General features: G+C 39.4%; 1 protein-coding gene across 1 annotated transcript; it reads right to left on the bottom strand.

The window, feature by feature from the left end:
- Nucleotides 1-76343: 76343 nt before the first annotated feature.
- Nucleotides 76344-280773, bottom strand: LOC149140381 (uncharacterized). Its single transcript, XM_089446709.1, has 9 exons — nt 280501-280773; nt 200007-200124; nt 199822-199889; nt 146417-146476; nt 145940-146098; nt 145629-145775; nt 77077-77291; nt 76855-76963; nt 76344-76716 (listed from the first exon to the last, which is right to left on the bottom strand). The coding sequence occupies exons 1-9, from the start codon at nt 280603-280605 to the stop codon at nt 76621-76623; spliced, it is 1077 nt and encodes a 358-aa protein (XP_089302835.1). The 5' UTR covers nt 280606-280773; the 3' UTR covers nt 76344-76620.
- Between the last annotated feature and the right edge of the window lie 7585 nt (nt 280774-288358).

Here is a 288358-nt window from a genome sequence, read left to right as displayed (position 1 = left end):
CGAGTACAAGAAAGCTCTCTCTAATCTGATAGAGAAGGAGATGAACTTGGAGATTATTCTTGGAGACAATGCCACCTATCTCGTGAAGGGAGTAGGGAATATTACCCTTTAATTGAATCAGGGTAACACAATTCATTTACAAGAAGTTCTATATGTACCTGATCTCAAGAAAAACCTGGTGTCCATTTCGGCAATGGAAGACAAAGGATACAAGGTGGCATTCATCGATGGAAAGGTACGTGTTTGGAAAATGAATTTTAAAGATGCTTTTACTCTTGGGTTTCGGGTTGACACTTTGTATCAAGTTGGAGGAAGTCCATTGGGAGCCATGTCTTGCAACATATCTCTACAATCTGAACAAGGGCACCAGAGGTTTGCCCATCTTCATTATAAAGCTCTTCTCGATGTGAGACAGATGGTGAAAGGTATGCCCAAGTTCAAAGTAGAGCATGAAGGTATATGTCCGAGATGTGCCGAAGGAAAAATTACAAGGGGACCATTCCCCTCAAGTAATAGCAAGACCGACGATATATTGCAGTTGGTCCACTCCGACATATTTGGTATGATGCCTGCAAACTCTTTGGGAGGATACTTGTATTATCTCACTTTTACGGATGACTATTCTCGCAAGACTTGGATCTACTTCTTGAAAATGAAGGATGAAGTGTTCACCTGATTCCTTCACTTCAAAGCCATGATCGAAAACCAATCCGAGAAGAGAATCAAGATATTAAGGATTGATAATGGGACCGAGTATGAATCAAATGAATTCCATGACTATTGCAGAGAAGTTGGCATTAAGAGGGAGACCACAACACCATATACTCCTGAGCAGAATGGTGTGGTCGAAAGAAAGAATCATACTATTGTGGAAGATGTTCATTCCATGCTTCATGATCAAGGGATTCCAAAGTTTCTATGGGCCGAAGCTGCGAATACTGTCGTGTATGTTCAAAACCGATGCCCTCATCAAGCATTGGACTCCAAGAATCCCGAAGAAATGTTCACTGGTAAGAAACCCGATGTCTCTCATTTTAGAATTTTTGGAAGTCCCGTATATTTTCATGTGGCGAAAGAGAAAAGAAGCAAATTAGGTGCATCAGGGAAGAAGGGAATCTTCATGAGTTATAGTGAAAATTCTAAGGGCTATAGAATTTATGTGGCTAGTAAAATGGAAGTTGAAATAAGTCATGATGTCACCTTTGATGAAGATATGGCTCTCAGTAAGATCAAAAACCTTCCTATACCAAGGAAGGACAAAGAAGCTGACACAAGGAAATAGCGTGCAAAAGAGGATGAGACGATGCTGGATGCTAATGAACCTATGGATCTTATTGATCCTCCTCCCTAAGAGCCCTCCTCCTCCAAGAGGAAACCCTCATGGCTTAGGGAGACTCTCGAAGATGCCGAGAGATATTGCAATGAGGGGGACTTTTCGTGAGATAAAGCAACCGAATAGTTATCAAGGATACTTGACCACCATGAGCAGTATCATTCAAAATGAACCTTCATCATTTGAAGAAGCCATGAAGCAACAAGTTTGGAAGGATGCTATGAATGAAGAATAGAGTCTATTATGAAGAATGATGTCTGGGATGTGGTCCCTAGACGGTAGGACAAATCGGTTGTCACCTCTAAGTGGATCTACAAAATCAAGCATGGAGCCGATGGAAGTGCAAAAAAGTTCAAGGCTCGCTTTGTTGCCCGAGGCTTCTCTTAAAAGGAAGGTGTATATTATGATGAGATATTTGCACCTGTTTCCTGATACACCACCATCTGCTCGATCATATCCTTTGTTGCCTCACAAGGATGGAACCTACATTAGATGCATGTTAAGACCACTTTCTTGCATGGTTTGATCAAAGAGGAAGTCTATGTGGAACAACCCCGAGGGGTTTGAAGTTCATGAATAGGAATCTCATGTATGTAGGTTGAAGAAATCTCTCTATGGATTGAAGCAAGCACCTTGAAATTGGTATGAGAGGATTGATAGTTATCTCATGAAGCTAAGATTCACTAGGAGTGAAGCCGATCCGAACCTTTACTTTGAGGTTGAAGATGATAAACCTCTTATATTGGTACTTTATGTGGACGACCTCTTTCTGACAGGTGCAGACCCTCTCATTCACAAATGTAAGAGGGAGTTGGCTTATGAATTTGAGATGAAGGACCTAGGAGTGATGAACTGCTTCCTAGGGTTGGAGGTTTGGCAAAATCCAGGAGAAATTTTCCTATCTCAAGGAAAATATGTTGTGAAGATATTGTAAAGATTTGGGATGGTGGACTGCAAACCTATGACTACCCCAATGGAATTTAACTTCAAGAAGTTATGTGGTATTACTGCCAGACCTGTACTGGGAAATGCTTCTGAGTATCGTTAACTCATAGGAGCACTGATGTTCTTGGTGAACTCCCATATGTTTTGTAGTTAACAAGTTGAGCCAATATATGGTTGAGCCTCAACACACACATTGGATTGGTGCCAAGAATCTTCTGAGATATCTTCGAGGAACAATCACTCATGGACCGAGATACACTGTTGGAGATGTGAGGCTACATGGTTATTTTGATGTTGATTGGGTCGGCAGTGTGATGGATCGCAAGAGCACTTCTGGGTGCTATATCTCTTTGGGTTCTACTTCGATATCCTGGATGAGTAAGAAGAAGAAGTTGGTTGCTTTGAGCACCGCTGAGGCCGAATATATAGCTACGAGTATGGCTTCCTATGAAGTTGTTTGGTTGAGGAAGCTCTTTAGTGAGATATTTCGACATGTGTTGGATACCACCGTGATCCCCTGCGATAACCAGAGTGGATCTGATTATTAGAGAATCCCGTATTTCATGATTGCTCCAAACACATCAATATCATGTATCACTTTATTCGGGATATGGTACAATGAGGAGCAAGAAGGTTCCATCACATTGGGATTGATGAGAATGTCACTGACATTTTGACAAAGCCCCTGGGAAAGGTCAAATTCTTGACTTTCTGAGAATGACTAGGATTCGTGGAGAGACCCTCTTATGAGGGTCCTGTATGATATGGACATTTAGATCTGGGAGCTCTAGGGGGCTTGGGGTACTTCTTGGAGTGATGAGAAACCATAGGGTGAGTGATTCAACCTTCCCCTAGTGGTTTGTTGTGTACAAGGTGAGTGGTTCAACCTTCCCGTATGATACCCCGTGGTGACATGTAGGCAAGAAGAATGATTCATCCTTCTCCTGCTAAGACATCCTACCCAGGCAGTCTGGGACTCATGGGAAGTACCTCTCATCTAGCCAATAAGTAGGGAAATTAGGATAGGGACCATAGTACTACCGATGGATGCATTGTTTACTACTGTACTCCCTATGCTAGGATGATATTGATCTAGGATCAATTGGAACTGACTTCAGGTCAATAAGAGTGGCGTGACACACTCTCTTCATTGGAACTGACTTCGGGTCAGTAAGAGTGGTGTGAGACACTCTCTTTTATCTGGGATTGACTTCGGGTCAGTAGAGAATGGGATTATGGTTTGAGATTTGTCTCAAACAATGAGATACAACTCTAGGGATATACAGATTTAAATTCGGTAGGGAGTGCGGAAGATAAAAGAGTACATTTGGAGGTTGTTTCAGTTTGGGCTCCACTATGATTTTGTGGATAAGCACGAAGTGTAAATTTATTGCACTTAGTACTATCGAGGTAGAGTATATCATGGTCAATTTGGTGAGTTGTGAAGTAGTGTGGCTTCAAAAGTTACTCACATGACTTTTTGATCATGTGATAGAACCGACTATGATATATTGTGATAATCAACGCTGTGTGAAGTTTATAGATGGTCAAAGAGCATTGAGATCAAGTACCACTTCATCTAGGAATGGTGTAGAAGGGAGCAATGAAACTCCAGTACATCTCTACTGATGAACATATAGCTGATATTCTTACAAAGCCTCTATGCAGAGCGAAGTTTGTATACTTCAAGGACAAGTGAGAAGGAGTGTTGATGATATAACATAATCGAAAAAAATTCTCCATATGTCAACTATATTAACTATAATTAGGGAGAATGGTTTGATAGTTGACAATCATTCTTTCTATGTCAAATATGTTGACCAAAATTAGGAAGAATGGTCCTAGAGGCCCAAAATCACTAAATTGAGTGGGTGCCTCTCAGTATTAGGATCATTTAACATTAGGCCAAAAATTACTCAAATAAATCGTGGCCTTTGGATATTCACCACAAGTCAAAGATGTTGACCAGAATGATGGTGAACCAAGACTAGTGTGTATACCATGTGTCAGATACATTGGAATTATGATGACTAGTTGATGCTAAATGATATACCATGTGTTAGGAGTACCAACCATGATTATGGTGAGGATACACCATAGGTCATAGGTACCAACCAAAATTATGGAAACATGTTGGTGTTGTCGATTACCATGTGTCAAAGTTGTTGGCCGAAATTATGGTCAAGTATATGATGTTGTTGTTGCTAATGATGATTTGTTATAACCTTTTCTTTAGAGAATTTTTCCAACAAAAAGAACATCTAGCTAAATTTTTAAAATAATGAATCCATACAGGTGAGGATAGTTTTAGGTAGAGGAGGAATGACCTGTTGTAGAGTTTTAAGAACCCAACGTTTCGGACTACCAAGTGAGTCCATCATCAGGGGAGGATGCGTCAATAGATATTCTTAAGATCTTAATGATGTATCCAAGAGCTATAATTAGGGTATATATATAAGTTATTAAACAAAAGAAAAAAGAAAATAGGTCGGCTCTTATCTTTTTATTTATTAATTAATTAATTAATTAATTATTATTATTATTATTATTATTATTATTATTATTATTAATGAATTAATTATTATGTTTATTAATTCTATTTTAAATAATTGGTTCAATTGATTCATTAATTTGTTTAAATAATAAATTAATTTGTTTGATTAATCAAATTAATTAATTTAATTATGTATTCCTTATTAATATGTTTATTCATTTATTACATTATTAATTTATTAATTTGATTAATTAGTTCATTAATTAATAAGTTTACAGGGATAAATTAATTACTTATTTTTCTATTTCTTGAATTAATTATTAGGTTTAATAAATTTATGAAAAATTAATTGTTTTTTTTTTATTAATTACTATGTTTTACTAATTAACTAATCTTTGATAGTTAATTAAACGAATAGATTAGTTAACAAATTTATTATTTATTATTATTATTTTTTTAATAAGTTTATTAATTTAATTTAATGTACTTATTTCTTTGTTTAATTATTTATTTATTTGATTAATTTGTTTTATTTTCTTAATTAATTAATTAATTAATTAATTTTTATTTTTATTTTTTATATTTTATTTATTTATTTATTTATTTATTATTTTTTGGTTTTAGTGAGTTATTTATCTATAATTTCTAGAGTATTATTATTATTATTATTATTATTATTATTTTGAGGATTTGAGTAATTACACCTATATGCATTCTATTAGTTATTTTTTAATGATATCAAATGATTATATGTGAAGAAATCTATTACTAATTTATGTTTATGAATACGTTCCTAGGCTAAGAGGAAGTGTTGAATTTTGTAGCTATGGTCGGTCTTCATAATTTAATTATATCCCTTGAAATATATAATGAAAATGTAAGACACGTTCTTCATGTCATTTTTATTATCTATCCCTTGAAATAATTAATATAAGACTTGTTCTCATGTTGGTATCAAAAGAGAAAATTTCGAATTTTGAAATTTGAACTTTTTGCTCCAAACTTGTCAAGTTGACCTTAGTGAAGAGACACCCATTTGGACAAGTATAACACTATATATAGAGCTAAAAACCATTCGATTTCTCATAGAACAAGGCATATTATGGGCATCTAAGTGAAGAAGAAAAATGATGATGAAGGACAAGAAGGATGAATTTATCTCTAGCATTTTTCTATCTCTCTCTCTCCTTCGTAGCAATTTCTAAGCAGTAGGGCTAAAATTATGATTATAATACTCTGTGCAGTTGGGCCGAAATTATGGTTAGAATATTATGTGCAACAGGACCGAGTTTTTGGGTAGATTCTTAGAGGCCAAAATTCAACCTAGACTAATCAGAAAGGGTCGAGTTTATTGCATAGAAGATTAACTTGACAAGAGGGTTGTTTGAGAAGGTTTTAACATAGCTTTTTTAGTTGGTCTAACCATCATAGTTGACTAGTATAATTAGGTGTATCTCTTTTTGAATTGAATAATTTGTCTAAGGAAAAGGTTTCTAGGTTTAACCCCCAAATGAGTTTTCCTAGGGTAAATCTTTTGTTGTCTTTGTGCATTGTGATCTCTACTGTCCTTATCCATTTATTGTTGAATTTTTGAAGTGTAATTTCTTAATGATAAACTAGAAGTGCTAAAATAATATCTACATCAATAGAAGTAATTATTAATATTTCATAAATTAGTTCTTATATCTATTTCACTTGAAAAATCACCAAAGGGCACCCCCAAACAACATAATTGTACATTTTAGGCAACAATGGTATGTTCTATGCTTTAGAGCAACTTTACTTCAATTTCTTTATGATCCCAATATCAATTTCAGTTTAGCAATCACATAAACATGTAAGTAAAATGATGATAGAGCATAAACATAAACAGTAGAAGACAAGCCAAGACAAGAGGACACAAGATGTGGCACCAGCCAGGGACAAACCCCAATGTGGGGAAACCCTTGATCAAATCTTCTTTTAGTCTTCAATAGTTCAACAGAGAGAGATAGTACAATTTACAAATTCTGATAATTTATAACAACAACAAAAGAGCCCTAACTAGAAAAGTCAACGCTGGTCAATAGGGCAGATTTGACCCTCAAAGATTCGGTCAACTTCAGTCAACTTTGGCCTCCAAACAACAAGATGAAACAACCCTCAAAACAATCGAATTCTGCCCAGTCAAAGTCTAGTCAAATAGTCAACCTGTGGTTAGCCCTAACCACAGTCCATGTTGGTTAAACAATACAAATTGCCTTGATTTCTGTGCCCAGAAATTCGGCCCACCCAAATAGAATGTTCCTTAACAAAAACGCAGTCAAACAAGTCAATGTTGGCTGGTCAACACTGGTCAATGTCCAAAATAGAAATTTTTTTGCCCTTTCCTTCAAACGTTTGGAGAGAGAAGCTGCCTAGAAATTTGTACCTAATCAGATGAGGGGAGAGATATGTGTGAAGTTGAGTGATGTCCAAATGAGGATGATGCATCATGTATTTATAGGCAAGAATTGAGGATGAATAGACGTGACTCTTGGGCTTCTGAGCATACTTGAGTTTGTTGGCTGACCTTGACATTTTGTCCATAATATAAATAAATTCATATCTTCATTTGTACATGTTAGAATCAATTGATATTTAGATCAATCCTACACCTCTCGAAGAGAGGAATCTAAGAAAAATACCATCTATCATAAATAAGATGACCCATGTGGAGTTTAGCCCTAGTTGCAAATTTTAACAATAACAAAAGAAAAATCCAAGGCATAACACCCCAGGACAACCCATCAAAGCCTCAAGTAAGGAATAATAATGGGAAGAAAGAGAAAGACACAGTAAGGTGGTGTGAGTTCAACAAGATCCCCACTCATAACATAAATGAATCTCGCACAAAGTAGTCACTAGTGGCCAAGCTAAAAGCTTCAGAGTTAGATATAGGCTCTGACTTTAAAACAAAGCCCAACAAGGGGAAACAAATCATTGAGGCAGAACCTGGTGCTATTGGTGCCACCACCAGGGTCTAGAAAGGTGATGCCAAAGGTCTAGAGGAAGGTGAAAGTCTCTTCCACTCACAAATGTGGGTTAAGGATGCTCCACTACATTTCATTGTCGATATTGGGAGTCAAAAGAACTTCATATCAACAGAGGTCATTAAATAGTTGGGCCTACTGAAAACACCGCACCCGCAACCATACACCATTGGGTGGCTTCACTAAGGGCGAGATCTTCGCGTCGGTCAATAGTGTTGCTTGATCTACAACATCAAGCCTTTCAAGGATGAGGTATTGTATGATGTTGCTCCCCTTGAAGTTTGTGATGTTTTGTTAGGCCAACCATACTTGTGGAAGACTCATGTTGTGATTAGTACTTTTGGAAGAAAACTATATAGGATACCAGAGGCTGCCTCGCCTCTTGCCATTTCCTTGATCTCTGCTAAGAAATGATGTGAGATCATATCCCATAATGGGAAATTTGTTTTCCTCCTGATTCACTCTCAAAGTAAGGGGAATATCATGGCCACATCCATGGCCTCCAGAAAGGTCTCCTCTACATAGAAAAAGAAAGTGGATAAGACCATGGAAGAGTACATGGAAATATTCTGCTTGCCCTTGGGGGTACCTTTACACTGTCAGGTTAAGCACTTGATTGACTTGAACCCTGATGCACCTCTACCTAATGGGCCAATCTACTGTCACTGTCTTCTAAAAAACAAGGAAATTAAGTAATAGATACATGAGTTGCTACAAAAAGGGCACATCCAACCAATTTTCTCACCCTTTGGGAGCCCAATTGTACTTGTACAAAAGAAGGAATGAATATAGAGACTCTTCATTCATTAGCAGGCTCTGAAAAAAATCACAGTCAATAACATGTATTCGATTCCACAGATTGATGAACTTCTTCACCAGATCAAGGGGGATAAGAACTTCAAAAATATTGATTTGAAGTTTGGCTATGACCAAGTTCTAATATAACCCACGAATGTGTGGAAGACCGCATTCAAGTTTAGGGAGGGTCCTTTTGACTGGTTGGCCATGCACTTTAGTTTGATGAATGTCCCCACAACTTTCATGTGGCTAATGGATGACATCTTGTGACCTTTCACCAACTCATTCATGGTTGTATATATGGATGATATGATCATCTTCAACAAGAGTTGGACAAATCACTTGCAACATATTCGACATGTCATTGACACTCCACAACAATAATAGCCATGTGCTAAGCTAGGAAAATGCTCCTTTGACATGGATAAGGTACAATTTTGTTAGAAAAGCAAAAAAGAAGAAATATTTTCTTTCTATTGAAAATTAATATTGATATTCTTATGTTTCTTATGCTCCTCTTTTATCTTTAGTTCATCAAGCAATGACCAAAACAATAGCACAAAGATCACATACACCAGATGTAGGCAAACAACGAGAGGAAAACCCCTATCTAGGGGAAAACCCAGTCAAAAACTCTTCCTTAATAATTTCACGAGATGATCCAAGACTTCTTGACCTAGAAATAGATTTCCTCCACACTAAGTCAACCCTCTCCTTCTTCTTCAGATGATAAATTTCTAGCAACAACTTTGACCTAGATGAAGCAACAAAACTTTGACCCAATAGAACTTCGACTCAGTAGTATTCCAACAAAAATGTTCGACCTAGCAGCAACCCAACAAAATCTTCGACCTAGCAGTAGCCCAACAAAATCCTCTACCCAACAATATCTTCATCCTTCCAACACATATCACAGTAAATCCATACGAGTGAGAGAGACAAACTCAAAACTTCAATCTTCCTTCTTCCAAAAATTCTCCTCCTTCTTCTATAACTTTTCACTTTTTCTATTCTTCTTCTTGGATATCAAACTTGTGCATGTGAATCCTTCAAATGAATTGAACTACTCCAATATATAGTCTTCTGGTGAGGTTGAATTACCCTGTTTGAGGCCGACTTGATCTCCTTGAGGTTGACTTGGTGTGAAGGTGACAAATAACTTATTTGACTCAATAATAAATCTTTTTACATGATTCAAAAGCCCAAGAAGGGTCTCTTTAAATGGAAAATGACTAACGACTTAGTATAAACCCTAGAAGTCCTTAATGAGGACTTTGACCTAAAACACGATGACCAAAGCATGAAACCCATGCTTTAATAGGTCATATTAATAATAATAAAAAATTATTTTTCTTTCTTTTGATAAATACATCTCATTATGACACAAATATAATTTATGAAGACCAAACCTAGTCACATTCTTCAACACTCCCTCTTAACTAGGGAGGTATTCATACTTACATATGCAAGTACATGGAAGATATGAAAGAACATGAACCATGAAGAGTTTAGGAAATCACAGTGCCATAGACTAGATTCCTGACCAGGGAAATCTATCTGGGTGGGACTAAGATGGACTAAAGCTTTTAGCCTCTCTAGGTACTGTTATCCACCATCTTGTGGGTGATATCCCTGGAAAATTTCTTTTCTAGAAGAAGTTTCTTAGTCGGTAGCCAACAACCCCATGTAGCCACCAACTAGCTCATTGTGCCACTTCTTCGCCACCTGTGCCAGCCATGTGGTCCCTCACCCATCTTTCATGGTCATATTTTTGAAGGTGGGCCTCCCAAACTTGAAGGTATGTCTTGTCATTTGGTAACTGAGTATTGCAGTTTACTTATTATGGAAACTTTTGGCACGAATTAATGGGGGGATTTAGGGGAAAGAGTGCACTAGGTCTATGCTCTTGTCCCCTAAACATATTTTGGATAATAACCTTGGACCCTAGTCCCTTGGGATCTCTTTTACTGACCTTTGGGCTTTAGGGATGGTACTTCATGGGAAACCCCAACTTTGGTTGCATGGTCCTGCTTCCTCATCCACATATATCACTCCCCTTCCACTCATTATAACCCCATTCATCATTCCTCCCACTTGGGTACACATTCTTCCATTGGGTCCACATAGGGTTAGCCTTCTCCTTCCCCTTGCCCACATTTGGGTCGGGCCTGGAATGATGCCTCAAGGTTGATGCAGCTAAAAACAAAAGTAAAAGCATAATTGGCCACATTCAAGAAGAAAATGTACCACATAATGGAAAGGATGGCGAGGACAAACACATTTAGCACATGGGAAAAATACAATACATGAGCTCTACTCCATTATCATGGCCATCACCCTAGTTCCTATAGGCCCTAGATGAGCCTACTTATCATTCAGGAACCCATGATTATCCCAACCCCTAGTGGGAAACGAACCACCCTACCTTAAAGGGGGTATCTACTGCTATACCTTCCACATCATGCTCTTATCCCTTGAGCCCCGAGCAATTAATCAAAGAAAAATCATAAAAGGAAAAAGGAATATAAATAAGGGTGGAAAAATCAAGGTCGGGGCACCTCATGTACCGCAATTTCTCCCTCCTATACATTATATACCCAAGTGTGGGCTTCCCTTTTACTATCTACCTTTGTACCCAAACATGTGGCCCAGGGTTTCCCCTTTCACTCCCTACTCCATTCATCTCTTTATCACATGCCACCACCCTTTGAATGATGTACCTTGGACATACTATTCCCTTTAAAAGTAGAAACCACCTAGTAGGATACTTGGTTAACCCCATTTGGGAGCTAGGAGACATTAGCACATTCCAAAGCCCACTATGGAAGGGCATGCCATTATGAAGTGTCCACCTGTTTTCCATGGTTTGTAAGCTCCTTAACTCAATTTCCTTAAATGACTTGCTGTACTAGAAGGCTAGGGGACACATTGGATCTCATGCAGGATTGCATACAGTCTCCATTTTGGGTTTGGTCTCCCTATACAGGGTCCTAACCCTCCAAAGGGCTATATTGGAACATACAGGGTGTATGTTGAGAGCGATGGGCCTCCATAGCAGTAGAAAACACTCCATAGATCCCTAGAGATGTTCAAATATTGCTTGAAATTCAATGATTAGACAAGGAAGACGCACCTGACTCACCATGCCCAACCGACCCCATAGTTGTACCATGCACTTGGCGGATGACCCAAGACTTGTATGTTGATGTTGCATCACTTACACCATCATATGAGCCCTTACAATAGGTCTACAAGAATCTTCAACCTACTTGGAGACCCATGAGGTTACTTGTGTACCCTCACACCCATTGGGAGCACCATAGGTCTGTTATTTGGAGAACAAGGGGCCAACCCCTTGTCCACTACTTTTGGGAGTCCTATTCATCATTTTGGAACTTATGGAATTCATCAAGCTTCTTAGAAGGACCAACGACATGTATTATTGATCATTCAGCCTCTTGAGAGGCTTATTCTTTTGTTTATGAGCTAGTTTGGTGGGCTTGTCAACAAAAGTTAGTTGTTTTGCACATTATTTTATTTTAGGGGCTAATGTAGGCCCAAGTAGCTAAATAAAATTCATTAGAAGTGTGTATATAGAAGTGATGAGGATTAATTTAAGCATCATCACTTGGATTTAGAACTAGTATCTCTTTAAAGAATTTCACTATCATTCTTGGAGGATGATTTTTTGGAGCATGGAATGAATTTTGATGTTTGGATAATTTTCATATCTCTTGGAGCTTCTTGATGGAAAGTTTTTGGATGGTTGGATATATTCTTATACACGTAAGTACATTTTGATGCTATTATTTCTTTCTAATTTTGTCACATACATTGTTGTTGGGATTTTGCTATACTAGGGCTTATTTGCTGCATCTCTTATGCGAAGTTGTGGAAATTTTGTTTCTGGATAGTGAATGCTTCATGTATGGGCCATGTATAATGAATGAATGTTCGTAGGGATGTTTCATTACTGAAATTCATCTTGAAAATCCATTTATCTTGCAAAACTAAGTATAAAGTCTTTGAAGCTACTTTTGTTGTTGCCCTAGTGCCAAGCGAAGTTGTCTTTGAGGCCTCCTTGACCTAAAAAATTCAAAGGTTCATAGTCACAATTATACTTGACTCCAATATCCTCAAAGTATTAGGAACTAGTCCACCAAACGGTGATCACCTTAAACCTATTCTCCTTCTCCCCTTTCCTCGTCTCTAGGTCTAGTCCTCTAGGTCACCTAGGGCATCAATTATCTCATGATCGTCACCTAGGGCATCAATTATCTCATGATCTAGCCACCCAAATACTTTGATTTTTGCTCCACAACTACACTGGTGTGTCCTCAAGAATCCCTCCAAATTTCTTGAGATTAAGACATTTGGATCTTGATATATCACAAGACCTAGCTCGAATACCAATTCTTGCCCTTGGTTTCCCTTAGGCTAGAAACCTCATTGGGATCCATGCATTTCCTTTCATTGAAAATTCATTCCTTGACCCCTTTCCCCTCCCTAATTAGGTCAAGCATATCATTGGTTTCTAAATCCTATCCCTTGATCGAACCTCGAGCCCACTTGGTCCCATGTGATCCCATGCACTATCAAGATTAATTCTTCAAAGATCACCTGGAACCCAAGTTTCCACAAGAATTCTAGGGCTTAGGGATCTCCTTTATAAGACACATACTCAAAACCTAACCCTAGAAAATTTCCCCAAGCCCTTCCTAGACAACCTTCCATATTGTCTTCCAAGAGAACAAAGCCACATATTTGAGTCTCTATTGTGAATAGGCTTCCAAGATCACCCATCGCCCTATCATCGGTCCATCCATTTCGTGATCTTTACCATAACAGGTCTCGTCCAATTGGTGAAAGTCTGTACAGTGTAGGGAGCCTTAGCCAAGGTGATAGTGGGCTATCGCTCCATTGATTTCCTTAGCATAGTAGTAACCCTTCAAGGATCCCCTTTTAGGATCCCTACTAGTTTGAGCGGGAAAATTTTGGCATCATTATTGGGGACACGAAACGTGGGTTTTGTTCCTCACACGACATATTGACATAACATTATTAGCGACTCCATTGGAAGAATGAAGCCCTAGTTCTTCATTGAATTTTAAGGTCGATGCTTGTAGGGTGAAGCAAGAATTTTTCCATGCATCTTTAAATTCACCATGGCGACTCATACATATTTTTCATGTATATCTCAAATAGGTTGTCTTTATTTGATAAATTTCCCGCTTTGGACATTGCTAGCATCCCTGGGCACCCTAATCATGTCACGGGAAGGATGGTATGTGGTGTGCCCGTGTTTGATGGTGATCCACTCTCCTTAATTGACCACGTAGAAAAATTTAATGCACCTGCTTCAAGAGAGGAGGTTGTTCACCAAGATGTCCTTATGTTGTTGTTCATGGGATCTCTCAGTGGTCATAACTCATGGCTGCATGATCATGAACCTAAGAGCATCTCATCTATTGAGGAGTTCGTTGATGGATTTCTTAGACATTTTCAAGTATGCCCCACATTAAGTATCCCAGAGGAAGACTTCATTAAACATCATCAAGACATTGAGAATCTAAGTAATGGGCAAGAAAACGAGTCCTCCTTGGGTCTAGATGATGAAAAGGATGATTTTGAGAACACATGTGTTGGGAAGGATGAAATTGAGACTAACCTTACCTTTCTCGAGGATACTACTCCTGATGAATCTCCTTTTGAAACCTTGAGGAAGGTGATCAAATTTTCCCCTTAGAAGACGATATTGGAGATTACTTCCACATTGAAAAGGAGAAATAGGAAATTGTTGGTCCTTAATTTGGTTTTCCTCCCATTTACGACACTGACAAGGAGGATGAGGCTGAAATCATTCCTTGCTTTCTCAGGTATTATTTATGATGACATTTCCATTGATGCCCTTGGGAAGGAGAAATTTTATTTTCCCTTGCATAAGGAGGGGCAGTTGGAAGTGATCAATTTTCCTGTTAAGAAATGCCCAATCTATGATACTAAGGAAATCAATAATATTCCTCGTGATTCTATATTCAAATCACTAGATCCTTTAGATTATGATTTTGGGGAAGAGATAACCTATTGGATATAACACTCCACCCTCCCCTTTTCCTTCTTCTCTTGTTCATAATTTTGAAAGTGATTCCTGTGCTTGTTCTCATATGATCTCAAGTGACCTTGATATGTTTCCCCTTTTTGAGTATAGTGTCAAGGAAGAACCCCTTATTCAATATTCTTTATCTCCTTGGGCACCCCCTCAGGATCATGATCAATCTATAACATCCCCTTTCTAGTGTGACCATCATGGGAAACCTACTTGTGTTTATCCATCTCATTATAACACTTTAGAGGCTATACAACATGACATAAATGATAAGGACTATCATATGTCTGAGGTTTCCATCCATCAAAATTTTATGGGCCTAATCATTAACATCTCTATATTTTGGTTAGAAGAGAGGAACTTGTGGACTAGATTGCATCCTTTTCTTACCTCTTCTCACATGATCATCCATGTGTGGGAATTCTATTTTTCCTACCTCCCATCGACCTTATCATCTATATGATTCTGTCCACGTTCGCTTTGGAATTTTCTACATGAGTAATCATGTAGGCTGACATATTTATATTGATTTGATGATATGTTGGTTATACTGCCTTTATGATTACACTTAATATTGGTTTTGTACCATATGCATGTTAGGGTATGATGCATTGCATACTGATTTTCCCATTAGAACTAATGTCATATGACATTTCTCATGATAGATTAGTTGCATTTAAATTTAAAACTACATTTGAAAGTATATTTTTATGTGTCGATTTTATGGGTCTAATCCAAGCATGTGTGTGATCATGAGACGTCGCAAAAGCATGTTGCCCCATGTTTTTAATCTATGTGCAGGTAACATGTCTGTGGTGTTGTTGGGGCAATTATATGAATGATATATCACTACAATATTAAATTATCAACCAGGGATTCGTAATCAATAGAGATGATACACTATATGTGCCGATAACAGATAAGTTCCTATGTCTGATGAGTATAGCCTAAATAAGAAGTACTTCAAAACTAATACTTCACTCCACAAATTTTAATCTAACTTCATCACACAATTTTAAGATCAGAAACAAAAACTCATAGATAAAATTGTAACAAGACTATGAGCTAAATTTTCTTGCTCAGGTAACAAGTCTATCCATTTACAAGCTCATGAAACAAAAAGATGGATCTAAGTCTGTTTTCTTGTAGTAGCTGATCTCAATCACTACACTAGAATCAATTCATTGCATTCAAACATTAAACAAAGCAACCAGGACTAGTCCTGAAAGAAACTCTGCATTCTAGTACATGAAATGTATGACAAGAGTCTTCACTAACAACACATGTAGGTGAATGGTGAGATCTCTGATCTTAGCTTCCCTATTCTTCAAAATAGAAATCAACAATTAAATGTGCAACTTAAGAAATAAAGTTTGCATTCATAAAACTAATGAACTGTCACTCAGAAATTACTTACATGAAACAGGACTGAAATCACATCAAATACTTAACACTACATAAACAAAACTATATGCATAATAACTATAATAAGAACTTGCCTTGATGGCTTCGGTGGGCCCTTGCCAAGCTACCAAGGAAAGCTTGAAGAACTTACAGAACTAAGAAATTGATTTACACAAGGAACTTATCAATCGCTACTCATATCATTAATTCAAAGAGAAAGATTACAAAACTTAATGGTTCAATCACATCTTCAACATAACACTGCTAGAAATCTGGATACTTCTCTAACTCTCCAACTTTCTCTAACTCTCTCTCTCTCTCTCTGCCTATGTCCAACTATGTCTAACTAGATTTCATCTACAAGCCTTCTCTTATAGAGAAATGGCATTACATCAAGGCTTAATATAATAGTAACAAATCACCACACAATATTACAGTTTAGCTCATTTTACATATTCGGCTTCATCCTCGTGACACGCAGTGCATGAGGAGGAAGCATATATTGTTTTTTTGTAACAAGATGATGCCTTTGACCAACAATTTCCTCGGCCTCATTGAAGAAAGTTCGCTCAACCAACAAACCTGGAAAGTAGGGTCTGGTACCGAAATAATACAACCAATGTAGGTGGTATTGGAATAACACAGTCAATGCAGGTGGTACCAAATTAACACAATCAATACACTGGTACCAGATGAGTAGGAACATGGTCTAAACATCTATGTGAGCCAATCCAATTAATTAGAGAGTATAAAGAATCAATAATTCTATTTCTACTACAAGAAAACATAAAAATCATGCTTTGAAATATAAATTACCTCATAGATACATAAGGAGGCTAAAAGGTATATTCTGGAAGAAGATAGGCAAGTAGTACATAGGTTTGAGGTGAAATTGGTCAAAAAAATAGAGGATAATATAAGTTATTATAGGCATAAAAAAGGAGACCCAACATTCCCCCATGCTCAATTTGTTGCATGTCCTCATGTAAAAAGTGTTGAACCATTCCTTAAAATTTAAAAAATGGAGCCTTCTTGCCTGAATATCAGCTGCTTGGATCTAAGACCTTCACTCCTGAGGCCTCTTCTTTAAGTTCCCTTTTAATGACCCTAGTATAGTGTACGAGGTGAAGAACCTTCTTCAGCTTAGTGGAGGCCTCATCGTACTCCTCTTGCAACCTATGGTTGTTCTCTTTTAACTGCTCATTTTCTTTCTTGAGGTATTCATCCAACAACTTATATTCTTTCATCTCTTCCCTTAGTTTCTCATTTTTCTTCTGAAGTTTTTCAATTTTGATGATCATCTGTTGTCTAGTTAAAGAACTAGCAGGTCCAACTGTTTCCTTCTTGGCAAGTTTTCTCTTAGCTTCAACCTCTCTTCTCAATTCTTTCAAAGTCTCTGTAACTAATTCCTCAGTTTCATTAAGCGGTTCATCTTGTGCATGTTCCTTTTCAGATGAGGCAGAGACATCTATTGGATTTTCTGGAAGAGAAGGAGTATGAGTGGTCATTACCTGTTTTTCCATGCTCCTAGTAGTTCCATGTGGAGGTGATGACGACTGACCAGATTTTATTGCGAGAGTGAGGATGCTATCCTGAAACAAAATTCTCTTCTTCCCTTTTGTCTATGACATGGACTCTGTGACTTCTTCTTTCTTTCTTTGTTTCTCCTTGTTCCTCAGAAGTTTGTGCCCTACCACCTTTTTCACTGGTTCTAAGCTTCTTCATCGTTTTAACATTTAGTGCAGGAGTATCTTCCTGAGGTAACTCAACAACTACCTCTGAAGTAGTGTATGTGATATCTCCTTTATCAATGTCATCTGGCTTTTTCTTCTTCTTCTTCTCACTGGTTGAGATTTTACTTGGAGTGGGTGAATCGAGAGGGGGTCTCTTACCCTTTGATGGTTGCTTTACTATTGGTGCAGGAGTTTCCTCCTCTTCTACTGTTTTACCCTTGTCCGACTTATTAACGGACCTTGATGGAGTAGGGATATCAATGCCTTCTTTGGACTTTGACTTCCTCTATTTCTTCTTACTACTCTCCTGCCTGCTGTCTAGGTCCTTACTGCTATCCCTGGGCATGCTTTCCTCTATGTGCTTGGAACCTTCTCCTTGAGCAAAATGTTGTGAGAGGAATGTCTTCCAATTGCTACCTTGCTTCTTTATCTCATGAGTAACTAACAATTTTATCAACCCATGATGGTAGATGCTCGTTTCAAAATTTTTAGAGGCCGATTTAACTCCTCTTGCCATCTTGTTTAAACTCATCCAGAGGAAGTACATGAAATTTATCTGAGGTCCTCCTTCAAAATGTAACAAAAGCCTTAGGTGGTAAAGAAAGGTGACTGCATACCTACCTTCACAAGTCAAGAACCTTTGCAAGCTGTTGAGCATCAACCTATATTCCTCTTTGACCCAATTCCTAGGGATGCCTTTAGTCCAATCAGGGTTCAAGTGTTCAACGGTCAAGAAATTTTGACAAAGCTCCTTGTTAATGCTCACACCCTTGAAATATGTTTCCCCTGCATTCGATAATCTTGTGGCCTCTGCTATAGTAGCCTCTGCGATTTTGAATTGCAAACCTCCTAGTTTAACATTCTCAACATCATAATTTTGAGTGAAGGTGGGGGAAACACCATCATGGTACCCTTTTAACTTCTTAAGGAACAGGATCCAGCTGACTTGCTCAAACTTCTCCTTCCACAACCGATATTCCTTGGTTTCTCTATAAGACCGAAACTCTGGTTCATGCCTATCTACCCTCATGTCGGCTTTAAGAGTGGGTCTCAGACTCGAGAAGGGTTTAGTACGAGAGTTGACCGAGTACTCGAGATGATAACAGAGTACTAGAAGTGGTGACACAGGGTACTAGAAATGGTGTTAATGGGGTACCAGAAATGGTATTACAGAGTACCAGAAGTGATATTACGGAGTACTAGAAATGGTTGACAGAGTGCCATATGGGGCAATAACAGAGTACCAAAAATGGTTGATAGAGTGTCGAATGAATTAGTGGGGGCTTGTGAAATGAAGGCCAAATGATAAGAAAAAGAGAAATGATGCTCATCTGGATGGTGAAGCCATCTAGAGGAGCATTTATAATTCGAAAGGGAATGGAAACAGTAACATTGTTTCCATAATTACTAGGCGAGCTCATATGGGATGATGGCGATACGTTGTATGCAGAGCTGATTTAGAAATCATTCCCGTTGATGATATCACACTTCATGCAAATAAATGTTTAAACATGATGAATAGAATGTGGTCAAGTACAGTAGTACGAGACGGTCCATATCAATGTTCTGGTAATCATTCATCACCATCATTCAACTTTATGGTTATGAAATGGTGGTAACATCATTGTTTAAACAACCCACGAAGGCTCAATTTTAGAATTCATTTTCTCATATTATCATCCCATAATCATCCCATTTAATCATATTAAAAAGGAATTTTTCTTGGAACAACCGGGGAATGAAGGTAAGTACTTTAGGATTAAGATAGGGGCTTAACAAGTGATGGTAATAAAAGTCTTATGAGGATAGTTATATATTCATCACATGATTAATATGAACCTTAATAACATAAAATAAAATACTGATCTCATACCTCCATTACCAGATTACACGAAAATTTTCTTTAGTGACGGATGAACACAAAAGACTACTTTTCCAGTACTGGATGACATTTTAATAAGGTACCCAAATTTATAGTCTTCAAATTGAGATCCTGCAGGATTCCCCTTGTAGCTTAACATGTTTTGAAGGTCAAGCTGGAGTAGCTGATAGTGATTATTAATGCTGCATGTGAATTTATTTTGCTGTAAAATTACAAATAATACACTGGAAAAATGCATTTCATTATGACAAAAATATAATTTATGAAGACCGAACCTAGTTACATTCTTCAAAACTCCCTCTTAACTAGGGAGGTATTCATACTTACATATACAAGTCCATGGAAGATATCAAATCACATGAACCATGAAGAGTTTAGGCATTCATAGTGCCACAGACTAGATTCCTGACCAGTGCAATCTATCCGTGTGGGACTACGATGGACTAAAGCTTTCAACCTATCTAGGTATTGTTACTCACCATCTTGTGGGTGATATCCTTAAAAAATTTCTTTTCTAGAATATGGTCCTCAGCTGACAACCAAGAACCCCTTGCAACCACCAACAAGCTCGTTGTGCCACTTCTCCCCCACCTGAGCCAGCCATGTTGTCCCTCACCCATCTGTCATGGTCATATGTTTGAAGGTGGGCCTCCCAAACCTAAAGGTGTGTCTTGTAATTTGTTAATTGAGTACTGTAGTTTACTTATCATGGAAACTTTTGGGCATGGATTAATCGGGGGATTCAATGAAAAGAGTGGGCTAGGTATGTGCTCTTGTCCCCTAAACCTCTTTTCTATGTTAACCTTGGACCCTAGTCCCGTGGGATCTCTTTTAAGGACCTTTGGGCTTTAGGGATGGTACTTCATGGGAAACCATGACTTTGGTTGTGTGGTCCCACTCCTTAATCCACATATATCACTCCCATTTTGCTCATTATAACCCCATTCATCATTCCTCCCACCTGCGTCCACATTCCTCCACTGGGTCCACATATGGTTCGCCTTCCCCTTCCCTTGCCCAGACCTTGGGTCAGGCCTAGAACGATGCCCCGGAGGTTGATGCAGCTAAAAAGAAAAGTAAAAGCATAATTTTCCACATTCAAAAATAAAATGTACCACAAAATGCAAAATATGGCCAGGAAAAACACATTTAGCACGTGGGAAAAATCCAATACATAAGATCTACCTCATTATCATGGCCATCACCCTGGTTCTTAGAGGCCCTATATGAGCCTCCTTATCATTCAGGAACCCATGATTGTCCCAACCCATGGTGGGAAATGAACCACCCTACCTTAAAGGGGGTATCCACTGCTATACTTTACACATCATGCTCTTATCCCTTGAGCCCCGAGCAATTAATCAAAGGAAAATCATAAAATGAAAAAGGCATATAAAGAAGGGTGGAAAAATCAAGGTCGGGGCACCTCATGTACCACAATTTCTCCCTCCTATACATTATATACCCAAGTATAGGATTCCCTTTTACTAGCTACCTTTGCACCCTAGCATGTGGCCCAAGGCTTCCCCTTTTACTCCCTACTTAATTCATGTCTTTATCACATGCCACCACCCTTTGAATGATGTAACTTGGACATACTATCCCCTTTAAAAGTAGAAATCACCTAATAGGATACTTGGTTAACCCCATTTGGGAGCTAGGAGACATTAGCACATTCCAAAGCCCACTATGAAAGGGCATGCCATTATGAAGTGTCCACCTATTTTCCATAGTTTGTAAGTTATTTAACTCGATTTCCTTAATGACTTGTTGTACTAGAAGGCTAGGGGACACATTGGATCTTATGCAAGATTTTAGATGGTCTCCATTTTGGGTTTGGTCTCCCTATATGGGTTCCTAGCTCTATAGAAGGCTACATTGGAACATATAGGGTGTGTTTTGAGAGCCATGGACCTCCACAACAGTAGACACCACTCCATGGATTCCCAAATATGTTTAGATATTGCTCGAGATTCACCTATTGGAAGAGGAAGATGCAACTAGATCACCATGCCGAGTTGGTCCCACAATTGTACCATGCACTTGGAAGATGACCCAGGAATTTTATAATGATGTGGCATCACTTACACCATCATTTGAGCCCTTTCAGATGGTCTAGAAGCATCTTCAACCTACTTGGAGACCCATGAGGTTACTTGTGTGCCCTCACACCCATTGGGAGCACCACAAGTTTATTATTTGGAAAACAAGGGGCCAACCCCTTGTCCACTACTTTTGGGAGTCCTATTCATCATTATGGAATTTATGGACTTCATTAATTTTCTTAGAAGGAACAACAACACGTATTGTTGATCATTCGACCTCTTGAGAGGCTTATTCTTTTGTTCATGAGCTAGTTTGGTGGGCTTGTCACCAAAAGTTAGTTGTTTTTCACATTATTTTATTTTAGGGGCTAATGTAGGCCCAAGTAGCTAAATAAAACTCATTAGAAGTGTATAAATAGAACTGATTAGGTTTCATTTTAGGATCATCACTTGGATTTGGAACTAGTATTTCTTTAGATATTTTCACTATCCTTTGGACGAATTTTTGGAGCATGGAATGAATTTTGATGTTTGGATCATTTTCATATGTCTTGGAGCTTCTTTATGGAAAGTTTTTGGATGGTTGGATATATTCTTATACATGTAATTACATTTTAATACTATTCTTTCTTTCTAATTTTGTCACATACATTGTTGTTGGGATTTCGCTTTACTAGGGCTTATTTGTTGCATCTCCTATGCGAAGTTGTGGAAAATTTGTTTCTGGATAGTGAATTCTTCATGTATGGGCCATGTATAATGAATGAATGTTCCTAGGGATGTTTCATTATTGAAATTAATCTTGACAAGCCATTTATCTTACAAAATGAAGTATAAAGTCTTTGAAGCTACTTTTGATGTTGCACTAGTGCCAAGTGAGGTTGTCTTTGAGGCCTCCTTGACCTAGAAAATTCAAAGGTCAATAGTCATAATTATACTTAACTCCAATATCCTCAAAGGATTAGGCACTGGTACACCCAAAGGTGATCACCTTAAACCTATTCTCCTTCTCCCCTTTCCTCTTCTCTAGGTCTAGTCCTCTAGGTCACCTAGGGCATCTCATGATTTAACCATCCAAATAATTCAATTTTTGGTCCACACCTGCATTGGTCTGTCCTCAAGAATGCCTCCAAATTTCATCAGATTATGACAGTGGGATCGTGAGATATCACAATCCCTAGCTCGAAGACCAATTCTTGCCCTTGGTTTCTCTTAAGCTAGAAACCTCACTGATATCCTTGCAATTCCTTTCATTGAAAATTAATTCCTTTATCCCTTTCCCCTCCCTAATTAGTTCAATCATATCATTGGTTTCTAAATCCAATCCCCTTGACCGAACCTAAGGCCCAGTTGGTCCCATGTGGTCCCATGCACTATCAAGGTTAATTCTTCAAAGATCACCTGGAACCCAAGTTTCCACAAGGATTCTAGGGCTTAGGGATCTCCTTTATAAGACACATACTCAAAACGTAACCCTAGAAATTTTCCCTAAGCCCTTCCTAGAGAGCCTTCCATATTGTCTTCCAAGACAAGCAAGCCACATATTTGAGCCTCTCTTGTGAATAAGCTTCCAAGATCACCCATCACCCTATCATTGATCTATCCATTTCGTGATCCTCATCATAACGAGTCTCCTCCCATCGGTGAAAGTCTGTAAAGAGTAGGGAGCCTTAGCCGAGGTGACAGTTAGCTATCGCTTAATTGGTTCCCTTACCCGAGTAGTAACCCTTCTAGGATCCCCTTTTAGGACCCCTGCTAGTTTTAGCGGTAGCAAGTACCATTAGGCTTAGTTTCTAACCATCAACCCAGGGAACTAGGTGTGTAATGCAAGGTCAAAGCTTTATGACCAATACCACCCTCCCTAATACTTTGGGAACTAGACATCAACACATGTTTTGACCAGATGTCCTCCCAAGCATTTTATACACTCAATGCCTCAACACATCAAATCTCTTTAACCTCAAGCATTCTTTTCAAAAAATTCGAGAGATTTACTTGAATAGTCACAACCCCAATCAATAACACCTTTTTCAAATACTCATGAGTAAGCACAAACCTTCAGGGTTTTTAGACATCTTGATTCTACTTCACAATTTATCATAGTTGGACTTAGAGGCTTCCCAAACAGATCTTGATAGAAGATTCCTCAAACATATAACTTCCTTTCTTGCTTCACATGAAACAACCAAATCCTACTTTCCTTCTTTCAACAACACCTCAACATGCATTCTCTAATTTCTTCAAGGTATCCATCATGACTATAATATGCCCTCCCTCTCAATTAGGCATATATTCTTCTTCTTTTTTTATCTAGGATCCCTCTTATCTTAGGGATATCAACTTATTTCTATGACATTGGATAATATTTCATGACTTCCATCCTTCTTATCAGAGTCATCTTGATCATCATTCATATAACTTACTTTATCATGCTTATCAACCAAATCAACTTTTCTTACGAATATCTTCAACATCTTTAAGATTATGTACCTACACAACTTAGATAGAAAGTACAACCAAAAACATATATAGAAGCATGAACTTAAATATATCAGAATCATACAATAATGGAAGCATTAGACTTTAAACATCAAATACCTAAACTTAGTTAGGTTCACAAATAACAAGACACATACTTTTCAACTTCAACTTCTTGCTAGGTTTTTGTCATAAACCCTAGAATTCATCATCAAGATGTTGAACAACTCAATCAAGATAACAATCATCATTATACCTAGGGTCTCAATTATTTCTTCTAGAGATATGACATACTCTACTATAATATATTGCAAATAATAGGAGACATCAAACAAGTATAGTTCTACAATGCATCCAACAAATTTAGAATTCATATGTTAGACTTCTACTAGGATTGAATGCGCACTCTAGATTCCATACACGAGACACTAAGTCTTAGATGTCAACAAACAATCACAACACAATCTAAGGTTTCAAAAACATGACCAACTCCTTTTGTAAACCCCATATTTTATCATCACATTTGAAACAATATCACCACATCATATCCTAGAATATCAAACTTCTACTAGGGCTTAGTTACAAATCCTAGAACTTTATGAACATCAACAATTTTGGTTAGCACATATATCTAGGATTTCATAATCATGAGCACGCACATCACAACAATATCCATTAGATAAACCTAAGACACAAATATCAATACATTTAAAGTCAGACATATAATGGGCAAGGGTTTTGATCAGACATACAAACATACACCTAGGGTTTCATTCGTAGGAGATTACTCTCAATATATAAATGTTTTACTCATAAACCCTAATTTACCAAAACCTTAAGGTATAGGAACACATTACCATCCAACCCTAAAGGACTAGGGTTTCCATAATAATACTAAAAATTCAAATATTACAACACCATCAAAACCCCAAACATCAAAAGAATAATATTTTCTAGATTTCATCGGTAGCCCTAAGTAGACTAGGGTTTTCACATTAGCATTGACATACCCTTAGGTCAGGGTTTTATAGGGAACCTATTAGGGTTCCACAAACACAATTATTTTAATGAGGGAAGATTAAATCTTAATGATTAATCTCCCAAACAAGAATCTTTATGATTCAAAGGTCCTAGATATAAAACTTGTTAGTAATGTGAAGCAGATTTATTAGAATGAATGAATGTACCTTTGTCTTGAAGAGAACATAACTTAGGGTCTAAGACATACCTTTGATTTTCTTTCTAGACAAACCTTATAGGACATCATTTCCAATACTTTGTCTTGTGAGATTTTATCCATAGCCCTTGAGCATATCAACAAGCTTTTCCTAAACAATGAAAATATAAAAGAAATGTTATTAGCATCCAATGTACACATATCTAGATAAGAAAAGGAAAACCAAATATAAAATATATTACAAGGAGTAAGATACTTATCTTTGGGAAAATGGTGAGGGCTCCCTCCTAATTCAATCTCGAGAGATACCCATAACTTTAATAAAACAATTCAACAATGTTTTTCCAAAGCATGTCAAACCTATAAATACTAAAAATAAAAATACAAAACAGTTGAAAAACTTAGAGTAGGACTTAGTAGTATAAGTCCTTTATTTTGGATTCTTCGGTCTTATGCTTCTTTGGAGATCCTTCTTTGGCAATATTTTCTTGATCCCTATTTCTCTTTTTATTTCTCGGATTCTCAGGGAAATCACTTCTATAGTGACCCATCTTGTGACAATTGTAGCATTCGATCTTAGATAGGTCTATCTTCCTTCTAGGCCCTTTAGACTTCTTGAAGTTTCCTTTGTTGTTGTGATGAGTGGAATAGGCATTTGAAACTTTCTCCTCTTCATTCTCTTTGTTTCTTACTCGATAATTTCTAACTTCTTCTTGACTACATGCATTCTATAGTTGTTCGAATGTAGGAGTTTCCTTCCAACTGTTGAGACCTCATGAAAAGGCACTCCAAGATGTTGGTAATCCTATAAGTGTAGTGATTACAAGTTATTTTTCAATTAATATCTCATCGATAGCTTGGAGTTGATCTCGGATTCTAGCTATTCTCACAAAGAAGGATGTATAAATTTTGAATAATTTAACACATATTCAATGGAGATTATCCTGATCATGTACTATTGCGGAATACATACACAATACATAAGCTCCTCTACGTTGATCATCAATATAGTAGCATCAATAACAATAAAACATCAAGAGCATTCACACATTAACACAGTATGTAACCCGAAGAAAGCATCTCGCTAAAAACCCCAACTATCTGTATATTAAAGATTGAGACCATGTAACATTACAAAGTACAATTCTTATCACAAGAAATCCAATACCAGCTCCACCTGTTACACACAATACAGCTAAGATTTGATCTCCAAATCTATTCCACTGCTTGCCTGCCTCCACTGCTCAATACCTGCTCAAGAATGAATGAGAATGGTTTACCAAACTCGTATTTCACCTCCAAAGAATCACTCACACTGTGTTAGACGTGAGAAGAGGCTATAATACTGGGCAAATACATGAGCAAACTCATTGGCATACTCAATCCCTTGATTGTGCAAGATCTGATGCACAACTATAGTCACAACTGATAGCAATCTGATTCTCTAACACCTGTCCCTACTGAACTGAACATGCACTGACATGCAACTGAGTTAACTGATGTATTCTATAGTTGTATTATGAGTTAATAATTAGTTTAACAACTCATCATTAGTCTATTTGCAGTTAGAATAACTACAACTAGTTTAACCAAGTCAAACTGAACACAACTCCATCAACTCCACAATCAACTCCACCAAACTCAACTGATTGAGTTCTAACTGAAGTCATGCATGAAACAACTCAACTGACTCATAAGAAAAGTGTACTTCCTTCTGACAGCTGCATGGGCACATCTGTAGCTCAAACTGAAGTGCTCCAAGAGAATAAGATCAAGTTTATTATTATGAGACAATAATATTTGACTTTTCTATTTTGGACAGCCAATCTAAAAATAGACTTTAATCACTCCTGCTGTGATCACTCCTACTGTGGTCACTCCTGCTGTGATCACTCCTGCTGTGGTCACTCCTGCTGTGATCATCCCTGCTGTGATCACTCCTGTTGTGATCATCCCTGCTGGGATCCAAAAAAAAACTTGTGCCATAATTTGCCTGCGGACCCACTTAGTGAAGGTGACTATTTTCACTAAGCTCCATCATCTTGTTGCAATCTCAACACTCCCTCTCGACAAGATAAGGATTATCAGCAACCCCTATCCTGCCTCGGTGGTACTCGAATTTGCTCCTGGTGAGAGCCTTTGTCAGAATATCAGCATCCTGATCCTCCGTTGGAATGTATGAAAGCAACATGATCCTCTGCTGCACACAATCTCTGATATGATGGTACTTGATGTCCTTGCTGCCATATACTCGGCCTCTTGAGCTCCCTGACCAATCTGCATCCTCCTGTCTGTACCAAGATCCATATCCCGATGTGCCTCTCAAGTAGCGCAATACATGCTTGCCTGCCTTCCAAAAGAGCTTGGTAGGCTTAACCATAGCTTGTGAAAGATGGTTAACTGCATAGCATATATCGGGTCGTGTATTGACCAAATACATCAGCGACCCCACCAACTGTCGATAAACAGTGGCATCCACTTCTTCTCCCGAAGTGGCATCCTCCTTCCTCCAACCTCCAGGAAGAGGAGTATCAACAAGCTTGTAGCCATGCATGTTGAACTTCTCTAGTATCTCCCGAGCATACTTGCCCTGAGAAACAAACAATCCACCACTGCACTGCCATATTTCCAATCCTAGGAAATAGTGAAGGAGGCCCAAATCCTTCATCTCAAACTCTGTAGCAAGATCCTTCTTGCATGACAGCATCAACAGCTCATCGCCCGTTAGAATCAAATCATCAACATACAATGATAAGCAACTTACCCTCCACCACAATCTGGTATAGGTTAGGATCCGCTCTTGGAGAATCCAAGTCCTGTGAAATAGTTGTTTATCCATGTGTACCAAGCACGTGGTGCTTGCTTCAACCCATACAGTGCTCTCTTGAGCCTGCACACATGCGACTCGTTGTTGAAGACCTCAAAGCCTTCGGGTTGCTCAATGTACACCTCCTCCTCAATGACTCTGTTGAGGAACGCAATCTTCACATCCATCTGATGAATGTGTCATCCCATCTGCGCTGAGAGAGCAAGAATCGTCCGTATGGAAGAATACCTTGCGACATGTGCAAAGGTATCCTCATAATCAATCCCCTCTATATGTGAAAAGCCTCGGGCAACAAATCTTACCTTGTACTTCTCCACACTACCGTCAGCTGCCTGCTTAACTTTGTAGATCCATCTCGAACCCACCACTGATTTCCCTTCCAGTCTAGGAACAATCTCCCATGCACTGTTTCTGACAATAGAATCATACTCTTCCACCATGGCATCTACCCATGCGGGATCCTCCACAGCTTCCTTGAAAGAGGATGGCTCAGTCACAACACACTTGCTCATAAGAGCCATGTATCCAGTGTACCGATCAGGTGACTGTCTCTACCTGCATTGGGTTGTAGGTGGTCCTACAACTTTCTCTGCATCTTGAGCCAGTCGCTCAGCTTCTGTCAAGCGCTTTCGCCCTCTGATGGTTGGCGCTGCATGAGTGGTCTCTTCCACTCCATGAACCTCGTCCTGTGATTGATCCACATCCTGAAGCTCATCCTTAGGAACTAATAGCTCCTCATCTGCATGCAACTGTAGCTCCCTCTCAAGCGAACACTTCATGGCTTTCTCCTCCTGAAATTTTATATCCCATCGCATGACAGTTTTACCACTGTCTGGCAAATACACACGATAGTTGTGGGGCGTATCAGTGTACCCCACAAATATCCCAACCTCTGCGGTCGGCTCCAACTTTTTCCTGGCATCCTTCGTCACATGCATGTAAACGTTACCACCAAAAATCCTCAAATGAGAAAGATCAGGCTTCTTACCAGAATAAGCCTCCTTGGGTGTACTCATGCCAAGTATCTTATGAGGACAACGGTTCTACACATAAATTGTTGTATTGCATGCTTCCGCCCACAAGTGAAGGGGTAGGCCCTGATCATGCAACATTTCCCGTGCAGCACCCACAATCGTTCTGTTCTTCCGCTGAGCTACCTCGTTCTGCTGTGGGTTATGGGGAGCTATGAGCTCTCTTCGAATCCCTTCTGCCTTATAGAAATCCTTGAACTCGTCTGAGATGTATTCACCACCATTATCGCTCCTAAGAGCCTTCACCTTCTTCCCCGACTCCTTCTTGACCAGTGCTTTGAATTCACAGAACTTTGAATATGTCTCGCTCTTCTTCTGCATGAAGAAGATCCAGCACTTACGAGAGAAATCATCAACAAAAATCACATAATACTTGTGTTTTGCTGTCGAAGCAACTGAGAAAGATCCACACACGTTTGTGTGAATTCTCTCAAGGATCGTCGTGGCGCGACTATCCTTCTCGTGAAAGGTTGCTTTCACGAACTTCCCCAAAGTACACCCCTTGCACTGATTGACTGCGCAAGTGTGCCTTTAGGAAGCCCTGTAGTGATCTATTGCAGTATCTTCAAGGCTCCATGGTGAAGGTGACCCAATCTCTTATGTCACAACTCGCCATCATCCCGGCTCACCAATCCTTCTGCCTTGCCTGCCACTGCTGCGCATCCATCTACATGCAACTGATAAAGGTTCCTCACTCGAACCCCTATCTTCCGAGTCTCACCAGTTGTCTTGCTGTGCAGGAAAGCCTTTCCCTCACTAAAAACAACATCATACCCCTTGTCTTCTAACATCGCCACTGAGATAAGATTCTTCTTCAATCCTGGAACATGCATGATTTCTTTCAATACGAAGGGTTTACCAGACTCCCTCTCAAAGGAAATGGTACTGATACCAGTCGCACTGTATCTACCATCATCGCCCATCTCGATGTGCACTCCAAGATCTTTGTCCTCCAGATCAGAGAACAAATCTCTATCTCCCGTCATGTGAAAATACGCACCACTTTCCAAGAACCACACCGATCCCATCACACTTGAAACCGAGCATGCGATCAATGAAAAATCAAGCTCAAACTGTGAGGCTACAGCCTCTCCTGCTGAAGATCCAGCATCCTGCTTGTTCTTCTTCTTTTGCGGACAATTAGTGGCATAGTGTCTGTGCTGGTGACAGTGAAAACACTTCACCTTGGACATATCTTGCTTCTTGCCTTTCGCACTAGACTGAGAATCTTTCTTGTTCTTCCCCTTCTTTGCTTTGGCAGCCAAAGCACAACTCTCTTCATCAGCTCCCTTTGACGAAGATCCGTCCCTGGTACTCCGCCTGATCTCCTCCTGCACAAGATCTGACCATAGTCTTTCCCATCCTGGCAATTTCTCCCGACCATTGACAGAGTCCTGATAGGAATGCCAACTCTTCGGAAGACCAAGGAGAGCCAAGCTCACCAAGTCCTCATCATCGACAACAACCCCCACACTTCCCAACTCATCTCGACACTGAGTGAACTTCGTGAGATACTTGGGCATATTGTCACCCTTCTCGCATTTGATGTTTCTGAGTTTATCTTTGAGCGCCAGCTTCCTCTGATCGCTCTTGCTTTGGAATAATTTTGTTAATGATTTCCACATCAAATATGGAGTAGCCTTTCCATGGAGGCTGGACACAATGTGATCCTTCATGCCCTCCAACAGAATCCTTCGACATTTTGCGGTCTTCTTTTGCCAAACATCAGCTTGAGTAGCATCAGTAGGCTTTGGGAAATCCGTATCTATGAACTCCTTCATTCCGTTATCATCCAATATTGCCTCCATCCTATCCTTCCATGCAATATAGTTTGAGCTTCCCTCAAGAGCATACTCCAATCGCAATCTGTTGAAAGACATTGTTGCGTTGCCACCAAGAAAACACTCCTGCAAATTCGAATTCCACCAGCAACCAACTCAACCGCCTCAGATCTAAGATTCGTGAGAACACAATATTTCTCGTACAGAGATTGACTGTATGGGCAATCACTAGATATCTCACCTTCCAAAGGAAGGATGAATCCAGAGGCTACCTAGCCCGATTACAGACTCTGCCTGAAGAAATAGAATGTAAACACTTCCTGAATAGTAGATCTGATGATCAACAGCTCTGATACCATGTAGAACTTCTTCTACAAATCAGCTTGCTCCGATACCATGTAGAAATTTTGAATAATTTAACACATATTCAATGGAGATTATCTTGATCATGTACTATTGCGGAATACATGCATAATACATAAGCTCCTCTACATTGATCATCAATATAGCAGCATCAATAACAATAAAACATCAAGAGCATTCACACATTAACACAGTATGTAACCCGGGGAAAGCATCTCACTAAAAACCCCAACTATCTATATATTAATGATTGAGACCATGTAACATTACAAAGTACAATGCTTATCACAAGCAATCCAGTACCAGCTCCACCTGTTACACACAATACAGCTGAGATTTGATCTCCAAATCTATTCCACTGCTTGCCTGCCTCCACTGCTCAATACCTGCTCAAGAATGAATGAGAATGGTTTACCAAACTCGTATTTCACCTCCAAAGAATCACTCACACTGTGTTAGATGTGAGCAGAGGCTATAATACTGGGCAAATACATAAGAAAACTCATTGGCATACTCAATCCCTTGATTGTGCAAGATCTGATGCACAACTATAGTCACAACTGATAGCAATTTGATTCTCTAACACCTGTCCCTGCTGAATTGAACATGCACTGACATGCAACTGAGTTAACTGATGTATTCTATAGTTGTATTAAGAGTTAATAATTAGTTTAACAACTCATCATTAGTTTATTTGCAGTTAGACTAACTACAACTAGTTTAACCAAGTCAAACTGAACACAACTCCATCAACTCCACCAAACTCAATTGATTGAGTTCTAACTGAAGTCATGCATGCAACAACTCAACTGACTCATAAGAAAAGTGTACTTCCTTCTGACAGCTGCATGGGCCACATCTGTAGCTCAAACTGAAGTGTTCCAAGAGAATAAGATCAAGTTTATGGTCCAAATATTATTATGAGACAATAATATTTGACTTTTCTATTTTCGACAGCCAGTCTAAAAATAGACTTTGATCACTCCTGCTGTGATCACTCCTGCTGTGGTCACTCCTACTGTGATCACTCCTGTTGTGGTCACTCCTGCTGTGATCATCCCTGTTGTGGTCACTCCTGCTGTGATCATCCCTGCTAGGATCCAAAAATAGAACTTGCGCCATAATTTGCCTGCAGGCCCACTTAGTGAAGGCGACTCTTTTCACTAAGCTCCATCATCTTGTTGCAATCTCAACAAAGGATACCACATTGTCTTCCTTTTTCATCCTTATAGATCTCAATTCATTATTAAGACTTGCTATTTAACCACGATTCTTGATTGTGAATAATTTGGACAATGCCTCATACATCTCTTGAGCAGAATCTATGTTGGATATATATGGTATGAGGTTATTCTTTATTCCATCCACCATTAGTTTCATGGCCAATATTTTTGTTTCCCTAAACTTTTCGTTTTCCGCATCACTTGACTCATTAGTAGCCTTCTTTACTTTTCCTTTGACTAAATCCAATACTTTATTCTTCTCAGGTATGAGATATATCCTCTTCTTCCATGCCCTGTAGTTGGATGCTCCTTCTAATTTGTTTTCTCCCTTCATTGAGTTAGATATTTTCCTTGAATATGGTAGGCTTGAATTCTTATCTGATCCCATAGATGACCCTTATTCAAACTTCTTAAGAATTCCTTATTCTCCTCTTATTAGATATTCAAGCTGCCTTTTTCCTTCTTCTTATACCATTAGAAAATCAGAAAGGAAGAAATTTTTTCTTTATACTGATAATTACTTGTGATATTATTATGTTTTTTTATGTTCCTATTTTATATTTATTTCATCAAGAAATTACCAAAACAATAGCACAAAAATCACATACACTAGATGTAGGCAGAAAACTAGGGAAAAACCCCTATCTAGGGGAAAACCTAGTCAACAAATCTTCCTTAATAATTTCATGAGATGATCCAAGACTTCTTGACCTAGACACAGACTTCCTCCACACCAAGTCATCCCTTTCCTTCTTCTGCAGATAATAAATTTCCAACAACAACTTCGACCTAGATGCAACAACAGAATTCTGAACCAACAAAACTTTGACCCAACAGTAGCCTAGCAAAAATCTTCGACCTAGCAGTAGCCTAGAAAAATATTCAACCTAGCAGTAGCCTAGAAAAATCTTCGACCTAGCAGCAGCCTAGCAAAATCTCCAACCCAACAATATCTCCGTCCTTCTAGAAAATATCCTAGTAAACCCACACGAGTGAGAGAGAGACAAACTCAAAACTTTGATCTTCCTTCTTCCAACAATTCTCCTCCTCCTTATGCAACTTCACACTTTTTCTGCTCTTCTTCTTGGATATCAAACTTGTGTATGTGAATCCTTCAAATGAATCAAAATCCTATAATATATAGTCTTCTGGTGAGGTCAAATTATCCTGTTTGAGGCCAACTTGATCTCCTTGAGGCCGACTTGGGGTGGAGGTGACACATAACTTATTTGACTCAATAACAAATCTTTTTACATGATTCAAAAGCCCAAGAAGGGTCTCTTTAAATGGACAATGACTCTAATGACTCAGTATTTTTCCTAGAAGTCCTCAATGGGGACTTCGACCTAAAACATGATGACCCAAGCATCAAAAAATTCTTTAATAAGTCATATTAATATTAATAATAATTTCTTTTTCTTTCTTTTGATAAATACATTTCATTATGACACAAATATAATTTATGAAGACTAAACCTAGTTACATTCCTCAACAAATATCTGGGTTAAATTATTGATGAGAATGTGTGCATGTGGATCTAGCTAAGATCCAATTCATTTGGGATTGACCGAGCCTGGCGAATCTAACAAATCTTCACAAGTTCTTGGGCCTTGTTAAGTTTTATCAAATATTCGTTTTGGGGTTCCCTCATATCACTTGGCCCTTACGTCAAGTTATGAAGGGCAGAGAAAAAGTAAATTTTTTTGGTCCAAGTCACAACAAAAAACATTCATTTAACTAAAACACTACCCTTTCTTTGCACCATTCCTCAACCTGCTAGACATGCAAAAACCATTCAAGATTGAGATAGATGCTTTCGACTATGCTAGTCTAAAATCCTCACTCAACAAGGGCATATGGTGGCCTATCAAAGTGAGACACTCTCTGATACTAGTTGAAGATACTCCACCTATGATAAGGAAATGTATTCCATTGCGTAGGCCTGTCGACAATGGAAACATTATATTATGGGGAAGGAGACCATCATCCCCACGCATCAACAACATCTTCAATTTATGTAAACACGGGAAGTTATAGAATAATCACCATCATATATGGTCCACATATCTACAAAAATTCCATTTTAACATTAATACAAGAAGTGTAGCACCAATTAGGTCATAGACTACCTTATTCGACCCTTGATTGTGACACCAAACACAAATCTCAAGTCTTGTGGGCATGAGAACTCTGGATGGCCACAACTATAAGATAATAACTTAGTATTCACTACCACCTACAAGATGTTGATGACTGCCAAGTTAGTTCCAGACTTCCAACTTCAGGATGGACTATTGTGCTACCTAAGATACATTTGCATTCCTTCAAGTGAATGTGCCAAACTGATATGGGAGGCACATTACATTGGGGTTGCAGTGCACTTTGGTGTGGAGAAGATAGTGGCAGTAATGCAAAAGTATTTTTATTGGACAAAACTCTTACATGATGTTGGAAAGTATATAAGATCCTACATTTTTTGTGTCGTTGCCAAACCAACCATTAAGAAGAAAGGCCTGTACACCCCTCTTGCTAATCCTAACCAACCTTGGGAATCTATCTTGATGGACTACATGTCTGTCCTTCCTTCTACCAAGCATGGTAATAACTATGTATTTGTGGTCATTGATATTTTCTACAATGGCCATTCTGGCTACCTGCAAGAAGAATATCACAACAGAAGCTAACACAAAGCTCTTCCTACAAGTGTAGGTACATTTTGAGATCTATCAGTCCATCACATTAGATCGAGATAGCATGTTCCTAAGTGCATTATGGTCGAGCCTCTAGTCATTGTTGCACACTAAGCTCACAAAGTCAACAGACTTCCACCCCCAGACTAATGGCTACATATAGGTCATCAACATCATAATCGTGCACATTTTATGGATGTACACCCAAGCATCCACTAACATGGGATAAGAGTATCCCCTATGTTCAAAAAAGCTACAACAGACCTATCCATAGCTTGACTAGCCACAATCCCTTTCAAATGGTCTTGGAATTTCAACCATTGTGTCCCATTGATGTCGCACTGCAACTACATAGGAAGAATATGCACATATTCAATCTAAATCTAACAAAGCTACCAAATTTATTGAACAAATTTGGCACATATGCCAGCAGGTCCATGACATCTTACACAAAGCCAATGCTAAACACAAACAACATCATGATCAACACTAGGTTCCACACAAGTTTCATGTGGGAGATAAGGTTTGTTTACATTTACAGAAGGAATGCCTTAGAAGGGCCTATCAAAATATTCAATGTAGAAATTAATGTGTAGATTCAAAACTTCTCATGAAATTTACTAAATCACAAGACTTGAAGCTACTCTATTGATCTGTGGAATTTAATTTACCATATAAAACAAGAATCATAGAAATGCAAAAGGAAACATCACACATGAACATATATTTATCTAAGGAAAAGGAACTTCTCAAAACCCATTACTATCTGTATTGCATTAATCACAGAATAGAGAAGAAATACATGCTTGTTGAAGCCCGAGCATATCCTGAAAGTGTATAGTCTATCCCTCTGCACTGTTCCCTTAGGAAATTGGCCATATGTTTTGGGAATTTCACACCAAGGAATTGCACAATAGCCTTAGGTCAATCTATGATTGCATGCACCACTTGTACACATGGGAATATGCTACAAATGATAGTACACTGCCTTGGAATCTCCATCTCAAATGGGTAACTCAAATTCTCTGCATGTCAATTATTTTTCGCTGATTGATCAGTTAACTGGTTGATCAATGAATGTGGTTGAAGTTACACATCCACAACTTGACCTCCACTAGATTTTCTGACAGCTAGAACTAGTTAAACTGACAATAACTCAAATTAACTGAAATAGATTGCTACAAATTAGCAATCAATCATGTAGAATTGAAGTCAAGTGTCTCCAAATCAAATTTACTTAGTTAACTGAGTGAAAATATCCATGTCATCTGAGTTAACTACTGCCAAGTATTATGCTGAAATAGAAATTCAAATTTTAATCTAGTTTGACAAAGGCAAAGTCAAAACTAGATTTTCTTGCTGCATTTTCAACACTCCCTCTCAGCAAGAAAGGGATGATCATATACCCCAATCCTTCTTTTATGGAACTCAAATTTTCCTCTTGACATAGCCCTTTTCAAAATATCTGCATCTTGTTCCTTTGTTAGAATATACTACAACAACATAATCTACCCCTACACACAATCTCGTAGATAGTGATACTAAATGTCGATATGCTTGGATAGATCATGAAATAAAGGATTCTCAGAGAGTTTGATACAGTTGTTATTATCACAATAAGTTCCATCTTCTGACCAAATAACCCAAAAATAATCTTTCTCATCCATATATCCACACATGTTGCTTGACTTGCAGCCATGTACTCTGCTTCTGTTGAGTTGAGTGCCACAAATCTCTGCTTCCTGTTGTACCAAGAAACTGTTGCTGATCCAACATTGAAAATTCATCCTAAAGTGCTCTTCCTATCTGATGGACTCCCCACCCAATCTACATCTGTGAATCCTTGCAACTTCACTCCTTTCATCCATTTGTACCAAAGATCAAACTGAGTAGTGCTTATGAGGTATCTCAACACATGCTTTGTTGCCTTCCAATACAATTTGGTTGGCTTAACCATTGCTTGACTAATCTGGTTAACTGCATAACACATGTCTGGTCGCGTGTTCACCAAATACATAAGTGAATCCACAAGCTGCGTGTAAATGTAGCCTCCACTACTTCACCTGAAATCACATCCTCTTTCCTCTAGTTTCCTACTAGAGGAGTCTCCTTGGGTTTTCACCTATACATGTGGAACCTCTGAAGTATCTCATTGGCATACTTTCCCTAAGAGACAAACAATTCCCCATCTCCTTGCCATTCTCCCAATCCAAGGAATTAGTGCATGATGCCCTTGTACTTCATATCAAACTCTCTTGCAAGGTCCTCCTTGCAAGATATAATCAACTGCTCATCACTAGTAAGGATCAAGTCATCAACATATAAAAAATAATCAATAATTTACATTCTACCACAATGTGATAAAGGTTTGCATCTGCTTCACTTTTGGTGAAGCCCAAACCACTGAGATAGTTATCGATCCTAGTATACCAAGCACAAGGTGCTTTCTTGAGTCCATACAATGCTCGCTTGAGTATGCATACATGTGACTCTCTGTCAATGGAATCAAACCCATATGGATGCTCAATATACACCTTCTCCTCAATAAATCCATTGAGGAATGTTCTCTTCACATCCATCTGGTGGATCTTCCACCCTATCTGTTATCTGGAAAACTAGTGTCCATTCAGAGCTTCTAGTCCCACTAAGATGGGTAGCTATCTTAGAAACAAACAAACCAAAGTTACTTGTGTTTTCCTTTATGAGAGATAGATGAGAGAGAAGCAAAGAGTACCAACCTCAGTCTTTCGCTAGTCTCCTTGCCTGTTTCCTCTCTCCTTTAATAGAGCTTTCACCACTGCTTTCTCACTTGTCCCACTTCACAGAACACCTGTAAAGTCAAAGCAGCAAAATACCATCAAAGCATAGAGATCTATAACCATAAACAATATAGGATCATATGTATATTAACCATATCAATGCATATACAAATACAAGATTCAAAGATATAAAAACATATGGAGGAAAACTCAAATAACTTTATTGATAGAAGTAGTAGAAGAGAGGATTACAACCAAGCTGTCTAATCCAGCATCATCCTCCCAGCATGAAAGCCCTCTTCACCTCATACAAAGCAAGATCACCCAACAATACAATGTCTCAAAGAGAAACCAACAACACTTCCTTACAAAATACAAAATTCCAGCCTTTGGATCTCTAGGATGAGGGATCCATATATAGATGTTTGCAGGAGAGTGAGTCAGCTTCTGGGATTTTGATTAGTGTCATTTCACTGATAGTTCTTGGTTCCACTTGGAGATTTCATGATCTCTTACTCATCCCTGGGCGAATTCAGAGAGGCAAGTGTCATATGAGCAGTTTCTAGAAGATTCTTTAAGTTTCCACCTAGAAAACTTCCTTTTCCATTTGTCTACTCTCACTCATCATACCCTACAGAAGGGCTTTTCAGTATGCATCACAAACCCCGTGTCTAACAGGTGAGATGCATCGCACCCTCAGCATGGAGCAGACTGTATGGTCCAGTTTTGACCAGTTCTTAGCAGTTTTTTAGGGAGAACTTCTGGGAAATGATGTAATCAGCTGACCTTGTCCCTTTAGGGTATGAAACAAAACTTTTAGGGGTTTATAAGCCCTTGGTTCATGGACATATGCGATTGGGGTTGCAGTGCCCAAATATGTCTATAACACTATCTGCACTGATAGTGCTAGAATTGACCTGATGGATGAGTACTTTGCTACTAGAGCAAAGGTATCCTCATAGTCAATTCCCTCAACTTGAGAGAACCCCTTGGCCACAAATCAAGCCTTGTGTTTCTCTAGGCTATTGTCCACTTCATGCTTTACCTTGTAAACCCATCTCAAACCAACCACTGATTTGTCTACTGGTCTTGGGACCACTTCCCAAACACTGTTTCTGAAAATGTAATCATATTCCTCTACAATAACATCAACCCATACTAGTTTCTCTACATCTTCCTCAAATTAGGATGGCTCAATCACTACAGTCTCACTCATTAGAGACATGTAGCTAGTGTACCGATCCGCTGACCTCCTCTACCTACACTGTGATGTGGGTGCTCCCACATTCTCTCTCGCATCCTGCAATAATATTTAAACTTCCATGGTTCACTTCCTTACTTCTCTGGATGTCTCTACTTGAGTGGATGTCTCCACTCTTTGCTCCTCTACTTGTGGTCCACAACTTCCTGAGGTTTTTCCTTTGGAGCCAAATGATCTTGATCAGGCAACAACTAAAGCTCCCTATCAAGAGAACACCCCATTTCCTTCTCCTCATAAAATTTCACATCCCTTCTGACTACTGTCATCCTGAGAGGTGGAAAGTACACATGATAGTTTTGAGGTGTGTCTGTGTACCCCAAAAATATTACCAACTCTGCTATCGAATCTAGCTTTTTCCTTGCTTCCTTGGAAACATGATAGTAAACTGATGATCCAAAGATTCTAAAGTGTGATACATCTGGTTTCTTCCCTGAAAAAACTTCCTCTAGTGTACTCATGCCAAGAATCCTGTGAGGACTCCTATTCTTCAAATAGACCATTGTGTTGCATGCTTCAACCCACAAGTGTAGTGGTAGGCATTATTCATGCAACATCACCCTTGCTACTACCAAAATACTTCTGTTCTTCCTCTTAGCCACCCCATTATGTTGTGGGTTATGAGGTGTTGTCAACTCCTGTAAAATGGCTTCCTTTGCAAATAAATTTTTAAACTCATTCGACACATACTCACCTCCATTATCGCTCTTGACAGCCTTGAATTTCTTACCGGTTTCTTTCTCAACAAGTGCTTTGAATTCAACAAATTTGGATAAATGTCTAGTCTTTCTTTTGCATGAAGTAGAACCAACACTTTAATGAGAAATTGTCTACAAATATAACATAAAACCTATGCTTGGCAGTGGAGGTTGTTGAGAAAGGTCCACAAACATCAGCATGGATCCTTTTAAGGACTGCATGCACCTTTCTGTCCTGATCATTGAAGGTGGATTTTGTGTACTTCCCCAACGTACACCCTTTGCGTGTATCCTGCTTCTCTAGTTCTCCTTTGGGGAGGTCTGTAGAAATCTACTGCATGATCCTTCAAAGCGACATGATGCAAATGGCCAAGTCTCCTATGCCATAATTCATCGACATCTCGACTCTACACCTTCTCTGCTTTTTTGCTCAATTCTGCACAATATTCCACATCTAATTTGTAGAGGTTCTTCACTCAAACCCTGATTTGTTTCACTTGTCTTGTGGAAATGTGTCTCAGGAAAGCCTTCCATTTACTGAATATCACATCATAGCCACAGTCTTCCAACACATTTACAAAAAACTAGATTCTTCTTCAGACTCGGTACAAACATCACATCCTTGAGCCTAAGAGGGGAGCCAGACTCCCTCTAAAAAGTAATTGTACCAATACCAATCATGTTATACCTTCCATCATCTACCATATTGATGTGCATCTGGAGATCCTTCTCCTGAAATTCACTAAAAAAATTCTTTGTTCCTCGTCATGTGGAATGAGGCACCACTGTCAAGGCACCACACACTACCCATCACTGTGATTTCGATGCATGAAATGAGGGTAAAATAAATTTCAAAATGTAAAGCCAAATCTTTACCCACTGCTCCTCATGAGATCTTCTTGCTTGTCTTCTTGTGTGGACACTTCATTGCATAGTTCTTGAATTCATGACAGTGAAAGCACTTGATTTTGGATTGGGATTTTCCCCCCTTGATTCGAATATGATTTGGATTGGGATTTTTCCCCTTTCCTTTCTTTGCCTTTCCAGCCAAGGCACAGCTCTCCTCATCCTTGCCCTTGGATGAGGTCCCGTCTATGGTGTCCTGCCTTATTTCTTCACGCACTATATCAAACCGTAACTGCTCCCAGCTCGATAGTTCCTCACTGCCATTTATCGAATCTTGATAACTATGGCATCTCTTAGGAATGCCCAAAAGGGCTAGGGCTACCAAGTCTTCTTCAAGGACATTAATATCGACCCCGCCAAGTTCATCATGAGTGCTAGCTTCCCGTTGTCACTATTGTTCTCAAACAATTCGGTCAGTGCTTTCCACATCGCAAACGAAGTATCTTTTCCATGGAGATTCAAGACAATATGATCTTGAACTCCCTCCAATATGATTCTCCTCGCTTTAGCCACATCCTTCTTCCACTGAGCAAGATTATGGGCATCAGATGCTTGGGGTTTTGCTACATTTGTCTTGATGTATTATAGCAGCCCATTATCATCTAATACTTCCTCCATGCGATCCTTTCGTGCAACAGAGTTTGAGGTGCCTTCTAAGGAGTACTCGAGCCAGATTCCATTGAAATCCATCTTCTCAGCCCCGAAGAAAACCTGCAAAACTAATCTTAAAATTCAAATCTCCTATAATGATAACTTCAAAATCTCTTCTCTATAGTGATTCCAACTTTGATACCATGTAGAAATTAATGTGTAGATTGAAAACTACTCATGTAATTTACTAAATCACAAGACTTGAAGCTACTCTACTGTTGCACGAAATTTAATTTACCATCTAAAACAAGAAACATGGAAATGAAAAAGGAAACATCACACATGCAAAAAGATTTATCTACTAGAAAGAAATTTCTCAAAACCCCTTACTATATATATTACATTAATTAGAGAATACATAATAAATACAATGCTTACTCAAGCTTGAGCACACCTTGCAAGTGTATAGTCTATCCCTTTGCTTGACTGACTAAAATTGGCCCAACACTTATCCAATTTCAAGCCTTCCCAAGCTCCTATTTCCTTGCGTTGTTCCCTAGGGAAATTGCCCCTATTTTTTAGGAATTTCACACCAAGGACTTGCACAATAGCCTTATGTCAATATATCACTGCATGCATCACATGTACACATGGGAATATGCTACAACTTATAGTACATTGCCATGGAATCTCCATCTCAACTGGGTAACTCAAATTCTATGCATGCAACAATTATTTTGGGATGATTTATGAGTTAACTGGTTGATCGTTGCATGTGATTGAAGTTACACATCCACAACTTTACCTCCACTAGTTCTTCTGATAGTTAGAACTAGTTAAACAAACAATAATTCAAATTAACTGAAATAGATTACTACAATTATGTAGATTATCTTCCGGATCCATCACATTCAGTTTCCTTTTGATCGATGTTTCAAACCAGCAACGGTGGTTCATCTTCAGGATGTGAAAGAATTATAACTAAACTCAAGTGTCTCCAACTTGAATTTACTGAGTTAACTAAGTGACAAGAGCCAAGTCACCTCAGTTAACTACCTCCAAGTATTATGCTAAAATAGAAATTCGAACTTTAATCTAGTTTTACCATGGAAAAGTCAAAACCATATTTTCTTGCTATATTTTCAAAATTCAACCACTCTAATATGGACCTTACACCATAACCATGGTGGTCGGTGACAACACTTTTGTGTTAATTATCATCCCATTCCTTGGACCACACCTAGTGTTCAATGTCAACTGCCTTTGGCCATAATTTACACCATGGTTGGAACATCAAAAATTGCAAAGCATCTGACACCAGAAAAGCTCAACCCAAATTTCATTGAATATGACATAATTGATCATATCATGGACACATAAATTAATAACAATTGCCAACAGAGGATCCAACTATATTAGGTTGTCAAAGTAGGATGACGCCTGCACCAAGGCAAGTGGCTCACCAGGGAAGTTTCCCCATTTCATGGAGGCACTCAAAATCGAGACCATTTCTTCCTAAGGAGGGAGGATTGATCTAGGTGGATATTGGTATCCAACCACCTATTCACCTGGTTCACAACACAATTTTCATATTTTGGCAGTTTTCAGGTCCTGAACTTCCATAAGAATTTTGAGGCCATAAATGACATTTTCTAGGGAAATTGGTTGATGGAACTATGTTGGTAGTTGAAATTTTTTCTCCTCGGATAGAAATTTCTAATAGGATGTCGTGCACGTAAAATGGAGATCATATGCCAAATTTATGACCCCAAGAAGTTGACCTTACAACTTACCCCATCGGGGTCCACAAACCTTTGGTGCTTCATCTCCTATGTTGAAATTTCTAATTTTAACTCATTAGAAATTCTTCCTGTGCTATCTGATTTATTTCTTCCTACTTGTTCAATTACTTAACAAGTTATTTACCACACAAATACTAAAAATAGATATAAGCACAGTATCAATACATACATATAAGAAACTGAAAGTAAACAAGCACACAAGTGACACCGTTGTTTTCGATCTAATGTCCCCGAAAAAACCCAATGCGGGAAAACTAGTGCAGCTATTCATAGGGTTTTATTATTATGCAGTTTCAGAATACAACCTAGGTGCTAAAAATGGCTCACCCAATAGAGAATTCCCTCGACAGTAGTACCTCTTAGTTGGATACAAATATTCTGCCTAAATCACCAGATGAACAATCCCATAGCAACAATGTAGCTTATGTTGCTCTACGTCACTCTGATAAGGATTGCGTCACCCTATCCGGCTCTCCAACTCTTAGTGTGTCCCATGAAAAATCTCAAAACACTTCCTCTAGGCCCAGTGTCAGCCTCTTTGGCCTAGTGTTAGCGTATCTAGCATAGCGTCATCCTCTCTAGGCTCTGTGTTAGCCTCTGGAGCCTCTCTGTCTCACACGCTAGCCCTCACTGGCTCTGCGCAACTCCTGGCTACCTCTGTGTGGCCTCTAGATGGCTATGTGTCAACCTCTCCAGGCTTTTGCACTGATCCTCCTGGTACTAACTCTACCTCTTTGCTATGTATTCACTGCCCCTCAACTGCAACTCAGATCACTTCACTCAATTTCCTCAGCAAACCCTGCCCCAAAAAATCGAGTTCTTGATCTCTCTCGGTGTGTTCTCCAACTGACCCTCAATCCACCTCTTATAAATCTCTAATCAATGACTAAGATTAGATTTGGCTTGATCCATGATTTTTGGACCATTCTAACCCAGTTTTATATTAATTTACATTAATATTTTATTTTTCCTAATTTTAGACTTAGGAACTCCATTAAAAATATTAATTATTTTAATATCTCCTAAATTCATTAGATTTTGTCCAAACCATTGATGGGTCTTGGAGATCTCATGTGCTTTAGCCTCTCCACCAATTTTCATGGCTAGAGCACATCCAATGCCACCCCAAATCAACACCCCCTCTCAGTGAGGATTGTGCTCTAGTAATACTCCTCACTGAGTATCACCTTGATCATCCAGTATCGGTCCCTGTGCTGATGCTAGGCCTCCTTGCTCAACATCCTCTTCATTTTTTCATCTTATACTATTTCCCATGGCCCTGCCACTGCCACTACTGCATCTGTACGACAACTCCTCCTGCATCTGTGTTGCTACCCATGGCCCTGCCACTGTCACTACTACATCTACACTGCATCCCCTCCCATCATGATGCATCATGCTGCCCATAGCACTGCCACTGCTAACCGCTGCACTGCAACTTAGTTATGGAGAATTAAGTAATTGATCATCCCAACTTTGACATCTATGTCAGGCTAGAAACACTCCTGATGCTGAAGCTCCCTCTATTGCTGACAAGTGCTCCCTCTACTGACCTCTGCGCTACTACAATACTCTATGCATCTCACATTGTTTCCTCATGTTGTCTCATGACTCCTACATTGTAGCATCCTTTGTCGCTCCATCCACATCTGTCTCTACTGACATCTTGCCATCCTGTTACTCCTCTTCGGGGCTCTCGTAGCAAGGTATAATCCAAGAAGTTGGGTACCTCGAGGATCCTGCCCCTCATTGCCTATAGTCCGTCTAACTACAGCTCGATGTCTCCCCACTTCCTCTCAAGTGTCACATGAGCACTCATGGCACAATCGTCATCTGTCTCCACTTCTTTCTCCACCCTCGTCGGTGCTGCCATGGTCTCAAAAGCCTCTCCCTTACTCTTCTTCCTCGGATACTAGTTCGCATAGTGACCCAGTTCCCCATAGTGGAAGCACTTGACCTTGGAGAGGTCCTTCTTTTGTTTCTCTTGCTTTCGTGTAGATTCTAGGGCAGCATCCTCCTCTCCCTCTTTCTTGATTTTGACCCTCTTATCGCTACTCCCTGCCTTGGTTAGCCGTCTGATATCTTCGTGACAAAGAGCCGCCCAAAGTTCCTCCCAATATAGAAGGTTCGACTTGCCCAGTAAGATCTGGACAAATACCTCCCAGTCCTCTGAGACTGTGTTCAGTGCGGTCCTCACCAACATCTCCTCATTCGGTTTGGCCCCTATGGAAGTCAGCTAGTCCTAGGTCTCTATCAATCGCCCAAGGAAGATATCTATCTAATCACCCCTCTGCATCTAGTATGACCACAACTGATTTTCTAGAAGCATCTTCCTATGCATGAAAGTATGTTGATACAACTTCTTTAGGTCATCCCACATCTCATTTTCCTTATCCTTCTCGGCAATATGTGGTACCCCATGATCCTTGACCCCTTCAAGGATGATGCACTTAGCCCTGGCCATTGCCTCTTCGTACTTCTCATGTTCAACCAGGTCAATTGGGATCACTATCATTTTCAGGGAGAAGTGCTTAATGTGATATCTGTCTAGAATGGACAAGATCCTGGCCTTCCAGACTACGAAGTTGGAAGCTCCGTCCAGTCTATCCCAATCTCTCAGCCCATTCATTGCCATTTCACTGCTCCTCTTTCAGCTCTTTTGAGTCTCTCAAATTTTGTCTGGAAATTCTCGGTTTGAATCCTTTTGAGCCTCGATTTACCTTCTGGAAACCCCTCTGCCAATGTCGAGATGCCCCACTTCGATCGATTGTGCAACAACACCGTTGATTCGGATTTCTTGGCTAGAAATCCACAGCAACAACTCCCTCCTCCTTAGTATTGCCCTGTTAGGTATTGTTCTGACCACAATACCCCACTAGCTTCACTCTGCAACTCACCTAGAACCTCCTACGCCTCAGAAATTTGAATGTCTGAGCCTCTAGGCTATGCGTAATCCCAACACCAGAAAATATGCATCTCCTAGCCACGACGTCGATCCTTCCTGACTGAGAAAGATGATCGGTCATTGTGTAGGTCAGGTCTTCTCTTCTCGGCCTCAGTGCTGATCCTCCTCCTGGCTCGAGCTAATGACGCATGCTTTATGCATCACCCCTTCCTTGCTGCTTTCTGCTAGGAACAACTTATGTCACTTGGGACAGTTGTTTCTGCTACAACTTCTTCGCTCGACTGATGCCTTCAATTATCTTTTGATCTGCAACCACGCTCCGATACCATGTTGGAATTTCTAAGTTTAACCCATTAGAAATTCTTCCTGTGCTATTTGATTTATTTCTTCCTACTTTTTCAATTACTTAACAAGTTATTTTCCATGTAAATACTGAAAATAAATGCAAGCACAGTATCAACACATATAGATTAGCAAATGAAAGTAAAGTGGCACATAAGTGACACCATTGTTTTTGGACTAATGTCCCTGGAAAAACCTAATGCGAGAAAACCGGTGTAGCTATTCAGAGGGTTTTATTATTATGCAGTTTCAGAATACAGCTTGGGTGCTAGAAATGGCTCCCCCAACAAAAAATACCCTCGGTAGTAGTACCTCTTCGTCGGAGACAGATATTCCACCTAAATCACTGGATGAACGATCCCACAGCAACAATGCAACTTTTGCTGCTCTGCATCACCCTATCCGTCTCTCTAGCTCCTATTTTTTCCCATGAAAAATCTCCCAGCGCTGCCTCTAGGCCCTGCATCAGCCTCTATGGCCTAGCATCAACCTCTATGGGCTCTGCGTCAGCCTCTGGAGCCTCTACATCTCACACACTGGCCCTCACTGGCTCTGACCAGCTCCTGGCTATCTCTGTGTAGCCTTTGACTGTCTCTGCGTGGCCTCTAGCTGGCTTTGCGTCAACCTCTCCTGGATTCTGTGCTAATCCTTCCGGTACTAACTCTGCCTCTCTGCTATGTATTCACTGCTCCTCAGCTGCAACTTAAATCATTTCACTCAATTTCCTCAGCAAACCTTGCCCCAAAAAATTGAGTTCTTGATCTCTCTTGGTGTGTTCTCTAACTAAACCTCAAGCCTCCTCTTATACTTTTCTCGTTAGTCCATCAATGGTAGAGATTAAATCTCTAATCAATGGATAAGATTAGATTTGGCTTGATCCATGAATTTTGGACCATTCTAACCCCGTTTTATATTATTTCACATTAATATTTATTTTTTCCTAAGTTTAGACTTAGGAACTCCATTAAAAATATTAATTATTTTAATATCTCCCAAACTGGTTAGAATTCGCCCAAACCATTTCTAGGTCTTGGAGATCTCATGTGCTTTAGCATCTAGCAATTTTCGTGGCTAGAGCACATATGATGCCACCCCAAATCAACACTCCCTCTTAGTGAGGACTATGCTCTAGTAATACTCCTCACTAAGTATCACCTTCATCATCCAGCATCGGTCCCTATGCTGATGCTAGGCCTCCTAGCCCAACATCCTTTACATTGCTACATCCTGTATTGCTGCCCATGGCCCTGACACTACCACTGCTGCATCTGTACGACAACTCCTTATGCATCCGTGCTGCTACCCATGGCCCTGCCACTTCCACTGCTACATTTGCACTGCATCCACTCTCATCATGTTGTATTATGTTGCCCATAGCACTACCACTGCTAACCACTGCACTGCAACTCAATTACTGAGAAGTAAGTAACTGATCCTCCCAACTCTGACATCTCTTTCAGGATAGAAACACTCCCAATGCTAAAGCTCCTTCTACTAACCTCTGCGTCGCTGCAACAACTCTATGCATCTTGCACTGTTGCCTCATGTTGTCCCAGGACTCCTGCACTGTAGCATCCTTTGTCACTCCATCCACATCTGTCTCTACTGACATCTTCCATTCCTGTTACTCCTCTTCGGGGCTCCCTTAGCAAGGTATAATCTAAGAGGTTGGGTACCTCAAAGATCCTTCCCCTTATCGCCTGTAGTCCGTCTGACTACAACTCGATGTCTCCCCACTTCATCTCAATTGGCACATGAGCACTCATGGCACAGTTGTCATCTGTCTCCACTTCTTTCTCCACCCTTGCTAGCGCTGCCTTGTTCTCAGAAGCCTCTCCCTTGCTCTTCTTCCTTGGACACTAGTTTGCATAGTGACCCAGTTCCCCACAGTGGAAGAACAAAAGACACAAGATGTGGCGGCTAGCCAGGGACAAACCCCACAATGTGTGGGGAAACCCTTTGATCAAATCTTATTTTATCTTCAATAATTTAGCAGAGAGAAATAGTACAATAAATCTGCTTTATATTAGCAGTAGCAAACCCTAGATCAGCAGCATCAACATTAGCGGCTTCATCATCAAACTAGGGCAGACGATATCTCACAAACCGACCATCGGATCGGCCTGATTCCACCACCAAAAGTTGCGGCTTCCAGAGGAGGTTCAGATGAACCTACAACACAGTTTAGATGAGGAGATCTTCTAGTCCACATAGGTCAAACTTTGCTTCTGCAGTTGCAGCTTCAGTTTTGACAACTTCTGGCTTCAAACTAGGGTAGTCGATATCTTGCAAACCGTCCGTCAGATTGACTTGATTCCACCACCAAAAGTTGTGGCTTTCAGAGGAGGTTCAGATGAACCTATAGCGCAGTTCAGATGAGTAGATCTTCTAGTCCACATAGGTCAAACTTTACTTCTGCAGTTGCAGCTTTAGTTTCAGCAGCTTCCGGCTTCAAACATGTGAGGGAGAGACCCTTTTCTGTGCAGTAGAGAAGAGACTCTTTTCTACGCAGTAGAGAGAGAGAGAGATGTGATGAGATGAGTGAGTCCAAATGAGGAAAATTCCTCCTGTATTTATACACAACGTTGGTGTTTGAATAGATGCGAATGTTGGGCTTTTGAGCCTACATGAGTTGTAGGTCGGCTTGAGAATAATTCCATAATCAAAATAAATTCATATCTCCATGAATACTTATCGGTATCAGATGATCTTTATATCAATACTACACCTCTCGACAAGAGGAATCTAATAAAAATATTATCAGCCATGAATAAGATGACCTACATGAAGTTTTTCCCTAGTTGCCAATTTTAACAAATACTTGATGATGCTGAAGGACATGTTGCACCCCGAGGAACCTTCCGTCAAAGTAAGAAACCTAACAAGTATCAGGGATACCTGACCATCATGAGCACGATCATACAAAATGAGCCTTCATAATTCTCAGATGCCATCAAGCATCAAGTATGGAAGGATGCTATGACCAAAGAATATGAGTCTATTATGAAGAATGATGTCTGGGAAGTAGTTCCCAGACCCCAGGACAAGACAATTATTACTTCAAAATGGCTTTACAAGATAAAGCTACAGCAGATGGAAGTACAGAATAGCATAAGGCTCGTTTTGTTGCTCGGGGTTTCTCCTAGAAGGAAGGTATATATTATGATATGATATTTGCACCTGTTGCCAAATATACGACCATCCGCTTAATCATAGGCCTTGTGGCTTCACAAGGATGGAACCTACATCAGATGGATGTCAAGACCACGTTCTTGCATGGTTCAATCAAAGAAGAGGTCTATATGGAGCAACCCGAAGGATTTGAGATTTATGATTGAAAATCTCATGTATGCAGGTTGAAGAAGGCTCTCTATGGGCTGAAGCAAGCACCCCGAGCATGGTATGAGAGGATCGATAGCTACATGATGAAGTTGGGATTCACTAGGAGTGAAAGCCGATCCTAAACTTTACTTTAAGGTTGAAGATGACAAGCCTCTCATACTAGTGTTGTATGTGGATGACCTCTTTATAACAGGTGCATACCCTCTCATTCACAAATGTAAGAGGGAGTTGGCTTCTGAATTTGAAATGAATAACCAAGGACTTGAAGTGTGGCAGAAGCCAAGGGAAATTTTCCTATCTCAAGGAAAATATGTGGTGAAGATTCTGAAAATATTTGGTATGGTGGACTGCAAGCCTGTAACTACCGCGATGGAGCTTGACTTCAAGAAGTTAAGCGGTAGTGCTGCTGGACTTGTTTTACAAAATGCTACCGAGTATCGGCAACTCGTCGGAGCATTAATGTTCTTAGTGAACTCCTGTCCAGATATATGCTTCGCAGTCAATACGTTGAGTCAACATATGGTTGAACCCCACCACATACATTGGATTGGTGCCAAGAATCTGTTGAGATATCTTCATGGTACTGTCACTTATGGGTTAAGATACACTGCCAGAGATGTGAGACTATTTGGATACACAGATGTTGATTGGGTAGGCAATGTGGAGGACCATAAGAGCACTTCCGGGTGTTTTTTCTCTTTGGATTCTGCTTCGATATAATGGATGAGCAGGAAGCAAAAGTCAGTTGCCATAAGCATCGTTGAGACCAGATACATATCTACGAGTATGATCTCGTATGAAGCTGCCTGGTTGGGAAAGCTCTTCAATGAGTTGTTTGAACACATACCACTGTGATTCTCTGTAACAACCACAGGTAGGATTCGTTTATTGAGTTCGTCGATTTCTCCAGCAGATAGACATCACCTGGGATATGGTAAGTCGATGAGCAAGGAGGCTCCATCGCATTAAGATGATGTACAGGTCGATACACCTTGTCAAAGCCCCAAGGAAAGATCTAATCTGTGATTTTTCCAAACGACTTGGAGTCGTCAAGAAACCCGTGTACAAGGGTCCTGCATGTTGCATACATTGAGCTTTGGGAGCTCTGAGGGCTTGCGGTTCTTACTAGAGCAACATACGACCATAGGGTGACTCACCCTCCCCTGGTGGTGTGCAATGGAACAAGATGATTCGCTCTCTTGTGGGACAAGATGATTCGCTCTCTTGTGGAACAGGATGATTCGCTCTCTTGTGGGACAAGATGATTCGCTCTCTTGTGGAACAGGATGATTCACTCTCCTATGTAGCAGGATGATTAGTTCTCTTGTGAGGCTGGATTGATGTGTTCTCCATGGTGATTATAGCAGGATTCATGTGTTCTCCTATGAGGCCTGGATTGATGTGTTCTCCATGGCGATTATAGCAGGATTGATGTGTTCTCCTGTTAGGCCTTGATTGATGTGTTCTCCATGGCGATTGTAGCAGGATTGATGTGTTCTCTTGTGAGGCCTGGATTGATGTGTTCTCCATGGCGGCCTGGATTGATGTGTTCTCCATGGCGATTGTAGTAGGATTGATGTGTTCTCCTATGAGGATAGGATTGATTAGTTCTCCTGTCGAGGCATCCTACCCATGCAGTCCGGGACTCATGGGAAGCACCTCTCATCTGATCAATGAGCAGGGAAATGAAGTTAGGGACCATAGTAGTACCAATGGACGCATCGTTGTATCTACCGTACTCCCTACGCTAGGATGACCTCAATTGATCTGGGATCAATGATACTGGTCTAGGACCAGTGGTAGGAGTTGTACCATAATATGACGCTGACTTCGGGTCGATTGAGACTGGTTTGGGACCAGTGGTACATACTCTGAGATTGACTTCGTGTCAGTGCAGTACTGATCTAGGACCAATGAGAGGGGTACATCCTATGACACTGACTTCGGGTCGGTTGAGACTAGTCTGGGACTAGTGATACACTCTCTGAGACTGCGATACTAGTCTGGGACCAGTGGTAGGAGTGGTACTTACTATGACGCTGACTTCGGGTCGGTTGAGACTGGTCTGGGACCAGTGGTACGCACTCTCAGACTGACTTTGAGTTAGTGGAGGATGTTACTGGTCTGGGACCAGTGGTAGGAGTTGTACATACTATGACGCTGACTTCGGGTCGGTTGAGACTGGTCTGGGACCAGTGGTACATACTCTGAGACTTACTTTGAGTCAGTATGATACATCCTCGATCATTTCTTCTTCTTCATAATTCAAACAAAAGCAGAGCAGGATAATACAATGCAAGAGCAGAGCAGAACAATACAGATCAGTACAGGGCAGAACAAGAAAAATCAGAATAGGCAAAATAGAGCATAGCATGGCAAGGGTCAGGCTGTACAGGACAGTGCATTTGATGGATGAATAGTAACAACCGATAGACAGATTGGAGATGAAGTTCTCCCTAGTTGAGAGGGAGTGTTAAAATTGGAAACTAAGGCCAAACTTCATGTGGGCCATCTTATTCATGGCTGATAATATTTTTATTAGATTCCTCTTGTCAAGAGGTGTAGGATTGATATAAAGATCATCCGATTCCGATAAGTATTCATGGAGATATGAATTTATTTTGATTATGGAACTATTATCAAGCCGACCTACAACTCATGTAAGCTCAGAAGCCCAACAGTCGCATCTATTCAAACACCAACGTTGTGTATAAATACAAGAGGAATTTTCCTCATTTGGACTAACCCATCTCATCACATCTCTCTCTCTCTCTCTACTGTGCAGAAAAGAGTCTCTTCTCTAGTGCGCAGAAAAGGGTCTCTCCCTCACATATGTGAAGCCGGAAGCTGCTGAAACTGAAGCTGCAACTGCAGAAGTAAAGATTGACCTATGTGGACTAGAATATCTCCTCATCTGAACTATGTTGTAGGTTCATCTGAACCTCCTCTGAAAGCCGCAACTTTTGGTGGTAGAATCAAGTCAATCCGACAGACAGTTTGCAAGATATCGACTGCCCTAGTTTGAAGCCGGAAGCTGTCGAAACTAAAGCTACAACTATAGAAGTAAAGTTTGACCTAAATGGACTAGAAGATCTCCTCATATTAACTATGTTGTAGGTTCATTTGAACCTCCTCTGGAAGCCACAACTTTTGGTGGTGGAATCAAGCCGATCCGACGGTCGGTTTGTGAGATATCGTCTGCCCTAGTTTGATGATGAAGCCGCTAATGTTGATGTTGCTAATATAGGGTTTGCCACTGCTGATATGAATCAGATTTATTATACTATTTCTCTCTGCTGAATTATTGAAGATAAAAGAAGATTTGATCAAAGGGTTTCCCCACACATTGTGGGGTTTGTCCCTGGCTAGCCGCCACATCTTGTGTCTCTTGTCTTGGCTTGTTTTCTGTCGATCTTTTAATGTTCTATTTGCACTTTACTTTATGTACATGTGATTGCTAATTTGCGGAATATAATAAGAAAAAGAAGTAAATTGTTATAATCATAGAACATACCATAACTTAACACAAGGACTTTAATGCTTTGATTGAAAATCAAACAGGGAAGAAAATTAAAGTCTTCAGGGCCAACAACAGAGGAGAATACATTTCAAACGGGTACATTTATTTTTTCAAGAAGGAAGGTATCAAGAAGAAGACAATTGTTCCCTATAACCTCGAACAAAATGGAGTGGCTAAGAGAAACAATAGGTCTATTGTGGAAGCTTCCCAAGCCATGCTCCATGATCAAACACTGTCAAAGTTCCTTTGGGGTGAAGCAACGAATATTGTAGTATATGTTCAAAACAAGGTACCTCATCAAGCATTATACAACAAGACTCCTAAAGAAGTATTCACAGGTGTGAAGCCCAATGTTGGTCATCGCTAGACATTTGGATGTCCCGTATATTTCCATGTGCTGAAAGACAATAGAAACAAGTTGGAAGCCTCTCCAAGAAAATGTATGTTTGTTGGGTATTGTGAAGATTCTAAAGAATTTAGAATATATATTCCTCGTCAAAGGAAGGTTGAAATTAGCAAGGATGTAACATTTGATGAAGATGTTTCCCTTGGAATAGCAAGGGATCTTCCTCCACCTCCTCCTCGTGAAAGGAAGAACAATGATATGGATATTCTAGAAGGTCCTTCCAGGCCTGAATCTGAGAAAGATATTGTAGATGATCCCATGGAGCCTTTGGATCCTCCTCCATGTGATTGTTCAAAAATGTAACAAGGTCTGGCCTTCATAATGTCTCATGTAATCATGAATTTATGTATTTGATGTAAAGAGAAAAAAAAAAAATTATTGTTATTTTGTAGCATGGGTTTCATGCTTAAGGTTAATTTATTTATAGGCCAAGCACCCATTATGTGCTTCTAGGGCTTTGTCATAAATTCAAAGAGTCAAAAGAGTCATTGTAATATGTAAATACCCTATTGGGCATCGTGTATCAAGTCAAAAGTATTTAACTCAGTCAAAGTCATGTCTAAAAACCCTACAAAATCAAGTGAACCTACAAGTAGAGACAAGTTGGCCTTATAAGGGTTATTCGACCTCCAAGCGAAGCCTATATATAAGAGGTACTCAACCTCATTCAAAGACATATCCAAGAAGCTCATTGAAGAACAAGAAAGAGACCAAGAAAAATAGTAAAGAAGAGGAGAAGGAAGAGAAAGTTGCCCTTGATTTCTCAACATGGTATCAGAGCTAAGGTGACAAGAAGAAGAGGTTGTTGAGAAATCTGAAGGGAAATGATTAGAGTGATTTATCTTATTTGAAAACTTCTTGTGATGTCTTTTTACTTATTTTACTTATTAGCTTCACTTATTATTATTATGTTTGTGTATCATCAAACAACTACAGAAAACAAGAACAAGAACACATAATACAGGTTGCAAGCCAAGGCCAAAACCTCTCCAATTGAGAGGAAAACCCACAAGTCTCTTCTCTTCCTTATAGATTCTTCAATTGATGAATTCCAAAACCAATACCCTCCAAGACCAAGGCCAACCTTTCTGGATGATGTGATTTTCTTGTCCAAGTCAAACCCAGTCAAATCTCTTCCAATAACACAACTTTGACCCCCAACTGTAGAATTTCGTCCTCCATTGCAAACCTGAAATTTTCGACCCTCCTACAGTTGATGTTGCCACACGTGTGAGGTTCTTTTAGCCTCCCAAGACTTCCTTATCCCTTCACTTGGATTTATCTAATTTTTGGAGCTTGAGAATGGCTTCTTGTGACCTTCGCTTGACCTTCTTGCCTTCTTTTCTTCAAGATCAAACTTGTAGAGGAAAAACCCTAGATATGTTGCAGAAACCTTATCCTTCCTTTGCATGTGTGAGAGAGAATTAGCCCAAAACCAAGTCTTTTTTGTCGTCTTCCTTCTTCGTTGCCTTCTTCCTCTTCTTCCTTCACTTGAATGAGAGATAGATGAATGTGCTTCAAGGAGGTCGAGTTTCCTCCTTTATATAGGCTTCTCAAAGGTGGACATGGTTCCTCAAATTAGGCGGACTTGCCAGCTGCTAGCCTGACTTGATCTTGGAGGGTATTTTGACACTTTTAAGGACAAAAATATTTTTCTTTACAAGTTATAGTGTCACCAAATGGGTCTTCAACTTATGACAATGACTCTTTTGACTTATTGACTTAGGAAAAACCCTAGAAGCACTTAATGGGTGCTTGACCTATAAAATAAAAGACCTTGAGCATGAAACCCATGCTCCAATAATAATAATATTATTTTTCTTTCATTTTACAATTTCCAAGAATTAAAAGCACATTTCATATTTATGAAGACCAAACCTAGTTACACATTTTTCAACACTCCCTCTTAACTAGGGAGGTATTCATAAATGGTACAGGGACATTATTAATCTGAAGAGATCTCATAAGAAGAGTCAGATTGCTAACCCATATGTTTAGCATCATAACAGCTAACATTGTCATATAGCAAGGCCTTAACTAACAACTCTATCTCTCCACAAGATCAGAGCACAATGTTGGCAATACCAATGATTTATAGACACCATCATCATTGTCTCTCAAGGTACATACCCCACCCGGGTATTCACAGGGTATGACCTTCCTTGGACTATTCTTATCTTAAATAGCTAGTCCTCAGAGAATATCAGTCCATGACTACTCTTACCTTGGATACCCTACCTCATCCTCAAAAAGTATCGGATGCCAGATGCTTATCCAATCCTTCATTCTGTGTTCCCAAGTGAAGACAAGAATGATGTTCCTATCTCTCCCTCTCAACTCGGGAAGATACATCAACCAAACCAAGCTTGTTTCTCATATACACAAGCTTCTTATTAGGAAGAGATTTTGTTAATATGTCAACTACCTGCTCATCTATGGAGATATATTGTAACCGCAACACACCATATTGTACTAGCTTCTAAATGTAGTGATATTTGTTGTTGATATGCTTTTTCTTTCCACGAAACACTCGGGCTTTAGATAAACGAATACAACTAGTGTTATCACAATGTATCATTGTAGGGTCCATAGGTACTTCAAATATGTCTGATAACAACTTCGTCAACCATACCGTTTCTATGCTTACTTCATAGGCTGCAATATATTCTGCGTCAGCACTACTCAAAGCAATTGTATCTTGCTTTTTGCCCATCCATGAGATCATGGAGGATCCCAATCTGAAATACCCTCCTGTAGTGCTCCTTCCATCTTGCTCACTACCTCCCTTGTTAGAATCTTTATATCCAATCAAGTGGACATCATTCCTCCTATCGTATTTCAAGCAATAGTGGATGGTTCCTTGCATATATCTCAGAATATGTTTTGTTGTTATCCAATAATCATGCTTCAGCTCCATTTGGAATTGAATGAGAACATTTACTGCAAAGCATATGTTTGGTCGACTATTCACCAAGTACATCAGGGAGCCAATCAATTGTCTATAATTGGAAGGATCCATAGGGATTGATTCAAAACTCTTTAGTCTTTTCAAATTTTTGATCATTGGGGTTGTCATTGATTTGAAATCCATCATGTCATATTTATTCAACATCTTGATCACGTACTTTCCTTGACCTATATAGATCTCATCAAGTCCTTGCCAACCTTCTAATCCCAAATAGTAGTGCATCAACCCTAGATTATTCATGTCAAACTCTGCTGCTAGTTTCTTCTCACATTATTCAATTTGACCTTCCACACCTGTAAAGAGAAGTTCATCCACATATAGAAGAATGATTACCGACTCTCCCTTCACCACCTTAATATAATGGTTTAGATCAACATAACTCTTTGTGAAGCTTAATCTCTGAAGTTGTGCATCCATCCTAGCATACCATGCCCTTGGTGCTTGTTTGAGGCCATATAATGCCTTCTTCAATCTGTACACATATGCCTTTCTATATTTAACTCCAAATACCAAGGGTTGTTCTATATAAACTTCCTCATCAATTGTGCCATTCAGGGATGCAGTCTTGACATCCATTTGGTGGATGCTCCAATCCCATCGATGCTGCCAAAAAGACCAATGAATGCATAGTTGTATACCTTGTTGTTGAAGCAAATGTTTATTCATAGTCGATGCCTTCTTGTTGAAATAAGCCCCTAGAACAAATCTTGCTTTATATTTATCAATACTTCCATCTACTGCATGTTTGATCTTGTAGATCCATTTGGAAGTTATCATAGATTTGTCTTTAGGCCTAGGTACTATATCCCAAACTCCATTCTTCATTACATATTTATATTCTTCATTCATGGCATCCTTCCCTTCTTAATGATTGACAACTTATTTGAAAGTATATGACTCTGCTGCTATTAGTTTTGTTATGTAGGCTGCATAACCAGAGTATCGTTTGGGCTTCTTTCTCTCCATGAATGTGCCTTGAGATGCTCCATGACCTTCTGCATCAAGTAGTGTAGATTTCAACCAATTAGGTCTCTTTCTAGTTTTGGAGATAACCACAGATTGTATAAGTTCATTGGGACCTTCATCTTCATGATTTGATTCTTCTTCTTCCCTAATAACTTCTTCTTCAAATACTAGAAGTTCTTCATCATTAGAGTCCATAGGGAGATCCTTTGATTTCTCGAATTCAATACTTTCGTCAAATATAACATCTCAATTGACTTCTATTCGATGTCCTTCCTTTATGTAGATCCTATAGGCCTTAGAGGAGTTACTATAGCCAACAAATGTTCCCTTCATGCCTGATGGATCCAACTTATTTCTTTTATCCTTAGGTATATGAATATAGATAGGACAACCAAAAATTCGGAGATGATCTACAGTAGGTTTCTTCCCAGTGAATACTTCTTCAAGAGTTCTGTTATCTACTGATTTGTGGGGACTTCAATTTTGTATGTATACAATTGCCTTTTTAGCTTCACCCCACAAAAAAATTGTTAAGTCTTGATCATGTAACATTGCTTTTACACTTTCTTCAATGGATCAATTCTTTCATTCTGCAAGTCCATTTTGTTCGGGATTATATGGGACTATCAACACCCTCTTAATCCTAGACTCCTTACAAAAAGATATGATTTCTTTGGATGTATATTCTCCTCCATTATTGGATCTTAATATCTTGATTCTTCTTTCTGTAATGTTCTTTACTTCAGCTTTGAATTATTGAAATTTTGTAAATACTTCATCCTTGAATTTCATTAAGTAAATCCAAGTCTTCCTTGAATGATCATCTATAAATATGACAATATAGATCACCTCCAAGTGATTAAGGAGTCATAAGACCACAAACATCAGAATGAATAAGATCCAAGATTTCTTTTGACTGTAAAACACTGCTTCCAAATGGTCTCTTGGTGTTCTTACCCAATGCACATCCTTTGCATACTCCTTCGTGATCTTCTTTTAGTTTGGGGATTCCATCTACTATTGAACTTAGAGTTGGAAGGATTTTGAAATGGAGATGACCAAATATTCTATGCCAAAGCTCACATGGGTTGGCTTCAATGTGAACCAAGGCTTAAGCAAGAGGAGATATCAACATGCAAATTTTTCCTTCACGAATGCCAATCACTCTAGCATTTTTTATGCTTGAGATTTTACTCCATACTACAACTTTTCCATCAACGAAAGCCACTCTATCACCTTTATCTTCTAGACTTGAAATGGAGATTAAATTCTTATGCAACCCTGGAAGAAATAGGATGTTGTTGAGATGAATATTGCCTCCATTCTCCAGTTCTATCGAGGTTGATCCATTTCCTCTTACAGGGTAGCTTTTATTATCTCCAAGTTCTATGAAGTAAGAAGATATTCATTTTCATGGTGTATTTAGTTGCTTTTGATGACCAATCATGTGTCTTGATACATCACTATCGATCACCCAAATGTTCTCATCTTGAAATGTGCCAGTGAGTGCCAAAAAGGGTCCTTCATCCTTTGTCTTGGTCACTTCCTTCTTTGGAGTAAATAGAAGATTCCATGCTTCCTTAATACCTTTCTGAGATGGATTTCTACCTTTGAACACTTCTTGAGAAACTTCTTCAATGTATCAGAGATATTCATAATGCACTTAGCTACCTTAGCTCTGATACCATGTTGAGAAATCTAAAGGGCAATGATTAGAGTGATTTATCTTACTTTGATAATTGCTCGTGATTTCTCCTACTTAATTTTTACTTATCTTACTTAATAGTTTCAACTATTATTATTATGTTTGTGTATCATCAAACAACTACCAAAAACAAGAAAAACAAGAACACAAAATATAGGCTGCAAGCTAAGGCCAAAATGTCTCCAGTTGAGAGGAAAACCTGCAAGTCTCGTCTCTTCCTTACAAATTCTTCAATTAATGAATTCCAAGACCTTTAGACCAACATCAATACCCTCCAAAAACAAGTCCAACCTTTCCACATGACGTGCTTTTCTTGTCCAAGTCAAACCCAGTCAAATCTCTTCCAGTAGCACAACTTCAACCCCCAGTTGCAGAATTTCGGCCTCCACTACAAACCTGAAATTTTTGGCCCTCCTACAGTTGATGTTGCCACATGTGTGAGCCTCTTTCAGCCTCCCAGGACTTCCTTAGACCTTCGGTTGGATTTCTCTGACTTCTGGAGCTTGAGGATGGCTTCTTGTGACCTTTGCTTGACCGTATTTCCTTCTCTTCTTCAAGATCAAACTTGTAGAGGAAAAACCATAGATTTGCTGCAGAAACCCTAGACTTCCTCCACACGTGTGAGAGAGAATTAACCCAAAACCAAGTCTTCTTCATCCTCTTCCTTCTTTGCTACCTTCTTCCTCTTCTTCCTTCGCTTGAATGAGAGAGAGATGAATGTGCTCCAAGGAGGTCGAGTTTCCTCCTTTATATAGGCTTATCAAAGGTGGACGTGGCTCCTCAAATTAGGCGGACTTGTCAGCTGCCAGGACGACTTGATCTTGGAGGGTATTTTGACACTTTTAAGGACAAAAATAATTTTTTTTACAAGTTACAAGGTGCCCGAAGGTGTCTTCAACTTATGACAATGACTCTCTTAACTTCTTGACCTAGGATAAACCTTAAGAAGCACTTAATGGGTGCTTGACCTATAAAATAAAATACCTTGAGCATGAAACCCATGCTCCAAAAATAATAATAATAATTTTCTATCCTTTCACAATTTACAAGAATCAAAAGTACATTTCATATTTATGAAGACCAGACCTAGTTACACATTTTTCAATAGAGGCAACTTGAAGATCGTCCAATTAAAGAAGGATACATAAGGGCCAAGCACAAGGAGAGCATCAAGGAAATCAAATCATCAAGGAGATCTAAGAAGCATCAAAGAATAATATCATACACATCATTTTGAAGGAAGGAACTCTTGAAAGAAGAAAGAAGACCTCAAGGACCCCACCTCCACTCAAAAGACTCTACACACTTGAAGTATTCTTGGAAGCATTTTCATTCTATCCAAAGGAAGCAAGAAGAAGCATTCCATCATCATCAAAGGAATCAAAGTGATCTCCCTCACATTGAAGAAAGGATAACATCTCAAGCATCTTTGAAGAAAAGTAATCATCATTAAGGAAACATCTTCAATTGTCAACAAAAAGGATTAGTGGAAGTGAACATCATCAAGAAGGCATCTAGTTGAAGATATCATCATCAAAGGAGCATCTTCACTTAACAAGTAAATATTCTATATTTTATGTCTCAATCTACAATGACTTCTTTATGCAAGGAAAACAACAAACTTGTTAGGACATCAAATTACCTTGCATGGAAGAAGAGAATAGATTTGATCCTCATAGAAAACGAAGTTAGTGAATATGTTACGGGCTCAATCAGCAAACCTCCTCAAGAGAAATCTCAAGCACTATCAAAGTATATGAAAGGAGAAATTAAGAGGTTTATTGAGTAAATCAAGGATTCCCTCATTCCCTATGTAGCAAAGCTAAAGACATTGAAAGAGATCTATGAAAATTTGGTGGAATTGTTCTTTATAAGTGTTGTAGGAGAAATTATATCGTTAAGAACCAAACTATACAAGAGAAGGTATCAAAGGAAGAAGGGGTAGCCTCATACCTTACGAAGGTATCTCAAATAAGAGATCAACTACAATAGCTAGGAAAAGTGATGTTTGATCGAGAAATGGCCACCATTGTGCTCAATGTACTACCTGATGAATGGGGCAACTTTGTATCAAGCATTTATGGAAAGAAGAAAACTACCCCATTCAATGATCTATGGTCATTATGCAAAATTGAAGAAACTTGATTGAAGGAAAAGAACGAAGTTGGATCAAGTGAACAAAATCAAGCATATGCAGCTATGGCAAGGAAGAAGCGAAGTCTTGAAAAAGATTTCAAAATAAAATCGATATGTCTAAAATTCAATGTTATGAATGTAATGAATATGGGCATTTCAAAAGGAATTGTCCTAAACTCAAGAAGGAAAACAAAAAAATAAAGGAAAGAAATTAGGCCCATGTCACCAAAGAAATAGAAGAACCTGAAAGGAAAAGGTGAAAGACCTTTACTATGACTAAGATAACATCATATACTTAGTTCTTTTCAATTTACAGAAGATAGCAGTCATGATGAAAAGCATCACAAGTATGATAGGAAGCATAGATTGAGATGGCATCATAAGCAGTCATCATGATAAAATGAAGTAGCTTATGGCATCATCATTAGAAGCATAGAAGAATAAATGAAGTAGAAATGGTTGAAGCAAGTCATCGAGGAAAACTTTTGTCACGCCTCATCTTCATTAGAAGGAAACATTCGCAGAATAAGGATCATCAAGATCTTCCATAGAATCTTTGTTGTAAAGATTCACCTCTACTTAGAAGAAACAAGTACCACATAGGTGGTCTACATTCCACCTTGTATGGGATCCATAGTTTAGAAGGATGATGGTACAATGACAATATGTGCAGCTTGTCAAGTTGGTTGAAGTATTTTCATCTTCAAGAAAACGAAGTTGCTAAAGGAATTCTAGATGACCAAAAGAAGGAAGAGGTATGTATATATTTGGTAATAGATAGATAAAGTCATGTAATCACATAGTTGCAAATGAAATGGTTAGAATGTTTTATCTAATGAGCATGATGAAAGAAAAGGGAACTCTTCCTTATGAAAAGATACATGAAGACATGGATGCAATGTGTCTTGAACCCTTCTACATGATAGAATCTATATGAATATGATCTCATATATGATATGAGGTGGTGGAAAATGATGGTTCCTATGATGAAGGAACTATGTTTAGAAGATCCTAAGGAAGCAATATGTGAACAAAGGTGAAATAAAGAGTTCGTAAAAGATGCATCTATAGTCACGTAAGATAAAATAAGTGATCAACATCTGATAACAAAAAGGATTAGCTACGACATCTCCCTAAAGAAGGTATGAAGACCTTGATATGTGTGTTGGAGAAGGAGAACCTTGATAATGTAAGTCTTGTAGATGGATTCATACAATATGGGAAAAGGTGTTAATATTGCAAGAACCAGATGTCATGACAAAAGGCCATCATAAAGAGGTGATGTTGATTTGATGTTCATATTTTATTTTTGAAAGAAAGCATCTGGTTGGGTTGTAACAGGGCTACTGAAAAAGGGTTGTAGAAGTTCATCTACAACTAATATTGAATGGAAGATCCTGAAAGAAACTTGACTTGGAAAAGGTAGGAGAAAAAAGGATAGCCAGATGATGAAAAGAATGTCACTTTCCAATGAAGAGAAGGATGACATGACTATTGGTTCAAACACTATGTTTCATTGAAGGGAAGTGATGGAGAAGATGGTTGATTCCCTCTAAGGAAGTTATGAAAGATGATGGCTCCATGATGAAGTAGTTGAAGTTCATCCATGACACGATGATGTAGAAAGGAGGAGCTTTACAAGCAGTTGATAGTACCATGATCTCCACCAAATAGAATATAGTTGTTGTTGTAAACAAGTCCCTAGTTAAGGGAGAGCTTGGGCAAGTCCCTACGTAAGAGGGAGCTTGAATATATTTCTTTTATAGGAATGAGTAAATCCTTCTTAGTTGAGAGGGAGAGATAAACACATCATTCTTGTCTTCATGTCATGAAAAAAGAATGGAGGATTTGGTTAAGCATCTGAATTTGTTATGAAACTAGCTCAAGAAAAGATAGAAAAGATAGATCAACGCCTTATAATTCAGCCTCTTCGAGGGGGCAACCTCCTTTACATTACATAAATGAACAATTCTTTGATGATACAAATGACAAAACCTCCTTTCTATATATAGGAGTCTAAGGAGTCACAATATAATCCAGCCGACCTAACAATAATAATATAAAGCCACAAAAATAACAATAGAGGGATTCTATGGGGCACAGAAATAACAATATGGGGGTAATAGGGGCACAACAATATAAATAGGGGTTATAACTACAATAGTAATGGGGTAATCACTAGTATTATAGGGACCCAACATGCCCCTCTCCTTCAAAAAAGTGTTGTCCTCAACGCTTGAGCAGTTCTGGATACTTCTGCATAAAATTCTCATCCTCCCATGTGGAATCTTCAGCGGATAAGTTCTTCCACTTGATAAGATACTCTGAAATTGATCGATTTCGTAGCTGTCGAGTTCTTGTTTCTGTGATTGCTTCCGGTTCCAATATAATTTTTCCTTCCTCGTCAAGTTCTGGCAATATTGTTTGAATTGGGAGCTTGTCACCTATAACCTTCTTTAAACATGAAACATGGAAAACTGGGTGCAATCGAGAAGCTGCAGGAAACTCCAATTTGTATGCCATAGTACCAATCTTTTCCAACACCTTGTACGGACCATAATACTTTGGTGATAATTTATTATCCTTCTTAGCTTGCTTTAGGGACATTTGCTTATATGGTTGTAGCCGTAGGAATACCCAATCACCTACATCAAAACTTCTTTCACTGCGATGTTGATCTGCCTGTTGTTTCATTCTATTTTGTGCCAACACGAGGTTATCCTTTAAGAGTTGGAGGACTTGTTGTTGATGTTCGATGTGATGTTCCACTGCCTGAACCTTAGAATTTTCTCTTAAATATGATGTGATGGATGGTGGTTGATACCCATAAAGTGCCATAAATGGGGTCATTTTTGTTGTTGTATGGAAGGAAGTGTTATACCACCATTCAGCCAGAGGCAACCATTTGACCCATTGTGTCTGTTTATTAGATACAAAGCAACGAAGATATCCTTCCAAACATTTGTTTACTATCTCAGTTTGCCCATCAGATTGAGGATGATAAGATGAGCTATGAGCTAACTGAGTCCCAAGACAAGAAAATAATTCTGTCCAAAAATTTCCAGTGAAAATGGGATCTCTGTCACTTACAATAATCTTTGGGTTTCCATGTAGCTTTTGAACTGTTTCCATAAATGCAGTAGAAACTGTACTGGCTTTAAATGGATGTGATAATGCACAAAAGTGTGCATACTTGGTAAGTCTGTCAACTACCACCATGATGACACTCTTTCCCTCAAACTTGGGTAAACCTGTGATAAAATCCATTGAAACCTCCTCCCAATGTTGGCTTGGAATGGATAAAGGTTGTAATAGACCTGGTGTCTTAATTGTTTCAACTTTATTTTGCTGGCAAACCAAACATTCCGCCACAAACTTTTGAATATCTGATTTAAGGCCATCCCAAAAAAATTCCTTCTTAACCCTGTGGTAAGTTTTTAAAAATCCTGAGTGCCCTCCTAAGGGAGAAGTGTGCAATTCCATAAGAATCTTTTGTTTTAGCTGGGAATTCTTACAGAGGTATAAGCGATCTTTGTACCATAACGAATCATTTTGCCAGCTAAATGTATCAGAAGTACTGGAATCTTGTTGTAGCTTTTGAATAAGTGCCCACACTTCTTCGTCGTTCTTCCATTCCTCCCTTGCTTCGTTTATCCAATCTGGTTGGATAATAGAAATGGCACACAACAATGCTTCCACATCCTCATCCTTTCTTGAGAGTGCATCTGCCACCACATTTTGCTTCCCTTTTTTGTAGATGATTTCAAAGTCATAACCCAACATCTTTGTGACCCACTTTTGTTGCTCTTCAGAGGATAATCTTTGTTCTAAAAAGTATTTAAGGCTATCATGATCCGTTTTTACCTTGAAGTGTCTTCCCATTAGGTAGGGTCGCCATTTCTTAAGTGCATGGAGTATTGCCAACATTTCCTTCTCATAAATAGCTTTGCTTAAAAACTTTCCCTTGATTGGACGACTTTCAAAAGCAATGGGTCTTTCATCTTGCATTAGAACAGCACCAATTCCATTTCCTGAAGCATCACATTCCACAATAAAGGTTTTTGTGAAGTCCGGCGTAGCTAAGACCGGTGCTTGGCACATTGCCTCTTTAAGATTTTCAAAGGCCTTTGTTGCTTCCGAAGTCCATGAAAATGAATCTTTCTTCAATAATGTTGTTAGAGGTGCTGCTATTCTCCCATAATTCTTAACAAACTTGCGATAATACCCTGTCAACCCAAGAAATCCTCGCAGATGCTTTATGGATGTGGGGATTTTCCATTCCTTAATGGCTTTAATTTTGCTAGGGTCTACCTTAACTCCTTCATGAGATACAATATGACCCAAATATTCCACCTCCTGGACTCCAAAGAAACATTTGGATCTTTTTGCATATAATTGTTTCTCCTCCAATAGTTGTAACACCCTGTCAACATGTTCAACATGATCCTTCCAAGACTTGCTGTAGATTAGTATATCATCAAAAAATACTAACACAAATTTTCTAAGGAATGGTTTGAAAATTGAATTCATCAAACCTTGAAATGTTGAAGGTGCATTGGTAAGGCCAAAAGGCATGACCAAAAATTCATAATGACCCTCATGAGTTCTAAATGTCGTTTTCGGAATGTCTTCAATCTTCATTCTAATTTGATGATATCCCGAACGAAGATCCAACTTGGTGAAGTAAATTGATCCATGCAATTCATCCAGTAATTCATCAATAACAGGAATGGGGAACTTATCTTTAATAGTGAGCTTGTTGAGCTCCCTATAATCTGGACACATGCGCCATGATCCATCCTTCTTGTGCACCAATACTACTGGAGCTAAGAAAGAACTTTGACTCGGTTGAATTATACCAGCCTCTAGCATTTCTGCAACCATACGTTCAATTTCACTTTTTTGGACATATGGATATCTGTACGGCCTGATGTTTGGAGGAACACTTCCTGGAATCAGATGAATAGCATGATCATGATCACGCATAGGTGGGAGACCTTTGGGAGTCTCAAATACCTTGGAATGATTGTCCAGGACTTTTTGGAGATCTGGAGAAATAGATGATTCCAATGTGGAAACATCTAGCGAACATAATTGTGCAATTACACCTCTTTGCTCCTTTTTTAGAAGCTTTGTCATGCCATTAGAGCTGATTATCTTTCCTGGTTTCCCTGCAATACCCCTTAATTCAACTTCCTTTCCTTCCACAGAAAATTTCATGAAAAGTTCTTGAAAATTAAAAGCTATTGTACCCAAGGATTGTAGCCATTGGACTCCTAGTACAACATCAGCACCTCCCATTGGAATGGAAAGCATTGGGCTAGTCAATACATATTCTCCCATGGATAGCTTGATATTATGGCACTTTCCAGAACAATTTATTGTTCCTCCATTTGCAATCATCACTTGACACTCTGGTGTTGGATATAGGAAGCAATTCAATTCTTTTGCTACCCTACAATGAATAAAATTGTGGGTGCTTCCTGAATCAATCAACACTATTACCTTTTTCTTCTTGATTTGTCCTTCTATCTTGATGGTTTGAGGAGTGGTAATTCCCGCCAATGCATTACAAGATATGGTCGGATTTATTTGTTCTTCATCTAGGCTTTGTTCCTGGAATATATCCTCTTCTTTTGACCTTTCTTGCTCCTTTTCTTCTTCCTCTTCACAATCTATGTAGAATAATTTCTTCTCAGCACACTTATGACCTTTTGTGTATTTGCTATCACAATTGTAACAAAGCCCTTTTGCTCTTTTTTCTTCCAATTTTTGTGGTGTCAACCTTGTAGGTTGTGGAAGACTATGGGCAACAACACTTCCGTCTTTATAGTTGTGAATGGTATGCTTCCTACTTGCCATAATTTTGCTTTCCATTTTTCTTGCTAACCTGAATGCCTTCTCTAATGAATCAGGTTCCCAAAGGCGCACATCATGTTGGATATTATCCTTTAAAGACCCTATGAACACATCAATCCTATGTTCCTCTGGAATATCTTTTACCCTTATGTTCAATTTTTGGAACTCCTCAATGTGCTCCATTATTGAACCCTTTTGTTTGAGACTTATCAATTGGCTAAAAAAAGTGTTGCTTTTTGTATCCTCATAATGTGCTATCAATTCTTCCGTAAAAATTGCCCAAGTGATAAATTGTTTACGAGAACAAAGCCATTGATACCATACAAACTGATTTGGTTCCAAATATAAGGTTGCCATACGTACCTTTTGTGTGTTTTGCACATTATTGAGATCGAAGAATTGCTCCATCTGTAATATCCATGTGGCGGGATCCTTGCCATCAAACTTCCTCATATCGATTTTTGGAACATGGTGAGTCTTCGATCCAACATTAGAGTCTATGGAGTCATGATTAACATTTCTTTTGTTCTCATCATGAGTTTCCTTTACTACCTTTTCACCATTAGTGACCCTTTCTTGTAGCAACATCTTCAATTCTTCCATGTCTGTCTTCAAATCTATCTTCAAATTTTCCATCGAATCCTCCATCTTAGCTTCCATGCCCTTTATCTTAGATTCCACGCCATTTACCTTAGCTTCTGTTAGCTTTTGTGAGCGTGACATTTGTTGCACTTGTTCTTGTAATTTTGATATATCATGTAGCATTTCTTCCTCTTCTTCATGAGTCATGCTAGAGCTTTCAGGTTCCTTACTAGGTGTTTGCATTTTCTTTCCTCGGGGCATCAGTTACCGATAATAATTCTTTACTATGCCCTTTGAATTCCGTTAAACCAAGCTTACACAAAAATTAAAAAAAAAAACTACACACCTTTTTTCACTTTATAGAAGCCTGAAATTGAATCTGATGTATCTCTGTAATTTCGGATCATCCAATTCTGAAATTGCTACCTGTAGTAGCCTTCTGCGTCCTCTTTCCAATGCCACAAGTCTGAGCCAAATTGGATTCTCCAAGGAAGAGTTATGTGAAATCTCCCACAGTGACTTGCTTTTAGACTGGTTCAGTAGAGCGAACTTGTACGACGTGCCACGAGTCCCTGTTTCAACCTTTGAATCTGAAACACACATACAAGAAACTACAGTCCGTCCTCTTTCTGTACCTTCTTACGAAATTTCAATCCGATCCCCAGAAAGAAAGTTATGACAATTTTCCCCAGGTCACCTGTTTTGAATGTAATTCAGGAGTCTGCAAAAAGACCAACTTCCTCAGATCATATCTCCGCAAATATCGCGCGAAACGCTCTGAAATTCGGACCCAAGGTTCACCGCGATTTCTTCTCAAATGGGTTTTTTTTGCGACTTCTGAAACGTCACAGAAAAAAGTTATAGCGAAAATGCCACGATGACCTGTTTGGAGCAGCGAAACCCTAGAATCCAAAGCTCTGATACCAAATGTTATGAAACCAGCTCAAGAAAAGATAGAAAAGATAGATCAACGCCTTATAATTCAGCCTCTTCGAGGGGGCAACCTCCTTTACATTACATAAATGAACAATTCTTTGATGATACAAATGACAAAACCTCCTTTCTATTTATAGGAGTCTAAGGAGTCACAATATAATCCAGCCGACCTAACAATAATAATATAAAGCCACAAAAATAACAATAGAGGGATTCTATGGGGCACAGAAATAACAATATGGGGGTAATAGGGGCACAACAATATAAATAGGGGGTATAACTACAATAGTAATGGGGTAATCACTAGTATTATAGGGACCCAACAGAATTCCAATACTCTTTGAGGATGAGGTAGGGCATCTAATAGGCAAGAGTAGTTGAAGAAGGAATTCCATGAGGATGTGTAAATCCAAGATGGAAATGGTCCTAGAAGGACATACCTTGTGAACATCTAGATGGGGTATGTTCCTTGAGACAATGACGAAGGTGTTTATAAATCATGTCTCCCCAACATTGTGCTCTAATCTTGTGGAGAGATAGACTTGTTAGTCAAGGCCTTGCTATATGACAATGTTGGTTGATGTGATGTGATGCATTGATAAGCGCTGAGAAGATAGCTTATGAGATGGCTTACCAATCTGACTCTTCTTATGAGAATTCTTCAGTATGAAAATGTCCAAGTACCTTGTATGTATTATGAATACCTCCCTTGTTAAGAGGGAGTGTTGAAAAATGTAACTAGGTTCAATCTTCATAATGTCTCATGTAATCATGAATTTATGTATTTGATCTAAAGAGAAAAAAAAATTGTTATTTTATAGCATGGGTTCCATGCTCAAGGTTAATTTATTTATAGGTCAAGCACCCATTGTGTGCTTCCAGGGCTTTGTCATAAACCCAAAGAGTCAAGAGAGTCATTGTAATATGTAAAGACCCTATTGGGCATCATTTATCAAGTCAAAAGTATTTAATTGAGTCAAAGTCATCTCTAAGGGCCCTCCAAGATCAATTCGACCTACAAGCAAAGACAAGTCGGCCCTATAAGGGATATTTGACCTCCAAGGGAAGCCTATATATAAGAGATACTCGACCTCATTTTAAGACGCATCCAAGAAGCTCGTTGAAGAACAGGAAAGAGACCAAGAAGAAGAGAAGATAAGACCAAAGTTTTAGAGGACTGTTTTGGGCTATTCCTACCACACATGCGAAGATAATTAGGGCATCTTCTATTTGCAACTAGACCGAATTGCAGTCACATCAAGGAGTCAAATTAAGTGTCAACGACATTAGTTTGCAAGCCCAATTACCAAGGGAATAGGATCAAGCCAAGCAAAGAAGAAAAGGATCATAATTCTACCCTAAACCACTCACATGTATGAAATTGCAGAGAGAATAGGCAAGTTGAAAAGTGCAGACTTGAAGCAGTGGCTGAAAATCTAAAGTGAGGCTGCAAAATCTGAAGTATTGAAGTTGTTCAACTAGTGTTGACTTTGTGGAAAAGAAGTTCATCAAAGGAGAGGTTGACTTGGTCTTGGACAGGTCTTGGTCTTGGGTCTTATGTCTTGAAATTCGTCATTTAAAGATTCTATAAGAAGAGAAGAATTCTTGTGGGTTTTCCTCTCAAGAGGAAAGGTTTTGGCCCTAACTAGCAATGTACATTTGGTGTCCCCTTGTCTCATCCATCTTCATAGTTTGGTAGTTGTTTGATGATAAGAATACACTAATAATCAAGTGAAAGAATAAGCTAATTACAATTACATCAAGTTAAGTAAAAGAGTATCACAAGCAGTTATCAAAGTAAGAGAAATCACCCTAATCTAGTTGCCCTTGATTTCTCAACAGTGATCCCTCTGCCAAGAAGAGACCACTTTGGCTCAAGAACACATTACAAGATGCCAAGTGACATGTTTTTGCTCGTGAAACCTTCAGGGAAAGTAAGAAGTTGTGCAAATATCAGGGATATCTTGTAGCGATGTGTAATATGATTCAAGTTGAGCCTCACACCTTTGAAGAAGTCGTGAAAGAACAAGTTTGAAAGGATGTTATGGTCGAAGAATATTAATCAATTATGAAGAACAATGTATGGGATGTCATGTCGAGACTGAAGGGGAAGTCAGTGGTAACTTCAAAATAGCTATTCAAGATCAAGCATGGAGCTTATGGAAGCATCAAGAAATATAAGGCAAAATTTGTGGCAAGAGGATTCTCTCGGAAAGAGGGAGAAGATTATAACGATATATTTGCTCCAGTGGCCCAATACACCACCATTCATTCGAAATTTGCCCTTGCTGCAAGTCAAGGATGGTCCCTTCATCAGATGGACATGAAGACAACATTTCTCTATAGCATATTGTAAGAAGAAGTGTAAGTTGAGCAACGACAAGGATTTGAAGTGGAGGGTCGAAAGATACATGTTTGCAGGCTAAAGGCATTATATGACTTGAAACAAACCCTTAAAGCATGGTACACTCGAATAGATAGTTACATGGTGAAGCTTGGATTCACAAGAAGAAACATCGATCCCAACCTCTACTTTAGGATGGTCCAAGGTATGCCATTGATTTTAGTTTTATATGTTGATGATCTATTTTTGATAGGTATTGAGCCCCTAATGATCGAGTGTAAAATGGAGCTAGCCTCTGAATTCAAGATGAAGGACCTTGGACTCATGCACTAGTTCCTAGGCCATGAGGTGTGGCAAAGAACCAGTGTGATTTTCCTTTCGCAAGGAAAGTATGTCGTGAAGTTGTTGGAAAGATTTGGAATGACAGAATGTAAATCTCTAGCCACATCGATGGAAATGAATTTCAAGAAGCTATGTGGAGAAGTTGTCAGACCTGATTTAGCGAATCCATTTGAGTATAGATAGTTGATTGGGGCTCCAATGTTATTAGTAAACACCCATCTAGACAGGTTTTGCAATAAACACTTTGAGTCAATTGATGACCGAGCCTCTCTATGCACATTGGGTTGCTACCAAACACATTTTGAGATACTTGCATGGAACAATTACCCTTGGTCTGAGATATTCTGTCGGAGATGTTCAACTTCATGGATATACCAATGCAAAGTAAGCAGGAAACATTGTTGACAAGAAAAGCACTTCAGGATGTTTTAGGCTTCAATCCGCCATGATATCCTAGATGAGTAGGAAACAAAAGTTTGTAGCTTTGAGTACTGTCGACATTGAGTATATTGCTGCTAGCATGGCTAACTGCAAAGCAGTTTGGTTGAGGAAGCTCTTTGGAGAGTTGTTTGAACAGGTTCTGCACACTACAGTGATATATTGCAACAACAAAAGTGGGATCCGAATGGCAAAGAATCTCGTAGTTCATGACAAGTCCAAGCACATAGAGAACAAATATCATTATGTTCAAGACATGGTGCAGAGAGGAGCCATTAGACTCCCTCACATATCAACAGATGAGCAGATATTCTCACCGAGACTTTGCTTGAAGGTAAGTTCTTGGTCTTCAGAGAGTAACTTGGATTGATGGATGTGACCCCTCCTGATAAGGGGTTTCATTGATCGAGAACACTGAGCATAGCTCTCACCCCTTGGTTGAGCTCCCAAGGTGGGAATGAAGTGTTGAGGGCTCCTGGGGTTGAGGGATCTCTGGACAATAAGAGTGTGTGATCCATACTCTTGCAGTAGGTTGGGTATCTCCCCTATTGTCACCCACAAGGTGTGTGTGACCCTTGTCTGTTTTGACAAGTCGAGTATCTCCTCCTATCTTGGTCTAGCAAAGTATACCCTAGTTGGCATCATACCCACAAGCATGGCTTGTTGGGATTGTCCCTCCCCATTTGGCCAACGGGTTGAGGCTTGGGCATGTGTGATCCTTACCTTTGGTAAGTCCGGTATCTGACCCAAGCTCGGATTATGATGCAGGTGTTCTACCACATGACTCTTGAGGGTCATTGTTGGGAAGATTGGTAGGCAATAGGATGGATGTGATCTTTACCTATTAAATAGCAAGTGGTATCTTTCCCATTGATAGCATAATGGGATGGTTGTAATCCTTGCTCGGTAAGTTGTATCTTGCCTATTGCTCGGGATAGAGGGTGGTCGTTGAAGCTCCCCTATGGTTCTTCTTCTTTAGATTTGAGAATGTTTCAACAAATAGAGTTGAGCAGAGATGGGACATGCTTTGATGACAAGATATTTACGATGATCACATGATGCAATTGGAATTTCTCCCTAGCTAAGAGAGTGTTAATTTGGCAGCTCAATGACAAATTCCAATCGTTGGACTAGATTCTTCTTTCCAAGAGGACGAATTTTGACCTTTGAAGCACTTGATTCGAATATGGGAAAGTGTATTTTTGAAGTGAAGCCCACAATATGACATTTGATTAGGTCAGCGTAGAGGACAAATTGTCCCTCCTCCAATGCCTATAAATACAAGTGACCTCCACCTCATTTGGACACACATCAACTCACATCTTCTTATCTCCTCTCCTCATTGGTTCGTAAAAATTGCAGGGTCTCTTCACACAGGTGGACTAGAAAGAAGGATGAAATTAGAAGTGGACAAAATCTAAAGCAAAATACAACTTTGACAATGTTTGACTATTGGCTCAAATTTTGAAGTTTGGTTGGTTGTATTGTTGGGTAAGTCAAATTTTGACTTTGGTTCTTATTTTTGGAATCAAGCTCATTGCAATCTTTGTTGAACTTTTGAAGACAACCTAATAGAAGAAGAATTTCAAAGGGTTTTCCCCTCGTCTTTGACCAAATCAGTGTCTCTTGTTGATGTTGTCGATTGGCTCCTATTGTCATTGCATTTATTGTTCTATCGTCATTTATTGTTGATTATTGAAAGAATTAATTATTGTTGAAAAAATTGCTTATTGAAGAAGTTAATTGGGCTAAAAGTAACTGACATAGCATAGAATAGTGCAAAATTAACTGTTGGTGGTGGATCCGAAGGCATTGGAGGAGGTAGCAGTTGCAGGGAAAAGAGAGGTAGAGGAGGAGGAGGAGGAGCAAGAACAGGAAGCAGAGCAAGAGCATGAGAGGGTGGCACCATCTAGCATGGGCAACCACAGAGGAGGAGGAGCAGGAGCAGGAGCAGGAATAGGAAGCAGAACAAGAGCATGAGAGGGTGGCACCATCTAGCATGGGCAACAACAGAGGATAGGGGAAACCTCTTATTTTTGCTTCTAGAGGATGACATAGTCTATTTCTAGCTGGCCTTCTTCCTCTAAAGGAAAAGCCATTCCCTATTCCTATAAAAGGGGTAGAGGAACTCAATGATTGTTTAGTTTATGACATGTAGATTACTCATGATTATGATATACATTTATTATATTATTTGTTGATATTTTGACTCTTGCCACTGAGTCAGGACTCCAAATTCGGGACTTGATTCGCTGTTGATATGTGATGTCGCACTAGACTTATGAGGATGTTATACATCTTATATATTAGCTTTCTTTTCATATTTATGTGGCAATGCATTTATTTGATGGTGTGGGTACTTTAGATAGTAAATAAAATAAAAAATGAATATTTTTGTTTTCAGACCCTTGCCGATTTATTCCTGAGTTCGACTTTTTCCACATTGTTCAGCACCCACATTTGGATCAATTTTAGTTCACATAATTCATAGTTTCATTAATAATCATTCTCTAGTTCTCTCACCCTTCTTTCTCAATTTCTCTGTCTGCTCTCTGGTCTCTCCTGGTTGTTCTCACACGGTTCTACTCCATTCTGCTCTTCCACACGCGTGCTGCCCCAGCATGAGAGTTTCATCTCCCCTTCGAGATGTGAGGTCAACAGAAGCCTTCAGAACGGTACATATCCCATGCTTTGGGGCAGTTAGTACCCTCTCCTCCATTCTCTTATAACTGCCGGTAGTTTGGGTAGTTCAGCAGCCACATCAGGGGTCTGGTCGATTTAATTCAGGTAGATAGGAAACTTCCCATCCCCATTGCAGCTTTCCCTTCAGTCAAGTTTCCCTCCTAGGAATTGGGATCTGTGTTGGCTTCCCTCTACTTAGTTTCAGCAATATATATTAAATAAAAGAATATTTACATCAAATAGAGTCTAGCACAATATCCATGCTGGCCATCCAGCATTATCAGTGTTAATTTTAATTTACAATATCATGGGAATAAAAAGATGTATTGCACCAAGATAGATTTGATCCCTTAATTACCATATTGAAGATAGAAATTCTTCCCATGAATAAAAAAATCAAGGGCACATCCTGCATCTAAGTTTCAAATGGCTACCACCTTAGTGAGCAGAGTATAACCAGAGAAGATATTGCTGAGTATTATGGAAGTCTTTGGAACATGCAGGGGTACTCAAGTAACAAAGAAATAGCAACATTGATTCTTTACTGAGAAATCTCCCACTTAAGGAGCAAGCAAACCTCTGGCTAAATAGCATTCTCAAAACCCTTTACAAGTTAAAAGATTGATACAGGCATAAAACATACGCTGTCTGACAAAAATTTAGTACTAGCTGGTGTACCAGTAGATTTTTACCAGTTAGTCTCCGACAATGCAATCCCTGTATTGAAGGAAATGATAAGAGACACCCAAGATGAGAAGAGTGCACCCAGGCATTAACACTATTTTTCTGGCTTTAGTTCCGAAAAGAAAAGACATCTGTAGATGTACGTATCTTTGCAACGGTTCGGCTTATTAAGGTTTCCAGTAACCATTGCTTGGAAGTATCTCAGTGACTTTGAAATATTCCTATTTTAACAAGTAAAAAATATTTACCGTGCCTACCCCATCACAAATACATCCTGAAGCAAGTCACAAAAATAACTCAATAGCAATAAAGTAAAATCTTAAAATATATCATTGATCACTAAGAACTTCAATTATTTCCATCAACAGTTACCCCATTGCTAGTCGCGTGCTTACTATATTGGACATAATTTAGAAATTGAAAAATTCCTCGTGTTGTTGTGTCTCGTGATCCTCATTGCCATGGCTATGCAGAATCAAGAAGAGCTGTTTTGAGGAATAGCCATTTTGTAACAATTATCTGATCTGTGAGAAAACTACTTGTAAACAACTTAATCCAAATAGGTATCCTACTTTGTTCCATACACACCGGCTTTGTCATGTTGAATGGGCCTGCTGTTGTTTGTATACAAGATTACATTTGTTTGATTATTAATAAAAGTAAAATGGTCCTGCTATCTGTTCCACCTTCGGAAAATGTGTCAGTGACATTTTTACTAAATTATAAATACTCTCCCTGGTGAAGACTATAGGTAGATGATTAAGACTACAGGTATTGTAACTAGTAAATTTCCACACATCTAATCAACATTACTCTTAAGAGGACTAAAACTTGAGATTGCGGAGTCTTCATTATACTGATAAATTGCAAGTTTAAAATTATATTCTGAATTGCATGGCTTAAATCAATGTACATGAAAACAGAGGTTAAAATGTGATAAGATCAGACATATCCTGACAAAAATAATTCTATTTTCAGCTAGCTTTAGCAATTCACTGTTGCAGTGTTTATGGTAATTGACTTGCAAATTTGTAAGCAAAGGCATACAAGGTTACTGAACATGTCATCTTTGCCAGTCCAATTTGAGGAAGGACCCTCTTGTGAAGACAAGACATGTGACCTGACAGCTTATTCTGTCAACTTCTCAGTCTGTTTTGACATGCTCTTTACAGTCCCAGCTAGAAAGTTCCCTAATAGTCGTTGATCAAAAATCATGTTTGGCACCTGAAAGGATATGCATTTGCAATTAAATGATTCGATGTTAGCAATGTAGAAACATTTACAGCTATTATAATATGACTACCTAGTGCCAAAGAAACAAATAAGAACACAAAATACACCTAAAATAGTTGACAATTTTACCTTGTCCCCAAAAAACATTTTTGTATTATTCGCAATAGCCTCAATAAACCTGAGTTCCAAATATTCTGGAGTAAGTTTTAGTCTGTTTGCTTCAGCTTCCTTCATGACCCTGAAAGAAATGCCATCCCAAGGCTTAAATCTATGCCCCACATAATAGTAATCTCAACATATGGAAACAATGTAAGCTGCTTAGCAACAGAAGCTATAGCTCAAGTGACGTACTTGTAGAAGTAAGAATCTGCAAGACTTCTTTCACGCGCCAAATACATTTCATTCTCTATTTCTTGTTGCATTTTTATGCTCTCTTTTTCTGTCAACTTTTGTGCCATGACAATTCTGCTGACTTGTGCATCTTTCTCAGCTTCTGTAACAGCCATTTTCTTTTGTGTTTCAACCTCCTTTTCTAGCACCTTCTGCTTCTCAATTGCTATCAAAACCTTTAATGATGATACATAGTTACTATTAAGAATTGATCAAAAATAATCCTCATTAAAACTATTGAAAAATATGTATATTCAGATTAGATAGTTTCACATACAAGTAAAACACACGAGAACCAGACAAGAAGGGAAGCAACCTCTTTTCAAAGTTCCATCATACCTGTCAAAGGTTACTCATCATCCATTAGAGCAATTAAATTTGTTTGCAGATAGGTTGTTATCTCTGACCTGAACATACTGACATTAAGAGTCATTTAGATTATAAATCATCCACTGGTGTAATTAAATTTGTTTGCAGATAAACTGCTATCTCTGAGCTGAACCACTGGCATTAAGACCTGTTGGCCACTCTGTTTCAACGGCCCCATAGCAGTACACCATTTCTTTTTCGCAAAAGGGATCTATCGTGATCGAGTGTTCGCACCTTTCAGATTTCATCATCAGTCAACTGTTTTGTAAAGATGTCAACCCATTCTGCATATGTATAATGTAAATAATCTTAGTATGACCATGTCCGTATGTAACAGCCTAGGTAAACCTATTGTTTTGGTGACGATTTCCATTCTAAGAGTTTTTTTGTCTCACTGATTCATCTGTGTCTTTAGACACGAATGGTCGGTAGAGATTTTCCCTCCACCCTTACCCCAGAGCTAGGGTGGATTTTGTCATCAAGATCTTATGCGAGTCTTAGTGTTTTAGATCGAGTCTTTGTAAAAGTGACTTTGGAATAATTTTAACTAATTGGCTAAATTATTTTATTACAAGTCACTTGGTCTACTAGATTATATTTTTTGTGTTGCAGAAATGGGTAAATGTTGAGGGTCTATAACGAATGGGTTTTCCCCCTTCATGTATTAAAATGTAAAATCTTCATGTAAAAAATATTTAGTGCATGGTCCCTCATAATTAGACACCATGGCTAAATATTAGAGGGTTGGAAAAATTATTAATCCCCTCATAAGTCAATTAATTAAATTTTCTGGCAAAATTAAATTAAAATCCTAAGCCAAAAATTTAATTAATTTTGTGTCCTAGGTAAAATTAAATTCTCCAAAGGTAAAATTCGTGGGTTTTAAATAAATTATTTTTTGGAGGTCCCCGGCCAAGGGAATATTGAAAATTTCAAGAGATTTTGGACCCTTGGGCCTTGGTAGTTAAATCAAAGTCAATTTTTTTGGGAAATTAACTCAAAATAATTATTTTTGAGTTAGTTAAAAAGGAATTAAATGAAAAATTCGAAATTCCTCAAAAAATAAAATAATTTCGACGAAGGAGATAAAAAAAATAATTAGATCTTTTTCAATGGTCAAGATTACTTTGACCAAAATCAAGCGAACTAGCTGTTGGAGAATTTATCTATAAATTAGAGGTCGGTGTTAGTTTATAACTTTATTCTATCCGATCTTTGAATCGTGTACTAAGTTCTTGAAGCTCTCTTGTAATATTTCTGGAATATAATGCAAAAGTCTTTGGGGTTTCGATTGATGGTGGTGTTCCTCTTCTCGATTTTATGGTAATATTGTTTTAAATTTTTCTGCTGAATATTATTTGAAAATTTTCAATCAATAGCTCTCGTGGAATGATCTGTGCATAGGTATCTTGTTCAATTTATTGGATCTATGGTAACAAATTTAATTTGATTGAATGAGCAAGTATCTCTAGTTCTTGAAAATTATAGTTATTGTATTTCTCTACTTGATCTGACGGTTGGATCTAGTGTTTGCAGAAGATCATTCAAATTTTAATTGAGCGTTCGGGGATAGTCCTCGGTTGGACCTGCTGACTCTCAAAGCATAATTTCTGAAAATCCTACTTGATCAAAGCCACGGGATTTATCTAACGATCTATTTTTCTATTGGGTGTTTATGGGCTAGTATCTCATTGAAAATTTTAAATATATTTTATAACTTGTGCAAAATTGATAGATCTAGCTAGGAAGAGCCTTAGATCTACAAAACTATAACTCATTTGTATAGATCTGAAATTATCTTGTATAGATCTGAGATTTTTTTTTTAATTTGGGTCTTGGGGTTTTATTTATTTTTTGTATATATCGGCATCTAGGTATTTTTGTTTTCCATTTTGCAGGTACGGATATGAAGGAAAAATTTAATTTGGAGCCAAATCTAGACCCTTGAGGGCAAAATCTAGCCTCAACAAAAATTGGCAAGGAAGATTATTCAGATAAATTTTCTTCAAGGGTTTCAAATTTCGAATTTTCGGGATCGCCATCAAAATTTCGTGGAAGATAAATCATCAAAAACAAACAAAAAAATTGGTCACAAGGGCCAACGTTGGTCTTAAAATTGGCAAATACGGCCAAATTCCACTTTGGTCTGCTCCTTTGAGGAAGATTATTGTGGCATTAAATTCCTCTTTTCCAGAGGTCCAAAATCGACCTTAAGATCACCAAATTTGGATAAGGAAAAATATTTGTTTACTTAAAAGAAATTCTACAAGTTATGACCTTATTAAGGTGGGAAAAATGAAAATTTGAAATTCAAATTTGCCTCCAAAATGTTAAGGTCTGCTTCCCCTCCATAAGGACAAATTGTTATATATATATAAGTGTCCTCCATTCTCATTAGACACATCAACTTGCCCAAAACATGTGTCTGAGGCATTCGAGGTCTTGAAGGAGGTTGAAGGTCTGTTTAGTTGTAGGTTCTCTTCTGTCACAGGGTCAAGAGTCTCATGAGATGCAACCACAGCACAGAAAGGACATGAGAATGATAGCGAAGGAATATTTAAGGTTTGTTTATGGCAGTGTTGCGGGGGAGCGCCCCCCCCCCCCCCCCCTTCGAACCCGCTCCCGAAGCGCGCTCCCGGCGGGAGCGGCTCGGGAGCGCGCTCCCAAAATCGCTCCCTGACGGGAGCGATTTTCAGGAGCGCGCTCCCGTAAAAAAATTTACGCTCCCTGGTCTATTAGGGAGCAACTCAGGGAGCGATCGCTCTCGCGCTCCCAGAGCGTTTTTTAATGCCCGGGAGCGATCGGGGAGCAATCGCTCCCTGATCGCTTCCGGGCATTAAAAAACACTCCGGGAGCAAATCGGGCCGGGCCGGGAGCGATTCGGCGGAAAAAAGATCCGCCGGACCCGAAAAAATTAAAAATTTTAGAAAAAAAAATTTGTTTTATAAGGCCAATGGGCCAAAAAAACATTCATTATCACTTCATTGAGCAAGTTTGGAGCTGGAGCAAGAGCATTGGAGCGAAGAGCAAGTGCCAAGGAGCGAGGAGCAACTGCCAAGGAGCGAGGAGCAAGCCTGCAGAGGTAAGTAACTTAGTAATCTAGTTAGTTTAGCTGGTTAGGTAGTTAATTTAGTTGATTTAATTTAGTTGTTTGAGTTTAACTTTTTAAAAATCATGTATTTAAATTAAATTAATAAATTAAATGAATTAATCCCAATAAATTAAATTAATTTGCAGATTCAAGACTCAAAACCCTACAAACATCAAACACCATGGACCTGGGGATATTTATTGGCATTTTCCTCTTCCTAGTCCCTTTTATGGTTATTATGGTGGTGGAGAGTAGGAAACGGAGGGGGCCTCAAACTGAAGAGGTGGATGAAGAAGCCGGAGGAAGTCAAATGGGTGAAAACCCCAGTGAGGAGGAGGTGGAGGAGGGTGAACATGACCCTCAAAAAACTAAACAAGACCAAACTCCATTGTGGAAATATGTTCACAGGGCTGAAACAGGGAGAGGGGGTGGAACTACTAAATTTCATTGCCCCCATTGCAACACTGATTACACAGGTTCATACACCCGTGCTAGAAGACACCTCTGCGGGAAAAGGCCATGGGATGGAGAGAAACAAATAGGAATCAAAACTTGTGCAGCGGTGTCAACAGCAGATAGAGCCAAATACATAAAGGAAGAGGAGGACGCCCAATACAGAACAAAAAGATCAAGGGGTTTCTTTGAACCAAGCTCACAATCACAAAGAACTCCTTCAGCATCCTCCCAAGGCAGTGGATATGGACATGGAGGCACAGGGTCATCATCTTTAAGGCGTAGAACCATATCAGATTTCCTTGATGAGGGGTGTAGGAATGATGTGGATTCAAAAGTTTACAGGTTCCTCTATGCATGTGGGATACCATTCAATGTTCTACGCTCACCTTATTGGCACGAAATGGTTTCTGCCATAAGTGATGCCCCTAAAGGATACAAGAGCCCTGGGTATGACAAGGCAAGAATTGTTGGCCTTGATCATGAAAAAGCAAAAATATCACATTCTTTGAATAAAATGACAAGTTCTTGGACTGACAATGGGGTGTCCATTGTATCTGATGGATGGACAAATGTAAAAGGCAAGCCATTGATAAGTGTTCTTGATGTGTCTGTTAGTGGTCCCATCTTTCTAGCTGCACATGATTACTCAGACAAGTTCAAGACCGCTATCAACATTGCAGAAGCATTACTTGAAACAATTGAGCGTATTGGCCCATACAATGTCATCCAAGTCATCACTGATAATGCTCCTAATTGTAAGGCAGCGGGAGCAATTATTGAGGATAAATACCCGAACATATTTTGGTCTGAATGTTTGGTTCACACATTGAACCTTCTGTTGCATGATATTGTCAAAAACAAAAATGAACAATACCAATGGATTGGTGATTTGTACAAGAAAGGAAAACAAATGATAAAATTTATTACAAATCATAGCAATACCCATGGCCTTTTCCGCAGTCACTCGAGATTGGAGTTGCTGAAGATTGCGAGGACTAGATTTGGTAGCTATTACCTCACCTTCAGGCGCCTTTTGAAGGTAAGAGAGGCATTAGCTAGCATGGTATCAAGTCCACATTGGCAGGTGTTAAAGGGAAGGGCTACAAATGTAGCTGACATGGCAGGTTTTGAAACGGTGGAGGAGGCCGCTCTTGATGGGCAGTTTTGGACAACTGTGAGGCAGGTATTGGATTTCACCAAGCCAATTTATCACATGATTCGGTTTGCAGATACAGACAAACCAGTGATTGGCGAGGTGTATGAGCAAATGGATACCATGTTGGGGGAAATAAAAGACATTGTTCATAATAAAGATCCCAACTTGTACAAACTGATTCATGATTGTGTGTGTGAACGGTGGAATAGGCTTAACCTTCCACTACATTGCTTGGCGTATATCCTTACACCAAAATACTACTCTACATCTTGGTTGGGCCAACCTGCAGCAGGGGGTGGGGTTAGGACTAAACCCCATTTAGATCAAGAGGTAACTAAAGGATATTTGGAAGCATTAGAAAAGTTGGTGCCTGACAGGGAGGAATGTGCAGCTGTGCGCCTTGAAATAGGCAGATACTTCAGTGGCACTGGTTTGTATGGTAACTTCCATGCAATGGACGACAAAGATAAATTTGATTCTCTCACATGGTGGGAAACATATGGCGGCCACGGACTTTTGCCAAAATTGGCAAAAAAAGTTCTTTCACAGGTTGTAAATTCTTCTTCTGCAGAGAGGTGTTGGAGCACCTACAGTTATATACATAATGTGAAAAGAAACAGACTCAACGAAAACCGAGCAGAAAGCTTGGTTTATGTGCACTACAACTTGAGGTTGTTGAGCCATTACTGTGATCGGGCTAATGAAGATCCCACATATAAAATTTGGGACAATCACCCTGAGGACGACAATTTGGAGGATGGCATTGTACATATTGAAGAACTAGAAGAGGAGCTTGTAAGGGATGAAAATGAAGCAGCTGCAGCAGCCATGCCACCTCCACCTCCACCATCCAGTAGCAGTGCTCGAGGCCCGAGTCTTGTTCCATTGTTGTCGCCACCTCCATCGACACCCTCGCGTGGAGGTTCTAGTTCTGGTCGTCGGTCTGTGCAGGAGACTCCTAGAAGACCACCACGACCTGCATATACTCCTGGAGACTCTCGTGGCAAGGGCCACTTGTAGATTTACAGTTTACTTGTCTTTTTTAGTTTCTATTAGACTTTAGTTTTCATAACTGTTGAGTTTTGAGTCCTTGACTCTTGACTCTTGACTCTTTCATATCATTATGATATTTTTTGTAAACATTATATCACTGTGACAATGAAAATTTGAAGTTTGAAGTTGGGCCTTGGCAATTATAACTCATTGGTAATGATTGTGAATTATGAATATGATGCTTTGTGAAAGACTAAAGTTGTTTCATTTCATCTCATTATTCATGTTTCATTTTATAAATTTTAAACATTTCATATCATGTTAACAGTTAGAAGTTAGGACTTACAAATATCTTCGATATTACTTCTTGTAATGGTTAAACTTGGCTTACAAGTACAACTTTGGTGATCAATGATGATAAATGTTATTGAATTTTCAATTCTGAAAGCTTGAAGTTGAAACTTTAATATTGAATTTGATGAATCATGATTTATAAGACTCAATATGTTGCAGTTGTAATATGTATTTTACTAACTTGTGGACATGGTTGATGACGATTATAATTTCTAGATGATTGATGTGATATGGTTCAATGATCAATTTATGTTTTTTATGTCTATTTCATCATTCTACATGTTTTTGTTGACATATATGTATCAAAAATTAAAAAATATAAAAAATATATATATTTTTAAAAAATCGCTCCCGGATTCGATCCCAAACCGGGAGCTTCTGAAAATGGTCGCTCCCGCTCCCGTTTTCGCTCCTGCTCCCCGTTCTCGCTCCCGCTCCCAAGTAACATTGGTTTATGGGTTTTGGTTTGTCCAATATTCAGCAAAGGCAATATGAGGCCTAGCCAATCAGATTGAAGATCTATTGGAGTAGTATTCTTCCTTTTTGATAAACCGCAAGTATTGAGGAAATTGCAGATGCATTACAAGTCTATTATGGGACGTCAGTTCTATCCTTCATAAACATCAAGCTACAGGAAGTGAGGATTGGAAACATGGAGAATGAGGCTAGCCGTTATATTGTTGGAGGAAATTGAATGAACAGAAGTGAGCTATAATCAAACCCTAACCAAGTTTCAGATCTGCCTCCATCGCATCATCACATTAACTAGGTATGTCTACCAAGTATAGTACTTACTGTTTTGGGCCGCTCTATCCAGCCATAATTGAGCTCCTTTTGAAGACGTCCTTGCAACCGCTTTGTCTTCTGTTGATCTCTGATTAAGGCAAGATTTGACTGCTAAGGTAGAAAGGAAGATTTGCGTGGTTTGCTTCATGGTCATTAATTGTACTTTCTCTCTCTCTCTCTCTGTTGAACAATTGAAGATAATAATAAGAAGATTGGATCAAGGGTTTTCCCCATCTAGGGGTTTTTCCCTGGCTTGAGCCAATCTCGGTGTTCTCTTGTCTTGGCTTGTCTTTTGTATATGTTATTTATGTTCTTTCTTCAATTATTGAGATAATAGTTTATGTGAAATGGAATTAATCTTGGGCTCTTATGAATTATGGAAGTAATTGTCCTATGCAAAGAACATCTTAACCAAAATTTAACATGGCATTGGAGCTAGGAGGAGTCAAGCCCAAGCAAGAGTTAGTTTGGTAAGTCATACAATTTCAGATGACAAAATCCCTGAAGCTCGTATAGTACTGTTCTAAGGCAATACGTTTAGGAACTTTGATTGGCTCTCAGCTTTAACCGACTCTGTCTCATGCACACTACTCTGGTTTTGATAGACAGCAAGCAAGACACTTGATCTTAAGTTTTCTTGCAAGATACTCTTGGTGAAAAGGATGCCTCGAGTTTAAAAGGAAATGTTGACTCCTTGTATACAATCTTGTTCGAGGAGAAGGAGATGGAACGTATGTGCTAGGCACACAAGATGGGGTTAAACACTTAGTTGATAACAAGAGTCCTAAAATCTCCAAAGCTCCTAGGAATCACCTAAAATGGCAAATGCATCTACTTCTGAAGATTCCCCTAGAAGTGACAGTTTTACGTAGGATGGAAATGTTACAAAACTCGCTCTATAGCATCTTCGCTCAATTAACACAGAGTCTATGATTGCATGATAGTAACTCAGGATCTTCTTTTCGATGGCTCTTTCACATTATATGATCTCTCTGATAAAGGTATTCTCTCTCGCATGTCTGAAGCATTACAACTCGCATATGACTTGCACTCTCGCTTCAAGTTTCTTGCATTATGATTTTGTTCTCAGGGACCACTGTAATTGTATACTTGAATATGAATGCTATGGCATACGATCTCGCTTTGTATAACCTCAGTGTAATGGTTGCAATACCATATGTTTCACTGTAATGGCATATGGTTTCGACCTCTGTGATCTCGCATTTTCTCACTTGATCAGGGTCTTCATTATGATCTCGCATATATCGAATATGGCATCATCCGCTCATGATATCTCTGTGTTATGTACATCATGCTCTGAGAATAGTATCTCTACTCCTCAACATCATTTCATCCTCACTACAAGGCTATGTATCTCTGCAATACATATATGATGGTCTCGTAATATAACATCGTTCTGAAATAATATAGCATTCAAATCTCTCGAGGTATGATCTGCAGCAACCTATGGTATGAAATTCGATTGCCAGTTCCTTATGTCAAATTTGGATACCTTTTGAAGGCTTGTATTAAAGAATCACATTTATTTAGATCCGTTCTCTGGAGAATCTCTGTCTCCTTGGTTATATGACAGATTGCGTCATCACTTGGGTTTATTCTGGCTCACACAGTGAACAGTATCCTGCTTACTCTTAGTATTGATTATATCCAATATAATGTGGCATATTCTCTCCATTTGTCTAGTATTCTATCCTCTGGTGTCATCACTACCCATTGAGAATGGATAGTAACATGAGAACATGATCTCTGCTCTAAATATTGATAACAGTATTTATGAAAATGATCTCGTTTGCACTGATAATTGTTTGTGTCGGGGATAATGCCTTCATCACAGACTATGATACATTCAATGGAAGAAATAACCCTAAGGGTTTTGTTAATGATGCTGTGACCTCTACTTCTTCATGACAGTAACAACTCTGACAGTGCTCCTGTGACAGGATTGACAGCATGACAAGGTGACAACATGAGATGTCATGGTAACAATGTGAAATTATATTTCTTTCTGCAGGACAAATTGTATTACATCCCAGTTGTGATCTCAGTTGAAAATACATCAAGAAAATCTCCAGCTTGTCATCTCAAGTACCTAAGGAGTCTTCTTTTGAAGAACAAGAACTTGGCATCCCATTACGGTCCTGTGACCATGAAGTATACAAGTGAATGTAAGACTTCCCGTCATCAATGAGGATGTGCACCTCACTCAGCCTCTGATAGACCCTCAACATCTATTAGGTGTATCAATATCCGAATCTCTGGAGGTATACAAAGAATATTGTTCAAGCCTTCTTTCACAGGCTTCACCAAGGAAAGGAGATGGCTGCAGTAATCTTGTCCTTTCTCTATGATGTGATTGAACCTGAACAGTAATTAATGACAGTCCTCTATGTGTCAGCTCCTCTTCATGCAGAATTGGTTGAATGAATTAATATTTCTTCTTGCTCATTGACTATTTCAAGAAGGTTGTCCGTGTAACAATGACTAATAACCAGATGCAGATGACTCATTGGGAAAGGTCTCCTTTCAAATGTTCAGAGGGAGCTATGATTCAGAGGGAGTTGACTTTTGAAGTCAAGAAAGACTTAACTTTAATTCCCTACACTTAAAAGTTGTTGATCTGCATTCATATATCTTGTGGATCTTTGTTTATGTCCGAGGATAGAGTGTAGATACTGTTTATGTTACTAACAGATGTTTGTACAAAAATATTGCAAGTGTCTATGACAGTGACCAAAGATGTGAGAGAGTTCGAAAATTCTGTGCACGTCTGAAGCAATAGCTAGACTGCTTACATTGCTAAGAACATTAGTTCTGCAGTCATTTCTAGATGACACTTTCTGAGCCTACATTAGTAGGATCTATTCTTCACCAATGATGAAGCTATCAATATTGATTGGATTCCTGAAGTGGCTAAAAGTTTGACATTGCTTAAGCCTTCTTGACAGAATATAGTTTGACAATCGCTTGCTGAAAGGTATGACAATATGCTAGGGTATGATCCACAGAGTTTAAATTACACATTATCATTGAGTGTGATTGATAATAAACTGAGGTGTCAGAGAGTGACAGATGAGTTACTGATTACAGCGAGACTGAAGTCTGTGGCCCTTGGAACTCCATTCAGACTGAATGAGTAAAGCAGCCAGCATGGCCATTTAAGTAAACTTCGTTGTTGTATATTACAAAGTAGGATCCAGAAAATCCTGAACTTTTCTTATACCACTTTATATGGTATCATGGCATGTTTTATCTACAAAGAGGATGGATTTTATGTTGAACAGGCTGCCAGATGGTTACTATGCACTTTCGAAAGACAAAGCTTAGGCTTATGATTTCCTTGAGTAAGAGGGAGTAAGTTCAGTTAAATATTATCTTCATCAGGATATGCAAGAAGCAGAAAGATTGCTAAAGTATTGACCTCTGTTATAATCAATATGTTTGTTGTATATACTACTGAATGGAGCAATGAGGGTCTTTTGATCTAGTCTTGAAGCAATAGCTAGACTGCTTACATTGCTAAGAACATTAGTTCTGCAGTCATTTCTAGATGACACTTTCTGAGCCTACATCAGTAGGATCTATTCTTCACCAATGATGAAGCTATCAATATTGATTGGATTCCTGAAGTGGCTAAAAGTTTGACATTGCTTAAGCCTTCTTGACAGAATATAGTTTGACAATCGCTTGCTGAAAGGTATGACAATATGCTAGGGTATGATCCACAGAGTTTAAATTACACATTATCATTGAGTGTGATTGATGATAAACTGAGGCGTCAGAGAGTGACAGATGAGTTACTGATTACAGCGAGACTGGAGTCTGTGGCCCTTGGAACTCCATTCAGACTGAATGAGTAAAGCAGCCAGCATGGCCATTTAAGTAAACTTCGTTGTTGTATATTACAAAGTAGGATCCAGAAAATCCTGAACTTTTCTTATACCACTTTATATGGTATCATGGCATGTTTTATCTACAAAGAGGATGGATTTTATGTTGAACAGGCTGCCAGATGGTTACTATGCACTTTCGAAAGACAAAGCTTAGGCTTATGATTTCCTTGAGTAAGAGGGAGTAAGTTCAGTTAAATATTATCTTCATCAGGATATGCAAGAAGCAGAAAGATTGCTAAAGTATTGACCTCTGTTATAATCAATATGTTTGTTGTATATACTACTGAATGGAGCAATGAGGGTCTTTTGATCTCGTCTTGATTTTCAAAATACAACTTGGTACTATTCCCTACATGTAGGGATCTTTGGTTAAGATTGAATATTGAGCTCTGAGAGCTCCTGGGGGCTTGGGGTACTTATTGAGCCATGAGCGACCATAGGGTGAGTGGTTCACCTTCTCCTATTGGTGTGCTGTGTACAGGGTGAGTGGTTCACCTTCCCATGTGATACCCCTTGGTGGTTGACATGTGTGTAGGGTGAGTGGTTCACCTTCCCCTACTGTTAATGACATATGCATAGGATGAGTGGTTCACGTTCTCCTATGGCATATGAGCAGGAAGAGTGGTTCACCTTCTCCCGCTGATACCCCAGTGAGAGATGCATATAGGCATCTGTTGACATGTCAGTGGGACGTGGTTCATCCTTTCCCCACATTTAGGATGCTCATTCCCTACGATTGATGGTTGACATGTCGGTGGGATGTGGTTCATCCTTTCCCCACGATTGATTGTTGTGACTTGTGATTGTAGGATGTGGTTTGTCCTTTCCTTACGTGTGATTGTGATGTGTGATTGTAGGATGTGGTTCGTCATTTCCGTACGTGTGATTGTGACTTGTGATTGTAGGATGTGGTTCACCCTTTCCCCACATGTGATTGTGATGTGTGATTGTAGGATGTGGTTCGTCCTTTCCCCACGTGTGATTGTGATGTGTGATTGTAGGATGTGGTTTGTCCTTTCCCCACGTGTGATTGTGATGTGTGATTGTAGGATGTGGTTTGTCCTTTCCCTATGTATGGTTGTGAACAGGATCTGATACATTCTTTCCCTACTATTGTTTCAGTATCATCCTACCCATGTAGTCTAGGACACATGGGAAATACCTCTCATCTGGCCAATGAGTTGGGAAAAGTGGTTAGGGACCATAGCACTACCGATGGATGCATCAGGTACTACCGTACTCCCTATAACTAGGATGCTTGGTGTTCTTCAACTTGATCTGGGATCAACTCTGATTGAGGTTTTACCTCTAGACTGACTTTTGTCAATGGAGAGTGGTAAGGTCTTGTGACTCACTCTCGATCAATTATTCTTCATTATTAATTCAATGTTCAGTAGAGCAGAGTAGAACCAAGATACAAAGATGGTTAATGATGGCATGATGATCAATGACAGTGATTGATGGTTTGACAGGTGGAATTCTCCCTAGTTGAGAGAGAGATTTAAAATTGGCAACTAGGGCCAGATTCCACTTTGGTCTGCTCCTTTGAGGAAGATTATTGTGGCATTGAATTCCTATTTTCGAGAGGTCGAAAATCGACCTTAAGATCACCAAATTTGGATAAGGAAAAATAATTATTTACTTAAAATAAATTCTACAAGTTATGACCTTATTAAGGTGGGAAAAATGAAAATTTGAAATTCAAATTTGCCTCCAAAATGTTAAGGTCGGCTTCACCTCCGTAAGGACATATTGTTATATATATAAGTGTCCTACATTCTCATTAGACACATCAACTTGCCCAAAACATGTGTCTAAGCCAGCCGAGGACTTGAAGTAGGTTGAAGGTCTGTTTAGTTGTGGGTTCTCTTCTGGCACAGGATCGAGAGTCTCATGAGAGGCAGATGCAGCACAGGGAGGACATGAACATGATAGAGAAGGAATATTTAAGGTCAGTTTATGGGTTTTGGTTGGTCCAATATTCAGCAAAGGCAAGCTGAGGCCTAGCCGATCAGATTGGAGATCTATTGGAGTAGTATTCTTCCTTTTTTATAAACCGCAAGTATTGAGTAAATTGCAGATGCACTACAAGTCTATTCTGGGACATCAGTTCTATCTTTCATAAACATCAAGCTACATGCAGTGAGGGTTGGAAACATGGAGAATGAGGCTAGTCGCTATATTGTTGAAGGAAATTGAATGAACAGAAGTGAGCTATAATCGAGCCCTAACCAGGTTCCAGATCTACCTCCATCTCATCATCACATTAACCAGGTTTGTCTACCAAGTATAGAACTGTTTTGGGCCGCTCTATCCAGCCAGAATAGAGCTCTTTTTGAAGACGTCCTTGCAGCCGCTTTGTCTTCTGTTGATCTCTGATTAAGGCAAGATTTGACTGCTAAGGTAGAAAGGAAGATTTGCGTGGGCTTCTTCTTGGTCATTAATTGTACTTTCTCTCTCTCTTTCTCTGCTGAACATTTGAAGATAATAATAAGAAGATTGGATCAAGGGTTTTTCCCTGGCTTAAACCAATCTCGGTGTTCTCTTGTCTTGGCTTGTCTTTTGTATATGTTATTTATGTTCTTTCTTCAATTACTGAGATAATAGTTTATGTGAAATGGAATTAATCTTGGGCTCTTATGAATTATTGAAGTAATTGTCCTATGCAAAGAACATCTTAACCAAAATTTAACAGTTGGCCTCGCGGCAACTCCTTCCCTTGCTGCATTTTTCTTCCTCGGCTGCCCAGCAGGGCCTGCGGCTTCTTACCATGCCTCCGCTGCCTATTTCCTTCACTCCTTATCTCCCTCCTCAGGCTCCCTTTCGGCTACCATACTTCCGCTGCCCCTGCTATAATCCTCTCTCTTTCGCTTTATCCTAACGCAGCTCCTACACTAACCTATCCTCCTCCTCAGCTCCTTTTTCCTCCCCCACGCACAACCTCTGCCAGTCCTCACTCTCTCGACCTCTCCTCTCTTCCCTTATGCTGCCTATCTCCCTCTCCTTCCTCACCCTTCACTTGCTGCCCTTTCCCTGCTGTTTATTTCCCTCAAACCTTGGCTGCCAGCTCATATTTTCTAGCCCTTATCCCATCCTAAAAACCTCCCCTAGCCTGCTACCCTTACCTCTTGCTTTTGCTGCCTTTTTTCCATTTTTCAAACCCTCCTTTACAGCAATAATCCAAGGGTAATAGCAGCCCTTAATTGGGGTCTTTTGTGGCAGTGACATCAAGAAGACGAAGGGGTATTACAGCAGTTAGAATAAGACTTTTGTGAGAGGTTTTCAGTCACATTATTTGGCATCATTTTACACAGTGACAGCAAGAGGATCCAAGGGCATCACAACAGTTCAAAAGAGACATATTTTCAGAGGTATTACAACAATCAAACAAGGATCCATTTGTCACTGTTATGACAAATTTCTGAAAGTGAATTTTCTGAGTTTGAAGGGTTTCTGAGCGTTTAAATCCAAGGGTGAGTTCAGCATTGGTCTTCAAGGCATTAAGCCTTCCAGGTTCTATTTCTAAACTCATTTATCTCTCTAAACTCCAAACAGTAAACACACTAATAATTATAAATCTGGAAATTACTGAATACATTTTTGAATTAATCCTAATTGTCTAGGCATTTAATCTATGATATATTGAAATAATTTTCTGAAGTTGAATGTGCTGGACATATATCCAATTCACTGATTAATCACTGCTTTTTCAAAGGAATTTTCTGAAGTTAAAGAGGGCTGATCTAAATTTGAAATCACTGATATAACTGAAGATTAATATTCAAAAATTTATTTGTTCTGCTCTTTCATAAGAACGTTGATCTGAAAATTATATTTGGGCAATTGGTTGTGTGTCTCACAATTTTCCTCTAAAAATTAATTGTCTAATTGTCATTAAATTGTCGATAGGCTTGTGATCTAGCTTACTACTGGGCATTATATTGTGATGTTTCAAGTTTAATGTTCCAAGCGCATTTACTGTGATATTTTTGTTTAGCTGAATGTTTTAAGAAGTTTATCTTTCAGTCATTGTTTTGTGAAGCGAATATTTATTTCGGCAAATTGAGGCTTTGGCAAATAACTCAAAAATAAATCGTGATATAAGCACTTTCAATCCTTGATCTAGCTTCATCCCGCTCCATCTTCTAATCATCTTGTGCATTTGCCTATCTTGCATAATTAAAATTTACTTCCGAACATAAGCTTGGTCAATAGAAAGATAGATACCCATCCATCTTTGCTTGAGAAGCATGGTTTTAATATTACTTAAAACAGTGACCTTGCAGTCATCAAATCCACAGCTCTTTGCAGCGCCAGAGACATGTTAGATTTTTAGGAGAGGTATCGTTAATCACAGCTTAGTGTGCTTCACCTTATCTTCTCTCTGCCACTTACTACAAAATCAGGCTCAATATAGAAAGGATCGAAGGGTTAAAACTTAGATGGACATTTAACTAAAATTAACCAAGATTCTTGCATCTCACATTAGTTTTAGGATCTGCATTTTATATAAGATAGTTATTCATCCAAGCAACAGTGGCTCATCAATTACTTGGTCCTAAATTGACTAGCAAGATAGTTGACTTCATAAGGCACAGGTATCAATCGTCTAAATCTAATTGAATCCTATAAGTCTTTCTAAATCTAAAACAAGTACTTGGTTGCTTAACTGTGTCTCCCGAACTAGTTGGTTCCCAACTAGTTCTCCTTCATTCCATTTCCGTAGGGTCTACCCCCCTTAGTCTGCTATTGGGAAACAACTGAAACAGAGAGATTGGGGATCAGGGTGACAGCGCTCGATCTGAGTTGTTGTCGTGGTGCCTAGACATTTTGTGCAACAACAAGACCCATTTTACAAAATGATTAAGAGCCTATTCATGTCTGAGGATCTCACTTGAGTGATTAAGATTCTACAAACAAGAAGCATAAAATTCCATCAGGAATTTTCCCAATTGGAGGAAAAAAGAAAATTATCTTTGAGATGTTAACCAACCATCTTTATCAGAGCCTAATGTCAAACCACTCTCCATGGAAGGCATTGAAACTGCACAGCCACTGAGGGTCAAATCTATCTAAAACAGTGTTATCAAAGCCAGCTAGTCCGACCAATTTTCGGGTCAAAGCAGTCCAGTTCAAGATTTGAAACCGGAAATGGCTGGTTCGGTATCGAATTGGCCTTTTTTCACTGAATTGGTCAATTTTGTACCAATCGGCCAACTCCATACAATTTGACCAAAGATGTTCCAAACGCAATTTTAAAAAAATAAAATTAAAATAAAAAAAAAAAAAAAAAAAAATTGAGTGGGGCGGCCTAATATTCAAACCTATGACCCTAGTATTGCTATGCAATTCATGGGAATGTTAAATTCATAAAGTAAGTCATCTTTTTACTTAAATTTTTACTATTACCATGAAATGACTCAAGATGTTTGAGAATGGTTCTGATCTCATTGGATTTCTTATGGAGAAAGTAGAATTTTAGATCTCGCTAAAAATCCAGCAAACTTAATAGTTTTTCAGGGTTTCACGATTGGGGGCATTGCAACGTTTCCATTTGATTTTGTCATGTACGAAGATATGGAACTAGTATTTAATCAAGAGCACCAAGCCCTCTATGTACCTTGATGTTAGTGGCATTGGTTGTTGAACTCCTCTATCATGACCCTACCAAAAATGTACCCATCATTCAAACAAAATCTTGACTTGACATGCTACATTTTTCCATCTTATTTTAATGCTTAGAGGGTGATATTGATGACGGAAATCCCAATATAGGCAATGATTTTTATGATAGGTAGGTATTTGTTGTAGCATGATTTTTTTTGGATGCTAGAGGCCATTTAGAGCCTGTTTTTTGACGTATTTTTGGTTCAAAGATGGATTGCACTTGATGCTACTTTGGTTATATGCACCCTAACATGCTCTATAAATGAGAATGTTTGCTTGTGTGTACATAAATGGTTTGGATTCATATGGGTGCACATCAATATATATGTTTTTCTTTAAAATTTGAATATTTTATATGTTTTTGGTCAACTAGATTTTTTACCAGTTCCCAGTTCAGAGGGTTTTATGATTCAATCATTGGTTCGGTTCCAATAACATTGATCTGAAACCAGCAGTTGAATATATTCACAGTTCCGTAGCATCCCTGTAATGTTTTTCATGGGAATCTATCCATGGAGACCACATGATTGTTGATTTTTTCTACAAGATGAACAATAGAAACCAAATTTTCTGATCTGATAATTACTATATGATGATCTTTAATATTTTATTTCTATGCCACTAATATCATTGAGCAATTATACATAGAAAACCTCAATAGTAATGCAGCGAAAATAGTAAGATCATAAAGAGACAACCATGCACAATAGAGACAACAAATTTACCTTGGGAAACCCAAACTTGGGAGAAAACCCAACTTTTTCTTCTAGGAGAAATTATTCTTTAGCGAGGTCTACAATTCAAACTTGTCTAGAAATTTGTACCAAAATCCAAGTCCAAAAACCAATCAAACCTGGTCAAAATTCCTACTAGTCAACCTTGGTCAACTATGTCAAAAATGTGGCCCTTGCAGCCACATGGCCCTCTAACTTGGCCTTCTTCATTCTCAGCTCCTTGTTGCTCTCTTCCACATGAAAAAATAGTCCTTGCTCTTCATTTGGTTGTCCAAGAGGCCTCAGAAAAATAAGGAAGAAGCTTACTTGGTGTAAAAGGAGATTTCACATCATTAATATATAGTAGTTGAATGGGGCAAAATCCTCCAAGGGACACATCCCTTCATGGCTAGGGTGACTTGTCTTCCTGGGCAACTTGGTGCCCCAAAAAATAAAAAATGTTAATTTTAATTTTTTACAACTCTCCTAAGCCAACTTAGGAGACCTCTTGGCATGCAATGATACCTCCTGATGCTACACAAAAATCAATTCTCCCTCTTAGCAAGGGAGGTATTACCCTTGGTTGCAACAGATTTCCCCTTAGCTAAAATTTCTCCTCTATAGAAAAAATTTCAAGAGCTTGCCATGTTGATGCATGTCTATAGAAAAATCCATCTTGTAGTGGGCAATGTGAGTATTCAGGGCCTTTTACCTTTGGCCAAAGTCCTTTATGGTTCCTTAAATAAATGTATCAATCTCCTCTGGCCAAAGTCTTTTATGATCCAACTAAGTCCTTCTAGCTTCTCAAGAGAGAATCTACCCATGGATCATTCCCCCTCAGCCAAAGTCCTTTATGGTTTTTTAGGTGAATTACATCTATCTCCTCTAGTCAAAGTCCTTTATGACCTAGCCAAGTCCTTTTGGCTTCTCAGGAGAAGATCTATCCAATCTTGTAATTGCTTTGGGCCATTCACCTCTAGTCAAGGTCCTTTATGACCTAGCCAAGTTCTTTTGGCTTCTCGGGAGAAGATCTATCCAATCCTGTAATTGCTCTAGGCCATTCACCTATAGTCAAAGTCCTTTATGACCTAGCTAAGTCCTTTTGGCTTCTCAGGAGAAGATCCATCCAATCTTGTAATTGCTCTGGGCCATTCACCTCTAGTTAAAGTCCTTTATGACCTAGCCAAGTCCTTTTGGCTTCTCAGGAGAAGATCTATCCAATCCTGTAATTGCTCTGGGCCATTCACCTCTAGTCAAAGTCCTTTATGACCTAGTTAAGTCCTTTTGGTTTCTTAGGTGAATGTATCCATCTCCCATGGTCAAAGTCCTTTATGGCTTCCGGAGATGGTCTGTCCTAATCCTGCAAAGACATCAACCCTCCCTCGCAACAAGGGAGACATTTTGCATCACACCAAACTTGTCTCTGAAGTATACAAACTTCACTCTAGACAAAGACAGTGAGAATGTCTGCTATCTGCTCGAATGAAATGTCATGACCAAGGAGTCCTGCAAGAAGCTTCTAAAGTCACACTGCTTCATGACTTGCGACACAGGCAGCGATATGCTCTAATCTTGTTGTCCTAAGTGTGACAAAATTTTACTTCCTACTAAACCAAGATATAATAGCTAATCCCAAGCTGAAGCAACACCCTGACGTACTCTTTCTATCCTCTGCACTACCACACAATTTGAATCTACATATCTTGCAGCCTCACTTCACCACCTAAGACATATCACAAACCATATCTATTGTGCAACACAAGTACCTCAACCATGCTTTGCTGCAACCCAATGTATCTACCTCAACTCGACCATGCACTGGATTAGGGTGTTCACAGCAAAGCAAATATCAGGCCCAAAGTTAACTAGGTTCATCAAGGATCCAATTAACTGCATGTACATCATGAGATCCACCAAATCTGAATCTCGAATCCCAAGAAATAGTGTATCTAGCCAAAATCCTTCATTTCAATCTCTGATGCCAACTCCCTCTGACACAGAATTAGTTCTTCCTGTGGTAGTCTTGGCTTCTCCCTCTACCACAAAAGAAAATCCTCCTGCCACACCTACTCCCTCTGTGACGTAAGCAAGTCCTTCTGCCATTGCTACTACCTCTATCACATAAGCAAGTCTTTATATTGTTGTTGCTCCCTCTGTCATGTAAGAAAGTCCTTCAGCTATTTGACATGGTCTCCTCAAAGAAGGCATACTGCTCCTAGATACCTTCTGTCAATTAAGCATCTTGACAATCTCAACCCATGACATCCTCTAGGAAGGCTTCTCCTTTGCCTGATGATCTGCTACCTTGGAACTGGAAGCTCTTCTTGTCATCTGGCATGATCCTAGATGTCCTAATAATTTGTACAATTTCATCCTTTCAAGCACCAATCACTCTACTAAGTTTGTGCTTGAGCCCTTAGGTCATACAAAAAATTGATCCTCTAGTGACTAGAGCAAAACTATCCTTATAGTCCATTCCCTCTTACTGGGAGAACCCTCTTGTCACAAGCCTTGCTTTGTTCTTGATGTTGCCATCTGTTGCCAAAATCATGCCATCGTAGCCTTCATGATGTACCTGCAAGCCTCATTCAGGAGGTCATGGAAGAAGCAATCATAACCAAGAAAAAATTTAAAGACAAGAGGCGGACCAAGGAATAATCATAATAATAATAATCCACATTCTTGATTAAGAAGGAAACTGCTAAGGGTTGTAGGGAATTGTCAACTCCCTCTTGATCCTTGCCTCGTAGAAATCAATGAAGTCCATTTGCAATCTCATCAAGCTTGGATCATTTTGCCTTCTTTTGAGGTTGATGCTCATCTTCGTCCTCAACATCAACTACTATTGCATGCTACTTTCTTTCTTGCGTGCTCTATAAGGGCTAGGCTTTCTTCATTCTATAGATTAAGCTTAGCAAGTCATTCATCGAGCTATCTAACCATACAAAGGCTCAATACCAAGCTAGCATCAACACCAAGTTTACCCTTGGATCTCTCACTTGCATTCCACATGCTATCAAGGAGATAAACCAAGTATGCATCACACAAACTCCACTTGCATCCAACACTCCAAGTCTTGCTCTAGGGTTTCATCCCACAAACCCTAAGATATATATTATTATAATGACTCCAAGATGAATACATTAATAGAGACTCAACTCCCTATCTCGACTGGTGTCGATCTTCCAAGCGCTTCTTTATCTTTAAGCACATCAACTTTCATTTCCAAGTTTTAAAGATCGTCAATTTAGATTTGTAGAAAGGGATCCACTGGCTATTACAAGACTTGATGGTCTAAGAACATTCCAATCCAAGCCATTTTGAGCAAGAATTGTTTTCAAGGCCTTGTTGTTTATTGTCATATCCTTGCCCTACTGTCCAAACTCCAACCCTTGGCCACTACACAGACCTTTGTCTAGCTCTTTATCTTCCTTGGGCCCTACCTTACAATCCCACGACCCTCGTCTTCTAGGTTTTATAAACCTCAGATAGTTATTTTAGGCCTCTTCCAGCCTCGGGTGTCCTACAAAAGACTTTTACTCAACCTTTCTTCTCCTGCTGCCCTCTATTGTAGCCTTTGACCTACCTTTCTGCCACAATTCAACCCACAACTAGGGCTAGGACCCACCCTCCACACCTGTGGTCACTTCTATCCTTAGTCAACTTGCTACTTCAAGGAGTTATGAGCCCCTCGACCTTCCTCCCAACCCTTCGTTCCGCACCTAACAACTTCGAGCCGCCTGAGGCCCTAACCATCCAGCTTGCGGTCTAGCACCTACGACTAAGACTACCTTCTAAATTTTTGCAGCTAGCGCCTAGAGCTAAGACTACCTTCTAAATTTCCGTGGCTAGCCCTAGACTGGTTGCGACCCTTACCAATAGACCTTCTTTGACCTGTCATAAAGCCTTGTCCACCTCAGTATCCCCTTTTTCTCCTAACCAAACCTTCTCATAGACCGACATCACTAGAACAGATGTCATGCACAAAATTTCTACTTTGTCTTCTCTAGGATAGCTAACTTGGCCTATTAGAACAAGAAAGACACTTGCTCATCCTTCTTCTCTAGACTGTCTTTAATGACCATTTTTTAACAAGCTCTGATACCACGTTGGTTTTTTCTACAAGATGAACAACAAAACCAAATTTTTTTATCTGATAATTACTACCTAATGATCTTTAACAATTTATCTTTATGCCACTAATATCATTGAGCAATTATACACAAAAATCTCAACAGTAATGCAATAAAAATAGTAAGATCATAAAGGGACAACCATGCACAATAGAGACAACAAATTTACCCTAGAAAACTCAAACTTGGGAGAAAACCCAACAACTTTTCTTCTAGGAGAAATTATTCTTCAGCAAGGTTTACAATTCATTGTCTAGAAATATGTGCCAAAATCCAAGTCAAATACTAGACAAACTTGGTCAAAATTCATACTAGTCAACCCTGTTCAACTCTGTCACATATGTCGCGATGTGGCCCCTGCAACCCCACGCCTTACGGCCTGTGGCCCTCTAACTCAACCTTCTTCATGCTCAACGTTGCTCTCTTCCACATGAAAAAATAGTCATTGCTCTTCATTCAGTTGTCCAAGAGGCCTCAAAAAAATGAGGAAGAAGCTTACTTGCTTCGGGTAAAATGAGATGTCACATCATCAATATATAGTAATCGAATAGGGCAAAATCCCCCAAGGGACATGCAACTTTATGGCTGGGCCAACTTGTCTTCTTGGGCCAACTTGGTGCCAAAAAAAATAAAAAATAATTTTAAATTTTTATAATTCTCCTAGTCCGACTCAGGAGACCTTTTCGTATGCATGAATACCTCCCGATGCTACACAAAAATCAACAATGATGGCACCCTAGCTACACTTAGGACCCTAGAGGAGGATTTGAGGTGGATTTGTGGACAATCCCTCAAATTTTGGATCATCCAAGCACCTTCACATATTTGGAAAACTCAACACACCTTGGCATGGTGAATTGGGCATGACGTCAACATGTAGAGAAGCTACGACTCACATGTGTGGGCAATTATGGTCAATTTTGTCATTAGCTAGTGGGTTGGCTTGTAACCCGAGTTCATTTCAGTTCAAACTTGTTATTAGTTGCTTCATTAGGCTAAAATACTTGAGGTAGACCTCGTATTAGTGGAGACCACCTTCATTTCATTTTCATCATCACTTGTGGATCAATTCGACGCTCTTAGAGATTTCGACCTAGCTGAAATTTGTCTTGTATATTGCAGAGATGTGATCTAATGTGGAGATTTTGTTTATGGAGCTATTCTCTTGTCTTGGAGATGTCATTTTGGAGCAATAAAGGATTGATTCGTGCATCTATCTTGTAATTGTTCTTTGTATTGAAATCTATTTTATGGCTATTGCATGGAATGGATATTGTCAAGGCTTTCTATGTGCTAGTTATTATTGAACTTTTTTCTATGGAATCTTAGCAATGGTATTGTATGCGTTACCCATTGTAGAATTTGTGTGACAATCCCATGAGTGATTCTTCATGATAAGCTCTCCTCATTGACTTTGCTCCCTCATAAAATGATAGTTAGGTTTTGAAGTCAACGTTTCTTATTCCCTTACTCCTTGCTAGGGTTTACTCTTTTCTCCTAAGTAGACCTCCCTAAGACTCCATCACCCAAGGTCAAGGCACTAGCCTTATTCACATTGTTGATTATACCAAAAATTATCTCAAACTCACAATTTCTAACCTAATAATGATTTTTGTTCTCTTAAGGAAAGCCACTAGGCTAGGGTTAGGGTTTTCAACTAGGGTCGATTGTGTTGCCTTGTGGAGGGATTCAAGTTTCAACATTTGGTTGTGAGGTCATTGCCTCAAAATCAAACTCTTATTGTGGTTAACTTCTCCATTTAGGGCTAACGTCCTTGCCTAGGTAATTTTTGTTCTAGCTAAACCCTAGTCGTGCCCTAGGGTTCAACTTGGGGCTTGTTGTACCACAAATTGATCATACTTATCTATTTCAAGCCTTTTGCTTGGCCTTGTGATCCTATGTAAGCTTGTTGACCATGCTTACTCTGGAACCCTAGGTCACTTCGTGCCCTATTTAGGCATTTTGGAGGGAACGCATTGCCTTGTTTGTGCTTGTTGAGCCTTGTTCTTAAGTAGAGTATCTCTCCTAAGGCTATTCCTTGTCACCTTTAACCCTTGGACTTAATATATCCTATAGGTGACCTAACATAGGGAGGCTCCCTTGTGGTGCAAATCCACTAAATAGCAGGAGGTAGTGGTTGTGGTGACAGTGGGCCGCACCTCATAGTGTTGTCACTTGGTTTAGCTTTTATCTTGTGAGCTCCCCTTATAAGGCCTACTGGATTTTGAGGCAACAACTCCATACCATGTCAAGTGTCTAGATACCCCAAACAGAGGAGCACTCCACTAAAGTGATAAGTAAATTATTATCAAGTAACCATAACATGCTCAAAATAGCAAAAGCATCCAAGGTGTCCTCTCTTAGACGCCAACTAATCCATAGGAATATGTGCCAAAGGAAAATATAGTTGTCATAGTCATCTTATTGTATCAAGGATACCTCAAAACAAGAGCTAGGATGTAGATCCATATGACAAAAACTCTAAATCATCAACTAACACATATACAAAGGTGGGAACTCTTGTAATGTGTGCAAAAGGGTGTCACTTATGCAATCAAGAGCTCAAGAGGGGCGTGACATAGTACCATGTACAAGAAAGGTGCTAAAACTACTAAATGAAATGCCATTTATCAAATCTATCATACAAGGAGCTGATCCCAAATATACTAGCAATAACAAGAAATAAGAGTTCATAAAAGATCCTGAAATTTTTAATATGGCAAATGACAAACTTTCAGCAATTCATGCAAAATGGAAGAAAATGGCATTAACCTTGCACCATTCAAGCAAGTATCACTTCATCAATCCAAAGAAAAGCCTCTCCATACAAAACATATCCTCCCCAAACAGTTCTACTTAGCCACCGTGTCCAAGAGAAAGAAGAGAAACTAGTGCGCACTCTTTGCAATAGAGAGAAATATGTGTGTGTGACAATGATTCAACTAATTCAACTTCCCTCTACTTATATGAGGGTAACCAAGTCAAAATAGTCCTAATTTACAAGTAAAAGCCCTAAAAATTAACTTTAAGCATTCAACAAGCCTAACAGGTCACAAGCTAACCTAGAGATAGTTTTACATAATGACAAAACATAACAAAATGCTCTCTTTTCTCCACATTTGTGGGAAAAGTAGCTCTCCAACATGACATCATCCTCATAAAGTGAGCATCTCCATCAAGCAAAGTGGTAAAAAGGGTCCAAGAGTCTTCCTCACTCCAAGACATCTAATCAAAGTGAATGGATGTATCTCCAAGCCACAACTCCTCATCCAAGATGTCATTCTCAAGGAGTCATGGGTCATCATCCTAGGGTTTTTGTGCGTAAAGTGACAACCCAATGCATGATGTCATCATCAAAAGGTGTGCTAACCCTCCCAAAGTGTCTCAAGTGAATTCCGTCCTCATCTGGGCTCTGGAACAAGGCACCACCCATCAAGAAGGTACAAGTCCAGCCTAGGGGTTTCATGGGTTCCTGTGAGCACATCATCAATCTTGATCATACATCCATGTGGAGGGTACCCAACGGCCAGGGCTCATCTCTAGAGGGACAACATTACCACTGCAAGGTCACAAGTGCTCTTATGTTGGGCTAGACATCCTCTTCAGTGTGTTGCACAAGGGTCAAGCCATCGCTCAAGGGATATCCAAAGCATCTAAGATAAACCACCCAAAACATACCCTCAAGATCAAGTGAGATCAACATCATTATGTAAAGAAACCATAAAAGCATCATAGTTAGGCCATATTTAATGCAAGAGGCACAAAAATACTTCACACAAGCCTTGCCTTCAAATGTCTTTCTAGCTGATGATTTGTAAACAAGTTACCACACTTATGTTTGCGATGAGAATCCAATTAACACTATTAAGTGCTTCTAGCGCCAAGCGGAAGGGCAGTTCCTAGGGAGGCACATCAATCCATACATACATGTGATAATGACGGTCATGGAATGGGTAAGGCTTCAAGGAAAATGCCATAGTCATGGTATCGACCGAATGGGGTCTAACATCTTGAGTGTAATGATCTGAAGAGAGAGCAATAACGAAGACCTAAGTTACACCTTTCCTCGACCTATTTTTACCACCCCTCTAGTGTGTCTTCAATGATTTTCCTATTCTTTCTTGCATAGCTTGGGCAATGAGCTTGCTTAATGCTTTCCAATGGCCCTTATAGATGTAGTAGTTTATTGCTCATTAGGGTTGGGACATTTATAAGTTCTTTTTATTTAGATGGAGCATGAAATGCTAGGAACTGGGTCATGGCTAATGAGGGAGGTAGAGCTTAGGCTAGGCTTGCTTCCATGCACTTTGATCTTGTCCCAGCCATCTTTTGCATTTTACATTTTATATCAATTATGGCTACATATGCTTTTATATTTCTTTCAATTGCATCAAACTCTTAAGGACAAGAGGCTTCAAGCCCTTGCTCAAAGATGAGCATAAGTGTTAAGTTTTAGGGCTAGATTTTTCTCTGTTGTAGATAATTGCATTGTCAAACTTTTTCATCATTTACATGTTACATTAACCCCATCATTATAATATCATTAGCAATTATGTAAAGAGAACAATAACATCAATAATGCAGCAAAACAATAAAGGAACATCAGAAGAAAAGCATGCAAAATAGAGACACTCGGATTTAGGTTAGACACTAGGGCAAAACCCCATAAGGGGGAAAACCCAACCAGATTTTTCTTCTATTAGATATTGATCAATTGTTCAGCTGAGATACAAAGTAAATCCATAATGAGATACATCAATCATATAAGGCCTCCTAGGGCATGTTACCCAGGACCAGTGGGTGACCCCTATAGGAGAAATTTTCTCCTAGATTTGTCTTCAGTCGATAGCTAGCAACCCCTTGCAGCCCCCAAATAGCTCTATGTGCCACTATTCTTTGCCACCTAAGCCAGCTATTGTGTGCCCTCGCCCATCTGTTATGATCGTATGTTTGAAGGTGGGCCTTCCAACCTCGAAGGTATGACTTTCCATTATGTAATTGGGTGTTTATTCTTGCTTTCCTTGGATTAGTGGGGGGATTCGGAAAAAAGAATGGGCTTGGACTATACTCTTATTCCCTTGCCTCAACTTGGGGGTTAATCTTGTATCCTAGTCTCATGGGATCTCCTCTACTGGCTACTAGCTTCAGGAGTGGCACTACAAGGGAAACCCTGATTTTGGTTGTGTGGTCCCTCTCCCGACACCATATATCTCACTCCCCTTCGCTCATTACAAGCCCTTTTCACATTTTCCTCATCTGGGTCCACATTTGTCCATTCGGTCCACAAGGTGTTAGCCTCCCCTTCCCCTTATCCATACTTTGGGTCGGGCCTAGAATGATGCCCGAAAAGTTGATACAGCTAAAAAGAAAGTTAAAAAGCACACTTTGGCCAGATACAATAAGAAATGTACCACAAAATGCAAAGGGTCAGGCCTGGAATGATGCCCCGAAAGTTGATGCAGCTAAAAAGAACGTTAAAAATCACACTTTGGCCACTTACAATAGGAAATGTACCACAAAATGCAAAAGATGGTTGGGACATTAAAATTTAGCATGTGGGAAAAAGCCAAACATGAGCTCTACCCCTATCATTATGGCCATCACCTTGGTTCCTAGGGCCCCTATGAGTGCCCAATGCATCATCTAGGAACCCATGATTGTCCCAACCCCTAATGGGCTATGAACTGCCCAACCTTAAGTGGGTAATCACTGCTACATCATACACATCATGTTCTCATCCCCTGGAGCCTCGAGCAGTAAAGAAAGAAAAATCAATAAAAGGCAAAAGGCATATGAAGAAGAGTGGAAAAACAAAGGTCGGGGTAACTCATGTACCACGATTGCTCCCTCCTACATCCATACACCCAATGTGTGGGATTCCTTTATCATAGCTACCCGTGTACCATGGCATATGGCTTAGAGCCTTCCCACTTGCCCCCCACTATGTTCCATCGATATTTCACAACACACCTACCATTTGATGGATGTACCATGGACCTGTCACTCCCTTAGAGGTTGAAACCACCTAATAGGGTCCTTTATTAACCTCTCTTGTCGAGCAAGGTAACATCTGTACATTCTAAAGCCCATTTGGAAGGGCATGCCACTATGAAGTGTCCACTTTTGCCCCTGATTAGCAAGCTTATTTACTCAATTGCACTAATGGATTGTTGTACTAGAAGGTGAGGAGATGCATTGGATCTTATACAAGATTGCAGGTGGGTCTCCATCTTGGACTTGGTCTCCCTATACGGGATCCAAGCCCTCCAGAGGGTCATAATGGCACTTATAGGGTGAGCGTTGAGAGCCATGGACCTCCACCACAACAAGCATTGATTGCCATATCATGGGCTTCTTCAGCACCATGCATTGCTTGTTCATGCCCCATCCATATAGAGATGATCATGCACTTGGACCACATTGCCCAGCCTGCCACACATTTGCACCCAACACTTGGTAGCTAATCCAAGGCCTAGATGAGGTTTTGTCTCATCCAAAGAGACACGAGAGGGCATGTATCATCTTCTAGCCCTCATTGATGGAGCATCGACTTGTTATTGAGCCACTGGAGACCCATGAGACCATTGAATGTGCCCCACAGCCACTTGGGAAAACCACTGATGTTTTGCTTGGAAATCAAGGTGCCCACCCCTTGATCATCATTTACGGAGCCCTCCTCTTCATCATGGCGCTTAGAGGACTCATTTTGGCCTTCCAACAGCCCTTCCTACTCTATTATGCACTATTTCAGCCCTCTTGGGATGGCCTATCATTCACTTTAGTAGTTATTTGGTGGGTTTGTCACCAATAGGGATGTTATTTGCACATTAAAATATTATTAGGGGCTTAATTAGGCCAAATTAGACAAATTTGAACTTGAGGAGCCTCATATAAATAGAAGAGGCCTCATTTGTATTGGACATCATCACTTGGATTTCGATCTCTCTTGTGAAAAGAATTCGGACCTGCAATTGTTGGATGAAATTGGATGTTTGGATGCATTTTGATGTATGGAAAATTTCACTATCTTGTCTTGGAGCTTCTCTTTGCAATGTTGATGGATGGATATACTCCCATTGTCTTGTAAGTTCCTTTTGATGCTATATTTTACAATGTTACATGTCTAATGTATGGAATATTATGTCATGGTTTTGAACATACCCTAAATTAACACGAATTTATGAGAACACTGGGATTATTGAATGCAATGTTGCGAACATCGGCATCGAGATAAAATTGGCAAGGGTCCGAAAAACCAAAACATTGGTAAAATTAGGAAAAAATATGTGTAAAAATCAGCAAACGTCGGCAAAACCAAGGTAACATCAAAATATCGGTGAAAAGTGGAAAAGATCGGCTAGGCCAAAATCGTGATTTCAAGATAAAATTGGGATGTTATCGAGATGTTCGCAACACTGATTGAATGTATTGTATGCATTACTCATAGACAATGGTGGACGAATGTTCCTAAAGGCTTGTTTTGCATATTGCAACCTTGAAACTCCATCAATCTTTGTCAAAAAAGTATAAATATCTATTGTAGCTGTGTAGTTGCCTCCTTTAGGGCTAGCGAAGCTACATAGGTCTCCTTGATAGAGCGAAATTCTTGAATCAAAGTAATTCTTGACTCCATTTCTCCCAATTGATAGGCACTAGGTCTAGGATCCTTGGTGATCATATCCTCATCGAAAAATCATTTTTCCTCACCTTATCTCTCCTCCTATTTCTTTGTCCCTTCAAGGATAGGTAGCCCCTTTAGGGCTTGGTACAAATTTCTTTGGCATGAGCTCTTGCAAAACCAATTGGACGAGCTTTTGCACTAGTGTTTCCTCTAGCTCTCCTCCAAATTTGAGGCAATTCTCACGGTTGAATCTCAAGATAATTGATGCCCTAGCCATCGTACCAAGTGGGAACCCTTGTAGCTACTTTGACTTGGGGATTTCTTTGAAGGTTTGTAATCTAGTAGCAAATAATTCAAAACCTTTTTTCTTGATTATATTGACCTTGAATGAACTCGTATCCTGTCACATCTCTCTCTCGCAAGGGGTTTTCGTGGAAAGCCATTCTAGCTCCTCCCAAAGCTCACACCTCAATTAAGCCTTTCCATTGAATGAGCCATCCTTGCCTCACTTCAAGCCCTAGCATAGACACATTAATCAAAGGTGAGGATTACTAGGACTCCTCCCATCAGTGAAAATACAAGAAGAGAAGGGGAAATAGGCTGTGGTGACTATGGGCCTGTCCCAAATTGTTGTTGTGCCCTCTAGCTTTAGCCTACTAAACTAGGCCTAGTACTTTGTGCAGCAACAAAGCCAATCCAAGTCAGTCACAACTTCTTTTGTGGACCAAACAATCTGACTTCTAATAATCAAACGAGTCCAAGAGATACTGCCATATCACTGTCATTTGTCTCTGTCAAGTATAAGATCACTGTATGCATCAAAGACATGAGCGCACTACCAAGTACATCATGGTCATAGACAGATTTCCATATTGTCATATATACTATCCCAACTGACATAGAGGCACTATCACATACTGCCATAAACAAGGGTATACATCAGAGTCATTGTCATCACAGTCACCAAGGTCACTGTTATACATTACTCATCATGACACTGCCATAAAGTTACAACCATATCCTTGGTCACTGTCATCAAGTTCACTTCCATTACTTTACTGTTGTATAGCTTAGTATCATATTGAATCTGTCACCAGTATCTGTTGGACACAGATTGTCATTGATGTCAATATGGCAATATTCAAGGAGCAGATAGAGACGAGAGGAGCACACAGAGTCGAAGAAGAGGAGCACACAGAGCCATCGCGAGGAAATAAGATGGAGAAACGAGGGCTGTCGGATTGCGATCGTGCAGATCCGACGGCCATCGGGCAGCAGCAGAAACGGGTGGTCGAGAGTCGTTAGATCTCCACATGGAAAATCCAACAGCTATCACGCAGGAAAGTGGCATGGAGGTTAATGCGCGGGAGACGTACAAACAGGCGGTAAGCGGGATTATCGCACCGCCTATCGGAGATGGGCGGTATCCGTATATGGCCGCGCGATCCAGTGAAACGGCGACACGTGGCCGGTGCGATGGGCGCGAAACCGCTTTCCCCGCGGGTTATCGCGGGCGCGGCTTGAGGGATGAGGGCTAGCGAACGCCGTCGGATGATATGGTGGACGCGATCGGATGGCGAGATCTAATCATGCACATTTATCAACTGACGTGACACGTGAGGGCCCCGGCGGGTAATATGATTTGGCAAAAGCACACGGTTATATGTGTTAACACCTTAGCGCCTAGGGCTAAACGAAAAAAGATTTATGTGGGTTTTTGGAATAAAACAGAAATGGCAGGGCAAAAGGGAAATTAAAGTTTATCAAGGATTTAGAGGAAAATAGAAGTAGCGAGAGGTTAAGAGTGTAAAGAAACCGAAGGAGAGGAAGGTGAAAAGACTGTTGCACGCTACTTTCTCGGCACAAACCAACCATCAGTCCTGAATTTGACCATTAAGCACTGAAGTTGTAGCAGAGCTAACAGTCACAGCGATCAAGGAGGGAAGCTGAAAGATCAAGCGAGTCAGAGGAAATGAAAGTGACTGAGGAGGAAGCCTAAGAGACGGTGTAAGCGGAAACGAATGGACAAAGGCATGGGAATGTATAAAACAGTAGAAACAGAGAATTGTTGGTGTTGTTATGGTGGTGAAGAACCTGAGGGTGTAATAGTAGAAGCAGCAAAAGCAAAAGAGGCAAAAAAAGCAACGGAGGCTGTAGAGGCAGCAGAAGCAGCAGAGGCAAGAAAGCAGGAGTGAGACAACCTCAGCTGAATAGAGTGCAGCAGCATACCTGTTTATACCAAGGTTGGGTTGGAGCCCAAGAGGTTGGAGCCTCAGAACTGAACAGGACTGAAGTCATTGGGGTAGGTGCTCCTAAGTGTAGAACCACTGCAAAACAGAGTTGGTGCTTTGGAGGTTGGAGCCTCACTGAAGTCCAAGTTGGAGCTTGGCAACTATTCACAATCAGATTTATACTTATATTGTATTTATTTCTTTGCACTGTCTTGAGTTTTAATAAAAGCATTAAATTCAGTTGTTGATTTCTGTGTTCTGTGTATACATATACATATCTATATAGGTTGTTGGCAATCACTAGAACAATTAAAAAAATAAAAAAATAAAATAAATAGTAAGAAATATTGATTCACCCCCCCCTCTCAGTGTTTCCAACAATTGGTATCAGAGCAGGCTTCTTCATACTAGCCTAACAGCTTAAAGGACCCGCAGCCATGATGAGAAACCACGAAGCATCAGGAAGACCTCCTTTGTCCGATGGCACTAACTTTGATTTCTGGAAGAAAAGAATGACTTACTACTTAATGTCCCTTGGACCTGAAGTCTGGCATTTTGTTCAAAATGAATACAAAACTACTTCCACTCTTCCAACAGACCAAGACGAGAGGAAAGCCTACATCGCAAATGCAAAGGCCATGAACTCCATCACTAGTGGAATCACTGATTCCGAGTTTACAAAAATCATGCACTGTACCTCGGCCAAAGAAATGTGGGAGAAGCTAGTTGGCTTGTACGATGGAGACTCAAAAGTCAAAAAGGCAAAGCTTCAAACTCACAGAAGACAATTTGAAAGTTTGAGGATAGAAGATGAAGAAGATATTGCAGCATACCTCCACCGAGTAGCTGAAGTGATTAAATTCCCTGAAAGGATTGGACGAAAAAGTTGAAGAAAGTACCATTGTTCAAAAGGTATTAAGGTCTCTTCCAGACAGGTTTGACTCCAAAATAAGCGCTATAGAAGAAGCAAAGGATCTAGATACCGTCAAAATGGATGAACTCCATGGAATTCTCACTGCCTATGAAATGAGGAAAGGTGGCCCAAGCTCCAAAGATGTAGCATTCAAGGCCTCAAGGTCAAAGAAGGGGAAAGAAAGGAATGACTGTAGTGATGAGTCAGATGTGGAATCCGAATTGGCTCAATTTGTACGAAAGCTGAAGAAAGGATCTAAGCTTAAAGGCAAGTATCCTCTTATCTGTTTTAAATGTGATAAAATAGGTCATTATGCAACAAAATGTCCTCATAAACATGACAGTGATGATGAAGGAAATTCTAAAAGAATGGCACATAAAAAGAAAGGGTTCAATAAGAAAAACTTCTTCTCCAAGCAAGATGAGTCTGATGAGGATGAGTTTATGGTCATCAAAAGGAAATCAGATGAGGAAAGCGATCATGATGAAAGCCAAGAAGCATTATTCATGGCACTCGCAGATGATGATGACTCAGGGTTGGAAGGAAATGTAGATGAACTGTTAATAAGTGCCATTGAAGAAAATGAGAAACTACGGAACAAAATCATTTCTCTCAAAGTGGAAAATGAGGAAATAAGAAGGAGAGAAGATCTCTTGGAAGCAAAGCTTAAAGAAAAGGAAGAGACTTGTGAAGAACGCGAGACCGAAATAGTGTCTCTGAGAAAGGAGTTGGAGCAAATTAAAAAGGGTTGTAAAAGCTCTCAAATACTTGAGACTATTCTGAAAATCAAAAACCTCAACATGACAAGTCTGGAGTAGTTTTCAAAGGAGAATCCTCAAGCACTAAGAATAATGCGAAAAGCTATGCCGATGCACTTTCCTGCAATCCAAAAGATGAAAAGTGCACCCCAGATCCCAAGAATGAAGAGAGAATTACTCCAAAGAAGAATGTAGAGTCGAATCATGGACACTACAGCAAATACAAACCTGTACTCCACCAAGGGCCCATCTCAAATTGTTAAGTTATGGTATGTTCTATGCTTATAACAGTTTACTTCTTTTTCTTATTATATTCCACTGATTAGCAATCACATGTACATAAAGTAAAGTGCAGATAGAACATTAAACGATCGACAGAAAACAAGCCAAGACAAGAGACACAAGATGTGGCGGCTAGCCAGGGACAAACCCCACAATGTGTGGGGAACCCCTTTGATCAAATCTTCTTTTATCTTCAATAATTCAGCAGAGAGAAATAGTACAATAAATCTGATTCATATCAGCAGTAGCAAACCCTAGATCAGCAGCATCAACATTAGCAGCTTCATTATCAAACTAGGTCAGACCATATCTCACAAACCGACAGTCGGATTGACTTCATTCCACCACCAAAAGTTTCGGCTTCCAGAGGAGGTTCAGATGAACCTACAGCGCAGTTCAGATGAGGAGATCTTCTAGGCCACGCAAGTCAATCTTTACTTCTACAGTTGCAGCTTCAAATTCAACAGCTTCCGGCTTCACATGTGTGAGAGAGAGAGACCCATTTCAGCGCAGTAGAGAAGAGACTCATATCTGTGCAGTAGAGAGAGAGATGTGATGAGATGAGTGAGTCCAAATGAGGAAAAGTCCTCTTATATTTATACACAACGTGTAGGTTTTAACCCTGTACAGAAATTACCTACATACGAATTCTTAAACAAAGAAAATAAACAATGCGAGAGCATAACCCATAAAACACATATGCACAGAGATTTTTCCCTGGATCCCAAAACCGGGACTACCAGCTTGATTTTTCATTATGTTCCTTTCAATGTTACAATACATATTTATACATGCCGAAGCATCCAATACCATGGACCGAAAAACCATCGCGTCCAATACCATGGACCGAAAACCATCGCGTCCAAAAAACATGTGCGAAAATCATGCACAAAACCATAGGTGGGTACGCCCAACCTAACATATGGTCCAAAACCAAAATTTTCCGGGGCAACGAGTGGGGTTACGGGTGCCCTTCAAACCCCCTATTAACTACGTGGAAAGAATATAATACAACGTTGGTGGGTGAATGGATGCGACTGTTGGGCTTCTGAGCCTACATGAGTTGTAGGTCGGCTTGATAATAATTCCATAATCAAAATAAATTCATATCTCCATGAATACTTATCGGAATTGGATGATCTTTATATCAATCCTACACCTCTCGACGAGAGGAATCTAATAAAAATATTATTAGCCATGAATAAGATGACCCACATGAAGTTTTGCCCTGGTTGCCAATTTTAACACAAATCCAAAGAACGAGGGAGGAGTAATTCCCAGGAAGGAAATCGACTCAAACTGTGGTTGCTTCAACAAGTACAAAACCATCTTTCTTGGACACTGCTTTCACTGTAAAAACTTCGGTCATCAAGCCAGACATTGTATAGCTCGTAGAAGTGACAAGACAAAGCTAAAGGATAGAATAATCAACTCATATGCCCCCAAAAGGCAGGGACAAATCAAAACCTTTAATTCATTTGATCCCTTGACCAAATTTGATCTGATTTGCTCTTTCTGCTACAATAATGGACACTATGAAGAACACTGCCCACTCAAAGGAAGAAAGACGAGTAGCAAGAACTCCAGTATGGACAAATGCGGCCTAGCTCTATATGCTCAAAATAATGGAAACCAGTGGTTTATAGATAGTGGGTGCTCCAGACACATGACAGGAGACAGAAGGAAGTTTGTCTCACTGAGCAAAAAGGAAGGGAATGTGTCCTTTAGAAGCGGATCTGGCAGAATTGCAGCAAAAGGAATAGTTACTCTGATCAATGGAAAAGGAAAAGCTCAAGATGCTCTGCTGGTTGATGGACTCAAACACAACCTCTTGAGTGTCAGCCAAATCTGTGATCAAGGACATAAGGTTGTTTTCAGCACCAAAGACTGTGAAATAAGGAACTCTGCCTCAGGGAAACTTGTGGCAAAAGGGGTGAAGACACCAGACAACATTTACATTCTAAACAAGATTCAAGAAAATAAATGCTACCTGAGTCAGACAGATGAGAGTTGGCTGTGGCACAAGCGACTTGGACATACAAGCCTGCTTACGCATCCTTTGAGTTTCAGATCTCAGAGCGGGCTTTGACCATGTCTCTCGAGTAAGATCAGTACATATGGCGTAAGACGATTTCACATATCGAGGTCGGTATGGGATCGGGTGTGTTTCCCGTCTGACAATGATGCCCTGTACGAGACATCCCAAGGCTGTTCAAACCAAATTAAGCAATATGTGGTCTATGTCAACATGGAAAGCAGACCAGAATCAGCCACAAGACAAAGGAACACTCTACATCGAAGCCCTTAGAGATCATCCATGCTGATGTATGTGGACCAACTAAAAATCAAGCACTCCAAGGAGAAAGGTACTTTGTGTTATTTGTTGATGATTATACTAGAATGATGTGGATATATTTCATAAAGTATAAATCTGAAACTTTTGAGTGTTTCAAGAATCTAAAAGCCCTTGTAGAAAATGAAAAAGATTCAAAAATTAAGTGCCTCAGAACAGACAAAGGAGGAGAATCCACATCAAACGAGTTTAGTGAGTTCTGTAATATTCATGGAATTAAAAGGGAATTCTCGGCTGCCGGAACACCTCAGCAAAATGGGGTAGTTGAAAGAAGAAACCGAACAATCCAAGAAATGGCAAGAACTATGCTATTAGCAGCAGACTCACAGCCTAGATTCTGGAGAGAAGCAATAGGGGCAGCTGTCTACACACTGAATCGAACTCAATTAAGACCAAATTGTGATAAAACTCCTTATGAGCTATGGAAAGGAAGACCTGCTTCGGTGAAGTACTTCAAGATCTTTGGAAGCAAGTGCTTCATAAAAATAAATGATGGTTCACCAGGAAAGTTTGATTCTCGGGTTGATGAAGGGATATTTCTTAGATACTCTACACGGAGCAAGCTTACAAGTGCTACAATTATCGACTGAAGAAAATAGTGGAAAGCATTGATGTAAAGGTTGATGAAGATCTTCCAGTAAAGGAAATTGAAGAACATGAAGATGACTCTCTCATTGAAGAAGAAGAACCTAAAGAAGAAGAAAAAGATGAGGAAGAAGAGGAAGAAGAGGAAAGAGAACCACCTAATACCCCTTCTAAGACGAAGTATGTCCAAAGACACCATTCAGAAGAGCAGATCATTGGCGATAAAGATGAAGGTGTGCAGACCCGAAGAAGGATAACAATTACACCCAAGAGAAAAGTCCTTGCCCTCCTATCTATGATAGAACCAGAAACATTTACAGAAGCAAGTAAGGATCCTCATTGGGTAAAAGCCATGGAAGAAGAAATGACCCAAACTGAGAAGAACAAGACATGGGAGCTGGTACCTCGTCCAAAGGACAAAAACATAATAGGAACCAAATGGGTGTTCAAAAATAAAATGAATGAGGAAGGACAGGTTATCAGAAACAAGGCAAGACTTGTCTGCAAAGGCTATTCACAAATTGAAGGAATTGGCTTTGAAGAGACATTTGCACCAGTGGCCCGTATGGAAGCTATGAGGATGTTCTTGGCATTTGCTTGCTCAAAAGGATTCAAAATCTATCAAATGGATGTGAAATCAACATTTCTAAATGGGGAACTCAAGGAGGAAGTCTACATGGAGCAACCAGAAGGTTTTGATCTAAAAGCAGGAAAGGACTTAGTTTATAAGTTGAAAAAGGCTTTATATGGGTTGAAACAAGCTCCTAGAGCTTGGTATGCAAGACTGGATCACTATTTACAACAACAAGGCTTCAAAAAGGGAGTGGCTGGAAGCAATCTATACATAAAGACAGATCAAGGTAAGTTACTAGTTGCTCTTGTTTATGTCGATGATCTGATTTTTGCTAGTAATAATGATGAAATGAGCCATGAATTTTCTCAAAACATGTCAAAAGAGTTTGAGATGTCAATGATAGGAGAGCTGTCCCACTTCCTTGGACTTCAAATATCTCAAACTAGAGCAAGATTGTGTATATCTCAAACCAAATATCTAAAAGACATGCTCAAAAAATATGGAATGGAGGATTGTGCACCCATGAGCACACCTATGACCACAAACTGCAAACTGAGCAAAGATGATGACTCCCCTCTAGTAGATGCAACTCATTACAGGTCAATGATTGGAGCCCTTCTATACTTAACAGCTACACGACCAGACATAATGCAAGCAGTAGGAATGGTGGGAAGATTTCAATCTGCTCCAAAACAATCCCATTTATTAGTTGTAAAAAGAATTCTCAGATATCTGAAGGGAACTTCTGATTTCAGTCTTTGGTACCCAAAGGACTCAACGCTGACTATAACTGCATACACTGATGCTGATTGGGTTGGAAGTATAGATGATCAGAAAAGCACTAGTGGAAATGCATTCTTCCTAGAAGACTGTTTGGTATCCTGGCTCAGCGAAAAACAGTGATCCATATCATTATCCACAGCCGAAGCTGAGTATATTGCTGCAGCAGACTGTTGTTCTCAGATACTATGGATGAAGGAAGCTCTAAAAGATCTCGACATATGTACAGATCAACCAATTTTCGTCTATTGTGACAACACAAGTGCTATCAGTCTCAGCAAAAATCCTGTGATGCACTCAAGAACCAAACACATACCAATCAAGTATCATTTCCTCCGTGAACAAGTAGCTGAACAAAACATCGTCCTAGAATATATCAGTACTAAGGAGCAGATAGCTGATATTTTCACAAAACCTCTTCCTCGAGAAGCATTCGAACATCTGCGTCAAAAGATGGGGGTTATTTCTTTATCATCACTCAATTTCATTCATAAAGATGTAGCAAGACAGGGGGAGCAGTTTGACAGGGGGAGTCAATATGCATCCCTTTGCCATTGATGTCAAAGGGGGAGAAAGCAGAAGAATATTGCCATCAATAACAAAGGGGGAGATTGTTGGACACAGATTGTCATTGATGTCAATATGGCAATATTCGAGGAGCAGATAGAGACAAGAGGAGCAGACAGAGCCGAAGAAGAGGAGCACACAAAGCCATCGAGAGGAAATAAGATGGAGAAACGAGGGTCGGCGGTAATATGATTTGGCAAAAGCGCATGGTTATATGTGTTAACACCTTAGCACCTAGGGATAAACGAAAAAGCATTTACGTAGGTTTTTGGAATAAAACAGAAACGGCGGGGCAAAAGGGAAATTAAGGTTTATCAAGGATTTAGAGGAAAATAGAAGCAACGAGATGTTAAGAGAGTGTAAAGAAACAGAAGGACAGGAAGGTGAAAAGACTGTTGCGTGCTTCTTTCTCGGCACAAACCAACCATCAATGCTAAATTTTACCATTAAGCATTGAAGTTGTAGCAGAGCTAACAGTCACAGCGATCAAGGAGGGAAGCTGAAAGATCAAGCGAGTCAGAGGAAACGACAGCGACTGAGGAGGAAGCCTAAGAGACAGTGTAAGTGGAAACGAATGGACAAAGGCATGGGAATGTATAAAACAGTAGAAACAAAGAATTGTTGGTGTTGTTATGGTGGTGAAGAACCCAAGGGTGAGATAGTAGAAGCAGCAGAGGCAAAAGAGGCAAAAAAAGCAGCGGAGGCTGTAGAGGCAGCACAGGCAGGAGAGCAGGAGTGAGACAACCTCAGCTGAATAGAGTGCAGCAGCATACCTGTTTATACCAAGGTTGGGTTGGAGCCCAAGAGGTTGGAGCCTCAGAACTGAACAGGACTGAAGTCATTGGGAAGGTGCTCCTAAGTGCAGAACCACTGCAAAACAGAGTTGGTGCTCTGGAGGTTGGAGCTTCACTGAAGTCCAAGTTGGAACTTGGCAACTATTCACAATCAGATTTATACTTATATTGTATTTATTTCTTTGCACTGTCTTGAGTTTTAATAAAAGCATTAAATTCCGCTGTTGATTTCCGTGTTTTGTGTATACATATACATATCTATATAGGTTGTTGGCAATCACTAGAACAATTAAAAATAAAAAATAAAAAATAGTAAGAAATACTAATTCACCCCCCCCTCAGTGTTTCCAACAGTATCACTGTCATCAAAGATCAATGTTATACCAACACAGTGGTTTCAACTCAAAATACCGCTAAAGATTCCTCCCTTGGTTGCTCCAAAACCCAAGTCAAAACCACTTGCTTTCTAAAACTTTACAAGAATGAATAATACTACAAAATTTCTTGTCTTCGAAAATAATTCACACTCCTCTACCCCTGACATGATGGCAACATTTTAATATATAAAACTTTCAAGCAATGCAGCCCCAAGGTTAAGCTCATGGGAGTTGCGGGCCCATTCCACGTATGGAATTGTGTATCAAGCCTAACATATGACACGACCCACACAAACTAGGGCACAATGGTCTATGGGTTAATTTGTTGTAACAATGTGTCCCAAAATCAAAACCAATTTATAATACGCCCCAATCAATCATGTTGATATCACTCAAAAGCTTTTCTTAGTTGGGACAGAAAACTCCTAAGGTAACCTTTTCAAACCAAGCTTGTAGATTGAAGGCTAGCCCCTTCAATCTAGAGAGGGCTCTCTCTGACAACCTAATCACTAGGCTTAACAACAGGTTGTGTCTTTAAACAATGGCTAGATCTTCAGTAGGGTTGTGCTAGATATAGGTTTTGGTTGGGATGGAGCAATTAATCCATTGGGAAATGGGGTCAACAAATAAGGTTTTAGGTGCAATTACCAAGACATTGATTGTATGAATCAAGATGGAAAGAGGTAGGGTCGATGACACACTGTAGACCTATCAAACATCATTTGAATGGTAGTAGAATAAAGAGATAACAATCCACTCTAGCAGGCAATGAAACATGAATCATGTAAGCTTTAGAAGAAACAGTGCAGATATTTAAACCATGTGAACCAGAGCATTAAAATAATGAATTCCGTCACATAATCTACATCAGAAGACAAAACATAAATTCACATCACATAGAAAGGAAAATTGTCACTGAAGAGAACACAATGAGTACAGCGTCACAACAATCTCTATATCATTGATCATAGTATTCTAGTCATTTTGGCACTTGTAAAAAATTAAGTAATTTGATAAACACATAGCAAAAAGACCTCTTTGTTTCATAATCCAACCTTTGGTCCTCCTTTTACATTTAATTTACAGAAACACTACATAGGTTTCAGATCCATGATCTGCGGAAAGTATTAATTACAATAATCATCAAGATCCAAAAGAAATGGATCTGAAAACCTCTTTACCCATGTTTACTTTGTTGTTTGAAATAATCAAGGACGAGATAATATCTGATCCCCAAATCGAATTGATGAGGTGGCCTTCAATTGTTGACTTCGCATTTTTATAGGAAATTGAATTTTGAAAAATTTGAAAAATAGGCCTCAAATATCCATTTGAATCTCTTAAAACATGATAGTTGTTAGAAAACTGAGAGACGTTTTTGTAAATGAGTATGTTAACAATGTACAAATATCATGAGACACAAGTCTTTCATCATCAATCACATTAGGCCACCTAGGGCCAATCATACTAGATCATCATAGGATAGCAACAGACATACCTCTCAAGGAGGTATTCACAAGCCCTCCTATCCTTGTCATAAGAATCATTGTTAACATTGTCATAAGCATCACAATCATATACACTGTCACATATGTCATAGAGGCACTATTATAGCTTTCTTAGAGGCACTGTCACAACAATCATAGAGGCACTGTCACACATCATTGTCATACGTGCCAATAGCACTGCCCATACATCTCTATCATCATAGTCATATGTGCAAATATCACAACTCAAACAGCATTGTCATATGTGCAAATATTACTGTCATGCATCTCTGTCCAAACATCACAGCCACTAGTACTAAAGATTTTCCAAACATCATCATCATACATTACAAGAATATTTGTCATACTTCATTGTCCTTCATCACATGAATCACAACCATACAAGAACAAATACCTCTGCCATTCATGAATGTCAAATGCACAAGTCTTTAGGACACAATATACTACTCACATAACTATAACAAGTAAGCCCTAGTTTACAGTGTTAGGGCACACCAAACAAACTCATAAAAGGCCTTCAAATTCACAATACATACCCCATCACTTATCTTGAAAAGACAACAACCATTGATTTAGGGTGAGATCATTTGCCTCAATACCTAGCCCTGTGCATGCTTCAAGTCCGAGATTTTCGACCCCTGGTTAAGGCTTACTGTGACACCTACATCAGCCATAGATTAGGGCTCTTTCTCCCTCAAAACACTACGGTCTCCTTGGAGAAGAACTCGGCTCAACTCCAGCTACTTATTAGGCCTAACGACCCTCCCAAAAACAAAGAATATTGTTGCTCCATAGTTAGTGTTTCCAGAGTTGCATGAAACACAGAAATGACCTTTCAAATAGACTTGAAATACCCTCAATGGATCCTAAGGAGGCTTGGCTGTTGCAGCGTATTATTTATGCCGTTCAGTGCTTCTTATTGTACTTAATTAGGGCTTGATCCCATTCACACAAATTTGAAGTAGAACGGGTCCAAAACAGAGATTAGAGGTAGCTCGCATATGCATAAATACGCTGCATGGATGACAAATAGTAGGTTATAGAAGATAGGTGAAATAAACTGCAAGACATAGGTGAAATAGATCGTAGAAGATAGCCACACAAGGTCCAAAATGGATTCAGCATAGCCTTCTGATCAAAAGTCTTCAAATACAGGTGAAAGTGGAATCATGTTGAAGTGCTCGACTATACGAAGCCAACGGTGCAAACAGTGTGTAAATCCTAGTTCGGATGAAGAAATTAGAGCCAATTAAATATTAGGTCAAAAATTCAATGCCTACATCAGCAGGACATGTGGCAACCCAAGAAAGAGTCACAAGTTCTTGATGGTGTAAGTGCAAAAGATGATGTGGCAGTGTGTGATTGGTTCATATCACAGGCGATGGGATCAACGAACAAGGGCGGAGATAGTTCGATCAAAGGAGATCGACGCATATCATGTTGAAACATGCAAGCAGGTTATCGTGGAAAACAGATGCAATGAGATTATGCAAAAAATGTTAAACTCCTTTGAGTTCCGAAAGAGAAGCAGTAAGTGGTTTATCGCGTGCCTTCAAGGCAGTAAATGGTTTTCCAAAAATCTGCACGATTCCACTCAACAGTCTTCACGTAGCATCCTGAAACCGCTTTCTCACGTGCCTTCGAAGAATTAACAGACATGCCAGTTGGACCGCGAGATCGCGCGACAGCCGTCGGATCCCTTAAGACAAATCAATGATGCAGATTGTCTGGAGTAATTGATGAGCAGGACGTGATAGCCATTAGATTGTTTGTTCTTGAGATCAGCGCCGAGAAAAGGCCGGACGGTCGGGGTCCACCCCGCGCCCGCTGGTCCTTTGGTTTATAGTCTATTTCTATTATAAACGTATTATTCTGCGTTTATTGCAGTTTGTAACTGTACATGGTATATAAATACCATAACACAGAAAAGTTGACAAGAGTGTGTTGTGAACCGTTCCAGGGGGTCTAGAGGTCAGAGTGACCAAGTACGGTCGAGTGTATACTCGTTTCGACTCGAAGATTCGAGCTAAACACAACGGTGAGATCCATTTTCATGGTTGAGACTCTGTTTTTGAGCTCACACCTGTAACAACTATTTGAAGACATAATAAAGAGGTCAGCACTGGAAGCTAAAGGACCAAGAGACGTAGCCAGGAAGTCTGGTGAACTCCTTTATCAATTTTGGTTGTGTTGATGTGTTTGATTGTGTTTTATAATTGTTTAAGTGTTTATGTTATTTGCAATCTTATCGATCCATTGCACTAAGTAACATAGGCAGCTTCACATATAGTCTGTAATAGCTTTTTTTTCAATATCGAATCAAGTGATATCAGAGCTTAAGGTTTTTTTAAGGTTTGACAAGTTTGTGTGGAGATTTGAATGCTTACTAGGTTAAGGCTCGGACGAGGTGAAGGTGAACTTGTTGAGGCGAATCCAGAGATTGGAAGGGTCTTTTCACGAAGAAGGATGGCAGATGAAACTCCACTTGGGTCAGAATCCCAATTCTTGGATAGTTTCATGACGATACGTGCCATGGTGGAAGAGATGTATAATGAGTTTAAAAAGGGTAAAGGTGAAGGTACTTCATCACCTAAACCAAACAAAGGAACAGAGGAACCTTTTCTTTTTGCCCCTCCAGATAAAGAGGATAAAGAAGATAAAGGAAAAGGAGGAATGCTTCCTCCACCATCTCCTCCATCATCACCATCATCGTCATCATCATCGTCTTCTTCTCATAAAACTAGTTCTTCTAAGAAGAAGAAAAAGAAAGCCTCTTTGATCAAATTAGATGTAAAATTTGATTTGCCAATTTATGATGGAGAACTTAATGCTGAAAAGCTTGATAATTGGATAAGGCAAATTGATGTATATTGCAGGGTGCAGAAAGTTGATTCAGAAAGGAAGAAGATCCAACTAGCTAGCCTTCGACTTGGAGGAACCGCACTTGTATGGTGGGAAGGCAAGACACAAGAAGATCTCCAAAAGCATGGTAAAATCATTTCAACTTGGAATGAATTTGTTTTTGCCATTAAAAAGCAATTTTATCCTTTGGCTTATATGCAGCAAGCAATGATGAGTTGGCAAACACTACGTCAATTGAAGGGTCAAAGTGTTCAGAGTTATACTCAGGAATTTCGTAAGAGAGCTTTAACATTAGGCATATCATTGGACTCACCAGATACATTGTTAAAATATATCGGTGGTCTTCATAGTTATTTGAAGCATAATATACTTATGTTTAATCCCACTAACTTAGATGATGTATCAGTTCAAGCAACTCATCTAGAGGCTAGAGGTAAAAATGTAACCCCAGATGTTGGGAAATCATCCAAATCTATTGAGAACAAGAATAAAGGCAAGAAGAAACTGAAATGGAAGGAGAGGAAAACAAACACGGTGAAGAAGGATAAACCTTCATGCACTCATTGTAAGAAGGAAGGACACGATGAGGCACACTGCTGGTCTTTGCATCCAGAATTGAAGCCTAAGAAGTTCGGGAGTAAAGAGCGAAAGAATGTTGCTGCTATTCAAAAGGACTTGGGATCAGACTCAGGTGACGAAACAATGGTTACAGCTACAGGTATAAAAGGTAAAGATTCTGAAGCATCTACAAGTAATTCTTCGCATTCTGTTGATAATGAAAGTTATGAGAGGAAAAGAAATGAGCTATTTCATATTAGAGTCATTTCCAAGCACACTAAAATTGATACTTTATTTGATAGTGGGTCACAAGTTAATTTGATTTCTAAAACAATTGTAAAGAAGTTGGGTCTAAAAACAAAACCTCATAAAAAGCCACACCCATTAGGTTGGGTGTGTGATAAAACAAAGCTACAAGTTACGAAACAATGTAAACTTCGTTTTGCTATTGGGTCAATATTTGTAGATGAGGTTGAGTTAGACATAGCCCCATTGGACATATGTGGAATTGTATTAGGAAGTCCATACTAAGTATCAACTCACTAAGGATGGAATTGAATATATTGTAAGGGCTCATAAACTCAAAGATAACTTCGCTCTCATAAATTTAGGACAGATGAAAAGAATTGCAAATTCAAGTAAGGAATTTTTACTAATGATTGTAAAAGCAAAGGATCTTGATAAATCCCATGCATTCCAAGGTTGTAATCCTAAACAGAAAGCAGATCTAGTTAAAGTTGTTTCCGATTATGATATTCTATTTCAAGAGCCTAAAGGGCTTCCACCCAAGCGAGAGATAGCACATGAAATTTATTTGCAGCAAGATGCTCCACTACCTAACATTGGAATGTACAGGTTATCAACTCTAGAGAATGCAGAGATAAAGAAGCAGGTACATGAGTTGCTCGATAAAGGGTTTATTAGACCAAGCACATCACCGTGCGGGTCACCTATTGTGTTGGTGCGAAAGAAAGACGGTGAGACTGTGCATTGATTTTAGAGCACTAAATAAAATCACAATAAAGAATCGTTATCCTCTTCCTCGTATTGATGATTTATTAGATCAGTTAAAAGATGCAGTTTACTTCTCTAAATTTGACTTGCGAAGTGGCTACCATCAGATCAGAGTTGCAGAACAGGATGCATGGAAAATTGCTTTCAAGACGAAGCAAGGACTTTATGAATGGCTGGTTATGTCTTTTGGCTTAAATAACACTCCTGCTACGTTTATGTGAGTCATGAATGATGTATTTAGACCATTTATTGATGATTTTGTAATAGTCTATTTAGATGATATTCTTGTTTTAGTAGGACATGGGATGAACATGTAAAGCATCTAAAGTAGATTTTAGATGTTTTAAAAGAGAAAATCTCTATGTGAAACTGTCAAAATATGAATTTGGCAGAACATCTTTGAATTATTTGGGTTATATTGTAGGGGGAGGTGAATTGAAGATAGATCCCTCTAAGGTCGAAGTCATTGTAAACTGGCCAAAACCCAATATTGCTACAGAAGTTAAAAGTTTCTTAGAGGCAGCGCAATATTGGAGAAAGTTTATTGCTAACTTTTCTTTGATTGCAGCTCCTTTACATGCTTTGACAAGTGTGAAACAGGTGTTTTAGTGGGGAGGCAAACAGCAGAAAGCCTTCAACACATTGAAAGAAAGGATCAGTACAGTGCCAGTACTAGCACTACCAGATCTTCAACATCCATTTGAGATCGAGATAGATGCAAGTGAATATGCCATGGGGGCAGTGTTGATGCAGCACAAAAAGCCTATATGCTTTCATTCTGAGACATTTACATCAGCAGTAGTTAACTATCCTACATATGATAAAGAATTGTATGCATTAGTTCAGTGTTAAAAAGTGGAAAAATTACATAATGGGTAAAGAAACAATCATACACATAGATCATCAACCACTTCAATATTTACACTCACAAACTAAATTGCAACAATCAAGACATTACAGGTGGATGGGTTTTCTACAGCAATTTCATCTTGTTATCAGATATAAGAAGGGCATACATAATAAGGTTGCAGACATGTTATCAAGACCAATTATAAATGCATCCACAATACTTAAGCATAATTCAGTAATTCATGAAAGTTACATTGAAAAATATGCTCAAGATACAGATTTTAAGGATGTATATGCAACTTTAAGTCATGGCAAGCAGGTAGAAGAATTGGATTATTATATAAAGGACAAACTCTTATATCATTTGGGAAAGTTATGCATTCCACAAACTGAAAAAGTTAACATAATTTGAGAAACACATACTTCTCTCATTTCAGGTCATAATTCGAGAAGCACATACGAATGAATGAGACAATTTCTAGATATATCAAAGGATGTACTATGTGTGCTACAAGCAAGCCAAGTAATAGAAAATTAGGCTTGTATACTCCACTTCCAATTCCTTCTTGTCCTTGGGAGAGTGTTTCCATGGATTTTGTTGGGGGATTGCCAAAGTCTAGAAAGGGTCATGATTATTTGTATGTAGTTATGAATAGGTTCAGTAAAATGTGCATTTTGGTACCATGTAATAAACAGGTCACAGCTGAACAAACTACAAAGTTGTTCTTTCAAAATGTATGGGTTCATTTTGGGTTACCCACTCCTATTGTATCTGATCGAGATTCTCAATTTTTTGGGAAACTTTGGTCAAGTATATGGCAGTTAATGCACACAAGGTTAAAGAAGAACATGGCATTTCATCCACAAACAGATGGTCAAACAGAAGTGGTCAACAAGACAATGATACAGTTGCTTCGAGAATATTGCAGAAAGCATCCCAAACTTTGAGATGAGCATTTGTGTTATGTGCAGCATGCTTACAACCATGCAAAACATTCTTCTACTCAGAGATCTCCTTTTGAGACTAGTTTTGGTTTCATACCAAAGCCTCCCTTGGATTTTGTCTTTGGTAAAGACATAGCAATTGATGGACACAGTGATGTGGGCAAAGCAACCAAGTTCATTGAACAAATCCAAGAAATTCACCAGGCAGTACAAGAACAGCTAGAAAGAAGCCAAGCAAAGTATAAGGTGCAACATGACAAGCATCGAGTTGAGCATAGCTTTCAATTTGGTGATCAAATCTGGTTGTACATTAGCAAAGAAAGACTGCAAGGGGAAGGTAAAAAGTTGAAACCAATTAGATATGGTCCTTTCAAAATACTTGATAAAATTGGTGAAAATGCTTTCCGCCTAGATCTACCAGCTTATATGCAAATCTATTCAGTCGTAAATGTTGAAAACTTGAGGTTGTATGAACCTTCATTGATTGAAGATCCTGAAGAGCAAGGTCAGCTACCTTCCATTGAGGATCTGTTGCCCGAGTATCTCAATGAGTTACAAGAGGACACAGTTCTTGACAGGAGGATAAGAACTTTGCAACGGGGGAATGTTGAGTATCTTCGAGTTGGAATCAAAGGTACAAATCCAAGTAAAGCACGATGGATAGAGATTGGAAAAGTGAAGGAACTTTATCCTCACTTACTCGATAGCTAAAACCAACTTTTGGTGGACCAAAAGCTTCCAGTGGGGAGGAGTGATCCAAAATGGATTCAGCATAGCCTCCAGATCAAAAGTCTTCAAATATAGGTGAAAGTGGAATCATGTTGAAGTGCTCGTTAATACGAAGCCAACGGTGCAAACAGTGTGTAAATCTGAGTTCGGATGAAGAAATTAGAGCCAATTAAAGATTAGGTCAAAAAGTCAATGCCTACGTCAGCAGGACATGTGGCAACTCGGGAAAGAGTCACAAGTTCTTGATGATGTCAACGCAGAAGATGATGTGGCAGTTTGTGATTGGTTCATACCACAGGCGATGGGATCAACGAACAAGGGCGAAGATCATTCGATCAAAGGAGATCGACGCATATCGCATTGAAACATGCAAGCAGGTTATCCTAGAAAACGGACGCGATGAGATTATGCAAAAGAAGTTAAACTCCTTTGAGTTCCGACAGAGAAGCAGTAAGTGGTTTATCGCGTGCCTTCAAGGCAAGAAATGGTTTTCCAAAAATCTGCGCGATTCCACTCAGCGGTCGACACATAGCATCCTGAAACCGCTTTCTCGCATGCCTTCGAAGAATTAGCAGACATGCTAGTTGGAGCATGAGATCACGCAACAGTGGTCAGATCCCTCAAGACAGATCAACAGTGCAGATTGTCTGGAGTAGTTGATGAGTGGGACGCGATAGCCGTCAGATTGTTTGTTCTCGAGATCAGCACTGGGAAAAGGCCGGACAATCGGGGTCCACCCCGCACCCGCTGGTCCTTTGGTTTATAGTCTATTTCTATTATAAACGTATTATTCCGTGTTTATTGCAGTTTGTAACTGTACGTGGTATATAAATACCATAACACAGAAAAGTTGACAGGAGGAGTGTGTTGTGAACCGTTCTAGGGGATCTGGAGGTCAAAGTGACCAAGTACAGTCGAGTGTATACTCATTTCGACTCGAAGATTCGAGCTGAACACAGTGGTGAGATCCATTTTCATGGTTGAGACTTTATTTTTGAGCTCACACCTGTAACAACTATTTGAAGACATAGTAAAGAGGTCAGCATTGGAAGCTAAAAGACCAGGAGACATAGCCAGGAAGTCTGGTGAACTCCTTTATCAATTTTGATTGTGTTGATGTGTTTGATTGTGTTTTATAATTGTTTAAGTGTTTATGTTAGTTGCAACCTTATCGATCCATTGCACTAAGTAACATAGGCAGCTTCACATATAGTCTATAGTACCTTTTTCTTCAATATCGGATCAAGGCCATAGAAATGCCTCAATTATGCTACAGATAGATGCCATAGAGAAGTCCAAAAAATGAATGTGGAAAGGACGAGGATAAGCACCAATTTGTAGTTGTTTCTTCACATGAAAGGACATGCCCTTTGGGGCAAGCCAACTTGAAACATTATGACATCGACTTTTAACTTCAAAGAGAAAAACACAAATTCAAATTTGCTAACAATAATATTTAAATATATTTTCCTTAATGATTGCTTGCCCAAATTTGTGCCACATTAAATCATAAAAAGAGGAGTGCCAAACACATTAATAATAATATCTTCCTTTAACCGATTTGAAATTCTCCCTTAGGGCAAGATGAGTTTCTTTTGGGGTAGTTGGGTTTCTCATGGGAAATTCATCCCATCGCTGCCCCAAATTTCAACACTCCCTATCAGCTAGGGAGGAATTTTTGTCTGCACCATAAGTCTCATCTTGGATGTACATGTCTCAATATAAGAGAAGCTCATCTCAATTCGTCTCATCTAAACAATGATGTCTCGATCTAAAGAAGAAAAATCATCATAAGGGAGGTCAATTTACCACTAAGGTAAAGATCCTCCAAACCCTATATCTAATGACAATAGGGGAGATCAATTTACCACTCCTTGGTAAAGATCCTCCAGACCCTATATCCAATGACAATAGGGGAGATCAATTTACCACTCCTTGGTAAAGATCCTCCATACCCTATGTCATATCCAACATGATACTCAGTGATCAAGTGGTTGAACACCATGCATCTCGAACTTAGGGAGATCATTTTACCAAATGCGTCCACCATAGGTAAAGATCCTCCATACGTAAGTCTCCTCACTCATTGGCCAAATAAGTGGCAATCTCAACAAGCCTGACTTGTGGGTAGAACGCATGTTGGGGTATACTCAGTCAAGTCCCGGACTTGACAGTAGGGAGAGATACACACTTACACAAGTGGTAAGGATCAGACACATCCCTACATCGACAATAGTGGAGATACACACTTACCGTTCCTAGTAAGGATTTGACACATCCTATTGTCCATGGCTCACAAGGATCACCCTCATCCCTAGGAGCTTCTAGAGCTCAATGTTCGTGATCAGCCAAGATCCCTTTCCGGAAGGGATACTTTCTCCACAACTCTATGCTGCTCTTTGAAGACCAAGAACTTCCCTTTTGGCAAAGGCTTGGTGATAATGTCAACAACCAACCCATCTGTTGAAGCCTCACTACTTCGATTCCACAACAAATCACAATCAAAGCCTCACTGCTCCCTCTGAGTTGGAGCCTCATTGCTCCCTTTGTGTTTGAGCCTCAATGCTCCATTAAAAGCCACACTGCTCGCAATATGATTAGCCATTGTTGGATTGAGTGCAATGGAAGTTTACTACCTACTCATCCAGGAAATCAAAGCAAGACCCATACTAAAGCAACACCTCAATGTGTTCTTCCTTATCACAACACTCTTGGTTTACTTGGCATCGGCACATCCCTTTAATCACAACGTAGTCTCAATCCATGATTGAGAGTATCATGTATGTATCTCAATACTAGCTTTGCAGCATCCTGATGTACATGTCCACGCTCAATCAGGCTCAAGGTACACACTGCAAAGGAAAGATCCATCTAGCTGCCTGCTCATCATGGGGATCCATCAAATTTGAATCTAAAGAGGAGTCTCTCAACTGCTTCAATATAATCCATCATGCCAAGTTTCTGACAGCATGCTTCCCTTGACAAGGAAGACCTCATCATCTCTCTAATATACTTTTGATCCCAAGAAGTGGATCACCTAGGGTTGGGATGATCTAATCCTGTCAGAAAAATAATTTATTAGCATATAAAACCAAATATCAAAGACATACCTTCAACTTTGAAGAGAGGTTGGTTTCTGCATCAGATGTCCATCAATCCAAGTATACCAAGCCTTGAGGACTTGCTTCAATCCGCAATCATGAGTCTCCTACTCATGCACCTCAAAGCCCTGAGGTAGCCCCAGGTATGATTCTTCCTTAAGTACATCATGGAGGAAGACAACTTCACATAAATTTAATAACAAGTGCTAGAATCTCATCACAGACCTTTCCTCGGAGAGCATATTCGTGGAAGGATCTGACACTACAACATCTTTGTCATCCAAAATGGTCCTTGTATGAAGGGCATATTGCTCCCAGCATCTCAACTCAATGTTGCATTTAATTTGACAAACTATTCCCTCTGAATATGAAGCCTCTTCAATCATAGACATCAACCCAGGAGACAAGGATCCTTCCTTCAAGGTCACCACTCTAATCATGGGATGGCTCTACATCCTCCCCAATCTCGATATTGACGACTAGGTCCTTACACCCATCTGATGTGCCTGTTGACCTCAGAACAAAAGCAAGAGCAATAATAGCAAAGTAAATGAACATAATGAAAGTGTACCTAATGATGAGGCAGGATTGTCTTTCTTCTTTAGATATGAGAGTGGTTCCTTCATTCTCTTGCACCATCTCCCTCTTGGAGCTAACTCTTCCTGCATTACTCCTCATCTTGATGGCACTCAAGATGGATCTACTTTCCTTGATCACATTCTCATTCAAGAAATCAAGGAAAGAAGCATTTGGTTAGCCAATTACTCATGCAGGAAGAATGAACAAAACAATAAGAACAATGTCACAAAGAAATAACATAAGTCTTGAAAGTACTTATCTTTAATGAGGATAGCAAGAAGCTATTAGCTCCCTCTTGATCCTACCTCCTTCTTAGCCATGAGGCACCACTGTCCATCAAACATATGTCGATGTTATCTGCAAAAGAAGAAATGCTACTAGTTGTATCCTTAATCTCCTAGATTGGCAGCCAAGCCCAATTATCAGTGTTCAAGAAGACCATTGGATTTCCATCACATCATCTCCTATAGGGAGATAGGCCCTTCTAGGGTTACTTTGAATAGCTCACAGATCATATCATATCTTGAAAATTCTGAATCAAACTAGGGTTCCAATGCTATAGAACCCAGGCCCAAGGCTACTCTTGGAGTTTCTCCCAAAACCAAATCTTTATTTGTAAGAACAAAGGCTCCCTAGGGTTTCCTTCAAAACCTAGCATTATTTTAAGTCTCCAACATCTTCATCCCTTTCATTCTGCCTGATCAAGAAGTCCATCATAGGTGTCTACATGGGGGTGATCTCAATGACTTTCTTCAACCTAGCTCTAATCCCATGTTAATTTTTAGGTCTAGATTGTTTTCTACTATAAATAATTGCATTTTTTAAGTTTTTTGACAATTTACACATTACATTCACCCCATAACATCATATCATCATTAGCAATTATGTAGAGAGAACAATAACATCAACAATGCAACAAAAAAGGAAGGAACAATAGAAGAAAAGCATACACAATACTGACACCAAAATTTAGGTCAAATACCAAGGTAAAACCCCATAAGGGGGAAAACCCAACAAATTCATCTTCTTAGATATTTGTCAAATGTACAGCTGAGATACAATGTACAAATATCATGAGACATAAGTCTTTCATTATCAATCACATTAGGCCACCTAGGGCCAATCATACTAGATCCTCATAAGATAGCAGCAAACATACCTCTGAAGGAGGTATTCACAAGCCCTCCTATCCTTGTGATAAGAATTACTGTCAGCACTATCATAGAGGCACCGTCACAAATCATTGTCATGGAGGCATTGTTACACATCACTGTCACAAATCATTATCATAGAGGCCATGTTACACATCATTGTTATAGAGGCACTGTGACACATCATTGTCATAGAGGCGTTGTCACACATCATTGTCATAGAGCTGTTGTCACACATCCCTGACATATGTGCCAATAGCACTACCCAAACATCTTTGTCATCATAGTCATATGTGCAAATAGCACAACTCGACATCATTGTCATATGTGCAAATACTATTGTCATGCATCTTCGTCCAAAACATCACAGTCACTAGTACTGAGGATTTTCCAAACATCATGGTCATCCATTACAAGAATCTTTGTCATACTTCACTGTCCTTCATCATAAAAATCACAGCGATACAAGAACAAATACCTCTGCCTTATATCAAAAGCATAAGTACCTTTGCCATTCATGATTGTCAAAAGCACAAGTCTTTAGGACACAATATACTACTCACATAACTATAACAAGCCAGTCCTAGTTCATAGTGTTAGGGCACACCAAACAGCCTCATAAAAGGCCTTCAAATTCATAGTACATAGCAGACCCCATCACCTATCTTGAAAGGACAACATACCTTTAATTTAGGGTGAGATCATTTGCCTCAATACCTAGTCCTGTGTTTGCTTCAAGTTTGAGATTTTCGGCCCCTGGTTAGGGCTTATTGTGACACCTAAGTCAACCCTAGATTAGGGCTCTTTCTCTCTCAAAACACTATGCTCTCCTGGAGAAGAACTAGACTTAGCTCCAGCTACTTATTAGGCCTAACGACCCTCCCAAAAACAGAGACTATTATTGTTCCAATGTTACGGTTTCATAAGTTGCATGAAACATAGAAACAACCTCTCAAACAGACCTGAAATACCCTCATTGGATCCTAAGGAGGCTCAACTCCTTCGCAAGAAATTATTTATGCCTTTTAGCCCTTCTTTCTGTACTTAATTAGGGTTTGATCCCATTCACACAAATTTGAAGTAGAACGACTCCAAAACAGAGATTATAGGCAACTCACATACATAGAAATAGGTCGCATGGATGACAAATAGTAGGCCACACAAATTAGGGTAAATAGGCCGCAGAAGATAGGTAAAATAGACCACAGAATATAGGTAAAATAGACTGCAGAAGATAGTCACATAAGGCCACAGAGATGCCATAGAGAAGTCCAAAAAATGAATTTCGAATGGAGGAGGATAAGCACCAATGTATAATTGTTTCTTCACATGAAGGGACATGCCCTTTGAGGCAAGCCGACTTGAAACATTTGTAGGGAAAACACAAATTCAAATTTGCTAATAATAATTTCTTTTATATTTTCCTTAATGATTGTTTGCCCAAATTTGTGCCACATTAAATAATAAAAAGAGGAGTGCCATACACATTAATAATAATATCTTCCTTTAACCAATTTGAAATTCTTCCTTAGGGCAAGATGGGCTTCTTTTGGGGTAGTAGGGTTTCTCATGGGAAATTCATCCCATAGTTGCCCCAAATTTCAACATATATGTGGCCCATAGGTCACAGAGTCAAACCCCATTGGTTCCACCGAAACCTAAAAAGGAATTTTGTTTATTTTTGACCCAATGATTAGCGATCACCCATTGAACTTTCTTGGCTTTTTAGAGGTTTCCATGTGGCAACCTCTTATTGGCCCAGGTCAATAGTGCAACATAACCTGCTAGCACAATGCCATGCAACCTTCTAGTTGCCAATTGCCACATGCCCGCTTGCCACATGTCATCTAACATGACGCCACATCATCACTTGCCATGTCAGCCTCATCCCACGTGTCCACTGCTCAGCGTGCCACCTCATTGTACGGTCTGCCATGTGTTACCCTTTGACTACTCAACTTGTCGGTCGTACTACCATGTCAACATGCCACGTGGCACCTCGTGGTTGTTGAGAATTCAATAGGGCAATGTATATGTTAATTCTCTTAACTTGATAACTGTTTGTGTTACCTTTTTGCTTATTAGCTTTGATCTTTATGATTCCAATGTGCAATACATCAAACAACTACCAAAACAATAAGAACAGTGACACAGTATATACGTTGCAAGCCAGGGCCAAAACCCCTCCTCTTGAGGGGAAAACCCGAAAATCTCTTCTTATCTCTCAGATTTTTCAATTGACTAATACCATGACCTAGACTCAGACAAATATCCTCCAAGATCAAGTCTTCCTCGGCCTCTAGCTGCAATATCTTCGACTTCCCAGTAAATCTGAAATTCCACTGCCCAGCAACTACTGCTTCTTCTCTATGAGACTTTGATCTCCCTCTAACTATGCTTCCCTTGACTTCGCTTGCCTTTATTCGAGTCCTAGGGCTAGTAGGAAACCCTAAGGGACCTTCGCTTGCCTTCTTGCTTCCAAAATCGAACCTTAGACTTCCTAGTGTAGAAACCCTAACTTCGTACTTCCAGAAGAATCTATTACTCAAACTTTGCACTGCCTCAGAAGATTCTGCTGCCCATATTTCGTACTACCCCAGAAGATTCTGCCTCCCAAAAGACATTGTTGCCCATATTTTGTACTACCCAGATTTCGTACTGTCCCAGAAGATTCTACTGCCCAGAATTTGTATGAGAGATGAGTGAAAATGAATGATCCAAATGGAAGACGAGTTCTTATATATAGGCTTCCTTCAAGGGTGGATGTGGCTCTTCACGTAGGTCAACTTGATCTTGGAGGTATTTTTTACATTTTCAAGACAAAATAAATTTTCTTTTACAATTTACAATGTGCCCATAGGGTCTTTCATATATGACAATGACTCTTATACCTAGGACAAACCCTAGAAGCACTCAATGGGTGCTTGACCTATAAAATAAATTCCTTGGGCAAGAAACCCAAGCTCAATAATAATAATAATAATTTCTTTTTCATTTTATATATACAAGAGTACATTTCATAATTATGAAGACCGAACCTAGTTACACATTCTTCAACAGTGGTGCTGCCACACGCCAGCCCTTGTCCAACATTTTATTGTTTCACGAAAACTTCAAAATGCGATAACTTTTGCATACAAAGTCCATCTTCACCCATTCAAGTTCCGCTAGAAAGGTCTCGTCGAGCTCTTTGACATGGCATTGCTTTCATCAGGTTTTGAGCACTTTGAATTTTGAGGCATTTTTGGATGATTAAATCCCCCTGCATCATTCCTCCCCACTGAGAGGCTTTTGGACCTCCAAAAGGTTTTTACTCAAACACCAAGTGAGGGTACTACCTCCCACTTGCCCAATATTTGTCTAACCTGTTATGTGCACCTAGCTCAACACAATAAATTGTCTAACAATTATGATAACTGGAACCATATTTTTAATCATTCCCATTTTCCCACATCCATCTACATTCATTACTCCAACCACTATCTATGCACAACACATTAGCTGCGATAATAAATACAAAAATGTTAATGAAAATGAGTTGACAACATTTTGTATCCTCTTAACTGGTTCACACAACAAATTCTCATGTTGCAGTGTCGATGTTTGCGGAAACACATTATAGTTAAATGCAACTATTTCATTCCCATGCCTCAAATCTCATGTTGTATCTACCTTTGTAGACATGAGCAAAAAAGTTTTGCTCACATTCACTTTCATGTGATGAGCTCAGATAATGTACTCAATTTCGTCCTTGAAAAGGTGTTACTTGTTTTCCTTTCTGAAGAATATAGCCTTCCTATCAAATAAGGGCTTCCAAGAACAATTCCACAAATATCCAATAGAACCAGATCTAGTTCAACCTCATCAACAAATTTGGATGTGATAGCAAACCTACATTTTTCAGTTACTTGTAGCTTAGCATTGTTACATACCCATTCAAGAGGATAAGGTTTAGGATGCAATGTTGTTTCCAATTTTAGCTTCTTTACAACTACTTTGGATATCAGATTGGCTTGAGAACAAGTATCAAACAAGTTATCAACTTTTGTATGTTTGGTTACAATCCTTATATGGAAAAGTTCATTTCTCCTTCTTTCAGAGTTAGGAAGCAAAATAGAAGAACTAGGACCATCATGAGAAGATGAACCTTTCAAGCCCATAGCCATGATTTATGTCTCATAACAGGAGTTTGACCCCATATCTTGTTGGACTATCACAATTGCCTTCTACTTGCCCTCTAATCTCGGAACCACTTGGGCCTCAGCCTTAGATGCAGTGTCCAACAATGATCATCATCATGCCCCTCCTTTTTACAATGGGAACAAGAAAGTTTTTCATCTCCCCTTTTCATAGAAGTTGTCCTCTTTGGTTTCTCCTTTCCTTCTCCTTTTGACTTCTTTCCACTGAACAACTTCCACAAAGACCCCACCCCCTTGTGTTTACCTGCCTTAATGTAGGTCGCTTGCACACATACCTCATCCAGGTTAGATGACTTTAACAAAAAATATAGTTCTACAAATATAACCATGCAAACTACCAATGTATTTAAGTACAGTCTCTTGGGTATATAGTGAAATGTTTAATACCAAGGCCATTTTCCTAAACTCCTCAGTGAAATTTCGTTGGCCTTTACGCTATCGTAGAGTTTGACATTCTATAATTTTTATGTGCTAAAGGATAAAATTGCTTTTTCAATGTTGAGGTGAATTCATACCATGAAGAAAGAGTCTTACCTTTCCAAAGCCTAGTACCTGTTACCACAAAATCTAGCAGGCCCTAGAGAGAGGAAATTTATAGGACAAAAAGCCAGACTAAGTGATAATAATGGGAGAATGGCCCATTGTCGCCACAGCCAAGGACCCCTGCTCTTATAGACTTTCACTAATGGGAGGAGTCTTGGTAAGATAATGATCACCTTTAAAAAATGTTCTAAGGTTAAAGGTTCAAGGTGATGAAGCTAGAGCTCATTCAAAAGAGAGGCTCAATAAAGGTACAAGGCTTCAAAGAAGCAAATTGATCTCGAAGGAAAGCCCTAGAAAAGAAGGCACAAGACCTAGGGTTTTGAGGTTTTTCGATGGTAATAAGTATTTACAAGGTCAATGCTTGAGAGAAAAGGCTTCTTATGATTTACTTCAACAAGTCCTAAGCTAATACAACCTTCAAGGAAGTCCTCAAGTTGAGGGAGAAGAACATAGGGTTCCCCTCTTGGAACACACCTAGGGCAAGAGATTTTACAGATGAAGCTTGAGTGGATGCCCACCAAATTTGGAGCATCGGTAGCCTAGACCCTAAGCTTGATGTTTAGGCTCTTGAATTCCTGAAAAATCTTCTCCCTAAAATTTCGCTACAAACCCTAGATTTTCACCCTAGGCTTAAAAGGACTAAATTTTAAGAGGAAAAATTATGGATGAAAAGTAGAGATGACTACCAAGGACTTGGATTAGTGCCTTGTCCTTTGGGCATATGGAGTCTTAGGATGTTTAAGATGAGCTAAATCGTCTCTAAGGAGGCTTAAAAGTGATGCCGAAGGCACCACATTTAAGCATTTACCTACTTCAAAGATAATGGAATTTCATGGAGAGTTCAAGAATTTCCTCCATTAGGAACATTCATTATGTGCCATACATTGAATAACATATGCAATGCTCACCTAGAAGGCCTTCCAGAATTAATTTTCAATAATTAGGGCACAATTAGCACACTCTAGAAGCAGCAATTCAATGCATTAGACAAATTCAAGAGAAAAAATCCATCAACATTAAGCACTTACAAGATGACATGCAATATATCCATCCAAGATCCAAGAAATAGCTCGAAAGAAGAAATGTGAATTAGCTCCAAATGTCAAAATCCATTCTAAAAGATTCTCCAATAGCCAAAGAAACAAGTGAGTTCTTTACAAGAGAAAGAATCCAAATGTGATGATGATCAATACAAATGAAGTTATGTTCTATAAAAATGTGTCCTACTAGGTTGAATTATGCCTACTAGCCCCTTAACATTATAAAAATGGGCAAGATACATCCCTTGATCACAAGTTGACCAAGTAGCTTTACAAAATATGAATTAACCATCCAATTGCAAACCGAAATGATGACATCATGTTGAGGTAGGTCCGTTGGAAGGCCACATTGAGTCCTCTTTGTGCCACAATGTGTGAGAGGGCTCCATAAATCTCGAACTAGGGGATGACCCCTAACTCTCCATGCAAATCATCATGTAGGCACCAATTCTGTGTTTAGGGCAAAAGAGTTGGTCTCGTGGATCTCTGGGTGATGTAATAGCCTTTAATGCTCCAATACTAAGGGCTCTGACGATGGTGCTTGCCCTCCCATGTCCCAACAGGTGAGACAAACCTCCTTTGGGCCTCGGATCAGCTACCACACCATGTGGTAAATGCTAAGTCGATTGGGGTACATCGGGCCAAGTGCATCATCTCGTGAATAATGTGGGGCATAAAGAGTAGATTGTTGAGGGTGTTGAAGGTACCCATGGCGTGAAATGATGCTTTGTACATGATGGGAGTTCCATGGCTCTGAAATCTTCACTTAAGGGTGTCAATATGATCTTATGGTGGACTTGGGCCCCAATTAAGTTTCCGAGCCCATGATGAAACCACTTGTGAATTACATAAAATGTCCAATGTTGCATCCTTACCATCAGGTACAGTAATTCATTAGTGCATGTAAGTGAACCAAGCTTGTTTATCAATGGCCATATTAAGACTTCATATGGGGTTTCCCTTCAAATTTTAGGGCTTTTATCTCAAAGCAGTGTTACCTCCTTAGGTAGGTGTGGTTGATAAACGACCCTATTAGATGTTCCTAGCCCCTAAGGAGAAAGACAGGTCCCTGGTAGATCCTTCTATTGATAGGTGTCATGTGAATGATGATGAATGGATACGGACAAGGGGATTTCAAGGCCAATTACCACGGAGTCAAGGGTGGCAATGATGAGGGATGTCCAAATATTGGGTGTATAGATGTAGGAAGGAGAAATCGTGGATACATGAGTTACCCTGGCCTTTGTCTTTCCACCCTTCTTTATTTGCCTTTTGCCTTTTCTTGATTTTTCTTTGTATTGTTGCTCGGGGTTCCTGGAAATGAAAGCATGTTGTGTATGATTTAAACAGTTATTATCCCCTTAATGATTGGGGCAGTTCATCGCCCACGAAGGATTGGGACGTGCATGAGTTCCTTAATGATGTGGGGGCAGTCATGGGCCTTAGGAAATAGGGTGATGGCCATAATGATAAGAGGTAAAGCTCATGTTTGGATTTTTCCCATGTGTTATATTAAATGTCCCAGCCATCTTTTGCATTTTATAATATTCTTTTTCTTTGTTTCTTGCTTGTGGCCATGATATGCTTTTAAATTTCTTTTAGTTGCATCAACCTCTGGGGCAACATTTCCAAGCTCGACCCAAATATGTGGACAAGAGAGGGGGGTTTGCCAGTGCCTTCTGGACCCAGATAAGGAAAATGATGAAATAGGGCTTGTTATGTCCGAAGGGGAGTGAAAAATGTGGAATAGGAAAAGGGGACCATGCTACCAAAACTGGGGTTTCCCAAGTAGTACCCTTCCTAGAACCATAGGCCAATAGGGGAGATCCCACGAGGCTATGATCAATGATTAACACCCCGTTTAAGGTGAGGGGGAAAAAACAATGGGAGGAGGCCCAGTATAGGGAGAATCACTAGGAAGGATAGATCTATGAATGGATAGAGAGTGATTCCTAAGGCCTATTCACAAGAGAGGCTCAATTAGATAGCTTCTTTGCTTCAAAAGCAAGGTGATGGGCTCTCTAAGAAGGGCTAAGAGGATTCTTAAGCCTAGTTTTGGAGGATATGCCTTAAAAAGGGGCTCCCTAGACCAAAGGATCCTTATGGAGAATTGGCCTTTATGTGATGTTCGTGAAATCAGAGTTTTAAAGTTGAGGGACCACACACAACCAAGTGGACCCAAAATTAGGTCAAGGGTATGGAGTTGATCAACCAAGGAGGGGCTTGACCTAATTAGCTAAGAGAAGAGGATCAAAGGACAAATTTTCTTTTGAGGATTGAATACAATGATCCAAATGAGGACACTAGCTGAGGGGAACCTAGAGCAAGAAATAGTCTCTGAGCTATGGCTTGCTATATCTCGGGATCCCATTGTCGGAATCGCTTCAAATTTGGAGGGCCTCTAGAGATAACCCCAACGCAGTAGTGGACCAAAAATTGAGGTGTTTAGATGGCTACAATAAATTTCGTTGGATGCCCTAGGTGACCTATTAGGGCTAGGCCTAGAAAGTGAAGAAGGCGAGAAAGATATTCTTTTAAGTGACCACCAGGGGTTGGATCAGTGCCTTGCCTTTGGGAGAGATGGAGTCAAGGTGAATTTGTGATTTGGAGAGACTATGCCCAATCAAGGAGACCTTTAGGCAACTTTGCATGGCAATTAGGGCATGAGAGTAGCTACACAACGACTTTATACTTCAATGTGCAATGTTTTATGACTTATCAAGGTATATTTAACAAAAATAACCTTTAGGAACATTCACCCATTCATACATGACACGTGCAATGATGCAATGCTTGAAAAGATCAAAATTTCCACAATTTCGCATAGAATAGCAGTAAATTTCAGACCTAGATAGCGAAAATCCCAGCAACAGTCATGTGATATGATAAATATAAGAGTAGACATGAAAAAGAGATCACTTACATGTACAAATAGTATATCCAATCATCAAATCATGACATGACATGAATGAAGCTCCAAGATCAAGAGAATAGCATACAAACATCAAAATTCATCCATGAAACCAAACTCGTCCTCCAAAAGGAAATGCAAAATTCTCCAAGTAGCTACTAAACCCAAATCCAAGTGATGATGAGAGAAATGAATCACCTCTCATCTATTTATACCATCTCTAATAAGTCTGATTTGCCTAATTGGCCTAATTAAGCCGAAATAATAAAATAATGTGCAATACTAACATCCCTTGGTGACAAGCTGTTAATTTTAGATAACATTGGCATGTTCTATGGTTAGAGCAATTTTACTTCAATTTCTTTATTAGCCCAATATCAATATCCAGTTTAGCAATCACATCATCATAATAGTAAAATGCAGATAAAACATAAATAGTAGAAGACAAGCCAAGACAAGAGGACACAAGATATGGCACCAGCCAGGGACAAACCTCAATGTGGGGAAACCCTTGATCAATTCTTCTTATAATTCTTCAAAAGTTCAGCACAGAGAGAGAGTACAATATACAATATTCACTTGCCCAATCACAGTGAAATTTGATCAGTCAAACAACAGAAATAAAAAGCTCTAACCAGAAAGTCAACGTTGGTCAACAGGGCAAAGTTTGACCTCCAAAACAGCTCGGTCAAACTCAGTCAAATCAGCCTCCAACAGCCAGTCAAATCAGCCCAAAAAAATCTGAAAAGTCAAGTCAAATCTGGTCAAAAAAAGTCAACAGAGTAGCAAGCCCTTCCACAGTCAATGTTGGTCAAACATTGGTCAAACAACCTCGGTTTTTGTGCCCAAAACTGCGGCCTACCCATACAGAGATACCCCACAAAAAACCACAGTCAAAACTGGTCAACGCTGGTCAAAACAACCTTCTGCAATTTTTGGTCAACTCTAGTCAATGCAGGGACAGAAAAAGTACAATCCTTTCTTCGCACGTGTGGAGAGAGAGAAGCCTCAGAAATCCGTACCCAATCAAGGAGAGAGAGATGTGTGAGTGAGTGAAGTGCCAAAACGAGGAGGAGGCCTCTTGAATTTATATGCAACATAGAGGTGCAAATTAAATGACTAGTCGACCTTAACAATTTGTCTATAATCAAAATAAATTCATAATTCCATATGTACATGTCAGAGTGGGATGATCTTTAGATCAATCCTACACCTCCCGAAGAGAGAAATCCAATAAAGATATCAACTACCTCATATGAGCTGTCCAAAGTGAAATTTGGCCCTAGTTGCCAAATTTAACACTCCCTCTCAACTAGGGAGAACTTCACCTACCAAACTGTCTGACAATCTGTACCATCCCTGTCTCTGCTCTGCTCTGTTGAACTGTCTCCGAGTAGAGAGGTACTACTGCCAAGATTTTTCTCTGTTGAGTGAGCCGGATTTGGCACCCAGATTGTATTATGAAACTGCTTAATAAATCAAACCCTCAGATCGTTGCACCAGTTTTCCCGCATTGGGTTTTTTCGGGGACATTAGTCCAAAAACAACGGTGTCACTTGTGTGCTTGTTTCTATTTCCTTCAGTTGATGATCTGTAATGTGTTTAACATGCATTTGTATTTATTTCCAATATTTACATAGTAAATAACTTGTTAATTAACAGAACAAGTAGGTAGGAATAAATCAGTAAAGTGCATGAAGGGTTTCTAACGTGTCAGACTTAGAAATTCCAACATGGTATCAGAGTGTGGTTGCAGATCACAGGAGAACTGAGGACATCAGTCGAACAGAGCAGCAGCAGCAGAAAATAGTTGTCCCGAGTGACAAAAGTTGTTCCTAGCAGAGTAGCAGCAAGGAAGGGGTGATGCAATGCCTGCGTCATCAAGATTGAGCCAGGAAGAGGCAGCGCAGAGGCTGAGGGAGGCAAAGGCAAGCTCATGCAAAGCCACGCAGAGGCCAGGAGGGCTGACGCAGTTGGCTGAGGAGGCTAATTTTCCGGTGTCGAGATTGCGCAGAGCCTAGGAGCTCTAACCTTTTGTTCGCTGGGGTTTAGAAGGCTGTGGGTAAGTTGCAAAGTGGAGTTGGTGGGGTATTGTAGTCAGAACAGTACCTAACAGGGAAAGACCAAGGTAGAGGGAGTTGTTGCCGAGGTGGATTTCTAGCCAAGGAATCCAGATCAGTGTTGCAGTTGCACAGACAATTGGAGAGGGGCATCTCGACATTGGCAGAAGGGTTTCCTGGAGGAAAATCAAGACTCAGAGGAGTCATACCAAGAACTTCCAGGAGGGAAGTAGAGGAGTAGCGAAATGGCACTACACGGAGTAAGAGACCAAGACAGACTGGACGGAGCCTCAAACTTCATAGTCTGGAAGGCCAGAATCTTATCCGTACTAGACAGGAATCGTGTCAAGCACTTCGCCTTGAGGACAATAGCTATCCCAGTTGACCCGGCTGATAACGACAGGTACGAGGATGCAATGGCGAGGGCTAAGAGTATCATCCTTGACAGGGTCAAGGATCATATAGTACCACATATTGCTGAGAAGAACACGGCACAGGAGATGTGGGAGGCCCTGACCAAGTTGTATCAGCATACTTTCGTGCAGAGGAAGATGCTACTAGAAAATCAGCTGCGATCATACCAGATGAAGAAGGGAGAACAGATCGACCCATTCCTCGGTCGATTGAAGGAGATCCGGGATCAACTGACTTCCATAGGGGCAACGTCGGATCCAAAATTGATGGTGAGAACAGCCCTAAACGCAGTCTCAGAACACTGGGAGGTATTTGTCTAGAGCATACTGGGCAAGGCGACCCTTGCAGATTGGGAGGAAATGTGGGTTGCTCTTCACCAAGAAGAGATCAAAAGGCTAAGCAAGGCAGGAAGCAACGACAAGGGGATTAGAATCAAGGAGGAGGAGGAAGATGTTGCCCTAGCATCTGAGGGAAAGCAGGAGAAACGGAAGAAGAAGGACCTCTCCAAGGTCAAATGCTTCCACTGGGGAGCTGGGTCATTATGCGACCGAGTGTCCAAGGAAAAAGAGCAAGGGAGAGGCCTCCGAGACCAAGGTTGCGCCAGCAAGGGCAGAGAAAGACGTGGAGACAGACGATGGCTGTGCCATGAGTGCACACGCACCACTTGAGCAAAAGTGGGGAGACATCGAGTTGTAGCCAGGCGGACTACAGGCGATGAGGGGCAGGATCCTCGAGGTACCCAATCTCTTGGATTAGACCTTGCTACTGGAGCCCTGAAGAGGAGTAGCAATACTGGCGATGTCAGTAGAGACGGAAGTGGATGGAGCGAGAGCTACAGTGCAAGATTCCCAGGACAGCACGAGGCTACCAGGATACAACAGTGCGAGAGGCACGGGAGTGTTGCACCAATGCAAGATGGCACAGAAAGGTGTGCAACGGTGCGAGATGCATGGAGTTGTTGCAGCAGAGCAGAGGTCAGAGAGGGAGCACTTGTCAGTGACAACGGGAGCTTCAGCATTAGGAGTGTTTCTAGCCTGACAGAGATGTCAAAGTTGGGAGATCAGTTACTTACTTCTCAGTAGCTGAGTTACAGTGCAGCAGTTAGCGATGGTAGTGCTATGGGCAGCATGATGAGAGGGGTTGCAGTGCAGATGCAGCAGTGGCAATGGCAGGGCCATGGGCAGCAGCACGAATGTAGAGGGAGTTGTAGTACGGATGCAGCGGTGGAAGTGGCAGGGCCATGGGTAGCAGTACAGGATGCAGCAGTGCAGAGGATGTTGGGCAACAGGCCTAACATTAGCACAGGGATCGATGCCGAATGATCAGAGTGATTCTCAATGAGGAGTATCCGTAGAGCACAGTCCTCGCTAAGAGGAAGTGTTGATTTAGGGTAGCATCGGATATGCTCTAGCCACAAAAATTGGTGGAGAGGCTAAGTAAGGCACATGAGATCTCCAATACCTAGAAAGGGTTTCAGCAGATTCTAAACAGTTTGGAAGATATTAAAATTATTAATATTTTTTATGGAGTCCCTAAGTCTAAACTTAGGGAAAATAAAATATTAATGTGAATTAATATAAAACTGTGTTAGAATGTTCCAAAAGTCTAAGCTTAGCCGTTGATTAGAGACTTAATCTCGATCGTTGATTTGTCAACAAGAAAAGTATAAGAGGGGGCTTGAGGGTCACTTGGAGAACACACCAAGAGATCTAGATATCGACTTTCTGGGGCTGGGTTTGCTAAGAAAATTGAGAGAGTGATCAAATTTGTAGCTGAGGGGCAGTGAATACAGAAGCAGAGACGCAGAGATAGCACTGGAGGATCAGTGCAGTAGCCTGAGAGAGGGACGCAGAAGCAGCCTAGGGTTCACACATAGCCAGCCAGGGCTCACGCAGAGCCAGCCAGCTCACGCATAGCCAGCTAGGAGCTGTGCAGTGCCTCAAAGGGCCAGCGTGGGTGACGCAGAGGGCCAGAGGGCTGACGCAGTGCCTCCACAGGCTAACACAGACCAAGCCGGAGTGACGTTGGACTAACATTGGGCCAGAGAGAGGCTGACGCAGTCCCTAGAGGCTGTCGCTAGGGTTTCGTGGAGTAGATTGGAGTTGTGGAGTTGTCGGAGTGTTTATCCAAGGTTTCAGCCGAAATATCTGCTTTTGAGTAGAGAGGTACTACTGCCGAGATTTTTCTCTGTTGGGTGAGCCGGATTTGGCACCCAGATTGTATTCTGAAACTGCTTAATAAATCAAACCCTCAAATAGCCGCACCAGTTTTCCTACATTGGGTTTTTCCGGGGACAGTAGTCCAAAAACAACGATGTCACTTGTGTGCTTGTTTCTATTTCCTTCAGTTGATGATCTGTAATGTGTTGAGCATGCATTTGTATTTATTTCCAGTATTTACATGTTAAATAATTTGTTAATTAACAAAGCAAGTAGGTAGGAATAAATCAGTAAAGTGCATGAAGGGTTTCTAATGTGTCAGACTTAGAAATTCCAACAGGTGTTCACATCCTGAGTGTATGAATGTAAAGGAGGATGTAATCGCAGAGGTGTGGGTTACCCTGCTTGGCCTGCTTTTCCACCCGTCCTGTGTGCCTTTTACTTCTTCTTGATAATGCTTTGTATTACCGCATATAGCTCAAGGGTTAGAGCTTGCTCTTTACGATGTAGTATTTCATCACCCCTTAAGATGAGTCAATTCATCATTCATCAAGGTTGGGACATGCAAAGGTTTCTTTTGATGTGAAGGAGCATCATGTGCTTAGGAACCAGGTGATGGCTAATGAGGAGGGTAGAGCTCATGCTAGGCTTTTGTCCACACACTAACTTATGTCCCTAGCAATCTTTTGCATTTTGATTTTGTTCTTTTTGTTTTATTGTGGCCATGATATGCTTTTTTATTCTTTTAATTGCATCAACCTCCAGGGCAATAGTTGTTCAACCCTACTCGAGGAGTATGGACATGTGGGTGTCAAATCCCAAAGAACCAATGACAAGTTAGGCCTGGAGAATGGAGGTGAGATATGGGGCTTGTAATGTGTGATGGGATGTGTCAAATATGTTGTAGGGGATAATGAACACTATCTCAATCCAGGTTTCTCAAGTAGTGCCCCTCCTCTAACCCTAGGGCCTCAAGGGAGGTCCCATTAGACTAGAGCTAAGAATTAACCCCCTAGTAAGGTTAGAGAACAGATCTACAGTCAAGATCGGTCAATTGTCCAGGTCACCCCTTTATCCATACCAAATGCCCAAAACAAACAAGTAGAAGCACCAGATTGCAATATGATCAAAGTACCTTTTGAATAGCAGCCCATCTTCATCCAAGTGGTGATGTCATATGGGAAGGGGCACATGGCTGACACAAATGGCAGAGGTACAGGGCATATCATCGTCAAATAGAGGCTGTCAGGGGCTGCTGGCTGGTTGGCTGCCCAGCTGGCTGTCAAATGCAGTAGAAAAATTATCTCTTATGGGGTTACCCATTTTGGTTGGTAACAATGTGTACAAGTGTTAAGCAAGAATGAAATCACATTTCCTGACAACATGAAATCCGAAAATGCTCCCCTAAGGACAAACCAAATGCTAAAACATCGTAGTCAGAGAGCTAAACAAACATATAAAATTTTGAATTTATAAGTAGCACTTCGGAGATAAGCCAAGTAGACACGCAAGGAAGAATCAAGATATTGGAAAAGGAAATACTGCCAAGTTTCCACTGAGTACCACAAAGTTAGCATGGGTGATAGCCAGATCACCATTGAGGATGGTTTATCACAAAGTCACTACCGAACATGTCAATCACCAGAAACCAGTGAACTGCTAATAGACTACAATTAATTGATAGCAATTGATAGTTAAGAATTTTTGTAATAGTTATGTATAAAGTCACGCTGATAGCTAGGGAGCCATTGCCTTTTTTAAGTATAATGATGCAAACAGAAGACATTCTGGGGGGTTGATTTGCTGTCTAATAAGAACGCAGAAGCTTCATCGAGGCAGTTCTTGGACAAGCCATCAGCTGCCACTGGAACTCTTCCCATCAGTTATTAAAAAAACACTACTTCCTATTCTATTATTTGTTCCTTATATTTTTTCTTTATGCTGTGTTTCTTGTACTTATCTACGAAGAGGGGTCATTGCAAAAATTTCTATGCTACACTATCAGGATCAACAAATCCTATAGATATGATATTAAAACACAGCTGAATCCCAATGTTCCTCTGCCTTAGAGACCAAGCAATCATGTCTCCATAATACATCCTGATCTAGGCCCTCTAGGTGACTGCAAGGAGCAACTGATGTGCAATGCTATGATCCACTATGTGTTGGCCAGTTACTACTTCGTGTGTTTACATGTTTTCGTTCATCTGGCCTGCTTGGCCCAAACATTCTTGTTGCCATTACCATTATGGAAAGCCTAAGGACCCATCTTATCACAAACATGTCTTATGCCCAAATTGAACAAATCCATTTCTAGACCTTCAGACAACTATTACTTTGATTGGTGGATTCATTGTCGCATATAGAAAATGAAAACCGTACAAGTTAAAAGTTCAACAATTTCTCTAATGCATTTGAAATGGATACCTTAGTGCGCTCTTCCTCCATTCGTTCATAATTTCGAGCAATGGTTGCTGGAATTGTGGGTTTCGTTACCCTTACACCAATAATCTCAATGCCAGGAGCATAACGTGTACAATCAGCCTGAATTGCTTCCTTCATTTGCTCATCAATCTGCAGACACTTGAGGATGATTAAACAAACCCAGTTCCTTGCCTTGCTTTCTAGATGAATAAATCTCATAACTTTGCTGTAGTCAAAATTTCAAATCATACAAACAATAAATGCATCTAAGTGGTCTCCATGGATGAGGCCGTATATCTCCAGTTAGAACTTGCCTGATCAAACATGTCGGTGTACACTTCCTGTAAAGTGTGTGAACTGCAAAATTGATTGATTTCATGATGAATTTTGTCATATATCCAAGTCTTGTCATAGGTCACACCATAATTCAGCAATGTGTCATAGACATATTCTTTACGAAGACGGTTGACTACCTGTATAATGTTCAATCCAAAACTTAAAAGTCAAAGAATATGTCTGTAAAGGGAGTAAAGCCTTCAAGCTACACAACGCTTAGAATGGAGAAAATTATCAAGACTGCACTTGGTACTTATTGGGGACAATGCACACTGTTTCTAGCATGCTTGGAATGTAACTCACTACTTGCTGTGTATCCAGCACAGACTGCTTAATTTTCTCAATTTGAAAATCCATCTTATTATGCCGCAATATTATTAGTAGAAACAATCTTAGGTACAAAACGAAGGATGCAACCAGTATGCTATAATTAAATTTGAAAAAAATCTACGCACCTCAATCTTATCAAAGAAAATCATTACTCCCCCCTTGGTACCACATGGTATGTCTCTGACCTGTCCAACAAAACAATAAAGAAGTATGATGATGCTCTTAAGGAATTAATATCGAATGAATCTCAAATTACAATTTCAAATTGTGATACCCAGAAATTATTTTGGCTACAAGCGAAGTCTCGGACATGTTCTGGATTGAAAGTTTGATTACTATTAACCCAAGTACTTAGATATTACATACACCATTTAAATTTTCAATTTATCAATTAAAGACATCTCGATTCTCAACCAATCTATGATGACTACCTTATGAGAGATATGAGAAAGACGCATTAGAATGCCTGAGAGTTTCCTGGCTTTCAAATAGACAAGCTTGATGACTGAAGTACTGGTGGTCCCTGCTAATGGTTTCCACAATTAACAGCATAACCGCGATAACAACATTCAAAGTACATCCCTACCTGGTTTGAATTTGAGAAAATTAATAACAGTTTCTAGCAGGAGCATCAGAAAGGAAGTTACAGCTATATCCTTCGAAATTTCAATTACCAAGAAAAAAAAGACACAACCCAGCCCAATCTTACAGGTCATAGTCAATTAAAAAAGATCAATCCAACCAGATATCCAAACCAGTTCATAACAATCAATGAGGCCACTGAGGTCATCAACCGTATCACAGATCCTGATACTGCTAAATTGGTTGAGATTTGTCTTACCTCTACTTTCTTCAGCTTTGAAGGGGAATTCTATGAACAACGGGTGGTGTTGCCATGGGCTCGCCCCTTTCCCCTGTTGTAGCTAATCTGTTCATGGAGGACTTTGAATCCAAAGCTTTGTCCTCAGCTCAATACAAACCAAAGCTTTGGAAGAGATTTGTGGATGACACCTGCGTCATCTGGCCTCATGGTCAGGATAAGTTGGATCTCTTTCTCCATCATCTTAATAATCAGTCTAGCTCCATAAAGTTTACTATGGAATGTGAAATCAATGGGAGCCTTCCTTTTCTTGACGTCCTTATTTCAAAGAAGGACGATGGATCATTCTCACACTAGGTCTTTCGGAAGAAAACTCACATGAAGTAGTATCTTCACGCTAAGTCCCATCATTTCCCTGCTCAAAAGTTGGGTGTTCTCAACACTTTAGCCACTCATGCGTTTAGAGTTTCTGATGAAAGTCATCTTGAAGATGAGAAAACCCATCTCCTCAAGGTTTTCAAAAATAATGGTTATAATAAGCTCCAATGTCTTAGGGCTTTCCTTAAGGCTGGCAAGGGTTCCAAGATTAAAAAAGAACCCAATGATCGGTTTTATAGGGTACACCTTCCTTTTATACAAGGGACCACTGACAAGATTGCAAGGATCCTAAGAAAGCACAAGGTTCCCTCAACCTTTAGGCCCCTTAACACTATTCAAAGTTCCCTAAGATCTGTAAAAGACCCAGTGGACCCTAAGAATATGAAAGGTGTTTATGTAATCCCTTGTTCATGTGGAACACCCTATGTTGGTGACACTAAATAAATCAGAGGATTCAAGAACATGCAGCAGACATCAAACATGGGAGGACCCGCTCCTCAACATTAACAGAACATGCGAAAAAGACAAAACACCACATTTGCATTGAAGACGCCCAAGTCATTGCTAAGATAGATCATTTCCATCACCGTAAGTTTAGGGAAGCTATAGAGATTGAAAGGAGACCAAGCAATCTGAATAGAGACAATGGCTAGAAAATTAGCAGTTGTTGGATCCCTGCCATTTCTTCAGTTTACATATATATATATATATATATATATATATACGCATAATTTCCTAATTTTGATTATTTATTTGTATTTTTATCTTCTTTTTTGTAAGCTTGGTAGATCCTTCTTTTTCATTAATAATAAGCAAATTGATACCACATAAAACAGGTTAGGTGGCCTCAACTTGCCCAGCAGGAAACCAAGTTTGTTGGCCACCTAACTGCATGATAAGCCATCCAATAGCAAAAAATTCTAAGTCTTTCTACCCAAGCTATATAAGTTTGATTCTCATGTCCACACCCATACTCTAGTTTCCTATATTCATATATAACTGCATATTGAAAATTAAAATCTATCCGCATAAGTACTGAACAAAACTAATAGGAACCAACATTCTAATCTTCCTGCTCAGCAGAGGCAGAATCAACTAGAGCCAGATCTTTGACATTAGAGCCTAGCAGCTCTGTCTGTGAGAGCAGACAGGGAAGGTGTCTCTCAATGCGGCCAAGGCATCCTTCTTGTTTCTACATTTGGAATTGCAACTTCTGAAAATCCTGTTTGTAGTTTGGAAAATCCTGGACCATTGTCGCCATGCTCACCGAAATCTGCTCCATGGCCTTGCCCAGGAGACTTTTCATTAGCCAATACAGGTAAAGGGTTTGCTTAAACTAAGTCACTCGCCTGCGGGTATGTCCTGGGTCCGGCACGAGGATTCTCCAATCTTCCATTTCTATCTTAGTCATGCTCGCCTAGCGGTTGAGGTCAGCCTCCCATTCTTCTATCAATCTCCTAATGTCCTCGTTGGTCCCCTCCCGATAAGTTGTTCCCGCTTCATTGATGAGGGTCTCGACAGGGTTTCTGTCGCGTTTTCCTCTCAAGGAGCTGGGCTCATTTCCCTGCTCAGGCCCCTGTGACCTCTTACCTCAGCCCTTGGTCTTTGCAGTGTGAGCCATAGCTATTGATTTTTGGTAGCATCGGATGTGCTCTAGCCTTGAAATTTGGAGGAAAGGCTAAGGCACATGAAATCTCCAAGACCCAAAAATTGTTTTGAGAAATTCCATCCGGATGAGGAGTTATTAAAATAATTAATATTTTTAATGGGTTCCTAAGTCTAAACCTAGGAAAATAAAAATATTAATGGGTATTAATAAAGATAAGGATGAGAAGCTTCTAAGAGACGAGGATCAAGTCTGTTTTAATCTTAACCATTGATTAGGGACTTAATCTTGGTCGTTGATTCATCAACAGGAAGAGTATAAAAGAAGACTTGAGGGTCATTTGGAAATGCACCAATAGATACTCAGTATCCCAAGGAAAATCAATTCTCAGAGAGGAGGAGATCGATTTCAGAGGGAGAGTAGCAGGGTGGAGGAAGAAGGGGGATTAACAACAGTCAGGGAGCTCAGAAGAGGTGATGTAGGGACTTTGAGAGACAGCGCAGAGGGAGATGCAAATCAGAGAGACCCAGGGATAACGCAAAGAGGGACCAGAGTTGCGCAGAGCCACGCAGAATGATGTAGGGCTGACGCAGTAGAAAAAGGAAGCTTTCCAAGGTGTCAAAAAGTCTCAGGTGTTTTCTCCCAGTGTCTATGTAAATCTTTCTATAAAAGCGATTGTTGCTGAAGATTAATAAAACCCTCCTCTATTGCACCGGTTTTCTCGCATTGGGGTTTACAGGGACAATTGTCCAAAAATTATTGTGTCGATGTGATTGATTCTTGTGCATATATTTGTTTATGTATAATGATGTGATATCTGCAGTAGAATTTATTTTAATATTTACAGAAGGGATTTCATAAATAACTTATTGGGAATAATAAGTAGGTGAAATATATCAGTTGCTGCAGTAACAGAATTTCTGTTTAGAAATTTTCACATGGTATCAAAGTAAAGATTCGGCGATAGGACGGGAAAATCAATTATGGGTCAAGAGCATGGTGTAGAGGCATCCACTCAAGGAGACTCATGCAGATTTTCAGAAGAATGCACAACAGACAGAAATTACGACTATTCTATGTTGGCTTCCAGATTGGAAGAAGAAGTTGCTTGTGTAGCAAGCTCTGCCTCCTCAAAAGTTTGGTATATAGATAGTGGAACTTCCTGGCATATGACAGGAATCCGAGAATGTTTTTCAGATTATTAGGAAGAAAGAATGAAATTTCAGATCACCATGGGGAATAAAGCAAAGTGTACTCCAATAGGGAAAGGTACTATAGTTTTTCAAACAGAAACAAGAGAACGGTTTCGAGCTACCAATGTGTTGCATGTGCCAGGACTGGGGATGAACTTACTTTCCGTATCTCAACTTCAAAGCAAAGGCTATGACGTTTTCTTCATCAAGGAGAAAGTATATGTCAAACACCCGAGTTGGACAAAGAAGGCCAAATCGGAATCAGAAGTAACAGGTTGTACAGGTTGCAACTAGAATCACCAATGGCACTGATAGGCAGTAATGGAGACAAGGATTTGAATGAACTATGACACAGAAGGATGGGACATTTGCACCATGGGGCTCTGAGAATTCTCATAAAAACTGTAACAGGAATTCCAGATCTTAGTACTAAACGAGATGATGTATGCAGAGGGTATGCTTTGGGCAAGTATGCCAAAGCAACGTTTCCAAGAAGTAACAATAGGGCCAAGAGTGTGTTAGGATTGATACACTCGGACATCTGCGGATCGATGTCCACAAAAGCTCTTAGTGTTGTCGAATACTTCGTCACCTTCATCGATGATCATTTCAGGAATACTTGGATCTACTTTCAGAAAACCAAAGATGAGGTTTTCGGTCGATTCAAAGAGTTCAAGGCTCTAGTGGAGAATCTGACAGGAAAGAAGATAAAAGTGTTGCACTCAGACAATGGTGGAGAGTATGTTGACAAGGACTTCACCGATTTTTGCGCTAGGGAGGGCATCAGAAGGGAGTGGACAACTCCCTACAATCCGGAGCAAAATGGAGTATCAGAAAGGAAGAACAGGACTATTGTGGAAGCAGCTAGGGAAATGATGTATGATCAGGATATGCCAAAATTCCTGTGAGCAGAAGCATGTAGCATGACAGTCTATGTCCAAAATAGAACTCCTCATAGGGCATTGGGCAAGATTACTCCAGAGAAGGTCTTCACCGGGAAGACACCTAAAGTTAGTCACTTCAGAATATTTGGGAGTTTAGCATATTGTCGTATACCCGAAGAGAAGAGGAAGAAGTTACATCAAACTACAGAGAAAGGATATATTGTGGGATATAGTGAGAATGCTAAGGCATACAAAGTCTATGTTGTCTTATTTCATGTTTGCACTTAGGAGATGTGGGTTCAGAGGTCCCACATGAATTTTGGGATTGAGTTGAGGCCCAAACATTAGGAATGAAGGGAAATATTGCAGCTCTAGTGGAGTGTGGGGGCCACCCCATGGAGAATTACAGCCCACGTATGGAAGACGCTCTCATTGGAGTGAAGTTGGTGGGGAAAGTCGAGTTGGACCCACATGGGCATCTTGGAGGCTCTTTGATAAATAGAGCAAAAGACACTGATTTTGGTCATTCATTCATCTATTCAAAAATTGTGTCTTTGACATAGCACGCTTGAGTTGAAGCCAAGTCTGCAGTGTTGTTTAACACACGGGTGTCTCCAAGCGGAGATCTCAACCCTTGCTTTGGTGGACTTCAAGTGCCAGCCCAAGGAGGGAGTCCTACCTATACCAATTCATACTAGCAACAAGTAGTGCGAGTTTGTGGAGAGGATTGACAGCAACAGTACAGGGACTGCACCATTCTTGGAGGCACGCTTGGAGGTTAAGTGAAGGGAGTTAGGGGCTGAAACTTGAGGCGGAGTCCAGGGTAGTGTGGTGGAGGTTTTTCCAACATTTTGGTGAAGCATTAAATGCAGCATTTGCTACAGGTTACATCTTCTACTTGTGGAGGAGAGCCAAGAATTTGGAGGTCAATTTTGGAGCGTCAAAACTAGGAAAAAGCCTTTCTGGATTTATTGAGGAGAGGCCAAGATTAATTTGGCAGAATTTTCTGGGCAGATTTTAGGGGTCAGACAGGGATCCCAACTCAGCCAACAGCTAGACGAGCTAGGGGAAAATTGGGCCGAAGTTCCAAGGTCAACATTTGGCCAATTCCTTCATGGGTTTTTGTGGGTTATTGGTGGAGAGCCCGGGGCTAATTTCCCGGAATTTTTGAGCATCCGAGGAGGCCGTAGCAGCGGTTCTTTGCAGCTATCGACATATTTTCTGGGTAGTTTCAGCGCAGAGTCAAGAGAGAGCAGCAGCAGATTTGAGAAGGATTTCTTATTGTTCATTTGGGCTTAGCTAGCTTGCCTTGAGCAAGCCCAGGTGCACTCTTTCCAGCATTGTACCCTCGTATTTATTAATAAAATGGCTCAGATCAACGCAGTTCATGGAGATTTTTGGTTGTTAAATGTGCTGTAAATTTTTGTATGTGTTTCTGCTACGTTTGCTTTGTTTAACGTTGTATATTTCCATTAGGAATATTATGGAAAAACATTTCCATAAAGAGCATGACCACATTCTTAAATAGGAGGTCCTCCCCCTCCAAACTAATAGCCAAAACTAACCCCATGTGGAATTGGAACACTCAAACATACTATCATTAGTTTTAGATATTGTTTGTTCCATTAGAAATTCTAAAATCACGCATGTTGATGATATTGATCACCCACTATGAAACCTTTTGCAGAGGTTGTCGTACTCTTGAGTTTTGCTTAACCTTGTTCTTTCCTAATAGAGTCAATTGGAGCTGTTGAGTGTTAAGGATCCATGTCAATAGCCTGAGAAACCATAGGAGTGCTAAGTAGAGGCGGTGAACATGATCATAGAATTCAACATTGAAAACTAAATGTGATCCAAGGTAAGGTAGGTTGTCGGGAACAAGGGCATTGTCACATGCCACTCTGATGATGGTGCCTGGACCCTGCCAAAGGGACTCGAGCTTCGGTTGAGAATACTTAAAGTTGTATTTTCTATAAATGGAGCCAAACCTGTTCTGGAACTTAAAATTGACACAGGACATGACTCGTGTTGCTGCATACACTTTCATTGTTATCAGGTGAGGATGTCTTTGACCTGGTTGTCGGTTTGCTGGATCTATTGAATGAATTGTTCCAGTAAATGTGGATAAGCAAAGAAGCTCCAGATCATACTGATTTCCCCGATGCTACACCCCATACAACCATGTGCGTCCTCAAGTTGGACAGTCATTCATAATGTAAGCGAAGGAATAGTTGCGGGAGCCACTATTGATGCAAGATAAATAAAAGGAGGTGGCAAATGAACCCTTAGTGGGATTTTTCTATGTCCAGCAACATGTTCACAATGATGTTCCAATTTTGCATGAGATTAAGGTGATTACTTATTTTGCATTTGTTTTAAATTTTACTCAAAGTCCTCCTTTTACTGAGCTAGCCCTTCAAAAATCTAAAGATTCTGCCCAACTTCCAAAGAATTATGATTAGGTTATAGATTGTTTTCTGTAATCCATCAGCCCCAATTTACTGGTTATCTGCAGATATTTGTATTTGTATTTTAGGTTATCAATTATCATACTGTACATTAGACATATTATCATGAGCAATGCATTAAAATAATAAATCTGGTTGATTTTGTCTACGGGATTAAAATAATGATTTTATCAGTTATATGCAATATGTATAAACACCACAGTTACTGAAAGTAAACAAAATAGAGGGTACCAAATATGCAGGATTTATTTCCTTACTAATTTTTTTTAAACAGAACATGGAACCTTGTTTATGACATTAAGATGATTGAGAGAATTTCGATTCAAAACAAGGAAAACTAGAAGGGAATTGGAGAATCATGAACAACACAGGAGTTCAACACAGTACCCAAAGAATTTTACAACACAGATTATATGAATGACCAAAACCCAATGAAGCAGAACACATGCACAAATCCCTTATCGAGGCAGCATTAGCTGCAATTATGCATGTGTTTGTCAAACCGGCTACAAAAGCTCCAAATGTATAGGACACACAGCATCTAAGACAGATAGGTTACTCTAACCATACACATCAAGGTAAGCGTTGGGTATACCATGGCATAAAATAAGGCTATGCCAGTAAAACCCCACAAATAGACATATGCTTTGATCCAAACACTATTCACCAAAACAAAAGTTGAGATGGCAATTATTTCATACATGTAAGAGGAGACCATTACTTAAGGCATATGAGATAGTCGCATGGGAATGAGGGACTGAAACAATTTACATGATATGCCAAAAAAGTATTATTGAATCACTAATGACATAAAAATGAGAACGGGGTAATTAAAGAGAAGGTTTATGATTCTAGTGGACCATTCTTTAGATGGCACAAATACCAGCAATTCCGCTGTCCATTGCACATACCAGCACCCAGCAAACAAGTTGTGCTACCTCAGGGGGATGGATACAGCAATCCATGGTTGCTTATGGCCTATATGCCTTATGTAAAGTCTCAACACAATCCCAGCAACAGCATATGCTTGTGGTGAACAATGAATGGTAGTGGAAAACCCTTCTACAAGATAAATGGGCAGCGTATAGTCCTGGGAAAGAATCTTAGGGACTACCATTGCTGTGTATGCGTTAACAATCACTGAATTGACTAGCAAAATTAGAAAGTCAGTTAAAACGATATAACAGTCAATCAATGACAACACAACAAAGCAGTTGGGGTTCACTACTTTGTGAAGCAAAGGGCATGTATAAATCACAACTACTCATGGCAAAGAAGACCAGCTTACTGTAGTTGCATTTGCAGAAAGATGGAGAGGCAGGTCCAATCAAACCAAATTCAGTTTATCAAATGGGCAATAGAGAAATAGTGGACCTGTTCAACTTCCAAAACAAGAGACTAACTAAAGCAGTCAATATCAAAGCATTCAAGTGCTTCTATTGAAGTAGTCCTGGCCATATACCTTGTGCTTGCAGGAAAAGTCAGCATAATAAGAGAAAAGGACAACATAGAGGTAATTAAGCAGAAGACGATTGTGCAGTGCTAATTAAAATTGGGTTTTCAGATTGAATCTGTCACAAGACAAGTCTCAATGACACGGGAAACATGATCTCCATCCAATCACAAGCGGGCCATTGTCAATGAGACTTAATCTACTATGGATTAACACGGTATATTTGAAGTTTAAGGATAGCCTTAACCCTGTGCTTAGCCAAGCAAATAATTGATTGGTACTCAAAGGTACATCACAGTTATGCCAGATGATTTCATCCCCTTTTGTTTTAAATATCTTGTAGTGTTTTATTTCCATAAACTCAGGTTGGCTCTTTCTAACACTATTCCAATGCCTTGTGTGCCATGAATGATCCAGTGTGTATATCAGGGTTTGAACTTAGGTCATCACTCGTTGACACCCCACCTTAAACACTAGATCACAGCCTGGCAGGTAAAAGCATATCATTCATTCATTGGAACCAAGATCAACAATCAAATTTATTAACAAGAATGCCAGACTAGTTTGTGCATCATAAATATAATTGTTATGTTGCCATATTAAATAACTTACAGCAATATCAATGCAATCCGACAAGAAAACTTCTCCAATATTGGTTGGTAGGCAATAGTTGTACAAAATATGCATCCCAGATTGTAAGAATGAAAATCAATTGGAATGGATTGCTACAACAATCTCAACCATAAATACCTACCTAACTCTTTTTGGAACCAGCCAATATGGCTGAAGCATCATTGCGTCAAGTAAAGGTACACCAGAATCAGACAGTTTCACGTCCTGATAATGCTACATAATTTATACTGGGTCAGAAAGGTGTAGAAACATTCCATACTAATGATGGCCTAGAGATAACAATACAAAGAAAAGACGACTTTCTTCCTTTTAGTCTCTTCCACAAATATGTGATTAGAGCAGACCTGATATTAAACAATTATAACATGTGGTGCCCCTTTGCATCTTCGTTGAAAGAATATATTGTTTAATTTATTTTTATACTTTTCATGAACAGCCCTCATATTAGAAGCTCTTCCAGTCTTATCTAATATCGAAAGAAAGAGTGAAACAATTTGTCAGTGGAAAAAATTGCAAGAGCTGCAAAAACAAATCTGAGTATATTCCATCCAGGGGTAGCATCTAGGTTGGTTGTTCTACTACTACAGGTATGAAACATCATGAATCCTCAAGGACAAGTTGCTGTCATGCTAGAAATGATTTCTTGTTATGGCTGCCATGCCCATTCATGTTTTGGAGATCCGTAAAGCTAATGGAGTTTCCTTGTACTCCCAAACTGTATAAAAGATGAATAATTTTCATATAGCACAAAAGGCTGGGGATGAGTCCTTTCCCAATCATGTTCTTCATAGAAAATTATTTTTGGTCATGAAACTTTAACACTTATAGGGAAATTCCCCTTACTAATCCACCATACCAATTGGAATTTGATATGGTACCTTATTTAGAAAAGTTGTGAGGATTATTTTCATTTAAGCACTTCCAAGAGGCACCTTCTTCACGAGGCAGAAAGTCAAGATGCAGCTTGTTCAAAAGGTGCAGAGAACCGATAAGCACCTTCATTACAGGGCAGAGCGCCTAAAATACTTCAGTCTCCTTAATTGGAAAACATGGTGGATATTATTATGACTTGGTGACTATAAGGGATTTCCATGACCAAAAGAATAGAATAAATCCATGTATTTGTATGTGAGGCTAAGGAGCTCCTAGCGGGATAGACAACTTGACAGAAAAGGTGAAGTGAAGACCTGCAGAACATGTGTTAGGAGGATATGAAAACTCGTGACCTTATCTCCCATTTATGAGTTTTGAGTGTCTCTTAGGGATCTTATCGAACGAGGTTCTATTGCTGTATTGCTATGTACCTTTTCAGAAAAAGTAATAGACTAAAAGAGCTTTTATAAAAAGAATTCAAACAGGGTCAGTATCATTTTCTCCATATTCCCTCTAGTGGCAGGGCCATGAGATTTTTGTCTTGGCCTATATAGCACATGCTTTTTGTAAGGTGTATAAAGCATGATGACTTGATGTTATCCTCAAGCTCCTCTGGTTTATCTGGTTTATCTCAAACAATCCATCCAGTGTTCCAACTTTAATGATAGCAATATAAAATAAGGGTTATGCTTATGGAGGACTTGAACAAAAAACTTACGACTAGCATTCCTCTGTCCGGCATCAGTTATGCAACATAGGTGAAAGGTACCACTGTTGAAAACAGGCCAAACAGAGTCTGTTTTCAACAAAACTTGAAACATGACTTCTTGATGGAGGTTACCTCATCATTGAGTTTTCAATCTGGCAATCCAGATATATTAAGGGCATCATTTAATGCCTGGAAAATGGGTGTCATGTTAGACATCATCGTATGGAACTCACCACCATACTACTGCAATTTCGCTATGTTTCCTAAAGCCTCTTCTTGATTGAAAGGCACTAAAAACATACTAAGTTGCTTTTAGTATGCTCTCTTGCAAGGTTCCACACCTCAGCAAGCAATTAATATGCTCTTTTCCCAAACAAACTAGCTAAAAACAATGCCTCCTAGGGCTTTCCCCCTCATAACATATCAACACTGTTGTCAAGCTATTACAGTTTCACACATCATTTTTCTGTTAAAATAGGCAACTATGGTCAAATTCCACTTTGAACAGCTCATTTGATGGAGATGATGATTGCATTAAATTCCTCTTTTCGAGAGGACCAAAATCGACCTAAAGATCATCTAATTTGGACAATGGAAAGTGTATTTTTGAATTATGAGCCCACATGTGCATATTTGATAAGGTCGGCCCTAAGGAAAAGTTGTCACCCTTGGAAGGCTATAAACACAAGTGACCTCTACCTCATTTGGACATCATCATGAGACATTCTTCTATTCTCTTTCTTGGTTTTGGCTCACACAAGTCTGAGGCACGTCTGCAGAGGAATGGGTTCGCTCGAAGATGAAATTGTAGGGTCCGAAGCTCGCATCTTTGTTTTAGGGTTTTGGGCATCAGTCGCGGGCACGAGAGAGGAAGAACTCGACCACAGTCGCTCGCTAACCAGCTCATCCATGCGACCAAAGCATCTCAGTCGCACGCACAACTCGTCCTCCATGTGACTGGAATCTAGGGTTTCAGAATCATAGTGGCAGGCTCTCCAAAGGTTGAATTCGACCACAGTGGCTGGCTTATAGGCTCAAGGGAGTGACTAGACCTTTCTAGTTGCATGCATGAATCCTCCGTGCGACTGATACCTAAATGTTGGTTTTTCAGTTGTCTGAAGTTTTTGCTCATTGACATCAGGGTTCGACAGCTAACCGCAGATAGTGATAGTTCATTACAGCTTCTGAATAAGGGTTTTTGAGTATAAGCATTGATGGATTCATTTTTTGGATATTGTTTAGTTTATTGTTGTTGGATAGGTTTATAGTTGAAGATATGGATTATTGTACTCTCATTTACTAAATCATTCAATGACGATCTAATAAGAAGAATTTGAAAGGGTTTTCCCCATAGTGGGTTTTGCCCCAGTCTCCGACCAATCCTGGTGTCTCGATGTGTGAATGTTTTTCTTCTATTGTTCGTTTATGTTTCGCTACATTGATAATGATGATATTGTGGTTGATGAGGATGAACCAAATTAGACAGTTCGAAACATCGACCAAATTTCAAAGTTGCATATGTTGTTGAATAATGTAAATCTGAATAATGTTATGATGCTATGGGGTGAATTTAATGTGTTAATAAAGAAATGCAATTATCAAAGCAAAGAACAATATAGACCTAAGAAAAATTAACATGGTATCAGCGTTGAGCTAAAGAAAAGTCATGGAGATCACCCCTATGATGACACCATTGATAGAAACAAGAGAGCATGGATGAGACCTAAAAGAATTCTAGGGTTTACCGTTTGAAGGAAACCCTAAGCAATTTGTGTATTAGGGTTTGATGGATATTATCAGGTTAGGGTTTGAAAGAAACCCTGATTTATGGCAAAGATGTGAGATACGAAATCTGGAAACCCTAGCATGGTCAATGTAAAGATGCTCAAGCACTTATGACAGATTTGATGAAGCCCTAGATGGGATAGGCCTGGTTGCTAATGAAGTTGGTAAATATATTGAAGGCAACAATGATACATGGTCAATGGACAGTCATGGCTCTTGAAGGTTGGTTCAAGAGGTAGACGATCACCTCTCATTGAAGATAAGTACTTTCCAATTTATGATGCTCCTTTATGTCTTTACTTTTGTTTAGACTTATGGATCTCATTATTGTTTTGATCATTACTTATACTTCCTGCATGTACATTTGAGTATTTGGATGCTTCTAACCTCTTGATGAGTTGTGATAAGTGGATCTTTCTTGAGGATCATGACTAGTGCATGAAGAGAAGAAAAGGTAAAGAGGCACCTGATGAAAAGGTGACGAAGTGCTACAAGCTGCTTATGCAAAATAAGAAGGTGCATAGGTGTTTGAATACTACAAGGTATGCATGGTATATTGTTTCAATATTATGTTTCAGCTGCAATATTGATGGCAAGGTAAGCCCTAAGGTTTGATGAAAATGCCCCCTTTACAAATGGCTCATGAAAGTAATTTTGATTCATGGTACTTATGATGAGATGGTGCACTTGGTGTTGGACAAGTATCTTGCATTCTAGATTTTTGATATATTGGTATACTTGATATTTGGCACACATCTCTCATTACAGACATGATGGATTTCATATAGAAGGCTAGTTCATTGATTCTTATATAAGGTAACTTGATTTGATTATTAATGAGTGTGATGATGATAGAAGTGTAACAATGAGATTGATATTCATGATCTTCTTGTTGACCTTGGTTAAGTTTTAATGAGCTTAGTAATTATGGCATATGGTGAAATTGAATGCCCTGACTTGATGGATTGAGTTATGTAATGTTGTGATCATGATTCTTGAAGTATGCTCCTATTAGCTTGATGAAAGATTGATGTAATGATGTAATGATAAAGTAGTTGATGCTAACATATGACCATGATAAATATGTGATATAGTCTGACTTTATGATCTAACACAGATGTTGATGCATGACAGTATTATAAACAGGTTGATGACTTGAATGAAGATGACTGAAGTGGCTTCCCATTCAGAGGGAGAATCTCTCCATAAGATCCCTACTCCTATTATCATTTGCATTATATGTATAGAAGATTCTTTACTATTGAAATATGATTTATGGGCATGAATAGACAAATATTTGATATTGTTGGTCTACAGCAAAATTCTGATCTGAGAAGAGAGAGTTTTCCCTTACTCTAAGCCTCAGTCACACGAAAGCAAGTTCAAGTGTGCGACAGTAGCCTCCCAACCGCACATAGGAAGGCCTATGGGTGTGATTATGCCTGCAGGTCACAAAAGTGAAGATTTGTGCATAAAATCAAAAGTTCACCCGAAGGATGTCAATCCTACAGACATGGAGCAGACAACAAGTTCTGAGTAGGGAAGTTTGAATTACCATAATGTGAATATGTTGACTAACCTTGTGTTTACAGGTGACCAAGATATGCATATCAATATGTCATTATGATTTAACCATTTAGGCTTGTGTATGACAGTATTTGATAACAGTTACAAGGGTTTGACTAGATTTGGCTGATTGATATAGATAAGTAGTGTTTGGAGTTTTGACATGATGCTTGATAATGATTTAGAACTTTGGCTTGATGATTGAGATATTTTTTGGGCTATAGATCTCACTCTAATAGCATACTTGGGATTTGACCTGATGACTAATGATTTGATTTGACAACTAATAATTTGCCTTAATAACAATGCATAGTGACTTTCAGTGACTTATATTGGTATTTTGTGTTGACATCATTGGCTTTGGCACAATGGTTGAAGTATTGACAATTATGGAACCTGCATGACTTATTCTTGGTGTATGTATTTGCATCTAGTGACTTATATTATGATCATGAGGACAACTTGATGAAATTTGGATTGATATTGCTCGGAAGATGACAACTTGTTGGCATGATAAAGTCATCATTTGATATCTAGATGTGAGCTTTATCGGTCACTTGGTCCAAAGAATTTGTTACAGTGATATTGATGATTTTGATATTAGTTCTGATTTGGCATCTAAACTTTGATAAGCTGAATTAATTGATTTGATTGCACAATATTGACTTATGTAAAGCTGAGCATATTGGTTTAGTAAAGTGTTATGTTTGCAGAAAGCATTGTATGAAGCCAGCTCCCCAAGTCGGTTATGTCCTCATTGACAGTTACCTGGTGAAGCGAAGAAGATGCGTTGATCCAAACCTCTACTTCAGAAGGGGTCCAAAGTATGTCTTTGATTTTGGTTTTTATATATATACTGATGATCTAATCTTGACAGGTAATAAGCCTTTGATGATCAAAGTAAGAGGGAGATGGCCTCTAAAGTGCGAAATGAAGAATCATGGCACAATGTATCTCGTCCTGAAGTTTGGAAAAGAAAATCTGCATTGCAAAGCTATTAAAGAGTTTTTGGAAATGGAAATGCAAATCCTCGGACACTTTGATTGAATTTCAAGAATTTGTGAAGAGATATTGTTGAACCTGACATGGCAACTGGCAATTGATTGAAGCATTGATATTCCAACACCCGTATATATATATATATATATATATATATATATATATATATTGTGCATAACCTGAGTGAATTCATGATTGAGCCGCTTCATACACATTGAGTTGTCGCCAAGCACCCTTCGAGATATTTGCATGGGATGATCTATCTTTGACATTCTTCCTATGATATGTGACTACATGGATGTACTGATGATGTTTGGATCATTATTAACGAGCACATTTGGGTGTTGCCTTAGTATGAGATCTGCCATGATGTTTTGAATGAGAAGTTTGTAGCTTTAAGCACGACCAAGGTTGAGTATGATGGTTGCTAGCATGACTAGCTATGAGGTAGGATGAAGAAGCTTTTTGGAGAGATGTTTGAGCAAGTTCTAGATATGACATGGATACATTATGATGACAAAGAGTGGGAACCGATTGGCAGAGAATCTTGTATATAGCTGGGAATGAGATACCTTCATTGAGATAGTGTTATTATACAAAACAATCTTAGGCTTGTAGTTGACACCTCCTCGAGAGGGAGGATGACTATGGTATCCTTTTTGTGGTATGTATATTTTGTTCTAATATGATATTTTATTCAGTGTTGCGAAAATCACGATAATATCGAAAAATCGCGATTTTTTGAGTTTGGCAATATTATCGCCCGATTTTTATGCTAAATTTTTTTTCACAAAAAATAGCGAAAAATCGCGATAACTTGAAAAAAACGTGATTTTTTCGTAGAAATTGCGATTTTTTGGGAAAAAAATAAAAGTAAAAATAAAATAAAATAAATATATATATATATATATATATTCTCCGATTTTTTGATGAGGAGGAGGTGACACAACCTACCCAGGCTACCCCTGTCACCAGTAGAGGACGTGGTCTAACTCCTGTAGCTCCTAGTTCTTCAACGTCTAGAGCATAGCAAATTCCACTGCCAACTCCACCGGCATCTACATCTAGAGGGGCTGAGGAAATCAGTAGTATTAGACTTTAGTTATTTGGTTCATTTCATTGTATATGACATTATGACTCATGATATGAGATACATTATTATATTTTTTTGTTGATATTTTGAGGCTGAGTTGGGACTCAGGAGTCAGGACTTCCTATTTAGGACATGATTCACTGTTATGTGTGATGTAGCACTAGAAATGATATTACACATCTTATATATTAGTTCTTTTATCATATTTATATGTCAATGTATTTACTTTATGTTGCAGATGCTTTAGATATTAAAAAAAATGAATATTTTTGTATGTTCCGATTTTTCCTGATTTTTACCGATTTTTTCCAATTTTTACGATTTTTTCCCCTCGTCGATAATATCCCGATAACGATTACTACAACATTGATTTTATTTGATGTCTTGTATGAGCAGGAGACAGCTGCTATTGAGACATGATGAATACCAGATATGAGCATGATGATATATTGTTGATCTATAGAGAACATCATTGATCAAAGACACTGAGTTAGCTCTTCCCCCCCTGTTTGAGCTCCTAGGGTGTGGAATTGAGATAGAGGACTCCTGGGGTTGAGGGATCCCTGGACAATAGGGTATCACCCCTATCTGTTACCCATAGGGTTGGAGATGTTGCTCCCCTATCTTGGTCTTTGTAGAGTATACCCTAGTTAGCATCATACTCACAAGTCGGGCTTGTTGGAATTGTGCCTCCTCGTCTGGCCAACGGGTTGAGAAGGCTTGGGGGCATATGATCCTTAACTTTTGGTAAGTCAAGTATCTCACCCAAGCTGAGATGATGATGCAGGAGTTCTACCACATGACTCTTGACGATCATTGTTGGGAAGATCAGTAGGCAATAGGATGGGTTGAGATGTGCTCCCCTATATCACCTATTGCTCGATATGGAGTCGTAGATGTTTAGCTCCCCCATGAGATTCTGAGTTGAGATGTGCTCTCTAATGTGGTTCCAGGTTGAGAGGTGCTCCCTGATGATATGCTCCCTACTGATGTTTCCCGGGTGGTAGCATTGGCCTCCCCGTTGGCCGAGATTCTGGTTGGTAGCAGTGGTTTCCCGATGAATAGAGGGTGGTAGCTTAGGCTCCCCTCCGATGTCAAATTCTTCTTCTTTTATATTCGCAAATGTTCAACATATGAGCAAGGACAATCAAGAGATAAGTAGGAATAAGCAAGAGATGAATCGAGTTGAACAGTGACGATATTGGTTATGATATGATGACATGTTGATCGATGGTCAAATATTGACAAGTGGAATTCTCCCTAGTTGAGAGGGAGTGTTAAAATAGGCAACTATGGTCAAATTCTACTTTGGACAGCTCATTTGATAGAGATGATGATTGCATTAAATTCCTCTTTTCGAGAGGACCAAAATCGACCTAAAGATCATCTAATTTGGACAAGGGAAAGTGTATTTTTGAATTATGAGCCCACATGTGCATATTTGATCAGGTCGGCCCTAAAGCAAAGTGGACACCCTTGGAAGGCTATAAATATAAGTGACCTCTACCTCATTTGGACATCATCATGAGACATTCTTTTATTCTCTTTCTTGGTTTTGGCTCGCACAAGTCTGAGGCATGTCCACGAAGGAATGGATTTGCTCGAAGATGAAATTGTAGGGGACAAAGCTCGCATCTTTGTTTTAGGGTTTCGGGCCTCAGTCATAGGCACGACACAAGAAGAACTCGACCACAGTCGCTCACTACCTGGCCCATCCGTGTGACTAAAGAATCTCAGTGGCAAGCACAACTCGTCCTCCATTCGATTGGCATCTAAGGTTTCAAAATCACAGTCACAGGCTCTCCAAGCGTTGAATTTGACCATTGTTGATGGCTTACAGGCTCAAGGGAGTGACTGGACCCCTCCTCCATGCGATCAGGACCTAAATGTTGGTTTTTCAATTGTCTAAGTTTTCGCTTGTTGACCACAGGGTTCGACACTTGACCGGAGACAGTGACAGTTCATTACAGCCTTCTGAATCAAGGTTTTTGAGTATAAGCATTGATGGGTTCATTTTATGGATATTGTTTAGTTAATTATTTTTGGATAGGTTAATGGTTGAAGATATGGATTATTGTACTTTCATTTACTGAATCATTCAATGACTATCTAATATTAAGAAGAAATTGAAAGGGTTTTCACCATAGTGGGTTTTGCCCTGGTCTCTGACCAATCCTAGTGTCTCTATGTGTGAATGCTTTTCTTCTACTGTTCTTTTATTTTTTGATGCATTGATGATGATGATATTGTTCTTTCTACATAGTTGCATATGTTGTTGAATGATGTAATCTGAATAATGTTATGATGTTATGGAGTGAATTTAATGTGTTAATGAATAAATGCAATTATCAAAGCAAAGAACAATATAGCCCTAAGAAAAATTAATATTTTCACTCCGAGTCACAGTTTTGGAACCTGGGCTCTGATACCACTTGTAACAACGCCCCTTGTCTACCCAGACGAGGTTACTAGGTTACCTGACTGTTGAGTATGATTACAAGAATAGGGTAGTTGTATCCTTTTTTCTTTTTGCTTTCCATGTTAGAAGATTAAGTATAGTTACAACCCTCCCCTTAACTCGGTACCAACTTCTCTATTCAATTTTAGTTTCACTATCCTTAATGACAGTGTCAGTGGGGGTATTAGAAGAAACAAGGACTAGTGATAATAGTTTCTTAGTCCTTAAAGAAGTATAGAAGTAGTACTAATAGTAGGACTTATGTACGGAACCACAAGGGATAGATTTATGATAAGCCACCGATAGGGAGATACCATATTGCCCCCTATACAGGAATATAAGCTTATGGCTAATGACAGCGCCCTAAGCTTCAGCATCACTCATGGCTACAAAATCCATAAGAAGTCTTGTTAATCTTGTAACTCTAGTAATTAGTTACAGCCAATAAGATACCTCAAAGTGGGCATTGATGATTGGACTAAGGTTCATAATTTCCCTCCCAACCATTGGAAGGTTGCCACCCCTATCTGATGAAACATGTCCCAATGTTCGAACAAGGGATTCTACAAGTCTGACCCTCCTCCACCATGCATGTAGGTGCTTATGGATAGGCTGGTACAGGCCCAGTTTTTAAAACCGCTCACAAAAACCGGTTACCGGTCCAACCGGCCGGTTAGCTGGCCTGCCGGTCGGAACCGGCCTAAAAACCCGGTTAACCCTGCCTTGTGACCGAAATTTAGCCCTAACCGGTCAAAACCGGCCGGTTTAGGACGGAACCGGCCGGTTTGTAGCAAACCGGCCGGTTCCGTCCTAAACCGGCCGGTTTATGGCAAGCCCACCGTAACTTATGAAAAAGCGCAGGCAATTTGTGGTTTATGGGTTTTGGGGGGGAGGGAAAAGTATTTTCCCTCCAAAAAGGCCCTCTCCAAGCTATAAGAGACCCCTCTCACTCTCATTTGTCTCACACAACTGATTTGGAGTGTTTGTGAGTGTTTGTGAGTTTGTTTGTGAGCTTGGAGAGTGTGGAGTTTATGCTGAAGTAGTCATCTTGGAGTTGGAGTTGGAGCTATTTTGGAGAAAGTGTGTAGCTGTCAGTGGAGTTGCCATCTTCAAGAGGAGGCTAAGGGAGCTACTTTGCATTTCCAGGTAAGGATTTGCGCTTGATAATTCCTCATTTGAGTCTGCTGTCCATGAATTTTTTTTTTGTGTTATAAACTTCTCACTTCTATGATCTACCATCCAGGGAGTCATCATGCCTCCAAAAGCCGAAGATACTGCATGGGCTCATTGTGATATGATTGATGGCAAAATGATCTGCAAATATTGCCAAAAATCCATTCAAGGAGGGGGTATTAACAGGTTCAAGCAACACTTGGCTGGGATAGGAGGCCATGTAAAGCCATGTCGAGCACCAAATGAAATAATAGGGCATATTAGGGCAGAATACCTTCAGAAGTTTGAGACTCAAGTCACTGAACCAATAGAGAAGTTTGTGGCTACACAGTTTGGGAGTCGAGACTCAACCAACTGAGTTTGATCATGATGACTGAGACTCATGAGAAGTTTCAACTTCAAGTGATAATGTTGATCACTATTATAGTATTACTATTATCATATATGTAGAGTCTAGACTGAAGTCTTGTAGTAGGCCACTGGCCCCATAGTTTGTAGGCTTTATTTTTGCACTCTAGTGGCCATTTAGAGCCTCATTGCTTATGCATTTTGTCAATGATATGTATTGCACTGGGTGCCATTTTGATATATTCACCTTTAAGGCTTTACATGGTATATCAATGAGCAATCTTTGCATATTTTGTCTCTATTGGCTTGGAATCATGGTTTTAAATCTTAAAAATAGTTTTTTTCATTAAAAAATAATTATTTAATGTATTTTTCTAAAACCGGTTCGTTTAGACCAAACCAGTCCCGGTTAGACCGATTCCGGTCAGTAAACCAGTTCATTAGGTGGACCGGTCCGGTCACCGGTTCCGGTTTTAAAAACATTGGGTACAGGTATTCCAGAATTTCTTCCCCACCCTATGAAAATTTCATCTATTGCAACAATTGGGAATTATTCTCCTAACTGTAAATTTAATTATGTAGTTTATTTGCTACGTCAAACAACGAATACATCACTATTGCATATTTTCACCATAAAAACATTGCGGAAAATAAAAATGTTGGAAACTGAGAGATTTTAGCGCACACAAAAAAATTAACATAGTTATTTTTGGACAATTGTCCCCGGAAAAATCGAATGTGGGAAAACCGGTACAACAGATGAGGAATTTATTATTATTCTTCAGCGGAAAATATGAGTATAATAATTTGGATGCCAAACTGGCAATCCAATCTGGGAGAATCACTGGCAAAATTATTGTGAGGATTTTTCCTCACCCACAACTGATTTCATCCTCCAAAACTGGCACCACAGCGATACGTCCTTTTCTTTTGTGTTAGCCTTTGCGCAGTGCTTACGCAAGCCTTGTTGTTACTACCTTTGGAAACTTCTGAAATCTATAAATCTGCTTCTCTCTGGCTCTGGAACTGATTCACTGGTCCTCCTGATCAAAATCCCAATCAGTAGTTAATGAATCAACTGCTCCCCCAGCTAGATCAAATTGTTCTCCTGTTGTTTCCTACGCAGTCGCTCTGGGCAAACTCGTGCTCCCTCAATCTGACTCTTTGGCACTAGAAACCTCCACCGGAATATTGCCTCACTCCTCTCCCACCTACTACTTGATCTCTGGCTCGAATTCTCCTGCTGAATCACTCTGCTACTGGAAAATCGATCTACCTAGATCATTGAGTGTCTGCTCTGGTGTATCTTCTCCAAGTGCTCATCGACTTCCTCTTATAATCCAATGTTGGAGCACCAACGACCAAGATTAAAACTTAATCAATCGCTAGGATCATCTTGGAGTCAATCCGTTTGAGTTTCTGGATGATTCTCACCTTATCTCAATTAATACTAATTAATTAACCATATTCTTTAGGTTTAGACTTAGGAAATACTTTGAAAAACGGTTAATAATCTAATTGAGACACTTCTAGGTGGAATTTCCAAGAACGGTTCATGTGTTTTGGGGAACTAATGTATTCTAGCCTCTCCACCAAATTTTGTGGCTAGAACACAATTGATGCTACAAAAACTAACACTCCCTCTTAGCAAGGAATGTGTTCTAGTGTTGCACACCCTGTCACAACACCTTGTTTCTATATCACCATCTGTCACACTGCTGATATATGGTTGTTGCGTCCCACCAAGTACTACGCAACTCTGATGTTGCATTAGTACTGCAACTCCTTCTCATCTGTTGTTGTTGCAACTGCAACAACTGCAACTAAGAAGCATCCAAAATAATTTTTCCCTGCTACTGAAATGGGTTCCCCACCATACCCATTTGTTCTCTAAAATAGATGAACATAGCTCTCCCTAGAACTTTTGTGAGTATATATGCAACCTGCTCTTTTGTGGGAACATATTGTAGCTGGATAGCACCACGTTGTACACAATCTCTGATGAAATGACATCGAATATCTATATGTTTCTACCTATCATGAAACACTGGATTCTCAGAGAGCTTGATGCAACTCTGATTATCACAGTAGACACTGGTCACCTCCATCCTTTGCCTGAACAAGCTTACTAGCAGCTTCTGAAGCCATATGGCTTTGCACATAGTTGTGCTTGCTTCCATGTACTTTGCTTCTGCAAAGCTCAGTGCTACTGACTTTTGCTTCCTACTGCACCATGAAACCATCCCTGATCCAACACTGAAGCAGTACCCGAAGGTGCTTTTCTTGTCTACTGAGCTACCTACCCAATCTGCATCTGTGAACCCACATAGTCTAACATCATCCCCTCGAGTATATCTCAACCCATACTCGATTGTACCACACACACACCTCAAAATATGCCTCGTTGTTGCCCAATGCACCCTCTTCGACTCTACCATAAACTAATATAAGGTATTGACTACGAAGCAAATATCTGGCCTAGTGTTGACCAGATATATGAGAGGTCCAATAAGTTGTCTATACAAGGTGGGGTCAACATCCTTGTCATCTTATGCATCTATATTCTTTCAGTTGGTGATCATGGGCATAGACATGGGTCTACAGTCCTACATTTTGAACCTCTTCAAAATATTTGTAGCGTATCTTCCCTGCCCAAGGAAGATCTCCCCATCCTTCTGTCACACTTCCAATCCTAGGAAATAGTGCATCAACCCCTAAGCCTTCATATCAAACTCTGTTGGTAGGTACCTCTTGCAGTCCTCTATGAGCCTTGATGATCCTGTCAAGAAGAAATCATCCACATACAATACTAGGATGAGTGGCTCACCCTCTACCATCAAGTAGTAAAGGTTGGGATCCGCATCACTCTTGACGAATCCCATCTGTTGCAAGTAGCTGTCAATCCGACTATACCATGCCCTGGGAGCTTGCTTGAGTCTGTATAAAGATTTCTTCAATCTACACACATCAGTGCACCACTCATGATTCTCGAAGCCCTCTGGTTGTTCTATGTACACCTCTTCCTCTATCACCCCGTTCAAGAATGTTGTCTTGACGTCCATTTGGTGAAGCTGCCATCCCCTCTACGCTACTAGGGATATAACTAACCAAATAGAAATGTATCTGGCAACTGGGGCAAAGGTCTCCTCATAATCTATCCCTTCTTTCAATGCATACCCCTTTGCCACGAACCTAGCCTTGTACTTTTCCATATTGCCATCTACAGTATACTTGATCTTGTAGATCCATCTAGAACCTACAACTAACCTATCTTCAGGCCTTGGCACCACTTCCCAAACATCATTCGTCATGATAGAGCTATACTCTTCTACCATGGCATCTATCCACACCTAATGTTGTGCGGGCTTTTGAAAGTTGGAAGGTTTTGCAACCTAAGCCACCAATGCTTGGTACCTGTTAGGTTGTCTACATTGTCTCTTGTTCACCCTAAGAGTTCCAATAAACTACTCTGCATCTTTCAATGTCTAACAAACCTCTCTATTGGCATGGCCACTAGTGGTGGGAGGTTCAACCAGCTCCTCCTCATCCTACCTCTGTTGCTCTGTCTATTGCGAATTCCTAGGATCTCCTGCACCTCAGGAAATACTGGTACTAGTCACTGTACTCGATCCTTGTGACTGTCCTACTATTGGTCCCATTGGTTGCCCCTGCTGCTGGACCAAAGGAGCTTTTGTTGAATGATTATGATCACCTACAGGCATCTCACGAGATCTCCTGAAAGCTCGGTCCTCCATGAACTTTACGTCTCATCTCACCACAATCTTCCCACTGCTAGGAATGCATATCTTGTATGTCTTTGAAGTTTCGCTATACCAAACGAGAAACCCCTTCTCTGCAGTCTGATCCAATTTGGTACGCTTCTCATCTGGCATGTGGCAATAAGCAACGCTGCCAAAGATCCTGAAGTGACTAACTTTTGGCTTCTTCCCTGTGAAGACCCCTTCTGGTGTTTTCTTCCCCAATGCTCTATGAGGAGTCATGTTCTGAATATACATTGTCGTGTTACATGCCTCTACCCATAAAAACCTAGGCAAATACTGGTCATACAACATAGCTTTTGCAGTCCCTATTATGGTTTTGTTTTTCCGCTTTGCTACCGCATTCCGTTGTGGATTATATGGAGTTGTCCATTCTCTTCTTATGCCTTCCTTTGCACAAAAATCTATGAAGTCTTTATCAATATATTCTCCACCATTATCTAAGCGAAGAACCTTTATCTTCTTCCCTGTCGCATTCTCCACGAGAACCTTAAACTCTCTGAAACGATCGAAGACCTCATCTTTGGTCTTCAAGAAGTAGATCCAGCTTTTCCTGGAAGAGTCATCAATAAAGGTGACGAAGTATTTGGCACCACTGAGAGCTCTAGTGGACATCGGTCCACAAATATCTAAATGTATAAGTCCTAACACGCCATCTGCTTTGTTGTCACTTCTTGGGAATGTTGCCTTAGCATACTTCCCAAGTACACATCCTCTACACACATCATCGTGTTTTGTGCCAAGTTCTGGAACCCCTATTACTGTTTCCCTGAGCATCTTGAGTGCTCCATGGTGTAAATGTCCCATTCTTTTATGTCATAAATCATTCAGTTCCTTCCCGTTGCTATTGTTACTGCCTATTAGTGCCATTGGAGAGTCGAGCTACAACCTGTACAATCTGTTGCTTCGAACTCCAATCTGTCTTACCTTCTTCCAACTCGAGTGTTTGACAAACACTTTCTTCCCTACAAAGTGGATATCATATCCCTTATCCTGTAACTGGGATATTGAAATCAAGTTCATACCCAATCCTAGCACATGCAATACATCTGTAGCGTTGGTGCTTGCTCCTAACTCCCTCTGAAAATCGATGGTACCTCTCCCTATTGGAGTACACTTTGTTCTATTTCCCATCATAATCTGGAAGTCCATTTGCTCCTCCTTGTAGCTAGAGAAATATTCTCTAACCCCTATCATATGAGCTGATGCTCCACTGTCTATATACCAGACACCCTGTGAAGTTGATCCTGACAAGCAAGCAAATTCGTCCTCCAACCTAGAAGACAAATTTGAAGCCTCCTGAATGTCAATTATGTCCATGGTCATACTGAAGAATTTACAATGTGTTATTCCTCTTTCCACCCGACGTTGATTCTACAACTCCAAACTGTTGCAAAACCCCCTGCGTCCAACCAAAAATCTGCTCAGCGAAAATCTGAGTTGTTGTTGCTCCCTTTGACTGTTGGAATCATTATCCTGGGAAAATCAAATTTTTCTGCTAATCGTGCACTGAAAAATCAAACTCCTGACCCATCAATTCGAACTGCCCGTTATGGGTTTTATGCAGATTCTTTGGGAATTTCGATCTGCTGCTCCCTCTGAACAGCGAAATTCCTTTCTCATCTTTTGAGCTTCTCCACTGATCAATTAAGCTCTGAAACCATGTGAAAATTTCATCTATTGCAGTAACTAGAAATTATTCTCCTAACTGTATATTTTATTATGCAATTTATATGCTACAACAAACAATGAAGAAATCACTATTGCAATTTTCACCATAAAAATACTGCGGAAAATAAAAATGCTAGAAACTAATAAATTCTAACACAAAAAAAATTAACACTTATTTTTGGACAATTGTCCTCGGAAAAACCCAATGTGGGAAAACCAGGGAAGCATATGAGGATTTTATTATTATTCTTCAGCAGCAAACCTGAGTACCATAATTTGGAAGCCAAACTAGCAATCCAATATGGGAGAATCACTGGAAAAATTATTGTGAGGATTTTTGCTCACCCCGCAATTGATTTCAACTTCAAAAATTGGCCCCACAGTAATACGTCCTTTCTTCTGCGTCAGCCTCTACGCAGTGCTTGCACAGGCCTTGTTGTTACTGCCTCCGGAAACTTTTGAAATCTATAACTATGCTTCTCTTTGGCTCTGGAACTGATTCACTAGTCCTCCTAATCAAAATCCTGATCACCAGCTACTGAATCAACTGCTCCCCCAACTAGATCGAATTGTTCTCCTATCACTGCCTACGCAGTCCCTCTGGGCAAACTTACACTCCCTCAATCTGACTCTTCCAACACTGGAAACCTCCACTAGAATACTACCTCACTCCTCTCCCACCTAGTACTCGATCTTTGGCTCAAATTCTCCTGCTGAATCATTCTGCTACTGGAAAATCGATCTACCTAAATAGCTAAGTGTCTGCTCTGGTGTGTCTTCTCCAAGAGTTCATCGACTTCCTCTTATAATCCAATGTTGAAGCACCAACAGCCAAGATTAAAACTTAATCCATGGCTAGGATCATCTTGGAGTCGATCTGTGTGAGTTTCTAGATGATTTTCACCTTATCTCAATTAATATTGATTAATTAACCATATTCCCTAAGTTTAGATTTAGGAAATATTTAAAAAAACGGCTAATAATCTAATTGAGACACTTCTAGGTGGAATTTCTAGAAACGATTTATGGGTTTTGGAGAACTCATGTATTCTAGCCTCTCCACCAAATTTCATGGCTAGAACACATTCGATGCTACAAAAACTAATACACCCCTCAACCCATGAGGGACTCCAAAGATGAAAATCCCCATCGTTGCTTAATTCGGGGAATCCAAGGATTTGCCTCCACCCTAAAATTGTTCAGCAGCTCCACCCAATGCTAGGAATCCAGAGCATGCTAGCTTTGAGCACTCAGTGAGAAGCCTAACCTTGGGTATCCAAAGGCCTCCATCCTCCTACCAAGTCGTGTACCACTCAATCAATAATTACGTCATCAAAATTAAGGATCTCATGACTACAGGGGAGTGGTATGAGGCATAAAGGGCCTCCCAGGTGTTAAGGACTTTCCCAAATAATATGGAGCAAAGAGGACTAATTGAAGCAACTACCAGCCCCACATTCTTTGAGACGATAATATATTTGACATGGAATTATTTTAGTTAGTAAATTGTGAGGATTATTGTCATTTATGTGCTTCTAAGAAGCACCTCCTTCATTTATAACATTTGTAAAATTCAGATGGGCAATGGGACATAGTTTATGCTTCTCCTCCCAACCATTTGGCAGGGTACTATTGTAGTTGTCATCCCTAGCTCAATAAAACTGCCACAACGACCAAACATTCAAGGATTCCAGAGGTCTAATCCAATCTCCACCCTTCCAACAAAACATTGTTCAGGTACAGGGACTCCAAAGATCTAATCTGACCTCTACCCTTCTAGCATAACAGTGTTCAAGTATAGGGCCTCCAGAGATCTAATTTGATCTCCACCATTCTGGCATAACAACGTTCAAGTACAGGGATTCCAGAAATATAATTTGATCTCCACCCATCTGGCATAACAATGTTCAAGTACAGGGACTCCGGAGATCTAATCTGATCTCCACCCTTCTAGCATAACAGCGTTCAAGTATAGGGATTCCAGAGATCTAATTTGATCTCCACCGTTCTGGCATAACAACGTTCAAGTACAGGGATTCCAGAAATATAATTTGATCTCCACCCATCTGGCATAACAATGTTCAAGTACAGGGACTCCAGAGATCTAATCTGATCTCCACCCTTCTGGCACAACAATGTTCATGTACAGGGACTCCAGAGACCTAATTCGATCTCTACCCTTCTGGCACAACAATGTTCAAGTGCAGGGATTCCATAGATCTAATCCGATCTCCACCCATCTGGCATAACAGTGCTCAAGTACAGGGACTCTAAAGTTCTAATCCGATCTCCACCCTTTTGGCACAATAATGTTCAAGTTTAGGTACTCCAAAGATCTAAACTAATCTCCACCCTTATGGCATAAGAACGTTCAAGTACAGGGTTTCCAGAGATCTAATTCGATCTCCACCCATCTGGCATAACAGTGTTCAAGTACAGGGTCTCCAGAGATCTAATCCGATCTCCACCCTTCTAGCACAACAGTGTTCAAGTGCAGAGATTCTAGAGATCTAATCTGATCTTCATCCATTTGGCACAATAGTGTTCAAGTCTAGGAACTCCAGAGATCTAATCCGATCTCCACCCTCCGGCTACAACAGTGTTCAAGTACAAAGACTCCAGAGATCTAATCTGATCTCCACTCTTTTGGCATAATAGTGTTCAAATACAAGTACTCCAGAGATCTAATCTGATCTCCACCCTTTTGGCATAACATTGTTTAGATACAGAGACTCTAGAGAGCTAATTCGATCTCCACCCTTCTAGCATGACAGTGTTCAAGTTTGTAAGAAGTTTCTAAGTTTTCAAATGAGTTTCAGTGTCACATTACTTCATAATAGTTTATATGTTCTCTATAGTAGGTGCATTTTATAAGTTTGTGCTATGGATACTACTTTTAATGCTTCCACATACAACAACAATCTCCAAAATCATTTATAACTTTAATAACAAACTTTAGAGTTCCAATGCAGCTAATATTACATAATGGCACCTACATGATAGGCAGTTCTTATTCAAAAACGTGGATAAACAGTGAATGTGTTAGGAGGATAAAACCTGGTGTTGAAGACAGTCAATAATAATAGGTGCATGTACCAAAAATATTGAAATATCATTCCATTAGAATAGCACTCCAGCACATGTTATGATGTACGTTGCCGAGAAAAATGTATACAGACTCACACTTGATGATAGCCCTCATAGCTCCACACAGAACTAGACTCTGAAGTAGCACGCGGTCCAGGATGAATCTACAGCAGAGGTAAGTACACACCAGTGGCCCTTGAGATACCATGCTAACCCACTGTTGTATGTTGCCTATTACTCACCAAATGAAGCTAAAGTCAACACACAGTCTCAATTATACTTACCCAGTTAACACGCAGTCTCAATTATACTTGCCCAGTCAACCCACCAACACGGTTTCCCTTGCTAAATGATCCACCCAACAGTCAACAAGGGAAGATAGGAACACGTTTTGTGCAATGGTGTCTTCTTCCTTCAACAAAAATGCGTCCAGCAAGAGAGATAAAGGCCAGTGGCCCCAACCAGCAATAAGATATGGCTCTTACAGTCCAAACCGATCCCCCAAATACAATATTCATGTAGTTTGCTACAGATGCATAGCTCCTCATGAGAATAATAGAAATCGTGCCCTCACTAAGCCATGAAGCTCGTCCCTTTAGCCAGTTGATTTCAGCTGCGTTGGGAGTAGGGAACTTGCCCTCATGAGCTACCAAATCAACCCATGCTTATGACAACAAATAGCTCCTTCTTTATTGACTGATTCAACCTCTTCTCTCACAGAGATTTGGGCTTCAGATCTACCTTAGGTATTTAGCCCTCTGTGGAGACGGACTTCGCACAAACCCTAGTTTCCCTCTCCATTTTTCATCTATGTTGTCTTTCTTTTCCCCCTTGGCTGCTATATGGCCCCCATTCCCAAGGCCTATTCTCTGCTGGACATGGTATGCCCCCAAAAGAACATGTGCCAGAATTTCCGCAACATCCACGTGCTCTCCATTCTCGAATCTCCCTTGGATGAAGGTTTGTGCCTCCTCCCTAAGACAACCGCCTGGTCTCAATGTAATGCTTGAGTGGTTAGGAGATGTCCACAAGAGTTTATGCCTTGCTAGTTTTAAAAGGTGGATCTATATCTAGGGTTATACCAATAGGCCTAGATTAATTAATCTTTAGAAATATAATAAATGCGTCATAATAACTAAATAGGGTTTACAAAGCTATTATACATAACTTTATATATTTATATTATTCCCAAATAACAATTACCCATTTTAAATCATGTTTACATACACATATAGTATCTTCAATGTGTATAAACAGGCAACTAAGCATTGTATCTACCTACTTTGCAAGATGACAGGGGTCATTATACAATCCAAGTTGCTATTTGAAGACCAAGAACTTCCTTTTCAGTAAACCCTTGGTGAGTATATTAGCTATCTGCTCATAAGTCAAAATATGATGGAGCCTCACTACTCCTTTCTGCACCATGTCTCGTATATAATGATACATGATCTCAATATGCTTGGACTTATCAGGAACTACGGGATTCTCTACCAATCGGATCCTACTCTTGTTGTCACAGTATATCACGATAATATCAAGGACTTGCTCAAACAGCGCTCCAAAGAGCTTTCTCAGCCAAACTGCCTCGCAGCTAGCCATGCTAGCAATAATGTACTATGCCTTGATCGTGCTTAAAGCTACAGACTTTTGTTTCTTGCTCATCCAAGATATCATGTCGAAACCCAAACTAAAGCAGCACATTGATGTGCTTTTCCTGTCAATTACATTTCTAGCCCAGTCAGCATCAGTGTAACCATGAAGTCGTACATCTCCAGTAGTATATCTCAGACCAAGGTTAATTGTCCCATGCAAATATCTCAATAGTTGTTTAGCAGCAACTCTATGTGCATGAAGGGGCTCAGTCACAAATTGACTCAAAGTGTTCACTACAAAACATATATTCAGACAGGTGTTCACAAGGAACATCGATACCCCAATCAACTGACAGTACTCGGAAGGATTTACCAAATCAAGTCCAGCAGCATCTCCGCATAGTTTCTAGAAGTTCAACTCCATCAGTGTGGCTAGGGACTTGCATTCAGTGATTTTGAATCTTTCCAATAGTTTCCCAACATAGGAAAATCTCTTCGGGTCTCTGCCAAACCTATAATCCCAAGAAGTAATGCGTCATACCAAGATCCTTCATTTCGAATTTGAGAGGCTAACTCCCTCTTACACTCAAGCATCAAGGGTTCATTACCAGTCAAGAATAGATCATCAACATATAAAACCAAAATCAAAGGCATACCTTGGACCACTTTGAAGTAGAGGTTCGGATCGACACTGCTTCTCGTGAATCCAAGCTTCACCAGGTAACTGTCAATACGGGCATACCAAGCTCTGGGAGCTTGCTTCAAACCATATAATGCTTTCTTCAACCTGCAAACGTGAGTCTTCCTGTCCTTCACTTCAAAACCCTGGGCTTGCTCAACATATACTTCTTCCTGTAGTATGCCATGAAGAAATGTCATCTTTACGTCCATCTGGTGAAGAGTCCATCCTTGACTAGCAGCAAGGGCAACAATCGATCTAATAGTAGTGTAGTAGGCAACGGAAGCAAATATATCGTCATAGTCTTCTCCCTCTTTCCGGGAGATACCTCAGGCCACAAACCTTGCTTTGTACTTCTCAATGCTTCCATCAGCTCCATGCTTGATTTTGTATAGCCATTTTGAAGTTATGATGTACTTTTCCTTAGGTCTCAGCACAACATCCCATACATCATTCTTCATATTTGATTCCAATTCTTCGGCCATGGCATCCTTCCAAACCTATTCTTTTGTTGCTTCTTCAAAAGTAGAAGGTTCAACCTATATGATGGAGCTCATTGCTACAACGTATCCCTGGTATAAGCATGACTTCTTGCTTTCTCTAAAGGACCTTTTGGCAAGAATATGTTTCTCAACATCCTGTAATGTATCACGAAGCCATAATGGTCTTTTCCTGGCAAGAAGATCACCTAGAGGAGGATCAAAGGGGTCCATAGGCTCTCCATGGGATCATTATCAACTCCTTTCTCTGGCTCGGGCATAGAGGCACCTTCTCGTAGGTCCATATCATCATCTTTCTCTCAATAGGAGGAGGCGGAGGAAGATCCCTTACTTTTCCATGGGCAACATCTTCATCAACAGTTACATCCCTGCTAAACTCGATCTTCCTTTGGCCAGAAATATATATTCTAAATTCTTTAGAGTTTTCACAATATCCAACAAATGTACCTTTATTTCTGATGGCTTCCAGCTTGTTCCTCTTGTCCTTCCGTACATGGAAATATATGAGGCACCAAATATCCCGAGATGTCAAATGTTGGGCTTCAAACCTCTGAATACTTCTTTAGGAGTCTTGTTATCCAAAGCTTGATGAGGAACCCTGTTTTGTACATAAACCGTTGTATTTGTAGCTTCTCCCCAGAGGAACTTTGGCAACTTTTAATCATGTAGGTATAGCTCAGGCAGCTTCCACGATGGACCTGTTCTTTCTTTCAGCCACCCCATTCGGTTTGGTATTCTAAGGTACAATAGTTTCCTTCTTGATTTCAGCCTGCTTGCAAAAGTCAAAGAACTCACTTGATGTATCCTCTCCAGCATTGTCAGACCTGAAGACCTTGATTTTCTTCCCTGTTTGATTCTATATCAAAGCCATGAAGTCCTTGAACATATCGAAAGCCTCGTCCTTATGCTTCAGGTAGTATATCCATGTTTTCCTAGAAAAATCATCAATGAAGATTATGTAGTAGAGATGTCCACCAATAGAGTGCATAGGCATGGGTCCGCATAGGTTAGAATGAATAAGTTGAAGAATATCATCGGCCTTGTTCTTGCTAGAGGGGAATGGTCCCCTTAACTTCTTACCATTGGCACACCTCAGACATACTTGATCATGATTGGCTTGTACATCAGGCATCCCAAAGACCATCTTCTTCAATTTCAATAGGGCTTCATAATGTAGATGTGCCAACCTTCAGTGCCATAACTCACTTTGATGATTAGTTTCGTGGACCATTGCTAGCAGAGGTCTTCCATTGACTCTATAGAATCCTTCAACTCTAGAACCTAAGGTAAAAGCATCCCTCAAGTGGGATTGTATAGGTCGTGTGCAAACATTTCCTTCGATAAAAGCTACTCTCATACGCTTGTCTTCCAAGGCAGCTATGGATACCAAGTTCTTCTTTAATCCCAGAACATACATAACATCATGAAGAAGAACGGATTCACCGAAGTCTAAGTGAGATTTGATGGAACCAAAACCCTTCACAAGATGAGTAGTATTATCCCTACAAATAATCTTCAAACTTGTCTCCCTCTCAAACAGTTTTGACAAGACTTCCTTATACCTAGATAAATGTCTAGAAGCCCCACTATTTACCAACCATCATACGAATCTGGAGGAGAATAACTAGAAAGAGCAGAAATAAGAATATATTCAGATTGACTAGCCACTGCATTATTTTCATACCTGGAGTTCCTTGACCTCTTTTGAGGACGATGCCTTTTTCTTGATCATTTGGAGTATCGCTTCTTCTATCATCCCTTCTTCTTTGATCATTGAACTTCTTGTTGTTGAAGCCCCGATTGTTGTTTTAATTGGATCTTGAATTATTTCTCTTTTTTGGGCATTCTCAAGCATAATGGCCATGCTTGTGGCAGTTAAAGCATTCAATTCTACTTCCTCTTCTCTTGGAGTCCTTTGATTCAAGGGGAGGCCTTCTTGAACCAGATGGTCTTCCTCTTCCTTTCCTCTTCTTGTCTTGAGCAACAAATGCGGAGGGCTCTCCTTCTTCATGCTTTTGAATTCTTCCTCTAGCAATCATCCTAGCCTCTTCTTGAGTGCATTTACCAACAAGCTCATCAAATGTTGGAAGAACATTATTGTTGCTTAGAGTAGTAATGAAGGTTTCCCAAATAGGAGGAAGACCTTGAAGAGTCACCACCACCAGTTCTTTGTCAAATATTTGTTCACCAACAAATTGTAATTGATCCCTTAGGCGGGATACTCTCATGATATAGGATTGAATGGGTTCCCCCTTGTTCATCTTCATCTCTTTGAATTGATTTTTCAAAGAGAGTATGTGATTCAAGTTGTTGACTTCATACATCACAACTAGCTTGTCTTAAATATCTATAGACTTCTTCAAACTACGAACATAAACAAGCAAATGGTCTTGCAAACCATCAACTACAATTTTCTTAGCTTTGAGGTCAACCTTCTTGTACCTGGATTTGATAGCAGTAGAAGCATTCACCGGAGGCTTAGATACCTTTCCTTGTACATATTCCAAAACATCATTGTCATCAAATATCACTTCCAACCTGATCGTCCAAGCAACAAATTTAGATGAGTCACCTAGGTTCACATTATCCATGAAGTAAGAGGTAGACAGCTTGACCAAATTAAATAGTTTCCTTCAGCGTCTTTCAAGAATGATTTCTCTTGTCTCGTCTCTTTGGGCTTGACTTCATGTTGGCTCTAATAACATGTTAATTTTCCAATGTTCTATGTCGTTACAATTATGTTAGCCCAATTCTTAACTTCAATTAGCAATCTTTCAAAGCAATTTAATTTTCCAATAATCAATAGCAATTGTAGAGAGAACAGTAAATGCAATGTACAAAGGGAGAGAATCAAGAACAATAACAAGAGACACCAAAATTGGTCAAAGACCAAGGAAAAACCCCACAAGGGGGAAAACCCTTTCAAATTCATCTTCTTATTATATTGTCATAAAATGTTTAGCAAAGAGAGTATAATGTTCCAATTCACCAATCAAGATTTAAAGTCAATCCCAACCAAAAAATATCCAAGGGATGAGCCTCAAAGTCAAATCTGGTCAAAGATTCCAATCTGTAAAAGTCAACAAATGCAGAGAAAAGCAACTTCGCAAATCGCAAAAAGACAACTTTCAGTAGCTGCAAAATTATGACTTTTGGTAGCTCGCAAATCACAGACTTTCTATAGTTCAAAAATTGCAGAAAGACAACTTTCGATAGCTGCAAAATCATGACTTTTGGTAGCTCGCAGATTTCAGACTTTCTGTAGCTCAGCCCTACAATTTTAGAAGTGTACGAACCAATGAATGAATTTCCAGGCCAATTGAACTTTTGTGCACATGTGGGTTTCACATTAAAAATAATATTTTTCCTTGACCAAATTAAATTCTTCCAAAGGTTTGTAGGGGTCTTTCTTGATGAGAAAGGTTATCCAAAGGAGGGAATTTGTCCCTAAGTTGTCTCTTTGACCCTGTAATAAAGAGATCATCCACATATAGCACAAGAATAAGACGATCTCTATGGCACCTCAAAGGAACACGTTTGGAAAGATGTTATGGCTGAAGAATATGAATCAATTATGAAGAATGACGTATGGGATGTTGTTCCGAGACTGAAGGGGAAATCTATGGTGACTTCAAAGTGGCTATTCAAGATCAAGCATGGATTTGATGGTAGCATTGAGAAATACAAGGAAAGGTTCGTGACTCAAGGATTCTCCCAGAAAGAGGGAGAAGATTATGATGATATATTTGCCCCTGGGACTTGATATACAACCATTCGTTTGATAGTTGCTTTTGCCGCAAGTCAAGGATGGACCCTTCATCAGATGGACATGAAGACTGCATTCCTCCATGGCATGTTACAAGAAGAAGTGTATATTGAGTAGCCACAAGGATTTGAAGTAGAGGATCGAAAGACACATGTTTGCAGGTTGAAGAAGGCATTGTATGGTTTGAAGCAAGCCCCCAAAGCATGATACACTGATAGACAGTTATTTGGTGAAGTTGGGATTCACAAGAAGCAAAATCAATCCTAACCTCTACTTCAAGCTAGTCCAAGGTATGCTGTTGATTTTGGTTTTATATGTTGACGATCTATTCTTAACAAGTAATGAGCCCCTGATGATCGAGTGTAAGAGAGAGCTAGCCTCTGAATTCGAGATGAAGGACCTTGGACTCATGCATTACTTTCTAGGCCTTGAGGTGTGGCAAAAGGCCCAGCAAGATTTTCCTTTCACAAGGAAAATATGTTGTGAAGCTGTTGGGGAGATTTGGAATGACAAAATGCAAGTCCCTACCCACACCAATGGAATAGAACTTCAAGAAGTTATGTGGAGACGCTGCAGGACCCAATTTGGCGAATCCATCAGACTATAGCCAGTTGATTGGGCTCTGATGTTCCTAGTGAACACTCGTCTGGACCAAGGTTACTTGGGAGCAAGAGCGAAAGCGAGCGAGAACCGGGAGCAACATTTTCAAAAGCTCTCAGTTCGGGAGCAAATTTTTATATAATATATATTTTGATGCATGTATGTCAACAAAAGCATGTAGAATGATGAATTAGATATAAAAAGCAGAAAAAAACATAGATTGAACCATATAACATCAATCATCCAGAAGTTATAATCTTCATCAACCACGTCCACAAGTTAGTAACATACAACATATCGAGTGTCATGATTAATCAATCTTGAAGTTTCAAGCCTTCAAAATTCAATACATAACATTTATCATCATTGATCACCAAAATTTTATAAAAATTCTAACATGAAATGAAATGAAACAACTTTCAACTTTCACGAACCATCATATCATAATTCATTACCAGTGAGTTATAATTGCCAACTTCAAACTTCAAACTTAAATTGTCATATATTGTTTACAAAAAATATCATAATAAATATGAAAGAATCAACAGTTATAAAAACTACTAGAAACTAGAAAAGACAAATAAATCTATTATCTATTGCTAATGCTTGGGCCTCTTGCCACCACGAGAAATGTCTAATTTTTTAGCCTTGTTGGAAAATAAGGATCTTTGTCATTAATATCACCCTCTGAGCATTAAAATCCAGAGGTATCTTTGTCATTACCTCTGGATCTGTATAAGGATCTTGTCATTAATATCACCCTCTAAGCATTAACATAAGATAGAGAAAACATAGCATGTCAAGTCAAGATTCTTTTTGAGTGATGGGTACATTTTTAGTAGGGTCATGATAGAGGAGTTCGACAACCAATGTCACTAACGTCAAAATGCATAATGGGATTGGTGCTCTTGATTAAATACAAGTTCCATACCCTAATACATGACAAGATCCAATGGAAACATTGCAATCCCCCCAATTTGAAATCCTGAAAAACTGATAAGTCTGTTGGATTTTGTATGAGATCTAAAATTCTACTTTCTCCATATGATATCCAATGAGGTCAGAACCACTCTGAAACATCCTGAGTCATTTCCTGGTAATGTTAAAAATTTAAGTAAAAGGATGAAAATGAAATTAAGGAGAATTTAGGAATTTAACATTACCATGAATCGCATATCAATACTAGGGCCATAGGCTTGATCATTAGGCTGCCCCACTCAAAAATTATTGTTTCTTTGAAAAAAAATTGCATTTAGAATGCTTTTGCAAAAAAGGCTAGGGAGTGAAAATTTCGCTCCCTTCGCTCCTTGTGGGAGCAATTTCAGGAGCGGGAGCGCACTTCAGGAGTGGGTTCAGGGGAGGGAGTCACTCTCCCGCAACCACCAATGCAATGCAGTGAATACATTGAGTCAATTCATGACCGAGCCTCTCCATGCAAATTGGATCGCTGCCAAACACATTTTGAGGTATTTGCATGGGACAATCACACTTGGTCTGAGATATTCTGTCGAAGATGTTCGACTTCATGGATACACTAATGTTCACCAGGCAATAAATGTTGTTGACAGGAAAAGTATGTTTAAATGTTGTTTTAGCCTTCGATCTGCCAAGATATCTTGGATGAGTAGGAAGCAGAGGCTTGTAGCATTGAGTACTGCCGAGGCAGACTATATTGCCGCTAGCATGGCTAGTTGCGAAGCAGTTTGGTTAAGGAAGTTGTTTGGAGAGTTATTTCAGCAAGTATTAGACACTACAGTCATATATTGCAACAACAAGAGTGGGATCCGTCTAGCAAAGAATCCAATATTTCATGACAAGTCCAAGCACATAGAGATCTGATATCACTTCATTCGAGACATGGTGCACAGAGAAGCCTTCAAACTCCATCACATATCGACATATGAGCAGATTGCAGATATTCACACCAAGGCTTTGTCGAAAGGGAAGTTCTTGGTCTTTAGAGAGAAGCTTGGACTAATGGATGTGACCCCTCCTTATAAGGGGCATCGTTGATTGAGGACACTGAGCCAGCTCTCCCCCCCTTTTTGAGCTCCCAGGGTGAGGAATTGAGATGGAGGGCTCCTGCGGTTGAGGGATCTTTGGACAATAGGGTATCCTACCTATCTATTATCCATAGGGTTGGAGATGTTGCTCCCCTATCTTGGTCTTTGCAGAGTATACCATAGTTGGCTCATACCCACAAGTCAGGCTTCTTGGGATTGTCCCCCCCCGCCAAATGGGTTGAGGAGGCTTGAGGCATGTGATCCTTACCTTTTGGTAAGTCAGGTATCTAGCCTAAGCTCAGATTATGATGCAGGTGTTCTACCACATGACTCTTGAGGGTCATTGTTGGGAAGATCGATAGGCAATAGGATGGGTTGAGATGTGCTCCCCTATATCACCTATTGCTCAATATGGGCATGGAGATATTTAGCTCCCCCATGAGATTTCGGGTTGATATGTACTCCCCCATGTGGTTTTGGATTGAGATATCCTCTCTGATGATGTAGAGAGTGGTAGCTTTAGCTCCCCACTGATTGTTCTTCTTTAGATTCAAGAATGTTTCAGCAGATAGAGTTGAGCAGAGATGGGACATGATATGATGACAGGATAACATGTTGATTGATGGTCAGCTATTGACAAATGGAATTCTCCTTAGTTGAGAGGGAGTGTTAAATTATGCAACTAAGGTCAAATTCCACTTTGGACAACTCATTTGATTGAGATGGTGATATCATTGAATTCCTCTTTTCGAGAGGACCAAAATTGACCTAAAGATTATCAAATTTGGACAAGGGAAAGTGTACTTATGAAGAAAAACACACATATGCACATTTGGACAAAGCAGCCCTAATGGTAAATTGGTCACCATTGGAAGCCTATATTTGCAAGTGACCTCAAGCTCATTTGGACATCGCCGAGCATCTTCTTCTTCTCTTCTTCATTGATTGGTTCGCACAGATCACAGGCAGGTTCGACAAAAGAAGTTCGCAAAAGTCCGAAATTACAAGGTCTGAAGCTCACATCTGTTTTTAGGGTTTTGGGTTACAATCATTGGCTCGTCACAGGACAAATTCGACCACGGTTGATGGCTTTTAGGCTCATGGGAGTGACTAGAAGCCTTCAATCACTCCCACAACTCCTCCTCCATGCAACCGGGAAGTTTGACTGAAATTTGACCATTGACTGAAGTTGACCGCAAACAAGAAAAGTTCTTTGATATATTATGATGCTAGAAACATACTTCTAAATATTATTGGGTTATTTTGCTGGATAATATTGTATTGGGCTCATTGTTCATCTGTTGATAATTTTATGACAAACTAATAGAAGAAGAAATTGAAAGGGCTTTCCTTGGTCTTTGACCAAACCTGGTGTCTCTTTTAGATGTGTTGATTGTCTCCTTTGTCATTGCATTTATTGTTCTATCTTCAATTATTGTTGATAATTTGAAAGACTAATTGTTATTGGAAAGATTGTTAATTGAAGTATTGAATTGAGCTAAAGTAATTGATGCAGCATAGAACAATTTGAAAATTTAACACGATCATGTATTCATGCCATGTTTCGATCCTACAATTACCCAATACTTTGATCCTGTAGATGATTTGAATCATCCTAACTTCATTGTTTGTGTTATATATCCTAACTTCATTGTTTGTGTTATATATCCAAACTTCTTTCTCACGTCACAGTTGGGTCGAGTTCACATGGGTATTTATAGTTGTTTCTGACTATAAATGAGGTCGACATGAATAATTAGGAGCCAACTTATAGAAGATGAGGTTAGGACCAACTTAAGGTCGACTTGATGGATGAAGAGTTTGACATGACAAAATAAGTTTCTTTCTTTGACACCATGAACCCAAGAAGGGTTTCTTACATAATAAATTTGACTTTGACTTGAACAAAAATCCTAGAGCACTCAATGGGTGCTTTGACCTATTGACCATTGACCCAAGCATGAAACCCATGCTTTAATAAGTCAATAAAAATTTCCTTTTATAAATAATTTTTCTTTTCTTTCTTTTGATAGATACATGACTCAAATTCAATTATGAAGACCGACACTAGTTACATTCTTCAACACTCCCTCTTAACTAGGGAGGTATTCATAATTACATACACATAGAGGTACATGGAAGATCTCAAAATGATATGAACTACAAAGAGTTCTAACACTTGCAGTGCCACAGATTAGATACCTAACCAACGTACTCTAATCGGGTGGGACTAAGGTGGACTCAAGCTTTAGCCACTCTAGGTACCATCAGGCTTTTAAGCTCTACTAGGGTGTGTATCCAAGGTCGAAGCTCCATGACCAACGCCACCGTCCCTAGTTCGGGATCTAGACATCAACACATAGGTCAGTCAAATGTCCTCCCAAGCATCTTACCATAAGATACTTCATCTCTCCTAATCAACTAAATCAAATATATCCATCAATGCAAGCATGCTTCAAACATTCAACGTTTTATGGAGAGATCCTACACAATCACAACCCTAATCAGTAATAAACCTTTAAAGACATATTCAAGTAAACACAAATCTTTAGGGTCCTCAATCATTCAGATGTTTCTTATATCATCATCAAGTTATCCAAATACATCTTGTTGGAAGCTTTCTTCTTTCACTTCTTCAATAGCACCAAATACAGCTTCAGTACTTCTCAGGGCTTTTGTTTACAACTTCATGAATCACAAACATTCATTTGTGGCACTTTCATTCATTTGGTTTCATTCTTACTTCAAAGTATTCACTGTCATAATATGCCCTCCCTCTCAACTAGGGAGATATACCCTTTCTTCTATCCAAGCTCCCTCTCAACTTAGGGAAATCAACAACTTCATAATATCGGAGAAACTTCATTCTTTCAATGATTTATTTCTTTCTTATGGCATCAAGGTCATCTTGATTATCATTCTTATAGCTTCCTTCATCATGCTTACAAATATTATCAAGTAATCTTTATTTAAAAACATCTTCAACATCTTGAAGATTATGTACCTGCAAAACTTTAATGGCAAGTACAACAAATATATGAAAACATGAAGTTAACTATGTCATTACAATGGAAACATCAACTCATTCATGCTTTTAGACATCAAATACCTAAACCTAGTTAGGTTCATAATCAACAAGGGTCATATCTTTTATATTCTAGACTTCAACTTCTTGCTAGGGTTTTGTCATAAACCCTAGACTCCATCTTCGAGACACAAAGCCTTAGATATCAATAATTCAATCAAATAACAATCCTACTATACATCTAAGGTTTCAACAATATGCTTTTACATGTCAGACTTCTACTAGGGTTTGTTGCAAACCCTAGATTTTATCATCAAAGCTAAATCATATTGAAAACAATATCATCATATCCTAGAATATCAATTTCTACTAGGGTTTTGTTACAAACCCTAGATTTTACAAACTATGAGCATCAACAATTAAGTTAGCATACTTGCATATACATATCTAGGATGCATTTCATATCGATATCTACTAGGTAAACCCAAGACAAACATTAATACATCAAAGTTAGATATACAACAATTTTATTCAAACTAGGGTTTCAATCATACGGACAAATATACACCTAGGGTTTTCATTCCTAGGATCTTACTATAAAGGTTTTGTTCACGAACCCTAAATCACCAAATCCTAAAAATCTAGGGTTTTTATCATAGCATTTTCAAAACCCTAAACTTCAAAAGAATAGGATTTCTAGACTTTATCAACAACCCCTAAGTAGATTAGGGTTTCATTAATCAACATTGACATACCCTTAGCAATAAGAGGCTAGGGTTTTACAATGAACCCTAAGGGTTAGGATTTCACAAGAATGATCAAATGACATAATAACAAGGGTAGATTTAATTATTATTATTATTATATTATCCAATTTTAAGGGCACGACCAAGCCAGACACAAAATTGGTGTATGAGACCCCCTTGTTTGAGGGACAAGGTACCCACATCCGCACAATGTTTGACTGCTAAGTCTACAAAGGCATACATACTCTACCCCCCTCTGGTTTTGACCCTGTGACCTCTTAGGAGGAAACACATGCTCTTAACCATTAGGCCCACTCAAGCTTATTAATTACCCTAAGAAGAATCTTAATGGTTCAAAAACCTAGACATCAGAAGAGTTAGTGATATAGAGTAGATTCCAACAATAACTGTACCCTTTTTATATAAGGAAGACATATGATTTTGAACATACCTTGAGTTGATTCTTTAACAAACCTTGCAGAGTTTATTGAAGGACTCCCTCTATAACAAAGCTTCTTAGTTTCCTTTTGTGAGTAGATGGAGGCTTCTTCTTGAAGAACTCCTTTATAAGATCAAATTTTTATATGTACCTGCAACATTAGTTTGACAAGTACTACCAAAATATAAAAGTACAAGAGTGGCATGATAATTGTTAGTTTTTGTAGCATTGGAGGTGTTCTAGTCTCGAAATTTTGTGCAGGGGCTAAAATACATGAGCTCTCCATTTCTGGAAATTCCACCTAAAAGTGTCTCAATTAGATTATTAGCCTATATTTTAATTATTTCCTAAGTCTAAACTTAGAAAAAGGGGTTAATTAATCATAATTAATTAAGATAAAGTGTGAACCATCTAGAAACTCACACGGATCGACTCCGATATGATCTTAGTCCTTGATTAAGTTTTAATCTTGGTCGTTGGTACTCCAACGGAGGATTATAAGAAGAAGTCGATGGGTAGATGGAGAATACACTTGTGAGAACCAAGATAGCTTGGAGGGAGCCTTCAACTATGTCATCTTGAAGGCTAAGATGCCCTTCCTCCTAGATGAATATAGCCTAAAAGCATATGTGGACAATGTTGTTGCAATACCCCAGGATGCGGAACAGCTAAAGGAGTATAGAAAATAAATGGCGAAGACGAAGTAGATGATCTTGGATGGAGTTTGAGATCATATAGTTTCACATGTAGCTAGTAAAGGTATTGCCCATGAAATGTGGGATGCTCTCTCCACGCTATATCAGAGTTCTTCCAAGCAGCAGAAGATGTTTCTCCAGGAGAAGCTGAGAAGCATAAGGATGCAAAAGGGCGAGAGCATAGATGGCTTCCTCACTAGGATTCAAGAGGTTCGTGATCAGCTAGCAGTCGTTAGGGAGGCGCCCCAAACTACAAATCTTGTATGACTGGCACTAAACAGTGTCTCGGAAGATTGGTAGGTGTTTGTCCAAATTATCTTGGGCAAAGACACATTGCCAAGATGGGACAGAATGTGGGCCGATCTACAACAGGAGGAGTTGAGGCATGCTCTATTGAAGAGTACCATCAGTGGAAGCAGCAGCAAGGGTGTGAAGAGTGAGAAGGAAGAGGAGAATGTGGCCCTAGCATCCAAGGGTCCCAGTCAGGGGCAAGGGAAAAGAAGAAGAAGAAGGACTTGTCAAAGGTCAAGTGCTTCAGATGTGGTGAGTTTCGCCACTACAACACGCAGTGTCTTCTCAGGAAGAAGGACAAGCAGGAGAAGCAAGACCAGGCAACAATGTCTACTAAAATAGACAAGTTGTCCTCCAGACTGGAGGAAGAGTTTGCCATGTTTGCCACCTTACCTCAAGGAGAGAGGTAGGGCAATCTAGAGCTATAGTCCCAGAGGTGCAGACTTGGGCATGTTGAGAAATTAAGGGCAATACAATTAATCTATTTCCCTTTACTTTTTATAACTGCTTGAGAAATTATTTTTCTTCAGATTTGATTGATATTATTATTACCATGAACGTTACCATCAACCGGCTATAAAAACAAGAAAATCAACCATGCACAAGTACACAAGATATTGGCACCATGCCAAGGAAAAAACCTCTCCAAAACTTGAGATGAAAAACCCTTGAACTCTTTCTTATAGAATATTTATTGAGAAGTTACATGACCCAAACTTGACTCCGAAATGCCTTCAACATCAAATGACAATACCTCAGAATGTGTACCCAATCACACTGTTCAGTTCTGCAGTTGAATGATTATGACAGTCTGCACCAAAATAGTTCGGATAGGCTTTCCTAGCCTCGATCTATCATCGCTCCACATGTAGATGTCTTATAAGTTGTCATTGTTATGAATAGCGTTGGTTTACAAAGCTTCCACAAGGTAATAGGTTGATTGTCACCACAGCTAAGGGACAAGCCCTAGATTTCAGAGTGTATGCATATACATGGTTGGAGTCAGGGCTCTTCTAGCCCTACGATACCCTCGCACTATCCAACCGCAGTCTTCTCCTTTCGTTTGAGGTCAAGACTGCCCTTCAAACCCTTCACGCAATCACGAAATGCAATACCCTAACCCTGATCCGGATGTCAAGACGAAGAGCAAGCTCGATGGTAACTTGCATGAGGGGACAAACTTCCTCATGTGTTGTGGCTATCTTCTTTCTTCGACCTTAACGTTACTTCACTTCTTCATGAGAGACATGAATTGAATTGCCCTTTGGAGGAGCGACACGTAGCCTATATATAGGCTTGCCCTCTCATCCATTGGGCCAACATGAACTTAGATTAGGCCAACATAACCTTTGATCAATTAGCTGAGCCGACGTGGTTTCATGGCCTTCCTTTGAGCGGTTTCTTGAGTAAAACTGTGGGTACACATTTGAGTATTTCTTTGATGATCTAGAAGGACTTACATTCCTTACACTTACACAAATAATACATGATTGTCTTTATTTTTACATGACTTATCTTGGGCTCTTTAATTAGAGCAAAATACAAAAATACATTAATGCAAAAATAATGAAGACCGAACCTAGTTACACTACTTTCAACAGGGTAGGGTCCTTGAGGTGTCCTCCTCATGGATCATTACCTTGCTACGAAGGCCCATATTATTCAGTAGCAGGATGGATCAATGTCAATGATGGAGTCAGATTCCTAGTGATAGTTGTAGACTAGTAACAATGAGATTCTGAGGAGCGCGGTGTAGTGTTGACAGTAGAGCAAGTGGCTTAGTGCAAAGTCAAGAGTAGCGCAGATTCTTCAGTGGGCAATGTAGTAGCTAGTAGCAGTCAAGACTTGGGAGACAGATGCATCATCCTGAACACTTCAGTATTTTGGATGCTTCTTAACAGTTGAGAGGGAGTTGCAGTGCAAATGCAAGGTTGGCAGCAAGTATGGCAGTGTCAGCAGCAGCACAGATGCAGCATCAGAGTTGCGCAGTAGTTGGTGGGCAATAGCCAGACATCAACAGAGTGACAAAGGGTGGTACAGAGACAGTGTTGTGGCAGAATATGCAGCACTAGAGAGAACACCTTCCACGCTAAGAGGAAGTGTTAGTTTTTGTAGCATCAGAGCTGTTCTGGTCTCAAAACTTTGTGGAGAGGCTAAAACACATGAGCTCTCCATAACCCAGAAATCATTTATGGAAATTCCACCTAGAAGTGTCTCAATTAGATTATTAGCCCTTTTTATAATTATTTCCTAAGTTTAAACTTAGAAAAAGGGGTTAATTAATCAAAATTAATTGAGATAAGGTGTGAATCATCTAGAAACTCACACAAATCAAGGCCCTTGATTAAGTTTTAATCTTGGTCATTGGTACTCCAACAGAGGATTATAAGAAGTCGATGGGTAGATGGAGAATACACTTGTGAGAACCACAGAGAGTTTGATTTCCTTGGAGAGTTTGATTTTCGAGGGAGTCAGCAAAGCTGGAAGAGTTCGAGCTTCAGTAGGGAAGCAGAGACAAAGAGGGGAAGGGACAATGAGCCAGAGGAATTTTTCTAGAACTGGTGAAGTGCATTGTAGAGAGGTAGAAAGAACCACAGTGAGGTTGACGCAGGGGCTATGGAGAAGTCTCTAGAGGCAATTTGATTTTGCTGTATAGAAGTCCAATTTCATTCCAGAGGCCGAGAAAGGGTTCTAGAAGGTCGTAGAGAGATTCTCAGCCAGTGGCAGACAAGACGGCTACAGGAGCAACTAATTCAAGCAAGGCGTAGAAAGGACTGTGCAAAGGTGAAGCAGGCCTGTGCAAAGGCTGTTTGGACGGCTCACTTGGAGCTACAGTCAGAACCCAGATTGCTAGTGGGGATGAGGAAAATTCCTCACAATATTTTTGCAGTAATTTCTTTGCAGGATTGCCAGTTTTTGGCATCCAGATTGTACTTGAAATTTCACGGCTGCTTAATAATATAAAACCCTCAGTTTTTGCACCGGTTTTCCCACATTGGGTTTTTCTGGGGACATTTGTCCAAAAATAATTGTGTTAATTTTTTGTGTGTGAGAGCATTTCTCAGTTTCTAATGTTATTATTTTCCGCGGTTTTAGTTGTGAAGGTTGCAATGTGAATTATTTGGTATTTGTCGTAGCAGATAAATTGTTAAATTAATTAACAATTAGAAAAATAATTTCCAGTTACTGCAATTGGATTTCAGTATTGAAATTTTCAAAATAATGAATTCCTAAAGATCTTTGAATACAAACCCTAACTAGTTCTAAAAAGCAATTATTTCATTTTATCTTGCAAACGATCTACAAATCGTAGATATCATGAGTTAGGGTTTCATAGAGAAGATGTGCAAATACAATGAGGGTTTCTTGTATGTACTATCTATGATTTATAATACTACATATTCACAATCTTCATTTCAATCCTAGAATTATATGAGTAACCAAATCCTAAAACATTTCACGCTAGACCTTTTAACAAGTGAAGATTACATACCTCGGCATTCTATGCTTGAAATTTTTGATGCTTTATTGAGCTTATTGTTCTACATGCAAACTGTAATCATAATGTTAAATGAATAAAGAAACAGAAACAAACAATACCTACTTGACTTTTGATGAGATCCTCAAAATCTACGAGATGGTGTAAGACAAACTAGTTTGTAGACTTATTCCTTTCATGAAACAGGGATGTTAAGATTGCTTATTAAAGTCTTCCTTTCTTCAATGTCTTGTATAGCAGAGATTGGCTTCTTTGTAACTTATAGGTCTCGGCCTTGCTTATGTAGGTCTCTTCAAACCTTATATTGCTTCCTTTTAGTTAACAAATGTCTTCTTCTATTTGGTTAGACATCTGTAGGACTTGATCCTTTTTCAAGCTTTACTCTAGTTGACTACTCACAATAGATCTTATTATTTCAAGAATTGAACTTCACCAAGTCGGCTTCTCATGTCATTAATGACGTTCAGATCTTATATATAGATTCTCATCCCTTTTTCGTTACAGGTGTCTTGACTCCTTTAACTTAAGAATGGCAGAAGTTTTGTATCAGCTTCTGAACATTTTGGTCTTTATTCTTTTAATTGTTGGATTCAAGGTCTACTTTTAGACTTCAAATTACAAGATTCAGTCATCTTGATTTTACACCAAACCAGAGACACTTTCAAATGTATAGAACTTGGTAACTTTTGAATTTAAGATTGATACAGAACTTTTATGGATCCAACCTTGATTATTGTTCTCGGACTTTCAAGGAAATGTCTCTTTGATTCTTTGGTCTACAAGTTCTGGTCTGCAGCCTAGCTGCAGGGGTATAGACTTGTAAATATGCCCAGAACTGTATCTCTTGTAATTTATTCTTCCTTATAATCACCATGTCCTTCAAGACTAGTCTAGAAACCTTTGTATTTTATACAAATGATCTTTTAGTTGCCTTATTCACTGACCTTAGCTCTGATACCATGTTGAGAAATCTATTAGGGCAGCAACTTAGGATTTTACTTTAATTGATTTCTCTTATTATGACATTATCTTGTGATATTTAATTATTAGTTCTTCTTCCAGATTATCTTGTTCTTATCATCAAGATTAATGCCAATCAATAAACAAAACAGGACACAAGATGCAGGCACACAGTGAGGCAAAACCCCTAGGCAGGGGAAAACCCAGCCAAACTCTTCCAATAGTAGATTCAAATGAAGTTGAGATGACCAAGACCCTTATTACCTAGACCAAGGACACCTTCCATCCATCAAGTCAACCTTGTTCATAAATGACACGCCATGTTTCGATTCTGCGGGTCATATCATACTCCGGTCTTGTAGTCATACTTTATTTCGGTCCTGTGATCTTACCAAGCTTTGGTCCTGTAGTCTTGTCAAGCTTTGGTCCTGTAGTCATGCTATGCTTTGGTCCTGCAGTCTTGTTATGCTTCGGTCCTGTATTCATGCCATGTTTCGGTCTTGCAATCTTGTCATGCTTCGGTCCTATATCAATGTCATGCTTCAGTTCTGTAATAACTTAGTGCCTTGGTACTGCAATTACCCAATACTTTGATCCTGTAGATGATCCAAATCATCCTAACTTTGTTGTCTGTGTTATATATCGGAACTTCTTTCTCATGTCACAGTTAGGTCGAGTTCACATGGGTATTTATAATTGTTTCTGACTATAAATGAGGCCGACATGAATAATTAGGAGGAGCCGACTTATAGAAGATGAGGTTGGGAACCAACTTGAGGCTGACTTGATGGATGGAGGGTTTGACATGACAAAATAAATTTTTTCCTTTGACACCATGAACCCAAGAAAGGTTTCTTACATAATAAATTTGACTTTGACTTAAACAAAACCCTTAGAGCACTCAATGGCTGCTTTGACCTATTGACCATTGACCCAAGCATGAAACTCATGCTTTAACAAGTCAATAAAAAATTATTTTTATAAATAATTTATTTTCTTTCTTTTGATAGATACATGACTCGAATTCAATTATGAAGACCAACACTAGTTACATTCTTCAACGCGGATGAAGGACACTTTTGAACATCACATCAAGTGAGAGAGAAGAGGGCTAAATTGGGTGAGAAGAAGGAAGGCTGAGCAATTGAGGATAAGGGAACGAGTTCACAGAGAGAGAGGGATCGTGTTCAGGCCATCATTTGCTGAAGAGAGGGGCCATGCCCAAGCCTTGTTTGGAGGAGAGAGATGTCAAGTCTTTAGGGCTGATTTCTCTACTGGAGGAGAAGTCGTGTCCTAGGCCAAGTCCATTAAAGAGAAAGGGGCCATATTCTACAGAGAGAGAGGCTGTTTGCTAGGCAGTACTGTACAGAGGAGAGGGGTTGTTTTCTAGGGCTGTTCTTAGCTATAAATTCTCTAGAACTGCGGCTGTAATATTTTCTTGATTTATTCTCTAAAGCCTAATAAAATCCCTCTTTGCTGGTTTTCCCCACACTTGGGTTTTCCAGGGTAGAGGCTGTGTAAAAGTTTTTCAGAACGAAAAAGCTGAGATGTATTATATTGAGGCCATATAATAGAACAGATAGTACAAGAGCTTTTGAAAAGCAGATGAGGACAAAACTGGACACCCTGTGCATCAGGGGGAAAACAAAAGGAGGGACTGACACACATACAACCAGATACGATTTACATAATTTGTTAGAAGCTCAGTTGTGTTAATTGTGCATAGATTTGATATCTAAATTTTTTGTGGGTTTCAGTAAAACTAAATTTCTGGGTATAAAAGTTTACTGGCACATTAATCGATTGACTGGGCTTAGAAAAACTAACAAGAGGAAGGCCTGTTTTTAATGACAGAGGAAAGAAATACAATAATGTCCATGAATGACCAAAGTTATAGAAATGGATCTGCCTTTAAATGCAACAAACTAGTATTTGATGTCAATAAAACACAACACTGTGAAGGATGATGTGATTCATTTTATTTAGAAGTTTATATAAATATAAAGAGTTATTAGAAAACAAGCTTCTATTTTGATTCAAGAATGGTTTTAAAATTCATTTCTGAAGGTTGTTCCTTTTCAGAACCAATTAAATACAACTTCAAATCAAACTATACGAAAAAAATTAATTTCTAAGAAAATGGTACTACTTGAATTTATATATTTTCAATGGATGCCATACACACCACCTTGACAACAAAATCCGATCAAATAAAAATAAACTAAAAAGCACATAAAGTGGATGCCATCATTATTGTCGTGGAGGCATGTGTAACCAAATAACCCTGGTTCTTTGTATCCTATAAAGTGCAAGGCTTTAACAAACATATACAACGATCTCAATACAAGCATAGCTTCATAACCATCAAAAAGGGTAGGAGTTCTTGAGGATCATACAATAAACATGTTAGCATGAGATGATAAAATGGATACATCTGACACAGGTTACAATCAAAACATCCCACAGGGTTGTGCACATGGTTGCCCTTACAAAATTGAAAAACTATTTTGAAATTTTCCACCTGTCACAATAAATCATACTTCATGCTAAAGTTTTCTTGATGCAGCCATACATTCTTCATGCAGCGAAACATCACACAAAGCACATACAACTTCAAAGTGACCTTAAAATGGGCTCCAATTCTTAACAGCGTTTGTATATAATACACTAATCATTCTCAGATGAGTTTCAATCAAAATGAAAGACAATCGACCCCCAGATAAGCTTTAAGGGTGACCTAGAATTTGAAGTTAGGGAAAATGTGGTGAATCTTCTCGACTTTGTTTAAATTATAAAGTGAATATCAAGAATCTACCAATACTACATCCATAATTGACGAACACCATGGAAAGCATTTCACCATTGGTCATCTCCATCCACAAAATCTTAGAAGTAACATATGTCGTTCTTTTTAATCTGTAAATCCATTCATTCCTTAAATATATGTTCATTCTGCTTAGCACAGGTTGTATGTATTGCTGAGATTCACAAGAGTGAGGGGGGATCAAATGGAACCAACCAGCAAACCCTAAATCCAGCAATAGGAAAAAATGGAAACAGGACTTGAGCAGTGAACCAAAGCATTAAATTCATCACAAGTGTGCTAGATCTGAAACATAAGTACACTAGAGATAGAGAATCATGAAGTGTGCTAGCAAATAGAGAGAGAAAATCACAAGCATAACAACCAAGAACAAGAGAGAGTGCAACAGATAAAGATGCCCACAGGCTAATCACTTGTACAAAGAATGAAAGAACGAAAGAAATCACAACATGCAAAATAAAGATAAGAAAGGGTTTATGTATACCCCTCTCAGGTAGTAGGGAGCTTTCCCCATGAGGGGTTATGGACCCACCCAACTGACCCTTATTGACCAATGTTTTAAAGGTTGAAATTGGATGCCAAATCACCCAAGCAGAAGGCCTGACTTAGATCAATATTGTGCGACGACTTGGTTCATGAACCGTTCACTAAAATAAACATAAAATATTAAAACTTTAATTAGAAAAATAATAATTGGAGGGCTTGAACCGATCGAACCAACCAATTGAACTGGTCAAACCATTTAACAACCTAGTTCAGGGCCCCAAGGGATGAACCAATCAAACCAATTTACAATCCATTTCAAAGTCCCCAAGGGGAAAACCAGTCAAACCAGCCAGTTCAAGTTTTGATTCAGTCAGACTTTAAAACATTGTTATTTGATAGATCAGCCTTAGCGAAACCTAGTCATAATGATTACATAAGGTCGGTCATGGCCATAAGCAGATGACCATTTGCAACATGTATTTACTATTGAGTGGATCACCTAAGGAAATGCTACTTGTCTTTTGCAATGAAACAAAATTAGCATGTGACACTGTGACCTTAAGGCTTAAAATAACCAAAAATGTTGTATGACAAAGAACTAAAATGGGGAAAAGAAAAAACACACATTGTGCTTGCAAGATTGAAGTTTTCATTGACAGGTTGCACCATGTTGGTACATATATTATATCACATAAGTTTATGTTGTGTGCCCAGTTTTTAAAACCGCTCACAAAAACCGGTTACCGGTCCAACCGGCCGGTTAGCTGGCCTGCCGGTCGGAACCGGCCTAAAAACCCGGTTAACCCTGCCTTGTGACCGAAATTTAGCCCTAACCGGTCAAAACCGGCCGGTTTGTAGCAAACCGGCTGGTTCAGTCCTAAACCGGCCGGTTTGTAGCAAACCGGCTGGTTCAGTCCTAAACCGGCCGGTTTATGGCAAGCCCACCGTAACTTATGAAAAAGCGCAGGCAGTTTGTGGTTTAGGGGTTTTGGGGGGGAGGGAAAGGTATTTTCCCTCCAAAAAGGCCCTCTCCAAGCTATAAGAGACCCCTCTCACTCTCATTTGTCTCACACAACTGATTTGGAGTGTTTGTGAGTGTTTGTGAGTTTGTTTGTGAGCGCTTGGAGAGTGTGGAGTTTATGCTGAAGTAGTCATCTTGGAGTTGGAGTTGGAGCTATTTTGGAGAAAGTGTGTAGCTGTCAGTGGAGTTGCCATCTTCAAGAGGAGGCTAAGGGAGCTAGTTTGCATTTCCAGGTAAGGATTTGCGCTTGATAATTCCTCATTTGAGTCTGCTGTCCATGAATTTTTTTTTTGTGTTATAAACTTCTCACTTCTATGATCTACCATCCAGGGAGTCATCATGCCTCCAAAAGCCGAAGATACTGCATGGGCTCATTGTGATATGATTGATGGCAAAATGATCTGCAAATATTGCCAAAAATCCATTCAAGGAGGGGGTATTAACAGGTTCAAGCAACACTTGGCTGGGATAGGAGGCCATGTAAAGCCATGTGGAGCACCAAATGAAATAATAGGGCATATTAGGGCAGAATACCTTCAGAAGTTTGAGACTCAAGTCACTGAACCAATAGAGAAGTTTGTGGCTACACAGTTTGGGAGTCGAGACTCAACCAACTGAGTTTGATCATGATGACTGAGACTCATGAGAAGTTTCAACTTCAAGTGATAATGTTGATCACTATTATAGTATTACTATTATCATATATGTAGAGTCTAGACTGAAGTCTTATAGTAGGCCACTGGCCCCATAGTTTGTAGGCTTTATTTTTGCACTCTAGTGGCCATTTAGAGCCTCATTGCTTATGCATTTTGTCGATGATATGTATTGCACTCGGTGCCATTTTGATATATTCACCTTTAAGGCTTTACATGGTATATCAATGAGCAATCTTTGCATATTTTGTCTCTATTGGCTTGGAATCATGGTTTTAAATCTTAAAAATAGTTTTTTTCATTAAAAAATAATTATTTAATGTATTTTTCTAAAACCGGTTCGTTTAGACCAAACCAGTCCCGGTTAGACCGGTTCCGGTCGGTAAACCGGTTCATTAGGTGGACCGGTCCGGTCACCGGTTCCGGTTTTAAAAACATTGGTTGTGTGTGTCTTTTGGAAATGGACTGTTCCTTGTAATGATTTCACATATATTGCACAAAAACACATCCTTCAAAAAAAACAAACTTACAAATGAAGCACACAAGTTGTATCATTTTAACAAGAAATGATTGCATGGTAGTGCTGATGAACCACTTGATATTCACAACAACTTTGTTTCTCCCTTGTGGGATCTCAAAATAGAGTGCGAAAAAATGAGGGTATCACAAAATTTTATCTATTATTCAAAGAAGTACTCATTTTTTCACTCTTGCAACTTGTCCCGTGTTCTCTGTTCATCCTTCAGAATGCCTGTTAAGTGAATATGGTTACCTTATCTGTTTGAATGGTCACTTGAATTGGTTCATACCGAGTTATTAATGGCATCTTAAGGTGGAACCCTGATATGATATGAAAAAGGTTTATCAGGAGTAGAAACAGTACCATCAAAGAGATGAAAAGAACTATTTCAAAAGTAATTCATGGTTGTGTCATTCATTTATGGTACTTATATGTACCTGGGCTAGTAATTGTTTTCAAAAGCGCACCACCTCTCCAGTATACTCCCACATGTCCTTCAGGAACTTGATGTACAATGTCTAGATTGTGACCATCTGCTGATAAAGGAATATATAGCTGCACATAGCAAATGTTGCATATTGAATGACATTATTGGTCTACAAATTATTGAACACAAACTTGACATAAGAACAAGTACAACAGACAGTTAGCTGAAAAACCTCAGAGAAATAAAACAAATACTAAACTTATCCTAGTTGTAAGGAGTAACAACTAGGCCCCTCAAAGCCTGGTTTTGTGGAGTAGACTAAAAAGGTAGAACATCTTCTGCTGTAATAATCTCCTCTAATTGGTTTCTCTCTTTTCTCTTATCTTTCTACTTTTCTCCTGTTATATTGATTTACAATTATACTTGCTTAGATATACCTTTCTTAGAAGTTGCATCAAGGATGCCATTAGTGATGCAACTTACAGGCTGGGCTGTCTTTCAATCTAAACTGACGATTGTTGGGTTGCTTGGCAACATTAATACAATATCAGTTTTAATAAAACACTAATGGTGCATGTTAATATCAAAATGTTTGAGACAGCACCTCGGGAATGGCTGTGAATTGACTGATAGCTTTCTTGCTGGGGCTGGCACCAAAGGAAATTTCTAATCCAGAATACTTGCTAAAATGGTAAAATGACATATTTTCATTCATCTTCAAAACCAGATCAACATAAGTAGGATCTTTCTTCTTCAAGTAAAATCAACAGGGTCATACACCATTTCTACAATTAATATACAATTAACAGTGCAGAAGCAGAGAGTTCTTTTTCTGAGTTATGGTTGTTGGAAGGCAGATAAAGCCTCACCTTCTGCATTGTAGAAGGGAAACTTTGATTGTGTAAGTTGAGATCAGATTTTAGTGTGAATAATTATAAGGATTTCAAAGACATCTTGCAAAAAAAACAAAGGGAATTTGTGATTCAGTTTATTGATCTTATGTAATTTGCAATCTAAACAGTGAAATCAAAATGTCCCCTTCCTTAATCAGTTAAACAGAATGTAATAATATTAAAATCACTTTGGTTCTAATCTGAAACCCAAAAAAAAACGGTAGACCTGCAATAAACGTTTCAAAAAAGAAACATTTTTGGTAAAAAAATAGTCAAACTCAGTATTGACTCTGACTCAACAAGGACTCAGCACAATTAAAAAATACATGAAATATTCAATATGTTACACCTCATATTATATGAGGTTTCACATTGTCATTTTCATCACATTGATGGAGATTTGCAACTGGCATCTTGGAGCATTGGACTGACTTGGGGGAATTCATCTTCATGGAGCCCTTTCTCTTCATTGTACTAGATCATTTGATGGAAGTCTTTGGTTGGGGGAGTCTCACTTTTCCCTGGTTGGATGATTGTGCTTACCGATTTGGTGGTCTTCTCACATGTGCTTGACTTGTTAGTCACCCCTTGGTTGTATACTGTTGATATGATATAGCATGTTATCTCATTTATGGTGTGGTTTTGTTATATTGGTTTATCATGGATGTGCTACATCTTGTTCTTAGGTGATGGGTCTAACCCCCAAGGGGTTAGAGGATGCTATTAGGAGGTAGATGCTTCAGGATTTCTGGGGTTTCTTAGTGACTTTTGCATGGTGATGTATTATTTTTGTCACTAAGAGGGGTGCTCTACATGGCCCTCTTGTAATATATGTGGGGTGGGGATATACTTGATGATTGGATGGATTAGCATTGCTTTGTACCCTTCTCTTATGATGTTGATGTGGTTACATGATGGATGTGTTGTGGTAGTGCACTTTTCTTTGGTAGGATCTCTCTAGGTGATATGACTTGACATTGTTAACATTTGTTGGACCATCACCTAGGTGGAATGTATTTTCCATTTGGTTACATTAGAACCATCATTGATGTACTTTTCCTAAGTTTGAGCTAGAGTTTGGGGGGAGTAATGCATTCGTCTTTAGTAATCAAGCCTTTTCCTAAGGTTTGCTTGGTCACCGAGTCAACCATCCCACCAATGCCATAGTCATCCTGCACCTCTGGTATATGATGGAAAGCCCCACCTGGATCCCAATGCCAACATGGGCTTCCAGTATCCACTCCACTTATGTCAACTGAACCTGGATCCCAAATGGATGTATCCTTGTTTGAAATATACGTGTCTCCACATCCCATGGGAGCATAATCAGAAACCTCTAAGACATACCTCTTTGCAAGTGCCAATTCATGTGGGTGCTCCTCATGCTCAACTATCATAGGAGGCTCCTCTATCAAATCACAAGTGCCCCTAACATACTCTTGTTTGATGGTTGCCATAGAAGAATGTAGACAACTAAACTCCATACAAAGTTGCTCGACCTGCAACTCTGATTTTTGAGGACCACCTAAGTGCTCTTCAAGGACTCCTGGGAAATCTCAAGCTTGTGAGTAAGCCTGTCAACTTCCTCCTCTCTCCCTACTAGCGCATCATGATATGTCTCAACAAGCATGAGTAGATGATTTATGTTTGAAGCCGATGTAGGTAGTTAGATTTCATCTCTACCAATGCCTTTTTGAGAGACTGAAAATCTGCAAGTGAAGCTCTCCTCCCAAATTGTCATGTGTCATTGCACTTCTCCAAAAATTATCTACCATTAATGCCTGTGTATCATCATAATGCCTCGTGGCTTCCATAATCTTGTCTACATTCATCCTCAATTGGTTTTCCAAGTTGTGGGCACCAGTAGGCTTATGAGCAACATCAACTTAATAAAAGAAGCCAATTGACAGGTCTGGGTTCGCACCACTAACTACTTGTGTCATATCATCTTTGAACACCTCTTGGGAATCATGATCAACTATCATAACCTCATGATTTTCCTTGTACTTATCATCTAACTCAAAAATCTCACTAAGTGACAACAGGCATTCTGTAGCAATTTCTAACTATCCTTCATCCCAAACCCTTGTACCAACCTCCTAGAGTGAACTTGGACTAGCTTCACCTTCAAGTTGTCTCGAGAGGTTTGAGCATACTCCTCACATTTAATCATTGTTTCTCCTGCACTTGCAACATTGACATTGGGATTTTGTGTTAATTTTTGGCAGCTCAAGGATAAATTTCCTCCTTTGGATAGTCTTCCTCATTAAGAAAGACCCCTCCTTGCCATTAGAAAAATTAACATGGTATCAGAGTTGGGTTGAAGAAAAGTCATTGAGATCACCCCTAAGAAGACACCTTTGATGGAAGCAAGAGAAGATGGAGGAGACCTAAAAGAATGTTAGGGTTTGAAGGAAACCCTAGCAATTTAATTATTAGGGTTTGATGGATATCATGAGGTTAGGGTTTGAAAGAAACCCTAGGATAAGATAAAGGCTTGAGTTTTGCAGTTTTGAAACCCTAGCATGATCAATGAGAAGTTGTTCTAGCACTTGTGATAGATTCAGTATAACCCTAGATGGGATAGTCTCAATTAGGCCTGATTGTTGATGAAGTCAATGAAAATATTGAAGGCAAGGTTGGTTCAAGAGGAAGATGATCACCTCTTAAAGATAAGTACCTTTTAGATTTATGTTATTTCTTTGTGACACTATTCTTGTTTTGACTTATTATTTTGATTATTGCTTATACTTCCTGCATGAATATTTGAGTATATGTATACTTCTAACCTCTAGATGAGATGTGAAAAGCAGATCCTTCATGAGGATTATCTAGAAAAAGAGAGTTAGTGCTGGAAGAAAAGAGCTAGTGCTAGAAAAGGAAAGAAGTACCTAAGGAAAGTTTTTGAAAGTTTTCAAAGTAGCATCCAGAAATTACAATATGCAAGTGCTACAACTACCAAAGACAAATAAGTGTTACAAGTTGCAAAGGTATATGAATACTACAAAGTATGTAAGCTGCAATATTGGATGGCAAGGTAAGCCCTAAGGTATAACAAGAATATCACCTTCGTGTATACATACGAAAGTAAGTTTGATTTATGGTACATGTGATATATTGATGTTGGACAAGTATTTTACATTTTAGACATGATGAATTTCATGAAGCAGGCTAGATACATTGATTTTGATATATGAAAACCTGATACTATTGTTAATGCTTGTGATAAGAGAGATGAAAGTGTGACGATAAGATTGATACTCTTGTTGATTTTTGTAAGGATTTGTTAAGCTTAGTAAATCTAATAAGTGGTAAAATTGGATGCCCTGACTTGATGTTGTGATTATGATCCTTGAAGTATGAAGACACACTTATATGACATTAACCCTTCTTGAATATAGTTTGTGATCTAACAGTTTTGTTGTAGCATGACAATATTATGATAGACAAGTTGATGTCATGAATAATGATGATTGACGAGGCTTCGCATTAAGAGGGAGAAACTCTTCATGAAATTTTATCACCTAGTATTATTTGAAAAGAAGGCACTTGTCTGTTAAAGGAAGGATTCTGGATGTGAATAACCATCTGGTGTTGTTGAAGAAGTTTTGGCAAGTTCTGTTTTGTGCAAAGAAGGCTTCTCTTAGTCCAAGCCCCAACCGTTGGGAGAAAGGCTTAAGGGTGCAGTTATAAGCTTCCCAACCGCACGGAATAAGGACTATGGGTGTGGTTGAGCCTGTAGGATACAAAAACTAAAATCTTTTGCACAAGAATAGGAGCACACCAAAAGTATGACCAACCTACAGATATGAAGCAGATGATGGGGAGTTCTATGAGCAGGGAAGTTTTTAAGATCTACATAATGTTTGACTTATTATAGAGATTGTGAATGTCTTGGCTAATCTTGTGATTGCAGGGGACTGAAATATGCATATCAACATGTTATTTTGTTTTGGTTTGATCATTGGAGCTAGTATAACAGAAAAGGATTGCTCCTTAGTATGCAGTGATGTTATTTTATTCTCACAATGAATATATGACTTGTCCTTGGTGTATATGATCATGTGGATGACTTGATGAAGTTTAGTATTGCTTGGTAAATGACAATTGTTGACATGGCAATAAATAAGTATTATGTTTGCAGAAAGCATTGTATGGTCTAAAGTAAGCTCCCTGAACCTTGCATGTTCGCATTGTCAATTACTTGGTGAAGCCTAGAAGCAGTTTTGATCTGAACCTCTAAGTTGGTCCAAGGATTGCCTTTGATTTTGATTTTATATGTTGACAATCTATTCTTGACAAGAGCCTCTGATAATCGAGCGTAAGAGGGAGCTGGCCTCTGAGTTTGAGATTAAAGATTGTGAGATATACTTCAAGAGATGTGAGTCTGCATGGATACACTAATGATTGGGCTGGAAACAGAAAGAGCACATCTAGGTGTTGCTTTCATTGGGATATACAATGATATCATGGAAATAGAAGTTTGTAGCTTTAAGCACGATCGAGGTTGAATACATTATTGCTAGCATGGCTATCTGTGCGACAATATGAAGCTCTTTGGAGAGTTGTTTGAGTTGCTTCTGGTTGTGACAGTGATATATTGCAACAATAAAAGGTGGGATTCAATTGGAAGAAAATATCGTATATTGTTGGGATTGAGATATCTTCTTGTGTCGAGACAGTGTTGTTTTCTACCTCCGTGAGAGGGAGGATGAATAAGGTATCCTTTTGTGACATGTATTTATTCTAACATAATATTTGATGTAATGTCCAGCATGTACAGGAAAATAGTGGACTGTTGCTCTTGGTAATATATGAGGCAGTGTGATCAAGCTAATCAGTACCAAATATGAGCACGTTGATATCTTTCTGATCTACAGAGAGCAAGGTTGATCGAGGACACTAGGCTAGCTCTTCCCCCTGTCTAAGCTCCAGGAATGAGGAATTGAGATGTAGGGCTCCTGGGGTTGAGGGATCTCTGGACAATAGGGTATCACCCCTATCTATCACCCATAGGGTGGAAGATGTTGCTCCCCTATCTTGGCCTAGTAAAGTATACGCCAATTGGCAACAGTCTTTCCCACCCATTTGGCCAGTGGGTGTTGGTTGCTTAAGTTAACCATGATCCTTACTATTTATGGTAAGCGGTATCCCGCTCAAGCTAGAGATGCAGGTGTTCTACCACTTGACTCTTTAGGGTCTTCTTGGGAAGATCAACAGATAATAGGATAGGTGCGATCCTTACCATTTATGGTAAGTGGTATCCCTCCTATTATCGCTAGGCAGTGCGATAGGTGCAACCCTTACCTCATAAGGTAAGTGGCATCCTTCCTATTGTCTGTGGTTTCCCATGTCGTACCATTGGGCTCCCTGCTGGCAGAGTTTCCTGGGTCGTAGCATTGGCTCCCCGCTGGCAAAGATTCCCAGATAGCTATATTGGCTTCCCGCTGGCAGTGATTCCGAGTGATAGACATGGCTCCCCGATAGATAGAGGGTGGTAGATTGAGCTCCCTCTAATGTCAAATAATTCTTCTTTTAAATTCGAGAGTGTTCAACATATGAGCAGAGATGAGCAAAGTTGACATTTGATGATGACAAAATACTTGTGATGGAACATATGTTGTAGTCGGTAATTTCTCCCTAGTTGAGAGAGAGTGTTAATTTCTGGCAACTCATGGATAAATTCCCTCCTTTGGACAGTCTTCCTCACCAAGAAAGAGTCCTGCTTGCCCTTAGAAAAATTAACATTTTGTTCAGCAGTTGTGCTCTTTTTATCTTCATCATCTATAGATCTACAACTTCATTTTTTCTTTGTCGTCCATGCTCCAATTTGCTCTATCATCTTTGTGGAACTTTTGTTATATTCTTCAAATTTTTTAAGCACTACTGCGAATTCTTCTTGCAGAAACTGATTTTGAGGCATTTTTCAATTAAACCCCTCAACTTTCCCCTTTAACTCTAGTCCCAGAATTTTCTTCTTGGTATCACCTTAATTTAAACCCACAGTTGGCCAAAATCATGCTTTGACTTGGTAACTCTCTTGTAGGGGATGTATTTGTGGTTTTTTGTATTCATAAATATGTTGATATATACTTCCCTTTAAACCACACAGTTGTCCAAGACCATGCTTTGATACCACTATAAGATACCCTCTTGGAATATCCCAATTTTTCCCATTCAATTTTTTGAGTTTTGTTGAGCTTGTCTTTGAGGTGTTTCGGCAAACACTTTGCATTCTATTGGTTGTAGGCATGTTTTCCTTTCGTTTTCTTTTGTAAATGAACGCAATGACAAACAAATGCCCAAAGAACACTTCAACAACAGTCTAATACATTTATTAAACTCAAAAAAGAGTATACATCAGTGATAGGACATGCTACAACAATATTATGATGAATGTCATAATAAATATCAACTACTCGATACATAAGACTTAGCTGTAAGATAGCACCTCTAGCAAAAAAGTATACTGATGATCTAGACTGATAGACAGTGTACCCCCCAAACTTCAACAACTAGTCCTCAACAATGACTGAAGGTTGATTACAGGCAATCCAAATGGCACCCAACAATAGAAGGCTCAGCCTCCTTCAAAGAGCTATTTGTCCCTCATAAACTTTGCCCTTTATAGCAGATGTGGACCACTAACATGCACAGGAAGAGCTGACGATCAAACTTATCCAATGGTTGTAGAAAATTCTGCCCAGAAACTTCAATAAACAATGGTAAATCAATCCCAATAAAAATTTACTTCGGCCCCCTTTTTTCAAGACAAAACCAGTGAAAATCAAGGGACTATTTATGTCAATCAACGCAGCCCTTAAATGCAAGGAAACTCAACCCCTTTTAACTCACAAAACTCAGCCTCTTCTTTCACAGTCTTAGTCCACTGATTTTTGGTAGAACTTGGCCTTCATATGAAGCTTGGAAATTTGGTCTATCAAGATATTATAGAATACTCATAATTAGAAAATAAAATCAATTGATATCACCATGAAAACTTACTTCTGTTATTATCTTCTCCGTAAAAGCACAGTAGCGAAATCTGAGTGATTATGCTCCAAGACTAGCTAGGGTGTATAGTTTCAACACCGAAACTAGCAACCAGAATCAGGGTTTTTCCAAAACCCCAGTCTCTTCTAAAGAGCTCTCCAAAATTCAATTTTTCAAGTGAGCAAATGCAAGAATGAGGAGAAACCCCCTCATTTCTTTTTTTATAGTTCACTTGACTCTTTTGCCACCCTTTTTATCTTTTCCCTGCAATTAAATAATAAAATCATTTTTCCTTTCTTTATTTAATAAAATGACTTTTATTAACTAATTAAGTCACCTTTTAACCCCAGAAAATGTTTAAATTGCCTCCATGGTCACACCAACCACCCAAAACCCCTTTTCATCATCATGCCCTGTAGATATTTTAGCCCTAATTTCAACAAGTTATTACACTAACATGCAGAGGAAACGCTGACTATCAAACTTATCCAATAGTTGTAGAAAACTCTGCCCAGAAACTTCGATAAACAATGGTAAATCAGTCCCAATAATAATTTACTTCGGCCCCCCTTTTTCAAGACAAAATCAATCAAAATCAAGGGGCTATTTATGTCAATCAAGGCAGCCCTTAGACACAAGGAAACTCAACCCCTTTTAACTCACAAAACTCAACCTCTTCTTTTAGAGTCTTAGTCCAATGATTTTTGGTAGAACTTGGCCCTCATATGAAGCTTGGAAATTTTGTCTGTCAAGATATTATAGAATACTCATAGTTAGAACATAAAATCAATTGATAACACCATGAAAACTTACTTCTATTATTGTTTTCTTCCCCGTTGAAGCACAGTGGTGAAATCTGAGTGATTCTGCTCCAAGACTAGCAACCAGGATGAGGGTTTTCCCAAAACCCCAGTCTCTTCTCCAAGAGCTCTCCAAAATTCAATTTCTCAAGTGAGCAAATGCAAGAATTGTTGGCATTATGATGCATGTGTTGTCCTTGATGGAAACTCACTTGTAACAAAACAAGTATATGGTAACTAGATGAATCCATAGGTCAGTTCAGAGGTGACAGAATAATGGAACTGAATACCAAAATGATGGGTCAAAGGTTTACAGATCAAAATCAAAAGTTTGATACAGGGAGATTGTTGACATTATGAATTAGGTGTTGTCCTCGATGGCAACCTACCTGATGATTTGTCCTTGATGACAACCCATTTAATGAATGGAAACTTACTTGATAATTGTCTCTTGATGAAAATCTACTTGTTAAAAGGTATAAACAGGATGTGTTTACAGATGTTACAGAGTGCTTTGATAGAATGCATGGCAGTTCAAAGGAATGATAAAGTTGGAAGTTCAAGAACTATATGCGGGTTCGTCAAGGCCAAGTCACATATACATGCAAGTTTGGTAACGCAAAGTAGTGTATGGTTTTTGTACAATGGTATTCTAAATACCAGGGGTCCTTACCATGGTATTGACCTATAGTAATGAGTGTAACGACGAATATTGATCCCGTCAAAGATTACCACCGGCACTAATGTAGTTTTGACCTGTGGTATTGGATAAGGGCTAAACTATATAAAGATGTGAAGATCAAAGTGCTAAGTGTGCAAGTAAAAGGATTTTTGATGAATACTTCAATCTGAAGTATATTTGCATTGTAAGGGCCATAATTGTCACATAGATCTAAAATAATTATGCACCGATGAATACAATGATGGATCAGGATCATGAGACCTGAAATGACTTTTCATTGTATGATCTGCTCAAGGATTGACTAGATCTAAGTAATGATGCGTGTTTTTATCTCTGAATATTACGATTTGGGTCTTTCTGAAGTTCTGAAGAGTTGTGCAATAAAGTCAAAATTTGCAGATCTATAGATTGGTTGGTCTCGGGAAAAGCGCGTATACACGCAGGTATGCCTCTTCAAAGTCGCGTATATAAAGTAAGGAGTTTCTAAATGACTGATCAACCTGATCAGTGTTGTTTATCTGTTGTCTGTCAATGATGTCCTCATGTTGATTTGGGTTGAGTGATAATGTCTAAAGTAGAACTGATTGAATGATAAAGTTGAATTTGATTATTGATTGATTGAAGAATGCTAAGATTACTTCTTGATTTTGATTGAAGATCAGAGACAGTTTTGTGATTGGTTCAGAGTGTTGCAGTAGATCTGAGTATGGTTCAGTGTTCTTTTCAAAATTGCGGTAGTCAAGTTTACAGTGTTCAGTATTTTAAGATCTATATGCGGGTTTCTCTACAGAAAAGCACGTATGCACGCGGGTTGTCTTAAGTGAAGTAGCATATATATTTTGGCATTTGAATGATCAGGACAGCAGTTTATTCTGTGTGTTGATGCAGTATTTGGGTTCAGTTTTGTGTACTAGTTACAGTGATCTGACTGTTCCAGTTGATTGGTTGAGTTTTGATTAAGTGTCAATGGATTGGGTTTTCAATGATCGGTTGATGATTGGGTTTCAGTCATTGGTTGATTCAGTTGTGTCAGAGATTGATGATTGAGTTACAACAATGAGTTACAGTTTGATTATTGATATTTGAGCTTAAGTGTTGGTAACAGGTCAAGTCTGAAAATTTGATGAAACGTGGCCTCCAAGTTATGATGTGTTGTAGCAAGTGGATCCAGTGTGAAAATTTATGAAATGTAGTCCACGGATGTTGTTGAGGGTTGGAGCCTTCAGTGAGGAAGTAGAAGCTTCCTACCAATAGTTTTTGGTAATCAATTCAGGGGGTTGGAGCTCTCTTCCAGTGGGAGCTCGAGAACAAGCGAAGTTGTAATTTTCTCCATATGAGTGTCTGCGTATTGGTATGAGTCTGCACCAGTACAATATTGTAAAAAGATTTTTCTTTATATTAAAAGAAAGACAGAGACGACAGCAACAGGTAGTTTTTTCCTGCATTGGGTTTCCACCTTAAATCTTGGTGTTCATGTGTGATGGTTTATTTTGTTCTTACAGCACACGGTTACTGTCTATCTAATGTTTAATAAGGTATTGATGCACTGGCTGAAGACAAACAAATGATGAATTAACTGAATCATAAGTTTATTGGATGTACATTAGTTGTCTTAAGAACAGTCGCATACACACGCGGGTTCCTTTCAGTAAAGTCATGTATAGAAATCAGAATAAGAATGTAAAAAGTTATTGATTTGAAAATACTGATTCACCCCCCCTCTCAGTATTTTTCCCAACACTTGGCCCTCATATGAAGCTAGGAAATTTGGTTTGTCAAGATATTATAGAATACTCATAGTTAGAATTGATAACACCATGAAAACTTACTTTTGTTATTATCTTCTTCTCCGTTGAAGCACAATGGCGAAATCTGAGTGATTCTGCTCCAACACTGGCTAGGGTGTATAGTTTCAACACCGAAACTAGCAACCACAATGAGGGTTTTCCCAAAACCCCTGTCTCTTCTCCAAGAGCTCTCCAAAATTCAATTTCTCAAGTGAGCAAATGCAAGAATGAGGAGAAACCCCCTCATTTCTTTTTTTATAGTTCACTTGACTCTTTTGCCACCCTTTTTATCTTTTCCCTCCAATTAAATAATAAAAGCACTTTTTTTTTTTATTTAATAAAATGACTTTTATTAACTAATTAAGTCACCTTTTAACCCCAGAAAATGTGTAAATTGCCTCCATGGTCACACCAACCACCCAGAGCCTCTTTTCAACATCCTACCCTGTAGATATTTTCACCCTAATTTCAACAAGCTCTTACACTAAGGTGTTTCTCCAAGTAATCATCCTGAAACAACACCTTAAGCATAATTAATTAAAATATGTGCATTAATAACTCCATTTCACAGAAATCATCGGAATGCAGCATAACCAAGATCGAACTATGCAGAATTGATCCTGATGACGGAAAACGGCAAGCAATCCTAGACGGCCCCCATAAAATTCCTCATAACCCTCTAGGCCCACTAATAATATAATTTTGCTCCCGTGACTTGGCTAACATAAGCTCTGGAAATCCCTCCAAATCTCACCATAATGCAATCAATAATTTCGTGACATTACATTGACTACTTAGTTTCTTATGGAGTACTATATCTACTTGGCCCCTTACAAATTCATCCATGGAGTTGGTAGCCTTGAGATTCACAGATGTGGATTGTTTACATCCACATTTTATGAACCACTTGTTACTTTTGTAGGTTGGTTTTAGATCATTCTCCTAGGAGGAATATTTTATTGTTCATCTCTCATGCACCTTATAGAGTGTGCTTTGTGAGCTCTTCTAGATGGACATGTTGACCACACTTTGTCATCAATCCAAGGAAGCAGGCCACAAAGAAGTGAAGAAAATTTTTCAGAGATCAAAGTCATTAGCCAACACAATTATGTCATCGTAAACCCAATTTCTGCAAGTTATATTGTAAATGATGCTAGTATGACCATTTAATTATGTAACCACACCTAGGTAAGCCTCTGATTTTGGCAAAGGATTTCATCCTGGGAAGTTTTTTAACCTCCCTGAATTATGTGTGTTTGTAAACACATATAATCGACAAAGTTTTCCTTCCAACTTAAACCCCGAAGATAGGATGGAATTCGTTGACAAGGTCTTAGGTGAGTCCTATTACCCACCACTTTGTGGGTGATATCCCTAGGAGAAAAAATTTCTCCAAGATGGTCCTCAACCGACAACCAGCAACCCCTTGCAGCCACGAGATAGCTCGATGTGCCATTTTCTCCGCCACCCGAGCTAGACTTGTTGTCCCTCGCCCATCTGTTATAATCGCATGTTTGAAGGTGGGCCTCCTGACCCCAAAGGTATGGCTTTTCATTGGTTTAGTTGAGTAATCTTGTTTATTTATCATGGACACTTTTGGGCATGGATTGCTAGGGGGATTCAGCAGAAAGAGTGGACTAGGTTTGTACTCTTGTTTCCTCTGCCCGATTCGATAGTTAGCCTTGTATTCTAGTCTAGTGGGATCTCCTTTATTGGCAATTAGCTTCAGTGATGGCACAACATAGGAAATCCCGATTTTGGTTGCATGGTCCCACCTCCCAACACCATATACATCACTCCCCTCTGCTCATTTTAACCCCATTCATCACTTTTCCCATCCAGGTTCACATGTGTCCACTAGGTCCACATAAGGTTAGCTTCCCCCTCCCTTGGTCCACACTTTGGGTTGGGCCTAGAACGATGCCTGGAGGTTGATGCAACTAAAAAGAAAGGAAAAACCATAATTTGGCCACTTACAACAAGAACTGTCACACAAAATGCAAAAGATGGTCGAGACATACAAATTTAGCACGTGGTCAAAAGCCAAACATGAGCTCTACCACCTCATTCATGGCCATCACCCTGGTTCCTATGAGCTCTCGATGAGCCCCCTCCACAATAAGGAACCCATGATTGTCCCAACCCCCGGTGGGCAATGAGCTGCCCCACCTTAAAAGGGGATATATACTACTATATTCTACACATCATGTTCTCATCCCCTGGAGCCCCGAGCAGTTATAAAGAAAAACCAATCAAAGGCAAAAGGCATATGAAGAAGGGTGGAAAAACAAATGGTCAGCATAACTCATATAGCACAATTTGCTCCCTCCTACACTCATATACCCAAGTGTGGGCTTCCCTCATCATAGCTACCCTTCTACCATGACATGTGGCTTGGAGCCTTCCCCTGATTCCCACTTTATCCCATCACTATATCACATGCCACCTACCCATTGATGGATGTACCATGGACATGTCACCCCCATAAAAAGGTTGAAGCCACCTACTACGGTCCTTGGTTAACCCCCTTATTGAACTTGGATACACCTGTACATGCTAAAGCCCACTATTGAAGGGCATGCCACCATGAATTTCCCACTTGATTCCATGATTTGTAAGCTCTTTTACTTGATTACTCTAATGATTTGTTGTACTAGAGGGCAAGGGGACGCATTGGATCTTACGCAGGATTGCAAATGGGTCTCCATTTGCGGTTTGGTCTCCCTATATGGGGTCCAAGCCCTCCAGAGGGCCACTTTGGCACTTGTAGGGTGAGCATTGAGAGCCATGGGCCTCCACCATAGTAAAAAGTACTTCATGGATCCCCAACACCATTCAGTGATTGCTCGTGTTCCACCTTTTGGATGAAGATGATGCACTTGGACCACCATGCCCAGTCGGCTCCACACATGTACCACACACTTGACAGGTGTTCCAGGGTCCAGATGAGGATGCGTCTCACTATAGGAGACAAAAGGAGGGCTTATGGCATCATCCTAGCCCTTACAAATGGTTTACAAGCATTATCAATCCACTTGGAGACCCATGAGGATATCATTGTGCCCCCCACACCCACTTGGGAGCACCACATGTGACTTGCTTGGGAAACAAGGGGCCAACCCTTGTCCACTATGTTTGGAGCCTTTTCACTCAACTTGGCACATTTGGACTCCATTAGGCCTCCCCAATGGCCCAATGGCCCAACGACTTATCATATTCATTATTTTTCCCTCTTGAGAAGTTATTCTTTGTATTATTGAGCTATCTTGGTGGGTTTATCATGAGCTCATGTCAGTATTATGTATTATTTTATTATTTGGGGCTAAATTAGGCCAATTAGGCAAATCAAATCCCCTTTAGAGTTGTATAAATATGAGAGAGGCTCATTCTAACCTCTCATCATCACTTGGAGTGGATTGGTATCTCTTGAGAGGTTTTCACACTTTCCGTTGGGATAACTTTCTAAGCTTTCTTGATGCACTATGATGTTTGGATTTTCACTATTGTCTTTGGAGCTTCTTTATAATGCAAAATTGATGAATGGATATACTCTCTCTCTCATGTAAATCGAAATTTTGATGTTATTCTTGTTATCTTACTTGTCAAATGCATGTATCTGGTTATCGTTGTTCTTCTACGGATTAATGTAATGCGAAATTATTCTCGGACCTTGAACAAGTGATTAAATGCATGCATTGAGCTTTGAGGGATTGGCCCTTGCATGAATATTCCTAGAAGCACCTCTTAGGTTGAAGACCTTGAAACTTTGTCTCCTTCGCAAATTTGAAGTATAAATCCCTATTGACCTAGTTGTTGCCCTTCGACTCTAGAGAGGCTATCAAAGATCAATTAGGACTCCTTACCTCATGAAAATTCTCAATCTATGTGTATCTTGACTCCATTAGACCCAAGCAATAAGGCACTGATTCTTGTATCCCTTTGGTGGTCAAATTGACCTCTCTTTCTTCACTTTTCCAAATTCTAGACCTAACCCTAGAGGGTCACCTAAGGCATCCAACAAATTTTCTTGTATCCATTCAAACCCCTCAATTTTTGGTCCACTACTGCACTGGGCTTTTCTCTAGACGTCCTCCAAATTTCAAGCAAATCTGACGATGGAAACCCGAGATATAGCGAGCCCTAGTCATAAGACCAATTTTTGCCCTAGGCTGATGTGGGTTAGTGTCCTCACTTGGATCATTGCATTCAAATATCAAAAGAAAATTAGTCCTTTTATCCTATGCTCTTCCCTAATTAGGTCAAGCCCCTCCTTGATTGATCAACTCCATAACCTTGACCTAGTTTGGCTCCACTTGGCTTCTCTATGGTCCCACAAATCTACAACTCAAATTCTACAAGGATTAACTAGAAGCCATTTCTTCATTAGGACCGTTAATTCTAGGAAACCCCTTGTCAAGCCATACTCCCTAAACCTAGACTCAAGTATCCTCTTAGACCTTCCTAGAGAGCCCATCACCTTGCTTCTTAAGCATGTAAGCCATATAATTGAGTCTCTCTTGTGAATAGGCCCTAGGAATCACCCTCCATCCACTCATTGATTTATTCATCTTTGTGATTCCTTTCATACCGGGACTCTTCGCATTGGTGAAAGTATGTAGAGGGCAGGGAGCCTTCCTAAGACCCCTGCTAGTTTGAGCAGTAACATTTTGGCATCGTTGTCGGGGACACGAAACTTGTGTCTTGTTCCTCATGCAACATTATTGACATATCATTTTGGTGACTCTCGTAGAAGAACGAAGCCCTAGTTCTTCAATGAACTTTAACGTCAATGCTTGTAGGGTGAAGCAAGCATTTCTCTAGGCATCTTCAAATTCACCTTAGCGACTCCTACATAATTTACATGTATATCTTGATAGGATTTCCTTCTTTGATGATTTTCCCGCTTTGAACATCGCTAGCGTCCCTGGACACCCTAATCATGTCACAGGAAGGATGGTATGTGGGGTGCCCGTATTCGCTGGTGACCCACTCTCTGCAATCGATCATGTAGAAAGATTTATTGTGCATGCTTCAAAGGAGAAAGTGGTCCACCAGGATGTCCTTATACTATTGTTCATGAGCTCTCTCCATGGTCATAACTCATGGTTGCATAATCACGAACCTAAGAGCATCTCATCTATTGAGGAGTTCTTTGAAGGCTTTCTTAGACATTTTCAAGTATGCCCCGCATTAAACATTCAAGAGGAAGCCTTCATTGAGCATCATCATGACCTTGGGAATCTAGATGATGGGTAGGAAAGAGGGTCCTCCCTAGGTCCACATGACGAAAATAGGCATGATGATAATTTCGAAAGCACATGTGATAGGGAGGGTGAGTCTGTAAAGAGTGAAGTTAAGGTTAGCCCTACATTTTCCAAGGATGTTATCTCTAATGATCCACCCTTTGAAGACCTTGGAGAAGGTGATCCCATAGCCCCTTCAAACATTGATATCAACAATTACTTACATATTAAAGAAGGAAAATGGGAGGTCTATGGAAATCATTTCGACAAGGACCCTATCTATGACACTGATGACGATGATATCGATAGGACCCTTGTCTTTCCTCACAATTCTGGGGTTGTAGTTGAGTCCCATGTGGACCCTTTCCTCAACCCTTCTTACATTATCACTAATAATGAGGAATCCTCCATCTCTCCTAAGTGTGATCATCATGGGCAACTTGCTTATTGTGTCTCTCCATCTCATCAGTCTCCCTTTCCTACTAATCATGATCCTATGGTGGCCATAAAGCACGACATAAATGATAAGGACCATGATGGAAGTGATATGCCTGAGGTTGCCATCCATCAAAATTTTATGAACCTGATTGTTGACATCTCTATTTTTTGGTTAGAGGAGAGGATCCCATGGAGTAGATTACATCCTTTTGTTCCCTCTCCCCCCATGATTCTCCATGCATGGGCATTCTGTTTTCTCATATCCCGCCCTGATGACCCTCCATATGATTGTTCCTATCCTTACTTTTGGGTTTGTTGCATAAGTAATTATTGGGAAAAATGTTCTTATATTGATCTAGTGATGTCATGTTGCATTGCCTCTATGATTACACTTAGTACTTGTACAATATAATATGCATGTTAGGTAGGATGCATTGCACGCTCATTTTCCTCAATATAACTAACATCATATGATATTATCATGCTTGATTAGTTGCATTTAGATTAAGATTGTTTACTAGTTGATTTTTAGTGGCCTAATATAAGCTGGTTGTGAAAATTCCTCAACCGGAATCCCTACTGCAGCAACTGATGATATTACTCCTATTTGTTAAATTCCTTTAAACAAATTACTTTCCTACGGCAAATATCATAATACATACATTGCAGCCTTCACTTAATTAAATATTATGTGGAAACAAGACACTGAGCAAGAAAGAAAATACAACACAATAAACACCGTTATTTTCAGACAAATGTCCCCGGAAAAACCCAATGCGGGAAAACCGATGCAACAGCTCTGAGGGTTTTATATTATTAAGCAGTAGTTTTTGAATACAACTCTAGATGCCCTTCCGGCAATCCACTTACAAAGAAAATAAACTGGCAAAAAAACTTAGTGAGATTACCTCACTCTACCTGACAATTCCCGCTATTCCAACAGCTCAACTGACTGTCCCCGGCTATCTCTACGTTGGCCCTGCATAGGCCCTATGTCAGCTTCAACAAGCTCTGCGTCAGTCTAACTGGGAAACGTCTGCCATCTGGAGCAATTTCTAGCCCTCCCGGCTCAAAAATCTTAGCTCCCCGGCAAATTTCAGACTTTTGCACTAGGAGACTGTGTTGCCTCTGCGTGAGCCCTTCTGGCTCTGTGTCAACTTCACGTGGGCCCTTCTGGCCCAGTGTAAGCTTCTCCTGAGTGTGCGCTACCTCCTCCTGGTGTCTCTCTGTCTCTCTACTGTTGATCCTGGGTTCTGGAGAAGATACTCCAACCCAGCTATCCCTGCCCCTCAACTGCAAGAAATCTACTCGATCAGAGTTTCCTCCTAAGAACTTCTCACTTCAAAAATTTGATCCCTTGATCTCGTAGTGTATTTTCCAAATGACCCTCAAATTCCCTTAAATAATCTTCCCGTTGACATTCAACAGCCCAGATTAAAAGCTAATCAATGGCTAAGATCATTTTAGCTTGATCCTCGTCTTCTTCTAGAAGTTACACCCACAATTAGATTAATACCCATTAAAATTTTTAATTCCTAAGTTTAGACTTAGGGTCCCATTAAAAAATATTAATTATTTTAATAAAATTGTTTCTAGGTGGAATTTCCCAAAACTCTTTTTGGGTTCTTTGGAATACATGTGCCCAAGCCTCCCTGCAAAATTTGAGGCCTAGAGCACATCCGATGCTACCCCAAATCAACACTCCCTCTTAGCGAGGAATGTGCTCTAGCAATGTCGTTGCTGCATACTACTCTGACTTTGAATCATCGTCCTTTGTGTTGTTGATGTCTGACATACTGTCCACCAACTACTGCAATGTTGTTGTAACTGTACTGTTGTTGACACTGTCACTATCAACATTGCATCTGTACTACAACTCCCTCTCAGATGTTGCATATGTGCTGCTACTAGCACTGCCACTACCAACTGCTACTGCACTACAAGCTTGCTGCTACTCTATCAGCAAAGGAAAAACATCCAAAATTACTGAACTAACTATGTTCAGTATGATACCACGTGAATGTTGGAACCTAACTGTTGCTAGTCTTCGCATTGACCCTCTGAATCTACTGTGTTGTCGTTGACCTCTACTTTGTGCCCCAGCCTTGATTTTTCCACCCTTCTTTATATGCCTTTTGCCTTTTATGATTTTTCTTTGATTAACTGTTCGAGGCTCAAGGGATAAGAGCATGATGTGTAAGGTATGGCAGTGGATACCTCCTTTAAGGTAGGGCGGTTCATTGCCCCCAGGGGTTGGGATAATCATGGGTTCTTGAATGATAAAGGAGGCTCATCTAGGGCCTACAAGAACTAGGGTGAAGGCCATGATAATGGGGTAGAGCTCATGTATTGGCTTTTTCCCACGTGCTAAATGTATTTGTCCCGACCATCGTTTGCATTTTGCGGTACATTTTCCTGTTGAATGTGGCCAATTATGCTTTTACTTTTCTTTTCAGCTGCTTCAACCTTCCAGGGCAACATTCCAGGCCCAACCCAAGGTGTGGGCAAGGGGAGGGGGAAGGCTAACCCTATGTGGACATAGTGGAGGAATGTGGACCTAGGTGGGAGAAATGATGAATGGGTTTATAATGAGTGGAAGGGGAGTGATATATGTGGATGAGGGAGCGAGACCATGCAACCAAAATCAGGGTTTCCCATGTAGTATCATCCCTAAAGCCCAAAGGTCAGTAAAAGAGAGCCCACAGGATTAAAGTCCAAGGTTAACATCAAAAGGAGGTCTAGGAGACAAGAACACAGACCTAGCCCACTCTTTCTGCCGAATCCCCCCATTAATCCATGCCCAGAAGTATCCATGATAAGCAAACTACAATACTCAATTACCAAATGACAAGGCATACCTTTATGTTCGGGAGGCTCACCTTGATGAAAATTTGACTAAACTGAGGGGGGGTGAATCAGTTTAGTATATTCATGGACATTAAAAGTATTTTCATTAATCTCATTAACTAAAACATTACATGAGTAGCTTAACAAATAATGACCAGCAGATTGGATATGTGAACAGCAAGTAATAAGCAAACCAAAACATCACATCAGTACATAATAACAACACATATTGACACCACATATATGTGGAAACCCACATAAAGGGAGAAAAACACAATTTTAATATTGTTGCGATGCAAAGGCAAACTCCTACTCCTTATTAAATCTGATATTTTGTGGGCTCCAACCTACAGGAGGCTGCCACCTCAATTTTCTGCAAGCTGCAACATGCAAGAAGCTCCCACTTCATATATTTTCTATAGGCTACAACCCACAGGAGGCTCCTGCCTCAACCAGCTCCAACTGGATAATTATCAAGCCACAACTTGAAAGGAGACTACAACCCCCTAATGCAAACAAGAAATAACAATGTGTCGGTTTACTTGGTCATAAATTCTGCATATCTCCATCTTCTTCTGTCTATTCTTCCCTTCAAATCTGCTTCACATAAGCTTCAAATGTGTCAGGTGACTAATGCATAATACCTCAATCAGCTCTTCCACATTCTCCCACTCTCTAACCTCATTTTGCTTCCAAAAACAACATATTTTATAAAGATAATTTGTTGGTTGGTTGTATTCCATATAAGAATATGAAGTGAACAAGCTTGACTCTTTGCCTTCCACTCATTCGTTTCCAAACTCTTCATATTTTGAATATTATAAAATAAATAGTGCTCCACCACATATTATTTCAGCCATCTATAATGATTAGGTGCATCAATATCAACATAGTGCCAAAAACAACATTATACCACCACAACACATGCAAGCATTCTCCAATGTAAACAATATGCACACAACACATGCAAATAATGCAAGCATATGTATGCAACATTCACTCTCCAAAGCCATATATATGTTCAAATTTATCTTTTCTTCATGCCATTGCCTCAAACTCCTTGAGTCTTGTCATGTTTTGTTGTCATGGAATCTTGCCATCGTTGTCATGGAGTCTTGCCTTTCCTATTATGGAGTCTTTCCTTTGCATCACAACAATTCAGCTTAACAACAAATTAGTGTCATTTCTTCATTAAACAATCTCTACAACATTATCCAAGCATCAAGCCATCAACATGCCATCAACACAAGCATCAAGCCATCAACATGCCATCAACACAAGCATCAAGCCATCAACATGCCATCAACACAAGCATCAAGCCATCAACATGCCAACATCAATGTTTTACCAAACCATCAAAGGTATTTGCTACTCCTTTGTTAGTTGTTCCTTGTGTTGCTCTTTTGCTTGTTGGTCCTTTGTCATCAATGACAATATTGCCAACAATCTCCCCCTTTGGTATTGATGGCAACACATTTGTCCTCCCCCTTTCGTTCTGAGAAAATTTTCCTTCCTCTGATTACCTACCCCTTTGACATCAATGGCAAGGGGATTACAGATGTCTTGTAGCCTATAAAAGAGTCCTCAGTGTAGTTGTCATCATTGCATTAATGCTCTATAACCTGCAAAGTCTTGTTCTGCATAAACAATGATGAATGCCACTCCAAATGGCTTATTAGGGCCCCTCCATATTGAATGGATGTTGCTCCAAAATGAATGTTGCTCCATATGACATATAAACATTGCTCCAAATACGCTTTAGAAATTTTTAACATTGTAAGAGTGCGACAAAATATTGTTGTGAGAACACTCCGTAAAATGTTGCAAGAATATTTTTGAGAGAACACTTTGTAAGGAAGCATGGCATGCATGAGAAATACATTATATTGAGAAATGTCCTCGTGCAAAAGCGCAAAGAATATAAGAATAGGGCAATAATTTGCAACTGCAAAATATCTCCTGATGGACAAATCATTGTTATCAACTTGCATTCTTCTAAGCCATGTATTGATGATTTTGAATTCCTGGTAAGTACCATAATAATGAGGATCATGTTTATGGTTACTGTATCAACTAGATGACCACAACTCTCCAATAAATTAAGAGTTCCTTCCATTTCTTGGAAATGACCACATCTTCCATGGGCATAAAGAATAGACTTAAACTCGTTTGGACAGGGCTTATACCCATAAGTTTACATTTCAGTCAATATTTCCTCTGCTTCATTAGGAAGATTCATGAGTGCTAGTGCACTGATAAGTGACTTATACCCAATTGCATCAACTAATTTATGAGAAAGGTCTTTTAAAAGTTTATATGCAAAAGAATATGATCTTTTAACCCGCATTTTGAGTAATACTCTATCAAAATACAATAGAATTTAACCTTATCCACAGGCTTTAGATTTTCATTTGCCTCCAAACAAAGAGAATGAGCTTCATCCTGCTATTCATATTTTTCAAGCAATGCAGTCAAGTGTGCATGCAATTTTGTGTTCCATTTGTAACAATTAACTTCTTTAATTGTACTATACATCTGCATGGGAGAGCGAAATCCTAGTCATGTTAGTCGAGGAGGTCATCCACTACACTCAAGCAAGCAGCCTTTGACATATTAGCGGACTTGCCAATGATCCCTCTCATAAGTCTGCACAGAATCTAAAGATTGTGGGCATGTCTAGCAATGAAGGCGAATATCGTGTCGTTTCTCAATCCAGACACCTCAAATTTGCACATTGAACCTCGGCTCCTGGACACGAGCATGCGAACCATTCTATCCGTGTTCTCCAACTTGCAACGGCGACACCAGTCTTCAATATTAATCTCCTGCCAGCAATCTGACTAGATGGCCACCTTCCTCCATGATTTACAAACCCTAAGAATGACTATTAGAATCTCTTGGAACGGAATTTTCTTGAAAATGAGGGCAAGGGCATCTAGGATAAGCTCTTCCCATGGACGATTGCCTCCTGACATAATGTCCCACATCCTCTAATATTCCTCCTTAAAGATTATCACAGACAAAAATCGCCACCGCCTTACCTAATTCAACTCAACTGAGAAGAGAAATTGTAGAGTACAAGCAAGGGTGCTTTTGTTCACCCAAAATTCATGTTCGACCAACCTTAACAATATATTGACCCACATTAACACTATATTTTCATTTTCCATACGAACAATATAACAACCTGCATTGACCACTCATATGGACCACTCATCATCTACCATTATGACAATTCAACATGGGTGACCATTCATATTATGCATGCCAATAACCAACTCACATTACATATAACGCACGGTCAATGCATAATATAATACCAATATCATATCAATTCCCAGATATAAAGGTGATATGTATAGTTGCCAATACACAACGTTGATGTATAAGGCAGTAACACACAATAATAATCCACCAAAGTATGCCAAGTTGGCAAAAGCGTTAAAGCTGGCAGATTATGAACTCATGCGATAATGAATTAAAGTTTTGTAGTGCCATAATATTAACAAGATGATAACTACGGTCCTGCAGCATTATAATACCATACGCCAATTCAACCTTGGAAATTTATAAAATTTGCTCCATGAATGAATGCCAATAAAGGTTTCTTTGTATATTAAGGGATGCTTTCCATAATGAAATCTTGGCAAAACTATTGTTTTATTTAACCGTTGTTGAATATTTGAATGTTCTCATATTTGAATGCTATAATGAATGAACAATTGCCACGTTGTTACTAAAGCTGGTATTCAAAGGACGTGTTATCAATATGAAAAGTCACAGGATTGTAAGAGTAACGCTCATAGTCTGCCACAATATCTGCCTGTTAGTATGTCAATTATATCCAATAACTAATGATATATACCAAAGCTACCACAATATAACGCTTGCCACTGCCACAGTATATTTAATGCTAATTCATAACCTAAGGCTTCCACAAATCAATTGTCTCTTCGGCAGTCAGATCTACAAACCTCTTCACCAATCCTTTTGGGTATGCGACCAAGTACAATAGACCTAAGATTGACCAGAGCACTTGATAAAAAAACGTTCTTCTCAATCTTCTAAGGTCCGAAATAGTAAACTGTAATTTCACTATCATCTGATTCTGCAGAATAATTGATTTCAACATTTCAAACAAACAGCACCATCAATTCTTCAATGTATTCGTTCCTCTAGCACCTCTGCATCATTGAGTTGACTGTAATGTATCTCTATCATCCTGGCATGGGATTCTTTTAACAATGTTTCACTCTTCACCAATGCAGGCTTTGTAATGTCCCAAATCATTTGTTCCGTTGTTGGAAGACAAAGTGCTCCACATGTGTTCACGACATCTATTATGAGCCTGAATGTACCATAAAATACTTTCAGCACCTTAAGTTGGGAAGCATGACTCTCTGCTTACCTGTGTTGTTTTGTCTCGAACAGATGTGTCATCTTGTGATTTTTCATGTTTCTTTGCGATCATATCAAATTACTCCAATCCTTACATTAATGAAGCATTTGGACATCTTTTGCTTCAATTTCCTTTTTGGCATTGCTCTTGTGGGAAACTTCCTCTCCATATTTTATTTTATCAAATTCACTGATCAATTCTTGGCAATGTTCATTCATTGCAGGTATATCATGAACAAAACCATCTAATTTTTTTTATTTATTTTTTTTGAATCAGCTCTCTTTCTTTGGCATCTTTTAATTCCTTTTCATCATACAGATCATTGTTATGCACAAGTATGTCTTTGATCAAAATCTATGATTCTTTTAAATCAACTTTGACTACTACCATTCTTCTTTGCACAAAAGAAATTCTTCCTCCAATGATCCACCATCCATTAAATCAATATTCTTCTTTATATGATATATCCTCTGCGAGAGCTTGCAGGTGGTTGCTACATGAAGTTCTTATATGGGCATAAGACATATATATATTAAATTTATGTACTTCTGTAATTAATGGCAATTGCATGGCTTACATCTAGCTTCCATGGCTTGTATTTTAACATTGTTGCTTTTCAAGAACATAATCTTAAGAGATTTTGAATTCCATTGAAACATTTAATATGACTTTTTCTCCTCCCTCTCTTCCACGTACCTTCTTCGAAAGCATAAAGCAACATGCATTGAACTATGCAGAACCATGTATGAGTTTTTAAGAGTTCCTTTTTACATTAAGCAACACCCTCAATACCATATGCATGTCCAACTATTTTACCCTGTGAATGAAAATAGGTAGGTACACATTTCTTGCATAAAGTACTGTGCTATGGATTATCTCTCATTCTTGGTTTGCTCTGGTCATATGAATGTAAAGTATCCCCATTAGATAGTCCATATTTGCAAATTTGATATCTCTTTTCTAAGACATTCTTGAGGCCGCTCTCCCTTGTGATGTTGCCTTTCTAACATTCATCTTTTTCTTTCTTGAGAAGCTCCCCTTGAGGCCATGCTAACTTCATTTTGTCATTTGAAATCACAAACTATTATTTTTTCTTCATTTTCCATGCTTTAGTAGACTTCTTTCTATTGTCTGCATTTCTCTTTGACACATTGTTTGATTTGCTTGGAGTGGCCTCCATCTTCTGTTTAGAGTTCTTTAGAGTACATGGCTGCTTGCAATCCTTGACTTTGTGACCAAGATTATCACATGCATAACATTTTGTGTTGCCAAGAAATGCAAACAATGGTGTGCTCCCTCTTGAGTTCATGCTTTTCTTTGTGTACAGTTTGCATTCAAACACTTTATGTCCAAATTCATGGCACATATAGCAATAACCATAGAAAGAGTTTATGTACCTAGTTGTTGATGTTCTCCTTTGTTTGCTTGTTGGATAGTACCTTCTTGTTTGTTGCATGTTCTGGCAAATAGTCTTGATCTTCTTGTTCTTACAGTCTGCTGCTATGTGTCCAGGTTCATGGCAATGGAAGCATGAGATATATTCTCTCCTTTGAAATTTTCCAAATTTGTTGAGTTAATCTCTAGGAGCAAATGACCTTCTTGTATATGACCATTTCTTCACCTCATTTTTTGGTTCTTGATATTGTTGCTTATTTTTATGTGTTTCTTTACAAACCATGTTGTTGTTGGACACTTCTTCTATAGGTCTTTTTAGAGTTGCTTTTGATCTACTGCACTTTTCTCAGTTTTTCATAGAGACAACCTCCTCTTCTAGCTGCCTCCACAACATGTTCTTTCATCTAACTCACTTTTGGTTGAATTAATCTCGACCTCTAACCTTGCACATTGTACCTCTTTCTCCTTTAGCTGACTATTCATCATCTCTTCTATTCTTCTTGCTTCTTCAAGCTGTGTCCTTAGGCTAATGATTCCCTTCTTGTATTCATGCTCTCTTTCATCACATATCTGCACCAATTTCTTCAAATCTTTGTTTTCATTCTTCAATCTTTCTATTTCAATCAAGGCTATGTCAAGCTTGCCTTGTTCTTTAACTATCTTTTCTTCGTGGCAATAAGGTCCATTCACACTAGCAAAGATCTCATTTGACTTGTTGCTTTCCTTTTGACAAGAATTTTTTTGTTTCCTCTTTATCTTCTCCTTCTTGACAGTGCAGCTACTAGTGTCTCCTTCATGCATGAGATGCAATCTATCCCAGATTTCTTTTTCAGAATTTAAGTCTATTACTGTATCAAGATCCTTATTATGAAGATTATTAAACATAACACATTTTGCCTTAGCATTCCACTATTGTTCTTGCGCAGAGGGAGAGTCTTTACAGTAGCCATCACATACTAGTTTCCACACACCAGGTCCATAAGCTATCAGTTCAGATTTTACCTTATCTCTCCATTCATGAAAGCTTGATGTATTAAGCACAGGTACAGTTTGATAGTCCACGAATCAACCAGAACTACCTTAAAGTTGTTAGAATTATGCTGAAGGAACCATCTTTGATACCAATTGATGAAAACTTGACTAAACTGAGGGGGGTGAATCAGTTTAGTATATTCATGGACATTAAAAGTCTTTTCATTAATCTCATTAACTGAAATATTAAATGATAAACTGAACAAATAATGACCAGCAGATTGAGTATGTAAACAGCAAGTAATAAGCAAACCAAAACATCACATCAGTACATAATAACAACACATACTGACACCAGACATGTGTGGGAACCCATAAAGGGAGAAAACCATGATTTTATTATTGTTGTGATGCAAAGGCAAGCTCCTACTCCTTATTACATCTGATTTTCGATAGGCTCCAACCTATAGGAGGTTGCTACCTCAGTTCTCTGCAAGTTGCAACATGCAAGGAAGCTCCATCTCCCATATGTTTTCTATAGGCTCTGCCTCAACCAGCTCCAACTGGATATTTATCAAGCCACAACTTGAAAGGAGACTACAACCCCCTGATGCAAACAAGAAATAATAACGTGTTGGTTTACCTAGTCATAAATTCTGCATATCTCCATCTTCATTTATGCATGTTCCTCCCTTCAAATTTACTTCACATAAGCTTCAAATGTGTCAGATGACTAATGTATAATACCTCAATCAGCTCTTCCACATTCTCCCACTCTCTAACCTCATTTTACTTCCAAAAACAACATCTTTTATAAAGATAATTTGTTGGTTGTTTGTATTCCACATAAGAATATGAAGTGAACAGGCTTGACTCTTTGCCTTCCACTCATTCGTTTCTAAACTCTTCATATTTTGAATATTATAAAATAAATAAGTGCTCCACCACATATTATTTCAGCCATCTATAATGATTAGGTGCATCAATATCAACATAGTGCCAAAAACAACATTATACCACCACAACACATGCAAGCATTCTCCAATGTAAACAATATGCACACAACATATGAAAATAATGCAAGCATATGTATGCCTCATTTATTCTCCAAAGCCATCTATATGTTCAAATTCATCTTTTCTTCATGCCATTGCCTCAACCTCCTTGAGTCTTGTCTTGTTTTGCTGTCATGGAATCTTGCCATTGTTGTCATAGAGTCTTGCCTTTCCTATTATGGAGTCTTTCCTTTGCATCACAACAATTCAGCTTAACAACAAATTAGTGTCACTTCTTCATTAAACAATCTCTACAACATTATCCAAGCATCAAGCCATCAACACAAGCATCAAGCCATCAACATGCCATCAACACAAGCATCAAGCCATCAACATGCCAACATCAATGTTCTACCAAACCATCAAGGTATTTGTTGCTCCTTTGTCCCTTTCTCCTGCATACCTTGTTGCTCCTTTGCTTGTTGTTCCATGTGCTACTCCTTTGTCCCTTGCTCCTGCATACCTTGTTGTTCCTTTGCTTGTTGTTCCTTGTGCTGCTCCTTTGCCATTAATGACAATATTGGCAACACACCTTCAAACATACGATCATGACAAATGGGTGCGGGACCTCATGGTTGGCTGAGGTGGCAAAGAAATAGCACAACGAGCTAGTTGGTGGCTGCAAGGGCTTGCTAGCTGCCGGTTGAGGACCGTCTTGGAGAAAAAATTTCTCCTGGGGATATCACCCACCAAATGGTGGGTAAAATCTGGCTCCAACTGGGATGTGATCTCTCGAAAAGTGGAGGAATCTATTCGAGCAGGAGGTCACGAGAACTCCAGCAATATCTTGGTTACTGGAGACCTGTTACTAGCACATATAATGGATGAAAAACACGAGGCAGCATGCTTTCGCGGCATCTCATGATCGCACATGCTTAGATTAGACCCATAAAATCAACTCATAGAAGTAAACTTTCAAATGCATTTTTTAAATCTAAATGCAGCTAATTTATTATGAAAAATATCATATGACATTAGTTCTAATGCGAAGATCAGTATGTAATGCATCCTACTCTAACATGCATATGGTACCATATCAAGTGCTAAGTGTAATCATAGATCCAATGCAACCAGTATGTTAATTGATCAGTAGAGAGATATGTGCTTCTATGATTATTTATGCAATAGATCCAAAAACACAAATAGGAGGAATAGTATGAGGGATTGCGAGGGTGGGAGGTGGGAAAATAAGAGACCCATATGCCATGGAAAAGAATCCCGGAAGAAGGGAAAGACACTAACCGAGATGATTGAATCTGCTCCTCTAACCAAAAGATGGAAATGTCAATGACCAGGTACATAAATCTTTGATGAAGAGCTATCTCAAGCCTATCATCCTTAGGGTAAGGAGGAGTGGATTACTTAGACACATTTAGGGTAATAATACCTGGGTCATTGAGAAAACAAGAGGCGAAATCATCATCATACTTGGGGAAAAACCATAATTCTTGATTTTTTATAGGGGGGACCATCTCTTCCTCAAAACTAGGGGAATGAACCTTATCACAAACATCCATCCTCGAGATAAGGGCATAACAAGGGGAGGAATGCTCAAACATGAAGAAAAAAACTTTGCTAGTGTTATGGCTAAAGAAAGCATTTTCCTTAATCTCTTTTACATTGGGATTATCAGAATTATCAATAACTTTGGAAGACTCTTCTTTGACTGGATCCTCTTGGAACATAAAGAAGAGACCCTTCCAATCATTAGGATGTGCTTCATAAGGGTCAACATTGTCATTCAGAAGGGGTAGAGCATTTTCTTCTTCCTCGGGCTCATTTTTATGAGTTTGGGATAGCATGGGGTCTTCATATTTACAATCATACCCAATTTCCCAATCAACAACCCAAAAATCACTCATAGATTCCTCATTCATTTGATGATCATGATTTCCCTCAGAATCATCCCCCTCTTCATTATATATTTGATGTTGGCTACGCTACAATTCTTCTTCTTCTTTGTTAGGTAAGGGGGGATTTTCTTCCTTCATTCTTTCTTGAAGAATGCTTTCCACGGTCTTTACTACATGATTTTGTCAGTATGCTTCAAGAAGAAGGTCATTGGTAGGGCTCTTATTATATTCACATTTCATGTTACGGAACCTTTCTGATTCCTCACAATAGTGGGAGAAAATGTCTTGCGAGTTATATGCAGTCATCAACTCCCTGCAAGACTCTTCATATTCCATCATCCATTCTTGCAACACTTGAGGGCTCTCACGATCTAGATCTCCTTCATCACCCTTGGAAGACATGTCTTTCGATTCATGAGTTTCTTTTTCGGCAAGATACTCAAGGTTATTTCCAAACTCTTCATCGTCTTTACTAGGCGTATGAGATCTCCCTTCTTCTTTATTTGCCTTATCGAAGCGCTCCTCAAGACTCAAATGAGTTTGGCTTTCCTTGCTCTCTTGATTAAGATTACTTTGATTAGTCCATTTCTTCACAAAGATATCCTCAAACTAATCAAAATCTTCAATACTTCTTGGAGGGAGGTTGCCTCACCCTCAAGTGATAATGCGAAGAGCATCAGGAAGATATCATCGTCATCCTCATTAGGCATCCATAAGGTACATTTTCATATAAAGTCAGCCATATATTTCTTGGCATCGACATTATCTTAGCAACCTAAGTGTGATCCTAGAAGCCTATTCACAAAAGAGGCTCAAGGTTGTGGCTTACCTGTCTTCGAAGACAAGATGGAAGCCTCTCTAGGAAGGGCTTGCGGAGAATTTCAAGGGTTAGGTTTTGAGTATGTGTCTTATAAGGGAGGTCCCTAAGCCCTAAAATTCTTGTGGAAACTTGGGTTCCAGGTGATCTTTGAAGAATTAACCTTAATAGTGCATGGGACCACAGGAGACCAAGTAGACCTGAGGTTAGGTCAAGGGGATAGGATTTAGCAACCAATGACATACTTGACCTAATTAGGGAGGGTAAAGGGATTAAGGAATGAATTTTCAATGAAAGGCAATGCAAGGATCCCAGTGAGGTTTCTAGCCTAAGGGAAACCAAGGGCAAGAATTGGTCTTCAAGCTAGGGCTTGCGATATCTCAAAATCCCACCATCGAAATCTCATGAAATTTGGAGGGCTTCTTGAGGACACACCAACGCAGTTGTGGACCAAAAATTGAATTATTTGGATGGCTAGCTCGTGAGATAATTGATGCCCTAGGTGACCTATGGGACTAGACTTAGAGAAGAAGAGAGGGGAGAAGCAAAACAGGCTTAAGGTGATCACCTTATGGTGGACCAATGCCTAATCCTTTGGGGAGCTTTGGATTCGAGTAATTATGACTATGGACATTGAATTTTCTATGTCACGGACAATGTCACATGGTTCGGGTTCGAATTCGAGTTCGACAATGATTAAGTTCGATTCGAATTCAAATTTTCTAATAAAGTTCGAATGGGGTTCGCCATTAAATTCAAATATATATAAATAATATTTTTAATATAATCCAATATAATATTTATATATTAAATTTGTAATCCTTTATATACACAAACATTATTATATTTAACATAGAATTTAATTGAACTTAATATGCATCTCACTATAATATTAATATATTATTTTTTAATATATGTAAGAGAATAATAAATAAATAAAGTAAATTTTTTATAATACAATTTTAATGAGAAAAGATATTCAAATAAAATTTAATATATAATTCATTATTATGAATATATTATTTTTTTTAATATGTATAAAAGAATATGTATCTAAAAGAAAATTATAAAATTATATGAATGTGATTCAAATTTTTTTAAAAAGGGGAAAAAATGAAAAAGTTAAAACCATTTGATTTCGGCGAACCATTTGATTTTTCATGTATTAAATTTACAAGACTGTTTGATGTTCAAGAAAAATTCCCATTCCCAATAATCTTGAGAAAGTCTTATCACGAGAATGACATGATCAATCATGCAAAGTCCAGCGTCATGAGGATGGCATAGATCGATCATCGAGGATCCATATGGTGGACGCCCTATTTACAGATGTATGAAATTATTGGCGCAATTGGGCAGACGAGTTAAATTCTTTGCCCTATTCACAGATGTAACTACTCCAATTTATTCGTGCAATGGGGCAGACTAGTTATTCTTTTTTAGCCAAAATCTTTCGCACAATTGGACAGACCAGTTAAAACCGAAATTTATCAAACTTAACCCGAACCTGAATTTTTTTTTTGAGGTTCGCCGAATTTCGAACCTCAAGGTTCAAGTTCGGCGAACCCTGTGACACTGGTCACGGAGGCCTCAAAGACAACTTCGCATAGCATTAGGGCAGCAGCAAAAGCAGCTTCAAGAACTTTATACTTTGTTTTGCAAAATTGATGGCTTATCAAAACGAACCCTAAAATAAAATAATGTGCAAAACAACTAAATTTGGTGACAAGCCCACCAAACTAGCTCATAAACAAAAGAATAAGCCTCTCAAGAGGTTGAATGATCAATAATACATGTCGTTGGGCCTTCTAAAAAGCTTGATGAAGTCCATAAGTGCCACAATGATGAATCGGACTCCCAAAAGTAGTGGACAAGGGGTTGGCACCTTGTTCTCCAATAATAAACATGTGGTGCTCCCAATGGGTGTGAGGGCACACAAGTAACCTCATGGGTTTCCAAGTAAATCGAATATGCCTGTAGACCATCTGTAAGGGCTCAAATGATGGTGTAAGTGAAGCCTTATCAACATACAAGTCCTGGGTCATCTACCAACTGCACTGTACAACTGTGGGGTCGGTTAGGCATGGTGAACCATGTGCATCTTCCTCGTCCAATAAGTGAATCTCGAGCAATCTTTGAACATCTCTAGGGATCCATGGAGTGTTGTATACTGTTGTGGAGGCCCATGGCTCTCTACACACACCCTACATATGCAAATGTAGCCCTCTGGAGGGCTAGGACCCCGTATAGGGAGACCAAACCCAAAATGGAGACCATCTACAATCCTGCATAAGATCCAATGCGTCCCCTAGCCTTCTAGTACAACAAGTCATTTAAGGAAATCAAATTAAAGAGCTTACAAACCATGGACAACAGGCGGACACTTCATAATGACATGCCCTTCCATAGTGGACTTTGGCATGTACTAATGCCTCCAAGATCCAAATGGGGTTAACCAAGTACGCTATTAGGTGGTTTCTACCTTTAAAGGGGATAGTATGTCCAATACCCTTCAAAGGGTGGTGGCATGTGATAAAGATAAGAATGGAGTAGGGAATGAAAAGGGCAGCTCCAGGCCACATGTTGGGATACAAGGTTAGCTAGTAAAAAAGAAGCCCACACTTGGGTATATAATGTATAGGAGGGAGCAATCGTCATACATGAGGTGCCCCGACCTTGAATTTTCCACCCTTCTTTATATGCCTTTTTCCTTTTATGATTTTTTTTATTAACTGCTCGGGGCTCAAGTGATAAGAGCATGATGTGTAAGGTATGGCAGTGGATAACCCCTTTAAGGTAGGGCGATTCATTGTCCACCAGGCATTGGGACAATCATGGGTTCTTGAATGATAAAGGAAGCTCATCTAGGGCCTACAAGAACCAAGTAATGGCCATGATAATGGGGTAGAGCTCATGTATTGGCTTTTGCCCACGTGCTAAATGTGTTTGTCTTGACCATCTTTTGCATTTTGTGGTACATTTTCCTGTTGAATGTGGCCAATTATGCTTTTACCTTTTTTATCATTCCAAGCTCGACCCAAGGTGTGGACAAGGTGAGGGGAAAGGTTAACCCTATGTGGACCCGAGTGAGAGAAATGATGAATGGGGTTATAATGAGTGGAAGGGGAGTGATATGTGTGGATGAGAGAGCAGAACCACGCAACCAAAATCAGGGTTTCCCATGTAGTACCATCCCTAAATCCCAAAGGACAGTAAAAGAGATCCCACGGGGTTAAAGTTCCAAGGTTAACATCAAAAGGAGGTCTAGGAGACAAGAGCACAGACCTAGCTTACTCTTTTCGCCGAATGCCCCCATTAATCCATGTCCAGAAATATCCATTATAATCAAACTACAATACTCAATTACCAAACGACGAGGCATACCTTTAGGTTCGGGAAGCCCACCTTCAAACATATGATCATGACAGATGGGTGTGGGACCTCATGGCATGCTCGGGTGACGGAGAAATAGCACAACGACTAGTTGGTGGCTGCAAGGGGCTGCTAGCTATCGACTAAGGACAATCTTGGAGAAAAAAGTTCTCCTAGGGATGTCACCCACCAAATGGTGGGTAATAGTGATTACAATCCTTTGTGGTGGTTTGCCTATATAGGCATTGATGGTCACAACTTTTGACCCTTTCCCTTCATAATTAATGGACAATAATTAATTTAAATATTTATTTTTTATTAATATTATTATTTAATTAATATTTTTTTAATAAATATTTTATTCATAACATTGCCACCCTCTTTAGAGATGCTTTGTCCTCAAAGAATAACAAGAAGGGTTTTCTCTAGTTGAACACGCTGCTATGGAATGGCATCTTTTACTTTGAATTCTCTGTGCCTCGTGAGTTGGTGAAGTCCTCATGTGTATTTGCACTTTCCTTTACGCTGGGAGCGTTAACACCATATAATTTATAGTGTCGTCATTGACAACTAAACTCCATGAACTGTTCTTCAAGGTTTGTAGTATAGCTTCCTAATTGTATTAACCATTCTACATCTAGCACTATATCCATTTCTTTGAGTGGTAGGGCAAATAAATTTGTCTGTAGCTCTAGCTCTTGTATCTGGATTAAAACTTTACGACACTCTCCTATCTCTTCGAACTCTTGTGACAGTCATGGTTAGGTCCTTGATTGGGCATGCACAAAGATCAAGTTGTTTAGCAAGATCAATGTTTATATAATTATGAGTACTACCAAAATCTAGTAGTATATTGACATTTCTGCTTCTTGTGATCCCTTTAAGCTTTAGAGTTTTAGGGTGTAATATCCTCATCATGTTCGTTGGCGGTGCAGTAAGCTTAGTGTTCTTTCTTCTTGGAGACTTGGTTCTATGCTTTTGAAGGTGTGGTGGAATGTATTTTGTAGTTACGCATTGTTTTTGGTCTTTTGAAGAATTGCTTCCTTCATCATGATTTTGTTGGACACATGAGATTGCAGCTAATGATGCTTCTTGTGGTGGTTCTTCATAATCTAAGTCCACATTGTGCTTTATAGTGATTTCTTCATCAGGTTCTTGTACTTCAACTTGCCTTCCATCTACTATCTTATAGTAATGTAGGGAAATGTCTCCACATTTATGTCCTGCTGTCCAATTTTCTCCACACTTGGGACAATTATTTTTCTTCTTTATCCATTTTTCTGACTCATTACTCTAAGTATCTAACTCTTTCTCAACTTCATAAGTATATAATTTCTTGTTAAGACATTTGTGTCCTAACGTCCATTTGTCACCACAATACCTACATTTGTTTGACTCTTTTTTACCTAAGTATTGTTGTTGGTTTTCGTCTTCCTTGAATGATGACATATTGAACTTATGTTTTTGTTCAATAAGCCTTGCCGCATGTCTAGCTTCTTCGATAGTTTGCGGTTTGTACAATTTCAATTCTGGACAAATATAACCTTTAAGTCCACATCTATACATTTTAAGTAGTTCTTCATCAGTTAATCCTCTTTGTCGTGTAGTTAATATTTCCCATTCATGGGTATATTCGCTTACAGACCCTTTTTGCTTGAGATGGACAAATTTGTTGTAAACATCATCTTCTTCTTCGTCATAAAATCTTTTTAGCAAGGCATCCATGAAATTCTTTCAATGAAAAGAACGGGCGTCACATTTTCCATACCACCATAGGAACCAATCATATGGCTCCAAATTGTTGGATGTTGTCATGATTTTTTTACGTTCACCTAATGGTGGGTTTGATTCAAAAATATCTTTCATTTTATTAACCCAACCGATAACACCTCAATGGTCTTTACCATCGTACTTGGATAGCTCCTTAATTCGTTGGTAGTCTTTTTCTAGAAATTTTGTATAGTACCAGCTACCTGAGAAGTGAATATGCAGAATTTCATGATTTGGGAGATCTTCACTATTTGTAGTTTTGGGACTTTGTGTTGGTTCTTGAGCATTTAAGGGATTAACAAAAAGGGAATTTACCCATCCTATTAACTGATCCATTCTTTCTTCTTGTTCTTTAATCTTACGAGTTGTTCCACGCTTGTCTTCATCGCTTAATTTTAAGAAGGCTTGCCAATGATAATCAAATCCCCCTTTTTCTTGGTTCTGCATTCCTTGCAACATTTTGTCAATGTTGTCTATGTTTTTTATATCACTTGCTAACTCCTCTTGAGTTTCAATCATCTTCTTTTGTCCTTCTCCTAATTTTGTTTGTTTTTTTTCAACATTGTCAAGGCAATTACGTACCTTATCAAGTTCTTGACATTTATTATGTCAGCTTCATCATTATTATTCCCCATTTTCGATTTGTTTTCTTCTTGGCAAAACCCACTTTTTTATTTTATTGTTATTAAATAATAATAAGAATAAATTTATTTATATACAATTATATAATTATCGATTAAAATTATATAATAAATTTATATAACCATTAACTATATATTTTTATTAATCAGCCATATCCTATACAAATATATAAATTTTATAATAATATATGAAGTTATATAATTATACATATAACTAAAGAGCGAACAATGAATATAACGAATGACGACTGTATGGTTATATAATTATAACAATGGAGGACAAGACTACGATCAGTTTGATGGTCGGAAAAAATATTATAAAAACAAAAAAGGCGGTGAACAAGAGTTTTTTCCTCGATGTGATGGTTAAGTGAAAGATGACGGAATAGGAGACAAGAAAAATGTCAGTGAGGCAAATGCGAGCAGCTAGGAGTCACTGCGGTCGGGAACAAGCACGACAACGAGGATCACGACGTTAGGGTCATGTGCAAAACAATGCTAGATAGTGGTTGGGCTAGGCATGGATAGATAACGGAGAATTGATAGCGAGGACGGTGACTCAAGATCAAGGCACAGCGCATGTGGAATGACAGTGGAATCGCAGACAAGTATGGCTGCAAGTTAATCGACGGAAAAAAAGCACAATAGAGGAAGAACGTTGTGATGACACAATGAGTAGAGTGCGAAAGAAGATCGGGAGGCAACGGAAAACAATCTCGAAGAGACTGAAGGCTCTGATACCATTAAAGCAGCAGAGAACCAGTGCGCAAGAGAGTAATTGTACGTAGTATGTGTATTTGTATGTGTAAATAAGTAATTTTTACTATTGAATAGAAACTAAATGGTGATTACAATCCTTTAAGGCGGTGTGCCTATATAGGCATTGACTGGCCACGAAGCTTAATGATCAAAACTTTTGACCCTTGCCCTTCATAATTAATGGTCACTAATTAATTTAAATATTTAATTTATTATTAATATTATTATTTTAACATTATTATTTAATTAATATTTTTTATGAATATTTTATTCATAACACCAGAATTCCACTGTAACAGCCCTGCAAAATGGTGTTAAAGTTCCAGCCTCAAGGTGAGGAATCTTCCTACAAATGCTTCGGTCTGCAATCCAGCTCCAACCATTGCAATCTATGTGCCACAATTTGTTTCTGCGCCCAAGGAGAACACAGAACTGGGTAATCCCCGCAATAAAGCTCTATGAGTGCCCAGAATGAACACTCCAATTTCCTCACGACACTCGAAATTCTCTTAAATGAGGGTGGAAACTCCACTTGGAACTCTTGTGCTAAACAACACTACTCTTCTTGTGCTAAACAACTCCAAGAGATGATGAAAGGTGAAGTGCAATAGTCAAAAGATGCTCAACAAAATGAGTTGATCCTCCTTTTATATTCTCTCCCTCCTTCTAGACTCCTTTTTAATATTATTTTAATGGTGGGGCACATTTTCCACTTAGTAACTTTTGTCGCCATTTTAATAAAATAATAATTTGTCTCCCTTTTCCAATAAAATAATGTTTTGCTATCATTCTTCAATAAAATATTATTTTGCCGCCATTCTCCAATAAAATATTATTTTGCCACACTTTCTAATAAAAATAATATTTGCCCCCTTTTACCAAATGGTGCAAACCCCTTAGCAAAAAAAATTTGCACTCGCAAAATTGGAAACATTACAGTTCTCCCTGCTAAAAATTGCTCGCCCTCGAGCAATATCACCATATGTTGTTGCTCCACAAGTTGGTCTGGCTAATGCTAGGGTACCAAATGTGCCATTGAACCTCTCCCTGCTATTGCGCCACCATCACATGAACAAATCCTATGACACCAAGGTCCCAAACCATCCTGATCCATGTGAAGCCCCCTTCACTTCACTCGTTATCCAACAAGATATAGTCGCCAGAAGCCCTCTGCATATCGCTAGTAAGTTGAGCACCTCGGTAATGTAAAATCTTGATCAAAACCTTGAGAAGTTGCCCTACTAAGTAATCGATCTCATGCACTTCAAGAGTAGTCTCCTGAAGATACAGTCCAACCCTTGTGTTGATGAATTCTCACCCACATTTCCACCCCCTCATCTCCTCTGGTTGAGCGACCTACCATACTGGCGAAGTCCCCCATGTCATCAACGAATCACTAAAACCCAAGGGAAGACTTGAATGATCTCCCCCTGTAGAAACCAACTCATCCGTAAGGGTAGTTGAACTATCAAGTCCTATGATGCCAAGATCCCATGCTAGTCTCAAAAGGGTGCCACCACGTTGACGTTGCGCCACTCGAACTATCACTGGTTGCCCATCATGCTCATACTGTATCCTCCTCTCCTGGAACCTAATGGTGAAACACTTGTAAAGGCCAACTACATCCTACCTAAGCATCTCCATGATGTCAAAGCCTACCCATCCAAAGCTAACCCTGAACCTAAGTAGCAACAAGAAAAGCCTGCCTTGCCATACAATGAGGGCCTTCGCAAAGCCCCATGTGTCAACCCAAGAGTTAACTAGATCACCTTCTGTGATGAATTTGCTCATCAGGAGATAGAGCGATCCATCAACCAACTGAATCCCTAGATCCCAATGCCAAATCGGTTGCGGCATAGTCCTGACAACTGCTGGAATCCACCTGTGTCGCATCTTTGGGCCCTTCATGCAATCAATATATAGACTCCATATATCATGAATCAATATGGTGCATGCAAACCCTGCGCCTGCCATACCACACAGTGAGATACGTTATCATGTTTCCTGATGGCGCATCCCAATACTACCTGGAAACTATACATCCACCTGTAAGAAAGGTCCACCACCTGCTGCATATGCTCCTGTGACACCTCAGAATGTCCTGCCCCAAATGTGTCATGCATATCCTTATGTGTGAGCTCAAGGGCAGAGCGCATGCTACCTCTGTAGCAAATCAGGCCAACCCCAAACCTACATTTGCCAACTCGAGCCCTGACGATATGCCACTGTTGGGAAGTCTCTATCCCAGTGCACCAAGTCCCATCTAACTGTCTTAAGTGAGCCTCCTGCACCCTGCTACTCGAGCTGAGAGTGTCAAGGGGCAATAGCAAAATCCTCTATGACCATAAGCAATATAAAGGAGAAACAGGTGTGTGAGTCCCAAGGGGTATGACCAAGAGATGCTCATTCGTGCCCCCATCAATCTTGGTGTGCCCGAATTTGTGCCCTCATTAATCTTGGTGTGCCCGACGTTCCTATCAAGAGATCTCTCCAGAGGCATCGCTCCAACACCCTGTTGCACAACATCATACACTACTACACAATGACACGTACCCCAGCACTCCTCTACATAATACTAAACTCCATGGCACAACTCTGTGCACCACTGGACACCAACGTCCATTGTCATACCACTTGTCATCTGTATCCCACATGTGCCAATACATCCACCACTCTATTAGTGTACGCACCATGATGTGAGCTACATCTCCTCATTCGCCCTAGTAGACCTGAGTGGCATAACTCCGCACATGCTAATGGAAATAACACTACTGTGTCAATCCTCAGTGGCTCTTGTGCCCAATATATCAATGAGAGAGCATTATCTCCATACAATGCCCTTTTTGAGGGCAGAAGAACGAAGATGAAGGAAAAGGAAATAAGAGATGGCAACAATCACCACACCAATGGCCAATGCCATCTCCTCATACAAGCTCCTGCGATCCCATGCATAGCCAATATGCCAAAACATCTCACAAAGTGTGTCTGCTCCCCTTGTTAATCTAGCTTGTCAGTAGTGTTGCTCGCAACTCTGATGGAAGTCTGCGAGTGTGTACACGCTCAATCACTAGATCCATACATCACTAACACCATCACTAACCAAATCCATGATGTGACGGAGAATCCCACCAACAGTCAAGCCCTCGAGCCCTTTGGTAACCCATCGCCACTGCAAAACTATGCCCCTAGCTATGCATATATCTAGACACCTAGCCCGCTCCACTAGGTACCAACTCAATACCTCTCACTATCCTATCCCCAAGGAGGGATCGAATGCACAATCTCCTATCTACTAAACAAGCCCTCCATGTTGATTGCCATACTAAGCTCATGTCACCCAATCCTATTGACCCGGTCAACCCCTATGGTCTATCTGGATCAGTGTTGCAGGAAACGACCCCCCCCCCCCCCCCCACCCCCCCGGGATATAAACTGGGATCCTCATCCTGTACAGATCCATGGGGGATTCGCCACCAAATCCGCGATTCGGAAATATGGAACCGCGGATCGGGTCAGAATTCACAATTCCTAGAATTTCGGAACTATGTCGACCCTATCCGCGATTCCGAATTTCCGAACATCAAATCCACCTCGAATCTGCGGAGGATCGTGCACGGATCCCGAGCGGATCCGATGCCCGACAGGCGGTTCCATGCAATGGACCCAAAAAAAAATTATCTTTTTTGTGTCTAACTTGAGTTGGGGTGGGTTAAGGTTGAGTTAGGGAAATGATAGATGGGGATAAAGCTCATTTCCCCTTCTCATTTCCTCACTCTTGTATTTTTGGAGAGCTTGGAGAAGAGAGGAGAAGAGAGCTTGGAGAAGAGAGGCTTGAGGAGAGCTTGGAGGAGTGAAGGAGGAGGAGCTAGGAGCAGTGAAGGAGGAGGAGCTTGGAGGAGTAAAGAAGGGCTTCCATCTACAAGAGCTAAAGAGGTAAGTGCAAACCCCAAACTCCCTCATTTTTTTGTCATTGTTGTTTGTATTTTTTCTCCTCCCTCTCCTACTCTTTCCCATTCTTTCTTCTTGCTCATTTCATTGTAGGTTGTCCATCTATATTCATATTCCAAACTGGTGTTCTTTTGACTGCTATGTATCATTCCACTTTTGATTTTCAAAATGGGAAGGGGGAGTAGAAATAGAAGGGAAGAAGAGCAAGAGGATAGTGGTCCCCATATGAGTGACCCAATGTATGAGGAGGAAGGGTTTGAAGAGAACACTGAAATGCTAGAGGGGAAAGCTGCATTGGCACCTTGTGGAATTTTGTGACCAAACTTGAAGGGGGAAAGGTTGGTGGAAGTTACAAGTTTTTGTGCCCTCATGGTTGTTATGGAGGAAATCCATATAGTGGTTCATATACCCGTGTGAGGAGGCATCTTTGTGGGGTGTTGGACAGTGATGACAAAAAGGGTGTCGTCGGGATAGCAATTAGCTCAAAGGTTCCAACTGAACAAAGAAGAACATACATCCAAATAGAGGAGGTTGCACAACAGAAATACAAAAAACAAAAAACTCATTCTGAATCAAGTGCAACCTCTAGATTTGGTAGATCATTTCCTCATGGTACTTTTGCAACCTCTGAAAGTAGAAGAACAATAGGGGATTCCCTGAATGTTGCTGGGAGGGATGATGTGGATGGAAAGATAGTCCGGTTTCTTTGTGCTTGCAATGTCCCGTTCAATGTGCTTCACTCTCCATATTGGCATGATATGGTTAAGGCCATCAATGAAGCCCCAAAAGGATACAAGAGCCCCAACTATGAGAAAGCTAGAACAGTGTTATTAGAAAGAGAAAAAGCAAAGGTTCAAAGAGCTTTGACATGTTTTACAAATGAGTGGGTGGATTGTGGGGTATCCATTGTATCAGATGGGTGGACAAATGTTAGAAACCAACATTTGATAAATGTTCTTGGTGTTTCTGCTAGTGGTGCAATGTTTATTACATGTCATGACTCCTCCTCCATCAATGCAACTTCCCAAAACATTGCAGATCTCTTATTGCAATCAATCAAAGATGTTGGTCCTAATAATGTGGTTCAAGTGATCACTGATAATGCAGCAAATTGTAAGGCAGCAGGAAAAATTATTGAGCATACTCATCCACACATCTTTTGGTCTGGGTGTTTGGTGCACACATTTAACCTTTTGATGCATGATATTGTGAAGCATAAAGAATGTGGATGGATTAATGAATTTACAAGAGAGGGAAGCAACTCATTAAATTTATCATAGGGCATACAAGGGTAAGCTACTTTTATGGCACTTACTCCAAGTTGCAGTTGCTTAAACTTGCAAAAACAAGATTTGCAAGTTATTAACTCACCTTTAGGCGGCTAATGAAGGTGAGACAAGCTTTAACTAATATGATGACCTATGAATCATGGGAGAAAATTAACAATAATAGCGATGGTGCTAATGTAGCCAAGGACACTACTCTTGACAGTTACTTTTGGTCACAGATTAAATATGTTTCTCAATTCACCAAACCAATTTATTACATGATCAAGTTTGCAGATTCAGATCGGCCAATAATTGGAGAGGTATATGATCAAATGGATAGCATGTTGGGGCAGATTAAAGACATTGTTGAGCCTATAGATATCATCTTGTACAATTATATTCATGCAGAGGTGGAAAAACGATGGGATATGTTAAACATTCCACTGCATGCCTTAGCATATGTTCTGGCACCTAAATACTATCATCCAGCATGGCTTTCAACCCCAGCAACTAGGGGGGAGAAAGAGAAAACCACACCTGGATCCAAAGGTTATAAATGGTTATATGAAAGCATTGGATAAATTAGTCCCTGATGAGGAGGAGTCTACCATGCTACAAAAACATTTGAGCAGCTATACGCTTAGCACTGGTCCATTTGGGAGCATGCATGCAATTAGAGATCGAGAGAATTTTTCTTCTCTTGAGTGGTGGAACATGCATGGAGGTGCTATTCCACTTCCACAAACTTTGGCATTGTGGGTGTTATCACAAGTGTTAAACACTTCTTCTGCAGAGAGGTGTTGGAGATCTTATTCTTTCATCCACAATGTTAAAAGGAACAGGTTAATTTTAGACGAGGCAGAGGGCTTGGTTTACGTTCACTACAACTTGTGATTGTTGTCCCATTACTGTGATGATGCAAAGACAAATAAAGACCTTAAGGTTTGGGACAAAAATACATAGGGGCCCAATTTGGAGGATGGAGTGTTGCAATTAGAGCAATTGGAGGATGCTCTTATCCAGGATGATGATGATCGAGTTGAGATGCTACCCCCATCTGGTCCCTTGGTTCCCAGGTTACATGCTTCAACACCAACAGCATGGGCTTCATCTTCATCAATTCCACTGCCACAACTTCCAGTGCCACCATCTTCTTCATTGTCGTCATGTGGGAGGCTCACGTCTTGTTCGTGGTGGAAGGAGGAGAGATTAGTAGATATATTCACGGTTTACTACTTCTGTCATAGATTAGACTTGTAGTCTTGTTGTGAATTTGAACTTTTTGTCTTACTCTTCCTAGTTCAGTGTGTACTTGAGTCTTGGTGGTGGCCAAGTGGCCTATTTTGTAAGCATTATTATTTGAATTTTGAACACGACTCATGTTGACTGTTCCTCACTTGCTAGATAAGTTACTTGAATGTTTGATGATTTTATCTTCTAAATGTTTTGTGTTATGATATGCTTAAAAACTTGTTGTATGTTTGTAATTGCTAGAATCTAGATGGTTGATGCTCGAATAATTAATCATTAGTGAAAAATGGAATCATGGATGCCATATCTATCTTGATTTATGTAAAAGTATGCATGTTTTCATGTCTTCTACAACTCATTTGGTATTTGGGATGGTTTTTTTAATATAGATGCAAAATATATATATATAGTAGATGATTACAAGACGCTTTGCTTCCTAGATTTTTGGGAAATGACGCTTTTGTGTCCCCGCTTCATGCAACGTTGGTTTGGATAACTCCGCCTTTCTTTGCCCAATGCCTAGAGGTGGGCTAATAATGTTGAAAGCCCCGTCATAATGCTTCTAAAGTGAACTGTGTTGAAGTCCCAACATGTGCTCTCTTCACTTCCCCTCATCAACAGCTAGCCCAAAAGATGGTTGTGCATCCTCCTCCATCATGGGCTCAACATGAGCCTCCAACTACTCATCCATATGTAGCCCATCATGCAAAACATCCTCACCATTCAGTTGTAGGTGGTTGTCGTCTACAAACTCTGTCATGGCTCTAGATGCCTCTGTGCCTACTGGCATCCTGTCAATGGATGGTCCTATGTGTGTGTGCTCCACTCTCTCTGCTAATGTCTCAAACCATGCCATCAATGTGCTCTCTGATAATGGTCACTCTGGAGTCACACTAAGCCAATCTATGTCCTCACAACCAACGAGGTTATCTACTGCATGCGCAATCTCCTCCTCATGCTCGATGTCAGGAATCACCTCCATGTAGTGGGCCTTGCCCTTAGTGAACCTGTGCCCTGGGATCCACGACTCCTGACCTGTGAAGCAAAAGTTCCTCCTCCAGATGTCCCTCCTGGTCTCATCATCAAGTTGCCACCATATATAGGATGGTCTAGCCCCTGACCTATGCTTCTCCTTCAAATGGCAAAACTCCCCAAAAGATAAAGCCCTCCTGATCCTAGGGTCCAATGCATCATACTCATCAATCCCATCTGAGAAAGACCTTAACAAATCTGTAAAAGTATCTAGTTGTTTCTCCCTCTTAGGTTCATCCAAAAAATGAGGCATGGTAGGATGGCTAGTTTGGCCATACATATGGGTGTTGTTCTGTTGGGTTATGTGTGAATGTGTGTGGCTTCTTTCCCCTATCTGAAAACCACCTTCTCTATTGTTGGTTTGACCCTATTGGTTTTGTATTTGCATCCATCATTTGTTGCATCAACTCTAGAATCTGTTGGTTCTGCTTCACCAACTGTTGGTTCTGTCTCATCAACTCCTCTAGAGCCTGTCCCTGACCACCCTATATAGGTTGCTCATTGTTCTCCTAGTTCTCCATGTGTTCTCTTCTTCCTTGTATCACTGGAGTGTCCATAGTTTCACCAATCACTGTGCGTGCATGCCTAACACCTCCATGATCATAGATTCACCAATCACTGTGCGTGCATGCCTAACACCTCCATGATCTTGCTAGCTTCCCCCACAACTAGACAAGATCATGCTCTAATACCACTGTAATATTCCTAAATGGAAATTAACAGTAAATACCAAGCAATGGACTAGGAATAACAAAAGGAATCAAAGCCACGAACACAAATTAAAACACATGATGAATCCAACGGTATAAACTGAGCCATTTTGGGGAAAGAGTATATATAATGAGCTAAAATGATAAAACTTGGGCTTGCTATGCAAGCTAAGCAAAACCCAAAAAAGATAGCTCAAACCCAAGTGTGGAAGTTTCCTTGAAGTGATTATCACACTACCTAGAAATAATGTGTCCTTGGTTGTTGGCTAGAATGTTGATCTCAAGGTTGCATAAACCTCGGAATGCTCCGAAATTTTAGTCACAAACTCCTCTCACCAAACCCACAAAATCCCATAAATAGTTTGGGTTGAATCTAGATGATGTAGAAGTCCTCCAAAAGAGTGCATGTGGCTCTTTGGTTGGCAATACGCCCTACTGGAAATTATGCTTTGTATATTGCACAGAAAATTCTAAAACTTCAGTTATGGCTTCTCCTCCAAATAACCACAAAAACCCAGAAAGGATTTAGCCCCACTCCAAGCTGAGAGGAAACCCAAAAAATCGTGTGAGTTTCCAAGTTAGTTGCTACTACGTTCTGTTGAAGAAATTATTTGCTAGAATAATTCACAACCTATTCCACTGAAGAATCCACTCTCCACTAAAAAGTCACCCTCTCGGACGACCAAAACCACCAACTCTCAAGCCTCCCAATCTGCGCCTCTCTATACATGTGCAAGTTATGCCAAAAAGGCCCACACCCTACCAAAATTAAAATAAATTTGGCCCTCCAGAAATCCACAGTAACAGCGCTGCAAAATGGTACTAAATTTTTGGCCTCAAGGTGAGGAATCTTCCTGCAAATGCCCGACTCTGCAATCCAACTCCAATTGTTGCAATCTATGTGCCACAAACTACTTCTATGCCCAAGGAGAACTCGAAACTGGGTAATTCCTGCAATAAAGCTCTATGAGTGCTAGAATGAACACTCCAATTTCCTCACTAGGGAGACACTCGATGTTCTCTTAAATGAGGATTGAAATTCCGCTAGAACTCATGTGCTAAACAACACTACTCTTCTTGTGCTAAACAGCTCCAAGAGATGATGAAAGGTGAAGTGCAATAGTGAAAAGATGCTCAACAAAATGAGTCCATCCTCCTTTTATATTTTCTCTCCATCCTTCTAGACTCATTTTTAATATTATTTTATTGGTGGGGGCCATGTTCCACTTAGTGACTTTTGCTGCCATTTTAATAAAATAATAATTTGCCTCCCTTCGCCAATAAAATAATGTTTTGCCACCATTCTTCAATAAAATATTAGTTTGTGGCCATTCTCCAATAAAATACTATTTTTTTGCCATTCTCCAATAAAATATTATTTTGTTGCACTTTCTAATAAAAATAATGTTTGCCCCCTTTTTACCAAATTTGTGCAAACCCCTTAGCATTTTTTTTTTGCCCTCACAAAATAGGGAACATTACAGACTTGGTCTAATTAGATATTGGAAGGTGATCCTTGTTTGAAGTACTAATATGCCCTTAACATTCAAGTTTGGTCCACTTAGATGCATATATGATCTGTCTCTGATGGACAGTTGCTTTCAATTGAATTCATGTTGTTTTTGTCACATGGTCCATGGCAACCCAAGCCTTGAGAGCAACCCCTCCAAAGGTACCCAAACCTCTTCAAAGAGATACATGGGTTAGCAGATGCAACATTGAGAGAGTTGGGCTTCCTAATGACTTTAGCAGATGTTGCATGTCCCATAGCACCCTAAAGTGTTGGTCTACTTTAACCTAGCATTGAGGATTATTCATGATGACACCACTTGTCCCCCATTCCCCCAAGCTGGCCTTTACACAACCTGATGGGCAAGACTTAATTTAGAGCCTAGATGAGGATGGTCTCCCATTGAGAGACTAGGGAGGGCTTGTTGCACTTCGACAAACCCTGACGTTGGACAAAGAAGGCCCTATTTTGACAATTGGAGACCCATGGAGCTAACATGATGGCACCCCTGCTGGACTTGGGACCCCATAGGAGGATTTGAGGTAGATTTGAGGGACCTTCCTCAAATTTTGGATGATTCTAGCATCATGGCACTTCTTCACACTTCATCACACCATGACATGGCATTTGGAGCCCTAAAAGGGCATCACGTCAGCACTTTTGGAGGCTATGGATCACATGTGGGCATTTATGGCTTATTTTGTCACTTAGTTAATGGGTTGGCTTGTAATTATGTAAAACTTGATTTAGGGGCTTCATTAGGCATAAATTTGTTGAGGTAGACCTCATATAAATAGAGGTCACCTTATTTGTCGTTTCATCATCACTTGTGGATCAATTTGGTCGCTCTAAGAGATTTCAGCGTAGCTGAAATAGACTTGTTTCTTGTTGCGATGTGATCTTTTGTGGAGTATTTGCTTATGGAGACTTTCTCTTGCTTTGGAGATGTCATTTTGGAAGAATAAAAAATTGGTTCGTGCATTTTCTTGTAAGTATTCTATGCATTTGAATATCTTTATGGCTATTGCATAGAATGGATGTTGTTAGGGTTTCTATGTGTTAGTTTTTATTGAACATTTCTCTATGAGAACTTCACAATGGTATTGTATGCATTACCCTTTTAAGACTTGCCTGGCGATCCCTTAAGTGATCCTTCATGTTAAGCTCTCTCAATGACTTTGATCCCATATAAAAATGATAGCAAGGGTATGAAACTAGGGTTTTTCATTACCCCTTAGTCCATTCTAGGGTTTGATTTTCATAAGTAGATCTCCCTCTAAACTCCATCACCCAAGATCAAGCACTAGCCTTTCCACATAGGTGATCACACCACAAATTTTCCATAAAACCTAATTTATATCTCCTCTAAAATTTTCGGCCCTTTAAGGCAAGTCGTTAGGTTAGGGCTAGGGTTGAAATTCAACTAGGGTGCATGTGTTGGTTGTGAAAGGGTTTCACACATGGTTGGTAACACATTGCATAAAATCATCCTTTTCTCGTGGATAATTCTTTTATTTTAGGGTTGGCGTCACAAACCCTAGCCAACTTTTTGCCCTAGGTAAACCCTAATCTAGCCCTAGGCTTCAACTTGGGGCTTGTTGACCCTAAAATTGATCATATTCATCTATTCAAGCCTTTTCTTTGCCTTAGGTACCTAGGGAAGCCTATTTAACCTTGCCTATTTACAAACCCTAGGTCACTTGTGCCCTAAATAGGCCTTTTGGAGGGTACACTTTGCCTTATCTAAGCTAGTTTGAGCCTTGTCCTTAAGTTGAGTACCTATCCTAGGCCTATCCTTGTCACCTCCAAGCCTTAGACTTGAATATTCATTAGGTGACCTACGTAGGGAAGCCTCCCTTGTGGTGAGAATCCACTAAAGAGCAGGAGGTGGTGGTTGTGCCGACAATGGGCCACACTTCATATTGTTGTCACTTAGTCTAGCACTTGTCTTAAGAGGCCTCTCACAAGACCTGCGATATTTTGAGGAAACAGTCCCAAACATCGGGGAGCTAGTCTCGTGCAACTCAAGAAGGCTACCCATTTTCACCTTAGTAGCTCTTCTTCTCAATTTGTGGGCTCTTTTCTAACTCAAGGGAGCTTCCCTAACTAGGATTGCTAAGGCTATCGAATGAAGGCACAAGGTGATTATCGAAGAGCAAGCCCTAACACAAAAAATGGTGTAGTCTTATAAGAAAGTAGGATGGAAGTGAATCACTTAGACCAATGCCTAATCACATTGTAGGCAAAATGGGGTCAAAGAAACATAGATCTAAGAGGGTGAGTGCATGAATATGTAAGGTAAATGAGAGTTAATTTGCCACAAATGAACCATAGCTTGCTGAAAACTATTATAAAAAGTTAACCCTAGAGAGTTAGTGTTGCCATTCATTAACTTAGTTATGGAGGTGATGTTAGATGACATTTAACAACAACTTAATTTGATCAACACAAGATAAACATAACATCAACAAGCATAAGAGGGTTGTATCCTCACATTACACCACTCAAATGATGGATACTTCATTATTAGGCCTCCATAGAAGCCACAAGGGATTCCTACAACAATAAACAACATATAAATAAGTTGTGCACACGAAAGCTTCACAAAAGATAGATATTATACATACAATTTTCTATAAAGTTTGCCAAAACAATGTACAATGTAGCCCATGGGGAGAGCTCCTCAATCCCCAAATTCTCAACATCCATCAAATGGAGAGAAAGCTCCTCTTTATAAAGGGAGTCTCTTTTTGCTTACAATAAAATAAGATTATCCTCCAAATAATTCCATGATAAGTCAAAACAAATAATGTAAAAATGGGATAGTCTCCTCAATCAATGGTAGATCATGTCAAGATATGTGGACACTAGCCTCCCTAATGTTGGAAAATGTAACTAGGTTCGGTCTTCATTAGTGTTTTTGAGTTATCATGTAATGTACTTGTCAAAAAATAAAGAAAAGAATTTTTATTATTATTATTATGACTTATTAAAGCATGGGTTTCATGCTTGAGTCATCATGTTTTAGGTCAAAATCCCCATTGAGGACTTCTCAGATTTGTTTTGAGTCAATAGAGTCATTGTACTTTTAAAGATACCCTTCTTGGGCTTTTGAATCGTCTAAAAAAGTTAAGTATTGAGTCAAATATGAATTATGTTGCCTCCACACCAAGTCGGCCTTAAGATGATCAAGTCAGCCTCAAAGAAGGCTATTCGACCTCACCAAAGGACTATAAATGAAGTAGTTTGAATTCCATTTGAAGCACTCACTCAACAAGCTAGTTCGATATCTCTTGAAGCTGGAAAAAGTGCAAAATAGAAGAAGGAAGAAAAGGAAGTGCGAGTTTGGTCTAGGAGAAGGAAAGGAGGAAGATCGAAATTTTGGTGCATCTATCTCTCTCTCTCTCGTGCCCTGGTTTGGAAGATCGAAGTTCTCTTGTTGATGCCATAGCCAGTTGCCGCATGTTGTTGTTGCCAGATCAAAGTATAGGTCGAAGTTGTTGGTGCTGGGTGTTGTTGCCTCAGGAAGTTGTATTGGGCCAAGATCGAAGTTCCTATGTGAAGATCGAAGTCTCCAGAGCAAGGTTGAAGTTGTTGGGTTGAAGAAAGTGTTGCCACTGTTGTCGTTGTCGCTGCCAAGTCAAGTAAGATCATCTACAAGAGAAGAGGAAGGTTGACTTGGTGTGGAGGAAAGTTTGTGTCAAGGTCTAGAGTCTTGGAGTATCTCCGGAAAACTATTGAAGTAAGAATTACTGACTGGGATTTCCCTTAGAGATGGGTTTTGCCCAAGCTGCGAGCCTATATCTGGTGTCCATTGTTTTATGTGCTTTTGCTTTGGTAATTGCTTGATGAACTAAAAGAAAGAAGATATAAAGAAACCTAATAAGAAGTCAAGAACAACACAAGTAATTATCGAGTATAAGAAAATATTTCTGTCTTTTTTATTTTCTAACATGGTATCAGAGCTTTGGTGAAGAAAGAAGAAAAGGGCAGTCTCAAGCACTTGATCAAGGAATCATTCAAAAGGATTATTCAAGGGAAGAAGTCTACTATCTTCAAGGACAATGTCTAACACAATTAAGGGAGAGAACAAACTTGAAGGAGGCTCTAACTACAGGTCTTGGAAGAAGAGGATTGACCTCATCCTTGAAAAGAACAAGGTTCTAAACTTGGTCAAAGGGAAAGTAAAGAAGCCTACAGATGACTCCAGTGATGTTGATAAAGTGAAGTTCAAAGAATTAGAATTAGTTGCCATGACCCTAATGGTCGAAGGAATAAAGGACAACCTTGTCTCGTTTATAGCCAACATTAATCATGTTCAAGAAATGCATGAGGCCCTGTCAAAGTTATTCACTATTAAGAACACTGGTCAAGTAACAAGCTCGAAAAATGAACTAAGGACCGCAAAGATGACTAAAGAAGACACAGTGACCTCCTTCTTTGTGAAGATAGCAAGAATCCGAGATGATCTTTTGGCCATTGATGAACTTGTTCCAGACAAAGAACTTGTGATCATTTCTCTATTAGGATTGCCACCTACTTGGGCTGCATTTGTTGCAAGACTTAACAATTGGAAGGAATCTCCCACCTTTGAAGAACTATGGACTACTTGCAGTCGAGAAGAATAAAGGATCTCACTAGTTGTCAATCCTGAAGGAGTTTCAAATGCCTACACTGCTCAACACAAAGGAAAGAAATCGAAAGGACCAAGGAAGAAAGTAGATATGTCCAAGGTAAAATGTTATCAATGTCATAAAGAAGGGTCACTACAGGAGTGACTGTCCCAACAATCCAAAGAATAAGAAGAGATATAGAGATCATGCTAACACTGTTGAAGTAGAAGATCCAAAGAAAGCCAAACGCGAAGAATCTGACATAAGGGACTTACACTACTAAATCCTTTGCTTGTAGTCTTAGATATCCTATTTTGTATTTTTGATGTTTTAGAATTTATAGGTTTTTAACATGTTTTTGGAAAAGACATTCTTTTTGTTTTTATAAGTTTATAGGTATCCCTAAAGCTTTGGAGGGAGCCCCCAACATCTCCCAAAGATAAGTATCTCATTTCCTTTCAGTTTTTTGTTTCATGTACTTATTTAAGTTTTGATTATATTAAATACTAATCACCATTTTTTGGTTTCATGTACTTATTTAAGTTTTGATTATATTAAATACTAATCACCATTCTCCCTCTATTGTCTTGATTAGGAAAACATCTGCTATATCCTCAAGGAGTATGGAAGAGAGCCACCCAAGATAAGGTTTGTCAAGAAACAAAGGTATGCCTTAAACTACAAAACATTGATTTATTTATAATAAATGTTTATTCATTTGACAATCTATTACTAACATTGTTATGTCTAGCTATATTGAATCATAATGATTCTTGTTTTGGGTGATTCGTCACTTGATAAATCTACCCCACTCATATTCTTAACTGATTTTATAGAACCCTAGACATGTTCTCTGGAAAACCCTAACCTAAGGGTATGCTAATGTGAATGTCTGAAACCCTAAACTACTTAGGGTTATTGAGAAATGCTATTTGAAGTTTTTATTGATGTCATGTTTGGGATTTTGGTATGATCGGGAAAACCTAACTTGTTAGGGTTGAATGATAAAGTCTAAAATCCCAAACCTTTTAAGTATTGGTAATTTTGGGTTTGCTATGTTCTTATATTGAAACCCTAAATCATTAGGGTTTGGTGGAATGTGTAAGCAAGACCCTTATAATGTCTTAGAAATGATTTCCTTGGAATGTGTGTTTGTCTGATCAAACCCTAGTCTAATCAAGTTTGTTGTATGTCTAACTCTTATTGATATTTGTGAAGTTGGGTTTGACTAACACATGATATGAAATGCCTATGCATGACAATGAAGTCCTATATGTATGAGTTGACCTGTTTATCGGTGATCATGAATCCTGGGGTTTGGAACTAAGCCCCAATCAAAGTTTGTTTCTCTAGGATGATAGCATTTGTGAAATTCTAGGGTTTTGGAGTTAAAAATTAGTATAAGTGAAAATATCTTATGTATAATGACAATGTGATAATTTGGGATTTCTGTAAGATTGTTGAAAATTGAGTTTTAGTTGTGATTGATGTTTGATTAAAAAATCTAGGGTTTGCAACTAACCCTAGTGGAAGTTGGTCATGTTGATGACTAAGCTGTGATTGGTTTTGATTGATTAATTCTCTTGTATGAAATCTAGGATTTGTATGAAACACTACTGGGAAGTCTAACATATGAATTCTAAAAGTTGTTAGATAGCTTGTAAATTTATATTTGTTTGAATCGTTTCTAGGGTTTGCTATATGTTGTAGTAGGGTATGTCATACCTTTGGAAGAAACATTGAAACCCTAGATGTAATGAAAGTTGTTATGAAGTAGTCTAGGGTTTATGACAAAGTCCCTAGCAAGACGTTGAAGAGTATGTGTCTCTTGTTCGTAATTAAGTATATAAGGTTGAAATGCTTTCGTAATTCTGATATGGCTAACTTCATGCTTCTAGAGATTTGGTTGTACTTGCTATTTAAGTTGTGCAAGTACACAAGCTTCAATATGGTGAAGATGTTTGTTGATAAGCATGATGTGAATAGTGATGGCAATGATAACTCTAATGAAATGGTTGGAAGCCACAAAAGATTCTTCGATGTCGAAGTAAAGAAGTTGATCTCCTTGGGTTAAGAGTGAGCCTAAATAAAAAAGATCTCCCAGAGATTAAGAGGGAGCTTGGATAAAGGAAATCTAACTGGTTGAGAGGGAGAGCATAGTTTTGATTGGAAAATGAATTTTGAAGGATATGTTGTTGCATGTGAAGTACGAAAGGAAAGTGTTCTTAAGGAATATTATGTCAAAGATTCAGTTGATAGTCCTACTATGTTGAGAAGCAACATTTATTGTCTAAAAGACCCAGAAGGTTTGTATTTGATTCTGTACATGTGAAAGTATATTATGGATTGGGGTTGTGTTTGTACAGGTGAATCTCTCGAAGGTTTTGATAGCATGTTGGTTACCAATCAGTTTGACTGGGAGAGATTGGTTATCCTTGATCTGCTGGATCAAGGAGTGTTAAGGGTTTGTGAGTGAAGCATTGCCTGGGAGGACATCTAGCTAGCATTTTGTGTTGATGTCTAGGTCCTGAAGTTGGAAAAGGTGGTGTTGGTTATAAAGCTTTGTTTTTGGATACACGCCTGGATCCCTGGGTTGATGATTAGTAAGTAAGCCTAATGGTACCTAGAGAGGCTGAAAGCTTGAGTCCATCTTAGTCCCATATGGACACATTGCCCTGGTCAGGAATCTAGTCCATGGCATTGCGATGCCTAAACTGTTGAGAGAGCAGTGGATAGATTGTCCTGGTCAGGAATCTAGTACATGGCAATGAGGTGACTAAAATTCTTCATGGTTCATATAGTTGAGGTCTTCCTTGTACTTGTATATGATGAATACCTCCCTAGTTAAGAGGGAGTGTTGGAAAATGTAGCTAGGTTCGGTCTTGATTAATGTATTTGAGTTATCATGTAATGTACTTGTCAAAAGAATAAAGAAAATATTATTATTATTATTATTATTATGACTTATTAAAGCATGGGTTTCATGTTTGAGTCATCATGTTTTAGGTCAATCCCCATTGAGGACTTCTAGGATTTATTCTGAGAGAATAAAGTCATTGTACTTTTAAAGAGACTCTTCTTGGCTTTTGAATCATGTAAAAAGGTTAAGAATTGAGTCAAATATGAACTATGTTGCCTCCGCACCAAGTCAGCCTTAATATGATCAAGTCAGCCTCAAAGAGGGCTATTCAACCTCACCAAAGGACTATAAATGAAGCAGTTCCAATTCCATTTGAAGCACTCACTCAACAAGCTAGTTTGATATCTCTTCAAGCTGGAAAAAGTGCGAAAAAAAAAGGAAGAAAAGGAAGTGTGAGTTTGGTCTAAGAGAAGGAAAGGAGGAAGATCGAAATTTTGGTGCATCTATCTCTCTCTCTCTCTCATGCCTTGGTTTGGAAAACTGAAGTTCTCTTGTTGATGTCGTAGCCAATTGTCGCGTGTTGTTGCTGCCAAACTAAAGTATAGGTCGAAGTTGTTGGTGTTGGGTGTTGCTGCCTCAGGAAGTTGTATTGGACCAAGATCGAAGTTCCTATGTGAAGATCGAAGTCTTTCAGTGAAGATCGAAGTCTCCAAAGCAAGGTCGAAGTTGTTGGGTTGAATAAAGTGCTACTACTATTGTTGTTGCTGCCAGGTCAAGTAGGATCATCTGCAAGAGAAGAGGAAGGTTGACTTGGTGTGGAGGAAAGTTTGTTTCAAGGTCTAGATTCTTGGAATATATCCGGAAAACTATTGAAGGAAGAATTACTCACTGGGTTTTCCCCTAGAGAGGGGTTTTGCCCTGGCTGTGAGCCTATATCTGGTGTCCATTGTTTTATGTGCTTTTGCTTTGGCAGTGGCTTCATGAACTAAAAGAAAGAAGATATAAAGAAACCTAATAAGAAGTCAAGAACATCACAAGTAATTATCAAGTATAAGAAAATATTTCGGCCTTTCTGATTTTCTAACAATAAACAACATATAAATAAGTTGTGCACACGAAAGCTTCACAAAAGATGGATATTATACCTACAATTTTCTATAAAGCTTGCCAAAAAAATGTACAATGTAGCCCATGGAGGGAGCTCCTCAATCCCCAAATTCTCAACATCCATCAAAGGGAGAGAAAGCTCCTATTTATAAAGGAAGTCTCTTCTTGCTTACAAAAAAATATTATCCTCCAAATAACTCCATGATGAGTCAAAACAAATAATATAAAGATGGGATGGTCTCCTCAATCAATGGTAGATCATGTCAAGATATGTGGACACTAGCCTCCCTAAAAGACCTCACCCTCATCCAAAAATAGGAAGGAAAATACAATAAAAGCCTCCAAGAGAGGGTGTACTAAGAAAAATACGCATGGTTACCAAGTCAAAATGCTATAGGTTGATCCAATCTAGATAATTTGTGGGCAAGAAGCAACAAACTTGTTCTTTCAACACATTTGGGTGCGCTTTTGTATTCCAAGGAGCATCATTCCAAACAGGGACACAAAATTTCTCTGTGCATTTTGGACTACATTATGGGAGAAGATGGACACGAAGTTCAAGAAGTCTATAGCATTCCATCTACAAATAGATGGGCTAACAGAAGTAGTCAATGGGACTTTGGTGCAACTTTTGAAGGGTTGCAATCAAAAGCATCCAAAGCCCCAGGATGATAATCTAGTATATATACAACACTCTTATAATAAAGCAATCCACACTTACACTAATAAGTCTCCATTTGAAACCTTTTTGAGATATTTTCCACCTTCACCTTTAATATTGCATATAGGCAGCAAGTAGTGAGGAAGGATCTTAGAGGGGATGCCTTAAGGGCGGAATGATTTGAAGAGAATATTAGGCAGATCCATATACAGGTACAGGAGACATTGCAGAAGTCAAAGGAAAAATATAAGGCCAAGCATGATTAGCACAAAATAGAGAAGTTGTTCAACGTGGGAGACTGAGTATAGTTATAGGTGAACAAGGAGAGGCTACAGGGTGCTGGTAAGAAAATCAAGGCTCTGCAATATGGTGCCTTTGAGATACTGGAAAAGGTGGGAGATAATGCCAATAGACCCAGTCTACCCCCATACATGTGCATTTACTCAATCGTGAATGTAGAGAATCTGAAACTCTATGAGCCTTCCATGCTAGATTAGGAAGAGGAACGAGTCTTACCTTCTATGAAGGATTTGACACTAGACACTTAAGAAAAGTTAACAAAAGATACAATTTTGTAGAAGAGGTCCAAAACTACAAGACAGAGGCAACGCGACCTTTGGTAGACTGGGTTGAAAGGACAACTTCCAAGAAAAGATAAATGGTAAACCCAAGAGAAAGTGGAGGAAAATTTTCCTCACCTCATCCAATAGAAGCTTTTGGGGACCAAAAGGCTACCAAAATGGGGAGGTCTGATCCTAATTAGATCATTATATTGTTTGTCATCGATCTCGATGCTTTCAGAGTGTAAAAGTGGAGGAATCAGCTCCAGGACCATTTTTACCAAAGGGACCAATTTCGCAAATTGTGGTCTAAAAGCTTCAGAGAACATTTTAAGGCATCAAATGACATTTTTTGGGGGTAAAACTTTGCCACATAAGCCCTACACCTTTTTTAGTTATTCTACACACAGATACCTTTCCAATGGCATAAGAATCTCCTTGATCGAAATTTATATGCAAAAGTTATGTCCCTCATAGGTTGACCTTCCTATTTCGACCACCATAATTCAAGAGGATGACATGTCAACCCCCATTTTTCAAGGAAAAGGGGCTAGCCACATGACCATGGTGAAGGAAACTCTAGAAGAGTCCATATTGTAACTTCGAATAAGAGTTGAGGGAACCAAACCTAACCACTAGTAGGCTATTGGGTTGTGTTATATAACCAAGCCACTAGAAGGAAAATGGGTTCCACTCTTTTCGAGTGCGTTTGTTCCATAGACGAACAGAATAGCCAAGAGGGATAGGCAGAGAGCACACGCAGAGGATTTGTGCATTGTAGTGTTAAAATTGGCAACTAGGGCCAAACTCCATGTAAGTCATCTTATTAATGGAAGCTGATATTTTTCTTGGATCCCTCTCATCGAGAGGTGTAGGATTGATCCAAAGATCATCTGATTCCGATAAGTATTCATGGAGATATGAATTTATTTGTGTTATGGGACAATTCGTCAAAGTCGGCCAGCAACCAAATAAACCCCACTTGTGCTCAACATTTTAGTATAAATAGAGGTGGCCTTCAAGTCATTTGAACACACTTGAGATCTCTTCCTCTGTACTTGTCTTTGGGTTTTAGTAGGAGGAGAGATCCTAAGGGATAACGCTGCCCTAATCCAGAGGGCAGAAGTCGGAACTGCGGAAACTACCAGGAATTGTCGAAATTGCCGGAACTGTCGGAATTGCCAGGAACAAACGAAATTGTTGGAACTGCAGGAACTGCCGGGAACTGTCGGAACTGCGGGCAAAAGCTAGAACTGTCGGAACTGTCGAGAATAACCGGAACTGCCCCGAACAGCCAAAATTACAGAAACTACCGGAACTGCCGGGAACTGCCAAAATTGCGGGGAAAAGCCAAAATTGTCGGGAATAGCCGAGATTGCCGAAACTGCCGGGAACTGCCGAAACAGCCAGAGCATCTGTCTCCAAAGGAGAGCAACATGCAAGGGACAACTAACTAACATTAGGACAGTTGTATGGTACTTAGTAGCAAATACACCAAGCATGCAACGTTACAACTAGCATGCAAGGGACAGCTAGCATGCAACAGCAAGCATGCTAAGGACAACAAGCATGCTAGGGACAACAAGCAAGCAAGATGCAGCCAACTAGCATGCAAGGGACAGCTAGCATGCAACAACAAGCATGCTAGGGACAACAAGCAAGCTAGGGACAACAAGCAAGCAAGATGCAACCAACACATAGGTCAATATGGCAACATGGTGTAGCAATGGCACATAATGCAATACAGTGAAGGGTACAGTCATGATTAATGAAGCATGATGAGATGCAGCATAGTAATGATGGGTGCAACATGGTGCAGCGCGGTGAGGTGCAGCGTGATGACGAAATGTAGCACAATGATAGGTGAAGGAGTCACCTTGGAAAATCAGTTGAAGCAACATGTCTTCAACTGATCTCATGTATCATCTTCTTAGAGATGATCTATGCTCTTATCTAGATAAGTCAAAATGTTGACTTCTGTTGTAAACGTATTATCTCTCTCTCTGTTGAACTATTGAAGAACATATAAGAAGAATTGATCAAGGGTTTCCCCACATTAGGGTTTGTCCCTAGCTAGCGCCACATCTTGTGTCCTTTTGTCTTGGCTTGTCTTCTGCGATTTATGTTTATGTTCTATCTGCAGTTTACTTTAATGCTTATGTGATTGCTAATCTGGAAAAGATATTGAGCTAAATGTGAAAATTGAAATAAATTGCTCTAAGCATAGAACATACCTAAAATTAGCATGGTATCAGAACTAAGGTGAAGGCAATGCCCAAGCAAGAGTGAAAGAGCAATCACCGAAGACAGCTGGGAAAAAAAGGATCAATGGATTCCTCATCCCTCTTCAAATTCACCAAGGGTGAAGTCGAAGCAGAGAATATTATCAGAATGGTGTAGCAGAAGTTTCTAATGGCCTACCTAAAGATCACTTCAATGGGAAGTCTGGATCTAAGGGTGGAAGGAAAGGCAGATGCGTTGGTTGTAATAAGTTCGGCCATTATGCAAAGGAGTGTCTGAGGCAGAGACACATCTCTTGATGAAGATAACAATCATTCCAGGGACATCTTCAATGATCAAAGGAATGACAGGTAATGCAGGACATCAAGGAAATGGCTGACTCTTCAAAGAAAGCAAGGAACCTCAAGTATGAAGAATCAAATGTTGTTTCTGATAAGATAAAGAAGCGTTACCTTATATTGGCCCTCTCCTTCAGATTCTTTGGGAATTTGGCTTATTGATCGTAGTGCTTCAAGGCACCTCATTGGATAGAAGGGTGCTCTCTCAAATTTGGTAGAGACGGAAATAACCGTGGGATTATAATTGGAGTCGATGCCACCTATCCCGGAAAGGGTGTAGGGAATGTTACCCCTCAATTGAATGAAGGTAACTCTATTCATTTACAAGAATCTCTTTTATGTACCTAATCGCAAGAAGAACCTGGTGTCCATCTCAGAAATGGAAGTCAAAGGTTTCAGGGTGGCATTCATCGATGGAAAGGTATGTGTTAAAAAATAGAATTTTCAAAGATGCTTTTTCTCATGGGTTCAGGGTTGGAAATTTGTATCAAGTTGTAGGATGGTCCATTAGGGATCATGTCAATTGACATATAGCATCTATAATATCGGAGGTCTACCTATGGGGCTCTACCCGATGTGAGTCAGATGGTGATAGGGATGCCTAAATTCAAAAAGAGCATGAAGGTACATGTCTGAGATGTAACGAAGGAAAATCTTATAAGGGGACCATTCCCCTCATGCAGCAGGTCCATAGGTTTGGAACAACCCGAGGATTTTGAGATTCATGATCGAGAATCTCATGTATACAAGTGGAAGAAAGCCCTCTATGGCTTGAAACAAAACACCTCAAGCGTAGTATGAGAGGATTGATAGCTATCTGATGAAGCTGAGATTCACTAGGAGTGAAACCGATCCAAACCATTACCCGAAGGTTGTGGATGATAGACCTTTCATACCAGCACCTTATGACGACGACCTATTTCTGATAGGTGCAGACCCTCTCATTTGCAGAAGTAAGAGGGAGTTGGATTCCGGATGTGGAATGATAAATTGCAAGCCTGTGACTACCTCGAGGATCTTAACTTTCAGAAGCTATATGGTAGTGATGTCGAACGAGATTTGGGAAATGCCTCTGAGTTTCATAAACTCATTCGCGTTGATGTTCTTGGTGAACTTTTGTCCGGACATATGTTTTTCAGTTAGCATGGTGAGCTCATATTTGGTTGAGTCTCACTGGATTGGTGCCAAGAATCTTCTAAGATATCTTCGGGGCACAATCTCTCATGGATTGAGATACACTGCCGAAAATATGAAACTGCATGATTATTCGAATGCTGACTAGGCAGGCAGTGTGGAGGATCACTAAAGCACTTCCCAGTGCTGGTTCTCTTTGGATTCTGCTTCGATATCATGGATGAGCAAGAAGCAGAAGTCGGTTGCTATAAGCACCGCCGAGACTAAATACATAGCTACGAGTATGATCTCGTGTGAAGCTGCATGGTTGTAGAAGCTCTTAAGTGAGTTATTTGTACACATGATGAACACCACTGTGATTCTCTGTGACAACCAGAGGGGGGATTCGATTATTGCAATGTTCCACCAAGACTCCGGGACGGGAAGATGCGGGTGCGGGGAGACGCACAAGGGGGACGTGTGGGAGTACAAATTTTAGGGAAATTTAAGGGGGGACGGGGGACGTCGGGGTATATATATATTTTTTCCTATATATATATATATATATATATATATATATATATTTCAAACTCATATTCAATAATGAAAGCATATATACAATGATACATACATATTGAATTAAATAATGAAATACATTGATCCATACTCATCATCCTTACTAATACATACATGATTCATCCATAGACCACGAGATTCAATAATGAAATACTCCAATCCATATTCATTATTCATTATTCACCATTCTAGAATCTACATTGATTTAAAAATTAAATTTATTATTCATAATTCTAGATTCTAAATTGATTTAAAATTAGAATTCACCATTCATCATTCTAGAATCTAATTAGTACTAAGCAAAATAGACTATAATAGATACTGAAATCTGAATACTAGAATAGTAAATTGATATAACTAAAACTCAAAAAAAGTGGAGTGATGGGTCTAAAAGTCACTCTAAAGTACAAAGAGGGCTTGGTGCTCTTGATTAAATACAAATTCCATACCCTTGTACATGACAAAATGCAATGGAAACATTGCAATCCATCGAATCCTGAATTCCTGAAAAACTGTTAAGTCTGTTGGATTTTGAGTGAGATCTAAAATTCTACTTTCTCCATATGAAATCCAATGAGGTCGGAACCACTCTCAAACATCCTGAGTCATTTCATGGTAATGTTAAAAATTTAAGTAAAAGGATGAAAATGAAAGATAAAGGAGAATGTCACTTTTACTTTAAGAATTTAACATTACCATGAATTGCATAGCATTAGTAGGGAAATATGGTCAAATACTAGGTTTTCCCTATCATAAATCATTGTTTACAAGCAAATTTAATGGGGGACGCATAGCCCATATTGAGGGGGGACGCCCAGGCGTCCCCCTTTTGGGGAGTTGCGTCCCCCACACTAGGGAAACGTCCCCCCTGCGTCTCCCCAAAAGGGGGACGTGGGGAAACGTTTCCCCAGACGTCCCCCCATCCCGGGTGCATGGGGTGCGAGGGGTGCGCGCACCCGACCCTGGGGGACGCGTCCCCGTGGAACACTGGATTATTGAGGAATCCCGTATTCAATGATTGCTCCAGTAGATGGACATCAGATACTGCCTTATCTGGGATATGGTAAAGTCGATGAGCGAGGAGGCTCCATCGCATTGAGACTGATGTACAGGTCGCAGACATTTTGTCAAAGCCCCGAGGAAAGGTCAAATCTGTGACTTTCCCGAATGGCTTGGAGTCGTTGAGAGACCTTCTTATAAGGGTCTTGCATGTTGCATGCATTAAGCTCTGGGAGCTCTGGGGGGCTTGGGGTACTTGCTAGAGCAACATACAACCACAGGGTGACTCACCCTCCCCTGGTGGTGCGCTATGTACAAGATAACAGGTTCAACCTTCCCCTGTGATACCCCGTGGCGATTGTGGAACAGGATGATTAGTTCTCCTGTGAACCGAGATGATTAGTTCTCCCGTGGCAACTGTGAAACAGGATGATTAGTTCTCTTGTGGGCCGAGATGATTAGTTCTCCCGTGGCAACTATGGAACAGGATGATTAGTTCTCCTGTGGGCCAGGATGATTGCTTCTCCCGTGGCAACTGTGGAACAGGATGATTAGTTCTCCTGTGGGTCGGGATGATTAGTTCTCCCGTGGCAACTTTGGGGCAGGATGATTCGTTCTCCTGTGGACAGGATGATTAGTTCTCTTGTCAAGGCATCCTACCCATGCAGTCTGAGACTCATGGGAAGTACCTCTCATCTGATCAATGAGCGGGGAAATGGGGTTAGGGACCATAGTAGTACTATCGATGGACGCATCGATGTATCTACTGTACTCCCTATGCTAGGATGACCTCCATTGATCTAGGATCAATGAAACTGATCTGGGATCAGTATGAGTGGTTTGAGACACTCTCTTGTGATATTGATCTGAGATCAATAAAACTGACTTCGGGCCAGTAAGAGTGATGTGACACACTCTCTTCAAATGAAACTGACTTCGAGTCAGTAGAGAATGGTATGAGACATTCTCGATCAATTCTTCTTCTTCATGGTTCAGCAGAGCTCAGCAAAGCAAAGCAGTGTAGGGCACTGATGGCAGAGATAGTACAGTCAGACATATGGATCAGCAGATGGAGTTCTCCCTAGTTGAGAGGGAGTGTTAAAATTGGCAACTAGGGCCAAACTCCATGTGGGTCATCTTACTAATGGAAGCTAATATTTTTCTTGGATCCCTCTCATCGAGAGGTGTAGGATTGATCTAAAGTTCATCCGATTCTGATAAGTATTCATGGAGATATGAATTTATTTGTGTTATGGGACAATTCGTCAAGGTCGGCTAGCAACCAAATAAACCCCACTTGTGTTCAACGTTTTAGTATAAATAGAGGTGGCCTTCAAGTCATTTGAACGCACTTGGGATCTCTTCCTCTCTACTTGTCTTTGGGTTTTAGTAGGAGGAGAGATCCTAAGGGATAACGCTGCCCTAATCCAGAGGGCAGAAGCTGGAACTGCCAGAACTGCCAGGAATTGTCGGAACTGTCGGGAACTGCTGGGAAAAGCTAGAACTGTCGGAACTGTCGGGAATAGCCGGAACTACCGGAACTGTCAGGAACTGCCGAGAATTGCCAGAATTGTTAGAATTGTCGGAATTGCCGGAACTGCAAGGAACAGTCCGAACTGCTGGAACTGCCAGGAATAGCCAAAATCGCTGGAATTGCCAGAACTGCAGGAACTGCCGGGAATAGCCAAAACTGCCGGGAATAGCCAGAACTGCCGGAACAACCAGAGCATCTGTCTCCGAAGGAGAGCAGCATGCAAGGGGCAACTAACTAACATTGGGACAGTTGTATGGTACTTAGCAATAAATACACCAAGCAAGCAATGTTACAGCTAGCATGCAACAACAAGCATGCTAGGGACAACAAGCAAGATAGGGACAACAAGCAAGCAAGATGCAACCAACACATAGGTCAGTATGGCAACATGGTGTAGCAATGGCATATAATGCAATATAGTGATGGGTACAGTCAAGATTAATGAAGCATGATGAGATGCAGCATAGTGATAATGGGTGCAGCATGGTGCAGCGCAGTGAGGTGCAGCATGATGACGAAATGCAACACAACGATAGGTGAAGGAGTCACCTTGGAGAGTCTGGAGAATCAGTTGAAGCAGCATGCCTTCAACTAATCTCATGTATCATCTTCTTAGAGATGATCTATGCTCTTATCTAGATAAGTCAGAGTGTTGACTTCTGTTGTAAACGTACTATCTCTCTCTCTGCTGAACTATTGAAGAACATATAAGAAGAATTGATCAAGGGTTTCCCCACATTGGGGTTTGTCCCTGGCTAGCGCCACATCTTGTGTCCTCTTGTCTTGGCTTGTCTTTTGCGATTTATGTTTATGTTCTATCTACAATATACTTTAATGCTGATGTGATTGCTAATCTAGAAAAGATATTGAGCTAACTATGAAAATTGAAATAAATTGCTCTAAGCATAGAACATACCTAAAATTAACAAGTACCCATGGGCCACAGGCCTCACTTCTTTGTACTTGCAGCCATTTTCCATTCAGAGAAAGAGAGCAAAGTGACCTCACTTTCCAGCTGGGTTTTCTCCCAAAAAGGTTTCCTAGGTTAGATCTTGCGTCAATAGTGGTTTCTGAGGTTTTATTTCTTTGTTCTCTATTTTCTGCATAATTATAATTTGCACGCATACACAATAAACAGTAATTTACAGATCCAAAATTCTAAAGAGAAATAAAAGTTCATAATATATATTTCAGATCTTTAAGTATAATTCTATTAGATGTGGTGTGACGAACTGTCTAGTGGAATATCCACGACAACTTATGAATCATAGGTCCACATAGAATGTGCCCTCCTAGATGCATGCATGCAAAATATAGCAAAATGTCTTCAACATAGGAGGATGTGCTCCAAGTCCACCTATAAGAGGTTAGAACTCACTAAGAGCACCCTCCAAGATGCAGAATAAAAAATATATATATAATAATCCTCCTAGGAGGACACTCCATAACAACCATCCTAAAAATAGTAAGTGGTTTGCAAGATGCATGCAACCAACTCCATAGATGAATGTGCAAACTACCAACTAGAAGGAGCCCACAACAAGAAAATAAGTGATCAACTCCCAAAATAGCAAGTGGAATATCTCCACATGTGTGCTCTCAAAGATAATGCTCCAAATATAAAAATAAAAAGCAAGAGCAAGCATGCAATGTACCATGTGTGGCCCTTTTAAGCGCATGCAAGATGCAAGCTTAACACAAAAATAATGGAAATGAGATGAGGATTGTATCCTCACATTACATCTAAATGAAAGATACTCCATTACAAGGTCTTCATAACATATTACAAAGATTTCCTACAACACTAAAGAGCATATGAAAATATTCACTATCATAAAGCGTCACATATGTGTTGAAAAATGTAACTAGGTTTCGTTTTCATAATTATCATTGTACTTGTATCAATATGTATTTCATGTAAAACAAAAAGAAGAAAATATTTTATTATTATTATTATTATTATTTTCTAGTCAAAGCATGTTCTTCATGCTTCTAGGGTTTATCGAAGTCAATAAGAAAATTTGTCATGAGTCAAAGTCCCATTTGGACTATTTGTAAGACAAGAAAAAATTTATTTTACGTAAAAAGACTCAATTTTGTCACCACAAGACCAAGAAGGCCCTCTAGGTGGACAAGTTGGCCAGCGCATAAGGTGTGTCTCTTCATATGGTCGAATAACTATATATTGGCAACTGTGCTCCACATTTTGGCAACCAATCACTCGATTTTTGTGCAAGAGAAAGAAGAAAAATAAATGAAGTCTAAGGAGAAAGAAGAAGGGCCGAAATTTCAGGGAGGCCAATTTTCAGGGATGGACCAGAATTCAGAAAATTGACTAGCGTTGACTTTTGTTGACTTTGTTTTGATGAAGATAACTTGGAGGAGGGTTGACTTGAGTCTTTGAGGTAATTTTGGTCTTGGTCTTAGGTCTTGGATATCTCATTTTGATCTGATTATATAAGAAGAGAATTTTCTTGGGTTTTCCCCTTGTGGGGTTCTTGCCCTGGCTTGGAGCCTACATCTTTGTGTTCTTTGCCTCTCGCGATCTTCATGTTTTGTACTTTTGGTAATTGCTTGATGAAGAAGAAGAACATAAAATTTAATAAAAGCCAACAAACATTCACAAGTAATTATCATGATAGAGAAATCAACCCTAATCTGCAAGCCTATTGATTTATCAACATGGTATCAGAGCTAAGGTGAAGGAAAAGGCAGTTTGAAGATCACATCTTGTTGGCACATTTAAAGACACTTCTACAGCAGTCATCTCACTCTCAAAACACTCTTGTAGCAGGTACATTTGAGGACACTCTTTACAGCAGTCACATCTCATTTATCAGGCCTAAAGAAGAAGGCTTTGAAGCAACAACCATCACTCTCTTGAAGAACATCATTGAAGCTTCTTGAAATTATCTCATTCAGGTCACTCCATCTAAGATCCTTCAAGAAGATTCAAAGTCTACAGCATCCAATCTTTGTGATCCAAATTGCTATCATCTAATCTTTGTGTGAAATAAGAGCTCAAGAAAAAGGAGTGCAAAGGTTTGTAGCATGCCTTCTATAACTTTGTGAAAGATCAGATCTCGAAAGCAATTTCCTATGGTATGCAAGGTTTTGTGATTTGTAAAATCTCTATAGCATTATATCAAGAGAAGAAACTATAATAACCCTAGATAGAGGGCAAGGTTTGAGACTTGAAAAGCGAAAGTTCTTATGAAATACAAGATTTTGTGCCTATGGAGATACTCTAAACTAGATGCAAGACTGTGAAGCAATCCAAAGCAATTCAAAATGGTGACATATCTTTGTAACATATATTATTTCTCCAAGCCCTATAACTCTATGGAAGAACAACATCCAGGCTTGTCGGAGCCAAGTCCATATTATTTTTTAGGTTTTTTCGAGAGCTCTGCAACGATCATGGCGAAATAAGGGTTTAGCTCAGGGTAAAAACCCTCGATCGGCGGTTATGGCGATGTAACTTAGCCATGAACAGTTTTTTCATGGGCACAACGGGTATACACCTTTCATATGATGAAGTAACTGTCAACGGGTAGTGTTTGGTGGGCAGCAGTTGGAGGGTCGGACCTTCAGGTTTCCCTGCCGCGAAGGTTTGTCAGTGTTGTTTATACCTGAAGCCATTAAGGTCAACAACAAGGAATAATGGTGGTTGTTTTGGCAGATACGGGGCCAGAGTCAGTGCTTGTCGGGGGGCTCGTGAACACTTGTTTGGGATAGCAACCGGTGGTTAGAATGTCGTTTATGCATGGATGAAGAGCTAATAGACTATTCATCCGACACCATGGACTCATCCCAAATATGGGTCGAAGACAAACATCTGTCAAGTAGAGGGATTTCACCGGACCTGAATATGCCACCGGACACCCAAGTTGTTGTTTACTCCTCGGTAATGGAGGACATGGAAATAACCCTACAAGGGTTAGGGTTTACACAACTAGAATCAGCAATGACCGAGGGTTTACTCAACCTAGGGGTGGAACCGGAACATCCCTTTCTGAACATCCCATCGCCTTCTAAGCTGCTGTATTGGGCTCAAGAACAGCATGGTATTGTGCAGAATGTTCAGGAGATCTCGTGTGTGGCTGTGGGTGACGAGAGTGGAATAGTTGCGGACAAGAATGGAGGTTTAAATCAGCCTTATTGCACTCCTAGGGCTACCGCTGCTGATCTCCCATCTCCAGGTCTTGCTCCTGCGGCCCGCACATCTAGGTGCTTCGATGGTATTACCCGGCAAGACTTGGGTCCTGAGGAAAACAGAGCCTTAGACTCGGACGACGATCATCAAGTGGAAGATGAGCAGCAACCCATAACTCATGTCCACAGGTCAAGTGGGGCAAAAAAACCAAGTGCTCAAAGGTTCACAAAAGGGGGCGTCTATTGGTTTTTGGCGAGGGTATCAGCATGGCTCAAGCGGCGCTAACTCAGAGCACTGTGTTGGTGGGAAGGGTTCGGGGCCGAAACTATACACCGACGCGTCTAAAGCAGTGGACAGCGGAGATATGGGGACATTTAATGGAACAGTTGTTTATAGTGATTACCATGTCCAGGGGATGGTTCGCTCTTATTTTCCCGCAACTGAAACCTGTTAACTGGGTTTTAACCGGATATTGGCACATTGATATGACGCCAGTGCTCCTCAAGGGATGGTCGCCCCTCTTCGACCTGGAGAAGGAAAAAATGAGGGCAGGGCCGATTTCGGTGCGGCTCCTAGGGCTGCCACTGCAATTATGGGCAAAGGAAATCTTTTAGTGCATTGGGGATGATCTAGTCGTTTATCTGGACCACAAAAAATCATATAATGAAACAGGGTCCCTGGCCATAGCCAGAATACTGGTGCACTTGGACACCCACGAGGGTTTGGTGAAGAGTTATCGACTCCAGATGGGGGAAATTGTGCGGTGGCAGATACTGGACTACGAGGGGATACCCTTCCGCTGTAGGAGGTGCCATGAGGTTGGTCACCTTTACAAACACTGCCCACTTATAACTGGGAAACAGCCAGAACCCCCGCGAAGCTGTGTTTCAGTGAGCACGCAGTCAATCGCGGAGGCAAAAACAACTCCGGCTGTGCACACAGAGGAACCCCAACCGAGCCAAAGAGGAGATGTGGAGGTGGCACATCAGACAGACTCCTGGACTCCCAAGGCTCCGGTCACCCACTCACGATCAAGGGGCCCTCATTTATTTCCGGGTACTCTTCACTCCTCTCCCCTCTCTACTCAAAATTTTCTGATATCTGAAATGCATTATCATTTATTGTTGTTTCAAGTTTGAGTATTGGGGCTAGCAAATTGAGTTTTATTAATTGTCATGTGGTATCTGCTCCCCCCTCTCCTCTTATCTCTGCTCCAACCTTACATCTAGACCCTCTCCCGATCGCCTCCAGGGAAGGCTCGAGCTCTAGTGGCTCCCATATATATAACCTGAGATCGCTACCCCATCCCCGAAGACTCTCTTATGGATTTGGCGAGGAACACTTACCCTCAAAAGACCTAGGGGCAAACAATCACATTTATCCAAAGCCATCAGGCGGGCAGGTATTGAGGTGGCGACGGGCATTCAGACTCCAATTGACCGAGTTCTTAGAGAAAAAGGAAACCCTAACACGGTTACCCCATGAAATGTCTCTCCTTCAATTGCAGGGGTTTGGCCAGCTCGGATAAGAAATTAGCTCTCAAGACGTTAATTGGATCGGAGAGGATAGATGTAATATTATTGCAGGAGACTAAGGGAGATGGGATCTCCATTAACAAAATCTTGTTGAAGATGCTCCCGGATTGGGATTTCCACTCACTGGATGTAAGAGGGAGATCTGGGGGCTGCGCATTAGGCTTCAATAACAAGACTATCAAGGTAGACAACATCTGGGGGGCGAAGGATTTCTGGGGGCTGACCTCAAAGCCACTGATATCGATTTACCCCTAAGATTGATTAATATCTATGGACCTTGCCACAACAAGGAGTCTTATTGGGACAGGTTGTTGAGTGCAGATTTCATGCAGGCGGACAATTTGATCATTGGGGGAGACCTAAATTTCTCTTTGGGGCATGCGGAATCCTGGGGCAATAGGGCATAGACTGACCCATTTACGGATTATTTTGAATATATGATGGACTCCTATAATCTCATAAACATAGACTAGGCCAAGGTTCTGCCGACTTGGAGGAATAGAGGAACAAGCGAGGATGCTCTGGCCAGAAGACTGGACCGCTTCATGAGTAAAGCTCCTCTGCTGGCTAGTTTGAACTGAATCCGTCAATGGGTGGGATCGGGAGGTATATCCAACCACTCCCTGATTTTTATGGAGATTATGGACTCCAACCATAAACCAAACTCCCCTTTCAAATTTAACGCTACTTGGCTTGTTGAAGCTGAATACCATAAGTTGGTCATGGAGTCCTGGACACACTATGGTCTAGACAATAGCAACTCACCGGCAGAGGTGATTGCCTGCAACTTGGCTCACATAAAATTCAAAACCATTAGTTGGGCCAAAGAAAAGAAGCAAAAGGATGAGGCCACCTTACAGAGGATTGAATCTGTCATTAAGCAACTGGAAAATTCGGGGATTACAAGCTACACAAGTACTAAATCAAAGGATCATCTGATCAAGTTAGAAACTGAAAAGATTCGCCTCTTGAGACAGAAGGAGGAGACTTGGTGTTTAAAGAGCAGAGTGATATGGTTAAAGGTTGGGGACAAAAACTCAAAGTTTTTCCAACAATATGCCAAGGGGAGGAAAATTACTAACACTATTTGGTCTTTGCGGGATCAGACTAGTAGGGAGGCTAGCACTTTCAACCAGCTTGCAGATATGGGCATCAAACATATCTCACATATCTTCAAAGCGCCTAGGGAAGCTTCCATAGCTGAGATATTTCGCACTGCTAAAGTTTTTCCTAGATTTGTGGAGGTTGAAGATGCAGAGACCCTAAATGAACCAGTGACACTGGGGGAAATAGAAGTTGTCCTGAAATGGTTCAAAAGAGATAAGAGTCTAGGACCTGATGGGTGGCCTATGGAATTCTACCTCACTTTTTTTATCATATTGGGCCAGACCTCCTATTGGCTATTGAGGATTGCAAACTTTCTAGCCGGATGTATGAAGGTTTCAACTCGACCTTTCTTGCCCTCATCCCCAAAGTCGATAACCCTCTATCCTTTGACGACTATCGTCCCATTTCCCTTTGTAACTGTATATACAAAATAATCTCTAAAATTATTGCTATGTGCATCAAACCATTCTTATCCAAGATGATTTCCAAGGAACAATTCGCTTTCCTTAACCAGCGCCAAATACATGAAGCCATAGAGACCGCTCAGGAAGGGCTCCACTCGATCAAAAAAAGAACACCAAGAGTATCATCCTTAAAATTGATCTATCAAAAGCCTTTGATCGTGCCAGTTGGTCTTATCTTCATCTTATTCTTACCCATATCGGGTTTCCTCACTCGTTCATAAAATGGATCATGTGTTGTTTCACATCCGCATCCTATAGCATTCTCATCAATGGGGCTGCATTGGGATTTTTCCATGTTCAACGCGGTCTGAGACAGGGATGTCCATTATCCCCATTGTTATTTCTTTTGATCATGGAGGGATTAAGTAGATTGTTAATTAAAGCTTGTGTTGAAGGGTCTCTAGGAGGTGTAAAGATATTTGATGTGTCTTATCTCTCACATCTATTGTTTGTAGATGATGTTCTTATTTTTTTAAATGGTTCAATCCGTGATACCACTTGTTTCAAGAAAATACTATCCCTGTTTTGTAAAGCTACAGGTATGGAGCCCAACTTCAACAAATCCACCATCTTACTGGTGTCTTGCTTACAAAATGAGCAAAGACATGCTTTACAACAATTTCAATTTGTCAGACAAGAGCTGGAGACGAGTCGCAAATACCTTGGATTCAAGCTCAAGCCAAATGGATATTGTATTGCTAATTGGTCATGGCTCATTGCAAAAATCGAGGGTCGTATAAACATATGGCAACAGAGATGGCTATCCAGAGCTGGCAGACTCACTCTGATCAAATATGTGCTGGAGGCCATCCCGGTATACTGGATGACACTTGCCTGGATACCAAAAGGCATCATCAACAGAATACAACAAATATGTTGTTGGTTCCTATCGCAAGGGAAAAATGTGGGGAGGACATTTGCTTGGGTCCGCTAGGATAGGATAGGGAAACCTAAAAAATGGGGTGGTTGGGGTATAAAGGACCTACATGTTTTTGCAAAGGCACTGGCTGCCAAGATGGGATGGCAAATTATCACATCAGAGAGCCTATGGAAAGAGGTGGTCTACTTCAAATATGTACACCCTCTATCTGTTATTGACTGGATTGGCAGCCTAGCACAGGGCATAACTGGTGCATCTATCACATATGGAAGGCTATCTCACAGTCGATTAGTATCATCAAGGATAGATTGGCTTGGCGAATCGGGAATGGAGAACAGGTACGACTGGGTATTGATGCCTGATCTGGATGTGGGAACACACACATACTACCACTGGCATTACGACAAATCCTTTCAACGGCTAGCATCACCTAGATCTCTCGTATAGCTAATGACAGACAATCAAACTAGACATCAGAGAAATGGCTGGATACATTGGACCTCGGAATCCCAGGTAGATGGAGAAGGGTATGGCATAGATTTATTGGTGCATTGGAGGAAGCAAATATAGGAATTACTCTACAGGAAGATGAAATCATATGGACAATAGCACCTCATGGCCGATATACACCAAAGGATGGGTATGCTACACTTATGAACGTTCTAGATCTGGTGGAAGTCTGCTAGTGGTGGCGCCCACTATGGAAACTTAAGGCACCTCACAAAACTCGATTGTTTGTGTTGTCTACTATCGAATAAAGTACCCACGGAGGTCAACCGTATGCGACGAGCCTTTCATGGTCCATCTAGATGTTGTCTCTACCAGGAAAATTCAAAGGATATCGACCACTTATTCCTTCACTGCCCGGTTGTTGGTCAAGTGTGGCCTTATATCACAGCCACCCTCAACATTATGCACAAATAGGAAGGTCCGCACATAACTGATGCCTGGCAACTTTGGTGGAATGAGGCAGCCTCTCAAAAATTCAGAAACCTCCCTCTGATTGTCTGCTGGGGTATTTGGCTGACCAAGAATGGCAGTATTTTCCAGGATGCTCCGACTCATTGGCCAGCCACATGCAATTATATCGCTGCTATCTATAATTTGATTCTTGAAGACTCTGACCACCACCATGCTTGGGTCATCATCCCGGAAGTAATAGACAAGAGCATTCCCTGGGCATACTTCGATGGGTCGGCTCAGGTCACTGGTTGTGTGGGGGGGGGGGGGGGGTTGTACTTCATATAAATGACTATCACTTCTTCAAGATCAAAGTGGGTTTAGGGAGAGGCACCAACAACTATGTTGAACTTAATTGCCTAAGATACCTTCTCATATTTGCTCTGGAACAAAATTGCCACAGGATATAGATCTTTGGGGACTCACAGCTTGTTATAAACTGGATCAACTCTGCATATCATTATCACTTGCACACACTCAAGGGTTTATTGGATGAATTCATCACTCTAAAATCACAATTTGATTTTATTGTATGCTCTCATATATATAGGGAAAGGAATGTGGTCGCTGATTTTCTTTCCAAAGAGGCCACGCAGCAAAACAAGGGGCAGTGGTTGATATAGGAATTCAGAGATCGAGTATTCTACCAGTTTTTTCATCGACCATTCATCGAGATGGATGGGAATATTTTGGAATGATATTCATAAAGATCATTCGGTTTTTTTGCTTTTTGTTCAACCTTTGGTTCACAAGACGATTATGCTTTTAACTTTTTATGTAAATATTATGTTGATATTGTAAATATTGAACTATGATACTGTACTGATCTAAATGGTTTTTCCATTTACTGGTGACTGCATCTCATACATGTTGAAGATACAACATGTAATTTTCTTATAATTAATGAAAATTGCGCTTTTTCTTGGGAAAAAAAACTCTGTGGAAAATCCAAATTTAAGGTTACTACAAAAGGTCAATACTGCTATCCAAAATTCATCTCAAAATAGAAGGTATTTCTTAGTTTTTGTAGCATCAGATGGTGTTCTAGTCTCGACTTTGGTCAGAGAGACTAAGAAACACTAGGACTCCAAAACCGATAAATCGTGTCTGGAAAATCTACCTACAGATGGCTCAATTAAGTTAATTAATCAATAATTAATTTTTTCCTAAGTCTAACTTAGGAAAAATGATTAATTAACAGCAATTAAGTGAGAATGGTGAGATTTCTCTAACAACTCACAAGGATCAACTCAGAAATGATCTCAACCATCGATAAGGATTTAATCGTGGTCGTTGGTGATCCAACTAGAGATTATAACAGGAGATCGATGGGGTTGATGGAGAACACACTTGAGGTCGAGTTCCTTCGCAAAAATCAAGTTTCCCAATTGTGGTGATTCAGCAAAGGAGAGTTTGAGCCAGAGAGGGGACGCAAAAACAGTGAGGAGCAGAGACAGTGAGTTTGGAGGAGGATTTCCAGTTTCGAAGAGGCAGCAGCAGCAAGTGACAGGAGTATTCCACAACAAGGTTGCGTAGAAGCTTCAGCAAAGCAATTCAAGTAGATCTACTCAAAGGGATCTACCCGTCAGCTTATCTAGTCTGGCCTAACCCCAAGGGCATCAAAGAGATTTGACCTCGTGACCTCCTAATTGGAAAGGTACTTAGCAAAGGGAAATCGACTAGTTGAGCTATCCCTTAGGGCTTCCGCAATGTTTTTATGGTGAAAAATGCAGTTGCGATTTTATTTGTTGTTTGTTGTAGCAAATAAACTGCTTAATAATTAATCAGTTAGAAAATTAATTTCCAGTTGCTGCAATAGTTAAAATTTTCACAGTATCAAGGATATTTTATGGTTTGTAAGAATGTCTTCTAGGCCAAGCCCTAAAAGGATCTAGAGTCTAGACCAAGACCTAGAAAAGAAAACCTTTGTTAAACAAATCCTACTCATCTGAATCATTTCTCACTGAAGTATAATCTGGAAGAAGTACATGAGAAGTCTAAATATCCTCAAAGAAGAAGCTCGTTATATTTATATCTCTAAGACAGTTCGAGGCAACCAACAATTCGTTAATATACATCTCTGAAGCATGACAAGGACAATATGAAAATTTTAGAAGTTTAGAGACCATTCAAGGAAGACTATTGTGATGCAAGCCACAGAAGAGACATTATCTCTATTAATGCAAGTTACAAGCTACAGGAACCAACATTCTAGATGATACCTAAACATCAACACTTATTATACATGACATTTGAGCCTTCTACAACACTATAGTTTACAATTTTAACACTTTTTTGAGGCACTATATACAAGGACCTGAGGGATAGTAAAGTTCATCACTGTGTGATCCAAGCTTATGAGGTTTGATCCAAGGTCTAGATATTCAACTGTGTTAAAAGCTTTCTTGTGGATTAAAGCGAGTTTTCCTGAAAAAACTTGAAGAATATCACTATATAATAAATGTGGAGGACAGATCTATGACCTTTTTGCTTTGATTGGAAGATCACTTTGTATATGGTATAGTGGAAAGGACCGAAACTGTATGAAAGCTAATATCAGTGACACTAGCATGAGACGTTGTTATACTTATAAGGATGATAAAACCAACCTATCCATGTAGTTTGGAAGAAACCAAGATAAACGACATTGCTAGTTACTCAACAATTTTTTTGTGGTTCGTTCAATAGTTGATGGATTGAAACACCTTTGTTAAAGAAAGCTAAAGATAAAGGATCGGATCTTTGCAAGAAGAGACTAGGTAAGGTCGAAAGAGGTATGTATAATTCTTGTTCATTTCAAAATATCTTGCAAACTTTTGTGCATATAATGTTGAGTTTTCTAGTTCATGATGAACTCAGATAATGATCTTCTGCTCTTTTGAAAATAGTAAATATTCTAGAGATCATTGATATAGCATATAAGGATTAGATTTTCATGATCAAGGAATGAAATCCTTTGTATAGAAAGCATGTGAATAGTATATCTAGAGTTTTGCAACTAACTCTCTAGTGTGAATGTAGAATTTTGCAATTCTAGAATTGGCAGATATTAATGAAGAATCTAGGGTTTGTAGAATTCGCAGTTTATGAGGTCTTATAGACTTTTGGCATTTAGGGTTTATAAACCCTAGCAAAAAGTTTGAGTAAGAAAACATTAGAAATAAAAACCCTAACAAATTGTTTCCACTATAAAAAGAAAAACCAAGTTTTTGAGACTGACAGGTATGACATCATGCTGATGTGAGGACAAGGATTGATGAAAAAGTCCAAGATTAAGAGGGAGTTGACTCTCCTCAAAAGGATAAGTATCTACTTTCTTCAATTATTATTGTTGCTATTTTTGTCTATGCACTTTGCCTTTTGTTCTTTCATAGTCTTCTAACAAAGATTGCAGGTCAAGACAAGATCTATCTAAGCTTGACTAACAAATGGAAGATTTGGAAGAACGTAGCAAAGCACTTAGACAAGAAGAGAGTATGCATCAAAAGAAGTCATTTAGATGGCAACAAGAAAGCACAATTTAAAAGGGAAGAAATTTACCTATCTCAGCTAGAAAGAGGAAGTTGTTAAACCCTGACTAGTTACAATACTACTCGAAGTTTGGCAAAACATCTAGAGAAAATTTATGATCAAAAGAAAAGATGTCAAATCAATGATAAAACCCTTTGACAAGAAGAAGAAGAGTTTTGTTATCGTTGTATCAGTAGTTTATTGATTCAATCCAAGAACACATCATTGACAGAACTTGTATATGAAAGAAGTATTATTGACCTCAGAGGGAGCTAGCAGCAGAAATTGACATGAAAGATTTTGCATTTTGACTAGAGGTCATTATGATTGATTTGGCAACTATAATAATGCTTGGGATATGATATGACTTCCAGGAAGAATATACAAAAGTGTATACACTATAGAGGAAGGAAAGGCAGCAAATTGATAGAAAGAGTCATGAAATAGATTGTTGATCACTTGAAGATATGATGGGTTCGATTGGAAAGGCAAAGCTATAATTGGCTCTACTTTGACTAGTTTGAGTCTTGACAGGCACTATTGCTGACAAAGATACTATTGATGATCATTGGAAGATATAATTTCTTGAAAAAGGGCATGAAAGCAAAACCAGGTCATGAAGAAAGAATATGTAAAGGTTTGTGTGATCAACAATGAAGAAATTTGGCTCCATAAGATGTTTGGCTACGTGAAGATTGACAAAGGTCAAGGAAGGTCGAAGCTCATTATGATGTGATACAGATAGGAGCCAAGCAGCTACAACAAATCTCCCCGAAGAACATGTAGTCGATGCTTTGATGAGTATTGTGGTTGTCCCTCCCTGCATGAGAGGGAGTGAGGATTACCTCCTTGTTTGAGAGGGAGTGATGAGGGACACCATATTCTCCATGTGTCATTCACTATGGCCAAGACTAACAGTTGTAAGCCTAATGACACACTAGTAGGGAGAATGGAGGATTGGATAAGCATCTAGGACCAATACTCCTCGAGGAATAGTATCCAAGATAGGAGTAGTCCTGAGGACCAATAAACTTTGAGGATTGGGAATCCAAGATAAGCGTAGTCTTGAGGACAAATATTGTTTGAAGATGGGAGAGATATCCAAGATAAGAATAGTCTTATAAGGACATACCATACCTGGTGAAAATCCAGATGGGGTATGTGCCTTGAGAGGCGGTGGTGGTGTCCAAATATATGCCTCCCAACATTGTGCTCTAATCTACTGGATAGTTAGAGCTTGCCAGTCAAGGCCTTGCTATTTTGTAATTGACAATGTTGGTTATGATGATGCTTGATGATACTTATCAATCTGAACTCTTCTTATGAGAATATTTCAATTTGAGAGTATCCTTGTATCTGGTTGTGTAATTATGAATACCTCCCTAGTTAAGAGGGAGCGTTGAAAAATGTAACTAGGTCTGGTCTTCATGATTATCATTGTGCTTGTATCAATATGTATTTCATGTAAAAACAAAAATAAGAAAAATAATTTTTTATTATTATTATTTTCTGGTCAAAGCATGTTCTTCGTGTTTCTAGGGTTTATTGAGTCAAAAAGTAAATTTGTCATGAGTCAAAGTCCCATTCGGACTTATTTGTAAGAAAAGAAAAAATTTATTTTAAGTCAAAAGAGTCAATTTTGTCACCACAAGACCAAGTTGGCCCTTCAGATGGATAATTCGGCCAGCCCATATGGTATGTCTCTTCATATGGTCGGACAACTATATATTGGCAACTGTGCTCCACATTTTGGCAACCAATCACTCGATTTTTGTGCAAGAGAAAGAAGAAAAATCAGCTAAGTCTAAGGAGAGAGAAGAAGGATCAAAATTTCAAGGCCTAGGATTTCAAGGAGGCCGACTTTTCATTAAGACAATTAACAACATAATAATGTTGTTGCTGAGATTTAGAATAAAAGCTACATGGTTCTTTCATCCATTAATTGTTGGAAAATCAAAGCAATTATATTAGAGTTTGATTCTCCTTTCTTTATAATTACTTGTGAGTGTGTTGGCTTCTTTTACTTCTTTATTATCTTATCTTTCATCAAGCAATTACCATATTATATGTGTATGAAGATCACAAAACAAGAGACACAAGATGTAGGCACTATGCCAGGGCAAAACCCCCCTCGAGGGGAAAACCCAGTCAAGAAAATTCTTCCTTTCAATAGTATTCTTTGAGACTCTTCACCCTAGACAAAGACCAAACCTTCCCTCCACACCAAGTCAGCCTCCCAAATCTTCGACCTCCTTTCCAGCAACTTCGACTAGGCAGGAGCTTTCAGTGTCAGTGAAAATTGGAAGACTTCAATCTCCCAAACTAAGGCACAAAACAGAGAGAGAGGCACCAAAAGTTCGATTTTCTTCTTCTCCTTAGACTTCCCCAAACTCGCACTTCCTTCAGCTTCCTTAGACCCACTTCGTCCTACTTTGCACTTCTCCAGCTTCTCTTGAGATATCGAACTTGCTTGAGATGAGATACTCCAAATGACTTCGACTTGCTTCTATTTATAGGCTCCAAGTGAGGTCGAATTAGTGTCCTTAGGTTGACTTGATCTTTTGTAGGCCAACTTGGTGTGAAGGATACATAAATCATATTTGACTCAATAGGAAACCTTTTTACATTATTCAATAGCCCAAGAAGAGTCTCTTTGAATATACAATGGCTCTATAAACTCAATATTAATCCTAAGAGTCCACAATGGGGACTTTGACTAATATAATGATGACCCAAGCATGAAACCCATGCTTTATTAAGTCATTGTTACAATAATAATAGTAAAAAAAAACTTTATTCTTTTGACAAGTACATTTCATGATGACTCATATACATTAAATGAAGACCGAACCTAGTTACAATTTCCCACATTAATCACTTCCTGTAATACATGTTATTAATCAAAACTAAAAGGAATCAAATGAAACATGTAGGGAAAGCAATGTGGAAAAAAGTCGAAGTTGGGATTAAATCAGCAAGGGTACAGAAATTGAAAAAGTTGGCAAAATTAAAAAGTCTTTAAAGAAACTACCTCACTCACGATTTTTTGGAAAAACCCCTGATTTTATCCCAACTTTTCCTGTAAAATCCCGATTTTTTCAACAAAAAAAATAAAAAGTCATTAAAGAAACTACCTCACTCACGATTTTTTGAAAAAACTCCCGATTTTATGTCGACTTTTTCAATAAAATCCCGATTTTTTCTTTTTCCAAAAAGTTACCAAAAAATCGGCTGATAAAATCGGCTAGCTCAAAAAATCGGACTTTGTCGATTTTATCACAACTTTTTCCACATGGGAAAGTCTCAATGTCAACACCTCAAATAGTGTCTCTCACTTTGCGGTCGTCCTTGCTAGCCTCAAAGGGGAATCCCTATTGCTCTGAAATCAAAAAAAATCAATTGAACCCTGCAAGAGACTTCAAATCTGAAAAAAGACATGTTAAAACCTCTGAAATAGTTCAAACTATACAATTAAACACTTGAAAACAGCAAATGAAGTTCAAATTTACATGTTTGGATATTAGATCAGCATTTGGCCTTTGTAAATGTGCTATAATCTACTTCGGATTTGTGACAAAATGTTGCAGATGTGCAAGTACAATACTCCAAATCCACAAATTAAATCGTCCTTTTTCAGCGTTTTTTGAGCGAGTGCCTTAAGTCCAACGTGTATGGAGTGAAGAAATAAAAGAGAGTTGATTGGGTAAAGCATAGACCCAAGGCCAATCAACTTAGAATATAATACTCAAAATCAACAAATTAAATCGTTCTTTTCAATGTTTTTTCAGCGAAATCCTCAAGTTCAATGCGTCCGGAGTGAAGAAATAAAAGAGAGTTGATTCTGCAAACGATAAACCCAAGGCCAAACAACTTAGAATATTATCAACCCACTTACAAAATTCAATTAACACTTGTGAAATTGGTTACCAAGAAGCTAGCCGGCTTTATTACCAATGTTGTGAATGGTACATTAAATAAAACCACAAATCCTAGGGGAACGTAAAGTCACTCCACAAGATCTCTCTCCGACATCAATCAAGGATATATATAAAACCATGCACTGATAATAGGATGCACCAATGCCGTCTCCAATGAGCGCAAAAATTTGGATGAAAGGGACTAAAATGTGAAATATGAAGTGGAAATGCGAGAAGAGAAAGGACTCCAAAAACAACTGATGAAGAATCTCTTTGCTTGCTCCTCTTCTCCTACTTAAAGCTTTGTTGCAAATAAAACCTTGGACTAATTTTGAGTGCTTTTCTAAACAAGGCTACGACCTTCAAAATACAAAAACAACTTGAAAGATAGGGCTCAAGTATTAGCGCACTACAATACTGAAGTTAAAATATAATAAAATCATGCTGTTAATAGTGACTAATAAAATGATTTTGAAGACTTATTAATGAGTGGTTACACCAATTAGGTAGTATAACCACCCCATCGATATAATTAAAAAAAATCCCCTCATTGTATACCCTGACTTCTTGAAAAAGATCGTCACCCAAGTATTCGAGGGATGAGCAACATTATGTAAGGTTCATGGATCATTCAAAGCCTCGGAATACAAGTGCATCGAGCTATAGCATTTTTAAGAATTTCCCACAACAAAGAACATCCATATTCTAAGTCAATTTTCGTGCAAAAATTACTAGAATATCTTGCTAAAAGTCTTCTATAATGTGACCGGAATCTACCATCGATTTGATCGCCGAAAATGGGCAACTTAGGTTTAGGGTTCTTCAAAATGCTTCGCTTCGTTGGGTTCACGAGTCAAATCCTCCCTTTGTTACAACACAAATCTGTAGCAGAATATAAGATAGGTTTTTGAATAAACTGAATGGAACTTGGAACGTACCATGAAACAAATTGCCACGGCCACTACAAAGAAAACAGTGGCTTGAGTGTCCCCTGGAGCTCTTGGGGTGCCACTTGCGCCAACCCTGCCCTGAGTATTATCCATTATTGTTCAAATTATGATTCTATTTGTGCACAGATATATACCATTTAACGTCCTCCTTCAGAGCGGAAGAAGGTATCAAAAGGCATTCCAGGGTTGGAAATCGAATGGAACTTATTTATACGGTCTTTACGAAAGCCTTTCGAGGAAAATCGCATGGCATAGACTCGCGTAGATTGAATTTTGATAATTATATATATGTATTTTCATTTTTTTCCCAAATTTTATTAATGGAAAGAAATTACATTTTGTTAAATCGCATCGCATAAACCGGGTAGATTGAATTTTGATAATTATATATGAAAAATCGTAATTTCATTAATGGAAATAAATTACATTGGGTAGATGCATCTAAGCATATTCTGATCATATTAGAGATATGACTCATCATCAAAAGAACTAAGTTCAAAAAAAAATTTACCTTGATGCACGCTATGCATTTTCATTTCATATAAAGTATGGTCAAATTTTCCAAATTTAAAATGTTAAAATTTTAAATTGGATTTACATTATTTATGAACCTGGTATAAAAAATGATCACAACTTTAAAATGTTTTTTAAACTATTTAAGATAGAAATGGTTAATAATGTTAGAAGTGAGTATATTAGTATTTAATAAAAGAATTGAATATCTAGATAAGTTGATAAATTAAAGTAAGTTATCTTGATAAGTTGATAAATTAAAGTAAGTTATAAGGTTTTGATAATTTAAATGGTCAGTTTGATTATTTGTCATCAATATTGTTAAGTATTTAGTTTATGTCTAATTATGGTCTTAAAATTAATTTTTTTAAGGTTAAGTTTACTAGTTTACATTAATGGGTTTAATAAGGTTTCATTCATGAATATGAGGAAGTATTTATTGGGTTTTTTTTGTGAGATTTTCATTAAAAAAAAGGCTTTTAAATTTGAAAAAGAACAGAACTCTAACAATAACCTAACCTAAACCATAAGTGAAATTCCAAATATAAATCTCTCTCAAAGTTTTCAAACCTCCACTTAAATACATCAACATTGTCACTAGAAGATAGTATTCTATCTAACTTGGTGATAGCAATTAAACAAATCCATCTTCCACCACAAATCATTACAGAGAATACTTGATCTGATTTAGAATATTAGGTTGTTGTGTTAAGATCCTCCTCAGATTAGAAACAAAATGCTTTCATTGTGCTTAAGGATTCATGAATTTTTGCAAGTGAAATGATGAATTTTTATGTTAATTTTATGAGCAATTTAGCATAAATAAAAGATTGAACAACAGCATAAACATGTACAGAATATCATCAAAAACCCATTACATCAAGAACATGATAAAGGAGTTCACCCCTCCTGGGTTATGTCTCCTTGGTCCAGCTTCCAATCGCTTTGGCCTCTTTATTATGCTCCAAAGTGTAAAAAAATATGTTTACAATGCTCAAATGCTTCTGAAACCTGCTCCAATGAGTCCAAAATACTCAAAAATGGTACCCCAACCTCTTTCTTCTCCTCATTTTGTCGAAAATTGCCTTAGTTATGACTTATGTCAATCTTTCCACAATTTTCTCCTCCAAATATGGCTAACTGTCATTTAAATTCATTATCTGAAGTTAATTATGGCAGTTCTGCCGAAATTGGTGGTCCCGCCAACTTCCCCACTTATCTCGCAATTAAGGTCGAGTGGTCACATACAAGGTGGTTAGGTCTGAGGGTTAAGGCGATGGTTCCGGCAGTTCCATCGCAAATCGCAATCGACAGGTCTTATGGTTTGTGAATGTGTCATGGGCAATGTGCAATTGCGATAAGCGCGGACCTGATGGAACTATGAACTGCATTATAATTTGTATCGAAGCCGGGGTAATTCATATAATGGAACTTGCATTGTGCGATATGCAATTGCGATATCGGAATCGCAACCTGATCTTGTCGAGGCCGATTTTGTAACCTTTCCCTGTTGCGATGTGCGATTGCGATTATCACATCATACCCTGGCTTTGCTCTCGGGTTGATTCTTTAATCGTTGACCCACCTGCGATATGTTAGTTAAGAAACAATGTGTAGGCGGAGTGGTTAGTCCTTTGGTCTGTTGTGTGGGAGGTCGTGGGGTCGAGCCCGGCCTCCGACCTATCTTGCCAATAAAATTTTGATCGACCATTAGGAGGACACGTGGTGGCCTCCGACTTAGCCACGTCACCTCCTTATTGGTCCAAACCCAAAACACGTGAACCAATGAAATACTGACACTTTTCACCTTCCAATTCGCCACTTGTAAGGAATATTTTGAGGATATTCCACGAAATATTCCTAGGAATATTATTTTTGCTTACTCGGTTGTACGGATGCTCATTTAGCATCCCTATCAGCACTTGCACCAAATTTCCCTATTTGGGAAAACGAACAGATCGTGTTTCTGGGAGCATACAATGTTCATTTTGCGTGAAACAAGTTGTGCCAGATTCAGGATGATGAGCACTATGCGATCATTCGAGTTCTACACCATTTTGACAACTTTGACTTTTGAGCATAATTTTAAGCACCTGATCACTCCTCCCCACTGGAAATCTTTTGGACTCCAAAAGATCATTTTCAATTGTCCAGCAGGTGAGGGTACAGTTCCCTCACCTTTCCAATCTCGATCCATTTATCACTGACTTGGAACTTGTGATCTAAACGATGCTTGTCATGCCTTGCTTTGTACTTGGCTTTGCCCTTTTCAAGCTGATCTTGTACTATTTGATGTACCATTTGGAGTCGTTCAATGAACTCTTTGGCTTTGTCCATGTTACTATCAGTAGCAACATCCTTCTTACCAAGATGATACAACACATTATGATGCATATGGTAAACCAATTCCTCTACTTGATTCCTTTGACTCAAGCTTGAATATACATCTTCTTAACATAACTCTCATGTAAAACAACATGATGCTTGAGGAAAGTAGTTATACAAACTATAGGCCTAGAAAGTACATCAACAAACTTGTCGCTTATACCTTTCTTATACCTTTTGACCGAGTGGAATATTATAAGAAAACCCATCCAATGGAAGTGCCTTTGTCGCTACAACTTAAACACTTCACCATTGAAAATTTCTAAATGAAAATAAATGGGCTTACCACATTGCATAAAGACTGCGCCCATGCAATAGTCGCATACATCAACCTGAAACTCACTTTTTCAAGTTTAGAAGAGCAAGTATAAAGGTTGAACTAGTATTTTGTTTTAAAGCATCAAATGCCTCTTGTTGTTTGCCTCCCCACTAGAATACCTTTTGCACAACTGTTAAAGAATGCAAATGAGCTACAAAAGAAAAAAAAAATAACAAAATATTTTCTCCAACATTGGGCTGCTCCCAAAAAACCTCTTATCCAAATGACTATCTTGAGCATTGACCAATCCATAATGGCATCGATCTTGGAGAATTCTAACTTCAGCTCATTTTCTCCAATATCATGGCCCAAGTACATCAAAGAATTTTTATCCAACATATACTTTGACATCTTCAATAACAAATGTTCTTGACACAAGACATCAAGTATTTCTTTCTCATACATGGCATGTTCAAAATGACATTTTATGAAAATGAAAATGTCATCCAAGTATACTATCATGTCTAGAAATGGCTACAATACATCTTCCTTCATATGCATGAAAGTAGTAGGAGCATCGCAAAGACAAAAAAGAAGTACAAGTCATTCAAACAAACCTTGCTTGGTTTTGAATGTGGTCTTCCATATGTCTCCTTCAACAACTCTACTTTGATGAAAACCACTTCTTGAATCCCATTCAATGAAATGCTTACCATTCAAAACAAGGGGTGCACCACATGGTAAAGGAGAAGGTTGAATGATCCTTTTATTCAACAATCCCTGGATCTGTTTTGTTATTTTTTCACTTTCCATTCTTAACATCCTGTGCATGTCAATGTTAGGAAGAAGACACTTTTGTTGCAATGGTGTTTCATGTTGGATTCTCCTCTTGGAAGGAAATCCTTTTGCTTTCTGAAACACCTCATCATCATGGTTAACTACATCAACCAAATTAGTTTTTAATTTTGAATCACAACCATCAAATGTTGCATAATAGATATCAACATTGGGTTTGAGCATAAGAAGCACTAAATTCTTGCTTGAATTCACTCCACACCATCCTTGAACAAGTGGTACTTGTTTTCATGATGATAGAATATTTCTTTTCTATCATAGAGGTAAGGATTACCCAAAACAATTCCTGATATATCAATCGATACAACATCTAATTCAACTTCGTCAATGAAGTTTGTTGTGATTGCAAAACAAAGAATACATTTTCTTGTATCCTGTAAGTTTGTTTCCTTGCATATCCAACCCAATGGATATGGCTTGGGATGTAAAATGGTTTCAAGATTAAGTTGTTTGACTAAGTCATTAGATATCAAGTTAGCTTGAGACCCACTATCAAAAACTTTGTTGATTTTTGTATTTTTCGAGATTATTCTCACATGAAATAATTCAACCCTTGTTTCTTCATTTGGAGTGCTAGTGTGAAAATTTGATATACTAGTGCTAGCAATGGATTATTTTCCTTTTATACCCATGGTTGTAGTTTTAGTTTCTTCACCCGAATTGGATCCCAAATCCTCTTGAATGACGACAACTGTCTTTTCTTTTCCTTTTTTGTTGTTTTTTTTTTTTCATTTCGGGATTAAGCTTCCAACAATGAGCTTCATCATGACCCTCTCTGGAACAATGTTTACATATTGTTTTCTCTCCTTCCTTTTTAATGGATGCAATTTTCTTTCCCTTTAAACCCTTTTCTTTCTCTTTACCCTTAAATGGCTTTTGACTACCTTCTTCTGGGGTGTTCTTCCCTCTTGCCTTGAGATGAGTGGCTTGCACACACACATCGTCTAGATTATTGGGATTAAAAATTAAGATAGTATGCCTAAGGTAACTTTGTAAACCCCCTATGTACTTCAGCAATGTTTCCTGTGATTGCAAATCTACACCTAACATCAAAGCCATTTTCCTGAATTCTTGGGTGTAATCTTGCACATTTTGACCTTTAAGCTGTCTAAAGTTCTGCCAATTCATGATGGGTTTCTACATACAAGCTAGAGGGTAGAATTGTCTTTTGATTGCAGCAATGAAATCATTCCAAGAAATGGAGATCTTACCATGCTTTTTAATCTCCTATTGGGTCTTTGATTTCCCACCATACTAGTGTTGCACCCTCTGTTCTCAAGGAAGCTAACTGAATCTTTATGTCATTCTCTTGAAGGTTTTGAATCCTGAAATAGACCTCTAACTGAAGAATCCAATTATCAAGCTTCACTCCATTCACTTCACCATTATACATGGGCAACTCAAATTTAACATCAAGTTTTAAAAAAGGTGATTTACCAGTTCCTTTTGAAGTATGATGATGAGTATGAGTAAGGGTTGTGTTAGTGGAAGAGGGTGAAGATGCTTGTGAAGAAGAAGAAGATAGTGGGAAGGGTGGAGGTTTGTCTCCATTTCCATTACCTCCTCCTGAAGAACCTTATCCTTTGGGAGGTTTGGAACTTTCCCCTTGTAACATGTTATTCCTCTCTTCATAGAGGACCTTCACCATCTTTGTCATGTCAAAGAAAGCCTTTATGAAGGTCTTCACATATTCTCTCATTTTTGTAGGTTCTCCTTCATGAGACATTATCTCTAGGGTCTCAACTACAACTCGAGGCCGAACTATTGTTAGAGATTATGACAACCTTTCTCTCCTTCCCCTTGATCCAACTTCAAGGCTTCCAACCAGCTTCCCTTCTCCTCTTTTGAGTTTTAACCTTGTAAGCATGACATAAAATTGCAAATAGTTAAATCCTTCTTTCACAAAGAAAACCTAGAGCTTTGATACCAAAATGATCTGATTTAGAACATTAGATTGTTGTGCTAAGATCCTCCTCATATTAGAAACAAAATTCTTTCATTGTGCTTAAGGATTCATGAATTTTTGCAAGTGAAATGATGAGTTTTTATGTTATTTTTATGAGCAATTTAACATAAATAAAAGATTGAATAGCATCATAAACATGAACGAAACATCATCAAAAACACATTACAACAGGAACATGATAAAGGAGTTCACCCCTCCTTGGCTACGTTTCCTTGGTTCATCTCCTAATGGTTTGGGCCTCTCTATTATGCTCCAAAGTGTAAAAAGATGTGTTTACAATGCTCAAATGTTTCTGAAACCTACTCCAGTGAGTCCAAAATACTCAAAATGGGTACCCCAACCTCTTTCTTCTCCTCATTTGGTCGAAAACTGCCTTAGTTATGACTTCTGCCAGTCTTTCCACAATTTCCTCCTCCAAATCTGGCTAACTGCCAGTTAAATTCATTATTTGGAGTTAATTCTGGCAGTTTTGTTGAAATTGGCGGTCCCGTCAACTTCCTCGCCTATCTCGTGGTTAAGGCCGAGTGGTCACATACAAGGTGGTTAGGTCTTGCGGTTAAGGCGATGGTTCTGACAACTCCATCGCAAATCGCAATTGGCGAGAATCGATGGGTCTTATGATTTGTGAACGTGTCGTGGGCAATGTAGATTGTGATAAGTGGCGGACTCGACAAAACTATCAACTACAGTATAATCTGTATCGCATCTAGGATATAACGCAATCGGCGGAGCCAGGGTAATTCATATAACGTAACTTTCATTGTGAGATATGCGATTGTGATATCGCAATCGCAACCTGATCCTATCAGGGCCGATTTTGTAACCTTTCCCTATTGCGATGTGCGACTGTGATTATCACATCGCACCCTGGCTTTGCTTTGGGGTCAATTCTTTAATCGTCGACCCGCCTGCGATATGTTAGTTAAGAAACAATGCGTAGGCGGAGTGGTTAGTACTTTGGTCTGTTGTGTGGGAGGTCGTGGGGTTGAGCCTCGCCTCCAACCTGTCTTGCCAATAAAATTTTGATTTAGCATTAGGAGGACATGTGGCGGCCTCCGGCTTAACCACATCACCTCCTTATTGATCCAAACCCAAAACACATGGACAAATGAAACACTGACACTTGTCACCTTCTGATTCGCCACCTACAAGGAATATTCTGAGGATGTTCCATAGAATATTCCAAGGAATATTCTTTTTGCTGGCTGGGCTATACAGATGCCCAGTCAGCATCCCTGTCAGCGCCTGCACCAAATTTACCTGTTTGGGAAAATGAACAGATCTCGTTTCTGGGAGCATACGGTGTTTGTTTCGCGCAAAGCGAGTTGCATTGGATTCAGGATGACGAGCACTACGCGGTCGTTTAGGTTCCACACCATTCTAACAAGTTTGAATTTTGAGCACCTGATCAATACTAGCCCACTTGAAACCCATGATCAAATAAGTGGAATATCTCCAATAATTTTTCCCATAATCTCTTTCTCGAAGTGCCTTAATAAATGAGGTGAAAAAACCATAATTATTATGGCCACAAATTGTGCAAGTTTGCAAGTTTTGGTATTCAAAAACTCAATATCAGAGAAGAGCTCTACGAACATGACACTAATAAATAAATTCGCCCATTTTGACCTAACGTTAAATATCAAATTCCAACTTAGCAATATTCCCTATCCAATAATGATAAGGCTAGTCTAATGAATATGTATGAGCATGTATAATATTTGTAACTTTCTATTTTGTAATTTGGCCTAATTTATACTTTTATATGTCTCTTTAGCATATGATTTTCTAGTTTTAACTCATATATGCCTACCCATCAAGAAGGTGAGGGTTTGACCCTCTTTTGTTTAGTGTCCATGCATAACCCA

The sequence above is a fragment of the Pinus tabuliformis genome, chromosome X (assembly GCF_031772625.1).
Source record: "Pinus tabuliformis cultivar Carrire ecotype Pingquan chromosome X, CPIR1, whole genome shotgun sequence".
In the NCBI taxonomy this organism is placed as follows: Eukaryota; Viridiplantae; Streptophyta; class Pinopsida; order Pinales; family Pinaceae; genus Pinus; species Pinus tabuliformis.
The sequence above is the reverse complement of the archived record's forward strand: the minus strand, read 5'-3'. Positions and strand labels throughout refer to the sequence as shown.

Bases quoted from the DNA above. Each gene is read 5' to 3' on its own strand.
- LOC149140381 (XM_089446709.1), bottom strand. From the start codon at position 280,605: ATGGATAATACTCAGGGCAGGGTTGGCGCAAGTGGCACCCCAAGAGCT. The intron at 146,099-146,416 runs GTGCGTAGATTT...AACATTATACAG, and splicing joins TTTTCTTTGATAAGATTGAG to GTAGTCAACCGTCTTCGTAA. The intron at 77,292-145,628 runs GTATCCATTTCA...TCATCATTAAAG, and splicing joins TGGAGGAAGAGCGCACTAAG to GTTTTGATAGCAATTGAGAA.